The sequence below is a fragment of the Balaenoptera ricei genome, chromosome 8 (genome assembly GCF_028023285.1).
Source record: "Balaenoptera ricei isolate mBalRic1 chromosome 8, mBalRic1.hap2, whole genome shotgun sequence".
Classification (NCBI taxonomy): Eukaryota; Metazoa; Chordata; class Mammalia; order Artiodactyla; family Balaenopteridae; genus Balaenoptera; species Balaenoptera ricei.
Genome location: NC_082646.1, coordinates 65358161 through 65646518, shown reverse-complemented (window position 1 = coordinate 65646518; position 288358 = coordinate 65358161). Strand labels below are relative to the sequence as shown.

The 288358-nt window shown below is 45.1% G+C and overlaps 5 protein-coding genes across 31 annotated transcripts; 2 read left to right on the top strand and 3 right to left on the bottom strand.

The window, feature by feature from the left end:
• Window positions 1–4241: 4241 nt before the first annotated feature.
• LOC132369839 (olfactory receptor 5P4-like) lies at window positions 4242–5179 on the bottom strand. Its single transcript, XM_059929527.1, is given in 2 exon segments — window positions 4242–4933; window positions 4936–5179. Coding segments are annotated over 2 exon segments (936 nt in total).
• A 28410-nt stretch (window positions 5180–33589) lies between these two features.
• OVCH2 (ovochymase 2) lies at window positions 33590–50889 on the top strand. Its single transcript, XM_059929526.1, has 16 exons — window positions 33590–33677; window positions 36103–36212; window positions 37870–37961; window positions 39429–39601; window positions 39949–40044; window positions 40271–40422; window positions 41062–41251; window positions 42373–42396; window positions 44107–44197; window positions 44324–44448; window positions 45216–45356; window positions 45734–45864; window positions 48466–48559; window positions 49088–49219; window positions 50397–50477; window positions 50698–50889. Exons 1-16 carry the CDS (start codon window positions 33590–33592, stop codon window positions 50748–50750), a joined length of 1773 nt encoding a protein of 590 aa, XP_059785509.1. The 3' UTR covers window positions 50751–50889.
• A 22711-nt stretch (window positions 50890–73600) lies between these two features.
• LOC132370641 (NADH-cytochrome b5 reductase 2) lies at window positions 73601–95935 on the top strand. 2 transcript variants are annotated; one of them, XM_059931041.1, is made up of 7 exons: window positions 73601–73733; window positions 90314–90457; window positions 90710–90782; window positions 93295–93401; window positions 93676–93805; window positions 94817–94916; window positions 95848–95935. In XM_059931041.1, the coding sequence occupies exons 1-6, from the start codon at window positions 73713–73715 to the stop codon at window positions 94849–94851; spliced, it is 510 nt and encodes a 169-aa protein (XP_059787024.1). In that variant the 5' UTR covers window positions 73601–73712; the 3' UTR covers window positions 94852–94916; window positions 95848–95935. The 2 variants fall into 2 exon arrangements, with proteins under 2 accessions (XP_059787024.1, XP_059787023.1); XM_059931040.1 differs by lacking the exons at window positions 94817–94916; window positions 95848–95935 and having other exon boundaries at window positions 93676–94081.
• Window positions 87898–256366, bottom strand: PPFIBP2 (PPFIA binding protein 2). 26 transcript variants are annotated; one of them, XR_009504642.1, is made up of 30 exons: window positions 256206–256365; window positions 223678–223774; window positions 205625–205839; window positions 168737–168829; window positions 164643–164756; window positions 153333–153464; window positions 144597–144779; window positions 141293–141385; window positions 136402–136513; window positions 133911–133972; window positions 132745–132820; window positions 131589–131692; window positions 129624–129691; window positions 128009–128066; window positions 127034–127075; window positions 123279–123417; window positions 122065–122097; window positions 121494–121635; window positions 120661–120789; window positions 113976–114126; window positions 113576–113687; window positions 113270–113358; window positions 112834–112956; window positions 111496–111621; window positions 110639–110827; window positions 109478–109654; window positions 107219–107284; window positions 106460–106797; window positions 106262–106323; window positions 105988–106073 (listed from the first exon to the last, which is right to left on the bottom strand). XR_009504642.1 is itself a non-coding variant. In XM_059931027.1 (29 exons), exons 1-28 carry the CDS (start codon window positions 256275–256277, stop codon window positions 106005–106007), a joined length of 3066 nt encoding a protein of 1021 aa, XP_059787010.1. In that variant the 5' UTR covers window positions 256278–256365; the 3' UTR covers window positions 105465–105545; window positions 105975–106004. The 26 variants fall into 26 exon arrangements, 15 of the variants coding, with proteins under 15 accessions (XP_059787008.1, XP_059787005.1, XP_059787013.1 ...); XR_009504644.1 differs by having other exon boundaries at window positions 106460–106547; XR_009504637.1 differs by lacking the exons at window positions 105988–106073; window positions 106262–106323; window positions 106460–106797 and adding exons at window positions 104194–104909; window positions 105290–105545 and having other exon boundaries at window positions 256206–256366.
• Window positions 256367–259846: 3480 nt separating this feature from the next.
• OLFML1 (olfactomedin like 1) lies at window positions 259847–284978 on the bottom strand. Its single transcript, XM_059931021.1, has 3 exons — window positions 284358–284978; window positions 281857–282145; window positions 259847–261186 (listed from the first exon to the last, which is right to left on the bottom strand). Exons 1-3 carry the CDS (start codon window positions 284481–284483, stop codon window positions 260396–260398), a joined length of 1206 nt encoding a protein of 401 aa, XP_059787004.1. The 5' UTR covers window positions 284484–284978; the 3' UTR covers window positions 259847–260395.
• Window positions 284979–288358: the final 3380 nt, after the last annotated feature.

The following is a 288358-nucleotide window of genomic DNA, read 5'->3' as shown; positions in this document are numbered from 1 at the left end:
TGGAGGATTTACTGTTGCCATTTGTTAACTATTTTCAGTTTATCTGATAGTTATTTTGTCCCACTTTTTCTCTCTTGCTGGCTTTCTTCATCTCATTGTGTGTGTGTTTTTAAATTGATATGTTTTGATTCCTTTCTCTTTTTCTTTTTTGTAACTTCTGTACGTATTTTCTTTGTGGTAACTAAGGAGTTTACATAAAATATCTTACAGTTATAATGATTTGTTTTAAGCTGATAACAACTTTACTACAAAAATTGATCACAAATCTAGTCTCAATTTTTTTTTTCAGGTAATTAAATCTTTCATTATATGTCCTTTGTCAATAATATATATAACTTGAATGAATATTGCCACAATTTTGGAAAATAAACAATATATTTGGAAATAATACAAAAGTTAAGAAAGAAATCATGGTAAAAATTAGATGTGTTCAGTTAGATAACTAAAATACAACACATTAAATCTTACTGGACACCACTAAAACAACAACTATAAGGAAATTTATAACCATCAATGCTATATTGCAAAAACAGACTGAAAACTATTATCAAAATGTCTTTCTCAAGCCTTCTCAAGAATTTAAATAAAGAACTTTAAATTAAACCCAAAGAAGTAAAGAAGAAAATAATAAAGATGAATATAAATTTATGAAATAGAAAATTAATGTACAGAAAGGCACAAATCAAAATTTCATCCTTTGAAAATGCTAATAAAATTGATAAACCACTAGCAAGATTTATTAATATATATAGAAAATACAATATTGGGATGAAAAGAGAACAACATTACAAATCTTACAGAAAATAAAAATAAGATATAATTTTAAAATATAAAGGAATTGGAAAACTAATTTGAAGAATATGTTAACAAAAATGACAAAGAAATAAACTGAGAAACTAAATATTTCTTTATTCATTAATGAAAATGAGCCTTACAGTGAAAAACTTTTCCACAAAAATGGAAAGCCCAGATGGCTTCACCATTGAAGTCTTACAAATATTACAGGAATAAATATCACTGATCCTGTAAAAGTTCTTTTGAAAATAGACAACAAAGAAACCCTTTCCAAATCATTTTTATATTTTGATATCCCCACCTGAAAATTTCATTTCAAGAATGGAAAATGATAGGCCAAATTCTCTCATGAACATAGATGCAAACCTCCTAAACCAAATATTAGCAAATCCAATCCAATGATAATAAAATGGATAAAAAAGCAACCAAAGTTGGGTTTATTCCAGGAATTCTAGATTGATTTAATATTCATAGATCAATCAAAGTTGTACTTGCATCTCTGAATTAGGATGTACAAGGATGTGAAAAACATTTGATCATATGGTAACAAGATAAACCTTGATGAAATGAAAATCATACCCATATATTCGATGAACCAGGAGTAGAGGATTCAAGAAAGCCCTGATGAACTGACATCCATATAGGTGAGCAGGTTGCACACCTAAGGACAGGTGCATAGTCTCGTCTGCCATACAGAGACAATTTGAAGGGATGAGAAGGCATCAGCCAGTCCTTGGGTGACAGTGTAAATTGTCTGGACAGATAGAAATTTAGAAGAAAGCCAAATGCAAAGACAAATCATTTCACCCCAAAATTCCCTTCCCTTATGCTCCAAGGGTTTTACCTAGAAAGCAGCAACAGAGGAGGAGCTGATAATAAGAGAGAAATCATATAGTCCCACACAGCCTCACAGCAAATAAATGTGAGGCCTTTGCCTTTATTGCATTCATAGATGAAAAAAAAAATCTAAAATTGCTGTTCAACGCTTAGTTTCAGAAGTATAAAGCTTCTAGAAGATAACATGAGAGACTATCTTTATGACCTTGGATTAGGCAAAGATTTCTTGAACTTGTCACTAAAACATTAAAGAAAATATTGATAAATTAGACCATTAAAATTAAAAATTTTGTTCATCAAAAGATACAGCTAAGAGAGTGACAAGGCATACTTCAAAATAAGGTTATAGCTTTTATGTATAAATCTGACAAAAGGATTTGTAGACACATTATAAGAACAAATAAATAACAAAAGTTCAATCTGAGAATAAAATTGGTAAAAGACCTGACGATACATTATACAAAAAAGGACATACAAATAGCTGATAAATATATATATTTTTAAATGCTTAACATAAGAGGCGCAGGGAGATGAGAGTGAAGACTGCCTACTTGTTTGTGAAAAATTGTGTCTATCCCTGGATTTTATGGAGATACCCTTTTTTTAAAATAAATATTTACTTATTTACTTGGTTGTGCTGGGTCTTTGTTGCAGCAGGTGGGCTCCTTAGTCACGACTCTAGGGCTCCTTAGTCGCAGCTCTCTGGCTCCTTAGTTGTGGCAGGTGGGCTCCTAGTTGCAGCATGCATGTGGGATCTAGTTCCCTGACCAGAGATTGAACCCGGGCCCCCTGCATTGGGAGTGTGGAGTCTTCACCACTGTGCCACAGGGGAAGTCCCGATGTTATCCTTTTTAACAACTGTGGATACATAACTTTTTGTCTACCAAAATGCTGAGTTACTGGGACTCCTTTAAGCCAGCTCCTTCCATAGATTGTCTTCATATCCCTGACCCTTGAGGTTGGACTGGCCCTTGTGGTTCTTTTTTTTTTTTTTTTTTTGGAGTAAAATTGCTTTACAATGTTGTGTTAGTTTCTGCTGTACAATGAAGTGAATCAGCTATATGTATACCTATATACCCTCCCTCTTGGACCTCCCTCCCATCCTTCCCACCCCACCCATCTAGGTCGTCACGAATTGGGAGATTAGGTTTGACATAAATACACTAAAGTGTAAAATGGATAGCTAGTGGGAACCTGCTGTATAGCACAGGGAGCTCAGCTCGGTGCTCTGTGACGACCTTGTGGTTCTTATTGCAAGATGTCCTCAGCAATAACCATCAGGAAACTTTGAAAGAGACAAGGCTTGTTACTTACAAGTCCTGGAAATCATGTAGCACACCTGGGGTCGCACAGGGTCATGGGATAGAGTGAGAGAGAGAGAGATCTTAGGGTTCTGCTTTTATTGGGGTAGAGAATGGGAGCCTAGGGTTTAACGGGCTCACTCTTTATTGGTGACTTTGAAACATAAGAGCAGGAATTTAAAGCAAGTGAAGAAAAAATACAAGTAGTCTAAATGGTCAGTTATCTAAGGAGCTTGGGGGTGGGGATCAGCCTGGTTCTTTAGTTGTGTGGCTGGCAATGTTAATTCAAAATATCTGAAGTGGCTGCCTAAGTCCCTAAAGCTTAAATCTGACACTTGCCTTACCAAAACAAACAAACAAACAAAAGCAACTGTCGGGGCTTATGCTACACACCTAGAATAAGGCAGTGACAGAAGTGGTAGCAATAAACACCTTCTTGAGAGATATTACAAAGAAGGATGGCATGCATATTCCATGTCTGCATCAGCCTAAGCATCTTAATCTGTAATTTTATGCCCTGGAAATACCAACTTGCTTGCTGAAAGAAAGCTCCACTGTGCCTCAGCCCCCTCCGCACCACCTCTCCCCAGTAGTTTTTCCTACTACTCAAAGGCTTGTCTGCAAAGGTTCAAAGACAAACCTTTGCAAGCCAACCTTTGCAAACAAACCTTTGAGTAGTAGGAAAAACTTAAGGGAACTCTCAAAGGCTAAGCCTTCAGAGTTCCTTCTTTGTTATCTGGATCTAGTCTCCTGGTGGCAATACTGTGGAATTATTTTGGTCTGGCTTACATTAGGTGGGAATGAAACTTTCCTAGATCCCAGCATCACTATTTCCAAAGATAATGATAACCCTGTATAAGAGAGACCAAGTCTTCCATGGAAAGTAACCTGGCCTGTCAACACCACCATCAATTACATTTCCAATTGAGTTCATGATACCTTCTGAGATGTTAATTTACAAGGTGATATTTTTTTAAATGTATAATTTAACAGAAGAAAAAGAAAACACCCTCTAATCAGACTCCCTAAATAATGAACAGAGGAGAGGAAAAAGTGAAACTATGTTTCTCCAGGTATCCTCATCCTGAAATATACATACTTAATTTGAACCCAGCAGATTCTTGTGAAAATGCTATACTTTGTGACTCTAGAAAATTATAAATTAAAGTTGGCATTAATCGACATTCAGGTATTTTATATTTAAGATAGTTCTTCACATAAAATAAGACTAATGGACAACGTAAACGCCCATCACATATGTTCCTGAAATTATTGTTTTGTAGTTTCTGGATTCACACTGTATTCATTTCAAAATGACTGATGTATTCTAGCTATCAATTTTCTCATGGCCTCTTTCACCTCTTTGTTCCTCAGACTGTAGATCAGAGGGTTCAACATGAGGATCACCACTGTGTAGAAGACAGACACCACTTTAATATGTTCAGGTGAGTGGCTCGACTTCGGTATGATGTAAGCAAATGTGACTGTCCCATAAAACAAAGTAACTACAGTGAGGTGGGAAGTGCAAGTAGAGAAGGACTTCTGCCTTCCCTCTGTAGAGTGCATCTTCAGGATTGAGTGGAGGATGTACAGATATGAAACTATTTTGGTAAACAGTGTGATTACAATGATTGACCCAGTTGAGATGGCAGAAGATATTTCAACAACATAAACATGGTTACAAGAAAGCTTCACTAGTGGTGGCAGATCACAGAAGAAATGGTTGATTTTATTTGGTCCACAGAAAGTCAGACTCAATAAACATCCGATAAATGATGAAGCATTCACATATCCTCCCAGATAGGAAGCAATCAGTAAGATGATGCAGACCCTGGGAGACATGTGTGTAGAGTAGAGAAGTGGGAAGCAGATGGCCACATAACGATCATAGGCCATGGCAGCCAACAGGAAGCCCTCAGCTGTTCCAAAGATAACATCAGAGCCAAGCTGAGCTATGCAGCCGGTGACAGGGATAGTAGTTCTTTCTTTTAGGAAACTCACATCATAATAGGTGTGACTGATGAGGAGTACCCAAGGTCCACAGAGACCAAATGGCTGAGGAAAAGATACATTGGGGTGTGAAGCTGAGGGCTTCTTTGGATTAACATGATTATGCTGATATTGCCCAACATGGTAGCAACATAGATGCCTAGAAAAACCACAAAGAAGATGGAACAAAGTGTAGGATTCTCTGTTAACCCCAAAATAATGAATTCTGTCACCATTGTGTGGTTCCCAAGCTCCATCTTATTTGGAATGATGCCTGTAAAAACCAATGGATATTAAAATGAATTGAATGATCTCATAATTAATATATTTACTTTACCAGCCAACCTATCAGAAAATCAAAACATCGACCTCACTTTTGTCTAATGCTTTAACTTTACAAAATGTTTCCAAATGTATTTACATTATGCATGATTTGAGAATATTAATGTCCATTACCTTAAGGCCAAAGATACTCACAAAGGGACCAATGACTCAGATCAGAACACAGCACTCACGTTTGTATCATTTGATCAATTCAGGTTGTTGAATGAACACTTACAGCAATTGTATTATTAATTGTACTTTAGGTACTGTATAGACCTAACAAAAGAATACATTTCATAGTCATACATGAGTAAGGTATATATTAGAATATGTTGACAAAATGACTACATGTGTATATTATACCAGCCACATGAGAGCAAAAGAGTAATACACAAGTGTAAAAAATATCAAGCAGTCTTTTCACCTAACAAAAAATTAATGAGTAGGTTTAATCATAAAAATTCAAAAATTAAAATTAAATCAGATTTTCATTTTAAGCCCTACTGTGTACATGAAATATCTGAAAATGTTTTCAGCAGAATACTTGGGTAAACTGTTAAATAAAATTTTTAAATGTTCAGAATACAAAAGTGAGCTTTCATGTGATAAAGGAAATCTCCACCAACCAAAAATGATGTGAGAGTTGATAATCAGCAAAATAAGCTGAACTTGAAATGCAGCTGTCTAGACACATTTGCCAATCTCTACGAGTAAGGACCTGGTGCTTTAATAGCTGTGCAGGCATTGGAAATAAGGGTTTGGTGGGACTGTGCAAGTTGGAGAGTTTAAACTGAGACCTTCATGCCCTTCCCCACATTTCTACTCATAATTCAAGAGTCCTTTCCTTCAGCCTCAGTGTAATGATAGTCTTTAAAATATCCTCTTACTAGTCAAGGGAGATGAAGAGAATTTTCCGTCTCTGCTTAGTCCCTTGGAGAAATAAAACAACAACAACAACAATCTTGTATCTTCAGAAGTAATTGTAATTGGTTTATCCTGATACAGGTTTGGGATTTGACTTTACATTCTTTGTTTAGTGTAAAACCCCAAACTGAATTATCATAAAGTAGTCATACATGGGCAGTAATGTACAACAGATTACTGTAATTCATTAAAGATGTGTTATATCAAAGGTGTATCTGTGGTAGGTTAAAGATGAATGCAAATTTTGTTCTACTACTCCCATTGAGGAAGGAGTCTAATTCTCTACCAATTAAATTTAATCAGGAGTTAGTAACTTGTTTGACAGGCTGAAGTTCTGGGACTTCTGAAGCTAGGTCACAAGAAGCCTTGCAGTTTCCTTTTAGGATTCTTGGAATGTTCATCCTTGGAACCATCCCTCTGGGAACCCATCTGCCATGTTGTGAGAAGCCTAAGTCACCCACCTGGAGTAACAATGTGCAGTTGTTCCAGTTGACAGTTACAGCTGCCCTCCCAGCAGATGGTTAACATCAACAACTAGCCAGTCCTGTCCAGGCATGTGAATGAAGACCCCTTCTGGGAATTGGATCTTGTAGCCTCAGCTGTCCCAAGTGATGCCACATGAATCATAGCTAAACCACCTAGATGAACCCTTCCCAATTCCTGACCCATAAAATTGTGAGGAAAAATAAAATGGTTCCTGTAAACCATCTTTTGGTGTAGTTTATCAGCAATAGATAACCAAACATTGCCTAAAAGAGCAAAATGCCAATACTATCTGAAGAGACATATCTTCATCCAAGTCCCAAAGGATCCCACACTGATAAAGCTGCACCAGAGATAAATGAATAATTCAAAATTACCCCACACAAGAAGAAATGAGCCACCATGAATAAGAGTTAGCACAAATAAATAAATAATTGTACCCTAAGATTTCAGATAATAGAATTATCTAAAACAGAATACAAAATAATTATCTTAAATGTTTAAAGAAATAAAATACATTATTAAAAATCAGAGAAAGATTCAAGATACTATATGAGAAAGCAAATTTTATAAAAGAATAAAAAAGAACTACTAGAAATGAAAAATACTGTCATTTAGTTAAAACTCAATAAATGGTTTAAATAGATTAGACACAGCTTAAAAGAAGATATGTAACCTAGAAATAGATGTTAAGGTATTGTTGAGAAACAGAGAGACCAAAAATAAAATTGAATAAATGAAAGAGAAATTACTTGAGACGGTAGAATGAGAAGGCTCATTTTTATATTCAATGGGAGTGTCAGAAGAAAAACTTCAAAGGAATAAGAGAGAGGTAGTTTTTTACATAGACAATGACTGAAAATCATTTTTGATAATGGTGAAAAATATGAATTCTCATATTTAGCAAGCACAACTACTGACAAGTAGAATAAATAAAAAGAAATGCTCACATAGTAAAACTAAAAAATAACAATGAAAAAATATTTAAATTAGCCAATGATAATAGATAATAGCCTATGAAATCATGAACATTGAGACTAACAGCAGACTCTTCATCAGTAACAATAGAAACCAGAAGACATTGATGTAATAACTTCAAACGCATGAGAGAAAATAATGACCAGAAAGATTAGCTAAAGCAGAACTACAATTGTCTGCAGACATTTTTTTCCATCTGAAATTCAATAACTAGAGGTAGCATGAAGAGAATAAATAGAAAGAAAAAATTGCAATATTTATCACAAACAGAACATCAATAAAAGAATTTTCAAGTCAGTGACGAAAGAAGGAAAATGAACCAGAAGGAAGGTCTTAATACACAGGAAGGAATGTGTAAATATACTGGAAAATATGTGAATAAGTATAAATAAACATTGAGTGCATAAAACAGTGATAATTATGATTAATTTGGATGTAATAATAATAATAAAACTAGACTTCTGGATTGAAGGACAGTATATAGGTGTTTAGAAGTTATCACTCCTTCCTAGCAAGAATATAAAGCTGAATAAACTGAAAAACCAACAACTCTTCTTAATCCATAAGAGAAGTGACATCACAGGGCAAGCCACTGCCCCAAAATTGGAGAGACACACAGGCAGCTACAGAGGATCACAGCTTAGTGGAAAAGAAATCCATGAGCAGAAATCTCCTCAGGAACCAGTACTGGGTTAGGAAACCCTCAAATGTAGTTGATTAACTGCTGGAGGCTCAATGTGGACAAGCTTGAGAAATAAAAACTCCAAGGGGGCTCAGTCATGTGGGGTACCTCACTTATGAGTTTTACCTCCAGGACCTCTTACCATGTCCTCAGAGTGAATATCAGAGAAAAATCCCCTCAGACTTCCAACAGGGGAAGGGAGGAAAGGAACCATTTTGATATATGCCAGAGAGTTCTGTTCTTCTTAACAGGGTCTATCCTCAGGAGAAACTATTTGACCAGAGCCTAACCTACCTGTGGTAAGGAAAATACATAACTCTAGCCTCTTCAACTAGGAGAAAGGAATACACAGCTCCAGCCCCTTCTAGCCATTCTGTCCCATCTAAGGAGAAAAAAACTGAGAAGCATTGGTGAAATTCATGGTCCAGGGGCATAGGCTCACCAAAAACTGAGACCCAATCATAAGACTATGGAACACTTCCTCACCACCCCCCCCACACCTTACTACAACATTACTAAAGGCCTATTTACTGAAGTTTCTTTTACCCAGTACATCATGTCTGCCATTTAAAAAAATTCAAAGCATGCTAAAAGGCAAAAAATACAATTTGAAGAGACTAATCAAGCCATCAGGCCCAGAGTCAACTATGGCAGGAATGTTGACATTAGCAGACCAGAAATTTAATTATCAGACTAGGGACATCACTACAGATCCCATATACATCAAAAGGATAATAAAGAAATACTATGAACAATTTTATGCCCATAAATTTGATAACCCAGATGAAATGAACAAATCCCTTGAACACAATCTGCTAAAACTCACTCAAGAAAAAACAGATGATCTGAATAGGCTTATATCTGTTAAAGATATGGAATCAATAATTAATAACCTTCCAAAACAGAAAGCACCGTATCCAGATGGGTTCACTGGTGAATTCTATCAAACACTTAAGGAAGAAATCATACCAATTCTCTACAATCTCTTCCAGAAGATAAAATCAGAGGGAATACTTCCTAATTCATTCTATGAGGCCAGCATTACCATAATACCAAAACTAGACAAATACAGTACAAGTAAAGAAAACTATAGAACCGTATTTCTCAAGAATATAGATGCAAAAATCCTCAACAAAACAGTAAATTGAATCCCACAATATATAAGGCACAAAACTACATATTCCAGAAGTGTTTGAGCAAACATGACATGGGGAGAAAAAAAACCTCTCATAATACATAGATGATATCATAGTCTGATCTATATAGAAAATTTTGAAGAGTGTATAAATTAATTACTCTGATTAAAAAGTTTAGCAATGTTTTTGGATATAAGATCAAAATTTTAAAATAAATGACAAAATTCCATTTCCAGAAAGATGGAGTAGTACATTTCCCTATTCCTACTGTTAAGAATAATTTTAAACCCTGGATATCATATATGAAATAAGCATAAGGAGACTCTAAAAGGTGGAGAATGGAATACAGACTGGCTAGGAACCCCAGGACCAAAAGAATGACATAGAAGTGAGTTGCCAGGCTTTTCTTTTTGTTTCTTATATCCCAGACTTGGGACTGACAAAGCCAGCAACTTAAAAACACCAACAGGTGGAGACCAAAAAATAGTCCCAACAAAGTTTAGCTCTTTCTAGCCAAAGAACTGGAGAGGAGGCAGCCCAGTAAGACAGAAAACTTTTGGACGATAACTGTTCTACTCCAGCTAAATATCACATGCGCACAAAAATATTAGCCTCACTCCTGCCAGAAAAGGATGAATGCGGAGCCTAGACTTCTATATTCACCAGAATATAATGAGGTATCTCAACCTTCTGCTAGGATGGTGTCAGAAAAGACTGAGTAGGAAGCTAAAACTTTCATCTCTGCCTGTGCCCCTCAGACCACACTGTCTGTGGAGACCACGTGGGGAACATAAACTTCTGTCCCCATCTGACAATAATAAGGTAGCACCCTCACTCTCCACCTTTCCCCAGCAGAGCAGTGTTGGAAGAGGCCAGTTGCACAGAAGATTTAAGGGGGGAAAAATGTTTTAAGGAATATCCAGAGTCTCATAATGTAATACCCAAAAGTCAAGGACTCAGCTGAAAATCACTCATTATAACAAGAACCAGAAGAATATCAACCTGAATGAGAAAAAACAATCAACAGTCATTAACACCAAGATGATAGAGATGTTGGAATTATCTGACAAGGATTTTAAAGTAGTCACCATAAAAATGCTTCAACAAGCAATCAAAAACATAATTGAACTATTTTTTTAAATAGAAAGTCTCAGCAGAGAAATAGATATAAATAAGATGCAAATGAAAATCTTGGAACTGAAAAATATACCTCAGATTAAAAACTCAATGAATGAACTCAACAGCAGAATGGAGGGGATCTAGGAAAGAATCACTAACATAGTGGCTAGAACAAAAGAAAGAACCCATTCTAACACTGAGAGAAAATAGACTGCAAAAAATGAAGAGAGACTTGGGGAACTGTGGAACTATAACAAAAGATCTAACATTTGTGTCATCAGAGTCTTAGAAACAGAGGAGAAAAAAGGTGGTGTTGAAAAAATATTTGAAGGAATAATGGCTTAAACTTTTTCACATTTGGCAAAAGACCCAAAACTATACATTCCAGAACGTTTGAGCAAACCACAAAAGTATAAACCCAAAGACATCTACACCAAGATACATCATAATCAAATTTCTGAAAACTAAGGACAAAGAAAAAATTTGGAAACTAGTGAGAGAGAAATGACACGTTACCTATAGCAGAAAACCAATTCAAATTATAGCCAAGTCCTTATCAGAAACTACAGAGGTCAGAAGGAGAATTTTTAGGTGCTAATGAAAGAAACTGTCAACCATGAATTCTATATCCAGCAAAAATATCTTTCAAGAATGAAGAGAAAATTGAGACATTCTCATATGAAGGGAAACTAAGAAAACTGATTACCAACAGACATAAGCTAAATTAATGGCTAGAGGAAGTTCTTTAAATATAAAATAACTAATAAAAGAAAGAATATTAAAACATCAGGAAGCAAGAAAGTAAAACAGAAGTTAAAATATGGATAAACAAGATATTCTCCTTCTTCTCCTTAAGTTTTCTAAATGATGTTTGATGATCATAGCAAAAACTATAAGACTGTCTGATGTGGTTCTTAACATATGTAGAAGAAATACTTAAAACAACTGTAGTGTAATAAACAGGGGAGAGTAAAGAGACAGAGACATAAAGGGGGGAAAGGCTTCTACTCTTCACACCCATTCATATGATTATGGCATAGATTTTGTCATTATCAATAAATTTATCAATTCCAAAATAACAATTTCAGACATTCCACTCTCTCAGTGTCAACTCTAGGTCCATTATTCAAAATTTCGTTGATCCCACTGGAAGCACCAATCATTGATGCAACCATATTTTCAAACTCTGCCCTCTGTTATGTCTCCACATCACTTCTTACCTACTTAGGATTCCACAAATCATCATTATAATCATTCCTATGGTTACATCTCAATTTCCTTGCTGCTCTTCTCTTTTATTCTTATAAAAGTGATTGAAAGCACTTTGCAGCTTACTCTACACCTATACTCTAATATCAAACTGTGTCTTGAGAAAAACACACAAATATGTTGACTGGTATCACTTTAAGTTATGACCACAATCTTCAGGTTTGCCTACATAGATGTCCAGTTATACTATATTTTCCTAGTAAATTCAATTTTTTATCCTTCCATTCCAACCTCATGTCTCATAAAGAGTGAGTAAACTGTGGCCTACAGAGATTAGAAAAGTTTGTCATTGTCATACATATTATTGTTAACTAAGCTGAAAACTGGAACCTATATTCCATTCCCTAATTGATGACTACAGCTGAAGAGCACATAGCTTCCAAGCAATTGTCCAAAGAAGAAAATCATGTATCAGAATGCATACTGTATTCATTATATCTAGGAAAATATCTAAAAGGCACAAATTATTTTTTCATTTAAAAATATTTATTGAGTGCTTTCTGTTTATCAGACACTCATCTAGGTATTTGTGAGTTTCTGCTAAAAGAGACAAGAACACTGCCCTCTTCTGTTGTACATTCTATTGTGGAGGGCAGACAATGCAAAAAGAAGGGGAAAAAAGTAAATAAGCAAGAAACTTTAGGCAATGATAAGTGCTATGCAGAGAACAAAAATAAGGTGATTTGATAGTGAGTTTGTGGCTAATTTTAAATTGGTCAGGAGAAACCTCTATGTAGAGGGAGCATTTAAAATAAAGCATAAGTGACACAAAACAACCACGTGAAGATGAAGTTTAAACATTATTCTAAGTCAATGAGAACAATGCAAAGTCTTAATCAGAATGTCGTACTCTAATTTACATAATAATAAGATAACTCCAGCAAATCTAGGGGAACTAAATTGTAGAGGAGTAAGAGAATTAACAGAAAGCCCTGCTAGAATGTTGTAGTAGTCCAGGTGCAATATGGTGCTGGCTTGGGGACAGTAATAAGGAATGAGGATAGTGGACATATTAGGGAAATATTTGATGTGTTAAAGAGGAATATATAGTTGAGTCAGGGGAAATGTGAAGAGAATGCCAGTAAAAGATTTCTTTTTTTTTTTTTTTAACATCTTTATTGGAGTATAATTGCTTTACAATGATGTGTTAGTTTCTACTTTATAACAAAGTGAATCAGTTATACGTATACATATGTTCCCATATATCTTCCCTATTGCGTCTCCCTCCCTCCCACCCTCCCTATCCCACCCCTCTAGGTGGTCACAAAGCACCGAGCTGATCTCCCTGTGCTATGCGGCTGCTTCCCACTAGCTATCTATTTTACATTTGGTAGTGTATATATGTCCATGCCACTCTCTCACCCTGTCACATCTTCCCCTTCCCCCTCCCCCTCCCCATATCCTCAAGTCCATTCTCTAGTAGATCTGTGTCTTTATTCCCGTCTTGCCACTAGGTTCTTCATGACCTTTTTTTTTTTTTTTCCCTTAGATTCCATATATATGTGTTAGCATACTGTATTTGTTTTTCTCTTTCTGATTTACTTCACTCTGTATGACAGACTCTAACTCCATCCACCTCACTACAAATAACTCCATTTCGTTTCTTTTTATGGCTGAGTAATATTCCATTGTATATATGTGCCACATCTTCTTTATCCATTCATCCGATGATGGACACTTAGGTTGCTTCCATGTTCTGGCTATTGTAAATAGAGCTGCAATGAACATTGTGGTACATGACTCTTTTTTTTTTTTTTTTTTTTTTAAAAGAAATTCATGTTCTTTTATTTATTTATTTATTTATTTATTTATGACTGTGTTCTTCGTTTCTGTGCGAGGGCTTTCTCTAGTTGCGGCAAGTGGGGACCACTCTTCATCGCGGTGCGCGGGCCTCTCACCATCACGGCCTCTCTTGTTGCGGAGCACAGGCTCCAGACGCGCAGGCTCAGTAATTGTGGCTTACGGGCCCAGTTGCTCCGTGGCATGTGGGATCTTCCCAGACCAGGGCTCGAACCCGTGTCCCCTGCACTTGCAGGCAGATTCTCAACCACTGCGCCACCAGGGAAGCCCACGTGACTCTTTTTGAATTCTGGTTTTCTCAGGGTATATGCCCAGTAGTGGGATTGCTGGGTCATATGGTAGTTCTATTTTTAGTTTTTTAAGGAACCTCCATACTGTTCTCCATAGTGGCTGTATCAATTTACATTCCCACCAACAGTGCAAGAGTGTTCCATTTTCTCCACACCCTCTCCAGCATTTATTGTTTATAGATTTTTTGATGATGGCCATTCTGACCGGTGTGAGATGATATCTCATTGTAGTTTTGATTTACATTTCTCTAATGATTAATGATGTTGAGCATTCTTTCATGTGTCTGTTGGCAATCTGTATATCTTCTTTGGAGAAATGTCTATGTAGGTCTTCTGCCCGTTTTTGGATTGGGTTGTTTGTTTTTTTGTTATTGAGCTGCATGAGCTGCTTGTAAATCTTGGAGATTAATCCTTTGTCAGTTGCTTCATTTGCAAATATTTTCTCCCATTCTGAGGGTTGTCTTTTGGTCTTGTTTATGGTTTCCTTTGCTGGGCAAAAGCTTTTAAGTTTCATTAGGTCCCATTTGTTTATTTGTGTTTTTATTTCCATTTCTGTAGGAGTTGGGTCAAAAAGGATCTTGCTGTGATTTATGTCATAGAGTGTTCTGCCTATGTTTTCCTCTAAGAGTTTGATAGTGTCTGGCCTTACATTTAGGTCTTTAATCCATTTTGAGTTTATTTTTGTGTATGGTGTTAGGGAGTGTTCTAATTTCATACTTTTACATGTACCTGTCCAGTTTTCCCAGCACCACTTATTGAAGAGGCTGTCTTTTCTCCACTGTATATGCTTGCCTCCTTTATCAAAGATAAGGTGACCATATATGCGTGGGTTTATCTCTGGGCTTTCCATCCTGTTCCATTGATCTGTGTTTCTGTTTTTGTGCCATTACCAAACTGTCTTGATTACTGTAGGTTTGTAATATAGTCTGAAGTCAGGGAGTCTGATTCCTCCAGCTCCATTTTTCGTTCTCAAGATTGCTTTGGCTATTCGGGGTCTTTTGTATTTCCATACAAATTGTGAAATTTTTTGTTCTAGTTCTGTGAAAAATGCCAGTGGTAGTTTGATAGGGATTGCATTGAATCTGTAGATTGCTTTGGGTAGTAGAGTCATTTTCACAATGTTGATTCTTCCAATCCAAGAACATGGTATATCTCTCCATCTATTTGTATCATCTTTAATTTCTTTCATCAGTGTCTTATAATTTTCTGCATACAGGTCTTTTGTCTCCTTAGGTAGGTTTATTCCTAGATATTTTATTCTTTTTGTTGCAGTGGTAAACGGGAGTGTTTTCTTAATTTCACTTTCAGATTTTTCATCATTAGTGTATAGGAATGCAAGGGATTTCTGTGCATTAATTTTGTATCCTGCTACTTTACCAAATTCATTGATTAGCTCTAGTAGTTTTCTGGTAGCATCTTTAGGATTCTCTGTGTATAGTATCATGTCATCTGCAAACAGTGACAGCTTTACTTCTTCTTTTCTGATTTGGATTCCTTTTATTTCTTTTTCTTCTCTGATTGCTGTGGCTAACACTTCCAAAGCTATGTTGAATAATAGTGGTGAGAGTGGGCAACCTTGTCTTGTTCCTGATCTTAGTGGAAATGGTTTCAGTTTTTCACCATTGAGGAAAAAGAGAAGAAGCTCAAGTAAACTGCAACTACCTATAGTTTTGAGGTCATTCCAGCATCCCAGTAAGAAATAAGCCAGACCACTGAAAAAGCAAGTACAAAACAATGAAAAAAATCAGGAAGTACTATCAGATGTCAAATAGTACTTCAGAAGTACTGCTGTCAAATGTCAAAAGCCTGCTACTTGAGGGAGAAGAAATATAATTGATTTTGACAGGAACAGAGTTGACCGTGTGTAGACTCCTGAATTGTCAACTGGAATATTTGCTACTTTTTAAAAGACCGCAACATTGAAAATTTTTTTACTAAATATACAGGTAAATAACTATCTGTACCTTATTTTTAACCCAATTCTTAGTCAACTATGAAAACCTTATACTCTATGAAGTGATGATTAAAACTAATGCATTTAATCAGTTGTTCATATAAAGTAACTTCATAATAATAATGTAAGAATGCTAAATCTCTGACTTCATTAATGAGTCCCAGGATTGTGTCGGAGGTTCAAAAGACACAAATCTGGAATAAATCTTATATTTTTATAAGAAAATATATACATGAAAGACTCATATGAATTCAAAATATGATATGAATCCCAGTATGATATGGAAAGCATGACATACAGTGCTACAATGAAAATAAAAGATTTCAGTGCCAAAAGCTCTAAGGATAAAATCCAGGTCTGCCACTTACTAACTAGGTGATCTTGGAAAAGTTACAAAACCCTTTTGAGATGGAATTTCCTTATTTTAAAAATTGAGATAACAATAATATTTACCTCACAAGGTCACTGTGTTAAATGGTATATGTTAATACACCGAGCAACTGATGGCAATGAATGAATAATCCATAAATGAGGATCACTTCAAATAAGCAAATATAAGCTTCCACTACAAGTGCAAAGGACACTTATAAATCAGTAACAATGTATGAACGTTACCTGCTTAATATTATGATGGGGACAAACTCCAGGAATCATCTCTGTACAACAGGGCTTATTTTTGCAGGATTTAGGACCATTTGGAGTACAAGAAAGACCATAAGTGCCCCAGCATCAGACATGCACAGGTTTGTTAATATCCTATTGAAAATCCAATGGGAGAAAATCCAATGAGATTGAGAAAATCAGATGTTTATATGTTCCTACATGATTATGCTTTCTGAGATATTTATTAAGGTCTCAAGGGCTTCATTTATTCTCTTCATTATTTTTATACAGTTATTATAACTACAAAGATCTAATTAGGTTTGAAACTTGATTTGGACCAACATAATTAATGTGGGCTATGCTGTGATCATCTGTGACATTTCTGAGAAGCAACCATGACAAGGTACCTGGAACTATTTTCTTGAGCATGGTCCTGTGGTTTCTGTTTAGCTGCACCTGTGGAAACTTCAGGAAGAGCCAGATGCTTTTCTCTGCGTCAGAGTGACTCATGATTTAATTCAGCCTTGGCATTTCCCACTTATCATAGTGTTTTCCTCAAACCCTGGACTCTTGAGATAGATAGATATCCAGTTATCAAAGATACTTCTTTCTTATAACAAAAAAGCACACTCATAAATATAGAGAACAAATTAGTGGTTACTAGTGGAGAGAGGGAAGGGGGAGGGGCAGTGTAGGGATAGGGGAGTAAAAGGTACAAACAATTAGGTATAAAATAAGCTACAAGGGTATATTGTACAATGTGGGGGATATAGCCAATATTTTATAATTATAAATGGAGTATAGTCTTTAAAAATTGTGAATTACTATATTGTACATCTGTAACTTATATAATATTGTACAACAACTGTACTTCAATTTTTAAAAAAATTTATTTATTTTATTTTTGGCTGTTTTGGGTCTTCGTTGCTGTATGCGGGCTTTTCTCTAGTTGCAGTGTGCAGGCTTCTCATTGCGGTGGCCTCTCCCGTTGTGGAGCACGGGCTGCAGGCGCGAGGGCTTCAGTAGTTGTGGCACGTGGGCTCAGTAGTTGTGGCTTGCGGGCCCCAGAACGCAGGCTCAGTAGTTGTGGCACACGGGCCTAGTTGCTCCACGGTGTGTGGGATCTTCCCAGACCAGGGCTCGAACCCGTGTCCCCTGCATTGGCAGGTGGATTCCTAACCACTGCGCCACCAGGGAAGCCCTCAATTTTTTTAAAAAAGATACTTCTTCCTTTCCCTGCTCCATATTTATCTCCATCCCAACCCTCCCTTTCTGATAAGCCGAGAATATCTTCCTTGTTCCTGATTTCCATGTGATTTTTTATAAGTGATGTTATTGTTTGTACTGCTCTGAAATTGGTTTTCTTTACTAAAAAATATTTTTAGACAATTTCATGTGAGTATGTATTAATTGCCTTCATTCTTTTTAATGATTCACAGTATTCCAGAGTATTTAATGAGTATTTAACTATACCCCTGTTAGTGCTTCACTGTGCTTGTATACCAGTAGTTCTCTTAGATGTACTCTAGGAAGTGGAATTACTAGGTCAAAAGGTTTGCACAGTTTAAATTCCAGCAGATACTGCCAAATTACACTTAAAGAAAGCTACATTATTTTTAAATGATGTTTATATTAATAATCTATTAGATCAAACTAACTTTTTAGCTGTTTATTTGACCTACCAACTTCTGAAAGTCTTGCATTATGATTGCAGATTTTTCAGTTTCTCATATTCCTATTAGATTTTGCTTTAAATATTTAGGCACTGTATTACAGGGTATATAAATGTTTAACACTGCTATGACTTCCATGTAAATTATACCTTTTATTTTTATAAACCCTTTAAAAATATCTGTGTTGATTTGCTCTCTACTGGCAGTATTTGAGGGTACACATTCCCTCACTCCTTAGTTAACCATTGATATTATCAAACTTGTTCATTTGCAATGAACAATGTGATCTAATGTGAATTATCAAGTTTTCTATTTACTATGTTCTTTGTTGTTGTTTTGTGGTTGTTTTCCTATCATTATTTACTCTAGATTGAATCAGTTTCCTTTGAACTATTTTTTAATCTAATAATATAGAATTTATGCATCCTATTTCTATTCTTTCACAACTCTTAAAATTTCAACACTTTGTTTACATTTTCTACCAATGTCTGGAATTAGTTTCTCTAAATTAATTTTATTTGTTCCTTTGCTCATTCCAGCTTATTGTGTTTCACGTGTCTCCTTAGTTTCTCTCTCTCTTCATCCAGAAAAATATGTCAGGTGAGTGGTAATAATTTCTGAGTCCTTCCATGATATGAAAATGTCTTTAGATTCCCTCTTGCTTGAATCATATGCTTTTAAAGTATAGAATTCTGTATACATAAGAATTCCCCACCTCCCAGCTTAGAGTTACTTCCTTATCTTCTTGCCTCCTACCTTGCTGATGAAAAGTCTGATGTCAATATTTTGTCCTTCTATAGATAGTTATTGCTATTTATAGAAACCTTTAGGGTGTTTTCTATATTTCATCACACAATTTTGAAGATAGCACTTTCTCACCATTCTTCATACTTGGTACTGAAGGAGATCTTCCTCTCTGCAGACTCTTGTCTGTTCAGGACTGAAATGTTTTCTTCAATTATGTCATTAGGTATTAATTCTCTTCTCCCACTCCTTCATTCTCACTCTCTCTTCTGTGACTCCCACTAGGTACATGTTGGAACTTCTTGATCTAGCCTCCACAGCTCTTAACTTTTCTTTTCTTTACCTCTTTGATCTTTTTTGCTACATGTTGGGCACATTCTTCAGCTTTGTTTTCCATCTCACTGATAGAGTCCTCCCTATGTCCATTTTAATGTTCAACCCATCTCTAGATGGTTTGTTTTTTTATTTCAACAATAAACTTATTTCCAGCATCTCAAGTTGATTTTTATGTGTGCAATATATTCTTATTTTCCTCTGAGTATATTAATTATACTTATTCCAAAGTCTTTATTCTAATTACTTTATTAACTCATTTCCTTAGGTGTTGGATCTTTTGATAATTACATTTAGTATTCTCTTTCATGGGATTGGGTTTTTTTTTTTTTTTTCTCAATGATTAGCTCTTTCTTGTTGTTTGATCAACTTTGTACTTCCAATTATCCATTAGCATTTATATGAATGCCATAAACATTTACCAAAGCCACCTCAGTGCCTCTGAGACAAGATGTACTGTCAGATAGGAAGTCCCAGGGGCTGGACTTCTGGACTTGTTCATTTCTTATTCTTTCTGTATGCTGCCAGCCACCTGGAATGCTGCCTTTGTTTCTTGGACCTAAATAATCCCTTGCATCTCCGTTCCAGGGGAAAACACTGAAACAGATTCCTGCTTGAAGTAAGTTAGAGTGGAACAGATTAAAATGCCTAATTCTTCTACTGGGATACCTCAAAAAATGGTCCTATTTATTATCCAGGAAATTTCTTCTCACCTTTGCTAGTGCCTCCAAAGTTCTATTAATCTTGAACTTTTTCAGCAGTTTTTTCCTAACAGGCATCTTTCCTTTGGTTTGATTTTATCTGCTTTTTATCTTTCTAAGAATAGTAATAATTTGGACCCATTAAATACCCTTCCCCTTTCTGGTTTTTCAGAACTGCCATTAGTTCATTTATTCAATATGCATTTCTTATCATGAATTTGGATCAGGAACAAGAAGTTACAGTATGTTCTCAGACTTCCACTTTAATCCAATCTCTAGGTGGGAGTCACTGACTCTGTCTTTATAGATGCCTTGTTTATTCCCTGTTGAACAGGAGAAAATACACTTGACACTTGAAGGCAAGTGAAAGGTGTAGATTGTGAGGTGAACTATAAAATAACTAAGGGCAAGCAGAGAATGCCGTGAAAACAATCAGAAACTATGAGGGTATTATTTTAAAACATCCAATGTAAAAAGGAAGAGATGATTTGGAAATGAGGAGTGTAACAGTGGGAAACCGTAAAAAGAAAGAAGTACTCCTCTCCTCACATTATGAGTCTTAGAATATGAATGGGAGGATTCCAGAGAAGAGAAGAGGTTTAATTATGCCCAGGAATTTCAGGGATATTGGGGAAAGGAAGAGTGGGAAGAGTGTTCCCAGAAGTAGTAAATACAGGGGATAGATAGCAGAGAAACAAACTTGGGCAAAAGTGAGCAAGTCAGGAATAAGAGAAGAAAAAGGGAAATGCCATATGGGTTTGCTGAGGCAAGACTTTGCAAAGGCAAAAAAATTTCATACACTGGAATGAAGAAGGTAGAGGAAAGGAAGTTGAACATGGGTTGTGTTTGCAAGTGGAAGAGACATAACCAACGTCAAAACTTGAGACAAAACTTTATGTATTATACGTCAAACTCTGAAGGATTTCTTCTAGAAACTAGTGTTATGAACACCAAACTTTGGTGGTACAACAGAGGAAGAGGGTCAAGAGAGTTGTAGGATTCAATTTGTTATACAGCAGAAACTAACACACCATTGTAAAGCAGTTTTACTCCAATAAAGATATTAAAAAAAAAAGAAAGTTGTAGGTTAGTGAGAAAGCTGGAGAAAGAGTAGTTCAGAAAATAAAAAACCTCTCACAAATATAAAATGAAAAAGGAGGTTGTATTTTTTCCATAGAAGTCTGGTTGAGGAAAGAAATTGTGTAAATGCATCTTTCTTTTGTGCAAATTTGGAGACTAATGATTAATGAAAGCCAAGAAAAAGAAAAAAGAAAAAGGAAGGAAGGGAGGGAGGGAAAGAAAGAGGGAGGGAGGGAGGAAGGAAGGAAGGAAGAGCAATAGAGAGAAAGAAAGGAGATCAAATCCTCCTGGTCTGCCAGATAAAAACAGAAAAGGCACACAGGAAAACTTAGAAGGACTTAGTTGACACAATAGTGTTAATAGAAACAGTTTGAGGACCAGTAATCAAAAAAACGTGAATTGAAGGGCATTGAGGAGAGACCTTAAAGACGGCGGAGGAATAAGACGTGGAGATCACCTTCCTCCCCACAAATACATCAGAAATACATCTGCATGTGGAACAACTCCTACAGAACACCTACTGAACGCTGACAGAAGACCTCAGACTTCCCAAAAGGCAAGAAATCCCCACATACCTGGGTAGGGCAAAAGAAAAAAAAAAAAACAGAGACGAAAGAATAGGTACAAGACCTGCACCTCTGGGAGGGAGCTGTGAAGGAGGAAAAGTTTTGACACATTAGGAAACCCCTTCACTGGCAGAGATGGGGGGTCGCAGGGGGTAAGCTTCAGAGCCACAGAGGAGAGTGCAGCAATAGGGGTGAAGAGAGCAAAGTGAAGAGATTCCCACACAGAGGATCGGTGCCGACCAGCACTCACCAGCCTGAGAGGCTTGTCTGCTCACCTGCCGGGATGGGTGGGGGCTGGGAACTGAAGCTCGGGCTTCAGTCGGATCCCAGGGAGAGGACTGGGGTTGGCTGCATGAACACAGCCTGAAGGGGACTAGTGCACCACAGCTAGCCGGGAGGGAGTCTGGGAAAAAGTCTGGAACTGCCTAAGAGGCAAGGGACCATTGTTTCAGGGTGTGCAAGGAGAGGGGATTCAGAGTATCACCTAAACGAGCTCCAGAGAAGGGCGCGAGCTGCAGCTATCAGTGCGGACACCAGAGATGGCATGAAATGCTAAGGCTACTGCTGCCGCCACCAAGAAGCCTGTGTGCAAGCACAGGTCACTATCCACACCTCCCCTCGTGGGAGCCTGTGCAGCCCGCCACTGCCAGAGCCCCATGATTCAGGGACAACTTCCCCAGGAGAACACGTCATGTCTCAGTCTGTTGTAATGTCACGCGGGCCTCTGCCGCCACAGGCTCACCCTGCATTCCATACCCCTCCATCCCCCCGCCCTGAGTGAGCCAGAGCCCCCGAATCAGCTGCTCCTTTAACCCCGTCCTGTCTGAGCGAAGAACAGACGCCGTCAGGCGACCTACATGCAGAGGTGGGTCCAAATCCAAAGCTGAACCCCAGGAGCTGTACGAACAAAGAAGAGAAAGGGAAATCTCTCCCAGCAGCGTCAGGAACAGCAGGTTAAACCTCCACAGTCAACTTGATGAACCCTACGTATCTGGAATACCTGAATAGACAATGAATCATCCCAAAATTGAGGCGGTGGACTTTGGGAGCAACTGTAGACATGGGGTTTGCTTTCTGAATCTAATTTGTTTCTGATTTTATGTTTACCTTAGTTTAGTATTTACAGTTTATTATCATTGGTAGATTTGTTTATTGATTTGGTGGCTCTCTTCCATTTTTTTTTAATATATAGATATATTTTTTTTTCCCCTTTTTTCTCTTTTGGTGGGTGTGTATGTGTATGCTTCTTTGTGTGATTTTGTCTGTATAGCTTTGCTTTTACCATTTGTCCTAGGGTTCTGTGTGTCCTTTTTTTTTTTTTTTTTTTTAGCATAGTTTTTAGCACTTGTTATCACTGATGGATTTGTTTTTGGTTTGGTTTCTCTCTTTATTTCTTTCTTTTTTTAAATTACTTTATATTGTTTTATTTTTAATAATTTTTTAGTTTTAATAACTTTATTTTCTTTTTTTCTTTTGTTTTTTCTCCCTTTCCTTCTGAGCCGTGTGGCTGACAGGGTCTTGGTGCTCCAGCTGGGTGTCAGACCTGTGCCTCTGAGGTGGGAGAGCCGAGTTCAGGACATTGGTCCACCAGAGACCTCCTGGCTTGACGTAATATCAAATGGCAAAAGCTCTCCCAGAGATCACTATCTCAACACTAAGACTCAGTTCCACTCAATGGCCAGCAAGCTCCAGTGCTGGACACCCTATGCCAAACAACTAGCAAGACAGGAACACAGCCCCACCCATTAGCAGAGAGGCTGCCTAAAATCATAATAAGGTCACAGACACCCCAAAACACACCACCGGATGCGGTCCTGCCCACCAGAAAGACAAGATCCAGCCTCATGCACCAGAACACATGCACCAGTCCCCTCCACCAGGAAGCCTACACAACACACTGAACAAACCTTAGCCACTGGGGGCATACACCAAAAACAATGGGAACTATGAACCTGAAGCCTGTAAAAAGGAGACCCCAAACATGGTAAGTTAAGCAAAATGAGAAGACAGAGAAACACACAGCAGATGAAGGAGCAAGGTAAAAACCCACCAGACCAAACAAATGGAGAGGAAATAGGCAGTCTACCTGAAAAAGAATTCAGAGTAATGATAGTAAAGATGATCCAGAATCTTGGAAATAGAATGGAGGAAATACAAGAAACGTTTAACAAGGACCTAGAAGAACTAAAGAGCAAATGATGAACAACACAATAAATGAAATTTAAAATTCTCTAGGAGGAATCAACAGCAGAATAACTGAGGCAGAAGAACAGATAAGTGATTGGAAGATAAAATAGTGGAAATAACTACTGCAGAGGTAAAGAAAAAAGAATGAAAAGAATTGAGGACAGTCTCAGAGACCTCTGGGACATTAAACGCACAAACATTCGAATTATAGGGGTCCCAGAAGAAGAAGAGAAAAAGAAAGGGACTGAGAAAATATTTGAAGAGTTTATATTGAAAACTTCCCTAATATGGGAAAGGAAATAATTAATCAAGTCCAGGAAGCACAAAGAGTCCCATACAGGATAAATCCAATGAGAAACACGCCAAGATACATGTTAATCAAACTATCAAAAATTAAATTCAAAGAACAAATATTAAAAGCAGCAAGGGAAAAACAACAAGTAACACATAAGGAAATCCCCATAAAGTTAACAGCTGATCTTTCAGCAGAAACTCTGCAAGCCAGAAGGGAGTGGCAGGACATATTTAGAGGGATGAAAGAGAAAAACCTACAACCAAGATTACTCTACTCAGCAAGGATCTCATTCAAATTTGATGGAGAAATTAAAAGCTTTAGAAACAAGCAGAAGCTAAGAGAATTCAGCACCACCAAACTAGCTTTACAACTAATGCTAAAGGAACTTCTCTAGGCAGGAAACACAAGAGAAGGAAAAGACCTACAATAATAAACCCAAAACAATTAAGAAAATGGGAATAGGAACATAAATATCAATAATTACCTTAAATGTAAATGGATTAAATGCTCCAACCAAAAGACATAGACTGGCTGAATGGATACAGAAACAAGACCCGTATATATGCTGTCTACAAGAGACCCACTTCAGACCTAGGGACACATACAGACTGAAAGTGAGGGGATGGAAAAAGATATTCCATGCAAATGGAAATCAAAAGAAAACTGGAGTAGCAATTCTCATATCAGAAAAAATAGACTTTAAAACAAAGACTATTACAAGAGACAAAGAAGGACACTACATAATGATCAAGAGATCAATCCAAGAAGAAGATATAACAATTGTAAATGTTTATGCACCCAACATAGGAGCACCTCAATATATAAGGCAAATGCTAACAGTCATAAAAGGGAAAGTTGACAGTAACACAATCACAGTAGGGGACTTTAACACCCCGCTTTCACCAATGGACAGATCATCCAAAATGAAAATAAATAAGGAAACACAAGCTTTAAATGATACATTAAACAAGATGGACTTATTTGATATTTATAGGACATTCTATCCAAAAACAACAGAATACACATTCTTCTGAAGTGCTCATGGAACATTCTCCAGGATAGATCATATCTTGGGTCACAAATCAAGCCTTGGTAAATATAAGAAAATAGAAATCGTATCAAGTATCTTTTCTGACCATAATGCTATGAGACTACATATCAATTACAGGAAAAAAATCTGTAAGAAATACAAACACATGGAGGCTAAACAGCACACTACTTAATAACCAAGAGATCACTGAAGAAATCAAAGAGGAAATCAAAAAATACCTAGAAACAAATGACAATGAAAACTCAACGACCCAAAACCTATGGGATGCAGCAAAAGCAGTTCTAACAGGGAAGTTTATAGCTATACAAGCCTACCTTAAGAAACAAGAAACATCTCAAATAAACAACCTAACCTTACATCTAAATCAATTAGAGCAAGAAGAACAAAAAAACCTCAAAGTTAGCAGAAGGAAAGAAATCATAAAGATCAGATCAGAAACAAATGAAAAAGAAATGAAGGAAACAATAGCAAAGAGCAATAAAACTAAAAGCTGGTTCTTTGAGAAGATAAAATTGATAAACCATTAGCCAGACTTATCAAGAAAAAGAGGGAGAAGACTCAAATCAATAGAATTAGAAATGAAAAAGGAGAAATAACAACTGACACTGCAGAAATACAAAGGATCATGAGAGATTACTACAAGCAACTCTATGCCAATAAAATGGACAACCTGGAAGAAATGGACAAATTCTTAGAAATGCACAACCTGCCGAGACTGAACCAGGAAGAAATAGAAAATATGAACAGACCAATCACAAGCACTGAAATTGAAACTGTGATTAAAAATCTTCCAACAAACAAAAGCCCAGGACCAGGTGGCTTCACAGGCAAATTCTATCAAACATTTAGAGAAGAGCTAACACCTATCCTTCTCAAACTCTTCCAAAATATAGCAGATGGAGGAACACTCCCAAACTCATTCTGTGAGGCCACCATCACTCTGATACCAAAACCAGACAAAGATGTCACAAAGAATGAAAACTACAGGCCAATATCACTGATGAACATAGATGCAAAAATCCTCAACAAAATACTAGCAAACAGAATCCAACAGCACATTAAAAGGATCACACAACATGATCAAGTGGGGTTTATCCCAGGAATGCAAGGATTCTTCAATATATGTAAATCAATCAATGTGATACACCATATTAACAAATTGAAGGAGAAAAAACATACGATCACCTCAATAGATGCAGAAAAAGCTTTGGACAAAATTCATCACCCATTTATAATAAAAACCCTCCAGAAAGTAGGCATAGAGGGAACTTACCTCAACATAATAAAGGCCATACCTGACAAACCTACAGCCACATAGTTCTCAATGGTGAAAAACTGAAACCATTTCCTCTAATATCAGGAACAAGACAAGGTTGCCCACTCTCACCACTATTTTTCAACATAGTTTTGGAAGTTTTAGCCACAGCAATCGAGAAGAAAAAGAAAGAAAAGGAATCCAAATGAGAAAAGAAGTAAAGCTGTCACTGTTTGCAGATGACATGATACTATACATAGAGAATCCTAAAGATGCTACCAGAAAACTACTAGAGCTAATCAATGAATTTGGTAAAGTAGCAGGATACAAAATTAATGCACAGAAATCTCTTGCATTCCTATACACTGATGATGAAAAATATTAAAGAGGAATTAAGGAACCACTCCCATTTACAACTGCAACAAAAGGAATAAAATACCAGGAATAAACCTATATAAGGAGACAAAAGACCTGTATGCAGAAAACTATAAGACACTGATAAAAGAAATTAAAGATGATACAAACAGATGGAGAGATGTACCATGTTCTTGGATTGGAAGAATCAACATTGTGAAAATTATTCTACTATCCAAAGCAATCTACAGATTCAGTGCAAACACTTTCAAATGACCAGTGGCATTTTTCACAGAACCAGTACAAAAAATTTCACAATTTGTATGAAAACACAAAAGACCCTGAATATCCAAAGCAATCTTGAGAAAGAAAAACGGAGCTGGAGGAATCAGGCTCCCAGACTTCAGACTATACTACAAAGCTACAGTAATCAAGACAGTATGATACTGGCACAAAAACAGAAATATAGATCAGTGGAACAAGATAGAGAGCCCAGAGATAAACCCACACACATATGGTCACCTTATTTTTGATAAAGGAGGCAAGAATATACAATGGAGAAAAGACAGCCTCTTCAATAAGTGGTGCCGGGAAAACTGGACAGCTACATATAAAAGAATGAAATTAGAACACTCCCTAACACCATACACAAAAATAAACTCAAGGGCTTCCCTGGTGGCGCAGTGGTTGAGAATCTGCCTGCCAATGCAGGGGACACGGGTTCGAGCCCTGGTCTGGGAATATCCCATATGCCGCGGAGCAACTGGGCCTGTGAGCCACAATTACTGAGCCTGCGCGTCTGGAGCCTGTGCTCCGCAACAAGAGAGGCTGCGATAGTGAGAGGCCCGTGCACCGTGATGAAGACTGGCCCCCACTTGCCGCAACTAGAGAAAGCCCTCACACAGAAACGAAGACCCAACACAGCCATAAATTAAATAAATAAATAAATAAAATTAATTAAAAAAATTTTTTTTAAATAATAAATAAACGCAAAATGGATTAAAGACCTAAATGTAAGGCCAGACACTATAAAACTCTTAGAGGAAAACGTAGGCAGAACACTCTATGACACATATCACAGCAAGATCCTTTTTGATCCACCTCCTAGAGAAATGGAAATAAAAACAGAAATAAACAAATGGGACCTAATGAAACTTAAAAGCTTTTGCACAGCAATGGAAAACAAAAACAAGATGAAAAGACAGCTCTCATAACGGGAGAAAATATCTGCAAATGAAGCAACTGACAAAGGATTAATCTCCAAAATTTATAAGCAGCTCATGCAACTCAATATCAAAAAAACAAACAACCCAATCCAAAAATGGGCAGAAGACCTAAATAGACATTTCTCCAAAGAAGACATACAGATTTCCAACAAACACATGAAAGGATGCTCAACATCACTAATCATTAGAGAAATGCAAATCAAAACTACAATGAGGTATCACCTCACACCTGCCAGAATAGCGATCATCAAAAAATCTACAAACAGCAAATGCTGGAGAGGGTGTGGAGAAAAAGGAACCCTCTAGCACTCTTGGTGGGAATGTAAATTGATACAGCCACTATGGAGAACAGTATGGAGGTACCTTAAAAAACTAAAAATAGAACTACCATACCACCCAGCAATCCCACTACTGGGCATATACCCTGAGAAAACCATAATTCAAAAAGAGTCACGTACCACAATGTTCATTGCAGCTCTATTTACAATAGCCAGGACGTGGAAGCAACCTAAGTGTCCATCATCGGGTGAATGGATAAAGAAGATGTGGCACATATATACAATGGAATATTACTCAGCCATAAAAAGAAAAGAAATTGAGTTATTTGTAGTGAGGTGGATGGACATAGAGTCTGCCATACAGAGTGAAGTAAGTCAGAAAGAGAAAAACAAATACCGTATGCTAATACATATATATGGAATCTAAAAAAAAAAAAATATATATATATATATATATATATGGTTCTAAAGAACCTAGGGGCAGGAGAGAAATAAAGATGCAGATGTAGAGAATGGACTTGAGAACACAGGGAGGGGGAAGGGTAAGGTGAGACTAAGTGAGAGAGTGGCATGGACATATATACACTACCAAATGTAAAATAGATAGCTAGTGGGATGCAGCCACGTAGCACAGGGAGATCAGCTCGGTACTTTGTGAGCACCTAGAGGGGTGGGATAGGGAGAGAGACACAAGAGGGAGGAGATACGGTGGTATATTTATATGTATAGCTGATTCACTTTGTTATAAAGCAGAAACTAACACACCATTGTAAAACAGTTATACTCCAATAAAGATGTTAAGAAAAAGAAGTGAATTGAAATCAGCACTCCAGCATTTACTAGTTGTGTAGCCTTGGGAAAGTCCATGAAAGTCTATTTGAGTCTTATATTCCACAATTGAAAATATGGATAAAAACGTATTTATCCAAACATAAACAAAGATAGGGATTTTCTTAAATATCTAGTGGAATGATATTCTATGGGATTATTTAGATTGTAATATGTACATTACTTCACAATGATGCTAGAAATATTAGTTGATCATCTTTGGAGGATGCCAGGAAATAAACTCATTATTCTTCAAAATGATTCATAGAGAAAAAAAACACAAGAATTTGTTTTCAAATATCAAATATACTCTAAGATACTTATATAATTGATGAAAGGAAAATCTTTATAAAATAGTTCTAGTTGATAAACACAGAAGGAATGATAAAATTACAATATCATCATTTTTTAACCTCTAATAATCGATCTAGGCAATAATTTTCAAGGGCTGTTTAAAATCATTAAATGAAAAAAATATGAAGGACTTTATACTAAATTAATCTGAACCTACCTACTAATTTTAAAATCATAAAAAAGACAGCCAGATATTATGTGCCTCATGATATGATGCAATAGGAAATATACAACCCTACTATAAAATTTCTTGCCAAAAATCTAACCTCAATCTGATTAAGACTCTATCTAGATGTACCTATCAGTTCACAGTTCACACAGGTCATAAAGGCAATAGCTATACAATCTGCAAAGCACATAATGTAGAAAATTCTATAGGACTAAATAACCAATTTCTTCAACAAAAATAATTGCAAAAACAAGAGGGAAGGAAGCTATAGCTTAACAATTAGATACAACAACTGAATGAAATGGGTAGACCTTTAGATTTTAACTCACTGCAATTGTAAAAAAAAAAAATATTGTAAGACAATTGGAAAAATTCAAACACCAAATATTTGATATTAAAGAATTATCATTTTTTTTTTTTTTACTAATGCTATTGTGGTTATGTTTTTAATGAGTCCTTATATATAAGAGATATATACTGAATTGTTTATAGATGAAATAAAATAATGCCTGGGATTTGTTTCAAAAGAAGAATGTAGATAGAAAATGCTAAAGACACAACCAAAATACTACTAGATCTCATCAATGAATTTGGTAAAGTTGCTGGACACAAAATCAATATACAGAAATCTGTTTCATTTCTATATGCTAACAATGAACTATTAGAAAGAGAAATTAATAGAACATTCCCATTTACCATTGCATCAAAAAGAATAAAATAAAACTAGGAAGAAATCTAACTAAGGAGTTAAAAGACCTGTACTCTAAAAACTATAATACACTGACAAAGAAACTGAAGACGATACAGATGGAAGATACAACTTGTTCATGGACTGGAATAATTATTATTTTTAAAATGATCATACCACCAAGGTAATATACAGATTGAATGCAATCCCTATAAAAATGTCAGTGGCATTTTTCACAGAACTGTTTAGGAAAAAATAGTTCTAAAATTTGTATGGAAATACAGAACCCCCAAATAGCCAAAACAATGTTGAGAAAGAACAACAAAGCTGTAGGTATCAATGCTCCTTGATTTCAAACTGTACTACAAAGCTACAGTCATCAAAACAGTATGGTGCTGGCACCAAAACAGACACATAGATCAGTGGAACAGAATAGAGAGCCCAGAAATATGACCACTTATGGTCAATTAATCTACAACAAAGGAGGCAATACTATATACAGGGAAGAGACAGTCTCTTCAATAAATGATGCTGGAAAAACTGGACAGCTGCATGTAAAAGAATGAAATTAGAACATTTTCTCACACTATATACAAAAATAAACTCAAATGGACTAAAGACCTAAATGTAAGACTGAAAAACATAAAACTACTAGAAGAAAACATAGGCAGAACACTCATTGACATATATTGTAGTAATATTTTTTGGATCTGTCTCCTAAGGCAAAGGAAACAAAACAAAAATAAACAAAGGGGACCTAAGTAAACCAAAAAGCTTTTGAACTGCAAAGGAAACCATCAAAGATGTGGTATATATATATACAATGGAATATTACTCAGCCATAAAAAGAATGAAATTTTGCCATTTGCAACAGCATGAATGGACTTGGAGGATACTATGCTTAGTGAAATAAGTCAGACAGAGAAAGACAAATACTGTGTGTTATCACCTATATGTGGAACCTAAAAAATAAGATGAATGAATATAACAAAACAGAAACAGACTCACAGATATGGAGAATAAACTAGTGGTTACGAGTGAGGAGATGGAAAAGGGTAGAGGCAGGATAAGAGTAGGGGATTAAGGGGTACAAACTACTACGTATAAAATAAATGAGCTAGAAGAATATATTGTACAGCACAAAGAATATAGCCAATATTTTATAACAACTTTAAATGGAGTATTATCTATAAAAACTTTGAATCACTATGTTGTACATCTGAAACTAATGTAATATTGTAAGTTAACTATACTTCAAAAATATGTATAGGATTATAGAGTTGTGAGAAAGTTGTAAAAGAAATAAAATGGGCCAAATGTGGGTTGTTGTTGAAGCAGAATGATAGGTACATGGAGGTTAATTATACTATTCTCTCTACTTTTATAGAGATTTTAAGTTTTCCATCACAAAAAGGTGAAAGGATAACCAACCAAGTAGAAATATGAGCAAAGGATACAAAACTGCAATACATGGAAAAATAAATACTAATTACTATTAAATACATTTGATGTCACTGATAATTAGGCAAACTAAAAATTAACAACTGTGGCTTATTTGTGCACATAATGAGAAATTTCATACAGCAGCTCCACAAAATATTAGGTACCTAGACTTCTATCTTTCCACTCAGCCATCTTTACCTTGTGCTTCTTGCTTTGGGGCTACAGAATGGTTGCTCCAGCTTTAACAATTTTGTTCATTTTTCAGGAAGGAGGAAAGGAAAAAGTCCAGAGCCAAAATGTTTATGTCAGCTGAGTCCATCTAACCTTTTTATAGAATATTCCATGGACCCTAAATCAACAACAAGAACTGAGTAACAACACCTCATCATATGCAAGGGAAGCTGGAAAATGTGTTTTGTTTTGTTTTTAAATTGGGCACTTTGAAGAACCCAACAAAATCAGGGTTCTGTTTCCAAGAAAAAAAGGGAGACTATACATTGGATAGACAACTAGATACCTTCACCATATAATCTCAAATTAGTCATTACTGTTGTTACTTTATGCTTGATTAGATTTACATACAGTTTACCCATTTTTTCTTTATTCATCATTTCCTCTTATATCCCTCTCTTTCCTCCTTGACTTAATTTCTGTCTTCTGATGTACTTTCTGCATTAGTGGCTCTCTTAGCAATGGTGTGCTGTTAGTAAATCCTTTCAAGTGTTTTTTTTTTCCTAAAAATATCTTTATTTCACTCTTATTCTTAGATGATCACTTAGCTGGGCATAAAATTCTAAGTTGATAGTTATTTTTGCTCAGCACTTTGAAGATATTGTTTCCTTACTGAATATTTGTCGATAAATCCTCAATTGGTTTTGTGTGTCCTTCTTTTCATAAGGTTGTAGTCTTGACTGTTCCCTAAATTTGCAGTTCTCACCAAATTTTAGGTTTTAAAACTTATTTGTTTTGCATGTATATTTGTTGTATGTGTTATGTTTTTATAGATTTATTTTGTAGAAGGGCAAAATTTGCCACAAGAAAGAGATTTCTGGTTTGACAATGGCTGTTTTGGGCAGGTGATTTGTAAAAGGTGACAGAAAAAAATTCACATTCCGGTGTGCTCATACATGGCAATGGCCAATCCACAAGTGTTTCTTACACACTGACCACGTCCCCAAAACTCAACCAAGGAAAAGGAAGATGAATATAATCAGAGCCACCTCCCCCATGCCACATCATCTACCAGGTTTAGAAGCAAAAGTGATTTAGTTTTTGCCTTCCATAAATACAAAAAAAATGGTGAAAGAATGTAGATTCACAAATGCCTCAATGGACAGTATCCTAAATTGACTTCCCGAGTGTGCTACCAAATTATGTTTCCTCTAACACCTGGCTATAACCATCCATTTACATTTGGAAAACAAGAGAAAGATAAATGTTTTAGCATATTCTGATGGGATGTTTGCAAGCATGTAGGAAAGCCTATCCTTGCCAACAAGGGCAACTTTGATATTCAATCCTCTTGTAGAAAGTGGAAACCTATCACAAGAAGCAAGTAATGTTTGCAAATGGAAGCCTTAGGCACCAACCACTTGGCTAGCCAGATAGACTCTGGGGGAAGCAACGAATGCACGTGGGTGTAATGGGAAATGTACTATTGCTTGAGCAAGACTATGCTTCTGTGGTTGACTCCCCACATCTTGCAAAGATATTTGCAAGAAACCACATTCAGAAACATCATATGGACATGGTTGAATGCCTCGTGTCTTGGTTAATGAGTAACTTGCTTTTAAGTTGGTATATTGCTGTTCTCACAAGGCTTTCTATTTTGGTTCTCTTTAGTTTCTCTCAAATTCCAGGGAAAAACTCTGAGTTTCAAAATGCATATGAGCAAGAATAAGCTCATTTTACTGCTTGGAATGATCTGTTTGGAATGGAGTAAATCTGCAACTCTCTCTCTCCCCAAAGGTAAGTTCCAAATGAACTCTGTAACTACCTTTATCTGAAGAAATAAACTTTGCTGGCAATGGCTGTCACAGTTCCACTCCATATTCCTTTGGGAGAACAGGAGAGACAAAAATATTTTGGAGATCTAATTAGTTTTCATGTAATTAATTTGGATTTCTCTCCTGCAATCATCATAGTAAACTGAATAGAACATTAATGGAATACAACTTGGACAGGTTGCACTGATCTGGAGAAAACTGGAATCGTTCACTTATTTGGACACATTCCACAATCCCATCTCCTTTCATGGAGCAAATTCTGGAAATCAGCATAAATTTGGAAGCATTTGTAATCTTTTAAAAAATTATACTGCTGGGAAATACGAAGCATGTTTCCTGTAGTCTATTTTATATATATATATATAAATGATCTTTTTTTCCTCAAATAACATAATCTGAGAACAGTTCTTTTTTTTTTTTTTTTTTAAATTTTATTTATTTATGGCTGTGTTGGGTCTTCGTTTCTCTGCGAGGGCTTTCTCTAGTTGCGGCAAGCGGGGGCCACTCCTCATCGCGTTGCGCAGGCCTCTCACTATCGCAGCCTCTCTTGTTGCGGAGCACAGGCTCCAGACGCACAGGCTCAGTAATTGTGGCTCACGGGCCCAGCCGCTCCGCGGCATGTGGGATCTTCCCAGACCAGGGCTCGAACCCGTGTCCCCTGCATTGGCAGGCAGACTCTCAACCACTGCGCCACCAGGGAAGCCCCTGAGAACAGTTCTTGGCAGGCTTCTTCACAGTCAGATTTGTACCAGCCTCAAGAATTATCATGTTTTCTATCTTTGCTTCAATTAGTTCAGGAAATACTAAATTTTGTGTCTAAGGTATTTATGATTCAGTCAACAGAAACAGCTAGAAAATAAGCTTTGATTCAATATTATGCCTGTATTGGGTTCAGAATCAAAGGACAATGTTACATACATGCTTTGTCATTAATTAGCTGTGTATCTCTTTGATCCTTCATTTTCCCATCAGTAATGTGGGGGTAATAGTTCTTGATTCACAGGCAGAGAATGGGGCTTAAATGAGAAGTTATTTGAAAGAGTTTTATATATTTTAACATATTAATCTAAATAGCTATGCTTTCAAGGATATATTTTCAAGAAAAATCATTTGTTCTTCCTTCCAACTTTTATAAGTGTCTACTGTATGCTAGAAATGTGCTAAACCTTGGAAATACAGAGATGAATAAAACATAGGTTTTTTTTTTCCCTCAAGTACTTCATAGTACAATGAAGGAGACAAACAATTCACTATCATAATACTGCATGGCAGAAACTATAAGAGGGGAGAGGAACTACAGGGGAGAAATACTTAACACAGTTTGAGGAAATCAAGGAAGAGTTCTCAGTTGAAGTGATCTCCAAGCTGAAGAATAGGGATTAGAGAATTCAGCTATGTAAAGAAGTGGGGTGATTATGAGACAGGGCATACTAGGCCCTCCTAGAGAACATGTAGAAAAGAAGGACCTGCAGTAGGGACAGAACATGGACCATCCTTAAATTACCAGGCAGTCTTCAGCATCTTAATCTAGCCCATCTCTTAGCTGAAGAGTCAAAAACAAACAAACAAAACAAAACAAAAAGCAGAACAGATATTGAGAATAAGTAAGTAAATGCAACTTTTTCAAGGATAAGATCTTTTCCACAAAAAGGAAAGAGTTCTTTCTCCCATTACCTAGCAACCCTTCTACGCTAACGCCATTCCGGTGTGTGAATCAGGACACTGTCTTCCCTCTACTCCACTATCATTGAACAACCTGATACTTTCCACTCTTATAGCAAGTTAAATCCAATATTTGACTGTGTGCCAGGCACCACTGACCATGATCTCAGACTTAGTCTCTTGGGTCAAGCAGAGGAAAAGATGCAAACACAATTACAATCTAAGGCAGACTATAGTATTACCCATTCAACCAATTAATTGAGCAACTTCTATGAATTGGGAACTGTACTAGATACTGTAGATACAGATATTTCAAGATTAAGTTCCTATTCCTGAGGAGCTCACAGTCTAGTGGGGTTGAAAGATAACCATAACAGCATGTGATAAATGTCACAGAAGCACAGAGTGCTGTGAGGAGCCTCTAAGGGGTCAGATGGCTCAGTATCAAAAGGGGACTGTATTCGTGCTACCCCAGCAGAGATCTACCTCTGAGGCCCTAAATCTTCATGTCAGAAAAGTAGATCTCTTCATGATATGTACGTCCTATGTGAAAAAGTGGAATAATCCCTTGTACCGCAAATCACAGCAAATTCCACAAATAAAGCCATTTTATAGTATTGCCACATGTTCCATGTCTTATAGTATTTCTTGCTCAGAAGAGTTTCCTGTACCCCTCAGTCCTAAGAGATATTTAATCTCTAAATTATTGTCTTTTTTCCCCCTAGCTCCCACTTGTGGGCAGAGTCTGGTTAAGTCACGGCCTTTGAATTACCTTAACATTTTCAGTCGCATTGTTGGGGGAAGACAAGTGGAAAAGGGTTCCTACCCTTGGCAGGTGAGTCTCAGGGAACATTCTCATGTGGTTGGATTATGAGCTGTCTCAGGATTGGATCTCTCAGAACCCATGCTGCTCATCAGTATGCTCTATTCTGCTTAGTTCATCACCAGAGATCTCATGAGTTAGTACAAGGATCCAAGACTCTCCTGATGTCCATCAGTTGACTTCTAGAAAAGGTGTGTTCAGAATAGTTACAAGTGCTATTGGCTTGCTCCAAAATTTGGAAATGCCATCCCAAACTTTCAGTCCCTAATACAAAAATCCCACTTCAAATTTATAATTAAAAAAATAATTTTCTGATTCAATAAATATATTTAAAACATACTTATCTTGTTATAGTTAAAGATGATGAAGGAAGGTGTAGCCATAGGTCTACTTTATGCTTGGGATGTAAGATTCATACCTATACCATAGGACCCTTCAGGGAATAATCAAGAGTACTGCCTCCTTAGTAGTTAGTGTCCTAAGAATTCTGTCTCAATCTAATTTCCTGTTCCTCCTATGCCATAGAAATGCCTTTGTGCTTCTGCCCTTAGCCTATGGCATTTATTGTCTTTGAAAGTCTCCCAATTTTCTTTACCTTGGGAGCCATGCTATATTCTCGCCTCTTCATTTTGTAGGTAGAACAATAGCTCTTTATTTTTACTTCTCTTGAGTCAATCAGTCATATTAATTTTTAGATCAGTGGATATTTGGTAACGATTGGTTGATTGAGTCTGTGTTCAGTGAGATGATGGAATGGCTGAATCATTGTCATTTGATTAACTGATGAATTAATTACCTGGTTTGAAGAGTTGATTGATCAAATTCTTACTTGGTCAGTTGGTTGGCTAGTCAATTCAGAAGTCCATATTCAAATCATAGTCAGGGATGACTCATTGACTTTTACTTACTTGTGCTTTATTCTGTTCTTTGCCTTTTCTCTGTATTAATTTTTTTTTCAATTGCTCATTGAATAATTTTTGGTCGAAAAGGAGACAATTCTAATAAATCGCTTCTTTTCTAATTTAAACAGTGGAATTAAAAGTATTTGCTTGTACCCTATAAGTCATGTTGGAGTCAAGCCAAACATCATGAACAGGACAAGCCAAAGATAGAAAATCTATTGTAGAGACAGATTAAAAAATAAGCTTGAAGCAGTTGTAGAGGTCAAATAGTTAAAAACTATAAGAAAGTTGTAAATCCAGACTCTTTCTCTAAGAGGCTTGGAGGAATTGGAACAGACTTTGGAAGACTCCCTTAGCCCTCACCTTGTCTTTATCCCAAACTTCTTCATCTGGTCTATTCTGTATCTTATGCTTCTTTTTCTTTCTCTTCATTCACAGATATTATTCATATTGTTAGAGTAACAGACGGTAAAATTATCATATAAATAAATAAATACCCACAATTTTTATTACCAACTTACTAAAACCTTATAGCCAATCATCTCAAGTTAACTACCTCTCCTGTGGGCCAGGGGTAGGAATATTCTGGTTCCAGCATTGCTCTTCTTTCTGAGCTATAGTGTGATTGGTTTACCACTTCACAGTCCATGATTTCTGATATTTATGAGTAAGATATCTGGGTCTCTATTTCAGAATATGCTCAGTCACCAGGTTTGGGGGGATCCCAGGGCATTAACTTGCTCCTATTTAAGGTCTTTGCAATTCAGGTGTCTTTGAAACGAAGGCAGAAGCATGTCTGTGGTGGGACCATCATCTCTCCAGAGTGGGTGATCACAGCTGCTCACTGTGTTGCAAACAGGTAGGGAAAGCCCAGCCCATTGATGAAGGTCAGATTGCTCTTCTTCTCCCTGGGAATCAGCAGCAATAACTCTATTTAAATATGGAATGGTGTGATGTATGCTTTAGGGGAGAACATGTTAATTGCATAATACAAATAGGGCTCAAGGTCATTGTCAGAGGGTACACAACGTGGTAGAAAACATCCATTCCTTATTTAAAATGGACTGGAAGTTAATAAAGAATAATATCCAAGTGAGAAAAAAAGCATCACAAAGATGGAGTTCTGAAAGTTCTCTCCTAGTTTTCTTAAATTTCAGTGAAAAAAAATCATCCAGTTCATTATGCATCTTAATAAATGGATAAAAGAAAACAAAGGGAGGACAGTAAAACACGAAGAAGGCTCCTGTGTCTTCTTTTCTATTGATCCTGCCTCTCTGAACTTCACTCTAACAATTTCCATCTTTTATCCATTTTCTTGTGTGCTCCAAATGTCTACTGTTGCCAGTGCTCTTGATATTCATAAAGCTGCAATCAAGATTATGTCCCCCTATTTGCCCTCTTTCTCCACAAACATCTCCTGGATATTTACTTAGTGCTGTACACTAGTGGGTATCAAAGATACAAAGATGACTAAGATATGATTCCTGCCCCCTGAGAGTTGATAGTCTAAAAAAGAGTCAACTGATAATTTCACTGCAATGTGGCAGGTGGTTAGGCTAGAGAGTTGCTATGTATTAGGTTTGGTATTTAATACAGCCAAGAGCCAGGGAAATATACCAAGAGAAAATGATGTCTTTTCCAATTTTGTATAAAATCTTCTCTTCTAGATCCCCAGAGATGGCAAACCCAAAGCTCTTAATCCACCTCAATGCATCCTATCAAGTTCCTTTCAGATAACTTTGCTGCAGGTAGAAGGGGAATACAGTGGTGTTTCCCATGTCATGCTAGATCTCTAAATTACAAACATAAAGGAAGTAGGGGAAGATCCCCACTTCCCATTGCTGTAATCAGTCGCAAAGCCCTGAGTGTGCATACCCTCTGGAACATCAGAGTTATGGTGCTATTACAACTTTCATGGTGTGCATTATGCATTATATCTCTGACATTAAAGCAGCATACTTCATGGGAATCACCAGAAACTCCCAAAGGATCTCACTGATATTGAGGCCAGGCCAACCATCTGGGGTAGCTGAATATAGCTTTAGACCCCTGAATTACACTGTATATACACCCTTAGGCATTTAACAAATAACATTGCAAGGTATTCAATTTATCATATTATTGGCTCCATATGAGGCCACTTTTCACTAGTCCCTCACTCACATTGGGAACCTCAACATTTGGAATCATTCTCACTTTCTCTGTTCAGCAGCTTCACACCTACATTATCTATCCATGTCATTTTGAAGAGGTCATTTTGTCAACCACTGCAGTTGTACTCAGAGGTTCAATGAAATTCATCCGTTTTACTCTTTCCTCCTCATAGAAATATTGCATCAACTTTCAACGTTACTGCTGGAGAATATGACTTGAGCTATATAGAGCCAGGAGAGCAAACCCTCACCATTGAAACCATCATCATACACCCATATTTCTCTACCAAGAAACCAATGGATTACGATATTGCTCTTTTGAAGATGGCTGGAGCTTTCCATTTTGGTAAACATTTGAAGCTCACTCTGAATTGTCTGCCCCATGTGCTCCAGAACTTCTGTTCCATAGCACATTTCCTACAGTATAAGTTATGCAGCATATGCCCAAGAATTCTGGATCATGGACTTTGAGATAGGAATTTGAGCTGGAGGTTCCCCTACCTGAAACCTTTGCTTGTGGCTTTAGATATAGGATTATGTGGAGTCAGTTACTTTGTTTCACAAGTAACCCCTGGAGGTGCCAAACAGATATCACAAGGTCTTTGGGAAACCACCTAGATGCCAATTGGTGAGTGGCTTATGGTATCCTCTCCTCCATGAATGAAACAAGCCCTGCCTTGCTCTTTTCTTCAGACCAGTCTGTGAGGCCCGTGTGTCTTCCAGAACCAGGGGAACAATTTGAGCCTGGATTTATTTGTACAACCACAGGCTGGGGCCGCTTGAATGAAGGTAAGAACTCTTACGCTCATATCGGAACTTTCTGGTTAGTAATCAGAAAAGAGAATTTTTAATCTATTTTAAAAAGACAGTTGTGTAGACATTTTTAAAATAGACACTATCACATTGTACTTCAAAATTCAAATCTTTCCAAAATACACAAGCCTGAATGGGGCATCTTCAACACAGAAAGGGTGAAAGAGTGCCTTGCTGGGGTTCTCATTTCTGTGTTTTCTAGATGGTGTCGTCCCACAAGTCTTGCAGGAAGTGAACCTGCCCATTTTGACCCAGGATGAGTGTATTACAGCTCTGTTGACCTTACAGAAACCCATTAGTGGGCGGACCTTTCTCTGCACAGGCTTCCCAGATGGAGGAAGAGATGCATGTCAGGTAGGCAGGAATGGTTGGGCTGACAGGTCCCAGGCAGGGCTTCCCTCAGCTTTGTCATCAGACGAGGGGCTGAAAGAAGGCTGTAGGCAAGCCTGGACTCGGGAAAGAAGGATCAGGACTGAAAAGGGAGGTCAAGTCAAAATAGAGAACAGTTTAAACAACCTGTTTTTAGCAGAGACTGCGCTTTCAGAGGAAGTCTTCTGTTCTTTCCAAAAGACCAAATAACGGAGATGATGCCAACAATGAACTAGGGTACTCCAGCCCTGAAGGATAGGTGTTTCTTTCCTACTTAGAGATTTCCAGTTTGTGTATAATGAGAGCTTTCTCTTTCCCTCCATCCTTCCTGCTGACCAAACTTGAGGTTGATTTCACTACTGGACAAGACTTTTCTGAGTCTGTAGGATGAGACAGGAGAAGGAAACAATCTGATTTTTGATGAAAGCTTAGGATGGGGAAGAAGGAGGTGGACTTGGTAGGCTCCAATGGTATTTGAGGATTGACTGTGAATTGTGCTTGCCTATTCTCCCAGGCCCCTGAGTCCAAAGTATAGAAGTGAAGAAATTCATTAATCCTCATCTAGCACCTTTGTGGGGCACAGACACTGACAATGACAGTAACAGAGCCCTTTTCTCCTTACAGGGAGACTCAGGAGGTTCCCTCATGTGCCGGAATAAGAAAGGGACTTGGACTCTGGCTGGTGTGACTTCCTGGGGTTTGGGCTGTGGTCGAGGATGGAGAAATAATCTGCAGAAAGATGATCAAGGATCCCCTGGGATCTTCACAGATCTTACTAAAGTGCTTCCCTGGATCCACAAACACATCCAAATTGGTAATCAAGCCAGAACATAAGTTCAAGAAGCTAGGGGAAGAGAGAGCATAAGCAGAGTCTAGACAAGTCAGGACCACTGAGCAGATAACCTCTGCTTCTGTTCTTAGCGTCTCACATAAGGACTGTGGTATTTACTGAGTCTAAAGGGTAAACTATGATGTGTGGTACAGTGTACAAATATTCAATGAAACGTGAATATATCCATCCTAGACTTTGTCAAATTTGCCTTTAATTGAAACTGTCTCAGCTGGTGGTATGTTTCACCACTTACTTCTCAACTGTGCTAGCAAGATTCAGCAAGCTATAGCATGGATCAGTGGTTATCGATGAGGGGAAATTTTGCCCCCCAGGGGACAATGTCTGGAGACATTTTTGGTTGTCACAACAGGGGACAGGGGTGCCACTGGCATCTAGGGGTAGGGGCTATAGATGCTGCTAAGCATCCTACAGTGCACGGGACAGCCCCCCCTCCCACGGCAAAGAATGATTTAGTCCCATATGTTAGTAATGTTGTGGTTGAGAAGGCCTGGCATAGAGCCAGGTACCATAAGTCTGAAAGGCCAGGGTCTATATACATCCTTCTACTAGATTCACCAATGAGTTAATTGAAACTTCATTTTTGCCTCCAAATACAACTTAATTGTTTTCTTAACTGGTGGCTTCCAGCCTAAAATAGGACTTCTATTCTTTCCCAACGGAGTTAATTCAAATTAGTTCAGGAAGAACTTGGGTTTGTGTTCAAGTATATGGTACACTAGCAGGTTTCGGAGTCCTCAGTTCAACTTGTAGCTATCCAGCAGTTGTGGGTGTGTTATTTCCATCTCCAGCCTCCCTTTTCATGAAAAATTAGAGGGGTAGACCAGATGACCTCTTCTTGCTTTGCGTAATCCCCAAGCTAAGCAGCCCACTTAATAAAGAGAGTGAAATCATCTTCTTAAAGCACAAAGGCCACTTTGCTGCTTTGTCAATTTACCCCTTCTGTTCTTTCCACAGATTATATTTTCATTAGTTGCAAATTGACTTAAAAACCTCTGCACTTTTGAGCCAGGGAGATGCTAACTTCTTGAAATATTGTTCAGGATATCACAACCTTGAATTGCATCTTTCTTTTTCTTTCCCAGGGAAGCTGAGAAAGCACTCCAGAGGTGGGTATTTCTTGTAGCCTGTTCTTCCAGGAGCATGAATTAATCTCTAGGATTTCTGAATATCGGTTCCTTTATAATCAAAAGTCTTCCTCTGCAAGAGCTCTCCATAATCACTAGGTATAAAACCATCGCTAGGAGCACCCACAGCCATTCATCCCCAGCCAGGGAGCGTGAATTCATCCCTTCACCCAGCAGGAGCGCCACATTCCCTCTGAGTTCACTTCTTGTCAATCCAGAGCTCCAGTTCAATTCAGCAAACAGTTGGCAAATCCTAGATTTGGATCCAAGACACAAGGGAGGAGGTGGGGCATGGCAGATGTGGTCCAGAAGCTACACACCTTGTCCTGAAAGAATAGGGGACTCACCCCCAGGGTTACATTGCAGGTCTGAAATGAATTCACTCTGTGACTTTGGGCAGGCTCCTTCCTACCTCTGAACCTGAGTTTCCTCATCCAAAAAGGAAAGAGTTTGGACCAGGTGGTCTTAAAGGCATCTTTAGCTCGAATCTTCAGTGGTTCTGTGAGTCTGTGGAACTATCTCCAAAGAGCAAAGTGGAAAAAGAGTACCCTGAGAGCTCAGAGGAGTGAGTGGCTGCTTCTAGCTGGGGAAAACAAAAAGACAAGGGAAGCTTTGGAGCACAGACATCTTTTAAGCTTAACCTTAAAGAACAAGGATGAGTAGGATTTTGTCAGGTGGAAATGGGATATAGGTAAAGAAAAATATTCCAGCTCAAGGAATCATCCTTATCAGAAGATGGATACTAAAATATGGAGATATGAAAATTTAGGATGTAATAGAGACCCAGTAAGTCAATCAAAACAGTTGAAGTGTAGGCTATGTGATGAGTTTTTATGAGGGAGAAGATTAAACAGGTAACCTGAGAACAAAATATGGAAACTTTGAACACCAGTCAAGAAAATTTAGACTTTATTGAGTAATAGGAAGCTGACTAATTAGATAAACAGATTAGAGCTATACTTTAGTGCTATAAGAACTGCACATAGGGGATAAATTGGAGAGGAAAATATCAATAATTCAAGGTGGACTTACGAGATTATGCATTAGTTCAAGAGACAAGAATATAATGCTTGAACGAGGGCAATGGCCAAAGAATGAAAAGGAGGGCATAGAAACAGGATGAATTAGGCCAGGATAGTCACTAAGGTTAAGAGCGGTGAGGGAGGGAAGGAATGAAGGATGACACCAAAGTTCTGAGCATGGAAAGCTAAGAAAAGGGCACATAAGTTAATCAAATCAGAAGTGGAAGCAGTTTTGCAGACTGAGAGGAAGTCCTTTTGTAGCATGTTAAGTTTCAGGGGAGATATCTAGGAGGTGGTTGAAAAATCAGAAGTTCAGATAGAGATAATAGTTGCAACTGACGGTGTGAATGAAATGGATCAGAGGGCTCGTGTAGAGAGAAATGAAAACTAATAGAACCTAGGAAATACCTGCATCTATAGAGTGGAATTATGGGGTCAAAGAAAGAAGAGTAAAGAAGAAGAAATCATAGAATCTCAAGGTTAGGCAGGATCTACAAGAAACAAAAAATAAGGCATCATAGAAGCCAAGATAGGAAAAGATTTCGTGGAGAAGGGAAGCGTGTGTGAAGAAGAACCAGGAGGTCCCAGTGTCTGTACAGGTTCTGGAGGGAAAGGGCTCTTGTGGCTAGCCCTCACTGTTAGCGCTGATTCTCATGGCTTTCCCTCCCAGCCTCATGCAGTGAGCAGGATCGTGTGATCAGAGCATCAAAAGGGGAGCTGCACTTCCCAGAAAGCCCCTTCCTGTATTATGAGAGCAAGCAGTGAGTAGCCCCCGCTGCCTCCCCTGCCCTTGACTCCCACCTCCAGTTTGACTCTGCCCCACTCATTGGACTGTGACGGTCGCTTTCCATCGAGAAATAATACCCTCTCAATGTATCTACCTTCAGAATGTGTGTCTGGACCCTGTTTGTACCAGAGGGAATGCACGTGCTCCTCAATTTTTCCCACTTCGATGCAGAGTCTTGTCACCACAATTACCTGTCAATATATTCTTTAGAAGACACACTTATTGGTGAGTGGATTTTCACACTGTCAAATGGACATTAGTGCTAGGAGGACTTAATGGGGCCTGGTTACGATATGTCTCACCCTGAGGCATCTATAAGTACCACACTTCCTGTCTCCAATTTTGAGACTAGAATTGACAGTGGAAAGGAACAAAATCTGAGCCTGTGTGAGGGCTCTAAGGGCCACAGAGCAATTCACTTACAGCATCTGCTGCCCATGGAAACAGGCTTCCTAGACTCATTTGCCAGACCTGGAGCCCATCAGAAGTAAAATGTAGACATATAGCAGTGCCTCTTGGGGCCTCCCGGGCAGAATGCTGCTCTCCTAAGCATGAAAATGACCTTTACCTGCCTCGTCCAGTTCAGAAGGAAGATACCAACAGATAACCGCAAGTAGGAGATAAAGGTTACTTATATAAGAAACAAATGGAGGAGTGTTTCTGTGGTTCTAAACTGCAAATGATTTTGCCCACCCCCTCCCTCCCCCAGGAGATACTTAGCAATGTCTTAGAAGCATTTTTGGTTATCACAACGAGAGGGAATGTTACTGACATCCAGTGGGTAGAGGCCAGGATTGCTGCAAAACATCCTATAATGTGCAGAACAGCCTGAACACCAAGAACGTTCCAGTTCAAAATGTCAGTAGTGCTGAGGTTGAGAAACCCTGAGTTAGACAAGCCTGCGCTATCATGAAAGTTTAGTTCCCCATAAGTCTTTTAATGGGTGCTGTTTTCTAGGCTCTGAACCAAAACTCTTCATTCTTATGTTGCAGGGAAATTCTGTGGAGACAGCCTGGCTTCATCGGTTCGTGTTGGCTCCAATGCTATAAGGCTGAGGTTCATCTCTGATGCCACAGATTATGCTGTTGGGTTTAATCTCACGTATAAAGCTCTTAAACCAAACTACCTTCCTGGTAAAACCATTTACTCTTATCACACACTATGCATTCCTTTTGCAGAAATTGAGGACCCATAGGAATTAGATGAGGGGTAGGGAGCCCCCCACCCAAGGCCCACTGAGCTCCATAGCAGAGAGGAGCTCAAGGCAAGTGAGATGCAGGGTGCAGGGGCTCCTTCTGCAGTCCTGCTAAAGCGTGTTTGTTGCATACCCAAGTGAGCTGAGAGGGCCTGATGAGCTCTCGAGAACCAGTGCACAGACCTCCCGCTTCTTGATGGCTCTGCCTTAAGAGTCAGTTCAAGCATCACTTATGGGAGACACAAGGGGGAAAACAAAGAGGGTCCCTCTGTGTGTGGCGATGCCATTGTTTGGACGTTCTCCCTTGTGTTGCAGATTCAGGCTGCAGCTCCTTAACTATCCTTTTTGAAGAAGGCCTCATACAGAGTCTTCACTATCCCGAAGACTACGGCAACATGGCCAGCTGCAACTGGGTTTTTCAAGCCCCCAAACATCACCTAGTTAAGGTACTGACCCTGGTTACCCTTACTTTGCTGAGGATCTCCAGAGAATCGCTCACATAAACACCATGAGGGCAGAGGTTTTATCTGGTGTATCTGCTGCTGTATCCCTAGTACCTAGAACCTAGCACCTGGCACACAAGGTTTTTGATAAATATTGATACTTGTTGACTAACAGACTAGCCTGCCTATTCTCTACTGTAACTACCCGCACTTACCACTAGGTGGCAACTGTGTGCTTTACATTTTGTTGAAATGTGGCCTTAATCTTTGTACCAGGTTAACTTGTTTCATCAGTGTCTAGTCCTTTCTAGAAACAAGCATTTCTTCCTTATTAATTAAACTGCTAACAAAACAATTTGTGGGGAGTGGATAACAAAAGTGCAGTGCAGAACAGTGTCAGGGACTGGCATAGGTATAGCAGGAGAGGTGGAAGGCGAGGCTGAGAGCAAAGTATGGAGGGCTTTGAATGTCAGGATACAGAGTGTATTCAGCCTATGATTCGCGGTGTTTGTGGCCATTTGTGTGTTTGTTCAGTTAACACTAGTGGGCCATCTGCAGAAATGCCTTCAGGTAGATGACACTGCAGTCAGGGTGAGGTTGGAATTAGGCATTATTTAGAAGTCTTTCTCTTAAAATAATAATTGAAAGCAAGAGAGTGTATGAAGGAGACAAAGTAAACTATAAAATAATGGGTAAGGAGTAAGGGTGAGCAAGACCTCAAAGTTCTTGTATATTTAAGAGGCCAAAAGAGATCTGAGACCCAGGAATAGAACCAAATTGGTGCAGTGTTATGACAGTCCAGAGAATGAAGCCTTTAATTCAAAACACAAAACAAAACAAACAAACAAAAAGGTATGGCTGATAGGTTGGATTTCCCACACCAAGTTAGAGTTTAAAGAGAAGGAGGACTCCTTCCCTCCCTCTCTTCCTCTCTTCCTCTCTCCCTCTCTCCCTCGCACCCTCTCTCCCTCGCACCCTCTCTCCCTCTCTCCCTCTCTCCCTCTCTTCCTCTCTTCCTCCCTTCCTTCCTTCCTTCCATTCTCTCTCTCTTTCTTGATAGATCTTGATCTCCTTCCTTCTTTTCTCTCTTCCTTCTGCAGAGAAACCATTGTACAGCTCTGAAACCTTTTGTTCTATTCAAATGTGCTTTTAAATGTTAACAAAGTAAAAGGACAAAACTTTTTAAAAAAATAAAATAAAGAGAAGGAGGACTAAGCACCCGTTATACAGTCCCCACCTCATCCCCCAATAAAAAGGTAGAATAGTTGGGATGGACAATTGAACAGCAGAGAGGAGGTGGGGGAGGTGTCATCTGAAAGGTCAAGTGAAGTCAGACGTTAGGAGCAGAAACAAGATCACACAGGAGAAGAAGACACGGAGTAAGTAAGACAAGTGTAGCTGTTGTCTTTCTAAAAGTTTCTGAAACCCAAACAGAGTCAAGGCAGACAGTTCAGGACGAAGCAGGATTAAGGGAAACTATGTTACTGACAGAGGAGAAAATCTTAAGTATGAGCGTATGCCTGGAAGGAGGAAGAAGACAAAATTTAGCTGAAAATCTGAACATATCAGAGCTAGAAGTGATTCAAAAACATCTATGCAATAAAATACACTGAGTGCTGTGCATCCGTGAAAAGATGCACTCACACCCAGCCAGTGACAGCAGCGTCCTGCAGGACCCATCCGGGACAGTCATTTGTAAATTGTTATGACAAGTCGTAACTATGTGCACACCATTTGACTCAAAGAGAGAAGGGTCTTTTTAAAATTATTATTATTATTCATAAATTTTATTGCTCCACAAGTTCTGTTTACCAACTTCAAACATTTTAAATTCTAAATTTTAAATATTATTGATATTAAAGGAACAGGTATATCTGACTTTTAGAAATATTTTAAGTTTTCTTGTAAGTTATTTATTATAGGCATTCTAGATCCCCTGTGATGGAAATTTCTGGTTTAAAAAAATTTATGTAATTTTCCTCCTTTTCTTAAAACCCTTTCCATAAGACACAATGGTCAGAATAACCGAAAAGGGTCTATTTCCAGAAAGTATCCCAGTAAGGGTTTAAGAAATGTTTGAACGGATCCTGTTTCTGACACGTCTCCTTCTCCCCATGTCTCATTCACCATGAATCATCCTTTCCCTCCACTTTTGTCCTAGCCGCGCAGGCCTGTGTCTTTTGCCAAGTGCTGGGGCTCCATTGAATCCCCATCATTTGTGTGTAAAAAAATCTAAGCTGCTACCTCATCATTTCTATCTCCCACTGCTCCTCTCAATTAGCCAGGGCTATCAAATTGCTCAAACGTTGTTCTTTGCTGTTTCTTTGCTCCTCCAAGGAGGGAACTGGGGAGCTCAAATATTTGCACTTTTCCCCACCCTTCTATTCAGCCTGTAATTGGGTGCTTAGATGTTTCAGAGGGTTTGGGAGCCTATGGTTTAGTGTCTTTTCCTAAGTCATATAACCCACTCATGAATGTCCTGTTACATTTCTCATCTAAGGTCACGCTCTAGAGCAAGTTGAACAATCCAAATTCCTCTCCTTGATCAAAATGAGGTAATGCATTCATATTGTTTACTCTGGATGTAACATGGAGTCTTCTCAGCTTTCCTTTCAGAACCTGGAAATAGAAGAAAGTGGAGATTGCACTACCGACTATGTGAGCGTGCACAGGGATGTAGAAAGGAAGAAAGAAATAGGTTTGTGTTCCCTGAGAGCCTCGGCTTCCCTGGTTTGCATTTGGACCCGGTCCTTCTTGGGAATCCTTTTAGGGAATAAAAAGGGTGTGGCTCAATGTTCCTTCATTCCCCTGCACCATCTCCATCACTTCCTAGGCTCTCACCACCTCTCCTCCTTCTCCATCAGGGGCGGGAAGAGCTTCAGGGAGAATCAAAGAATGATTTGATCAGAAAATGTGGAAGGCTCACAATGAACCAGGGGTCAGAGGGGAAAGTGACAGTGAAATAAGCCCTGTGGCTGGAACAAGTTCCCTTAGTGGTATTCCCAGTGGGAGTGTTTGGGAGATAAACAGAATTGAAATGTTGACGTGGTTAAATACACAGTACAAAGGAGCACTCCGCCTTTCTATTTTGGAAATGAATTGTGACATACACTGGAAAGGTTTATTTCTTAACAATTACCTGAAGGACAATTGTTTTCTTCTATCCAATGCCACATCTGTTTGCTGGGCCCTTGACCATGTCATGCCCGGGCTGGGCTTGAACCAGCTCGACTGTGTGGCTTTGTTGTCCCCGCCCCTGTGGTGAGCATCTCCAGGGTCATGTCCATCAGCTTCCAGTCCGATGAAAACATGACCTTCAGAGGCTTCCAGGCTACAGTCTCCTTCATTCCTAAAACAGGTAAGAAGATTGAGGCACCAACTCCTCAGGTCCCAAGTCTCATCCTCCTGCCGTGGTAAAAAGGGCAGCGTTTAGAGACCAGCATGGATACAGTCAACTCATTATTCACTGAATCTGTGAATCCTGAACCACTGCTCCTGGGGAAATAGAGTTAGGTTCCTATCAGCCTCTGCTTTTATGTGGGTTTCTGTTTCAAGTCACCTTATTTAATATACATTGCTGATTCATTAACACTGAACTCATGGTCAATACCACTATAACTCACAAGCTTTGCCTGAACAAAGCTTATCCATCACATGTATTTTCTCTGTAAGGCACAACCCAGACTCTTTGCACTTAGGAACACTAGATGGCACTTCAGCACTATGTTTAGGGCCATTGCAAACAGCAAAATCACCAACAAAAAGCCCAAAAATGTAAAAAGCAAAACAAAAAGTGGCGCTAACAGACCGCAGGAAGGATGCTTGTTTATAGTATGAGAGCTGAAACAAGACGGCAGAGTGTGGCCTCACTAGACCTCAGCCAGGACACGTGATCAGGTGACTCAAATTTTCCACTGCTCTGCATGTGTCCACGAATGACCGTGAAAGCACCATGAGTATTGGTTTTGAGTTAACAAATGTTAGCGAGTAGGTGAATTCAAAAATACAGAATCCGTGAAGAATGAAGATCAGCTGTATGTCTGAATCTTGGCCTGTCCTTACTAGAAGTGTGATCTAAGTGTCATGTAGGATTCATCCTCCTCAATCTTACAACGGGAGAATAATACATGCCTGGTAAAAATGTAGTGAGGATTAAATCAGATGATGTGTACTTGGCCACAAGCAAGTGTGACACATCAGAGAGGCTCAGAAATGTGAAATATCTTCACCAACCCCCAGTCCCTAGACACTTGAAGACACAGCTTCCTTCCAAGCTCTCACACCCCATGAGCACTCTGTCCAAATCCTACAAAGCCAGTTATTGGCTTCTCAAGTTGTTCATTCTTATTGGGCGGTAAACAGCTGCTTATGGGAAAGCCAGGTTATAGTTAAAATACTCCACTTTCCAGTTCAAATACCCATAGAGTCTAACTGACGGAGAAGTCCCAGAATTCTAACAATAATAATTTTCTGATAAATCCCAAACATTGGCCTTGTTTGTGTGAACTGAGCAATTGTATTATGCTTATACCCAGATTTTAACATCTCCGGATTAGAGAATGAATCAGTGTTTCTGGAGACATGGAATGTACTACCTGAAGAATCCAGTGCTTCTGGTAAGTTGTTTTGGAGAATGTGACTACCAGAAGTACACAGATTTTATTATTCTCAGTTCAACCAAGAACTCCAAAAAGATATATTGGAGTTTTAACCTCCAGTACCTAAGGTCACATTCTGTGACCTTTTTTGGAGATAGAGTGTTTACAAAGGCAAGCAAGTTAAAATGCTGTCATTAGTGTGGGCCCTAATCCAGTATGACTGGTGTCCTTATAAAAGGGGAAATTTGGAGAGAGAGACACGCACACACGGAGAACATCATACGGACATGAAGGCAGAGATGGGAGTGATACATCATTTATGAACCAAAGAATGCTAAAGATTGCCAGCAAACCACCAGAAGCTGGAGGAGAGGCATGGAATGGATTCTCCATCACCGCCCTCAGAAGGGATCGACCTGCCCAACACCTTGATCCTGGACCTCGAGGCTCCAGAACTGTGACACAATAAATTTTTGTCTTCTAAGCCACCCTGTTTGTGATATTTTGTTACAGCCTGCCTAGCAAGCTAATACACCAGGAATTGGCTTACACGATTGTGGGAGCTGACTAAGCAAGTCAGTCCATAAGGCAGGCAGGCAGAAAGGGTAGGTCACAGGACACTGGAATTCCACAGGCATGGGCTGAGGCCATTCTCCGCAAGCAGAATTTCTTCTCTCTTTGGGGGAAGCTTCCACACTGCTTTCAAGGCCTTTCCAACTAATGACGTCAGGCCCACCCAGATGATCCAGAATGGTCTTCCTTACCTAAAGTCAGTGATGAGGGACTTTCATTACATCTGCAAAATCCCTTCATAGCAACATCTAGACTAATGTTTGATTGAATAACGGGGGGCTGTAACCTGGCCAAGTTGCCGCCTCACAAAAGCCATCACATAGAGCTGGATGGGATGTGGTCACTGTCCCTTTTGCTCAAAGCAACCCTGAAATATTTTCAGTCACAGAATCAAAATTCCCATCTTGAGTGATTCATTCAGTAGGGATGGCTAAATAGTGTGCCAGATTGTGGTCTGACTCACAAGAGCCATCCGCTGGAAAAGAAGTGAGTGAACTGCTATGTCTTCACATTGGTGAGCATTGAGGAGCGCTGGGCTTTCTCTTTTCCTTGTTTCCTCCGTGACATCCACTGACATCCACGTGTGACATCCCAGTCCCTGTGGAAAACGTGGTGAGGGGGGCAGGCAGAGGCTGGAGGTAAGGAAGCTTTCAGAGTTTGCCATTTTGATAGTTTGTCAAGAGAAAGATCAAGCACCTAATTTTTAATTATTTACAAAGTTTTTTAGTTTTATAAATTATCTGACACTTAGAACACAAAGTAATAGAGAATGTGGAAGAGGAGTATTTCTTTTAATGAGGAGGGATAGAAGCCGTCTGAGTCTTTTTTGTTCTGGCTTCTTGGACCTCACGATGCATGTATATCCTGGGTAGAAACTCTTTGTAAAGTGTGTCTGCGGTGATTCCTGCTCTTGGCCACCGGGGGGCGATATATTCAGCAGAGCCATTTCTCTCAGTATCTGCCAAGGAGTCTCATTACAACACTTGGCTAGATCTTTGGTCATTTTATCCCACAGCACTCACCATAGTGCCCAGAACACAGGAGATGCCACATAAATATTTGATGAATAAAACTAAATAATCCACAAATAGTTCCTGGTGTAAAAGCTCAATAAGAGCAATTTTCCCGATTCCCTCTCCCTGAACTCACACCTACTTTAGGGCCTTCTTCCCCTATACAAATACACATAAAAACTTAAGGACAAGAACAGGAATTTACATGTGTCCTGTTTTAAATAGCACACCTAACCTGGATTCCTTAAATCATTCAGTAAGTAATTTTGTCCTTCCTTCGCTTTTTATTTTGAAATTTTGCAAATCTACAGAACAGATGGAAGAATAATACAATGAACACCTGTTTATCCTTCACCTATATTCCTCAGTTGTTGACAACCCATCACACTGGCTTGATACTGATTTGGTGTCCTCTCTGGACAAATCTGTGTACCAGAGACCAGGGAGTGGGGGAGGCAGGATACAAAGAGGAACAGGATAGGTACTAACCTATATTCAAGGAATTTATATCCTAATAATGAAGCTTATATGTACAGATAGAGAGTAGATTTATGTAAAACTGAGAGCCTTCAAGACTAATATATGGTGTTAGATGTCAGGATAGCAGTTACGCTTTGCAGGAGCAGTGACCGGACTGGGCTCCTGAAGTGTCTTCTGAGATTCTGCTAGTCTGTTTCTTGATCTGGGTTCTGGTTGTACTTCTTGGAAAAACATTCAAAGTATTTTATTGCTTGACTATTTTTCTGTGTGTATGTTATACTTCAGTAAAATTGACAACAAAAGGGGAAATGTGCACAGAAAACCACAATACAAGAAAATACTGAAATAACTTCTGAGATGATTAGGACACTGGTGTTTGACTGGGGCCCACAAAGATAAATAGGATGTCAACATTATTCCCAACACTGTGAGGAACCCTTGGATGGTTTTGACTAGGGAAGTGACATGATCAAAACAAGCGCTCTTCGGTGGTTAATTTGGGAGTGAGAGGAGTATGGGGAAAGCTTAACCCCAGGGAGAGTAGTCCAGGTGAGCAATATTGAAGACCCAAGCCCAAAGGTAGGAGATGGATGAAAGATATTTTGTGAATGTAGGATTTAAAGTGTTTGGTGACTAGATAATTGAGGCAAAAAAGAGGGAGAAGTCAAGGGTGAGCTTGATATTTTACTCTTGGGTGAAACATCCATTTCCATATATATATATATATATATATATATATGTATATATATATAAAATCTCTCCAGAATACAATAAGCATTTCTCATTATTCCCAGGTGTCTATTAGAGTTTCCAGCACAAGGGAGATGCTCAGACCTGGACTTGATGTTGAGGAGGACCCATGGGTAATGAAGATGTACCTTTTTGGCCCCCTTCCAGGTGGGCTCTGTGGAACCACTTCCCCTCCCACTTCCAGATCCCTTTCCAGCCAGACTGTGGGAGGCAGGAGGCCACAGTCAGCTCTTGGTCATAGCAGGTCAGTGTGCAGATTGCCACCAGGCATCTCTGGGAAACCTGGGTAGTCACCCCTGCTCATTGCTTCACCAATATGTAAGTACACCCAGGGAGTGGAACATGGTGAGAGCTCGTGGTTTAAGTTGGCTGATCATTAATTCTTCATCTATCACCTCTGACATCCATCAGGGTCTGCTGCTGCTTCCCCATTCAACCACCATCATGGGCAATCCACCTCCCCAGCGAGAACTTGAGTTCCTTGAGTGCTCAGGAAATTTCTACCCCCTCACCTTGTGTTTCTAGTATATTTTAATTAAACATGAGGCTGGTTGTTGGATAGAGATACACTTATTTTATCATATCTTCGTTCCTAGGATTTTTAAATCAGAAATGAATGTTGAATTTTGTGAAATACTTTGAGCATCTGTTGAAATGACTAAGTCATTCTCTCCTTTGACTTATTAGTATATTAAATCTGTATTAATAGATTTCCTAACATTCCTACATCCCTGAATCCCACTTAGACATGGTACATTCGTCTTTCAATGTACTGCTGGGCTCTGTTACTAATATTTCACTTAGATTTTTGCATCAACATTCATGACTGAAATTGACTTATAGCGGAGGTTCTCCAAATGTGATCTGGAGACCGCTGGGGATCTCCAAGATCCTTTTAGAGGAGACCCCCTAAAAGGTCAAAACGATTTTCATAGTAATACTAAGACATTATTATCCCCTTTTACTCTCATTCACTCACGAGTATGCAGTAGAGTTTTCCAGAGACTACATAACATGTGATATCTCAACAGATTGCATGTAAAAAGCAGATAGCAAATCCCATCCGTCTTCTGTTTAGCCAGAAATTAAACGGTTTTGAAAAAATGTGAAACAATGCCAGTCTTATTTAAAGTTTTTACTTTCGAAGATGTAGTTACTTGAATACATGTCATTTATGTATAACTTAATGGTTTTATTATGGTTATCTTAAATAAATTAATAAATACATAATCTAAAAAACTTTTACTTTAAGTTCTAGTATGTTAACTATTGGTAAATATTACTCACATAAACAAAAGCTTTTTAGGATTTTCAGCGATTTTTTTCAAAGTGTAAAGATGTCCTGGGACCCAAAATTTGAGAACCGCTGGCTATAGTTTTCTTTCTGTCGTCTGCCTTTGTCAGACTTTGGTATCAGTGCTCTTCATGAAAAGAACTTGAGAGCTCTCCTTTTTTTTTTTTAATTGAGGTATAATTGACATGTAACATATTAGTTTCAGGTGTACAATAAAATGATTTGATATTTGTATTTTTGCTAAATGATCGCTGCAGTAAGCGTAGTCATCTTCCACCACCACGCACAGTTACAATTGGTTTTCCTTGTGATGAGAATTTTTAAGATCTACTCTCAGCAACTTTCTCTTAGAGCTTTCCTTCTTGCTGTATGCTTTGCATAAATTTATAACAGGGGAATAATAACTAATGATGTCATGTGATTACATATACTAAACATCTACTCATTGAAGACTTAATGGTAACTTTCACAATTTCCTTCCTTGTTACTGGTTTTTAGGTTTTTAAATTTTCACCTTCACTCAATTTTTTTTTTTCACTCAATTTTGATAATTTATAATCTCCTAGTAATAGCTATAACACTCAGATTTTCCTACTAATTGCTTTGTGCTGTGCAAAATATTTCCTTATATACTTTTGTGATATTTTCTACTTTCCCAATTTTGTATATTTTTAAAATCTTTAAAAAAATTAGACTAGCTAGTATCATCATTTTATAGAAATTTTATTTTTATTTTAGAAAACAGTTAATTTTTGTAATGACCCTATTTTTCTGGCTGCACCCTATTGAGTCACGTCAGCTGACCCAGACAGGCAGGCTGACCAGGGACTGGGGACCGTGACTCTGAGATATTTCCCGCAGATGATGGACAGGCACAGCTATAACCCATGCTGACACTAGAATGCAGCTGCGAGACTTGTTTATGTTCCCCTTAGAGCTCTTTTTTTTTATTGTTATTTACTTTTCCCTATTTTTTTAAAACATCTTTATTGGAGTATAATTTCTTTACAGTGGTGTGTTAGTTTCTGCCTTATAACAAAGTGAATCAGCTATACATATACATATATCCCCACATCTCCTCCCTCTTGCGTCTCTCTCCCACCCTCCCCATCCCACCCCTCTAGGTGGTCACAAAGCACCGAGCTGATCTCCCTGTGCTATGCGGCTGCTTCCCACTAGCTATCGATTTTACATTTGGTAGTGTATATATGTCCATGCCACTCTCTCACCTCGTCCCAGCTTACCTTTCCCCCTCCCCGTGTCCTCGAGTCCATTCTCTACATCTGTGTCTTTATTCCTGTCCTGCCCCTAGGTTCTTTAGAACCTTTTTTTTTTTTTTTTTTGGATTCTATATATATGTGTTAGCATACGGTATTTGTTTTTCTCTTTCTGACTTACTTCACTCTGTATGACAGACTCTAGGTCCATCCACCTCACTACAAAGAACTCAATTTCTTTTCTTTTGATGGCTGAGTAATATTCCATTGTATATATGTGCCACATCTTCTTTATCCATTCATCTGTCGATGGATACTTAGGTTGCTTCCATGTCCTGGCTATTGTAAATAGAGCTGCAATGAACATTGTGGTACATTATGTGGTACATACTTTTTGAATTATGGTTTTCTCAGGGTATATGCCCAGTAGTGGGATTGCTGGGTTGTATGGTAGTTCTATTTTTAGTTTTTTAAGGAACCTCCATACTGTTCTCCATAGTGGCTGTATCAATGTACATTCCCACCAACAGTGCAAGAGGGTTCCCTTTTGTCCACACCCTCTCCAGCATTTATTGTTCGCAGATTTTTTTGATGGTGGCCATTCTGACTGGTGTGAGGTGATACCTCATTGTAGTTTTGATTTGCATTTCTCTAATGATTAGTGATGTTGAACATCCTTTCATGTGTTTGTTGGCAATCTGTATATCTTCTTTGGAGAAATGTCTATTTAGATCTTCTGCCCATTTTTGGATTGGGTTGTTTGTTTTTTGATATTGAGTTGCATGAGCTGCTTGTAGATTTTGGAGATTAATCCGTTGTCAGTTGCTTCATTTGTAGATATTTTCTCCTATTCTGAGGGTTGTCTTTTCTTCTTGTTTATATTTTCCTTTGCTGTGCAAAAGTTTTTAAGTTTCATTAGGTCCCATTTATTTTTGTTTTTATTTCCATTTCTCTAGGAGGTGGGTCAAAAAGGATCTTGCTGTGATATATGTCATAGAGTGTTCTGCCTATGTTTTCCTCTAAGAATTTTATAGGGTCTGGCCTTACATTTAGGTCTTTAATCCATTTTGGGTTTATTTTTGTGTATGGTGTTAGGGAGTGTTCTAATTTCATTCGTTTACATGTAGCTGTCCAGTTTTCCCAGCACCACTTATTGAAGAGACTGTCTTTTCTCCATTGTATATTCTTGCCTCCTTTATCAAAAATAAGGTGACCACATGTGCATGGGTTTATCTCTGGGCTTTCTATCCTGTTCCATTGATCTACATTTCTGTTTTTGTGCCAGTACCATACTGTCTTGATTACTGTAGCTTTGTAGTGTAGTCTGAAGTCAGGGAGCCTGATTCCTCCAGCTCCATTTTTCTTTCTCAAGATTGCTTTGGCTATTAGGGGTCTTTTGTGTTTCCATACAAATTGTGAAAAATTTTGTGCTAGTTTTGTGAAACATGCCATTGGTAGTTTGATAGGGATTACATTGAATTTGTAGTTTGCTTTCAGTAGTATAGCCATTTTCACAATGTTGATTCTTCCAATCCATGAATATGGTATACCACTCCATCTGTCTGTATCATCTTTAATTTCTTTCATCAGTGTCTTATAGTTTTCTGCATGCAGGTCTTTTTTCTCCTTAGGTAGGTCTATTCCTAGGTATTTTATTCTTTTTGTTGCAATGGTAAATGGGAGTGTTTCCTTAATTTCTCTTTCAGATTTTTCATCATTAGTGTATAGGAATGCAAGTGTTTTCTGTGCATTAATTTTGTATCCTGCTACTTTACCAAATTCATTGATTAGCTCTAGTAGTTTTCTGGTAACATCTTTAGAATTCTCTATGTATAGTATCATGTCATCTGCAAACGGTGACAGCTTTACTTCTTCTTTTCCGATTTGGATTCCTTTTATTTCTTTTTCTTCTCTGCTGTGGCTGAAACTTCCAAAACTATGTTGAATAATAGTGGTGAGAGTGGACAACCTTGACTTGTTCCTGATCTTAGAGGAAATGCTTTCAGTTTTTCACCATTGAGGACGATGTTGGCTATGGCTTTGTCAGATATAGCCTTTATTATGTTGAGGTAAATTCCCTCTGTGCCTACTTTATGGAGGGTTTTTATCATAAATGGGTGTTGAATTTTGTCAAAAGCTTTTACTGCATCTATTGAGATGATCATATGGTTTTTCTCCTTCAATTTGTTAATATGGTGTATCACATTGATTGATTTACATATATTGAAGAATCCTTGCATTCCTGGGATAAACCCCACTTGATCATGGTGTATGATCCTTTTAATGTGCTGTTGGGTTCTGTTTGCTAGTATTTTGTTGAGGATTTTATATTCATCAGTGATGTTGGCCTGTAGTTTTCTTTCTTGTGACATCTTTGTCTGGTTTTGGTATCAGGGTGATGGTGGCCTTGTAGAATGAGTTTGGGAGTGTTCCTCCCTCTGCTATATTTTAGAAGTGTTTGAGAAGGATAGGTGTTAGCTCTTCTCTAAATGTTTGATAGAATTCAACTGTGAAGCCACCTGGTCCTGGGCTTTTGTTTGTTGGAAGATTTTTAATCACAGTTTCAATTTCAGTGCTTGTGATTGGTCTGTTTATATTTTCTATTTCTTCCTGGTACAGTCTCAGAAGGTTGTGCTTTTCTAAGAATTTGTCCATTTCTTCCGATTGTCCATTTTATTGACATATAGTTGCTTGTAGTAATCCCTCATGATCCTTTGTATTTCTGCAGTGTCAGTTGTTACTTCCCCGTTTTCATTTCTAATTCTATTGATTTGAGTCTTCTCCCTTTTTTTCTTGATGAGTGTGGCTAATGGTTTATCAGTTTTGTTTATCTTCTCAAAGAACCAGCTTTTAGTTTTATTGATCTTTGTTATTGTTTCTTCATTTCTTTTTCATTTATTTCTGATCTGATCTTTATGATTTCTTTCCTTCTGCTAGCTTTGGGGTTTTTTTGTTCTTCTTTCTCTAATTGCTTTAGGTGTAAGTTTAGGTTGTTTATATGAGATGTTTCTTGTTTCTTGAGGTACGATTGTATTGTTATAAAATTCCCTCTTAGAACGGCTTTTGCTGCATCCCTTAGGTTTTGGGTGGTTGTGTTTTCATTGTCATTTTTTTCTAGTTATTTTTTGATTTCCTCTTCGATTTCTTCAGTGATCTCTTGGTTATTTAGTAGTGTATTGTTTAGCCTCCATGTGTTTGTATTTTTTACAGATTTTTTTCCTGTAATTGATATCTAGTCTCATAGTGTTGTGGTCGGAAAAGATACTTGATATGATTTCAGTATTCTTAAATTTACCAAGGCTTGATTTGTGACCCAAGATATGATCTATCCTGGAGAATGTTGCATGAGCACTTGAGAAGAAAGGGTATTCTGTTGTTTTTGGATGGAATGTCCCATCAATATCAATTAAGTCCATCTTGTTTAATGTATCATTTAAAACTTGTGTTTCCTTATTTATTTTCATTTTGGATGATCTGTCCATTGGTGACAGTAGGGTGTTAAAGTCCCCTACTATGATTGTGTTACTGTCGATTTCCCCTTTTATGGCTGTTAGTATTTGCCTTATATATTGAGGTGCTCCTATGTTGGGTGCATAAATATTTACAATTGTTATATCTTCTTCTTGGATTGATCTCTTGATCATTATGTAGTGTCCTTCTTTGTCTCTTGTAATAGTCTTTGTTTTAAAGTCTATTTTGTCTGATATGAGAATTGCTACTCCAGCTTTCTTTTGATTTCCATTTGCATGGAATATCTTTTTCTATCCCCTCCCTTTCAGTCTATATGTGTCCCTAGATCTGAAGTGGGTCTCTTGTAGACAGCTTATCAAATCAATAAACAAATCTACCAATGATATTAAGCTCTAAATAGTAAACTAAGTTAAACATAAAACCAGACAAATTAGATGCAGAAAGTAAACCCCAAGTCTACAATTGCTCCAAAAGTCCACCGCCTCAGTTTTGGGATGATTCATTGTCTATTCAGGTATTCAGCAGATGCAGTTACATCAAGTTGGTTGTGGAGATTTAATCTGCTGCTCCTGAGGCTGCTGGGAGAGATTTCCCTTTCTCTTCTTTGTTCGCACAGCTTCGGGGGTTCAGCTTTGGATTTGGACCCGCCTCTGCATGTAGGTCGCCTGAGGACATCTGTTCTTCGCTCAGACAGGATGGAGTTAAAGGAGCAGCTGATTAGGGGGCTCTGACTCACTCAGGCCTGGGGGAGGGAGGGGTACGGATGCGGGGCGAGCCTGCGGTGGCAGAGGCCGACGTGACGTTGCAGCAGCCTGAGGCGCGCCGTGTGTTCTCCCAGGGAAGTTGTCCCTGCATCACGGGACCCTGGCAGTGGCGGGCTGCACAGGCTCCCGGGAGGGGAGGTTTGGATAGTGACCTGTGCTGGCACACAGGCTTCTTGGTGGCTGCAGCAGCAGCCTTAGCGTCTCATGCCCGTCTCTGGGGTCCGCGCTGATAGCCACGGCTCGCGCCCGTCTCTGGAGCTCGTTTAGGCAGTGCTCTGAGTCCCCTCTCCTCACGCACCCTGAAACAATGGTCTCTTGCCTCTATGGCAGCTCCAGACTTTTTCCCAGACTCCCTCCCGGCTAGCTGTGGCGCACTAGCCCCTCCAGGCTGTGTTAACACAGCCAACCCCAGTCCTCTCCCTGGGATCCGACCGAAGCCCGAGCCTCAGCTCCCAGCCCCCGCCCGCCCCGGCGGGTGAGCAGAGAAGCCTCTCCAGCTGGTGAGTGCTGGTTGGCACCGATCCTCTGTGAGAGAATCCGACTGAAGCCCGAGCCTCCCTGGGATCCTACCGAAGGATCCCAGAGAAGTGAGAAAATACAGAAACAAAGGGAAACAGTCAAAGGAGAACAAATAATAATAGTTTAATCATTAAGCATAGTCAAGGACTTTTAGTTCCTCCTTGAGGGCTATAGATAATACTCTGAGCCCTATCCTGTTAACTGTTTTGCAGACACTGAAGACCCCACCAGGTGGAGGAAGATGACTACATGATGACCAAATTGAAGCCATGAAATAAGCTACTTCGCTTCACACAATTCCGAGAACTGACCTCAAAGAAATGGGAACAAACCCTGGAATTAAAGGTTAACGTACTTAAAACAACCAAGATGACGCTGATCAGACCACCACATTACTGACTTCAAGATGACTGTCAGAGCTGACTGTGCTGTTGTGCTCCCTCCCTCCACCTACAACCCTGAAACTCCCCTTTAAAAGCCCCTGTCCCCGGAGCAGCAACTGGGAGTTGGTTCTCGGACAGGAGTCCACCCTCTACCCCTGCTGCCGGCCTCTGAAATAAAGCAACCTTTCCTTTCCTACCAACACTTGTCCGTCGAGAACTGGCTTTCAAGCTGTGAGCAGCCAGACCTGGGTTCGGTAACACTAAGAAGGTTAGACTCTATCTTATTGTCCAGTGATGGGAACTATTGCCCTTCGAGTGCAGAGGAGGCAAAAAAGAAAACCTGTACTAAAGAAAAATTAATCTGGCAGTTGAGGAGATGCATACATATAAGAGCCCAAATGAAATATGATGAGGACTACAAGAGTGACAAGGAGGAAAAAGTAATTTCAAAAAACATTGTTTCTACAGACTCAATAAGATTTGATGACCAATAAAAAAAAAGAAAGAAAAAAAAAGATTTGATGACCAATAATGCTTAAAATGGAGGAAAGAAAAGAAAATGTCTCTCTCACACACACACACACACACACACACACACACACAACTTCCAGGTACTGAACTCAAGTGATTGCATAGATAAAAGCTAACCATGATAATAGTTGGCATTTATTATTTACTCTGGGCCAAACCCTTTATGTGCATTATTTCATAGAATCCTCTCACTAAACCTGAGAAATTGGTACTATTATTAACCCTCATTTTACAGATGAAGAAATTGACGCTCAGTGATCAATTTCTTTGCCCAAATACATGGCCTAACAGGGATTCAAACCCAGGACTGTCTGAAGTTAGAAGAATTTGGTGCTCCTAACCAATACACTATACTGCCTCTACATTTACTCTTGACCCAGAAAGGGAGTATCATAGCAGTAGCAGATATAGGGAGGGTGTGAGGGGTGAAGATGAATTAAGTTTGTATTTGGTAATTTTGGAGGTACCTGTGGGATGTCCAGCTACAGTTGTCCAGGGATTAAGAAAGCAGCCAAGGATGATGTGATATGAGAGGTAGCAAGTATGGGTGAGGGTTGCAGCCTTGAGAAAGGCTATTTTAAGAGGAAAAGGAGCAAAGGGAGAGAGGAGAACCTGAGGAAAGAAGCTGAAAGGAATGAGCAGAAGGGCGGGGGGAGAAGCAGGACAGAGCATGGAAGCTGGGGAGAGAGCTTAGGTTTCAAGAAGAAGGGTAGTCAATAATGTAAAATGCTGCACAAAATCTAGTCCTATAAGAATGGGAAAAGAGACCTTTTGATTTGGTCATTGGCATGTTGTGGGTAACCTCAGTAAGTCAGGATTCCATGGTCTGATGGCTAAAGAAGGAGAATAAACAGGAGGTGACAAAGAGGCAACAACAAAGATAGATTTCCTTTTCAGAAGAATGATCCCCAAGTACAGTGGCTAGTCTGGGCTGCTGATGCTTCTGGCTTCAGGAGTCAAGGACGTAGATACTAATACACTAGCATGATCCTAATAACCATTTATTTCTCAGCCTTAGTCTTCAAGGGGACTGTTTGTTCTCACAGCCATCACTTCTTATAAATGTTTTGGGTAATATAATTTTCTTTGACAGCTTGCCGAGAAACATCACATACCTTTTAATCCACAGAGTAGAATCCTCTTTCCTTTTGTCTTTGTGGATAAAATGCCCAAATATCCCCTGAAAATATATTCTGCTTTTTTTCCTAGACCTTAATTGACTTTAACAAAAGCGATTCCTTGCCTTCAAGGTGGAGAGATGTCCAACAAGTTTCCGCAGCTTAACATCTCCATCCTGGCCTCTGAAGCCTGCCAGGTGTGTTGTGTGTCCCTCACTCCACGGATGCCCTGGAGAGCACTGGTGCTGGCTTCCCTGCTGGGGGAGGCAAGGATTCCTTCTGGGTAAGTTCTCCACCCACCATCTCTCTCCTCTCCGGCAGCGCTCCTGGGGGACTGGGCAGCTGGCAGCCTGTGGGAAAGATTCTGGTTGTCACCTGGTGGCTTGACACGAGGGCCCCTGGTGGAGCTGCTGTGACCATGGGAGGTTAGAATCTTCAGGATCCTCAGGGACCCCCTGTAGATAATGTCAAGAACCATCTTTTGAGAATTGAATAGTCCTTTCTGAAAAAGCTTCCTTTGGATTTTCAGAAACGTTCTACTCCAGATAAGGAAAAGGATCCTCCCTTTATATTTTCAGGGGTTTGGTTTCCTTTGTCCTTGCTTCTGGAATTGAATCACTACTGGTCGCAGTATGGGGTAGGGCAGGCAACTCTATGGCTTCAAAAGATCTATTTCATCCTATTTGGGGAAGAATCATACATTCTTTATTGCTGCTCAATTCTCACCAGACTTATTATTAACATACATTAAAGTTAAATTAGCAGACAAAATATATCACAAGATTAATAATCTACAGCTTGCATATCAAGATTGATGACCCAAAAACCTTTAAGTCTCATCAGGGGTCCTTATCAGTTTGCAGAGAGCAGGCTCTGGCATAATCAGCTGTTACAAGTGCCCAACCCTCCTGGACCCCAGCAGAAATATCCTCCTATCCTTTCTTTTTCTGGATCATCACAAGTCTGCTCCCATCAGGCAGTGTGGTTCTTCCACCTCCCAACCTAGATCTACCAGGAACTGCATTTCCCTGCTCAGTTACCAGCCCTCAGGGCCACTGCCACCACACTCCTCTGTGTCCCCACTCTTCTCCACTGAGTTAGTGGAACCCCAGTGGTGTCATTTCCTTGGTGAAATGAGGGAGAATGTCTCTCTGCTTTGTGCTACCCTCCATGAGTACTGCTTGGATCCTACTGTTTAATAGGGACTTCAGTGAAATTCTTCTTTCAGTTCTGGTTTAAGGACTTCACCCTTGCTTTCTTTGGGATGAGTCTAGCAGAGTCAATAATGGGAGACAATGAAGGGATATTTGTACAACCACATGCATAGCAGCATTATTCATAATAGCTAAAACATGAAAGCAACCCAAGTGTCCATTGATGGATGAATGGTTAGGTAAAATGTGGTTATATGCATACAATGGAATATTATTCATCCTTTAAAAGGAAGGAAACTCTAGCATATGCTACAACATAGATGAAACTATAGGACATTATACTAAGTGAAATAAGCCAGTCAAAAAAGACAAAACTGTTTGACTCTACTTATAATAGATATTTAGAATAGTCAAAATCATAAAGACAAAGTAGAAAGGTGCTTGCTGGGGCTGGGGAGAGGAAGGAATGGGGAGTTAGAGTTTCAGTTTTGCAAGGTGAAAAAAAGTTATGGAGATGGATGGTGGTGATGGTTGCACAATAATAAAAATGTATTTAACACCACTGAACTGTACGCTTGAAATGGTTAAGATGGTAAGTTTTATGTGTATTTTACTACATTTTTTTTAATTGGAAAAAAAAAGAATGGAAGACACCACGATGTTCTCAGAATAGCCCCCTTAAGATGATGAAGGTTTCTTCATCTCCTCAGACTCTTTATACCTGCATCATTCTTCCCCCAATATAAATTCTTCCTCAGGAGTCTCTTCAGCCCTACGCAAATTGACTTCTGCTAATTCCATCCCACCAGTTCAAACATCCCTGGAAAAGTCTGAAACTCAGACTCAAGCTGAAACCCACTCGTACATAAGGACATTAACTATGTCTTATAGATAGTCCATACACCATAATTGTTGGGGTTAATTTCTATGTTACACTTAAGATTCTGGGCACAGGATCAAAAAATAAGAAGCAAGAAATAAGCTCTTAATGCCTGTTGAAGCTTGATTTAAGAACCAATGAAAAAAACTGTTTCTGTTTCAGGGAGGGGGTCTGGCTCCTCAAGCAGAGTCCTGGAGGTGCCCTAAGAGTCCAGGTCCTCAGCCCTGTCGGTCCAGAAACTCAACTGTGTCAAGATGCTCGCTGTGAGGAGGCTCACAGGAAGTGAGTCCCAGACTCGATGGGAGGATATATAAACACAAAGGTGGGTGTATTAATGTGGGACCGGGGCAGTTCACTTCTAGTGAATGTAATATGTGATATGGGATATGTACATCCACCCCTCCCAACTTCTGCTGCCAAACTTTTCTGACGGACAACGAAGGTCAGGCATCATCCTCAGGGGCATCTCATCCAGGTATGGGAGGGACCTACCGAAGCATTGCCCCATCACTGTTCCAGTAAGCAGAATGCTCATGACGCTGGGCAGGGTAGCAAACACCTGCTCTCTGATTTCCCTTCTTTCAGGCTCCATGAATACCCATCTCGTGTTAACACTGTCTGTCTTCAGGATAGACTGTAGTACAATGGCTCAGACCATAGGTTTCTTAACCACAGACACACAGTGGTGCTACGCACAGTGCACTACACCCTAAACAATGTGATCAGATTCAGGTGTTCCCTATTATCCTCAATCATCTGTTTATAAAGAATGTCCTGGCTTGTAATAAGGCTAGCCCAGTGCCTGCACATAGTAGACATTCAAGGACGGTTAATAAACTCCACCTATTACAGAAAGCTAGTCTCACTCATTATGCTTCAACTCTAGGTCATCCTTAAGAGTTCTAGGGCCACATGAGTTTGCCCCTATATACAGTCAACACACATAGTAGGCATTCTAGTTTTCTCAGAATAATAATCATTTAGAACAATATACATTAACAAAAGTGGAATAGGGAAAATTTAAACTATTGATATATGACTGTATTAATCTCAGGTGTTTGCATCCTGAAACCCATTCCAACAAGATTGTGGTTTCAAATTGCTTTGAGTGAAATCAAATTGACTTGGAACAAGATTGTGAACATGACAATGTAGTTGAAATGATAAGTATGGTCAAAAATGAGTATTTCCAGCCGTTGCTATTTATCGATAACTTTAATACACTCTGGAGCATTTTATTTATTTATTTGGTTGTGCCAGGTCTTAGTTGCGGCAGGCGGGCTCCTTAGTTGTGGCATTCGAACTCTTAGTTGCGGCATGCATGTGGGATCTTGTTCCCTGACCAGGGATAGAACCCGGGCCCCCTGCATTGGAAGCGTGGAGTCTTAACCACTGCACCACCAGGGAAGTCCCTCTGGAGCATTTTATATCTCTTTTTGCATCTTGAAAAAGTTTTGGTCTATTTTTCCTAATTTAAGGGCTGGAAGAGGCTGACTTGCTTTTATGCCACTAATTTCTGTCCAACTCAAAATATAAATATCCAGAATAAGAACTCTAAAAGGATGTATTCCAAGGGGTTAGTAGGGATTTTCTTTGGGTTGATGGGGTATGAGTGTTCTTTAGGTTCTTCTTAGGCTTATCTCTTCATTTAATCAACAGGCATTTGTAAGGGGCTCTATCTGCACCAGGTATCTAGGCACAAGGGATACTTCAATGAGCAAAATGGACAAAAATCTAATGGGATGGGGAGGCAGATAATAAGCAAAGAAGTAAAAAATATAGCAGTTGATAATAAATGATATCGAGTAAAATAAATCAGGGATGAGGGATAGTGAATGCTAGATAGAAGGATATTTGCAATTTAAAAAAATCTATTGTCAGGGAAGAACTGATAGAGACATCTGAGGAAAGACCTGAAGGTGGTAAGGGTGAAGGCTAGGCAGATATCTGGGGGTTAGAGCATTCTAGGCACAGAGGATGGCAAGTGCTAAAGACCTGAGGTGGGAGCATGTCTGAGATGTATAAAAACCCACTGGGAGGGCAGTATGCTAGGAGAGGCATAACCCCAGGGAAATCAGAGAAGTTAGGTGGGAAAGGCAGCTTCTGTGGGACCTTATGGGCTAGTGTAAAGACATTGGCTCTTACTCCTAGTAGAATGAGAGGACATCAAGTGGAGTAGCAGTTAAACCCATTTTAACAAGTTCACTCTTGCTCCTATGTTGAAACAAGACTGTTGGGAGAGGGCACGGGACAAAGCAAGATCAGTCGGGAGGCTATTGCAATAATCAGGGCAAGAAACTGACATGTGAGTGGTAGCAGTGGACTTGGTGAGAAGCAGAGTCTGGACATACATTAAAGTAAACGCCAACAGAATTTCCAGAGAGACTGAATGTGAGGTATGAAAAGGAGAAGTAAAAAATGACCCCAGTGGTTTTGGCCTGAGCAACTGGAAGTATGATGTCGCCATTTCCTGAAATGAAAAATTCTGAACAATGTACATTAACCAATGTGGCATAGGAAGGATTTGAACTATTTATATATGACTATATTGATCTCGGGTGTTCTCCTCCTGAGATGGCTTCTTTAGATGACTATAAGGTACAAGAATTCTGGGGGAAGATTGGGAGTTTGTATTTGATCACGTTAAGTTTGAATTGCCTATGGTCATTCAAGAGGAGATGTCAAGTAGACAGATGGATATACGAACATGGAGTTCAGGGGAAAGATCCAGCCTGCATATGTAAACCATCAGCATATTGTTGTTATTTAAACTCATGACATAGGACAAGATCACCAAGGAAACTGAGATTTGAGTTCTGGAGCACTTCAACGTTTACAGGGTTGGGGGAAAATGAGAAGGAATTGACAGAGAACTGACCATTACATTTAGCAATGTGGGTTTATTGAAATCTCAACAAGGGCAGTTTTAAAGGAGTGGTGAGAGTGAAAGCTTTCTTTGGAGTAAACTCAAGAGAGAATTTGATGGGCAGAATTGAAGATGGCAAGTATAGGTAACTCTTTCAAGAAATTTTATTGTAACTGGGAACACGGAAATGGAGTAGCACCTAAATGTGGATATGGAAGTCGAGAGAAGGTTTTATGACTTTTTTAATATGAGAAAAATTACAGAACACATGTACTCTGCCAGGAATTATCAAGTAGAGAGAAGGAACTGATAATGAGAGGAAAAGATGGAAGAATTGCTGGGGCAATGTTCCTTAACAGATAAGAGGGGAAGAGAACTTAGAGGGGAACACAGCAGGTGATACACAGTAACAGGAGGAAAGGCAGAGAAAAGAGGTGCCTTTCTACATTTCTATACTTTCTGAGTTCTCTCCCACCATGGAAGAAAGTTATACTTGCTCTTAAACTGCAGGCTGCGAAAGACTGAAGTCTCAATACAAATGACCCAATCAGAGTCCTTTCTTCAAGAGCATCATTTGACATCTCTGGGCCTCAGCTTTGGCACCTGAAAAATGGAAGCCTTCTTTAAATTTGAAGTCAGGAATTCAGTTTAAGTTTGCGTGGCATCACAAAGAAAATGTTTTTTGTGCATTGACTGTATCACAGGTTTCCGTGGTGTAGGGGAAAGACCTACATTCAGAAACATGGGCTTGTGTCCTAGCTTTGTGACCTTGGACAAGGCATGGAATCCCTCGGAGGTTCTTTCTCCAAACTAAAGTGGTTGTAAAAGGATCACAGCAATTTCAGAGGGATATCTCCCATTATGGGAAATGCTTTGCAAACCCTACAGTTCCATGAAAAAGAATGTTTTATAATGGTTCTCAGAATGGAGGCTTTAGCCCAGTTTGTTCCATCTTCAGTCGTTATTGCTTTAAAAAACAAACAAATAACCAACAGAAATTGCCCCCACAAACGCTGGCTGTGTTCAACTAGGAGGCAGGAATGTTTTCTTTCCTTTCTTTCTTTGGGACATTTTCCCATTCTCCCTTCCTGGAGGCCAGCCTTTCTCCTAATATAGGTCTGAGGCTCCCAGCCCCAGCCAGGCAGCCACACCCCATCTGTGCAGGGGGCACTCTCCCCCAGAAGCTGCCTCAGCTGTCCTGGTTACTCCCTGTTGTCTCCACCACCCAAGCTGTGAACTCACAATTACATACTACCTTCTGGAGGCTCTACCCCAGCCCTGCCACAACAGATGCCGTTTGGGAAGAGTTGAAGCAACTGCTGTAAACATTGGGGGGGAACTCGACTAGCAGGGTTGGCGTAGCTCTGCAGACAGAGCTGCTCAGGGAGGATTCCTCTGGGTGTGGGAGGGATGACAGGAATAGGACTCCTCGAGCTATTCTTTTTTTTTTCTTGAAATGTTTTTATTTTTTATCTCTCTCTATTTTTTAATTGGAGTATAGTTTATTTACAATGTGTTAATTTCTGCTGTACAGAGTGATTCAGTTATACATATATATGCATTCTTTTTTTAATATTCTTTTCCATTATGGTTTATCATAGGATATTGAATATAGTTCCCTGTGCTGTACAGTAGGACCTTGTTTATCCATTCTGTATATAAAAGCTAAATCTGCTACACCCAACCTTCCATTCCGCCCCTCCCCCAACCCCCTCCCCCTTGGCAACCACCAGTCTGTTCTCTATGTCTGTGATTCTGTTTCTGTTTCATGAACCTGTCTCAAGCTATTCTTTTGGCTCCTCCCAAACATACTGTTTCTGGCAAATTCTGGTCACTCCCAGCGTCTCAAGCCTCTTATCTTTATACAGTCTTATCCCATCAGGCCTGTGTCAGCACCAGATTGCCAGGAGCATGCCAAGTTTTCCATGCCACATTTCCATTCTACAAGCCAAGGTTAAAACATTCCAGAAAGCAAAGTGTTACCATTGCTTTATGTGCAATGCTTTATTTGCAGTGCTCAGTGGGGAATTCTGATTAGGTAGCACCAATATACTTTAGTTTAAAATCCTTGAAGAGGAAAACCAAGGAAACTCCAATTCAAGTAATACTCTGCCTAGGTCATGGTTGATTGCTTGGAGTGGGTTAGGTACTCCATCTGTGTTCTCTTATAAAGTTTACCCCAGTCAACTAGATTTGTCTGCCGAGGTCCTTTGTTCAGGATGACATTTTTGCACAATGCACAGGCCAGAACCCTGTGCAGAGGAAGGGATGGAGTGGGTGGGCTGCCCATGTGGCCTGGCAGAGACAACAAGCTGAAGATGTGGCCAGGCAGCAGGAGGCTGCTGAAAGAAAAGAAACCCATGATTAGAGCCACAAGAGCATCAGGACCAGAGGGGAGGGCCACCTCCTGCCTTCCCTTATCCAAATTAAAGGAAATATATTTTTAGAATAAATCTAAGTATAAGTAAGCCCTAAGAGACAAAAACAATAGTTCATTTAGTATATTAGTTTCTCACTGCTGCTGTAACACATTATCACAGATCTACTGGCTTTAAACAGCACAAATTTATTCTCTTACAGTTCTGGAAGCTAGAATTATAAAATCAGTTTCACTGGGCTAAAGTCAAGATATCAGCAGGGCTGGTTCCTTCCAAAGGCTCTGAGGGGAAAATCCTTTTCCTTGCCCTTTTCAGCTTCTAGTGGTGCCTGCATTCTTTGGTTTGTGTCCCCTTCCTCCATCTTCAAAGTCTGTCACTCCAATTGCTGCTCTGGCATCACATTACCTTCTTCTCTGCCCCTTCTGTGTCCTTCTTATAAAGAATATTGTGACCACACTGGGCCCACGAGGCAATCCAGGATAGTCTCAACTCAAGATCTTTAATTTCACTGCAGCTATAAGGCAGTATTCACAGATTCTAGGATTTAGGATGTGGTATATTTGGGGGGCTGTTACTGAGCCTACCACAATTTAAGCTTAAAATGTCCATAGGTGCTCATTTGTTCAAAGGATAAAATAGAAATGAATCATTTTCAAAGTTAAAAGCTAATGACAAGCCCACAACAGCCTGGAAATTTAAGAAGCAAATACTCTAAGCACCAGCTTGGTCAGGGCACCAGTCTCCCCAGGGGAATCTCAGCAGTGAGAGGGGTTCAGTACTGTCATATATGCTCAAACAGTGACGAGATGTTCATTCTTTCTTTTTTCAGCAAACACTTGCTGAGGGCCTACTCTTTGCTGGGCCCTCTTACCAAGCTGAGGATGTGGGGAGTGAGACATGTGCTTATGGTCTATTTCAGGAGAAGAGTAGAAGATGAACCAAAATGCAGGCAGCACACGAACATATGAGGGACACATATAAAGTGTGCAGGAGTGCTGAGGAGAGAAAAGAATTATTGCTCTCTTGAAATTACCAGGAACCCAGATAAATGCCTGCCTTCATCCCACTCCAAGATTAACAAAGCAGGATGTGCCATCTGTCCCTCTAGTAACATGGAGGGACCGTGCAGGGAACATGAGAAGAGGGAATGGAGGGGAGAGGCAAAGTACTAAGAAATCCACAGTACAAAGTGAGGCATCTTTAGATTCCAAAGCCAAAAATAGACTTTTGATTGAATCAAAGGAAGAAGATTCATTCATTCATTCATTCATGCAATAAATATTTATTGAGCATTACCAATTGCTAGGCACTGTTCTAGGCCTAGGATACAGCAGAAGTTAAAACAAAGCAATTCCTGTCCTCATGGATCTTATCTCCCGGCAGGAAGAGAAAGACAGTAAGCAAGTTGGTAAGATATTGTAGTATGTCATCTGGTGATATATCTTACAGAGACAAATTAAGCAAGCAAGTCACATTGAGTACTGATGGAAAGGATTGGTCCTTTCTTTAGTATTTATGGAGCACCTACTAAACATAGTATTTATGAGCATCTACTCTGTGCTGGACAGTGTGATAAATGCTGCAGAGCAGAGGTGAATTTATTCACTCATTTGTTAAATATTTATTAAACGTTATCTATGTGACAGTCACTGTGATAAGCCCTGGGGACACAGAATCTCTGGCCTAGTGGAATGTCCAGACTAATGTGAGCCAGCCATTTAACAATTAAATCTTCAGAAGTAACAGCTATGAATAGAATATAATATGTACATCTCCTTTTTTTTTTTATAAATTTATTTATTTATTTTATTTTTGGCTGCCTTGGGTCTTTGTTGCTGCGCGCAGGCTTTTCTCTAGTTGCGGCGAGCAGGGGCTCCTCTTCGTTGCGGTGCGCGGGCTTCTCATTGGGTGGCTTCTCTTGTTGCAGAGCACAGGCTCTAGGTGCGCGGGCTTCAGTAGTTGTGGCACTCGGGCTCAGTAGTTGTGGCTTGCGGGCTCTAGAGCGCAGGCTCAGTAGTTGTGGCGCATGGGCTCAGTTGCTCCGCTTCATGTGAGATCTTCCCAGAGCAGGGCTCGAACCTGTGTCCCCTGCATTGGCAGGCGGATTCCTAACCACTGAATCACCAGGGAAGCCCTGTACATCTCCTTTAATTGGGGGATTGGAGCAGGCATCTCTAAGGAAGTGATATTTGAACTCAGACCCAAATAAGAGTGAAAGATATAAACAGTTGTTATAAACTATTGTAATTAGAGAAGTATGGCATTGTCACGAGAGTTGGGCAACTAGATCAGTGTAAGAAAAGAGGGAGGCCAGAACCAGACTCATAAATATGTGAAAACTGATATATGACAGGGGTGGCATTGCAGGTTAGTGACCAGGTATGAGCAATTTAATAAATGTTACTAAGACAACGCATTATCCATATAGAAAAAATTAAACTGGATCCCTTCTTCACATCATACACAGAAATCAATTCCAGGTGGTTGAGAGACTTAAAAATAAAAGGGAAAACCTTTGTCTTGCCAGAGAAAATACAGAATATCTTGAACTTAGGTAAGAATAGACAAGTCACAAAGAGCACTAACCATAAAGGGAAAAGATTGAAGATTGATACATATGATTATATCACAATTTCAAACTTTTATTCATCCAAAGACAGAGGGAGAAGGAGAGAGAGAAGGAAGGAAGACGGGAAGGAAGAATAAGTTGCCTACTGGGAGAAAACATTTGTAACATTTGATATAATTGGCAAAGAGGTGGTCTCTAAAATATATAAAAGACTCCTAAAATTCAGTAAGAAAAGGACAACTCAATACAAAAATGGGCAGAAGTCATGAGGAGCCTTTTTTTTTTTTCAAAGAAAGAATCTCCATGAGAAAAAAAACCTATGGAAGATGTTCAACCTCCTTAGCAATTAGGTAATGAAATTAGTTCATAAGCCATCAATTGTGAAATTGATTAATAGATTAATCAATTAATTTCACAATTAATAGATTGCCAAAAATTAAGGTATCTGACAAAAATACCCTGGCATCTGGAGGTGTTGGTGGGGGAGGTCCATTATTTATGTGCCTGTAGTGGTGTGTGTTTGGGGGCTGGGGGTGAGAGTCCATTTCCTGGCTCCTCTGTCTTACTCAGGCCTGGGAAGCGGGGATTTACCTTTGCCACTGGCAGTGGGAGAATTGATGGGGGAGGGGGTTACCAAGGTTCTGAAATGTGCTGTAAAGAACCCCCATAGCCGTCTATGCCTGCAATTCTGCATCCTCTTTGGTCTTGTGTTGGGTACCTATCACCTCTCTCTCCCAACAGAGAATGAATGAATGAATGAATGCTTTGTCTTCTTTACCTCGATCACACACACCCCCCCCCCACCCCCAAACACCTGGCCCCGGGACCAGGCTCAGAGTAGGAGCTCATTATGGATGTCTACTGAATGTATTTCGGTGCTCTTTGAATTGGCGTGAATTCCCATTTCTTTGACCAGCATACACTTACTTGCTCCAGGCTTGCTACAGTTTAAACAAGCAGAGGAGAGGGAGTTCTCCGTCAGGGATGCTCAGAGTGTGAGCCGAGAGGACCAGGATGCAGAGGGAGCCGCGTAATAAACAAGGGACCTTAAAACTAGGAGCGAGGTAGCCCACAGCTCCCCGCGGGGCCTCGGTCCCGCCCTGGAAGGCCCTGGATTGGGGCCCTGGGGGCAGGGCGGGTGTCCCGAGAGAAAGAACCTTCTGACCCCCCGCCCTCGGGGTGGCCCTCGGGGTAGGGTCGGAGGAGGTGCCGCGCGTCCTGGGCGCGCGTTTCCCGGCCTAGCCCCCGTCCTCGGCGTCTTCCTGGCCTCCTAAACAGCGCCACTTCGACGACATGTTCGGCGTCTGGGTCCGGGTGAGTTCCCGGCGGCCGCTAGACGGCCCGGCGGAAAGAAGCCGGAGACGAGGGGGCGGGCAGGAGACGAGGGGGCGGGCAGGAGCCGGGCGGAGTCCGCCGGGGCCCGGGGACCTGGGCAGGCCGGGGGAGAGGGCCGGGAGCCGGTGTCTGCCCGGGGCGGGCCCGCGAGGGGCGGGGGGCGGGGTGGGCGCGGGGCCGGGCGGAGCCGGAGGAGGTCTGGTGCGGGCTGGGGGCTGGCGCCTGGCGTGAGAAGAGGGCCGGGCGGACCTTTCCCAGATCTGCTCCGGGCTGGCGGGCGTGGGGAGTTGAGCAGGCCCGCCTTGCAGGCGAGGTGGCGGGCTGGGGGGCGGATGCGGGAGCCCTGCGGAGCCGCTGGCCGGTGAGTGTCCAGGCCTCATTGCCCTGCTTCCCAAGGTGTTGGTGTGTCCCGAGGCGCCAAGGTAATGGAGTACTCAGAGGTGCTACCGAATTACGTCGTTTGGACCCTACCCGGGCCCTAGCCGGTGGCAGGAGAGCTCTTTTTCCATTTGGGTTTGAGCAGGCGAGTATAAGGCACAAGCTTTATTCAGGGGCCGAAGAATGGGGACGTGGGAACTAAGTTCACAGTTCAACTCCTCGCCCACCTGGCGGGAGGGATTTAATTTTAGAGAGTAAAAACAAAGCGAGGAGGAGTGAGGCGAACTATGTGGAGGCACATGCAGTAGCCTACCGGGAAGGGGCAGGGCTTTTTCTGAGGGACTGGGTGCCATCCCCTTTTTATCCTTTTTTGGTCTTTAATGTCTGGTCTTGGCCTCCGGTAGGTGTGTCATTTAGTATGTTAATGTAATGAAATCAGTGTATAATGAGACTCAGGGTCTGTTGGAGGTCAGATTGATTGCCATCTTGGTCCCAGCTGGTTCTATCTGGGTTTTTCTTTTTTTGTGTGTAGTTTCCTTTCTTATCTCTGCACCCTTTACCTTAAAGATTTATGTTCACTCCTGCTAAAGGTGGGGGGTTGATGGGTTTTGAGCAAGGAAGTCCTGCTAAAGGTGGGGGGGTTGATGGGTTTTGAGCAAATATCTCCAGCAGCTCTGGCAACAAAATCGCCCCTTTCCTTGTTACTGCTCCTCATTCTTGAAGGGGGAAGGTCTGACTTCTGAAGCTGCTTCCTGCTTAACCTGAGCATAGTTTTTCCCTGGATTAGAGGAGCAGAACTGTTCCCTGACTAGCCTAAAATAAGTCTGATTGTGGCCAGGCTGCAGGCCCAGTGGCAAGTACCCTTGTGTTAGTATCATGAGAAGTTTGATGGCTTCAAGCTGTTTACTAACAAAGTTGATAAGGCAGCTAAGGAGGCAAGGCCTGAAGATAAGCAGGAGGATAATAGCAATTAGTAGGCCAAGAAATGGAAGAAATCAAGTTCAGCTGGGGAGGCTCTGTTTGACCATATTCCAGATGGAGCTGGGCTCTGGACCTCGTGTGTTATATCTATATAACCGTTGAGCTTGTTCATATATCTTTTTTATGTTTACCTCAATCTGGCCAGAGTTACTGACATACATGCAGCAGGTTTTGTTAATAACTGTGCATATGCCTCCTTGCTCAGCCAGGAGATAGTCAAGAGCTAGCCTGTTATCGAGAACAACATGTACTAGTGAGTCCAGAGAAGTACGGAGTCCTTGTAAGGCATTCCCCGGATTTTTAGACAAGTACTCAAGGGCCCACATGAGATTTTTGTAAAGTAATTTCATGGTATGTGACACCCTCCCCCCAGTCTGAGAGCAATCCCTCCTCCTACCAGAATGAGTCCTATTGCCCTTTTATCTCAGGACTAGGTGACGTTATGAATGGTTATGCCTAGGTTCCGAGAACTTAGCTGGCCTAGCGTGCTTTGTCCCAAAAACTGGGCATTATCTGAACACTCATAGGCTAGAGCCCATCTCAGAGAAGGGAAGGAGGAGTTGGGGTTGTTCTGATGGGGCAGTTGGTTTATTCGCAGGCCACGAAGGAACAGATACGCAGGGGGAGCCCATGCCTTACGCACTTCTGAGTTAAACCACCTCTGTAAGTGGATAGCCCAAGAGGGATAGCCCAAGAGGGGGTGCCTTTGCAGTATGGGGAGAGAGGCCCACCTGCATAGAGGGGGTTACTGGGGGAGTCTTGGCTATTGGCTTTTCCCCTGGCCTTAGGAGGGCCATATACTAAATGCCAGACAACTGGCATTTTTCCTCCCCAATAAATACATCTCCCACCTGGTCCTTGTGTGTATCCATCAAATCAGTCCAGAGGGCACCAATGGGTGAGATTTCTGTAGGAGTCAATCCTGGGCCACTTAAATTGTGGGGTAATGGAAGAAGAATTGATTGGAGTCCAGAGCAGCCCCAGGGTGTTATTGTAAGTTCCTCCCTTTGGTAGGGGCGTTTGATAGGAGCAGCGGCAGCAAGATGGCTCTTCAGAGTGAGTGCTTTGTGTTCATTAGAAATGTTAATGGAAGGGGTGAGATCCAAGCAGGAAAGCAGAGTTAGGGATGGGATATGAACTTCAAGAGGGATAGGTTTAGCAGAACAGTTAGCCAAGGTGAGAGTGAGGTTGTCATTCTTAGGGGTAAAATGTAATACAGTAAGTCCCCTACATATGAATGAATTCAGTTCCGAGAGTGCGTTCGTAAGTACAATTTGTTCGTAAGTCCAACAAAGTTAGCCTAGGTATCCAACTAACACAATCGGCTATATAGTACTGTACTGTAAGAGGTTTATAATACTTTTCACACAACTAATACATAAAAAACAAACACAAAAAATAAAAACATTTTTAATCTTATAGTACCTTGAAAAGTACAGTAGTACAGTACAACAGCTGGCATACAGGGGCTGGCATCGAGTGAACAGGCAAGAAGAGTTACTGAATGGAAGAGGGAGAGGAGGTGGGAGATGGTAGAGCTGAAGGATAATCAGCAATAGGAGATGGAGGGCAAGCTGCAATTTCACTCACGCCCGACGTTGATGGCACAGGTTCTGGTTCCTTGCTGGAACCAGATGCACGTTCACATCTTTGAAAGTTTACAACTTGAAGGTTTGTATGTAGGGGACTTACTGTACCTTTAATCCATAGGTGTCACTTTGAGGGTGGGGGTGGGGATAGATTTTGTCCAAGGACTATAATTCTTGAGAGATTTACTATTGCATTGAATTCCCATTTTGCATGGACAGTTGTAAGAGATAGGACAGAGAGAGTTGAGAAGAATAAACAACAATAGCCATTCATCCTGCTTCCAATATTAGTATGCCTATATCCAGAATGGACAGAGGAGATGTTTGCCAGAGGGAGGGTTTTGGCAAAACAGCAGAAGCCAAGTAAGGCAATAGCAATGAAAAGGCCAGCTACTGAGCCTATCCATCACATTACTTATTTATTGGTAAGTTTGTCCTTTTGAAAAGTAACTTAAGGTCTTTGACACGTTCACAGGTGTATTGAGTGTGTGGCTCAGTAACTTCTTCCTCAGGCTGTCTTCACTCTGATATGGTTGGCCCATGGAGTAACGCCCTGTAATTTTAAGGCAGATAGAGTAGTCAAGATTACTAGATAAGGTCCTATCCTCTTGGGGTCTAACTGATCTTGTGGATTCCTAGCCATCTAGGTTTTCAAATAAACCCAACCCCGAGGGAACAAAGGATGTAAAATCATGTCAGAAGGGGATGGCAATTCCTGATTCCCGTCAGCGTGTAAACCTTGATTATTTTCCCTGTCTGTACGGCATATTTCAGTCAGTCCATATCCCTAAGGTTGGCCTTGTAGCTGGCTCCTTCAGGAATGGGCCTCCCATACATTATCTCATATGGACCTAATCTGAGCTTTCCTTTAGAGGCTGTTCGCATTCTTAGAAGTGCTCTGGGGAGAAGGGAGATCCAGGGTTGATGAGTCTCTTGACATAATTCGGCAAAATTTCTTTTGAGAGTTTGATTTCTTCTTTCTGCTTTCCCTGAGGATTGTGGTCTCCAAAGCAGAGTGCAAACTCTATTTAATTCCTAGGGCTCTTGAGACTCCTTTAGTAGTTTGAGAAATAAAGGTGGGCTCATTGTCACTTTGAGTGGATTTAGGGAGCCCAAACTGAGGGATCGGTTCCTTGAGCAGGGCCTTAGAGACCTCCAAGGTGGTCTGTGTTGGGGTGGGAAATGCCTCCATCCAGCCGGAGAAGGTGTCAGTCAGACCCAACAAATACCTAAAATTTCCTTGTGCCCAGGGCTTTACTGTAAATTCACTTTGCCAGTTCTGACCTGGATATGTGCATCTATACTAGGTGGGGGTCACTCCCTTGACCTGTGGGGGTGAGTGTTGGGGTTATTCTGGAGGTAGATAGGGCAAGCTTCAACCACCTGTTTCAGGAGTAGTCATGGATTTGATGAGCCATTGATATAGTGTCTCCTGCCCATAATGTGTGCTCTGGTAAGCTTCCCAGACGGCTTGGAGTACAATAGCTGACAGGAAGAGCAGCTGCCCATGATCATTAGCCATCCATCCTAGTTATTCTGGGCTTTTAAAATAGCGCCATCTCAAAGCCTTTTCTCTTTCTTCTGGAGTGGATATGGGAGTGTAGGAGTTAGGGTCTGGGGAGCTGATAGCAGTGCCATTTGAGGTCTGTCCCCACCCTCTGTTGCTTGTTTAGCTGCCATATCTGCCCTGTTATTTCCTTTTATTATTTCTGCTTCTCTCTTTTGATGGTCTTTACAGTGAATAACTGCTATAGGAGTATAGCCTTCAGCATCTGTATAATCCGCCCCGCCCCCTTTTTATTTGTTTATTTCCTGAGGTCAGGATTCCCTTCTCCTTTCAGGTGGCCCCATGGGTGTCATGGCCCCATGGGTGCATAGGATTGAATAGGCATATTTAGAGTCAGTGTTGATATTGACAACTTTCCCTTTTCCCAGTTCTAGTGCTGTGATTAGGGCAATTAATTCAGCCCTTTGAACAGAGCAGCCAGAGGGTAAGGCTTTAGCTTCTACCACTTCAGTGATGGAAACTACAGCATATCCTGCCTTTCATTTTCCATCTTTCATAAAGCTGCTCCCAGCAGTGAACCATTCCAATTCTGCATTCTGTCTAGGGGAGATCTTTAAGTCAGGCTTGCTGCATTAAACCTGTTCCCGAACTTCCTCACAATGATGAGTTAATTTTGGACCTGTCTGAGGTAGCAAGGAGGCAAGGTTAAGGACATTACAGAGCCTCAGAGTCACAGATGGGTTGTCTAGAAGCATGGCTTGGACTTGGAGGGTTTGATGGGTGTTGGCGAGTGGGGGGTGTGGAGTGCGGTGGCTTGAAGTGGGATCTTAGTTCCCCAACTGGGGATTGAACCTGGGTTGCAACAGTGAAAGCTCCAAATCCTAGCCACTAGACCACGAGGGCCATCAGGCCTGAAATGGGACCTCGGTCCTTGTCTTCTTTGAAAAAAGAATTTAGCAGAGATGTAATCAAGACAATATGGTACTGGCACAAAAACAGAAATATAGATCAATGGAACAAGATAGAAAGCCCAGAGATAAACCCACGCACCTATGGTCAACTAGTCTATGACAAAGGGGGCAAGGATATACAATGGAGAAAAAGACAGTCTCTTCAATAAGTGGTGCTGGGAAAACTGGACAGCTACATGTAAAAGAATGAAATTAGAACACTCCCTAACACCATACACAAAAATAAACTCAAAATGGATTAGAGACCAAAATGTAAGACCGGGCACTATAAAACTCTTAGAGGAAAACATAGGGAGAACACTCTTTGACATAAATCACAGCAAGATCTTTTTTGATCCACCTCCTAGAGAAATGGAAATAAAAACATATAAACAAATGGGACCTAATGAAACTTCAAAGCTTTTGCACAGCAAAGGAAACCATAAACAAGACGAAAAGACAACCCCCAGAATGGGAGAAAATATTTGCAAATGAATCATCGGACAAAGGATTAATCTCCAAAATATATAAACAGCTCATGCAGCTCAATATTAAAAAAAACAAACAACCCAATCCAAAAATGGGCAGAAGACCTAAATCGACATTTCTCCAAAGAAGACATACAGATGGCCAAGAAGCACATGAAAAGCTGCTCAACATCACTAATTATTAGAGAAATGCAAATCAAAACTACAATGAGGTATCACCTCACACCAGTCAGAATGGGCATCATCAGAAAATCTACAAACAACAAATGCTGGAGAGGGTGTGGAGAAAAGGGAACCCTCTTGCACTGTTGGTGGGAATGTAAATTGATACAGCCACTAGGGAGAACAGTATGGAGGTTCCTTAAAGAACTAAAAATAGAATTACCATATGACCCAGCAATCCCACTACTGGGCATATACCCAGAGGAAACCATAATTCAAAAAGACACATGCACCCCAATGTTCATTGCAGCACTATTTACAATAGCCAGGACATGGAAGCAACCTAAATGCCCATCAACAGATGAATGGATAAAGAAGTGGTGGTACATATATACAATGGAATATTACTCAGCCATAAAAAGGAACGAAATTGGGTCATTTGTGGAGACGTGGATGCATCTAGAGACTGTCATACAGAGTGAAGTAAGTCAGAAAGAGAAAAACAAATATCGTATATTAATGCATATATGTGGAACCTAGAAAATGGTACAGATGAATCTGTTTACAGAGCAGAAATTGAGACACAGAAGTAGAGAAGAAATGTATGGACACCAAGGGGGGAAAGCGGCGGGGGGTGGGGGTTGTGGTGTGATGAATTGGGAGATTGGGACTGACATGTATACATTGATGTGTATAAAATGGATGACTAATAAAAAATAAATAAACATTAAAAAATAATTTAAAAAAAGAATTTAGCAGAGAGACGGAAGGTAGTGAAGTGGGTAAAGCATTTATTAGAAGCAGAGTACATGTGAAAAGGACACACGGGTGGGTTCAGAGAGAGAGAGTCACGCTTTGGGGGTGTCTTAAATTGCTTATATAGCATCAGTTTTATGGGTCTTTGTTTTCCTCTGGCCAGTCATCTTGCTTCGTTCCCATATCTGATCTGACTCAGGCTCTCCCCCATGCGTGCTCACATCTTTTAGCCAAGATGGATTCCAGTGTGAGGGTTTCTGGGAGGTTGGCAGGACATATTATGGGTTAGCATCCCTTCCCTTCCCTGACCCCTGAGGATCATTTCTGCTCATGTGTAGTTTGGGAGGTCTTCTTGACCTCAAGAACGAGAAGTATGTAACCTCCTTATCTTTTTACCCAAGCAGGGCTTAGCACCTCTCTGCTCCTGCCATTGTCTTTATCTTGAAGTGTCTGTCCTCAGGAGACAAATTTCAGCTGCTCAGCCTGGGGCCCATCTATCCCCTGCCTCAGAAGTAGGGGATACCTGCCCCCGCTTTCCTTAATGAGGGCTCGGAGGCAATGGGAGGTCTAGATCAGGGGTCCCTAACCCCCAGGCCATGGACCGGAATCGGGCCACACAGCAGGAGGTGAGCGACAGGTGCACGAGCAAAGCTTCATCTGTATTTACAGCCGCTCCCCATCGCTCGCATTACTGCCTGAGCTCCACCTCCTGTCAGATCAGGGGCAGCATTAGATTCTCATAGGAGTGCAAACCCTACTGTGAACTGCGCATGCGAGGGATCTAGGTTGCACGCTCCTTACGAGAATCTAATGCCGGATGATCTGAGGTGGAGCTGAGGCAGTGATGCTAGTGCTGGGGAGCAGCTGCAAATACAGATTATCATTAGCGGAGAGGTTTGACTGCACAGAGACCATAATAATTATTTGCTTGCAGACTCATATCAAAACCCTATCAGTGGGGCTTCCCTGGTGGCGCAGTGGTTGAGAGTCTGCCTGCCAATGCAGGGGACACGGGTTCGAGCCCCGGTCTGGGAAGATCCCACATGCCATGGAGCAGCTGGGCCCTTGAGCCACAATTGCTGAGCCTGCGCGTCTGAAGCCTGTGCTCTGCAACAAGAGAGGCCGTGATAGTGAGAGGCCCACGCACCACGATGAAGAGTGGCCCCCGCTTGCCACAACTAGAGAAAGCCCTCGCACAGAAACGAAGACCCAACGCAGCCATAAATAAATAAACAAATACTTAAAAAAAAAAAAAAACCCTATCAGTGAGTGTCAAGTGACAATTAAGCTGCATCTGGTGGCAGGCTTTAAGTCAGAATGCGACACTTAATTTAGTCTGCACGTGGCCTGCCCATTATTTTATTTACCACTTCTGTCTGCGCCTCTTTCCCACACTGTCTCAGTCACAGTTTTGGTAAGCCCACAAGCTAACAGTAGCCATAATGAGTAAAGAACAAATGTTGCTGGAAAACTTCTTTGAAAAGGGGGAAAGACCCAATAATGAGATAGCACTCTAAGACTGCCAACAAAAAGACAGCTGCATTTAAAAGAAAATACCAAGAGTTCTACTTAAATTACGGGTTCATTGCAGCAGGTGATTCACATTCTCCAAGACCCCTTTGTATAATATGTGGCGACTGGCCATCCAACGAAGCCATGAAACCTCCAAAACTGCTTCACCACATGGAGACCAAGCACCCTGCATGGAAAGACAAGCATTTGGAGTTTTTCAAAAGAAAAAAATGTGAACACAAAGAACAGAAGCAATTATTGAAGGCCACCACTTCATCAAATGTGTCTGCACTGAGACCATCATTCTTAGTGGCTAACAGCATTTATACACCTAAGAAGCCCTTTACTATCGGTGAAGAGTTGATCCTGCCTGCTGCTAAGGACATTTGTTGTGAACTTTTAGTAGAGGCTGCAGTTCAAATGGTGGCACGTGTTCCTCTTTCACTAGCACCATAACTAGATGAATTGATGAAATAGCAGAGGATATTGAGGCACAATTGTTAGAGAGGATTAATGAGTCACCATGTATGTAATCCAGGTTGACAAATCTACCGATGTTGACAGCAAGGCAACAATGCTTGTTTTTGTGCGATATATTTTTCAGGAGGATGTGCATGAGGATATGTTGTGTGCACTTTTGTTGCCAACCAATACCACAGCTGCAGAACTATTCAAGTCTTTGAATGAGTACAAATCAGGAAAACTGAATTGGTCATTTTGTGTCGGTATATGCACGGATGGAGCAGCTGCCATGACCGGACAGCTTTCTGGTCTCACTACTCGGGTCAAAGAGGTCACTTCTGAATGTGAGTCTACACACTGTGTCATCCATAGAGAAATGCTGGCTAGCCGAAAAATGTCACCTGAACTTAACAACGTTTTGCAGGATGTGATTAAAATTATCACCCACATTAAAGTACATACCCTTAACTCAACGTCTGATTGCACAGCTCTGTGAGGAGATGGACGCAGAGCACACACGTCTTCTCTTATACACAGAAGTGATACGGCTTTCTAAAGGTAGATCACTGGCCAGAGTTTTTGAGTTAAGAGAGCCACTCCAGAGATTTCTTTTAGAAAAACAGTCACCACCGGCAGCACATTTCAGTGCCACAGAATGGGTCGCAAAACTTGCTTACTTGTGTGACATATTCAACCTGCTCAGTGAACTCAATCTGTCATTTCAGGGGAGAATGACAACTGTGTTCAAGTTGACAGATAAAGTGGCTGCATTCAAAGTCAAACTGGAATTATGGGGGTGACGAGTGAACATTGGGATTTTTGACATGTTTCAAACATTAACAGATATTTTGAAAGAGACTAAGCCAGGGCCTTCTTTCTCCCAGCTGGTGCATGATCACCTATCTCAGCTTTCAAAAGAGTTTGAGCATTACTTCCCAACCACAAAAGACCCCTGAACTGGGAAGGAATGGATCCGCAACCCATCTGTAAATAAGCCAGGTGAATCGACTTTGTCCGAGCTAGAAGAGAATCAACTGCTTGAGATCGCAAATGACGGTGCCCTTAAAAGTATGTTTGAGACAACTTCAAATCTCCATACGTTTTGGATGAAAGTCAAGGCGGAATATTCTGAGATTGCCACAAAAGCACTGAAAAGCCTGCCTGCATTTCCAACATCCTGTCTTTGTGAAGCAGGGTTTTCTGCAGTGACAGCAACCAAAACGAGATTACCGAGTAGACTGGACATAAGCAACACGCTGCGGATGGCACTGTCTCCCATCACCCCAGATGGGACCATGTAGTTGCAGGAAAACAGGCTCAGGGCTCCCACTGATTCTGCGTTACGGTGAGTTGTATAATTATTTCATTATATATTACAATGTAATAATAATAGAAATGAAGTGCACAATAAATGTAATGCACTTGAAACATCCTGAAACCATCCCCCCCCCCCACCCCACGGTCTGTGGAAAAATTGTCTTCCATGAAACCCGTCCCTGGTGCCAAAAAAGTTGGGGACCGCTGGTCTAGATAGTCAGGGGCTGTCCAAAAGTTAAGTTGTTAGCTTCTTTGAGAAGCTGAGAAGTAGTAGCTACAGCCTGTAAGCATAGGTGCCATCCTTTAGGGGTTTGGTCCAATTGTTTAGAAAAATAGATTACAACCTGAGTCAGAGGTCCCAGTTTTTGTGTGAACACCCCCAGGGCAGTTTCTCCTCTCTCGTATATATAGATGGAGGGGACAGCTCAGGTTGGGTAAGGCTAATGCGGGGGCTCTTATGAGGTGGTTTTTCAGTTCCAGGAATGCCCGGTCACAATTGGGGGTCCACTCAAAAGGTTCAGGGTCCTTCCCTTTAATTGTTCATACAAAGGCTTAGCACCTAAGCCAAAGTTGGCGATCTATATACAGCAGAACCCGACCATCCCTAGGAACCCCCAGAGCTGTTTTCTCATACTAGAGGGTGCCATCTGGCAAGCCAATTCCTTCTTCTCCTTAGATAGTGAGTGCCCTATGTGTTGCCGAAATTTCAGCTTTCCTGTGCACCAATGCCGAACAGAAATACAGAGGCAGAGATTTTGGAGGAAGAGAGAGATGGCTTTATTTTTCTGCCAGGAAGAAGGGAAGACACAGTAGGCTAGCACCTCAAGAACTGTGCCCCCCGTGTCTTGGGGAATTGCAGGGGGTCTTATAGGTGGAACTTGCAGTCCAGGATAAGTGATAAGGAACAAAGTGGTGAAGGTCTTGCATTCTTCTTCTTCTTGCAATATTTTAAAACAGTCACTGCTGCTATCAGGCAGCCTGGTAATTGGGTCCATTCATCTCTGGGTTATCGGCCTGCGACCTTCTTTCTGAAATGTAAACAGCTACAAGGGGTGATTTGCTACCAGAGGATGCAGAGAGTAAATGCCAGGTGCAGGGTACAATTCATATGGAATCAGAGAGTAATTAGCTTTGTTTAGCTTTGTGAAGGACAAGTCTAGCTACAAGTGTTTGTTTGTAGTAACAGCTAAAGGATAACCAAGATTGCTTAACTCTTTCAGGCCTGTTTATGCTGTTTCCCCAGCCTGTTCATTGTTGCTTATTTTCCTTGTTTATCAGAAAAATCTCATTTCTATTTTTGCTGCAACATGTGCCCCTTTTCTATTATAAATCCCAAGTATTCTACCCACTGGAGGGAGATCTGGGCTTTTTGCTTTGAAACTTTATATCCTCTCTCAGCCAGATGATATAAGGTGCTAACTGTGTTATGGTCAGAAAGCTCTTTGGTGGAGCTGGCGATTAGAATGTCGTCCACATATTTAAGTATAGTTCGCTGTTCTAACTCAAGATCACTAAGATCTTTAGCAGAAACCTTTATGAAAAGGGTGGGGCAGTTTTTAAATCCCTGGGGCAGAACCTTCCAGCACAATGATTGTTTTCTAGAGCTGTAGGGATCCTGCCATTCAAATACAAAAATCTATTGAGATTCTGGGGCTAAGGACACACAAAAGAAGGCATCTTTTAAGTCTAACACTGAATTCCAGATCCTCTCAGGGTTTGGGGTAGAGAGTAATGTGTACGGGTTGGGCACCAGGAGTGAATTTCCTCCGTAGCTTCATTTACTGCTTGGAGGTCCTGAACTAGCCGATATTTCCCATTTGGTTTTTTTTACCGGAAGAATAGGAGTGTTGCAAGGGGACTGACAGGATCTAAGAAGCCCTTGTTTGAGTAGCTTTCTATTACAGGCTTAATGCCCACTAGGGCTTCTTTGGTTTAAGGGGTATTGCTTTTTACTTGGGTGATTGTAGTTGGGTCACAGCTTGACTATGACTGGTGGTGCCCTCCTGGCTCTGCCAACAGTATGGGCTCTGTCGTGGGCCCATACTGAGGGGTTAATCCCCTCAAGGTTAATTGGGCCATTATTATTGGCAGAGGGCAGTAGCACTAGGGCTACAGAATGGAAGGTGGTCTTGGGTATTTCAATGATAAGGTTTTTGTCTCTGAGATAAGTTGTAGCTCCCAATTTATATAGTAAGTCTCTTTCTATTAGAGGAATTGGGCATTCCGGGCTATATAAGAAAGAGTGAGATAACATTTTTCCTTCCAAAGCGCACTCAAGGGGCTCTATAAAATTGCACTCCTGTGGCTTCCCTTCCACTCCCATGATCTTACATTTATCTTTGGTCATTTTGCCTTGTCAAGTGTTCAAGACCAAGAAGGTTGCCCCTGTGTCAACTAAAAAGTCAACCTTTTTACCCGCTATGGTCAGGGTCAGCTGAGGCTCCTCAGGGGTAATTTCCAGGGTGCTCTAAGGAGCACCTAGGCCCCTTCAGTTCTCTTCTTTTTTTATGTGTGCAACCAGTGAGGTTGGGCCAGGACACAGTGGTCCACCTAGTTTCCTTCCGAGACATTTGGGGCATTCTCCCTTCCAGTGACCCTCCTCCATGCAGTTTGCACACTGATTGGTTTTAAGCCCTTCTCTCCACGGTGGGCATGGTCTTCGAAACGCAGGGCGACTCATCAATGTCACAGGGTCCCTTGGGGGGCAGTCATTCCTGGGAGGTTTATCTTCCTTTGCATTTGCCTCCAGATCCCGGTTGTTGAACACCCGAAGTGCTGATTCCACCAGCCGGGAAGTGGGCATGGTGGGCCCTCTCCCCAACTTTTGTAATTTTCTCACAATGTCTGGGGCGCTCTGGGACTTAAGAATGGCCTGCCCTTCCAATGGCTTCAGATTATATTTGCATACACTTGGAGACACTCCCTTAGGCACTCAAAGAAGGCTGAGGGATTTTCCTCCGGTCCCTGGATGACTCCCAGTACCCTAGTTCAATTTATGGGTTTCTTCCCCGCTGACTAAGCCCTTAAGAATCAAATCCCTGAAATGTGTGAGGTTCTGCCAACTGTTTTCCTCTTGATGATCCCACCCAGGGTCCGTGTTGGGAATGACTGGGGCTCCAAGCTGTGCCCTGCATAATTTTGATTGGTCTTATCCACTTTCTCCCTTGCATTAGTTATAATCAGTGCCTTTTCTTCCCCAGAGAATAAGATATTTTAGGAGGGTTTGGACATCCACCCAAGTGGGGAAATGAGAGTGGAATATTTCCCAGACTAAATTAAGGACTCCCTCGGGGGTCTTCCTATAAACCCTGGGATTGATCCTTCTAGCTGTATAGATCTGAGAAAGAGAGGGGTACATACATGGTGGTCAGCCCCCACCTCTCCATTGGGGACCTCCCAAAGGGGGAATAGCTTATTGATTCAGAGTTCTGGTACTGAACTCTGTGGGCGTGCATTGGACTAGTTCCCGAGGGAGGAAAACCGAGAGAGAATGAGATTTGAACAAGCCTTGCATTTTTTATGGAGGCCCTTGTTTTGGCTAAGTGCCATAAAACATTGTACATGGGGATCTCATCTCATTTTTTTAAATACTGGCAATAGAGATCCAATTGAAAAATAGTATTATAATTTAGTGAGCCATTAGTTGGCCAACTTTCTCCATCTGCCAGTTTATATTGGGGCTACATGGTGTTGCAAAAGAAAATAAGCTGTCTCTTTGGTAGTAGCCAGTACTCGAAGAATTTCCAGTTGTGGAGAATGCACCCTAGCAGCAATTTCACCAGGACAGAGGCTTGGTTACCCATAGTAGGGAGTCCTTATTTCTGGTCTGTTTCCAGCTTCCCAGTGGCCTCTTCTTAGGGTTGGTAGCAACACCGATCCCACAGGATCTGGCCCACGCCAAGTTGTCTAGGCACTGTAACTGAAATCTGAACCAGCCTTCACAGGGGCTGGAAGGGGAGATGCTGTCTCAGAGGGCCCTAGTTATAAAATCCCCTCTAAGTTAGCAAGTAGACGTTTCCAGGCCTACTGTGGGACTGTAGGAGATACCCAATGTACGTGAGTGCTTTCAGCAAGCAGTCCTCGGAGATAGGGTAAAGGAGGAATGGGAAATAAGTGTTCTCTAATCAGATAAATTGCTCGGAGAGCCTCTCTGGCAGTCAAGGAGACTTGTTCAAAAAGGGCTTGACCCTGCTTGGTTACAGGCAATCTAGCAGGGAGGCCGAATGCCCATTTGGAATGTGTCCAGTTCTCTATACTCTCAGCTACAAGGACCCAAGGACTTTGGATGATTTGGGTGTCCTCTTCTTCCTTCTCTGGCCAGACGGTGATTTTCCGGAAATCTGGCAAAAATAAGATTTTTAAAGGGTTTATGTCTCAGAGGAAGGATTCCTAGGGATCTGTGATTGAGGGTAATGGGGAGAGACCTACCCAACAGAGCCATATACCCTGCCCCGGGATGGCAAGTTAGGGCAAGACGAACCAATACAGAAGATGTGCTCTTGGATTTTTGACTATATCCTAGAGTCAGGAGTGCTGCAGGGGTCAGGGCTGCGAGTGTTTTACAGTGTGCCAACTTACATGGACATTTGCTTCCAGCCGGCAGGATACCTAGTGCTCATCTACCCTGGTCCGTGACCGACTTATCCTTTCACAGGAGTCTTCCAGTGGAGAGCGCCCTAGTGGCCTTTAAGTGCTCGACCTATGCCCACAGTTGTGGCAAGTATTTCCAAGAACATCAGGGCAAACAAGACCACATAGAACAGAGATTGAAGTTTCACCCTTATCAAGAACAGAGACTAGGACTTACGTCACACACACAAAACAAAGATGTTCTTACCATGTGGTGGCCTGGAGGGCTTCCCATCCAGTCCATTCAGGCAACCAATTGTGCAATCTCGCCTCCCTTGTTATCAGAGCATTGGCTCAATTCAGACAACCAACCGTCCAGTACAGTCTTCTCGGCAGAGGTCTGGCTCCAACCAGGTGGCCAGGATCCTTTCCCTTAATTAGCCAACCCCTACAACCACCATTGGCCTTATTGACCGAAGTGGGGTCAGCGCCCCCTGTGTTGGGCATCGCCTGGACACTACACCAATCTGTAGCAAGTATCCTTGGAGACGTGCCGGGGTTGGGGGGGGGTCTTAACCTGGGGAGCACCCCACTTGATTCTTGGCTGCTTTTTGATCTCAGGCTTAGTTTATTAGCCTTCACTGGCCCAGGGATTCAGAATTGGGGCAAACTGCCCAGTTATTTAACTTGCCTTGTTGGCGAGTAAGCCCTGAGTTACCAGACGGAATGGGCCCCCCATTGGACGCCAAAATTTGTTACCGAATTAAGTCGATGGACCCTGCTCCAGCCCTAGCCCAGTAGAGGCTCTCTGCCTTGGTAAGGGAGGGTTTTTTTTCTGTTTGGGTTCAAGTAGGCGAATAACAAAACCCAAGCTGAGATTGACCCAGCACAGTCTTTATTCAGTGGCCAAAGGATGGAGAAGTGGGAACTAAGTTCACAGATCAAATTCTCACCCAGCTGGTGAGAGGGGTTTCACTTTAAAGAGTAAAGACAAAGGGAGGACGAGTGAGGCGAACTATGTGGAGGCACATGCAATAGTCTACGGGGAAGGGGCAGGGCTTTTTCTGAGGGACTGGGGTGCCACCCCCTTTTTATCCTTTTTTGGTCCTTAATGTCAGGTCCTGGCCACCAATAGGTGTGTCATTTAATATGCTAATGTAGTAAGATGAGACTCAGGGTCTGTTGGAGGTCAGATTCATTGCCCTATTGGTCCCAGCTGGTTCCATCTGTTTTTTTTTTTTTTTTTCTTTTGTGTGTGTGTATAGCTTCCTTTTCTTATCCCTGAACCCTTCAAGTTAAAAATTTATGTTCACTCCTGCTAACGGTGGGCGTTGGTGGGTTTTGAGCAAAGACCTGGAGCAGCTCTGGCAACAGAGGTACTCACCCCACCCCTACCCCTGCCCTAGCCAGACCTGGAAGAGGGGAGTGGAGGAGGCAAGCCCCATCCCTCTTAGCTCAGCAGCTAATCCCCACTCCCTAGCTCTGTCCCTGGGGGTTGGGGCTTTCATTCCAAATTGTGTACTAGAAGCAGCATCCTCACCCCTTCCACCTCAAGGAGGGGACTGCCAGGGCTTGCACCCTTGGCTGTAGCCGGGATAGAGGCAGATGGGCAGGAAAGGCCTGGTGACATTAGCACTCCTGAGCCATCGGACTGGGAGTTTAAAGCATCCCGCCTTGTCTGATCTGTAGCTGGCCCCTCCCAGCCTCCAGGTCCACCGTAGGCTGAGCCTGCCTTCTAGTTTAGTACCTTTACCTCTGCCTAGTTTCTTTCAGGCACAGTCCGGCTTCATACATGCCTCTGGTGTGGAGCAGGTGCCGCTGTGCCTGAGAGCTGTCTTGCCCAGGGCAGGCAGGACCTGGGGTGCCCTGCTCACATTGTGTTTGGTAGGACACGTCCCTATTCCTCGCCATCACTGTTGTTGGGATCACTGTGCTCCTGTTGGCCCTGAAGAACAAGAACGTAAAGAAGAGACGTCCTATCACCTTAGAGCACCCTGAAGCCAAGTTCCTGCTGCCCTTGATTGAGAAAGAGGTGATGGGTCAGCCCTCCCCCTCTGCTGTCAGGGGCAGGATGGGGGGGTGATGGGAGAGGAAGACAAAGCGGTGGGGAATGTGTCGGCTGGGGAGGCCAGGGCAGTGGGATGGGCATCCCATGGCCTCTAGTTTGCTCCCCACTGCCACTGTCTGTGTATGTGTGCTGGGAGCTCCTTTCCCAGGCATCTGAGCTGCCCAGCAAAGCTTCCAGAAAGCTGACAGAGCCTGCCTCTGTTTTCTGTTTTATTAGCAAATCAGCTACAACACTCGGAGGTTCCGCTTTGGACTGCCCTCGCCGGACCATGCCTTCGGGCTTCCTGTAGGTGAGTGGAGTTTGGTGTCATCAGCAGGACCTGGGCCTTGCGGGCACTCTGCTCCTATCAGAAACTCGGCTGAGGTGTAGAGGTTGCCCTGCTACCTTTCCTGAGCCACATAAGCTCAAAAAGGTAGGGAGATAGGCTTAGGGACAGTCCATTCCCTTTCTCATCGTTCCATTGGGGCTGACACAAAAGCGATATCTTAATGAGCATTGAAAAGAACTGAGTCTAGAGTCAGAAGGTCTAAGATCCCATTGCCAGCTCCTTGCTGGGCAATCTTAAGCAAATCCCTCAACCTCTCTGAGACTGTCTATGAAATGGGGTTTCCCAGTCCTGTCTGCTACTTGCATTGTTGTGAGAATTAAGTGACTGATGGATGTGAAAATTCAGAAACTGTAAAGTGCTGTGCACTTAGGATGGATGGGAGGAATTGATGTTCCCCTACTGTCAAGAGAAAGGCCCAGAAGGTTTGGAGAGGCAGGAGGGGGTTGGTGCCCTTCCCCTCCAGTACGTGGAATCTCAGCAGGGGCCTCAGACTCATGCACGAAAGGAGGGAGCCGTTGTGGATATGAGCCCTAGCAGTCCTAGAGTTCCGAGTCGTCCCATTTCTAACCTGTACCACCAGCAGATGGCTGAGTCAGTCTTCGCGCTCTGCTAGGCCCACAGCCTGAAACTCTGTGCTGCTTGCCTTCCTGGTGGAGGTCCTCATCCACAGCCTACTTGGCCTGGGTGCGTGGGACAGAAGCTTGACGTCGCCTCTTCAGGTGATGAAATTACCCACTAGGCAGCCAGCCTGGCCCCTGAGCCTCCTTGCTGCTTCCTCTCTCCCTCTTCATCCGTGAGAGCTGGGTGTCAGCCTGCCTTCCAGCCCTCTGCCTGCCTTGTGAGACCAGCCCTATTGGCAAGAAGGCTAAAGAATAAAACCTCTGAGAAACAGAATTTCTTAGAAACTGTCATGACCCACTCTCTCCTCAGCCCTGGTGTGGGCAGTGCACAGTTAGTGCACAAGGTAATTTAGAGGCTTCTGGGAGAGTCTGCTGTGAAGGCTCGGAGGTTGCTCATGCTTGCCAGCTCTGCTGAAATGAAGCTGGTTAGAGATGCGGTCTGCGGGACCAGCCGGGCAGCCCCGTTTTCTCTGAGGTTGCTGCCAGACCAGGCCCAGGTTGGCTGCATCTGAAAGAGTCTTTCTAAGGTTTCCAGTATCAGATGAGTTCTCAGCAGGAAGCTGCCACAGGTGTTTATTCCTGGGTATCCCTGGTTCCCAGCCAGGGCATAGCCAGAGTCATTGAGCCTGTCCTTTCTTTTTTTTAATTTTATGGAAGTACAGTTGATTTACAATGTTGTGTTAATTTATGCTGTACAGCAAAGTGACACAGTTATACGTATATATGTTCTTTTTCATATTCTTTCCCATTATGGTTTATCACAGGATATTCAGTATAGTTCCCTGTGCTATACAGTAGGACCTTGTTGTTTATCCATCCTAAGCCTGTGCTTTCTTAACCCAGAGCGTTTGCACCTCAGGCTTCAGGGCCCCTCAGAGACTGGTTTTTGCCCCTGCAGTGCCCCCTCCTCCTTTTCCTCCTTCCCTTCCTCCTACCCTTCTCCTCCTCCTTCTCCCTGGGTCTCTGCTTCTGTCTGCATATGCTCTCTCTCTGTCCTGTGCACACACAGCTTCTACCCCTTCAGATACTCTGGCTCAGAACTTCCTCTTGCCTTTGTCTCTTGGCATCTCTTGATTGCAGCTTCTGCCCTCACCACTAATTGCCTTAGTCACTGAAGTCTCCCATGTTGGATCCAACAGAAATCTGAGCGGCCTAGCCCCTCATGTGACGCTGGATCATGTAGTCATGGCCACCCTGGTCTGTTCATGTCTACCCTGGGGGTGCAGAATTAACATGGTTCAGAGCTTCACTGCCGCCCTTCAGCAGAGCCATGGGCCAGGGAGACACAGTGCTCCTGCTGGAACTCATGGTCCATGGATGTCTCAATCCTGGAGCCCTGCACACCTGTGAGCCCAGGCCTGCTCCATGCCGGGCAACAGGATACAGATGAGGGAGCTGTCATTCATTCATAGACCCCAGTGACACATACAGTTTAGGAAGAAATGACTTTATGAAGGCAACATATTTTGCTTTTAAAAGGAAACACATTTCTGTAATTTTTAACACTCAGCCTCCAACTTTAATTAGCTCTTCCTGCTCCACAGAGTACTTTGACACAGTGAGCATGCACCGACAGTAGGTTTCCTGTGTGTGAAGCTCACAGCTACACTGTGCTGGAGTCAGGGCAGGTATATGGGGTGAAGTGACCTGTCCAGGGTGGCACATGGAGTGATAAGGGCAGGCCTAGGATCTAGGCATCCTGGACTTGGGCTCCTTCCCTGCTTGGCCCTCCTCTCATGCACCCTGTCGCACTATGCACTCCCTCCGCCACCAAAGCTCAGTCCTTTAGAGAAATCCTTGGTCCTGTTTAGGCTGGCCCTGCTCAGTCTTAACATTTGGTGCCTTTTCTGTAGGTAACTATGTTAATCTCTTGGCCAGAATTGATGGTGTTTTGGTGATCAGGGCTTACACGCCTGTGTCCAGTGATGAGGATCTAGGCTTTGTGGACTTAATTATGAAGGTAAATGATGCCCGCCATGTCCAGCTGCCTCACCGTCACAAGCTTGTTCAGGGTGGTGGGTGGAGAAGGGGCACGTGCCCTGGACAGCGCTTCCCAGCGGTGTCATTTAACAGTGAAGCTGTTGACCTAGTGAAGTCTTCAGGTGTTGCTTAGAGCAACCGTGAGTGCAGAGGATTTGCTCCTCATGGTTTCTGGTAGCAAATGTATTCTTGAGTTGTGTGTGGCTGTGGCCTCGGGGCTGAAGGTGTGAAAACCGTGCTGCCTTATTTTTCAGATCTACTTCAAAAATGTACACCCTAATCATCCAGAAGGGGGGAAGATGACTCAGTACTTGGAGAACATGAAAACTGGGGACACCATCCTTTTTCAAGGGCCATCCGGGCGCCTGTTCTATCATGGGTCAGGTACTGGGGGGTTCACACTGGGCCTCCAGCTAGGAGGAAGAAGATGCCTATGGTTGTTCCATTGTTCTAGAAAGCTCCTCAGATTTGAGTCACATGGACTTGTCCTTGAAGTCTTCATACATTCATTCACACACCCACTTTATGAGATTATAAGCTTCATGAAGGTAAGGGAGTGATTTGGTGTTTCCTCATCACTGTATCTCCAGCCCTTAGTGGAAATTTCAGAAAATACAGAAGCATATAAATAATTTACTTCTTTTTTTGTTTGCTCTATACATGCTATATATTCACAATTATATATATATTGTTTTTCATTTTTAGTTTTTTTTACTCAACATTACTACACAGGCATTTTCTTCTCATTAAAACTCTTGATAAATATTTTCATCAGTCTATATCAAGTCGCACCATCATTACTAAATCTTCTCCTCCATTCAGGTTGTTTTGTTTTCACAGTTATAAATGATACAGTGATGAATAATTGTGCCTAGGCTTAGATTGTTTTGTTAAACAGAATCCCAGAAGTGGAATTGTTGGGACAAGGATCGTGACGAGTTTTAAGGTCCAGGTCTTGTGTGCAGCATCTCTGAGCCTGCAGCAGATCTTTTGGCTTTGTGCACTTTCCCCAGCGGAGGCTACAGCCTCTATCTTCCTCTGCTGTAGCTCTCCAGTGCCGTAGATTATATATATCGTGTCATATATCATTCCCTGCAGGAGATCCTGGGCCAGTCCGGTTTGCCTTGCCTGGCGCTCAGAGTGGATGCAGGAGCTGGGCTGGGACCCCCAGTGTTCAGACACAGCCTTCCAGCTGGAGGGCAGTCACCCAACGCCTCCCTCCACAAGAGGGCGTTTGTTGTGTCGGAGCCTCAGCAGAACTCTGGCCCAGAGGCTGCAGGGAGCCCTCAAGCTAGAGTGGGGTGGCTGGGGCAGGACCGTGCTGACCTGTGTGCTGAGTCTGGGGAACAAGCAGGACGCCCTGGAGGGGTGAGGCTCACGTTGCTTCTTTTCTAGACAGAGGAGGAGATCTTGGTGAGCAAGGAGCTTGAAGAAGTTGCCAGAACTCACCCAAAGCAGTTCAACCTGTGGTACACCCTGGACAGGCCTCCTGTTGGTACGGTCCCCGTTGTCCCCACCGTGGGTCAGCTCCAACCCTTGACCCAGTTAGTGGCCAGTCCCTGGGTTGGTTGGTTGGTGGGTTGGTTCTGGGCTGGGTGGCTGAGGCCTTGGACTATGTCTCTACTTGGGAAATGCAGGAATTTGAGGGAGAGAGGATTTGGGATGACCTGCTTGTAAGGGCAGTAGAGGGTCGGTGTCCGATATCTCAGCAGCACTCCACGCACTACTCTGAACGTCAGGGGGCACCCTGAGGCCCCGGACCACCCTGAACACCCACTCCACACGGCATCCCACACGGCATCCCACGGAGCCATCACTCACACTGCCTCCCGTACGGCCACTGACCCTTCCACCCCGCACCGCGCACCTCACCTAGGACAGTAGTCCTCATAAGCTGAGCCCCAGCCGGCCCCGGCCACCAGGCCGCCACCGCGCACGCCGCACCCCACAGGGCCCTCACGCCGCAGGCTGCCTCTCCCACCCAGCGCTGAGCTGTGCCTGCCTCGTCATACAGCTCACTGCCCAGCAGAGGGCGCCACCCAAACGAGCCAGTCCCCAAACAACCACAGTGCCCTCTGCCCGGCACAGCTCCTGCTCCCTGCCTCGATTCACGCTGCACCCGGGTGCATCTGTCTCACGGTGGCGTTCACCCGCGCCAGTGCTTACAGCAGGCAGACACCAGCCAGGGACTCAGAGCCCCAGCAGTGAGCCTGGGGTCTGGGATAAATACTGAAAAGGGCTCCCTGGGCCCCCAATGTCCTCTACTCCCAGCTTTCTGTGGAGAGCAGTAGTGCAGACGTCTAAGCCTTGGCGAGTAGCCTTGTGTCCCTCTCCCTGGCGTGAGGGAGGGCGGGCAGGCGGGCAGGGGGCCTGGGGTCAGGGACGCAACCTGGCCCCCGTAACAGCTTTTTTCTGCTTAATCTCAGGCTGGAAGTACAGCTCAGGCTTCATTACTGAGGACACGATCAAGGAGCATCTCCCTCCTCCTGGGAGGTTCTCGTTCATCCCGGCGTGTGGCCCACCACCCCTGATCCAGAGAGCCACGCACCCTAACTTGGAGAAACTGGGTTACAACAAGGACATGATTTTCACCTACTAATGCCTCCCTTGCTCTTAGCAAATTTGCCTGGTCCCGTTCATGTTTCACAGTGAGCTCAGCTTCACCGTGTTATACTGGGAAGTGTTCAAAGTCCCTCGTAATGCATCCTTGCGTACGCTGGCGCTCCTTCCTCTCTTTTGGTGTGGGGCTAAGAAAAAGGCTCAGGAGACTGAAGATAAAGTAGCTTCTGAGGCCTCATTGCTTGAAGAGGCTTGAAGTAATTCCATTCAGTATCTTTTTCCATAGTTTAGTGAAATAAAATTCAGTGCAAAGCAGATAGCCATTGAGTGTGGCTCTGTGGGGGACCTGCTAGACAGGTAGAAGGCCTTGGCCTGCCCCATGTGTGAATTGGCATCTTGTGTCCTTGGGGGGGTCACAATGGTCAAAAATACTGGGGCAGAACTCCAGGAGAATCCAAGGGGGCTCGTGTCAACTCCTAATTTCTCTTGAACCCCTTTCTAGAGTGTTGTTTTTAAGGTCACACCTATCAGAGGGCTCAGGCACCCTCCATGTGCACTCTTTCTTCTCTTGTAGGAGACCATTGAAATGGAAATGGTGTTAAAAATACACGTCAGGGCAATAGTCAAGGTGGGCTCCAAGAATCCTGGACTCCCTGCACTTTACACCACAAATGGAGGTAAGGGGTGCTTCTTTGTTAAGGATCCTCTAAATGCCAGGCCCAATTCTGATGTGGTCAGGTAGGGGTGGTTAGTACAGAAGCTTCTGAACTTGCAAACAAAATTAGGTTCCTGAGGCTATTCCTTAAATTCTTCATATTTATTGCAAAGGGTATAAGTGTTCACTATCACCATCTGTTGTTTGTGGTCAGGATGACATGCTGTTGCTTTGTTATCTGTGAGTGGATAAAACCACTTCTGCTCTTGATTTTTTTTATTACTTCTGCTCTTAATTTATGTTTCAGGTGTACAGCAAAGTGATTCAGTTGTGTGTGTGTGTGTGTGTATATATATATATATATATATATATATTCTTTGTCAGATTCTTTTCCATTATAGGTTTTTACAGGATATCGCATATAGCTCCCTATGCTATACGGTAGATCTTTGCTATTTTATATATAGTGGTGTGTATCTGTTAATCCCAAATTCCAAATTTATCCCTTCCTTCCCTTTCCCCTTTGGTAACCGTAAGTTTGCTTTCTATGTCTGTGAGTCTATTTCTGTTTTGTGAATAAGTTCATTTATATCATTTTTCTAGAATGCACGTATAAGTGATATATGATATTTCTCTTTCTCTTACTTCATTTAGTATGTTGCTGCAAATGGCATTATTTCATCATTTTTTATGGCTGAGTAATATTCCATTCATCTCTTGATGGACATTTAGATTGCTTCCATGTTTGCCTTGTGTAAATAGTGCTATGAACACTGGGGTGCATGTATCCTTTTGAATTAGAGTTTTCTCCAATATATGACCAGGAGTGGGATTGCGGGAACATATGGCAACCCTATTTTTAGTTTTTTGAGGAACCTCCATACACTTCTCCATAGTGGCTGCAGCAATTTACATTCTGAGCAACAGTGTAGGAGGGTTCCCTTTTCTCTACACCCTCTCCAGCATTTATTATTTGTAGATTTTTTGATGATGGCCATTCTGACCAGTGTGAGGTGGTACCTCATTGTAGTTGTGATTTGCATTTCTCTAATAATTAGTGATGTTGAGCATCTTTTCATGGGCCTGTTGGCCTTTTGTATGTCTTCTTTGGAGAAATGTCTGTTTAGGTCTTCTGCCCATTTTTTTGATTTTTTTTTTTTTTTTTTTGATATTGAGCTGTATGAGCTGCTTGTATATTTTGGAAATTAAGTCCTGTCAGTTGCATCATTTGCAAATATTTTCTCCCATTCTGTAGGTTGTCTTTTTACTTTGTTTATGGTTTCCTTTGCTGTGCAAAAGCTTTCAGGTTTAATTAGATCCCATTTATTTTTTCTTTTGTTTCCATTACTCTAGGAGATGGATCCAAAAAAGTATTGTTGCGATCTATGTCAAAGACTGTCCTGCCTATGTTTTCCTCTAGGAGTTTTATAGTATCTGGCCTTACATTTAGGTCTTTAATCCGTTTTGAGTTTATTTTTGTATATAGTGTTAGAGAATATTCTAATTTCATTCTTTTACATGTCAGTGTCCAGTTTTCCCAGCACCATTTATTGAAGAGACTGTCTTTTCTTGTCTATTCTTGCCTCCTTTGTCGTAGATTAATTGACCATAAGCATGTGGGTTTATTTGTGGGCTTTCTATCCTGTTCCATTGATCTATGTATCATTTTTTTTGCCAGTATCAAACTGTTTTGATTACTGTAGCTTTGTATTATGGTCTGAAGTCAAGGAGCCTGATTCCTCCAGCTGCATTCTTCTTTTTCAAGATTGTTTTGGCTGTTCAGGTTCTTTTGTGTTTCCGTATGAATTTAAAAATTTTTGTTCTAGTTCTATGAAAAATGCCATCAGTAATCTGATAGGGATTGCTCTGAATCTGTAGATTGCCTTAGGTAGTATGGTCATTTAAACAATACTGATTCTTCCAGTCCAAAAACATGGTATGTCTTTCCATCTGTGTCTTCCTCAATTTCTCTCATCAGCCTCCTATCAGTTTTCACAGTACAGGTCTTTTGCTTCCTTAGCTGGGCTTACTCCTGGTTATTTTACTCATTTTGTTGCAATGGTGAATGGGATTATTTCCTTAATTTCTCTTTCTGATATTTCATTGTTAATGTATAGAAATGCAACAGATTTCTGTGTATTAATTTCGTATCCTGCAACTTTACTGAATTCATTGATGACTTCTAGTAGTTTTCTGGTGGTGCCTTTAGTATTTTCTATGTATAGTATCATGTCATCTGCAAACAGTAATGGTTTTACTTCTTCCTTTCCAATTTGGATTCCTTTTATTTCCTTATCTTCTCTGATTGCTGTGGCTGGGACTTCCAAAACTATGTTGAGTAAAAGAGGTGAGAGTGGACATCCTGGTCTTGTTCCTGATCTTAGAGGGAATGCTTTTAGCTTTTCACTGTTGAGTATGATGTTAGCTGTGAGTTTGTCATATACGGCCTTTATTATGTTGAGGAATGTATCCTCTATGCTCACTTTCTGGAGAATTTTTATCATAAATTGATGTTGAATTTTATCAAAAGCTTTTTCTATATCTGTTGAGATGATTATATGGTTTTTATTCTTCAATTTGTGAATGTGGTATATCACAATGATTGATTTGTGGATATTGAAAAATCCTTGCAGCCCTCAGATAAATCCCCTTGATTATGGTATACAATCCTTTTAATGTATTGTTGGAGTAGGTTTGCTAGTATTTTGTTGAGGATTTTTGCATCTATGTTCATCAGCAATATTGGTTTGTAATTTTTTTTGTGATATTTTTGTCTGGTTTTTGTATCAGGGTGACGGTGGCCTCATAGAATGAGTTCAGAAGTGTTCCTTTTTCTCCAATTTCTTGGAGAATAGTTTCAGAAGGATTGGTGTTATCTCTTCTCTAAGTGTTTGATAGAATTCACCTGTGAAGCCATCTGGTCCTGGACTTTTGTTTCTTGGGAGTTTTAAAATTACTGATTCTATTTCAGTACTGGTAATCGGCCTGTTCATATTTTCTGTTTCTTCCTGGTTCAGTCTTTGTACCTTTCTAAGACTTTGTCCGTTTCTTCTAGCTTGTCCATTTTATTGGCACATAATTGCTCAGAGTAATCTCTTATGATCCTTTGTATTTCTGTGGTGCCAGTTGTAACTTCTTTTTCATATCTAATTTTATGGATTTGAGTCCTCTCCCTTTTTTTCTTGATGAGTCTGGCTAAAGGTTTATCAATTTATCTTCTCAAAGAACAAGCTTTTAACTTCATTGATCTTTGCTATTGTTTTGTCTCTATTTCTGCTCTGATCTTTATGATTTCTTTCCTTCTGCTAACTTTGGATTTTGTTTCTTCTCTGATTGCTTTAGGTGTAATGTTAGGTTGTTTATCTGAGATTTTTTTCTTGTTTCCTGAGGTAAGCTTTTATCACTATAAACTTCCCTCTTAGCACTGCTTTTGCTGCATCCCACAGGTTTTGGAATGTTGTTTTCATTTGTCTCCAGGTATTCTGATTTCTTCATTGATCCATTGGTTGTTTAGTAACAACCTCCACGTGTTTGTTTAGTTTTTTTTCTTGTAGTTGATTTCTAGTCTCATAGCCTTGTGGTTGGAAAAGATGCTTGATATGATTTTAATTTTCTTAGATTTACTGAGATTTGTTTTGTGGCACAGCATGTGATCTATCCTGGAGAATGTTCCATGTGCATTTGAAAAGAATGTGTATTCTGCTGCTTTCGGGTGGAATGCTCTATAAATATAAATTAAGTCCATTTGGTCTAATGTGTTATTTAAGGCCTGTGTTTCCTTATTTTCTGTCTGGATGACCTGTCCATTGATGTAAGTGGGGTGTTGAAGTCCACTATTATTGTTACTATCAATTTCTCCTTTTATGTTTGTTAGCATTTGCTTTATATATTGAGGTGCTCCTATGTTGGGTGCATATATACTTAGAATTGTTATATCTGCTTCTTGGATTGATCTCTTGATCATTACGTAGTGTCCTTCTTTGTCTCTTTTAACAGTCTTTAAAGTCTATTTTGGCTGATCTAAATACTGCTACTCCAGGCTTCTTTTGATTTCCATTTGCATGGAATACCTTTTTCCCTCCACTCCCTTTCAGCCTGTATGTGTCTCTAGATCTGAAATGAGCCTCTTGTAGGCAGCAAATGTGTGGATCTTGTTTTTGTGTCCATTCAGTCACTCTGTGTCTTTTGGTTGGAGAATTTAATCTATTTACATTTAAGGTAATTATTGATATGTTATTGCCATTTTGTTAATTGTTTTGGACTTATTTTTGTAGGTCTTTTTTCCCCTTGATGACTATCTTTAGTATTATGTTTGGATTTTTCTATTTTGTATTTCTGTTATAGATTTTTGGTTTGCAGTTACCTTGAGGTTTTTGTATAGCAGTCTATCTATATATAATTGTTTTAAGTTGCTGATCTTTCAAATGCATTTTAGATATGCTGCAATTGTACTCTCCCCACCCTCACAATTACTTTTTGATATCATATTTTACATCTAATTATTTTGTTTATCCCTTAATTGCTTATTGTGGATACAGATGGTTTTACCACTTTTGTTTCTTAACCTCCCTGCTAGCTTTGTGTGTGACTGATTTCCTACCTTTACTGTATGTTTGCCTTTACCGGTGAGCTGTTTCATTCCATGATTTTCATGTTTCCTGTAATGGCCTTTTTTTCCCTAGAGAAGTTCCTTTAACATTTGTTGTAAAGCTAGTTTGGTGGTGCTGAATTCTTTTAGCTTTGCTTGCCTATAAAGTTTTCGATTTCTCCTTCAAATCTGAATGAGAGCCTTGGTGGGTATTCTTGGTTGTGTTTTTCCCTTTCAACACTTTAACTATATCTTGTCACTCCCTTCTGACCTGCAGAGTTTCTGCTGAAAATTAGCCGATAGTTTTATGGGTGTTCCTTCATATGTTATTTGTTGCTTTTCCCTTGCTGTTTTAGTATTCTCTCTTTAGCTTTAATTTTTGTCATTTTGATTCGTGTCTTGGTGTGTTTCTCTTTGGGTTAATCCTGTATGGGACTCTGCACTTCCTGGACTTGGGTGACTGTTTCCTTTCCCAGGTTAGGGAGGTTTTTCAGCTATTATCTCTTCTCCTTTTGGGACCCCTATTATGCAAATATTAGTGCAGTTGATGTTGTCCCAGAGGTCTACTTAAACTATCCTCTTTTCATTTTTTTTTTCTGTTCAGCAGTGGTGATTTCCTCTACTGCCTCATTGTGTCTATGTTGCTATGGATGTGGTAAGTTAGTTATGTTTCTCAACCTTGGAGAAGTGGCCCCTGGAGGAGGCATCTTATGCATCCTATCAGTGCACATCCCTCTTGTCACCCAAGCCATATGCTCTAGGGTTCCCCCTAAGAGAGCTGTGTGGGTCCTTCTGTTGTGGCAGACTGACCATGTAGGCAGTCTGGGAGGCTTGGTTGAGCCCTAGTCTGGTTGGTTGTGAAATCCTAGGGGCCCCTGGGGCTAGCAGTGGCTCACTGGTGGGTGGAGTCAGAGTCCCAAAGACTCTGGGGCTGCTGCCCACCACTAGCAGGTGAAGCCAGATCCTGGGGTTAGTGCCAGATACTGGCAGGCAGAGCTGTTTCCTGGGGTCTCTAGCTGCAGCACCCAGGGACCCCAGAGCTCATCTGTGGAAGGGGCACCAGTTCCTGACACAGTTGAATATGGGGTCCTGTGTGTCCTCAAGGTTGGTCTGCTAGTGGGCAGGGCCAGGGCCCAGCTGGTCCAAGGGTAGGGTCTGGCCTGTGTTGGGGAATCAGGTTTCTTGCTTCAGGTGTCTGCCGCCTGGTGGTTGAGGCTGGTCTAGAGGTTTGTGGAGGCTTCCTGGTAGGAGGGGTCAGTGCCTGTCCACTGGTGAGGGGAGCTGGGTCTTGGCCCTCTGGTGAGCAGGACTGTGTCTAGCAGTGAGCCCAGAGGCAGCTGTGGGCTCTTTAGTCTGTAGGCAGCCTGTCTGCTGATGGGTGAGGCTGTGTCCCCACCTAGTGAGTTGTTTGGCCTGAGGCATCCCAGGCATTGTCACCGGTAGGCTGTTGGGTGGGGCTTGTCTTGGAGCTAATGAGCCAAGATGTCAGCTGCCAACATCAACCATGTTCACTCTCCTGAATGCTCCCCAGTATGGCTGCCACCAGTGTCTCTGTCCCCAGCATGAACTGCCCCCGCCCCCTGCCTCCCAGGAGACCCTTCTAGACCACCAGGTAGGTCTGGCCCAAGCTCTTATCAAATTACTTTTGCTGTGTGTCCCTGTGCATGTGAGATTTGGCATGTGCCCTTTGAGTGGAGTCTCTGTTTCCTATGGGGCTCCTGCAATTAAGCCCCACTGGCCTTCAAAAACAATTGCTCTGGTGGGGCTCATCTTCCTAGTGCTGGACCCCCAGGCTTGGTAGCCTGATGTGGGGCTCAGAGCTCTTGCTCCTGTGGGAGAATCTCTAATATAATTATTCTCCAGTTTGTGGGTTGTCCACCCCAGCAGGGGTGGGGGGGTGTAAATGGGAGTTGATTATGTTGCAAGCCCACCCTTCCTACCTGTTTTGTTGTGGTTCCTTATGTCTTTAGCTGTAGAAGATCCTTTCTGGTAGGTTCCAGTCTTTTTCATTGATGGTTTTTCTGCAGATAGTTGTGATTTTGGTGTGCTCCCAAGGAGAGGAGCTCTGGGTCTTTTTACTCTGCCATCTTGGCTGCTCTCCCCCCTGCTCTTGATTTTGTATAATTCTGATAACAAGCCAGAAATTCTGTGGGGATTTTGTTCTCCAAGTTACAGATGTAGAAACTGAGGCTTAGAGATGAAATTATTGTCCCCAGGTCATTCAGCCAGTAGGTGGCAGGGCTGGGCTTCAAACCTGAGCTTAACTCCAAGTTGTTCCCTTTTTGCAAAAACTGGCATAGTAGCAGCATTGCTTGAACTTGGTGTCACTGGGTTTCTTACACACGTGTATGTGCGTTGGAGGGTGGGGCAAAGGGATACAGGAGAGAGGGGAACATGGCTTGAGAGAATTCTGTGAAGTACAGCTGTGTAGTGCCCATGGGGTGGCCTAACACAGGACGTCTCTCAGATGGCCAGTGGGGGTGGGGGGAGGCGGCAGCAGCTTAGCCTTCGTCTGTCCACCTGTTGAGCTCATCCTTAGTGAGTTCCCTACTCAGAGAAAGACACAATGCTGGGCACTGCACATCTAAGGTCCTACCCTCAGATGTTTTTCTTAAACACAAATCACAACCGTGCTTGTCCCCTGCTTTAAACCTCTCACTCCTTTCACTAGTCCGTATCCGGACACCCTGTGTCTCCAAGATAAATTCTAGGAGCCTGGCTTACAAAGCCTTTCTTGATCTGGCTCCAGCTGACCTCACCAGATTCTTCCTTCCTTGGGCCTCCCACTCTGACCCCATTCTCTGGCCCACTGGTTCTTAGCTAGAGGTGATTTTGTCCCTCAGCAGAAGTCGGGAGACATTTTTGGTTGTCCCAACTAGAGGGGGTGCTGTTGGCATCTAGAGGGAGAGGCCAAGGATGCTGCTAAACATCCAAGAGCACACAGGACAGCCCCCCAGCACAATGACTTACCCAACGCCAAATGACAGCAGTGCAGAGGTCAAGAAATTCTGCTCTCATCATACTGACTTCGGGTACTTCCTTGGATGTGCTGGGTTGTTTCAGGTCCGTCTGCCTGGAGTGGCTTTCCCCTCTGGCATACTTGAGGAACCTGATTCATCTTTCAAAATTCAAGTAGCACCTCTCCTTGGAGGCTTTTCAGTCCCTGTCCCCAGCCCTCCATTAAAAATGACAATTTGCTCTTTGGGGCTGTAGGCACTTCTATTGGAGCATCTGTAACGTTCAGTACACTCTTGTCTGAAACAGATCTGTTCTCCCACACTGGACCATCCACACCCTCAGGCAAGGACCTTGACATTCACGCCCGTAGCCCCAGTGCTCCTTAGCCCAGAAGGGAAGGTACTCAACCTGCACATACGAGGGAATGAGCAGATGGAGAACTTAGCATCATGGATCTCCTGGGCCATCAGAGGGCTAGGATTGGGTCTTAACTCCTGTCTGTACGGGAACCCATCCATAGCAGGTGCTCAGTGAGTTTGTGTTGAGGATAGGTGTGGAAGGGGAGAAAGATGACACATTACTTCAAGGTGAGCCAGGAAGTGCTCGGGCTCAAGGTCAGCACCGTGGGACAGAGACCTCCAACCCTAACAAACACCAGTGAAGGCTTCCTGAAAGAGGCTGGGGCTGTTGTGGACCTCAGCAGGCAGGATTCAGCTTTGTGACAGGGACTAGGAGAAAAATACATTCCACGGTGAGGGAAAGGCAGGAGCACAGGCTAGAGCGTGGAATGCTGAAGATTCAAAAGGGTCTTGGGTGCTCAGGCTTTTGAACGCTAATCTGTGGTAGTTGTGGAACTGAGTTCTTAGCAGGTAACAGGATGAAACAGTGCTTTGGGAAGGTCCCTCTGGGGATGGGGTGGCGAACACCTGGAGGGGACTGACTGGAAAGGAAGGGTGAGGGACCAAGTAGGAGACCCACCATGGAAATTAGACGAGAGATGAGGCCAGAGCTAGAGCCGCCGCAGGGAGGACGAAGGGCCATAGCTAAGGGGGAAGGCTGGTTGGGAGGGAGTTGTGTGGCCGGTACCTCTCCCTGAGGTAGGGCATACCTGAGATGTGTTGCGGTGGAAATGTTGATTTGGGTGCCTGAGGGCCTTCCTCGGGGTGGCGGGGAGAGCGAGGTGCTGTTTGATCAGACAGTTGCCTCTGAGGCTGAGAAGGGAAAGGCTTCGAAGACGCCTCTGCTCAGATGCTGGGAGGCCCCGCAGCCCTGAGAACCTGAGACACCATTGCAGACAAGGGTAGCTTGAGGGCAGCGGGAAGGGAGTCCATTACTCCTTCCCTGCTGTCACTCCAGCCAGATTCCTGGGAAAGGAAATACAATACGTGTTTCTGTATGGAAGCAGGCCAGGAGGGGGCTTCCTACCACTTTGCTCAGAACATTCAGAATTATTTTTCCAGCAAAGCTTTTATGACTCACAGCCCTTCCCCTTTGGTTTAAGAACCCCCAGCTGTCACCAGGGATGGCGTGAGTCATTGAGTCTGTGCTGGCATCTCATCACCCTCCCCACAAAAGTGGTCTACAGTCCACGTATAAAAGTACAAAAGGTATAAAAGCACAATGAAGAGCACAGCACAGTTGAAAACATGTGGGCCACCTCCTGGACATCTGTTCCACAGCCCCGCTTTGTCCCATCAGCACCCATGTTAGAGATGTCCTGTAGCCCAGCCTGGGCTCTGCGGGTGGCCATGGGCCAGCTCCCCATCGAAGCAGACTCAGGCCCTCACACGTGCCTCTCCGGGCTGCCAGCGATAAGACAGTCATCACCAGTCCTCAGAGTTGGGAGCGGCCAGGCGGGAGTCGGTCAGCAGCTGGTCCTGGCTGAGCATAGTCTGAAAGGACACAGCCGAAGGCACTGTTCAACAGCGTTTTGGTCAAGGCTGCCCTGCGGCCACGATGTGGGAAGCAGCAGGGCACTGGGTGTGGCCCTGACTCCAGCACCCTGTAAGTTCATGGTGTCCCAGGGACCCCACGTGTTGGGTCAGAATAGACAACACTATCAACAATAAATTGCTCCTACCTTTAGAAGTAAAGTTGCTATTTCAAGGCCACCAAAGGCCTATAGAAGTGATAAGGGCAAGGCTGGGTAGATTCATTTCAGTGTGTGAGCCAAGAAAAAAACAAATTGAAAACAGTGATCTTGTTTGGATTCGGGGAGACCCCCCCCCCCCGCGCCCACCTCCTTGACCGTCTTGCCCTTGGATACAGCCTTCATTACCTGCCTCAGTAAATCAGCAAAGGCCTCAACGGGCTGGATGCTCTGGCCGCTGGGCTCAGTGCTGGGGCCGTCTAGGAACTGTGAGGCCCTGCAAGGCACAGGGCCTCAACAACGTAAATCTTTTTTGTGACTGGCCTTTTACTGCCAGCTCCGGGCTGCCTAGCGGCCTTGCAAGGAGGATATTAGGGAAGCCAGGGTCCGGAGAGACAGTGACTTGCCCGAGGTCCCAGACAGGGACGAGGTCAGCCTCCCTCCAGAGTGGCTCCTCTGCCCTGGTCCAAGCTGCTTCATATGGTATGGCTTGTCCCCACTGGACATGCCAGGATGTGCTCACGTGCCTGTGGTGTCCATGAAGCCAGAGGCGTGATAGGAAATATGTGTCTCACGGATGCAGAGGGCAGAGCAGTGGCCACCAAGCCAGGGGCGAGGCCTGGGCTTTGGGCTGACGAGGCAGGTGACCCAGAGCTGCTGAGCATCTTGGTTTCCTCACCAGCCTTGGGCCTGGGAAGAGGGCCTGAGACCTAGCACACCTTAGCTGGTTTCAGCTCAAGGCTGGCAGCAGGCCAACAGAGAAGGCCTCTGGGCTGCTTTCCGTCTTGCCTGGTTCAGGCCCCAGCCCCAGCCCCATCTGCTCTCTGCCAGCAGAGGCCCTGCTGCCACAGGCTCTGGAGTAGGCATGGGGGCTGCCCCAGCACCACCCCAAGCTCCCGGGGCCTCCCCAGCGCCTGTCCTACTGTGGAGAGAGGGTCAGAGTCCTACCGTGAGGCGGTGAATGTCTTGGGAGAGGAGCCCTATCTGCGTCAGGGTGCCTTCCGAAGGTGCCATCTGTAAAATGGGCAGCAGCCTGGTCAGCACATGTGGACTGAGCTCGTGGTTCGCAGAGGTGGCATGCAAGTCCTAGCCTGCTCAGGCGTGCTCCCCAGGCGAGCGGGCAAGGAGTGGGCCAGGCCCTGAGGAGTGACGGGTGGAGCATATGCTGCTTCCGTCCCTGGGGAAAGGCAGAGCCTCCAGTGTCCCACACCATCACACACACACTCTCCTTCGTCCCCACCCCGGCGCCAGCACTAAGGGGACACAGGAGCAGGGCACAGACGGGCCCTGTCAGAGCAGCCCTTTAGCACAGGTACAGTGCTCCAGCTATTTCCAGGAGCAGAGAGTGGCAGGGATGAAGGCCTTCAGGATGCTGAACACACTGAAAATTTCCGGCAGCAGCAGGACCCCAGACACTGATGTCCCAGTATAGGCATAGCTAGGCATCCTTAGGGAGCTGCCAGGGCGTCCTCACTCCTAGGAACCTCCCTCCTCTCCTTCTCAGGCAAGTGCTGGCCCGCTCCTTCTTCCCTAAACCTATTTGGACATTGTAGATTTGCCCTTTGAGGGCATTGAGCATAATCATTTTATAGGTGGGAAAACTGGGGCCCACAAAGTGATACAGGCCTTGCTTGAGGCTGCACAGAGAACTAGTGACATAACAATTCCATGCAGGGTTTGAAAGCAGGCACATGCGGAGATTCTCCCACCAGGACACGATAAGAAACAAGGGACAAAGCCCGCCCTGACTGTGGCTTGAAACTGCAGTGCCCAGGTATCAGCCCCGGGGAGCACCTGTCATTCAGTGGTCCCGGCCCTGGGATCAAACAGCAGCCTTGCCAGCTGGCAAGCCTGTGCCCTTATCTCTTGCTGGCTGGACTTCAGGGGAGGCTGGGAGGCCATGGCCTGAGACTGCTGGTAGTTTAAGCAGCAAATCTTCACATCGCCTCCATCTGGGACAGAATCAGAGTGTTCAGACTGGGGTCATGAGGCCCTGCCCCATCCACCAGACAGTTATGATGCTGCCGTCGTGCTTCTGCAGACGAGGCCCGGGAACCCAGCAGAGCCAAAAGCTGCGCTGGGACTAACTGGGATCTCACGAGCAGGAGCCCAGACTGGCAGGTGTGTCCCTCCCCCTGTCCTTGGCCAGGCCAGGCCAGTCTGGAAGACCCATTACCAGTTAGTCAGCCTCTAAATCAGGAGGACAGGTCTGTTGCAGCTCCGCCAACACAGAGCAGCCCCCACGGGGTTACAGGCCCAGCACGGTCAGTCACAGCAGAGCTGGCACAACACGTGAAAGAACAGAGGGCCTTTCCAGCAAGGCCGCCTGGTCTCCCCACCCCCCCCTTCACTAGGTGGCCCATCCCGCTGGAATGGAAACCAACTTCGGGGTCTGCACGACAGATGTGACCTCCAGTCAGGATGTGAGACACAAAGTGCCTCTCAGCTTCACACCGGGCAGTGGAGCCTGAAGCAAGGCCACAGACCTCCAAAGGATGGGGGTCCCTCCTTGCTCCAGCCCCCTCACCCAGGACACCCACAAATCCTGACCCAGCTCAGCGGTGAGCGGCGTTGGCTCTCGAACTGCACGATGAGCAGCACTCCATCTCTAGATGCGCCCAACTCACTTCCCTGGACAAGATTAAAGATATGCTGTGCAGTTTGCTTTCTACATAAATATGGGTTTTATTACCAGAAGGAAGCGACTGCCTCTGAAGGAAGGCACAACAGTTCCATTGTCACTGGGGCAGAAGTTCCTGCTGCTGTCCCTTCAGCCTCAGCCAAAACTGTGGTCACAGGCCTAAGGCACTTGGGATTGCCCTCAACGGGGGCACAGCCGAGGGGCCTGAGAGCTGAGCCTCTCGGGATTGTCCGTGGTCTCTGGACCTGTGTCCAAGCTCAGGTATTGCCACTGGTGCTGAAGGTAGACATTCAGACTTACTGAAAACGTACAAGCATCTTTAAGTGTCTTTCCTCCTGAGTCCCCAAGGCTGGCCCCTTAGCAAAGATGCAGCTCCATACCCGGCCACCCTCAGGATTTGGAGAAAGACTGGCCCACGGGTACACAATGGCTGGAATGTTCTCTGCAAGTCATGCACATACACAGGGGGTGAGGTGCAGTTACATGGTGACACACACGGAGTTACTGTGAGCTCTCAGGACGCACAGACAGTACAGGTGACAAAGGCATCAGCTAATCTGTCCCACCTGGTCCAGCCCATCCAGTTCAGGGGCATCGAGGGGGCTGAGGCCCTGGTAGCCAATACAGACCCTGTGACTGTCACCGACACTGTTGCTGGGCTCCATTGGGCAAATGTAGTCTGTCGATTCATCGAACTTCTTTTTTCTTATGTTTCCAAAATGTGAAAATCCCAGTTTCCTTGGCTAAAACACAGCAGATGCAAGATTATGAGAAAGAGATTATCAAGCTAGTGTGCAGCTACTACTGACAATACATTTTAGAACAGGCCGACGAGGAAAGGAATAAGGCAAACTGCTTCTAGAAAAACTCATAACAAAATAGAGCCCCTGTAAGCAATTGCCCTTCTGGGGAGAAGCCAACAGATAAATCATCGTGAGCAAGCAGAGCTGCTCCTCCAAGACTCCGTGCCTGAAACTCTTGCCCTGCTGTCCCACTAGTGACGTTCACATTCCCCGGGGGGACTGGGGATTCCCAGAGGGTGCCGCAGTCTGTACAGAGGCTGAGCTCAGAGGACTTGGCGTCACACGTGGAGCACTCCCTGCCTTCTGTTCACAGCACCTTGGGAAGCCACACGGACAGCCCTAGGTGGCCCTTCCTCCCTGCTCCAGCTTTGTCCTGAGTTGGCAGGACAGCTCAGGCAGGTGGAATGGGCTTTGTGGGATTCAGAGCCCCAGTGAGCGGCGCTGGTGCTTGGATGACCTCGGGACCTCTGGATGGCTGTGTGCTGGCCACCTCCACAGCACAAGGTGACCACGGCTGGCTACCCACAGGGACACTCCTTACGTTGGCAAGACAGCTTAGACCAGGACCCCACATGGCATGTGGAATGCAGATGGGTCTGACCAAAGGGAACCCACATTCGGGAACTTGTCTGCTTTGCACAGCGAGTCAAGGCAGCATTGGAAGAGAGGACCCGATGCTGCCTGTATGTCATTTCTGTGTAAAGAAACCTGCACACCCTTGGACTCAAGAGTGGCCGGGAAATGGGCTAACAAAGAGTAACAGAAAATCAGACCGAAGGTAGAAACCAAGGCAGAAGCCAAGAGAGCCTCCTTGTCCAGGCAGCCCACTTGGGTTTGGCTCCAGGCGCTGGGTCAGCTGCTACACAACTCAAGGGCCAGAAGGCAGGCCCCTGTGGCCACCCCAGAAAGGGCCTGGCAACTCACCCGGACTTTGGCTGTGGTGGTCAGTGGCGTGTAAGCAGGTGAAGTCATTTTCTCTCGCTTCTCCTGCTCAGCCTCAGGGCCAATCAAGGCATTGAATTTGGTGGTCAGATGGCGTCTGAGGAGTGTCTTTTGTGGTGGGATATTGAGAAGCATGGCCAGGGTGTCCCCAGTGAAGCGTGGCTCCAGGATCTAAGAAGAAACCACAGACAAGCCACCCAGTGGCGACCACCGGTGGCTCTAGGTGATGACACTGAGAAACAGGCCCCCAGGAGCCCGGGCGGCCCCAGGGCAGGGGCTGACGCTCATCCACTTGTCCTGTGTCCCCCTCCCCTCTGTCTCCCTGGCACGGGGCCCGGCTCTGTGACCGACCAGCAGAGAGCTGTGCCCTCTTAGATAAGGCTGTCTCCCAGGGTCTACTCTGGAGGACATCTGAGCCACCCCTTCCTCCTTTCCCTGCTGGCTTTGCCACTTGACAGATGAGTGCTGATGCAGATCGTATCATGACAAGCAGGAGGGTACATTTTGGTGGCCTCCCCCCCTCCCTCCCAAGCCCTATGTCCCTCCAGCAGCAGGTGGAGCTTCCTGGTTAACAGGCAGTTCTCACGCAGCCCCTTTTTCCCGGACTCCTCTGGGTCTGTGGCTTGGGAAGTCTTTCCAGAAGCCATCTTGTTTGCATGAAATCTAGTAATTCTCAGCCACAAATGATCAAATTCTACTTTGAGACTTCAATTTATGCAAGGGGTTCAGATGAAGTATCAACATTTCTTACTGGGATGCCTGTCTAGCCCTTAAGACATCAGTGTCTGAATACCCCAGGTGTCACCGAGGCAGGTGGACCAGCCCAAAGAGCCACTCACAATGAGACCTCCATGGACGCCACTCCCACGAAGGTTGGGCGCATATTCCGCCAGGTCCACGGACCGCAACCATTCCATCACCCTGTGGTTGGACCACTGCACAACTTCTGAAGGAGAAAGGTTACTCTGTAAGAGGGAGAAGGAGAGTGCAGAAGTTAGGCCTACAGGTCCTACCAGGGTCCTCTGTGGAACCACTCCCTGTGAGTAAGCCGGCCCCGAATGCCTTGCCGAAGACAATCCTTACGCCTACGGACCCAGGCCTCCAGGCCAGCTGCCTGAGAGCCCTCCCAGTTTCCAAGAAATAAAGCTCTCACTGAACTTGCATGCTCTTCTACACTGAGATATCTGATTCCAGAATCCCGTTACTCCCTGACTCTGGTTACTTTGGGACTAACACATGAAAGCATGGGGTTATTCATTCAGTGATTCAACACAACTTTAAAGAGGACTATCAGTTACACGCTGAGTGTTCTATAGAATCAAGATCTCACTGGCATGGCCCAATGTTTTGGGAGAACACATGTTATGATACTTATACCTAAGTACCCTCAAGTGGCACCTGGGTCTTCAAAATGCCCAGCACTATGCCTACCATATAGAAGGTTCAAAATGTGTTTGTGCAACAGGGAGAAGAGAGGGTACGGAGAGTAGAGATACGAATTTTTAATCCCCCGGAAAGCTGAGTTACTCTTACAGCAGGGTTAGTCTTAGCTCCCATGAACATGGGAGACGGGGCGTGACTGACAATTCTGTAGCTTTGGGGCCCACCCAGAACTCCGAGGTTCCTGGAACATTATCAGGGAATTCTCCAGGATTTGGGTTGCTGTGTTTACCTCCACGATTTCTTCTCTAGCAAAACCTGATCGTGGATTCCCTGTGCGCCTGGGGCTGGAGGTCAGTTAATTTTCTACCAACGAGTAGGGGGATCTATTCTGAAATGTCTGGTTCCTTATGGGATCCTCTTATTCTCTCCTCTGCCTGCTTCGACACCGTCTTTCCATTTGGTCTTGCCCTTCCCTCTCCTTTGCTCCATTTCCTCATCTCCTTTAATCATTATGATGGCTTTGAAAGACTTGATGCTACTGCCCTCCAGCCCATAGCATATGTCTCCCAAAAGGAGGGGGGGGGGAGTTGGAGGGCTAGTAGCTGCTGTGGGACACAGAGTTCAGGCCACAGGCGTGTTGGGGCACCATGAAGCCCTAGTAAAAGGAAGAATCCGCAGCACCGTGGTCCAAAATGCAGCCACTTTATGACTATGTCATTCTGGTTTTCTCACACCCGATCTTACAGGTGTCCCAGCTCAGGGCTACCTGGACAGGTATAGTGTCCTGCCCTCACCTCATTAGCTGGCCGCCGGTGCAGGCAGTGAGGGTTGAACTTGTTGACATGCAGCACGTGAATGGCACATTTGATGCTGAGATGATGTAGTTGGCTGGTGACTTTTAGGAAAAGTAGATCATTCTGGAAAAGTAAAGTTTTGGTTGATGAATCAGAGCTTCCAAAGTGACAAACACCCCCCGAGGCTCCTTCCCAGACCATACACAGACAAGTGGTCTACTACACGTCAGGAATGCATGTGGACACGGCAACAGCTTTCCTTGGCGCAATGGTTCATACTCTGCTAATTGGGACCTCTTATGTGACAAACGACACAGTTTTAGATCTGAAGGATATGAGGGAGGTGTGGAATCAAGTTTAAATACCGCCATGGGGACACCTGAGTTGAGCTGGGTGTTCACAGGGACAAGTGAAACACTGGAGGAAGGATCCTCACCACAGTTAGGTACTGCAGCATTCGCCCGTCGACTCTGGATTCATGAAACTGGTCTTTGTACTGGGGTAAGCCAATATCATCAAGCCAACCTACAGAAACGGGGAAGTGAAATTTGTGAAAATGGGAGACTGTGGATGCCAAAAAAAGAAGAAAAGAAAAGGCAGCAGCAAATTATCATTTTGAGTTCCAGCTGTATTTCCCCTAAAGTTTAGTAATCCGTCTGCCTGTCCCAAGGACACAGCTGTCTTTGAGGCACACATTCCCAGGGAGCTGCCAGAAACATAACACACGTATGCCTGTCCTTACGTGTCACCCAAATGTGGTCTAGTAGTGCAGACTTCTCCTCCTGCTTGGTGTTGATGGCTTTCACTGCTAAAACCAGCTTTTTCCTATGAAGAGGGTGCTTAATTCCCAGCTCCTGAAAGTGAAAGATGAAGACAGATGTGAAATCTCGGCGGGCAGCCTGGCTCTCAGAGGATGCTGTGTCTCGGTGGGGATACTCCACCTGGTGGAGCATGCAAGTGGACCTCTGCCCGGCGCCCTGGGGTCAACCTGAAGTGACACAGAGAATCTCGCCCTCCTTTGTCCACTCTCCTGTGTGTGGGCATGGGTGGGCAGTGGAGGAATGGGGGGGGGGGCCTCACTTCCCCATGTGCTGGTTTGGGGAGAAATGGGAGCCTCCTATAGCCCAGGGCTCAGCCCTTACCTTTTCCATGTCCTGAGGGGTAGCTGTCAGTAAAGTGTGGCCAGAAGTCACCCACTGCCTGGCAAAGATCACGTACTGAGCCAGGCCAAAGTCCTCCAGCCATGCACACACACGCTCTGTGCTCCACTGGGCGAAGGGGGCGTTGGCATCACTGGGAAGCAGGAAACAGCATGACCCAGTTATCAGGAGAGCCTGGGCTCCAGCTGAACATAATAGCGCCTCACAAAAAGGGACTAGGTTTAAACAGAAACCCCCATCATGGGATCCAGTTGAACAAAATCCCACTACAATGCACTCATTGGGGGTAGACGCTAGAGTTTCCCGGGATAACCCCTGGTCTGAATCTCAAGTCTGCAGCTGCTGGGAGCTTGGGGCAGTTATATGCTCCTCAGGAAGCTGTGCTCACATGTGCACATGCACGCGAGCCAAAGCCCAGAGTCGCAGCCCCGTTTGGATAAAGATCCACACCTGAATCATGTTTTACACAGGGCTTAATATCGTTTTCAGGAAAATGCTTAGAAAACTAGGAAAAGGGTATCTAACATTAAAAAAAAAAAACACAAAAAACCTTTCTCCAATCAACAACAGTTAATGCCTTATTTACTAATGAAACACTAGGGGCATTCACAGTAAAGTTAATAAAAGACAGTATTTTTTTTATCACATTAGTAACACTAGTCTGAGAGTTGCAGCAAATATAAGAGACAAAAATAAAAAATATAGCTATTAGAAAGGTAGAAATAAAAGAAAGCCATTCTTTTCAAATGATATGATTGCCCACCTAGAAAACCCAAGAGAACTCAGTAAGGTGGCTAGTTATAAAATACACACTCCTAATATTTATGACATACACAAATCAATAATTTTCTATATACCATCAATGCACAGATACTAACATTTTTGTTCAAATAATGCACTCACAGCAACCAAAATTATAAAATGTCTAGGAGCTGTCTTTATAAGGAATGTGTGGGTCCTGTGTAACTATGTGGGGATGGGGGGAGGTGGTAACTATGACACGCAACTGAGCAGCATAAAAAAAAATACATGAATAAATGAAGAGCTAGATCACGTTCCTAGACAGGAAGCCTGGGTATTACAAAGCCATCAGTTCTTAAAGACATCAATTTTTCATTTAAAGTGTAAAGGTAATGGTACACTCAAAATCCCAGTTGAGTCTTGGGGGCGGGGGGGCATGGAGGTTGGCAAAGCAACTTTATAGTCATTTTTTAAAGGAGGATTCATGGACTATAGAAGACTACCTATTCTAAAAGATTCCTTCCAAGAAAGTATTCCTAAAATGCTGGTTAAAAATGTTTTTTTAATGCCTAGATGAGGCATCAATTTCTTAAAGTGAGGGTGTTCCTTAAAGGGTCAGGATGACCATAAAGCACCATTCTAGAACATGCGCTGGAGACGATGTGTACCTTAGAGCAGGTGCTGCTCACTCAGCCTGGAGCCTGGGTTTTAATGAATCATGAATAGGTGCAGATCCAGGTTTCGTGAGAACTGGAACTTATAAAATTTGGGGGGCCCGCTAAGAAAAGTACACAGTTTGAATATGGAATTAGGAACAAAATGAGTATTTAGAATAAGAAAACAAATCACAAAAAAATTATAAATCTAATCAAACTGAAAAAGATCATGAAATCCAGAAAAATAATATTTTTATTAATTAGATATACCTCCTAGATATACCTTTATAGTACTTTACCTTCATGTTTGGGGTGCATATTCTTTGCTTCATCATATGTCAACAACTCTATAACATAGCTGTCCCTCTGTATCTGCCAAGGGATTAGTTCCAGGATCCCCATAGACTCCAAAATCCAGGGATGCTCAAGTCCCTTATATAAAATGGCATAGTTTACTCAGCCCTCTGTATTTGTGGGTTCCGCATCCACAGATTCAACCAGTGGAAATCCGATCTGCAGTTGTTTGAATCAGTGGATGGGGTGGGGCTGTATTTTCTCTGAGAAGCTTTCCGTCTTTCTTCTAGCATGACTGACCAATATTTTTTTGTTATTTTGATAGTTTTTTTAAGTTTTAGCTTCACAATTTATAAATGGTATTGTCAAATACATTTTTAGAATCATCAAATTTAGGAAAACCTCTATCAAGTGTCTTTTAGATGCGAGCTGTAAAATTCCATAGCGTTCAAGTTTTTTAGTGCTAATCTTAAATATTCTTTGAATTGATAACATTTACTTAATGTTCTCGTGGCTGTTGCATATTAGGCAACATCATCTTGGTCAATGTCAGTATATCATGTAAAATCAGCAAGAAATTTTCATCTTTTGCCAATGTGTTCATATAATTCACTTTATATGAACAACACTCTAGGAACCTATTTACTATTTTTGTTTGGAATTTATCTGTTCCTCTTAGTGAATTATTGCTTTTGGTTTGATCTGGGATTTTTTTTTTTCTTATTATCAGAATAGTTTCTCAATTTCAATGCTCATTTTATCACTTATTTCATATTCTATTAGTTTTCAATTTCATTTATTTTCTGGTTTCTGGGAATTGGGAAGAAACAAATATTCTATGTATCAGAGGGATATTTTAGTTCTGAGGGGAAATAAATGTTTTTGAGACTGTAATTTGAAAGCCTCCGTCCTGTAGAGCTTTTCAAAACACCCTAGAGCTCTGATGCTCCTCTACCCTCGATCGTCTTCCCATTTCTCCCTTTGTGAGTGGCCTCTGCCCTCCTAAGCCTGTGCTGCTCCCACAGTAGCAGACCCAGCTTCCCTACCCTCCTGGGGTTCTGTCAGTGCCAGGGTCTCCCATACTCTTGTCCAGGGCCACAGCTGAACATGCTATTAAGTAATTTAGAGATGGCAGAGAAAGTACCTTTCATATACAGCCAAACCACTTGTTTTATTGACATGTTCCAAAACATCCTTCCAAATTGCAGTTAAAATGATGTGAGATTTATCAAATAGGCCATTCCCATGGTAGACGGAGCACACAGGGTACACTTATAATTGTATGTATATATTTCATTAGTAAGTGCACTTCTGAAAAGAGAGGACTTCTGTTTTGACTAAGCATCTGAGAGAACCAAATCTCCTGCTGAGGATTTGGCAAATCTGATGATTGGAAAGAATTTCCACAGACTGGCTTCTGGTTTTGCATGTTTCAAATGTTCTTTCTTTTTCCACTACCCCATACTTCTAAAACCAAATGCCAGAGGACAAGTTCATTTTGGTACAAGATCTCTGACTTTGCATCTTTGTATCAGAATGCTGGGCACACTGGCACATTGGAAGCCATTTTTATAGTAGGACAGCTAATTAACTAAACCTAAGTAAACCAAACATGAAGTGACTGCAAACCACATAAACATAATCCTACGAAACCCAAACTAAAGGGATCCCCAACTCAACTTCCCCATAGCCAGATCCCAAAAATGCCCATGGGTATTCCAGCATCATCTGATATTAGGCAAAGTGTAGACCAAGGGAAAGTTGGAGTAAAGAGCAGTCTTAAAACCGTTTGTTTAAAATATCTTACTTATGAAAAAATTTCAAAACACACGGCCTTGTCAATACATTGGTTGGACCCTCTCTGGACTGTGGAAGGGGTCTAGGCAAGTAACTGACCTTGAAGCTTAAGCTTCCTTACATTCATGATAAACCTGACACTGACAGTGAATATGGGAGAAAGGCAGTAAAATGGGGCCTGAAGCAGGGAAGCAGTCTGATCAGAGACCCCTCATAAGCTAGAGTCCCTAACGGCAATACATTCTGTAGACCAACTCAGAAAACCCCTACACAAGGATAGGATCCGGCCATGTGGCTTTAAAGACTTAAACATTACACTCTGCTTTTTCTTGGGGGGAAAAAACCTCTCACCACACACCAAAATAAATCCCCAAATAGATAACTTTTAAAGTTTTTAAAAACCACTTTTTTAAACTCATAGTTTAAAACCAGTTTTTTAAACAATCAGCAAAAAATTTAAAAACAAAATAATGAAAGAAATCGCAAAGGAAAAGTTGATGAACTTCATTATACACAAACCTAAAAATTTCATATATCAAAGTAAAATTCTGCAACAAACCTAAAAAATAATTTGTTACAACTTTTAGATGTAGCTTAGTATCTTAATATATAGAGAACAGATAGAAATCTATAAGAAAGATATTAAATAACTAAAAGATATTAATAACTAAATAAAAATGGGCAAAAATGCACACAGTTCACAAAAGAAGAAATAAGATAACAAACATGTAAACTAAATTAACAATAAAAATGTAATTTTTGGAGGTCTACAAAACTAGAACTTTAAACAAAGAAAAGCTGCAATAACTTAATGCTGACAAGGTTGTAGGTGCAACAAGCACTCACTGTACAGCAGTGCCGACTGGAATGTAAATCAGCAAAATGGGAAAAAAATAAAAAAAATTATTCTTCTGATAACCTGAGAGAGTTACTATGAAATGTCATTATCAAATGTTATATTAAAAAACAACTTTCACTGGAAAAAAAAGGATTGGGGCTGGAGACTTTCAGTAACAACTAACTTTTCCTATAGGAATGTTGGTAACAAAATTTTTTTAAGGCTATACCTAAATATCTACAAACTATAAATACCAGAGGACATTAGCATATAATTATATCACATTTCTGTTTAAGAGTAATAAAAGCCTTTCTTTCCCACCAGCAAACTCATTTTTGTTACCGTAAGCAGAGTGGTGATAAACATACAGTCTCATCAGGCCTTCATTCTCATTCTCCTTGTCATCCATTGCTACCCTTTACAAAGCGCAAAGACATCCAAACAAAGCAACCCTGTGGCTGAACTGCAGTTTCGCCTTTGGCAGAGAAGGTTCCCTACACTGGTTGCGCCATAACAAAGGGACTTGTAAGACGGTGGATGGGCCCTAAGGAAAAATACCTGCGGGTCTTAGAAAAGTTTTACACCCTGACCAGTGATTCCCGCTTCAAGAATCATTCCTAAAGAAAAGCCAGAAGTGGAACAAAAATTCATCATTCAAGCTCTGGTGGCTTTATTTTTTCATCTCAGAACCATCAGAAACACTCACGTCTAAGGTCAGAAGATTGCCAAGTAGAGGAGAATTCTCTTTTCATGGACTCTATGGATATGCTTCCTTTGGCTCATTTTCTAATGTCTCTGAATGGGTCTCTGCCTTCTCAGACCATATGCTTAGATTCTCTAGCCTCTAAAAGCTAACGTTTACTGAGCATTTTTTGTGACTAGAAGCGCGAACACCACTCCACGATCCTGGGGGAGCAGAACCAGGTTTCTCTGTAAGGCACCCGGAGAATGGAGCTGGGGATGCCCACCAAAGGTCCGGGTGTGTACAGGGGAGCGCCTGGCCAAGCCTAGGAACCTGAGGGGGGCTGAGTGGGGAAGCAGGGTGCATCTGTGTGTGCTCCCTTCTGTGGCGGGGGGCAGGTCTGTGAACAATCTGCTGCACCAGGGAAACGTTCTTCCACCTTCATTGGGATCCAGACTGTATGGTTTCTAGAATGCACATGTGAGTTGTGCACATCTTACTCAGTAATCACCTGCACTTGGCACTGGTGTATGGCAATCTTAGGGGGATGAAATTTAAGAGGGTTAAATCTTACTTTTCACTGTTTGGTTAGATTTAAAATGTCACAGTCCAATCCTGAGGGAGGCCCCCAGAAGCCTGACCTTGGCTGAGTAACTCAGACTTTAGGAGATATTCCGCTGGAGACAGTGTATTGTGGGGATCATCTGATGGGAGCAGAGGGTGCAGAAAAGGGTTTCCCTAAGACACAGGAGTAAAGATTCACCTGGGCAAGTCGGAAGGGAGGCACTCTTCTCAGAGCAGGGAGATCTGAGGAAGGGGGGTAAAGCTGGTGACTAGAGGGGGTCCACCAGGGCGATCTCTGGGAAAATTTCATTACTTATGCTTTTTCATTAGGGCATGATGGGAACAGTCATGCAAAACTTCCCATTTTGATCCCTTTACAACTCCCTCAGTTAACCCTTCAGGAAGGTGTGGTACAGTGTGTCACGAGGGATAAGGGCAGACTGGCACCCCAGCACCCTTCTGTAGAGGTCTGTGTGGAAGGAGGGGACCGCCCCAGAGGCAGGTGCTGCTCTCTCCCCAGTCTCCCGGGGGAAGGTGACCCTTGAATGGCAGACAGCTGATACCAGGGTTAGATGTGCAGGAGCTCACATAACCTCATAAGAACTTTCACAAACACTTGTTTTTGACACCCACCCCCGCCACTTCAGAGATCAGGAAACTGAGGTGTAGAGAAGTTACAGAACCTGGCTTAGGGCTCACTGCTAGGAAGTGGTTAAGCAGAGATTCCAACCCAGGTCTCTGACTCCCGCATCTGTGCTCTGAATGGCTGCAGCGGAGCCTCTCGACCTATCACGCCAAGGCCCTGCCCAGAGTGGACTGCAGATGTGCAGGGCTGCTGGGGTCCTCAGGGGGGCCGGAGCGCCACCTCCCGCCCCAGCACCTCTGGCTGTAGGCAGCCTCTGCCTTTACCTCGGTGCACCTATAAATAAGCGTGAGCAATGTCCACACATGTCAAAGGGGAAAGGTCGAGAAGCTCTGCACTAGGGGCTCCTGCCTTCCATCTCTGGAGGCTCTGGCGCATCCAGCCCCCGTTCCCACTCCAGCCTAGCCAGGATTTTACACAGTTCCTTGTAGATGTAGTGGAGGGAGCCTTACCTTTTCTGACCCTTGGGGTCTCTGGTCCTAGAGAGTCTTGGCCCTGCAGTTGCCCGGAGTCCACCTCGTCGAAACTCGGCCACCCCCGGGGCATCGGTGTTGAAATTTCCTGACTGAGTCCTTCGGATTCTGTGTGGAGAGGAATCCGTGGAGACGTCGGAGGGCAGGCTGAAAGCCTGTAGTCAGTGCACGCCTCCCACACAGGGCCTCACGAGCCATACGCGGGGCTCTGGATGTGCCCCGGGGCTCCGGGGCACTGGGATGGAACCCCTGCCTCCCAGTGCTTCCCCAGAGGTCCAGCATCAAGACCTGTGACAGCTCCTTGGCCAGACCCAGCCTCAATTCTAACCCTGGCTCTGGGATTGGGCCCCTCTCCCCAGGGGTCAAAGTGCAGGTTGCTGCCTGAGAGGAGGCCCCAGTTTCCACCTTATTTCGCAGACTCGGTCAGCAGGGCCAGAAAGGACTCATCTTTCTGTCCTCAAAGATTTCTTAAGACACAGACTGAGTCCTGCAGAGGAAGAAACTGGTCTCATCCATGTATCTCTCCAAAGCACATGTGGTATAAGCTGCAGAGGATGTGCTCAGGGTCTGTGGGATGGATCGATGCCTAAAATGAATGACACGTAAGGCAACCGGCTATATTTAATGGGCTCCTTTCATAGTTCTCCTTCTCTGGGCCCTAAAAAGTGATTCAAAGTCTTCTCTCTACACATAACCACTCTGTACTTACTGCTGTTCCAGCATCTAATTATACAGGGGGTTATGGAGACGTTTTGCCCACTCAGGAACAATGTTAATTCCAAGCAATATAATTATGATCATCACCAACTTACTTTCCCCAGAATTTCTTGATGCCTTTGGGGCTCCGTTTACCATCTGGTGTCACGGGAGACTGGGGGCTGGACTCGGTGCCCGATGACATGGATGAGAGGTCATTGACCACAGCAGTGTCGTCCCAACCACTTTCTGTGTCTCCTGAGATTGAAAGAATAGAATGATATGTGAATGACAAGAAAGAACATGACCTCTGCAAACCTTCTCCCTGAGCCTGGGCCATCCCTTCAGTGGGAGTCAGGAAGTCTGCCCAGCTCTGCCTTCAGGACAGAACTTTACAGCAAGATCTCAGAGACCAGCAGGGGCTCAGGCACACTCCAGGTTTTCTCTCTGGGGAGTTAGTGAGCTTAAGGTTTCAAATCTGGGTGAGCGAATGTCTTCAAATTCTAAGAGTTTTGGGGTCCCAAACTTGCAGGGTAACTCCAGCAAGGAGCGTCCTCTCTTTTCCCCCAGGGAGATGCGGGAATACAAGCAGGAGGGGGACCCGTCTGAATGTTCGGGAAAGGGAGGGTGTCACCGGAGGGAAATAAGGGAATCTCACTCCCCACCTCACCTGGAAGGGTACAGTACCTAGCACGGGGGCACTGACACTCCGGCCACGATCTCCAGGCAACCAAGAAGCAGAGAAGCCACACGAAGAAGCAAGAGAGACCAAAGTCCAGCCCAACAGAGTTATAGGGAAGCAAAGAAATAAACAAGAGTCATCAAGCAAGAGGGAAAAACTCAAACAGAAAGAAAACTAATCCCACGAGGAAGGGTGGGGGTGAATGGTGACTGAGCCTGACCTACAGGGTCACGGTGGCGAGAGGCAGCCCTATGTGAGGGGACCAAATGCTCCCGGTGTCACTTCCTGGCCGGTGAGGCATCCACATGTGGGGAGAGGCGAGGGGCAGCGGGGACTGAATACACCGGGCCACCCACCGCTCTTGTGTGGGTGCCAGAGCTCACTTAGATCAGACGAGAATGGTCCGAAGCTGCAGGAAGTCCACAGTCTGAGTGTCGCTAGGACATACTCATTCAAGGGCTTATCTGGAGCTCCTGCAGCCAAAGGCAGGACTGGCCAAGGGCAGAAGTCAACCCGTGGGCTGGGCTCGGGGAACAGCCAGGGATGAGAAGTCAAGAGTAGGGACAGCTCTGTCGGGACCAGAATGTTCCACTCTGGGCCCCACTGATCTGCTGCTGCTATTGGGGAAATACAGCCTACTGTGCAAAGACCTCCATTTCAGATCCTAAGCACCAAAAGGATACCTGTGGACTGACATCCTTACCCAGTGGCCACTGATTCCATTTCTCTAAGGAAATGCTCTCCCTTGGAAGAGCACATAATATCATCCTATTGGTAATAGGGAGGCTGCAGAGAGGACGGCAGAGACAGGAAAGAGAAGATCAGGACAAAGGAGGAGGGGGGAGGGCCAGGGAGGGTGGAGTGAGGTGTCTAAGAGGGAGGGAAAGAGGAATGACGGGAAGGGCAGGAGCAGGTGGAGAGAGGAGGGAGAGAGGAGGCGGGGCAATGGGGGTAGAGTAATTGCAGGTGGAAAGAAGGTGGGTACACATCCTGGTTCTCTGGGGCTCTGAAGTGTTTCTGGAAGGAAACCTTGTGCCCAGACAGACAGCAATCACCTCTGGACGTGGGACCACCCTGAGGTAGGACTTGTCCCATCCACCCATGCCCACCCCTGTACTCCAATTGTGGGCTATGGTGGGGGGCGCAGGGACCTCGTGCAACAGTGGAAATGCCAAGGCCGAGGCTCCAGAGGCTGCCAGCCTGGGGCCTGGACACTCACTCAGCCTCAGCAGGCCGCTCCCTGCAGGGTCATGCGGGGAGGCAGTGGGAGAAGATCTGGCAGCCTCTCCGTTGGGCATGGCTCCTGAAAGCTTCCCAGGTAACGTGGGGTACTTGTGCTCCACCAGGAAAGGGCCGTCCTATTGGAAGGAGAGGGAGAGAGAGCCTCAAACCCAGTTAGGAAATCTTTGGATGCAGAAACAACTCCCCGTTCTCTGAGAGCCATTTTTAAACTTAGGCTGACTCAAAGACCCCTCAGAAAGATTATTTATTCCAGGCCAGGAAATGGGATCAGAGCTCTGAGAAAGAGAGAAACTTGCCCAAAGCCACACAGTGAGATGGGGACAGAGTCGAGCCCAAATCCAGGGCTGACTGCAACCGAGTCCAAGCAGAAAGGGAAGCCTTTGCCATTTGGCCTCGCGCTCAGAAGCTCAAGGAATCAACAGCTGTGAACTACCCTTCAAGCTCTTTGAATACACAGACCAGAATTCCAATAAAAGCTGTACCTATTGCTTTATTGTATGTTTAGAATATATAATATTATCTATTACTTATATATTACGATAATAGTTATTCTGAAAAATATCAGGTTAAGGTGAAGCAAGACGGTAAGCACACACTCGGGGGGAGGTGTGAGCAGAAGCGGGCCAGAGAGCTACATGCCAGCACGGAGTTCCCCAGGAACTGAGGACCACAGTCTGCATGAGGTTCAGCCCCAGGGCAGTGGGCCCCGTGCTCGGACTGCAGCCATAGAAAGGGTCCCAAAGCAACAAGTTGATTTAAAGGGGAAGAAGAATGGCACTTGTTTGGTCAAGAAGGATTTAATGGGCCCTACATATCCACAAACCTGAGGGAAACACAGTGGAATGCATTTGAGTGAAAAGAAAAGAGAAATTAAAGCAACGTTACCAAGGTAATCAACTGTGGATCACTTAACTGGACCCAGAAGAAAAGTAGAAAAGAAGAAAGACAAAACCGATTTCAAAACTGACAAGTCAGAAAAGTAATGGGAGACTTCAGTGACGGTAACATCTTTTGTTTTGTTTTGGCTTTATAAATTTATTGAGTTTTTTGGCTGTGTTGGGTCTTCGTTGCTGTGCGCAGGCTTTCTCTAGTTGCCGCGAGCGAGGGCTACTCTTTGTTGCGGTGCGCGGGCTTCTCATTGCGGTGGCCTCTCTTTGTTGCGGAGCACAGGCTCAGGCACGCGGGCTGCAGTAGTTGTGGCGCATGGGCTTAGTTGCTCCGCGGCATGTGGGATCTTCCCAGACCAGGGCTCTAACCCGTGTCCCCTGCATTGGCAGGCGGACTCTTAACCACTGGGCCACCAGGGAAGTCCCCAGCGGCGACATCTTTTGAAGTTTCATTTAGTTAAAAGCCAAGTGCCCAATAAATTTCTGAATTCGGTTTGCTTATCAAGGCATGTCCTAGAAATTGTTTGAAATCCAATTCAGTCATTGAACATTGAATACTAATCCTCTATAAATCAGCTCAGAAAGGAGAGATATGAGAATAGTGGGCTAAATTTTCAAGGGATTCTGAAGGAACTGGCTGGTGAAGTGGAAATAATTGGAACCTTAAGAGATGGAGACCACACAATTTTTAAATTCATGATGACCCATGAGGTACAGGCTGAACCTGATCAGACCTGTGGTCAAGACCAACAGTTTCCAAATACTAGCCCATGCAAGGGCTGCTTCATAATCACCTGGGACACTTGTAAATATAAATTCCCAGGTCCCAACCACACCCATGAATCAGCCCCTCTGGGAGGGCACCCCGGGGGTCTGTGTTTTTAAAATGAATCTCAGATTACTCTGATGCACAGTCAGACCCGGGAACCACTGACGGTGGGGAAGGCAGCATTCAAAAAGTTTCGAGAACTGAAGGGCACGCCTCCCAGCTCCATATTATACAGGAGATGTGGGAGTGGGGAGGGCTCAGAAACAGATCTCCTGTTGCACCATCACACATGCCTCCCTAAGACAGGGCAGAGACAACCAAGGCCTCCCATGTGGGCTGCCTTGGGAGGTCGCTGAGGAACTGAGATATAAAGAGGGCAGAGCCTCCTGTAAGACGGGCTTCAAAGGCGGCCCAGACCTGTGAGAAAGACGACGAAAGGAACCAAGGGCAACGGAAAGGGCTCTCTCTCAGCTCTGTTCAGCCAAGAAGAGAAGCTAGGAAGGAAGGACTCACTGCTGGAGAAAGGGATGCGACAGAAGAACACGACACAGAGGAAACAGAAATGCTTGAAGTCGGTTCTGCGCCTGCAGTCTCTGAGAAGAATAACCCCGGTTACAGGGGTGGGGGATGGAAACCTCAGGCAAGGAGCAGCAGATGGCTGGTGACCCAGCTGCCCTAAAGCAGCACAGAGGTAGCACACCTGAGCGGGAAGACCCCGGGCTGTGAGTCAGACCGACTCGGGCCAAACCCTCTCTCTTTAGGCCCTCAGAACCTCAGTTTTATTGTTTCTAAATAAAGAATAACAATTCCTGCCTCTGGCCTAGCACATGAGGACAGAACTAAACAGAGGCACAGAGAATTATCCCTTGCCCAGGGTCTGGAGTGACAGCAGTAACCACAGCATCAGTCCCTGGAGCGAGGTATGCATGGGGCAGACCCCATCTACAATATCAGGCTCAAGTGTGGTCCAGGGCACAACGTAGAGCACACACTGAGGACCAAGGGCTCATCTTAAGGTGACAGAATAGGAACTTTAAGGGCTTGTGACCTGTGCACATGAGAAGATGATAACTCAGAGAGGGACTGAGGGAGTCCAATTCTAGAGCTGTCAGGGGCAGGGGAGACTGGCTCATTCCACGGACTCCACAGGGAGAGCCGATCAGCGGATGCTCATTCTAGGGAAGTCCAGAGATGGATCTAACAGACAGAGCTGGAAAAGAACACAGGGGGTGTCTTACAATGTCATGAGCTCTCACAGAAAGCAAGGGCCAGACACCCATGTGAGGGGACGCTACAGAAGGATCCTTGCACCTGAGGCTGCGTGTGCTCCTGGGTTTTTTGTTTGTTTGTTTTAATTATTTATTTATCTTTGGCTGCGTTGGATCTTTATTGCTGCGTGCAGGCTTTGTCTAGTTGCAGCGAGCAGGGGCTACTCTTCGTTGCAGTGCATGGGCTTCTCATTGCAGTGGCTTCTCTTGTGGAGCATGGGCTCTATGTGCGTGAGCCTCAGCAGTCGTGGCACGTGGGCTCAGCAGTTGAGGCTCGTGGGCTCTAGAGCGCAGGCTCAGTAGTTGTGGCGCACGGACTTAGCTGCTCCGCAGCATGTGGGATCTTCCCAGACCAGGGCTCGAACCCCTGTCCCCTCCATTGGCAGGCGGATTCTTAACCACTGTGCCACCAGGGAAGTGCTCCTGGGTTTTTTTAATCATGACTTATCAGCGCAGAAAGGACGAGAGCTGTCATATTCCTCTACTTGTGTGCTGTGATCATAATATCCCCCCTTCCCAGAGATCATCAGATCTACTTTGCCTTGTCAAAGAGGAATTATCAGAGCCTATAAGATGGAGGAGATAATAAGAAATCCTATCCCACAGATAATAAGAGATGAAAGCATAGGATCCAGCTGGGTGCACATAAAAAGAAAACAGGAGAGGAAGTTTCGTCTTTCCTGTCACCCTTCTCTACCCCTTGCAGTTAACATATCTTAAGGTTACCAAAGCTGTAACTTGCTAAGTGAAAAGACTCTGGCAAACAGCACAACCTCATATAGACGAAAGGGACATGCGGTTAACGTACCTTGGGTTCTACCACTGGGGAGAGCTGGTTCCCACCGACACACTATGGGATGGCAAGGAGGATTTCAGTTATGTGGAGAAAAAGAGAACTGCGTTAGTCACAACAGCAACTCAGAGCCACCTGCCTGCCTGAACCTGCAAGGCTCACCCCTCCCTCCCCATCTTTATGTCAGATCATCACCATCCGTGGAGGAAACACAGGTCACTGTCCGACCTCATGGACAGATGTCCCGGGCAGCTGCCAGCAATCTGATCGGGGGAGCGAGAGGCACGTGATCGTGGGAGCAAAGCCACTGCCAGCTCCATCCTTCCTCGTTCTCTACTGTATCACCAGGGAGTCTGGCATACTGCTGGACATCAAGGGATCTATGCGGCAAGGTCACTGAAGCTTCTCTATAGGGCAGAACCCCTGCATCTTCAATGACCTTGCTGCTCAAGAGCCTGCGACCCTCCCCTTCAGCATGGGGGTCACCCACCTGGTCAGGGGCCACAAAGCCCTCCTCATGCCTTTCTAGACTCTTTACAAAGCTTCCTCTCCAATCTACTTTATCCCCATAACCCACCCCCGGGGTCTCCTTTATCCACATTATGTCCTCATTCAAAATCTGTGCAACACTCCCAAGTGCCCTGGAAAAATAGGGCCAGGATTCGAGATCTTCTCCGGCTCCATCTGACTCGTGGCTCTGACCTTACCTCCTCCTACTCCCCACCATTTCCCCAAACCTGCCCGTGCCCACCTCAGCATCTTCTCTCACCAACTCTAGGTAGCATGTCCTGACTTGCCCTGACTCTAGGATGCCTTGGGCCACACCACACCTGAACATTTTCTCAAAATGTTCCTGTCATTCCTGCCTGCCCAGCGAACTTGATAAAAGCTTCACTGAGGTAGGGACAGCACCCAGCCTGTGTATCCCAGCACTGTGCTGGACACAAAGAAGTAACTCAGTCATCTTTATGGATAGACTGATGGGCTGACCTTATCCACGGATTCACTTCTCAAGTCTTCGAGACTACAGGAGAGTTTTTTCTGAGCCCTGGAAAAACACAAAAGAAAGTCAATAAGGAAACAGTAACTGGAGAAGGAGGTACGTGGTATCATTCGTGCAGAGGACACTTCAAATGTTTAACTGGTAGTCTATCTTGGGCTTAGGGTCAAGGGCAGGAAAAAAACAAAACACCCTCTCATCATAACCGTTACACACAAGATGAGACTGGCCACTTTGGGGATGGCCTGGTCTGACAATGTCTTGGTGAGAGCATGAGAGCATCACTGAAATCCAAATCAAAAGTCCGTGGCATTCCTCAAAAAACCCGAATACACTCAATTCAATGGCATCAGTGGGAGTTGGCTGTTGTGTGGTCATAAAAGGAGGCCAATGTCTGTGGAGTCAAAAGCCAATACTGCCTTGTCTGGGAGTCTGACAGTAATCCAGCGAGGGAGGTGGTGCCACCTTGGAGTGGAGATGAGCACATCAGCCACAGCTCCAAAGCATCGCCTGCTAGGATCCTTCAACCCTCTGCTCTGTCTCTGTATGCCCGGAGCAGTCTGCTCAGAGGAATTTGCTTTCTCCGGGGCTATTTTGCAGAGAAGGGCACCAATTGGACAGAGAAGAGGCAACAGGGTTACCTGGTGTCAAATCTCCTTGGTAGTGATATTTCTCAGTTCATATGAATAAATCAGCATCGGTTAGTACATTAGTCTCTTGTGAGTCTGGTCAGTGTGAGTCACTCAGTGCCGACTTCCGAGTGAACTCATCAACCAAATTTCTTCTTCTGCAAAACTAAGGACTGGCCAGTTGCCCTCCTTGACACTGCCGTTTTCCTCTGAGGCTAAAGGCTCAGGGAACAATGGCTTTCTGGAAAATGGGGTTCGGAGTGCACAGGCTTCAGACCTCTGAAGACTCAGTGCCCTTCTGGGGAAGCTCCCACCACGCCTGTGGCTGTCTTCCCCAGATACCTTGGCTGAAAGGCAGGCTGCTCTCGGCAGTAAAGCTCCAGATCCCCATAACTTGGAAATGTGTTCGAAAGAGCTGATGTAGGGAACTAGAAATAGGTTCATTTTCGAGGGAATCAGTCAGGTGGCAGCGAAGTGACCCCACAGGCCAGCCCATGATAAGCTCATTGCTGTGTGAAGCTTCCCCAAGGCAACTGGACCAACTTCCCTGTGAGGAGAAATGGTCCTCCCTGGAGAATGTGGATTGTCACAGGGCTAGATTCCCTGAGAGCAGGAGGGACGTACCCGAGGGGCTGACGGGAATGGCAGGCACACCTCACAAGGTGCTCTGAAGGACCACTAGGGGGCACAGATGAGGTGCAGCCACCTCTCCTCTGAGGCCCCACCCCCTGGCCAAGTCTTTTCTCAGTGACAACGACCTGGACCTTCAGCCTGTGGGAAGGGAAGGCCCTCTGTGGCCAGGGCAGGTAGGCATGGTTCATGACTGCTCCACCATTTTGGCCCTTGTGACCACTGCTGGGGCCAAAAGGGAGGGCGGGTGTGCTCAGGACATGGTGGTTGTGCTCACCGCCACGTCTGGAGCCCCGAGAGGGGCCTGAGACCACAGTGGCTCCACGGAGATGCTTGGGCCTCCTACCTGCTTTCCAGTGATTTCTGCGGTAGCGGGGGTGGTCCCACCGTGGGAGAGCTACCTCTTGGAGATACCTGCGCCGGAAATGGAAGAGTCACTGGACAGATACTGTTTGGAGATTACCCACCATCCTTTCCCCGTTTTTGGACAATTCCTCTTGGGGAGTTACATCTCCACCCCTGGGTACAGCCGTGGTGGCTACATCAATTCCAATGCCTTGCTTTTTTGAGATGCCAAAAAGGAAGACATATTGGACAAGATCAGGTGCGTTCAGGGTGGTACGGCTGTAGACAAGGAGGAAGATATACTGAACAACCTTGGCCAACTTGCCTCTCCTTCCAGGGCCTAAGTTCACATTCTAGCAGTAGAGTCCTGCCAAGTCAGGCCTGAGACCTGAATCCCTGCTGCCCCTGCCTTTTCTGAGCTTGGTTCTTCAGCTTTTCCTTTCATTCAGTGAGCCACTGCACACCCTCTTAAAAACATTCCTTGTTGGCAAAGGTCAGCCGGAGTCGATTTCTGCTGGCAATGAGCAACTCTGTAATTCATATAGTCAGTCAACAAACACGAGCAATATCTACTGCCTGCCAGGCCCTGTGCTGGGTGCGGGGCAAGCACCGCCCACATCAGGGAGTCAGGTAAGTTACTTAGGATGAAAGAGCAATGCAACATGTCCCTCTGATACCAATACCTATAATGTAATATGGGGACAGAGGGGAGGGAGGGGATCCTTCTTGTTGGTGGGAAGGTTAGGAAGGCTTCAGAGGGGAGAACACTCGAGCTGAATCTTGAGAAATGAGAATGAGCTTAGCAAGGAGGCCAGAAAGGCAAGAGTATCAAGGGTGGAATGAACATGAGCTAATCTGGTGGTAGATAAGGATGCAATTTGATGTCTTTCCTGTCTGCAAGGGCTGCCTCTTCTCTCTAGAAGCCCAGTATCTTTTTGGTCTACCATAGAAAGAACCCTGGCATCATAGTACGTAAGTTGTTAAAAGCCTGGGCTTTTGTGTTCAAGTCCAAGTTCTGCCATCTACTTGCTGGGTGACCTAGAGCAGATTACTCACCCTCTCTGAGCCTCAGCCGCAACACAATAAAAGAAGAATCCCAATGGGGTCATGAGGAGTAAATGAGGTGAGTCATGTGCAGTGCTCATCACAGGGACCACCCAGAGGTACTGGGTATCAGTTACTGCTATTATTGCCAGCAATCTGGGATGCTTGCTCTGACTACATAACTGGGCCACCGGGTGACACTTTTGCTCCTCCCTTAATTAAAAGGGTTGAGTTGGACTGCTAAGATCCTTTTCATTGTGACTGTTCTGGAGTTTCAAGAACCTTTTGGATCCTAGGCTGAAACCCCTTCTTCATCTGAGATCTGTATCTATGAGTTAATTTGCCTACGTGTATCTAGACTAAGTCCAGAGAGGTTCATAGAACTGGATCAAACTTTAAACAAGAAAAAAGGAAATCTGTATGCTGGTTATAGGGGTGGGACGTTATCTGTGAAATAGGAATGTATCACTTCAAAAGTTCAGCTATCCCTCCAAATGAGCAAGATGCATTCATTCATTCATTAAACAAATATTTGTTGAATCCTACTGGGTATCAGGCATCACTGCAGATCCTGGAGAGACAGTGGTAAATAAAACAAAGAACACCTTTGGTCTAGGCTTACAGTCCAGAGAGGAAAGGCAAAAATAAACAAGGAAACCAGTTAAAAAAGAAAATTCCTATCCTGGGAAGTCCAGTATCCACTATGCTGTCCCTCCCAACCGGAGCACAGGCCCTGACGCCTCCCCACCCTCAGTGCTCTTCCCGAGGCCTCGGGGGCTAACTCCATCGATTTAAGTTTTTCTACCTGTCAAGATTTACACCTGAGAGGTACCTGACTGGTACCTGACTAGATCCTCCCCCAGGCCCAGGGTAAGCTCCTGGGGCCTGCTGAAACCCCACATCATGACTGGAAACGCAGTACCTCTGGTTTAAAAAGTTCTTCAGGGCCTTTATTTGCAGTGTTCCAGTTTCTGAAACCTCCCTCCAGTTCTTCCTCATTGATTGAGAGAGTTCTTTCTGAAGGCCCTGGAAGCATTAATGCAGAAGAGATGATTACCACCACGTGACTTGTTTAGAAACCTATAATTGTACCACAAAATCCTAACGTTGTTTCTCCTTCATTAAGAAGGACAAAGAGAAAAAAAAAAAAAAAGGACAAAGAGGGACTTCCCTGGTGGTGCAGTGGTTAAGAATCCGCCTGCCAATGCAGGGGACACGGGTTCGAGTCCTGCTCCAGGAAGATCCCACATGCCATGGAGCAACTAAGCCTGTGCGCCACAACTACTGAGCCTGTGCGCCACAACTACTGAGCCTGCGCTCTAGAGCCCGCGAGCCACAACTACTGAAGCCCGTGCGCCTAGAGCCCGTGCTCCGCAACAAGAGAAGCCACCGCAATGAGAAGCCCGCACACCGCAATGAAGAGTAGCCCCCACTCGCCGCAACTAGAGAAAGCCCACGCGCAGCAATGAAGACCCAACGCAGCCAAAAATAAATAAATCAACTTATTAAAAAAAAAGGACAAAGAAACACATAAAGGGACATTAAAAGTGTGATTCAGAAGATTCTTCAGGGCAACACAAACAGCTCTCACTGCCCTGTGACTTCCTGTGGGAACCCAGGTACCCAGCAACTCAAAGAAGGCTCCCCAAGTGTCCTGGCGTCTGCTGGGGGAAGCTTTTAGATTCTCCAGGAGGTGGGCAAGCTCTGATCCCCAACGAGGGTACTAAGCTGCCTTTGGATCCAGGTTTGACTGCACTCATTGCCTCTAAGAGGTGTCCTGGGCAGGTGCATAGATCTTCCAAGGGTAGGGATTGCCAATGGCTCGAATTGAAGGCTGTCTTTCCTTGGCGATCTGGATAGTCCTTGGAAGTTCTGAACTGACTGCCATTTGACACAACTTCTGGAAAGCAACAGCTGCCAGTTTCCCACCACCCAGGGCAGTCTAACCAGCTCCATTCTCCAGCAGAGCATTTTTCCAAATGAAGATGAGGACTCTTCTGGCAGGTCTGCCCCTGGATTTAACACAGTAGAGATGGAATATCTGGGGGAGAAAATGGCAAGCTCCCCCTTGCTCTTACCTTGAGTCGCCATCACGATCTCATTCACCCTTCGGTACTGGTTTAACAGCCCAGTAAGCTCCTCTATCCGACGGTCCTGTCACAGAACAAGACAGATTTCTATGTAAACAACACCATTAGCACCTGGTGATTTCATCTGGGGGCCCTGGCTATGTTCTGGGCACACTGAGAAGAAATGCTATGTGGAACCCGTAGAATATTCCAAAGGGAAACACAGTGTCCAGGCCCTGGGTTCTCAGTGGTCTACCTCCTGAGCAGCTGCAAGCACTCTTGCCTCTACCTGAAGGCTATGAGTCCAATCTCTAGTCATAAAACAATCCCTGTTTGATACAGCCTTCGAGGGGCTCAAACATTTCCCGAAGCAGGAAACTCACTGTCTCCCTACCCTCCTGAAATAGCCATTGAAGTCTGCCTCCTGGTCCGAGTATTGTCCTGTGGAGCTACGTGAAGAAAAAAAAAAAGACTAAAATAAAGCTGTCGTATTTCTCTCAAAACTCTCACTTGCTCTGTAGGAGGCTGAGATTCCTTACACAACAGAGGAAATTCCCAGAAGGATCATTTCTTTCAGCAAAGGCTGGGGACTTGGGAGGCCACACAGATTTCAGAGTTAGGTAAACTTGGGTATGACCCTGGCTCTGCTATCTACTGTTACCTGACCTTGGGCAAACCTACATTAGCATTTTGAGTCTGTTTCCTCGTCTGTAAAATGCAGGCTTGTGATACTTAGAGCTGATCTTTTTGCCAGATAGGTACTCTCTAGTTATGGAGGTGGCTATTTTATGATTATGCATCACCAGTTACGATGGGTCTATCACCAGATCATGAACGTGGGAGACTGGTGAACCGTTCTTGAGTTTTGCTAGTAGTCTGAGCAGCAGCTATGATATTGGCGTAACCTCAGTGGTATTTTTTTCCCTACACCTGCATGAACAGGCATGGCTTTATTCTGCCTTTGGGAGATGGTATTTAGGCAAAGCTCCCGGGCATCAAAGCCAAAAACAGGTGGCTGAGCCATGTGTCTAGGAGGCAGAGGCCATTCTCCTGACACTTCCTGAGTCAGTGGTCTGATGGGCACAGCCCTGTCCAAAATATCACAGACTAATAGGACCAAGCAGAACCAGGAATGTCAGCAGGGAAAGGGCAGGGCCGCTCCATGGCCATCTTACCTTATCTTCATTGGCAACAAGCAAAGTTTCCATCCCCATTTTCAGACGTTGGATTTCTTGGTCTAAAAGAATTTAGGTATAGGAAGAATTATTTACGTAGATGCAGACAACTATTCCCACCTGCTAAGATGCTATGACTTTCCATATGAATAAATTACACGTGGCTCCCAACTTCTTTAAAGAGCCCATGATGGTGTCTGGTGTACAGTCAGTCTCATTACATATTTGTTGGACTATTAAACGAATGAACCTACTATTTTGTCTTCTCTTTATAGACATTTGTGGGGAAAAACCAAAATGCCATTTATTCAAGGGTGACACAGAGGAACCCCCAAATCTTTCACAACTGACATCCCACAAGGAAACAGACATTTATCCTTTATAACTTGAGTAGGCATGTACCTGGGCTGCTAACTAGTTTTAGAGAGAATCACACTGTCCCATGGATTGTAGCAGAGGAGAATTTAAAATGAGGAAAAAAAAGAAAGTCTATAGCTGAACAGAGACAGGGAAAGAATGATTATGTAAAAAAGAGTCAGGTACTTGGCTCAATTTAGAAGGTCACAGTTGGAATTGACTAACAGTATTTAGCTGGATCTATAGATATATTAAAACAAACTCTACTGTTAAGGAAAACAATCTTAGTTCATCATAAACCTACAGAATTTCTCTATGGGCCAAGGGATCTTTGTCAGTCTGTGGTGGACAACACATTGCCTTCTCTCACTTTGGACCCAAGAGACTCTCTCGAATTCTTCCCAAACTAGTCTGGAGAGCCAGGTCAAAGGCCAAAGCCTAAAGGAGCTGGGGGTCTTTCTGCCAAATATGTGGAGGTCTAAGACTTAACACATAGCTAGTTTTTCCAAACAAAGCCCTATACCCATCCCCAAATTGGGTACTACAGAGAATAGGGATGTCTATGTAAGAAAAATACAGGAGACAAGGGGACAAAACTATGTATAGTCACCCCATCTCCTTTTGGGATGCTTGCTCCATCCGACAATAGGAAGAACGGATTTATGGACTCTGTGTAAATGGTTGTAGGGATTCATTTTCAGAGGCAGGTGTGGAGTGCTGCTCATTATCTTAGGCTCTGGGCGGCTAAAGGTCAACTTGGCAACCCGGTTTGTGGAGGGGAGGGCAGTAAGCTCCAGATGAAGACTGGCAAACCTTGATGGCTTGGGCAGGCCCCAACCTGAGCAAGGCCCCAAGGATCAGCTCCAGGGGGTGCCCGACGATGGAATGGGGTGGGGCCTGGAAGGCAAGGCCTGTGGGGAAGCATGGAGTGCAGGGGGAAGCCTGCCTGGCCCAGAAGTCAGGGCCTGGGGAGCTCTCTATGCAAGTTTAGCATCACAGACAGTCTAGAGTATCTCAGGGGTCTCCAGCCTCCACATTAGGCCGTGGCAAGTAGGTGACACACTCAATGGCTTGGGAAGACAATGAGAAAGGCTGGCGGAGGGATGAGCATATGGGTCACTAATTTCCTCCTCCTCCCGCCTAAGCCATTGTTTCAGGGCTGCACAGCTTTCCCACCCCAGCCAGGGATCCAAGCTAAGCGGTGCCGAGGCCCAGCTGCGACTCTGTAGTGGGGCTAATTCACAGGGCTACGTGACCTCCTCCAGCACTGCTCTGCAGCCCCGGGGCCAGAGGAGAAGCTGGAGGGTGGGTGATCATTTTGTATATAAGGCAAGTAGCTGTAAATATCAAATATGCATTAAGAATATTTGAGGATTTAGCCTCTATTTTTAATCAGCAAGAGTTGAACTCCTCAGGGACCATTCACCACCCTTTCACTTATTCAATAAATATTTCTTAGCAGCCATGGGCTGAATGCCGTGTGAAGCTCTGTGGATATGGCCTCAAATAAGAGAGACACAGTCACTGCCCCAGAAGGAGGACGACAGTCTATACAAGACGACCTCACGAAATACAACACTGATCAATTACAATAAGTACTATGAAAGAAAAAAAGAATGCTGAGTTTGAGAAAAATGGGGGCACTTAGTTGAGGTAGGGTGGCCAGGAAAGGTCTTCCTGAGAGGTAACACTTGAGATCCAACGGATGAGAAATAACGAATTTGTTTCTGTAACCTCAGGCTCTTATGTGAGTATCAGGCAGGGATCCATTCAATGACTGAATGAATTGCTAAAGCCTCTTCTTTGGTGATGACACAAAGACAAGTCCTTTCAATTAAGGGCAAGAGTAAAAGCTCCAGAGGTAGCTGCACAGAGAGCTTCAATGGTCAGAGTGTATCTGAGAAAAGACTTCAGAGCTGAGTCCTCTGAACAGGGGAGGGGTTCATGGTAATGATTCCACAATAGAGCTGGGCTTTATAGGCCCATGCATGCACCCACGAACACACACACACACGTACGTGCACATTGCATGCCTCCTCACACAGCAGTACACACACCCAGAGACACACATGCCCACTTATAAGAGAGGGCCCAGGGCCAAAGGGCAAACTGCATTCTGTCACAGGCCAGTTACCTTTCTCTGCATGGTCATTGTGCAGAGCTGCGGTCCGGGAGAGCTGGCTGTGCAGACGCTCAATTTCTGCATCCTTCAGGGCTACCTGCTCTTGCAGCTGGGCTACCTCAGCCTGGAAGAGAAAAAGCCATCCTACCAGCTCAGAGGGACTACCACACCATGACAAAGTACCTCAAGTCAGAGCCCAGGGCCAGTGGGTCCTAAGACACATTAAGAAGTTAGGAGCAAAGCTGCCAGAGGTGAGCAGTTAGAGGTGTTCACTGCCCTCCCCACAAGGTGGAGCTCTGCGGAATGAACGCAGTCTTCCTGGCCATTGTGGACATGCCCATGGCCCTGGCCATCCACCTGCTCTTTCTCCTGCATCCTCCTGCCTGACCAGGCTCTTTCCCTCCCATGCCTTCTGAGCCGAAATAAGACAGAGGCCTGAGGAGGTGGGAACGTGCCCAATGGGAGGGCTGCCCTTGGTCCAAAGATGGATATTCTCTTTCTGGACATGGTCTTCCTTCTCCCAAGATATTCTGCAGTAGCATGTACGTAAACCATTGTAACAAGTACGTTCATCTTTCGTTTTTCCACCCCATACAGGAAATACAGTGGAAATCAAATCACTACTAGTAGACAATGAGTGAGCCAAGAGTTCCCTTCCTCAAACTCTCCCACCCTGAATGCATAGCCACTGCCTCTGCCCAACCTCAGACATCTATGCTCCTTTACCCAAATGAAATTACATGCAAGCATTACATACAGCATTCAGGTGTGCTGAGTGGTCGTACTTTTGTAAACCAAGCATATAAGTACAACACAGGCGCATACACACATTCATACGGGCAGCAGCACTGGTGGTTCCCAAGTCTCTACCAGGTACAGCAGATTAAATTTCGCACGTAACAGCAAGTCAGGTGGTCCCTGTGTTCCCATACTGATTAGAAGATCAGAACTGGGTAGGTCCCATCCTGAGAGGCACACTGGCTTTGGAGTTAAACTTGGATTCTCTCATTTCCTAGTTGGGTAAGTGGTTTAACATTTCTGAGCCTTGGTTCATCTATAAAACCAGGAAAATAGCATTTAGCACAAGGGGCTGCAGTAAGGAGTAAGTATGGTAAGGGTTATGAACAACTTAGTCTCATGCTCAGTAGACAGTAAGTCCTCAATAAATGCCACTTCTGTTGCTGCTCTCATCCTATTCCTTCCCGTATGGATAACTAGCTAGTTCTCTGAGCATCAAACCAGACTAAGAGGGGCTTCCCTGGTGGTGCAGTGGTTAAGAGTCTGCCTGCCAATGTAGGGGACACGGGTTCGATCTCTGGTCCAGGAGGATCCCACATGCTGTGGAGCAACTAAGCCCGTGTGCCACAACTACTGAGCCTGCACTCTGGAGCCCACGAGCCATAACTACTGAAGCCCGTGCACCACAACTACTGAGCCCATGAGCCACAACTACTGAAGCCCGTCTGCCTAGAGCCCGTGCTCTGCAAGAGAAGCCACCACAGTGAGAAGCCTGTGCACCACAATGAAGAGTGGCCCCCATTGCTGCAACTAGAGAAAGCCCGCGTGCAGCAATGAAGACCCAACTCAGCAATCAATCAATAAAATAAAATAAAATAAAATAAAATAAAATAATAAATAAATAAAATAAAATAAAATAAAGTAAAATCTATAAAAAAGAAAAACAAAACAGACTAAGAAAGGGGGTGAGAACTAACTCCCAGCCAGTCAACAGCACACACAGCAAAAGCTTCTACTCTGGGCACCCTCTCCCCATGTGGTAGCCCAATCGGGCCCCACCTTTATTCTGCAAGGTTATGGTATGGGCTTGTCCTATCCCGAGGTCATTTTTGAACAAGTCAAGTAATCAAATGAGCACTGGTCCTATTGGTGGCCCTTCCACCAAACAGGCCTGTGTTCAGCTTCAGGACACACGGACTGAGAGCCTACTCTCCATTGGCCCCGTGCTCACTGCGTTCTTACATCAACCCTCACTCAATCCTCACAGGAAACCATGGGATGAAGCAGTACCCCTGCATGTCACTGGGGAGAAAACAGGAGTAGGGAAGGATTCGACTCCCAAGTCACAGAACTATTCAGCGACCAGGCCAGGACGTGAACCCTGCCTGCTCCAAAGCCAGGGCTCCACCCAGCCTGGGCTGTCTGCTGCTGAGTTAATAGCACAGATGAGGGCTCCTCTTATGGGGAGAGGGCTCCCTGAGCCCACCTCAAGGGGTTCTGGACAAACCTTCCCTAACATCCCCAAAATGGGCCCATGTAAAAACAAAGAGGTGGCAAAGGGGTGGGTTTCCTTACCCAAAGTCCCTAGAGAGCACTGTCCCTTTGCTTGGTTTCCACCCACAGAGGACAGAGAGCTGAGTCCAGCTGTACCAAACGGCTTGCAGAGATTCGCGGCCATGGGCAGCTCTGCACAGCTAACCCAGGGCCTTGGAGCCATGGGCTACTAGTAGATTGATGGTGACAGTGGCTTCTGAAAATATTAGTCTTGGGACTCAATCCAAATGCCTCTCATTTCTACAAGGGCCAGAATATTCTTGGAAGATATTCTCTTAACTTTTCTTGTACCTTCCACACCCATTTCTCCCCTTCCTTGTAGACAGGGTGACAGCTGGTCTCTGTTAGGAATCCGGATGCCTGATTCTTGTCTGCGGGCCCCATAATGGACACCAGTGATGAGATCCTATCAAGGCAGAGCCCAGGCTCTTCTTCTCTGAGGCCTGCCTCTGGGTGAGGTCATTTATTTACAACTCTACAGACCAAGTGGCTGGGCCCAACCTCCCATGTGCCACTTTTCACAGAATAGGCCAGAAATGACAGGTGCTCTCTTATGCTTAGAAAGGTATCTGTCCCTAAGCTGGGAAGTCTACAACAGCCCAGAGGCCGTGCACCTGACCATGGGGAAAAGTATGCTACTGCCATGGCCACTGAGGCTGGAGCTGTGTGGCGAGAGGTCTGGGACAAAGCCAGGCAGACTGGTGCCAGGCAGAGATGGGGGCTCTGCCTCCCTGCAGGTGCTGGGCCTTATTAAACCCAGGGACCCTGCCCTACCGCCGCTGCACTGAAAGACGAATCACACTGACGGACTGAGAAGCTTTACACAGAAAATGGAAGAACTTTCAAAAACAAGGCAGGTTTCAACTGCAGGGAATTAGGGTGACAGAGGGAAAGGAGCAGGAGTTTTGGAACGACACAGACCCAGATCAGAACCTCACCTTGGCCACGCTGAGCCTCAGTTTCCTTACCAGGAAAACGAGGATAATAAATCAATAGACCTCGCTGGGTTATTTTATGGACCAAATGAGAAAATGTGTACAAAGGGCTTAACACATTCTAGCACACAGGAGGGTCTCCAGATGTGGCGGTTATTAAATAACCCATAGTATCTCAAAGGTCTACATGCCAAGGCAAAGCGCTTAGGTGATTTAAACGAGTTGTTTGGTTTTATAAGAGAAGGTGGAGTGTACAGCTTCAAAGGTTTCACCAAGACAGGACTTGCTTGAGGGGATCATGGGGATGGAAGGTTCTGAGCTTTTAGAGAAACAGTGCTCCTCGAACTGGGGGTTGTGAAGCACAGTGCACACAAGGGGACACGTAGATAAGAACAAAGCAGTAGATGATCAAGCAGATTGTCTAGCGCTGGAGCTGACTAGCTGTAAGATCTTGGGAAAGTTGCCTAACTACTCTGTGCCTCAGTTTCCTCAGCTGTAAGATAGTTAAGAAAATTACTTACGTTTATGCAATAGAATATTATATAGACATCAACATCATGTTCGGAGTTTTCTTTTAATAGCATGGTATAAAACTGTGTATAAATTATCAACATCAAAAACTAAGAGAGAGAGAGACCCCAAAAAGAGAAATGACTGGAAGGAAATATTAATAGTGGTAGCTCCTGGGCAGGATACGAATGATTTTTATTCCTTTAAATTTTTGTGGTTTAAAATTATCTATAATGGTTATTATTGTTTTTAGAATCATTTAAAGTTATAGAAAAAATAAAACTGAAAGTACAAACGAGACGTTAAGAAAACTCTAAGATGAAAATGCCTACAGGACCATCTGGTAACACCTGTGGGTGGCGCTGCAGAGCTCTCAGTGGAAAGGCAGGCGTGCACCCACCCACCGGAGGGAGCCTGGCCAGCTCCTCAGGCAGGAAGGCTGCTTCAGGGTTTTAAAGCTTCCCGCCCCCAACCCCAGAGAGTCCCTCCTCCGCCTGCATGGAAGTCTAACTGTATACGTGAAAGTTCCTAATGCTTAAGTGACAGCTAATTCGACGTTTTAAAATACAACGTTCTGGCCAGAACAATAAATGTGTGGGCTGAATCCATTCCAACTATTAGAGGAAACTATTAGAGAAAACAAAGGATGGAGGGATAAAATTTATTTCACGAAAGAATGTATCGCGGGTGTCCTTTAAAACAGCAAGCTCCCCAGTTCAACAGAAACATGATTTGGTTAAAAAAATATTACAAGTATATATTTTTAGGAATTGCTAAAAATAAAGCATGCCTCTTTTTAGAAACTGATTATTAGAGGGACTGCTAAATTTAAAATGATGCAGCCAAGACAATGTTGGCATTCATCTGCCCTAGGACTCATCACTCACTCGTAGAGGCCCTGCTTGGCCCAATGTCAGCCTGGGGGTGCCATGGGACACAGAGAGAGGAAGGAGACTTGGCGACCTCAGCAGCTCATAATCTCATGGGCTTTCCCCAGGAGAAGAGCCCTCCTGGATTAAATCTGTCTGCTCGCACAAGCTGGGCACTGTCGCGTGTACACACAGTGGGATCAATTCCCCCATTCCTCAGCCTTAGGCTACGGCACACCCCAGACCCTCCCCACTGGGCCTCAAAGCCTCTCCGTAAACATCAGAACCGCCTTTTACCTTGGTGGCCTTCAGTTTCCATTCATACTGGTTCCGTTCATTTTCCAACTCTTCCACCTTGATTTTGAGGTGCCGGAGCTCCTGCAGTAACTCCTAGGGGGGTGAGGAAGAAAGACAGAGTGCTGCTGGTTAAAGAGCAGGATGTTCCTGGGATCTACAACCCTGGGTAAAGCACATGCACAGTCGATACCACGGCAGGAGCGACCGCATCAGGCTGCACGCTGCGGCTGGCTCCAATCTTTAAACACGGTCCTCGTTTCAGGAAAAAGCTATGTGCCCATCACAAAACAAAGGCCAGGGAGTTCCAGACAAAAGGAAGAGAAAACTTTCTTCTTCTTTCCAGAACTTGTTCTCCCCACCCCTTTCTGACATGTGTGTTCCCCAAATCATGCATGTATGTGTAGGGGGAAGGACAGGTAGGATTTGGGAGCAAGAGAAACAGATGCAGAAATGAGGCAGCTTGTTGCAGACAAAGCAGCAGGAAGCAGGCTAATAGGGGGCATCTCTCTGTGCTGGGGGTCGAGGAACCCAGGGGAGGAGGTCGGCGTTCCTGCAAGGCTTCACAGAGGAAGTGACAGCCAGGAGGATAGAAACAAAACGCTAAAAGGACAGATGCTAAGTGTGAAATGCAGAGGCCGGTCTGGGTGTTCCAGTTCAGAGGAGGGGTTGGCTTGAAGAAAGGAGGGAGGGAGGAGGCGCCCAGGGAGAGGGCAGACAGCCTGCTGGGCTGGAGCAGAGGATGGGCAGCATTCAGTGGGAACCCAGACCGGGAAGATAAGGCGGGCCCTTACTGTAAAGGCTTTTGGATGAGAATAGAAGGAGTTCTGACGCCATTCTTTAGACAGCAGGGAGCCTCTGAAGGTTGCTGGGTGGGGAAGTGACACTTAAACAACTTGCCGATGGTGGAGCTGGAAATCAGGGCTGTATCTTCTGACCCCAGGGCCCCTGCTTTCTAAAGTAGCCCTTTAGTAAAGACACTGCTAGGCACCCTTATCCCAAACCTAGGTTCCTTTAATGGACAAATGGTCCTGCTGACTGGTTTCTATCAGAAAAATTAGCATAAAAGTGATTACTTCCATAGACTTTCTGAACTCCAGATTCACACAACAAACTTCCCACAACATCTCCACATGGATGGCACAGAGGCATCTTACGACTGTCATGACCCGAGTGTAACTCTTAATTCCCCCTCGTAGACATCCCTGTCTCACTAAATCCTGTGCCAGAAACCTGGGCTCCATCCTTGGCACCTCCTTCTGTCTTCCCCCCTACATACGTAACTCATCCCCAAGGCTTCTAAATTCTACCTTCAAGGAAATCACCGGAATCTCTCTTTTATCTCAACTCTACCATCACTAGCCGTTAGTGCTGAGAGCCTGGACAGCCTCTCCACTGGTTGGTCTTCTGTCATCTTGCCCTTCTTGAAGCCATCGACCCCCATGGCATCCAGGGGAACAATACAATTAAAGCACAGATCTGATCCTGGCCCTTCCCTGCTCCTCAAAGCTCACGAACTTTAACCCACGACCAGTACAGCCTGGCGGAACCCAGCACCCTGCCTGCCTCTTGTACTACTGTCTCTCCCCAGTTATGCTCCAGCCATGCTGAATACTTTTTAGTTCCTCTTTCTGACTTGGGCCCTCACACATGCCTCTCCCTCTGTCTGGAACTTTCTACCAGGTTAACACCTGCCCATCCTTCAAGGCTGCCATGAGCAAAGCTATTCCAACGTCTACACTTCATCAGGTCCCTCTGCTATACTCGCTTGTGGCATCTGTATAATCTCTTACATCATTTGCAATTAAACAGTTACTGGTGTGATTGCTGATGGCTAGTTCTCCTCCTATACTGTGAACTCCGTGAGCTTTGCTAACCTCTGGCACATAGTTAGGTATGCATTATTGCTTGATGAACGAACACTTGCGATTCAAGCCATCATTTAACTGGCCTTTGCATCCTGAGACAATCCACCAGAAAGTTACATTGCCTACACTTGCATTTTGCAGGGATACTCACTAAGATTTTCTTATAACTGAGGTGAACATTTGTTGATGCCCTTTTAGAAACGTATCTTCCAAGCTAAGATTATTGCCTCTGTGATCCGCAACATTACACTTGAAGGCCTGTTGTGACTTGTAGCAGATCCAAGATCAATTTCTGAGAACATTTCTGGCCCTGCCTGAGGGGGCGCCAGGCCTGCTGATGGCAGAACTGAAAGTGTGCAGGTTACTGCTGAGGGGCTGCCACTGTGGGGACACAGAGCATGATGACTTCCAGGCCCTGTGACCTCTCTGGCGCATCCTCTTCCTTCTAAGCTATTTGTTGCCCATCGTGGGCTATAAACAGTGGTGCACAGTGTAACTTCTTTTACAAGTCTTTCTGCGGTAACCCACTCACCATGGGGCATACCCAGCACCCCTCTCAGAGCTTCCCTTTCCAAATCTACACCTACATCTTGACTCTCAATTTTTTCCCCACCGAGGCCCCCTCCCCTCATGCCCAAGTCTGGGTAGAGATTTTCAACATGCCCCATAGTTGAGTACGGATCATGGCAACTTCCTACAGACCTGGCTACTATGCCCTTGACTTTCCCTTGGGCTTCCAAGTCCTCTTCGATAGCGGGCCTTGGAGGCACAGGCTCATTTCTGTGCAGCTGCCATCACAAAGGACCTGGTGACGCCAGTGCAAGGGGCCAAGTCCAGAATCCCAGTCAGATACACCCCATAGGGCCCACAGGTCATGAAATCCCTCGAATGTGATTACACGGGAGAACTTTTCCCGGAAATTCAGATGATGACAGTTGTCACAGCATATGGACACTTGTGTTCTATTTTCTCCCTGGGGATAAACCTCTTTAAAAATAAACTTGAGAGGATTATTTTATGATGCTATTTTTTTCTTAAATTAAAAAAAAAAAAAATCATGTGAGCTGAAACTTCATTTAATCTCCCAGCCCAGGAGGGAGAATCAGTGTCTGAGTCGTACCTGGGAAGGGGACCCGAAGCTTGCTTTTACACCAATGCCCCGTCACTCAGGGCACCTGACACACCTCATTCCCAGCCCTGAGGGAGATGAGTACCGCCACCGGTCAGAGGGTTGGCCTCGCCGGGTCAGACCCTGCTTGGTGAGGGTCACGGAGCTCAGCTCACATCCCGAGGGGAGCGAGTCCCAAGCTCTGCCCAGAGGTGACCACGGATCCATGTTAAGCCAGCGCACGCTGTTCTGGGTAGGAGAAGCCCCAGCCCCTCCGCCAGTGAGATGCCCCACACACGCATGCTCCGATATACTTAAGTGTGGTTCCTACAGGTGACCCCTCCCAACGGGCACACTCCTGGCCGCAGGGCTGGGGCCGGGCCGCACCGTCGCCGGCTGCCACCTCCTCAGGGTGGTCCCTACTGAGTGAGAGGCGCTCTTGAATCTGCCTGTGGATGTCCAGCTGCAGCCTACACATCTGCTCCTGCAGCTCACTGATCACATTCAGAACCGACTGCAGGAAGGGAGAGAGAGAAGAAAAGCACTCAGGGTCAGTCAGTGCTCAGACATGGAACTCCTTAGGAGAGAACAGAAGGATGGAAGGCGGCACACGGCGGTCGCTGTCCGTGACCATACGCTCTCTTCACAGGAACCAAAAGACGTGGCATTTCCCTGACCTGCCCCATCCGTGGGCCTGTCTGCAGTATGGCCTTTGTGCCATACTGGGGCCATCCTTGCATGTCAGCATCTGAGGCGCAGAGTCTAGCAAGAGCGGAGATGGGATCACATACGGACGCATCCCTTCTACACTCACCAACGCCCTCCCCAAACATGCCAACACCCATGCACAGGGGACATACGGCGCACAACACGCTCATGCACGCTACTACGTCCCCAACCCTAAACGCTCCCTCACACCCGACACCAGACCTGACTCCTCTGTAGCCTCAAGAACATTTTGGCCTTTTATGGCAACTCTGGAAAATAACTGCAACCCTTGGAATTCACACCTACTCAGTTCTGAATGCCTTGCACTAGCGGCTCTGCTGGGCTTTCCTTTATCTACTCCACAGACATCCAGCGTCACTCCGCAGAGACCCAAGGCCACAGTAAGCAATGGTGCTTGCAGGTGAGTGAGGAGAAGCACACAAATAACAATCACAACAGGCTGTAAGTGCTACACCAATAAGACTATGGGGCTTCCAGGGAGTGGTGAGTGACTAATTCTGCTTGGGTCGAGACAAAGAGATGGGACGAGTCTAAGTGATGTCAAGTAGGCGCATTCTAGATCCCCTGCCTGTGCGGGGGAGTAAAGGAGACAAGGAGTCATGGGCCTGGCTGGCAGGATGGAGGATGGTGCCACTCACGGCAACAAGAAACCCAAGAGCCTGGGGAAGACTGCGGGCAGCTGATGGGGCCGCGGCAGGGGCATGGAGTTAAGGAGACAGTTGGCAATAGATCCCAACAGAGCCTAGGGTGGGTGGGGTGGCAGCCAATTAAAGTGTTTAGCCCCTCTCTGCCCACCCTTACTGACATTCTGAGCACTGGCACCTGGTACTGAGAGGTCTGCCCCCTGGCACCATGAGAACTGTCCAGGCATGCTAGAAAGAGGTTTTCCATCCCCCAAAAAAGTGTTTTCTAAAAGAAGAAAAGCTCCTCCCCCGTTACCTTGTTGTTTCGTAACCCCCTTTTTCCAATGTAGAAGGAAAACTGAGGGTCCGGATGGCAGCTTGGATCTGAGAGGGCACTGCTAGGGCCCCTATGCCAGCCTGCTCTCCCTCCAGAGATGCCACTTGAACTGGGAGAGCTGCAAATGCAGGCATCGCTGTCATAAGCGGGCTCCTGGCCTCCCAGCCACTCTCTCCTTGAGCTAGCTCACCTGAGTTAGCCCAGAGGCAGCCCCACGTTGTCTTCCCCCAGAGTCAGTCGTCAGAGGGTGGGCCTCACCTGCTCATCTGACTTTGGTAAACACCTCACATGGTGCCTGGCACACGGAGGCCTTCGATAAATGTGAGTTTGCTTTCCCCACTGCTTCTCCTTTTGCCACCAAGTGTTTGATCCATAAGAAATGAAGGAGAGAAACTGGGAGAGCAACAGAAAACACCTCAAGGTCATGCAACACAGTTAAGGCCCATGTGACATTGATCGCTGACAACAAAAGCCCAGTGGCTCTGCACCCTCCAGCATGCTTCCCTTACTGGCCGCTCTTCCAGAACCTTTAGTCTCTCCTGGTCACTGGCCCTGCCGGTCTCCACACCTGCTCTTCTCTCTCACGTAAGTTTCAAGAACGTCACGGCCCTCACTCTTCTCTTGTTCCCTTCATTGTTGTCTCTCTCAAGTGAGGGGTCTAGACCCGCTGACCATGATTTTCATCACCTCATGCCCACTCCCACTCTCCAAGCAGATGAGCTCGAGCTCTGTCTCCACCACACAGGGGGTCAGCACCCTCCTCGCGGTCAGATCCGCACACGCATCCTCTGTCCTCAAGCTGCGTGGCTCCCTCGTTTTACTCCTTACCTTCGGCAGCTCTGCACTACTCAGGTTCTTCTGGCCTCTCTTCTACTCTTTTCCTGCCAACTTACGGATCACTCCAGTCTGTGGAGGTCTTCATGAATCCCAATGTCAACTGATCGATTTAGTTTTTCTTTGGCTTTCTGTCATCACAACTTGAAGGCCTTCTATATCAGCAGCCAAATTATGGACTAAAAATGCACACCAGGCAGGAGGACTAAGGGCAGATGACATGACCCTCTACAAAAAAAAAATCTTCCTAGAGGTAGTCTTAAGGTATTATTATCACTTGGGTACCCATATGCCTATTTTAGCATTCATCCTATATTCCTCTATCTTATCTACAAGACCATCCCAAGCAATGTTTTCGCAGTGCCTCACTGAAGTGAGGATTTACCCAGCCTACCACTACAAGATGCACTCCTGGCCAAACCAATGAGGCCAATCAGACGTAACTTACTCTTAATGGACACAGATCCCTACTTTGTCTTCTGGCTTCTCACAAACCATCATAGGGTTGACCTCAAACGCAACAGACTGAATTTTATAGAACCCTTCTAACTTTCTTTGCCGTTTTGAAAAAAGAGGAGGAGGAGGAGAAGGATAAGAAGAAAATGGTTACTTCCAGTTTTTCAGCAACTCACTTGATTTCTCCGATTCCTTAAAATTCACTTATAAACAAGCAGCCTGGGGACTGCTGTCCTAAGTTCTGTGCATCTGTCAGAGGCATCAGTGGAACCAAGCCCACTCTTTCTTTGATCTTCTTATTGAGAACATAACTTTAAAGGAAAATCTTCCTACTGTCCTCAGAACTGTCCCTTTCAGTGGGGTTTGATCTTCCAGATACTGTTCGTGCAGGTGCACTTTTATCTGTCCTCTCTACCTTTTGTACAAGCCCCTTTGAAAACTGGTTCCTCTCACTCAGCCATAAAAAGGAACAAAACTGAGTTATTTGTAGAGATGTGGATGGATCTAGAGACTGTCATACAGAGTGAAGTAAGTCAGAAAGAGAAAAACAAATATCGTATATTAACGCATGTATGTGGAACCTAGAAAAATGGTACAGATGAGCCGGTTTGCAAGGCAGAAGTTGAGACACAGATGTAGAGAACAGACATATGGACACCAAGGGGGGAAAACTGCGGTGGGGTGGGGATGGTGGTGTGCTGAATTGGGCAACTGGGATTGACATGTACACACTGATGTGTATAAAATTGATGACTAATAAGAACCTGCAGTATAAAAAAAAAACAAAACAACTAATACTAAACTTTCATTGGGTTATTTGTATGGAAATATGTTAATATAAATGGTTTCAGACATTACATGAAATTTCTAAAAATCTTAAAAAAAAAAAAAAAAAAAAAAAGAAAACTGGTTCCTCTCAAGGTACCTCTACCTTTTCCTTTTTATTGGTATATTATTTGTGAGGTTACACAGTCAGAAATAAGTATATTTTTATGTAGTTCAATATCCTTGAGTCACCTCTTCTATTGCTGAACTTTCAAAGGTATGATTTCCAAGGTCCACAGTGCATGTCTGTCTATGCCGCGTTCTCCCCTCCCTCACTATCATGAACTCTCAAAATAACAATGGCCACTCTCTCAAGATACCCATCACTTTCACTTCATAAACTAGTTTCTAGCTTTGCTTTGGCATTAGAGCTAGAGTGGCAGTTTTCCTGGTTTACTTTATCTACATTCAGGGCAGAAACTATAAATGCGGGGGTGGAAGGCAAAAACAAAAAACAACCTTTCGATACCTAGGTGTTGAGCTGGAGCTTTTTTAAGGGCTATCCAATTGCTGCTCGCTCTCATTACTGCCCTCTGTCTGCCTCCATCGGTCTGGGGATCTGTATCAGGAGTACACCTATTTTCCTCCACTGCTCCATGTGACCATTTATCCACGCCCCAGCTCTTCTGGAACACTCTCGTCTAAACTCCCTATCCACGTAGAGGTGCTGTTTTCCAGTATGTCCAGCCTCAGGCTTGGCACTTCCACTTACTTTTAAAATCCTTTATTTCCAGGGCTAGCCCCTCTCCTCTCTTAGTAGGTCTTTTCTCTCCCATAGGGCAGAGCCTTTTGTAGCAGTGTTTTCAATCTTGGGTCCCACATCATGAAGTCCAGGTGACATATATGAGGTTCTAATCCCTGTTCTGTAATCTCAACTCACTTTGTTTATTACTCTTGCTTTGCCAACCGTCAAAGTTTTTGTTTGTTTGTTTGTTTTATGGTTCTTTTCTATGTGAAACTAACTACTGGGCACTTCCCATAATCATAGTCTTTCCCACCTCATCCTACTTGTTAAACTTATTCACAATTTTACTTAGTTGTTTCTCTCCCGCTTCCTTCATGCTCAGTTTAATACTGTCCTGGCACTCTGACACATAGCAGGTGGGAATACCACCTCCACATCTGTCAAAATGTCAAGTGTGTTATACCCTTTGACCCTTCAATTCCACTTCAATATCCTCACACATTTACAAATTTATTCACAATAGCATTATTTGTAAGGGCAAACACTTGGAAACAAATGTCCACCCAAGAGAGAACTGGTTAAATAAATAAGGGCATAGTCAGAGCGTAAAATAATATGTAAACATAAACATGAATGAGAAATTTTTTTTAATGTATTTGATATGAAACAAGCTCTATGACTGCTCAATTAAAAAAAGAAAGGTCTAGAATAATGTGTATCTGTGCAAATATGAGGGAAAGAATTTATCCATATAAATTTGCTTGTCCATGCATAAGATAACTCTGAAGGATACAAAGCAAACTGAGAACATTGGTGTCTGACTGCTGGCTGGGAAAGGAGAGGTTTTGCTGCATATACCTTTTTGAACTCTTAATTTCTGAATTGTTGGAGTATATTTCCTATACAAACAAAAATGAGTAAATAAAATAAAATGAATAATAAAACTCTCCTAAGTCAGGCCAGCTCTTCTCTGAGCAAACACAATCTTCCCAGCCTTTGCTCTGTACTCCAAGTTCATCATTCCAATTGCAACAGCTCAGAAATCAGAATCCCTCCCTTCCAAGGTCCCACCCATAGGAAGAAAGGAAGCAGGACACCTGCGCTGTAAGACATTCCATTTTCTGCCAGGAAATCCTAGAGATCATTCCGGTTCTCTTCAGGCTTGTGTATATCCCTGATCAATTGGGCTGACTTCATGTCCCAGCACATGCTGGATCTCTGTTCCCCTCTAGAAAGACTGCTCTGCTACTATGCACAGAACCCTTTCGATCTCACAAAGGGATCCAGCTGCAGGCCTCCCTGCATCCCCAGTGCTTAGGGAAGCCAGATGCCCTTCTCCAAGGAAGATCTCTCCAAGGGACATGCCTTTGATAGGTGGGCCACCCCGAGGTTTTCCTTTGCCTCTGGATCTCTTTCTTTCATGTGCCATCCTCCTAACTGTGGTATTTACTTTCCATGTTGGTCACTTCTCCTGCAGTCCTGCTTTTCAGGAGTAAACCTAATTGGTCCAATCTTGGGTCTCCTGAAATGACCCAGAACCACTGCAAAAGGCTCAGGAGAAAAGGTACAGTAAACAGGAAATCCAGTATTCACCCACATCTCATAAGGGTCACCACTGACTCCTGAGCGAGGCTGTCTATCAGGATTGTCTCCATTTAACAAGAAACCTACACCTCAAAGTCCTTGGGTTTATAGACAAACGTTTGTAATCACTTCCACAGCTGACTACAGGGCAGCAGGATACCTGCTTAGGATAAAGCCTGAGCTACACAGAGAAAGTTGATTTCAGATCTGGCTACCTCAGAAAAGTCCCGCCTCTTTTAAACCACAAGCAATCAGGCTTTAGGCTAAGCACATTCACTGGAAAAACAGCAGCAGTGTAGGATGGGAAGCAACATTCCCTTGATTCATACAGCTACAACCTTGATGACCCCAGCTAGCCAAACGCCTCCCTCAATATAAAGAGCTCCACCACGCACATGACAATAGTGCAGCTTAAGCAGCCCTCTCCATGGTTCTAAGCCTCGGGTGTTCCAGATAGTTACAAACAGTGGTAGAGAGTCTGAGCATACCAGTAAAGATTATGTTTAATGACAAGAATGAGAATGTTGCTTCAGGTCATATGGCTGTTGTTCCCTGATTATCACAAGTTTGAACAGCCTGAAAAACTCCTCCACATGGAAACCTAATGTTTGTACTAGCAACTGGGAAGGGCTGTTATCGGGTAGGACTGAGGCCAGCAGCTCAGGGTCTATGCTGCCTCATGCACAAATAGTCTGATGGAAAACAAAAACAAAAATTCGGATTGAAAAATAATCCTTCAGAAAAGAAAAAATAAAGCAAACAGTAAAACAACTGCCTTAGCTGTGCTTGGCCCAGAAGTGGGAGCTCCCCTTCCTTCCCTAGAAAGGAACTGAGCTGCTCCAGCTCGGTACTAACTCAGCATTCTGCCACCATGGACTGACCCTCATGCTCATACACACCCCTGAGTGGGCCCATGTCCCCTACAGTGACTGGTTTAGAACCAGGCACATGACCCAAATTGGCCCACTGATATGCAATCCTGGGGTTTTCCTGGAATCTTTGAGAGAGAGAGAATCTCTCTCTCTGCAGAGGTTGCCAGGCTAGTAGGATCTAAAGCTGCTGATGGCCATCTTTGTCGCCACATATGGAGAGCCTTTCTGAGAATAAGGCTAAAACAGAACCAAATGAGACACTAAGCCTGATTTCTAATGACATGGTAAAGCCAGCTGGATCTAGCGATATCAGCTTTTTAAACCCTAGACTATTCCAGTTGTGTGACCTAATAAACCCTCCCACTCTTTCCTTTCTTTCTTTTCCTTGTTTCCTTCCCTCCCTCCCTCTCTCCCTCCCTCCCTTTCTTCCTTCCTTGGTTTTGAGTTGTCTCTACCACTCTAAGCCTTCTTACAGAGTTTATTCAATTCTGGCCCCCAAGCCTGAACGTATATCCCCATGTGATCACACATTTTGAAACATCGGTAAAATAATTCTAAACCTGTAGAAAATCTAATTGCTTCTCCCTGAACATTTAAGAAGCACAGTCTATTTACCTAACACTTCACACAGATAAGCTTTGAGTGTGCGTAAACTTAGCAGTAAGTCAATAATGTAGCTAGGTCTACATTTCCATTTCTGGCATGCTTAAAAACACAATCAGTAAGTAATTGATAAAAGCTAGTTATCCAGCACTATGCTAAGGACTACACATATACATTATCTCATTCCTTCCTCGGAACAACTGAGCAAAAAGGAAGTATTACAATCTCCATTTTACAGAAGAAGAAAGAGGTTTGGGAGGTTAAATTACTTGCCTAAGATCACAAACCTACTGAGTAGCTGAGTTTGGATTCCAGCCAAGAGGTCTGATTCAAGAGCCTGCATTCTTAATCACTAGAAGATAGAGTCCTCAGCTTAATGGAGATAAATTTTCTTTTGGCAACTATACTTCTTACTAATGAGCATGTTCTCAAAAGCAATGCAAGGAATATGCCCCACATATTAGAAGTGTCTCAATCACCAGTGTTTACCCAGTAAACACAGAAATGTGCCAGGTTTCCAGGCATGATGGTGTTGGCGCTTAATTGAAAGGAACAATATCCACCTTTAGATTTCAGAGATGCCTAAATGGAAGAGAGGATACCAGATCCTATGATAGAGACTTAGCTTTTGTGATTTTTTTTTCTCGACTTCATCACACAGTTACCCATTTTACAGATAAAGAAATTGAAGTTCAGAGAGATTAAGTAGTTAACTTGCTGAAGTTCAAAGAGCTATTAAGCAGTTAGGTCAGTAATTGAGCCAAGGTGTTTCTAAACCTAAAGGCTATTCTTCTTTCCACAGCTCACAATGCACAGTGTACAAATATAGGGACTTGTAGGTAGAGGCACACAGAAGGTGGTTATCTAAGGTTAAAACAGACTGTTCTGAGCTCTGAGCCTAAAATTTATCCAAAACATTTATCCAAAAAAAGAGTCTGGCATGCTCTACAATGGCATATGGAGCCTGAGAAAACAAAAACAGAAACAAGATACAGGAAAACATTCTCTAAGAGAAAGCCTGTGCATGGGCTCACCCATAGGAGCCATCAGGAGGAAAGAAACACATAATCTAAGGGTTGCATCTGGGTCTGTGAAATGCACATCAAAGAATGTCTCTAGACTCCATGGACAATGATGCTGGCTTATTGAGCAGCTGACTTCATCCCAATACGTGGTCATTACCTTGGCTCTCACAGAAGACATCTTGGTCTCTCCAAGTCTTGTCTGATCCTTCCCCCACTACTGCTTCCCTTTCCATCCTTGTCAGCAGCTTGAGGGAGGATACAGCCTTAGAGCCAAAACTGGGTGGTTTGGGCATTGCTGAAATCTGCAGTCACAGCAAAACCTGATAACTTGGTATTAACAGATCATTGTGTCTCTGGTGCATAGATGTTTCTGGCACCCAGTGGCTGCCAGGCTTGGGGTTGACCAGATGGCCCGAAGCCACATTAGGCTAGCTTCCCCTGATCTGAGTTTTGGACAGTATGGGTACCCCCAGAAGGTGATGTATCACACTCACCTCTGCTTTTTTCTGCTTCTCTTCCTGCTCTCTCTGCTCCTTCTCCATGCCCACCAGCTTGAGCTTCAGCTCAGACACTTCAGTCATCAGATCGAGCTTCTGAGTCTCAAGAGATGTACGACTTAGCAGCTCCTGAAGGCAAAAACAGATCTCAAAATCATAAACCTCCATGGCAATAAGAACAACTCTACCTCCATCCATAGGACATAAGGCAGTCTCTACATTGTACGATGAAACTGCTACATCTGAGCCACAGCCCTATAGGGGGCAGGCCTGGGCTGATGCTGGGTCACTCAAGGATAGCATAGCCTGATGTTACCCACTGTACTCTGAGAGTCAACGTGAGCTACATTTCTCAAAAACCACATTTTTCCATAGAAACCATTATTCATTCTTTCCAGGTAGAGAAAAACGGATGGGTCTGCTCCATGAATGAAATTTCTCCATGTCTATTTTTAAGGCAAAGCAGCAGATCCTCTCCACCAAAACAAACAAAAAACCAGCTTAGGTTAACATTATATTTTTCAAAACCAAAGTTTCCTTATCACCTCCTGGGCTCAGTCAATATTCAGCCCAGTCTTCCACACATGTCATTGGAAGACCTTACTGCAACGAACCTAGAAGGGAGCTAGGACATAAAGTAGATATTCGATGAGTATTTACTGAATGGTTACAGTAGAATCTTATTTATGTGATATGTATCTTTCCTAGAATGTAAATAAGAAAATTATTCTTTGCTTATTTTGAGGACAGACCGGGGAGGTTATCAGTAGTCCTGCCAAGCCTAAAACAGTAGCAGACAACAACCTGCCATTAATATATACACTTAATAAGCATAAATAAGACAAAACAAAGGTGATAGGTGAAACACCTGCTCAGCACTACTAGGAATTATGAAGGACCTCAAAAGCCAGGAGCACTTCCCAAAGTCCAGGGTTAACATTTCTCCATTGGCAAAAGGCGATGTTGTGTGAGATCCCAAATCTTGGCACGTGGAGACACTGGACACACAGGTCCTGGCAAGGAGACCACGATATGGTGCTAGGAGGGTAACCAGCCAAATGAGCTGATGGAAAGGACACAGCATCCTGCCATGGTCTGAAATTTCTGTATCAGCTTAGGCAACCCAACACTAGTACAAGACCAGTGATCTCAACAATCTGACCCTACAGCCATGATTTCACGTTCTGAACTGTCCTCAACTCATAAAACCAAACCACATGAGTCAGAGATTTTAACTTGGAAAACATGACTCACTAGGCAAAAGGCCATCAGTACCTCAGAAAGGTGGTCTACAAACTGTCCGTCTGCTAACCTGAGGGCGAGTATCCAGAAGCCAAAGAATTCAGCAAAGTGAGCTTAGTACTGGGCTGAGGAGCCCAGCTCTTCCTGGGCCAGCCAGACTTGAAGCTGGCTTAGAGGGCAAAGGCAGCAGCGGTGTCATGCCAGAACTGCGGGCTGCTTGGTCATGAGGAGTTAGCCAGCTAAGTATGTCCAGTGTTGGGACTGGGGGTGGGTGGACATAGATGCACTGAGTGCCTCCTCTGTGCTAGACACTGTTGGGTACTTTACATACATCCTCTCAATAAACCCTCCCAGGGATTTGGCAGTCAACATTACTATCCCTATTTTACAGATGAAGAAACGGGCCCAGAGACTGGCCTGTCTTGGCCAAGGGCACATGCCAATCAACAGCAGAGTTAGTTTTAAAACCAAAGTCTCTTTGGCTTCAAAACTCATTTCTGTTTAATGTATCACATTGTTTCCCAAACAGAGAAAGAAGTCCAAGAATTTCAAGGGAAATAAAAAAAATACATGCTGAAAAAAGCCAATCAACAAATATTCACTGAGCCCAGGAAAGAGCTGCTCAAACTGTTAAGATTTTGTTGAGCACATACTATCTACTAGGGCCTGGTGCTAAGGCTATGCAGGCCATAGAAGGCCCTAAAATGTTCTTCCCTGGGTGAGGAAGATGGGATTTCTGGGTCTTGAGTATCTTAAGATATAATCCTTCCTAATGCCGCCTGCTCGTTACCGACATCCTTCTCCCTCTTCCCCACCTTCCCCTTTGCCTCCACCACCTCATTCTGTGTCTTTCTCTCCATCCTTTCATCTAGCTGCTTTGTTCCAGAAATGATTTGAGGCAGTTTGCAAAATAGACAACTCAAGTGAAAAAATAAACCGTAAAAATTAAAGCAGGTAAGGAAAGAAGTTGAAGCCAGAGTGACTGTCGGCATAAAACTCATACCCTAAAGTTCTATTCACAGCTAGAGATGGAGTACAATGTGTATGTGAGCTTCCCAGCCACCAGTGCAAAGGGAAAAAGGGACGATTCTAGAACTCAAGGTCCACGGGATAATAACAATTGCTTTGGAGTGCTAAGAACTCAGAAAATCTTCTTCCATGAGACTTCCATCATTTGTTCAACTACCAGATGCCAAGGCCTAGGGATAGGAGAGTTAAAAGTACAGCCCCTGTTGAGCACTTGAGTCTCTTAAAACGGTATTTATGCAGTTGTCTACTGACCAGCATTCAAGATACTGCCTTGGTGGGATTTAAAAAAGCCTCAGAAGGCATCTCTCTTGAAAGCTAAGAATCTCCTCTGCTTTCATTATTTCCAGAATCCCTCTGGCTGTTTTAACTGCCAGGTTGTAATTGGTCATACCAATGTTCCAGTTAATGAGGATAATATTCTAATTGGTTGCATTAAAATTCCAATGGCCATTCCAATTGGTCATGCCAGGGTTCTGATTGGTCACACTAACATTCCAAGTGGACATTTCAATTAGACACACCAAAGTTTTAATGAGAAGCCTGGGGCTGCTTAATTTCACATAGTCCACTGATAACAAAACTTCTCCTTACTGCCTCCTAGATTCTATTAGCATGTGCTTCCCCCTTTCATTATCATCACCCCTGGTCCTTGTCATCAATAAGTACTGTCCTACTCCCTGAACTCAAAATCAGCCTTAGACAGCCTTATCTCAGCCCAGCTCCATTTCCCCATCTCCAGGCCCGGCATGGCCTCCAGCCACTGTTATATACTATGACCTCTATCCTAGTTGTCTTAATAGGATTTAAATACCCTACATTCTAAACTGCTCTTTCTACTTCCAGCAGACACCGAACCCTGACGTTTGCATGACATGACATGTCCTTCCCAGTCCTCTCAAGTAGAGACCGTTCTGCTCCAGCAACCCAACTTACAGAACACCTTTCTCCCTGTTAAACACTGCTTCTTCCAGATCTCCTACCTCTGCCCTCCTCCTCCTCCTCTAAGGCGGCACCATTCAGTTAAGTCACATTCTCCCCAAATATCCAGACCCCAAGATAGTCTCCCATTTCCATTGATTATCCTTGTTTATCAATCTTCCACTCGGTGTCCACCCTGGTTTCACATTTCTTGACCTTGACACCGACAGGCTTTGCTTCCACCTCATTTCAGCTTCTCAGTAGTATGGCCACAGCCTAACCCTCGTCTTGATCCAGAACATGTGTCCTTCACTTCTAAAATCTTCAACTCTGAAATTCTCTCCTCTGGCCACAATCCTCTGACTTATCAACTGGCCCATTTAGTCACTCAAATCATCTTTAATTTCTTCTTCTGTGGCTACTAGTTACTTAATAACTCCCTATTTTCCTAGTTTATCAACTTCCTTTAAGCAATATTTGCCTCCTTATCCACCCTGTACCTTAAGGCTTATCATTTCAGTTGTATCATTTCTGCACCAGAAAATTCTTCCTCTGACTCATCCTTGCCCCTAGATCTGAAGTGTATTTGCTTCACCAGCGCCCACTCCATGCCAAACCTCAAAGACTTTTGTCTATGTTTCCACTCCCCCTGGCCTGAGAATTGCTGGTAAAAGTCACTTAATGATGCCAATTGGTTTCCACACAAATTTACGCTATCTGATTACAGCTGATCTTCCAACACTGCCTAGCAAAACTTGTATTCATCTCTGGCTGGTTCCTTTCAGAGTTTATTCCAGATCTTTTCCATTCTCCTCGAGCCCTAAACCCCACCCTATCCCCTTCTTCTCCTTAAATAACCTCTCCTCATATTTACTGAAAAGATTTTTAAAGGTCATCTGGTTAGTCACTGAACTTACATCCTTCCTATTTCAAAGTTTCCCAGAATCATCTCTCAGTCCTCTCTCCTGAATCCGTGTCTTAGAGAAAGCAAGCCCGCACCTCCTTTCTGAAGTTAGTCTGATATAACTGCACACAGCCGACTTCTCTGTCAGGTTCTTCTATCTTTAAAAACTGTTCCCAGCCCAGTAAGTTTCCAGGTTGCACATTAAAAGCATATGTTAAAGGACACAAAGATTCCAGAGTTTGCTCCTGAATTGCCCCACCTGACCCACCTTCCTGTTGCTGACCAGTCCTCCATGCCATCCTCACACAGCTTGAATGAAGATTCAGGTAACTCCCTGGTTAACCAGTAGCGTTTGGCTTTGTCCTCTGAGTCCTGGTCCTGTTTCTCCCTCTAGCCGGTAGTGCAGAATGACGCCTGCTCACAGGGACCTGGGCCCTCCCTCACCTCTGTACTGCCTTTGAGGAAGTTCTCACCAAGTCTCCGCTACTCTAGGGTAGGCCCATTAATCATCCGCTCTGACAGGCATTTAATCTCTCCCTCACCATCAGCTTCCATCCCTCAGGCTATAAACATGATCAAATTTCTGACATTCGAAAGAACCTTCCCTCTTGACCTTCCTTCCCCTCCAGGGACCACCATCAGCTCCTTAGTGCTCAGGCTAGGCAAATGCACTCTGCGTGTGGTGTGAGTATGAACGCCAGCTTTTTCTCTTCCCTCCCCTCTCCCCCTCACAGCCAAGCTCTGAAAAGAATAATCCACTCTTTGCTGCCTCTTCTTCCTCACCCTCCTGTCACTTCTCAGGAAAACGTCTGCATGCCTGCAACCCAGCTTCTGCCTTCAGCAGAACACAGAAACAGCCCTGGCTCTGGGACCAGCGTCCCAACTTTCCGAGGCAACTTTCACCTCTCAGCTCTCAACCCAATGATTCACCCTGCATCCCCTCATTAGTGTGAGCCCACCCTCCCTTTCCATTTCCCTGACCTTTCTTTCTTTCTTTCTAATATTTATTAATTTTGGCTGCACAGGGTCTTAGTTGCAGTGTGCGGGATCCTTAGTTGCAGTGTGCGGGATCTAGTTCCCTGACCAGGGATCGAACCCGGCCCCCCTGCATTGGGAGCACGGAGTCTTAACCACTGGACCACCTGGGAAGTCCCATTTTCCTGACCTTTTTTCTCGTTTGTCTTCTCTGCTGGCATCTTTTATTCTGTCTACCCCTTAAGAGTAACATTCTTGGCTCTTTAGCTCCCATCCCCAAGACTGCAGTTGATCTCTGATCCAGCCTGTTAGTCCAGAGCACGAAGGCAATGCTTGGCACCTACTGAGACCCGCAGGGTGGGATCCTGCTGGGATGTCTTGGAATCATAGAGCTACTGTGATGGGGTGGGGGGAATGGGGAGGCAGGGGGCTGGAGATAAGGGGCAGAGGCTCATAAGCAGCAGTAGTGTCTGCTCTCCTGATTGGTTCAAGGCTGCCTATGTAAATGAGAGAGGGCAAGGGATGAGGAGGGGGTGGTATGGGAGGACGGTGGTTTGTGTTTCTTACTAGGCAGGACCATGAAACTGGGTAATGAAGAAAACCAATGAACAAAATTATCACTCACCCCCTCGCTTCACCACTACCAGTAATCTCTTCCAGAAGGACAAATCTCCTTTCTGGGAGATGAAAAAAAGCCTCCATCTCAGAGCAAACCATCATTTCCTTTTCCCAAAGCTCAGTGTCTGACTGGAGCTGATAAAGAGAATTTGCCTTTCAACTTTGCTCTCCTTAAAGGGCCACATCTTGAAGCGATTACTTCCAACTTTAAGTGTGGAACCTGACCCAGGGAGTTTCTGACCAATGACGGAGGACTGGAGCCAGACTGGCAACCTGAAACCAGAATGAAAGAACGGGCCATGGAACGACTTGAAAGGAAAAATGTGTCCCTCTGCCCTTTGAAGTAAGAGGCCTAGGCCTTGCCGGGAAGCCTCTTCCAGGGAGAGGGGCTCTTAGTCAACCTGGGTTTGAGTCCAGACTCAGTCTCCGCTAACTAAGTCATCTCTCTGAACCTCAGTCCCCTTATCTGTAAAAAGGGGTAAAGCACCTACCTCACACTGTGGTCTGGAGCTCCAACATCAAATGAGATAAACTTGAGGAAAAGCAGTTATCTCTGCCTCACAAATCTCCCAGGGGGAATTTTAGGGGAAGAAGTGGCAAATCCCCTTTTTCTTCACTCAAGTGTCCTGTCTCCTCGGACAGATTTGTGCTCCCACAGGGTCAGGTGCATAGCTCTGTTTAATATCCTATCTGAGGTAGAAATACCTCCCTAGAGGTGCTCTCGGGGAATTTATGAGCTGGGTGCCGACGACGCTTTGCTGAGTTCACACACCCTGGGCACACCGTTCCCTCACTCGACTCAAGGGCAGGAACTGGGCCTGTGTCCTGGGTCCCGTAACCCCCTGGCCATGGTGTGATAGTCCAGTTTTAACAGAACTGGAACAACTGTACGACAGCTCGAGGAGGTGGGCAGTGCAGAGCCCACACTGTCATCTCCGTTCTCTATAAATAAGAACCCAGGTTCACTGACTTTCCCAGATCAACCACAAGTGGTGAATCTGCAGAAAGTCACGTCCATGGACTCCAAACCTCCTAAATTTGTCACTCTCCACACCTCACCTAAAAGGCAGCCAACACGATGAGGTTGCCTGACACCTGGGGCTCTGGGTCAGGTTGGAGGACTGAGATAGAGCCTGGTGTCCTTCCAGGTTTCCCAAAAGCTGGGCTGTGTCCTCACAAGGAGCTTTGCATCCTTTCTTCCTCCCCGCTTGGGTTCCCTATCCTGTCTTCTTTTTGGCACTAAACATGGCTGCTGCTCTTGGCGTTGATTACGCCTGTCAATGGCCAGCCTCTGGAAAGTGTTCCATTTGGCTGCCAGCTCTGTGTAAGACCTCTTCTCCACTGAACAGCATCGGCTTCCTCCCTGAAATCATCACCCGCTGGAGAAGGGTCAGTGATCAGAGGCAGAGGAGCTTGTGCAGGAACTGACAGGACCCCAGAGAACACATGGAGGCCGCTTTAGGAAAAGTCACCAGGGACTTCAAATATATCACAGAGCATAAGGAACTCTCTCTCTGTGAGAGATTTTGTTGCCAACATGGTCTAGGCCAATCACAATGGGGAGGGCGCTGGTCCACACCTGTATTCCTGGGGTGTTATTCTGGGCTCTGGGCTCGGATAGTTCAGTGTGCAGCCCTCAAAGATGCAGCTGGGCAACGCCTTGACCTGCTTAAAACGGAGGTGAAAATGGATTCAGGCTGTGGGCCTTTGAAGACACACTTGTACATTTCCTGGGAGATGTCTCTTCCTAATGGGGAAGGTTCCCTGGGGAATCTAGACACGCTCAGTGAGTCAGAGACCGTATCAGAGTAGGTGTTTCCACAGGCAGCTCCGAGAGACGCTTGTAGCTGCCCCGTTCCCACCCTGTGTCCTGCAACAGGCTGCAGACAAGAAATATTTTGCCCTCAAATGTGTCTATAATCTATGTGTGGCTCATGTGGCCCTGCCTCTGTGCTGATTCTGTTTGGTCCTGGTTTGCCTGTCTAACCCCATGGGTCTTCATGCTCTCCCTTTCTGGAGACCAGATGGGTTAACGTGTAGAAGAAAACAGATGAGAGCTAAGAGATCAGCACTTAGCAGGGGACCAGGCCCATCCAGGCTGAGGGGTCCGTGGCTCGTGAGTCGGGTGGGGAACATTGGTCAGGAGAACAGCTGTCGGGGGAGAGAGCGCAGTGGGGTTTGGAACCCATGGACGCACAGGGTTTGGACGATGCTGGTTGGGTCTGGGTTTCCTTAAGTGCCCCCAGAGGTCTTCTAGCCAGCCAAGGGGGCAAAGTCTGGAATAGAGGTTGCAGACTGGAGATCTGTGGGCCAGGCTTGGCCTAAAGGTACAATAAATATTGTGCGGTTCACACAATACTTCTTTTTCATTTAAATTAGTTGCCAATGTTTTTAAAATAGAAAGACTGATCTTTAAATTTTTACATCTGGATTTCCAGCTTCTTGTGAAAAGCAGTAATGGGCCTCCATGGGCGGTCAGCTAGAATTGAGTAGCGGCTGGCTCCTTTAGAAAGGATGTATTCAGTGTGTAAGGGCTAGCAGGAGCTGCCTCCCCAAGGGAAGCAGTGTCAATAGGCAGTCAGAAGGCCCCACGCTGTGACAGTGAAAGGGTCTCCTTCAGAGCTCCTCAGGCCTTTAACAGGAGGCCAGGCTTGGCTGAGGGCTGGCAGAAAGAGGCAATTGTGGACTTCCCTGGTGGCGCAGTGGTTGGGAGTCCTCCCTGCCAATACAGGGGACACGGGTTCGAGCCCTGGTCTGGGAAGATCCCACATGCCGCGGAGCAGCTAAGCCCGTGCACCACAACTACTGAGCCTGCGCTCTAGGGCCCGCGAGCCACAACTACTAAGCCCGCGAGAGCCACAACTACTAAACGCCGTGTGCCCAGAGCCCGTGCTCTGCATCAAGAGAACCCTCCTCAATGAGAAGCCCGTGCACTGCAACAAAGAGTAGTCGCCGCTCGCCGCAACTAGAGAAAGCCCGCGCACAGCAACGAAGACCCAACGGAGCCAAAATAAAATTAATTAATTAATTAAATAAAAAAAAAAAAAAAGAAAGAGGCAATTGTTTGCCTCCATTCTCTGCCTCAAGGATGTGAGTCATGCTTACCCTACCATGAGCCCTGGGGCCCAGGATATCATAGTCAAACCAGGCAAGTCTCTGCCTATCCCCAGTTCAGAGGACACTTATGTATGTACTCCACGCTATAGATGGCATCACATCGGCATTGTGATGCAAGAATTAAGCGTCTTTTCAAACAGTATCAAGCAGATTTCAGGAAAGCATTAGCACGTGCAGAACATTCAATGCGTCATTTAGAGCTGGCAACACAATGATCTCCAGTTCAGGCACCACCAAGCCCAGAGAACACATGAGTGGGAGCGGAGCCTCAAATGCCTATGACATGAACTCAGAATTCTCCAGGAAAGGAGTACTGCACACTCCTTTCATTTTACCCTTGAAAGGCTGAGAGACGACGGTCAAAGATATGGGCATAAAAATAACTTGGTTAATTTCAGGAAGATCTTTCAACCCCAGAGGTAGCAAATAAGAGCTACTGCACTCCAAGATATACCAAGCCAAGACATCCACCTCTACGGTACATGCAAACCACATGACTGCTACCCCAGCCACAGCACACAAGAAAGAAGATTTAGAATAAACAGGATATAAGGGGCAGTTGAGCTTAAAACTTTTTTAAAAGTCAAAAATCCAGTCTATGGGATAATGCTTAGAAGGATAAGACAACCTCAGAGAGCTCAGGCACCACGATGGGCCACTTTCTGACCTCCGATCGTGTGGTTACTCACCAGGCACTGCCTTCCTGAAACATCAGCCTTCTGCCATTTTTCTGACATGTTCCCTTCCACATGCAAATTTTCTTGGTCTCTGTCTAGGTTTTTTTGTTTTTTTTTAATACAGCCCCTCCATCATCTTCCTCCCTGGTCCCCACCCCAGAACCGCATCTTTTGCTGTCTTGAAAATATAATCTAGTGGGTTATCCCATGCACTCTTGTGAAAATGCTTTTCTGCCATTTGAGATTTTTCCACCAGGCTATTTTCTTTCCTGGGTCTTCAAAAGAAAGATTCAACTTTTAAGAGTAAATTAAAAGGAAGATTCACTCCTGTTGCTACTTGGATTTCCAGGGAATATGATAAGCAAGAGAAATGGCATACGATTTAAACAGAAAATCAAATGGAGCCAAGAATGTGGTAACTTATTAATCAGCAATGAAAGGATAAACTAATAACAGCTTCCAAGCTGTCGGAACTAGTTTCTACAAAGACATTTGCATAAAAATATTGATTTTTAAAAAAGTTTTCAAATGCACTCAAAGCTAAGAAACACCTAGAAACTAAGATATTTACCCTAAGACCAAAGGTCATATTCAAAGCCTCTGTTCATTACTATGCTGTGGAGAAACAATTTGAATTTTATGCTGACCAAAGCAATTAAAAAAAAAAAAAAAAAAGGTTAGCGCTTGGGGGGTGGGGGAGGGAGATTATAAGCAGTCTTCTAACTGAACCCGCTCATTTTAAGAGATGGACTTTCATTCTTTAAATAATTAGTGAGCACCTTTTATGTGCCAAGTACTATACCAGGAGCTACAAAGCATACACACATAAACTTCAGTCATGGTTTATTTTTCAAAATAACTGAAATGCAAAAATGATGCAAGTTAAGGAAATTAATTAGATATATTACTAGAGTTCATAAAATAAAATTTCTGATTAGCATCTCAACAAATTCTGAAAAGACTTTTGATAAAAATTCAACACCTCTTCCTAAAAACTGCAGCTCGTTATTTACAATGGGGTCAGACTGTTCAAGAAGAGTCAATTCAATTATAATACTTTTACTAAAAAAAAAAAAAAAAAGAAAAAAGGTGGAAAAAAACTCACTCTATGATGTTAAGCATAGAAAAGCTGAGGACTAAATCATATCTCTGGTGCAAATAGTGTTTTGTATATTATATGTACATATAACAAAAAGGCCCAAAGAGAAACAAGAAGACATTTAAGAGATGTTTCTGAACGGTAAAAGAGCAGCTAATTTTTTTCATTTTAATATGTATTAAATTATATTAAAATATTATTTATGGAATATGTGATCGGTTTTATCAAAGAAAGCCACACAGAGTGAGAGGGGAAAGAGTGAGGGTAGGAAAGAGGCACAAAATAAGTTAATCGACTTTTGAAAACCCCAGATGCCACTTACAGGGCAAAGGCGACAACAGTGCCATGCCCGAACTGTGGGTTACTTGGTCATGAGGAGTTAGCCAGTTAAGTGTGTCCAGTATGGTTGGTGTGATAAGATGAGGGGGACATGGCCAACAGAGAGCTCCGCACTGAACCAGGCCAGAAAGTGCCCTGGGAATCTGTCAAACCAGCCCAACAAGTTATTCCTCCCAGGCCAGTCCTTCCCTGCCCTCCCCCTCCGGTTTCACCTGCTGTGTAAACACCACAGGCGAAGCAGCCAACCCTCCCTCCAGCAGCCAACCCTCCCTCCAGGCAGGACGGGAAAGGGGAAAGGAAGCATCGATGTCTGTAACTTGGACCCAGAAAGGGGCTTGCCCACGTGAGCAGCTGCAGGACCCAAGGCCCTGGGCCCCGCCCACCCTTACCTGTTGAAGCATCTCTTCAGCAGCATTGAGTTTCACCTGGTGCCCTTCCAGACACACTTCCAGGTCCCGAATCTTCTCTCCTTGGGCTTCCACTTGGTCTGTGAGGACACTCACCTGTCCCAGGAAATAAAGCAAGGGTGCAGGATTGGGACCGGCTCCCCGCTGGAGGGGAGCCGAGAAGCCACACCGCTGATTCTTGATGTGAGAAGAATGGCTGTTATTTTTGCTGGGTGGCAGGTGGGGGAAGTGCCCTGGATGAAGGGAACCCCGGTTGCTTTCTCACCTGGCCAGGAAGTCCCAGCCACCACCTGGACCAGGTTGGTCACATTTCCAGCCCTTGACAGACTCAGGAGAAAAACACCCAGCAGCCACGAGAGCGGCCTCTGGCCTGGACTCTGGCTCCTTATGCCTCTCACAGAGCTCCCTTGGGCAGCCCGACCTCAAGGAATACCGTAGCTGGCTCGCCAGGGCTTCTGCCACCTCACGTGGAAGCGCAATCCAAACTTCTATGCAGAGCAGCCAATGACCTTACCCCTCTCATCAGGGTGTGAGGACAGCTCAACCTATCAGGCGAGGGCTCTGAAGCAATTAAGGAATGTGGGACGTAAAGGGCATGTATTAGCACCGACAAAACTTGGCTGCAGGAAGGTTTTTGTGCTTCACAGGCCAAAACATGACTTTAAGTCATAAATATACACAAGCCACACTGCATATACAGTGGCAGGAAAACAGTCGTCTTTCTGAAGAACATCGAGACTATCTATTGGAATTGTTAGCAAATAAAAATCCATTTACAATAAATCATTTAAATTATACCCTAAATACAGACTGAGAGGATTTTCAAAGCCTCCTCTATCAACAAACAGCCCTTTTCCTTATTATTATTATTTATTTTCCTTATTATTTTTAAATCCTTTTCCTTATTATTATTAAATAATCCTTTTCCATATTACTATTAAATAATTATTATTAAAAGGTGCCTCAGAGCAGGAAGAGGAAGAAAGCATATGAGTGACCTCCCCCAAAATAAAGAAATCAAGGACTGGTAAATTGAGATCCTTCATAGCCTTTTGGTTTTTACCAATGGTTGACTCATCGCCATTTACATATAGATGATCATAAATTATTCCTCAGTCTGTAAAGGAATGATAGCTGGAGCATGAGAGTTAATGTGAATTCACTTATGCATGCTTAAATGAAGTTATGAATTATAAAGCTCCCTTTTACAGAGGCACTAATCTTAATGAATATGGCTGCTTTAAGCTTTCCATTTTTATGTTCCTAAGTGATTAATGAATTATTGAAACACACTCCTGGAGCTGATGCATGATGTGCTAACATTTCAATTATAATCCAAATATGGGCGCCCTACCCTCGCTGCCTAACATGATCAGCCATCCTGGCCTTTTCAACTACTAACTCTAATTTCAAAAGAGTAGGATGCCAGGGGTGGCCTTTGCTCCCTGGGTTCCAGAGTTTCTTTTGGGGATGTGTTATGGTTAATCTTATTGGGATGATTAACACTTAGAGAGTCTGCACCACGCCTTGGGGCCATGCGCTGGCGTTACCCAGCGGAATAGGTACCCAGACGAATAACTTGTGGTCTTAGGTACCAAGAGGAATAACATGTGGTCTCTGGCATTCTACAGCTTATAGCCCAGCTGCTCATAAGACTCAAGATACACCGGGTTGTGGGGTCCCTATGAACCTGAATACTCAGTCTAGGTTATGAATGTAGAGGTGTAGAAAATTGGGAGAAAACGTATAAAGGTTCTAAATGTGACCTTTATTCAAGAAAAACAAATATTTTCTGAGCCCCTACCACATGCTAGGCATAATTTTAGAAACCGAGGGGATACAGAAGTGGGGGAAAGAGAAAAAGATGAAAATCCTTGCATTAAGAAGTCACATTCTAATGAAGAAATACAAGATTTTGGTTTTATTTGTTGTTTAATCCTGAAAACAAAGTATTTTGCCCTGTGTGATTTCCCTTGTTCTTCCACAAGTAACCCCAGGAGAACATTCTGGGCCAAGGGCGCCAATGAATTTGGTCTGGCTGATCAAGCAAGCAGCGCTCCCATGCTGAGGATCTGTCTAACCTGCTCCATGGAGCCTCCAGAGACAGCAGTGAGCACGTAAGAGCAACTCCGAGAGTCTGTCCACAAGCTCCTGGAGGGATAGAAACCACTAGGACCCACTTCTGACTTTTCTGATGAGCAGCTCCCCAACTGTGCTAGAATTATTTCATTAAGGATTATTCAAGAATTCGGAATTTTTAAAATATCAGAGAGATTATCACACAGGAATTCTTTATTAAATTGTAACCCTCTAAGTAGAAATGTCTCATTTCAGCCATGAAGGTTCCGGGTTCATTAGTTTGTAGCTTGATACTATTTGTGGCAAAATTCTAAACTGGACGCTCTTCCATCAGTTGTGTCATTGGGATGGAGGTTCAAATTACACATCCCTCAAAACGTCTGCACTCTAACGTGCTATATAATCTGGCCCCTGCTACCCCTCAGTAGGCAGTTCCCAGGCTTCTCAGGGTCACCAGCTCCAACCACACGGCCCCTTCCTGTTCTTCCCACACGCCAAGCACACGCCTACCTCAGGGTGCTCGCTGGACCAACCACCTCCTCTGCCTGGCACGTGCTTCTACCAGTCTCTGTGGGGCTCCCCCCCCCACCAGACCAGCTCCTTAAGTCTCCTCCTATCGGGGGGGTCGTCCCTGACCACACAGTCCTATCCTGCTTTATTTTTTTCCATAGCATTTATCATCACTGGAAACATTTTGTGAAGTGGTTTATCATACATGTACATGCGCGCGCGCACACACACACACACACACACACACACACACGAATGGAAGCTTGAGAACAGGGACTTTGTCTATTTTCTTCACTGCTACAACCCCAGCACCTAAAACCAGTATCCACTGAGTTGTGGGCATGCAAATAGTTTTTAATGAACAAATCAATGAAGTGAAGAAAAAAAAAAAAAAAACCTAGGATGCAAAATTGTGTAATTGTATATTTGGTCTGAGCTTAATTTTTTAAAATAGGGGCAGGACAGGAAAAAAAAAAAAAGACTGGAAGAAAGGGCCAACATGTTAAATTCTTTCTGACTTTCCAAACTTTCTAAAATAATCAGATATTATAACTACATTCATAAAATGAAGTGAAATGAATAAAAGAAATAAGGTAAAACAGAAGGAAAAAAGCCCAACATACTGCAGCCTCTTCACTCTAGTGCTAACTCTAGTGCTCTAAGCTAAGGCTCATAGTCTAGGGAGGGTCCCAGAACCCTACCTGCCCCCTTGCTTCCATCCCACTTACCAGTCTTAATCACCACCCTTCAAGCTTTTTAAGGAGCTGGGATTCGGATATTAGTCTTATTATTTTCTAAATTGTCAATCACAGTGTCTGAGGCATACCAGACCTTGAGGCTTGATTCATGCGTTTGAGAACTGACACAGCAAAGAGCTCCTACCTCAGCAAAAAGCATCCCATGAGAAAGATCAACTTTTCAGAATGCAATGCAAGTTTTCAGACCTGAAACAACGTCTTTGACTCCTTGTCCCTGAAAAGTTTTGGAGTTCATTTCTTCAAAGTAAGAGAGTCATCAAAGGCTTATTAACCCATGTTAACAGCTCCAGGGGGTTTGGCCTCAAAGTGATCAGTCTAGATCCAGCTCCGGGTGAATTGGGACTGATCCTCTTAGCATCCACCCTGGGGCTCTTTAAGAGGCTTTGCTTTATTAGTGACATGAGGACACATCTCCTTTGCAAGACTCCTGGAAGACAGGGCCCCATTAATCAGCCTGGCCACAGAGCTTCCAGTGTATAGATGCAGGTACTCTTGTAGTCCATGATAAATAAATGAATCCATTCACAGCCCCCAAAAGCCAAGGCCAGAGTTAAATTGTGCCCCCAGTTACTTTCTCCTTTGTTTCAGGAAAAGTCTTTTGAAAAACATACACTTTGGGAGCAGGAGACATCCAACAGAGAAAACCCTTTGGACTTCCCTCCTACTTAATAAGGCAGTTACAGAGTTGGAGGTAACAGAATAAGCTGGTTCCCACCAAAAAGGACCCACCTGTAATATGAGGGACTCCTTATCTCCTTCTAGACGTGCTAAGCGTTCCTGGTACGTTTCATTACTAGCAGCACTGTGGTGATTTACCTGGGACTAAAGGGAAGAGGAAAAAAACACACACTTAAAAGGCTGGAAAAACATCTTACCAACTTCCAAATGAAGTATGCAATTGGTGAGGACAGTTTCGCTCATTATCTATGCAAAACCACCCACCTAAACAGGAAACCACAGGATTTCAAAACTACTACAATGAGGACCAGAACAGATGCCACTGATAGGCGTGCCCCGAAAGTTGGCAAAAACCACCCCCTGGATGATCTCACCTTTGGCTAGAAAGGCCTTGGTGGAACTCCAGACCCGGCGGCGCTTGACGTGACTGGGCGTGTTGGGTCTGGTTTAGCTGGAGGCACAGCCGGCCAGCAGCACCAATAGCAATAAGGGTCTACTCTTTGAGACCAGGGAGCTGGTACCATTCACCGAGGAACAATATGGGAACAACTCCGGCACAGATCTTGTCTCCTGACTCTCACGTCAGAGTTCTCCAGAGCCAAGGCACACCTCACGGTGTGGAGGCCCATCCTGAACATCGCCGAGAGCCTGGAGGATGAGGGATGCCAAACGGATGCCTTCATCTACTCGCACATCCCTTTCAGAAGTGGCCGATCCCACCCCTCAATAAGGGCTCTGGCAACCAGGGTGGCACGTGGAGTTGCTGCAGTGTTAGAGCTGAGAGGAATAAGCTAAGACGAAACGTCTTGAGAAGAACCCAAATGACAGCCAGAGGGATCTCAAGGGCCAAGCAGAGGGAAAACACAGGAAATACCAAGTAGCCAGAAACCATGGAAAACAGAGGACAGGGAGATCTGAGATGGCAGTCGAGAGGCAAAGCTTGTAAGATGCCCTGAGCTAGAGACAGGAGCTGCAGTCACTTCCTGGGTGTGTCTGCCCCGGTTGTAGGCAGGGAGGAGGGAGGTAGCTGCTAATGGAACTGAACTGGCCCAGTGCTACGACTACGCCCTTCTTCCAAGAGGAATTTAAGGGCCCAAACCAGAGGCGCACAGTAGGCCATCCAGGGGGCTCAGCAGTCTGAAAAACCAGATCTTATTGTTAAACGGGGAAATGACACTCATTGACACCTGGGCTGGTCCAGAGGAATCAATGCTCCAATGTTCGTAAGGCGGGTATCCTATATCCCAAAGGAAAGTCACGATTGTACAAAGGAGAATGTCAGAGAGGAGACCAGGCACAGGGGCCCAGAGGTGGTCCCCTTCTCCTGAGCCCATTTCGCCACATTCCAACCTTCAGAATGGGCTTTCCAACCACACCCCATCCCACCCGCCCCGTTAAGAAAAGATACCTCCTGCCTTCCCTTGTCCCATCCCTTCTCCAGTGCACTGCCTAGGTGAGGGCAGGTGGCAGAGCCAGGCCTGGTTCTAAAAAGAAACAGGGACCAAGAAATCTGCATTCAAGCCCTGGAGTGTCACTTGTGAGAGAAGCACTGGCTGTTTGTCGAAGGTGCAGCAGGAGGGTGAGCCCAGGGGCCATTTCCCAGGGCAGCTGTGCCAGGCACAGGCTAGACGGACAGGGCACCCCTGCCATTCCGCTGCTTTTTCCTCTAGCCCCTCTCCAGTCTGCATCTTGTTCACTGTTATGGAAGCTCTTTCATACCATAAACAAAGGGGCTTAGCAATCACTAATGGCTTCTTTGTGTTGATGGCAGTTTATTATTGTTCCATTAATTAATATTCCAGTCATCACATGGTCAAACACTGACTAGTATCCAAAGATATAATTATAACCTACATTTCTCAGAACGTAACAAGAAAAGAAAGGAAAATAGTTCTTAAGCAGCAGGTCAATTGCTTCTCTGTCCAAGACCTCACATGATGGTGACTTTCAGAGGAGAGAGACGGAGAACAGAAAGGACCCAGGCACCCAAGTGAAGTTGTGTATATCCAGCGCCAGTGCCAAAGTCAGCACATGCACAGGGCCACCCACCACTGGCAGCTGGCACTTCTCCAGCAGGAGATGAAGGGAAGGCTCCTTCCACAAGACTCCAGCCAGCTACCACGCCACCTGGGCCTCAGTCAAATGGAGTGCAGTGTGTTCGTACGATAAAAGACCTACCCACACAATCACCCAGAGAGGCAGCTAGTTGACAAAAAAAAAAAAAAAAAAAAGAGGAGGAGGAAGGAAGGAAGTTGATATCGTAAGTTAATACACAAAATGCATGCCATAGAGTCTATAACACATGCTAGAAGTAGATTAAAAAAAAAAAAAACTGAATCTACTCTAGCAGCCAATGGAAAAAGGGAAGCACAACTGAGTTAAAAGATGCACAGATCAGTATGATAAAGTCAAGTTGACTGCCTAGGAGAAGCACAGCTCTTCCTAAGGAAGGGAGAACCATCCCTTGTTTCCACAGAGAGACTTTGTGTAGTGGGATAAACAACATTCATGATGATATCCTCACAGTAAACAGAGCCCAGCAGAACTCACTGCTTTCCTGTGATGTTCTCGAAATAGGTCAAAGGTTAGTGGATAACGTGGGCCAAAAACCAAAGCAATTCTATGGAGACCAATACAATGTGGTCCAAGTACTGTGCTCTAGACACATAGCGGGCACTTAGGCGGCGCTCACCGTGTGCCAAGCGCTGTTGAGAGCACTTTACGTATATTAATTTATTTAATCCTTCCCACAACTCTGCTAGATGGGTACTATTTTTATTCTAATTTTACATTTAAAGGAACTGAGGGGGCTTCCCTGGTGGTGCAGTGGTTGAGAATCCACCTGCCAATGCAGGGGACACGGGTTCGAGCCCTGGTCTGGGAAGATCCCGCATGCCGCGGAGCAGCTGGGCCCGTGAGCCACAATTACTGAGCCTGCGCGTCTGGAGCCTGTGCTCCGCAACAAGAGAGGCCGCGATGGTGGGAGGCCCGGGCACCGCGATGAAGAGTGGCCCCCGCTTGCCGCAACTGGAGAAAGCCCTCGCACAGAAACGAAGACCCAACACAGCCAAAAATAAAAATAAAAATTAAAGGAACTGAGACACAAAGTATACGAACAAGGCACAAATGGATTATTTGCCCAAGTTACCAGGTACGAAACCAGTAAGCACTCTGTTATAGCTTAATTGAGGAACAGATCAGTATAAATTTTGTTTTATACATTGCGATTGTATGAAAGTTCACTTAAAATAAGGTGTAAAAATGCTGTCTGAACCTAAATATCCATTAATAGAGGAGTGGATAAACTATGGTTCACCCATATTATGGACAATTTGTAGCATTTTAACACGAGGCAGATTTTTATGAGCCATCATAGAAATACAAGACATATTGGATAGTGAAAGCAGCAAGATCCAAAGACTCATGTGGTGTGATACTAGAAAACAATACTATCCAGCTCCGCAAGTATTGATATGAAAGTAATGAAAGTAAATAGATCCAGTGTCTGGAAGGTTACAGAACAACCCTTAACAGTGCTCTCTTTCGGGGAAGTTTCTGGGCTTCGAAAAGTTGGGAGTGGGAGGTTTGGTCAAGAGGGGCTTTAACGATAATATTTGAGCTTCTTATAAAAATATGTATATCTACTTGAGTAATTAAAATATATTTTAAAATCTAGAAGCACTGTTTGAGTAGCTAGAACAGTTCTTGGTGCTTTTTTCCTCCCCTAACAGACTTGAGGGGCACATCCTTTCCCAGCAGTCACACTGGCCCATGTAGCAGTGCTGCTTGTGGTGAAAAAGTCCCTCCCTCGACCCAAATCACCATCCTAGAGGAGCAGGGCATCTTCCTCTCATACAGTTGACCAAAATCACTGCTGTTCTCTAGCAAGCTTTTGAAAGGTATTAAACAACAGTGAGATGGAGACAATGTCCCAGACAGAAGTCTGCCACATCGTTATCCCTTGCTTTTGGTGAAGTTCAGAGTCCTGTGTTTTCACATTCTACAGAAGATGGACAGCTCTCAAGAAAACTGCACTCAAGCCTTAGCTGGGCACAGACCAGGATAAAACACCACCTCTGCCTGAAGAACCTGGAAAGCAACTGAGAACAGGGCCAAGAAGATTGCTTTAAAATCATCTTGTTGAATGCCAACATTTATCAGCCAAAGGTGAGGATTTGAGTTTTGAGTGAATAAATGCACACTCCTTATTCCAGTAATTGGGCAACAGGTTCAGTCACTTTTTGGCACCATTCTTGGATTATAAAATGGCTGTATCATCAGGGTATAAAAGGCCAGATGATTATGAAAATTATTGAGAAACATGTTTAAAAAGACAGAGTCGGGACACAGCTCTGTTTTGCCCGACTTTCAGAAGAGCTTGCTTTCTCAGAGGGTACACCTGCTTCCTTAATTCTAACAGTGGAATTGTAGTAGAAGGCTTGGATCAATACTGAGATCATCAACTGGGTCCCTGAGTGATTCCAGGTTTGGGAGTCTCTGAAAAGTCCTGTTCGTATTCTCTATTAGGTAACTTGGTGATAGAGCAGTTGCCCAGCTCGCCATGCATAAAGTCAGATGGAGAGAACCATGCCAGCATTCCACCGAGGAGGAGAAAGTCACACCGAATTCCGAAGGATGCTACATGTTAAGTTTCTATTCCTCCCCACTCTGGGATGGCAAGGGATCTAAAGGAGAGTTCTATACTGTTCTACCCTGTTAAGGATGCTCATCCCATTGATAAATATAAATTAAAATGAGGTCATTTTTACTCAACTAATGATGTTAGTCCCTAGGCTAGACCTGTACAATGGACTTCTGATGTACTAAGGTGTGATATACATATATTTGATCAAATTTTTCTCTTCTGTCTTGATGGTTATTTTCTACAAATGTGACAGAGGGAAAAATGAATCTTCTCATCCAAACTTTCCATCGTCAAAGCTATTCCTGAAACTATAATTCATGTTAGTTACCTGATATAATATTGCATGGGACTAAGAGATATTGTGAAGGCCAGGGATCTGCGTACTCTATGGAGGTGAAATGCAACTACAGAGTGACATTTCCATGTCCTCTTGTGTCACTTATTGAAGAACGCCACAGTGAAACGTACTCCCTCTCTCTCTTATATCACAGAACTGAATCAGCACCGGGAGTTCTTTTTGTGTGTATATTGTCAGTAACTCAGAAACTTTAGCCAAGACTATTGAAGTTAAACCACCTTTGCTTCTATCAAAATTTTACCCTCAAGAGGCTGGGCAAAGTCTTGAATAAAGGAATCCATCCTCTAAAACCCAGATCTCTTGGAGGCAAATATAAAACACAGCTCAGAAATGTCACATCAAGGTCTTCCCCAGATGCTCAACATAACTAACTATTAGAGAAATGCAAATCAAAACTACAATGAGGTACCACCTCACACTGGTCAGAATGACCATCTCCAAAAAGCCCACAAATAATAAATGCTGGAGAGGCTGTGGAGAAAAAGGAACCCACCTACACTGTTGGTGGGAATAAAAATTGCTGCAGCCACTACGGAAAACAGTATGGAGGTTCCTTAAAAAACTAAAAATAGAGTTACCACATGATCCAGCAATCCCACTCCTGGGCATATATCCAGAGAAAACTCTGATTTGAAAATATACATACACACCAATGTTCATAGAAGCACTATTTACAATAGCCAAGACATGGAAACAACCTAAATGTCCATGGATAAAGAAGATGTGGTATATATATACAATGGTATATTACTCGGCCATTAAAAAAAAAGAATGAAATAATGCCATTTGCAGCAACATGGATGGACCTAGAGATTGTCATACTAAGTGAAGTCAGACAGAGAAAGACAAATATCATATGATGTCACTTACATGTGTATGTAAAATATGATACAAATGAACTTATTTACAAAACAGAAACAGACTCACAGACATAGAAAACAAACTTATGGTTACCGAAGGGGAAAGGGAGTGTGGGGGAGGGATAAATTAGAAGTTGGGGGACTTCCCTCATGGTGCAGTGGTTAAGAATCCGCCTGCCAATGCAGGGGACATGGGTTCGAGCCCTGGTCTGGGAAGATCCCACATGCTGTGGAGCAACTAAGCCCATGCACCACAACTACTGAGCCTGTGCTCTAGAGCCCGTGAGCCACAACTACTGAGCCCACGTGCCACAACTAATGAAGCCCGCGCACCTAGAGCCCGTGCTCCGCAACAAGAGAAGCCACCGCAATGAGAAGCCCGCGCACTGTGACAAAGAGTAGCCCCTGCTTGCTGCAACTAGAGAAAGCCGGCATGCAGCAACGAAGACCCAACGCAGCAAAAAATAATAAATTAAAAAAAAAAAGAAGTTGGGTATTAACATATACACAGTACTGTATATAAAATAGATAAACAAGATCCTACTGTATAGCAACAGGAAACTATGTTCAACATCTTGTAATAACCTATAATGGAAAAGAATCTGAAAAAGAATATCTGTGTCTATATCTATATAACTGAATCACTTTGCTGTACAACAGAAACTAACACAACATTATAAATCAACTATACTTCAATTAAAAAAAAAAAAAAAAAAAAAAAGGTCTTCCCCTGGCCTTGACAGTGATGTTGCTGATAGTCCTCTGGAACAGAGACAACACAGCACCTTGACTCTTACAGACTGTGGCCCTCTTTCTAGAAGACCCAAAATACTATTGATGCTGGGACTGGGCAGGCCTAATATACAGCTCCAGCAATCAACAGCCTACAGTGGGGCTATCTTCTAAGCCATCTCTAAATGGAAGAGAGAGGCTTCAGAATGATGTAGCAGCCGTGCAGGCTGATCTATGGTTGGGGGTCATGGAGTTGACCATGATAGTTAATCAGACTCAGTGATTAGGAGAGAAGTGGGAGGATGGAGAGAGGGCTGTGTGGGTCCAGGAAGCACAAGACTGACCACCAAGATTCCAGTATGGACAGAGTCTCTATATAAAGGGCACTTGGGGCTACACAAAGACACTAGACTAATCTGAGTCCTGCCTCCACCTCTTCCACGGGTCAGTGAATAAGGAGTTTACTCTTGGTTAAGTTCCTCATGCACCAAGAGCTGAATGCTAGCAGACTCAAGAAATAAAGTAGGTTTTCCATATCTTGGGGGGACATTGCATTTTTATCAGGGATGTGATTATCAGAGGATATTTAAGGTCCCCCCCCCAAAACCCTTATCATTAGTTGCAAAAAAAAACCCAAACAAACAACAGACTAGTCAATTTCCCTCTTGCTCTCTTGCTAAGAGAAAGGAACAGGCTGGGGTCATTACCTTTGCTGTAACTATGTGGCACAAGTGAGGGCTGCCATCTTCTTAGAGATATTCTCACCCCTCCCAACCTCCTGATGCAAAGCTTAGATGGTTGGAATCTTTCCTCTGCATTTTTAAACTTGGGAACAGAAAATGGTAGTAGTTGTGCTGCAAGGTTCAAAGGTTGTCAGTGGACATGTCTTCTTCCAGGTGGAGGAAGTTGGTTTGCAGCAGGAGTAAGCTATGAAGCCAACACACATGGAAACACAAATGAAAGCCAAGAAAGAGAGACTGATGGCATTCTCACCCCTGGTTCATGCTATCCAAAGGCAATGATACATCCCTGCCCTTCCTATTGGTCCCCTCTTGGCCTACACTGGTTCAAACCAAGTTTCTGTTACTTGCAACCAAAAGTCCTGGCTAATGCATTTGTCTCAAATGGTGATCAGTCAATTGACTGAAATTTACTCCTCTGGAAACAGACTTACAAGAAAGCATTCCTGCTATTTGGATATAGTACTGAATTACAAAGGGATTCTACCTACCATTGCTTGATTTGCTTGAACTGGTAAATTTTAAGATAGAATTGTCAGTTCTGAGCCAACTGTAGTTAAAACCAAGATTATCATCAAGGGCTAATAGGGATCTACTTTGTGGCACAGGGTGTGTCTGGGTGGGATGCATGCGGATAAAAAAGGAACCCATTCTCCTTTGTGCGTGAAATGGATGACTTTCTATCCACCACCTGTTGGCCTCCATTCTCATTTCCCAAGCAGAACAAGAAGGTTAATTCAGGGAATGATACAAGATGCAACAGGCCCATGGCATCAACTGGGTGTGTGGGGGGGAAGAGATGAAATAAACAAAAATAGGTTAAAACACAACAAGAAATAAACAGGAAGCTAAAGTAGGGCTAAAAGATATAAGGGTGGATGGGAAATGAATAAATGAAAGGCAATAAGAACATAAAAACACCTAACAACTGTTCAAGAAGTTATGTTGAAAGAATTAACATGTCCTGTATAGCTGTACAAATGCCAGGTCTGAGAGGGGCAGCTTCCCTGTTCCCACCCTTTGCTCAGCTGGATTTCAAGGCAGGGGATCCCTGGGGACTTTGTTGGGGGCTTCCATATTCATGTACAGAATTCCTGCAGCCTCCTCCCTCTACAAGGCAGGACCTTCTGTGCAGAATGACAGCTGGGAACGATTAGGAGGCGAGGCTGCACTAACCATGCACAAGCTCAGGTAGGTCACCTCATCTCAAGCTTCCCATCCTTTAAATAGAGGAGATCATACCTCACAGAGTGACACAGAGGATCAGTTAGGTCATTAAAAACAAAGACGTGGGGGAATAAAAGTGCAGAAAGCTCTCTAGAGCAGGATGCTCTAATATTTCCTTTGTGTAATATAAACAGTTTTTGAATGATCGTGGAAACACGGAACTCATTTAAATGGCTTTGTTTAAACTAAAAGACCAAAATGCAGTTAAGACACAGCTCTTCCCCTTGCACTGACAGCTTTAATGAACTCATCTTTTTTGTGCAAGGGAACAAAAAAAGGCAACATTTCTGATTAGGACACCTATGAAGTATCTAAAGATCTGAACAAACAACCCAAGGGAACAATAACCAAAATACTTTCGGGCTGGAAATAAAAAAAGTGCCTAAGGGACAACACAGGACCCATTGTTAGCTAAGAGCCCTGGAATCATGCCTGCGGTGCAGACAGCTTCGAACCTGTTCACTTTCCATCGTCTCTGAAAAGATGCCCACGTTTGGAGTTGTATCTACATGACCACAGTTTTTTCCTTCTTATGAGCATTCTACTACCATACTGTAAGAACTCTGTGCTACAGATATGTTTATAATGAGCACAGTGAAAATTTCAATAGCTAATAATGACTAATCATAAACACTTGAATTTTTATTTCTGTTCCAATCTGAAAGTCAGGTCAAATTTAGGTTAAACATGAGCTTTCCAGCTGAGCTGTACCCCCCACGAACCCCCACCCCCCACCCCCGCCCCCGGCAGCCTCCTCAGAGCCATCACCCTCTGACTCTAGTGGCTGGTCAGATTCCACGATGCTTGCTCACTCTTGGCCTGGTCCTTCCATTGTAGCTTGGCCAAGGGATGGCCATATTAGGTCTCTGCAGAGTTCCGGAGGGGGTGCTTGGTGGCACGGATGGGGGCCATGCAGAATCCCCAGGAGTCTGACTCCTTCACAGCCTGGCTGGCCTCTGCTGGAAGGGCATGCCCTCCACGTGTGCTCTGGTACACTCTCAGGGATGCTGGGTGAAGGCAATATCCCATGGGACCTCCTGTCAGCATGGCACTTCACTGAACATGGGGAAAGAACTGGTTCCAGAACAAACAAGTGGTGTGGAGGAGAGGTCGCATGGGGGTGTCATTTGGTATGCGAGCACGGAGTGTGGGAAAAGCCTAAGGCAGTCAGCTCCCCAGTGAGACAGCTCCGGCCATAGTATTTCCAGGCTGCCTAGTCAAGGGGATCTTATCAAATCCAGAAAACCCACCTCAAGAGAGCCATGGCTGCCAGGCACAGGGGAGATGTCAAAGTCACTAAAGCTATACTTCAAGCTCAGGACCACCACTCTCATACCAAGCTTTTGAGAAACTTGGAAAATGTAGACCTTAAAAAATAAGGACCGGGGGGTCTGGGAAAGATGGCGGAAGAGTAAGACACGGAGATCACCTTCCTTCCCACAGATACGTTAGAAACACATCTACATGTGGAACTGCTCCTACAGAACACCCACTGAATGCTGGCAGAAGACGTCAGACCTCCCAAAAGCCGTGTGGATGAAAGGCTCTTGGTGCTCCAGCCAGGCATCAGGGCTGTGCCTCTGAGGTGGGAGAGCCAACTTCAGGACACTGGTCCACAAGAGACCTCCCAGCTCCACGTAATACCAAACAGCGAAAATCTCTCAGAGATCTCCATCTCAACATCAAGACCCAGCTTCACTCAATGACCAGCAAGCTACAGTGCTGGACACCCTATGCCAAACAACTAGCAAGACAGGAACACAGCCCCATCCATTAGCAGAGAGGCTGCCTAAAATCATAATAAGGCCACAGACACCCCAAAACACACCACCAGATGTGGACGTGCCCACCAGAAAGACAAGACCCAGCCTCATCCACCAGAACTCAGGCACTAGTCCCCTCCACCAGGAAGCCTACACAACCCATTGAACCAACCTTAGCAACTGGGGACAGATACCAAAAACAACGGGAACTACGAACCTGCAGCCTGTGAAAAGGAGACCCCAAACACAGTAAGATAAGCAAAATGAGAAGACAGAAAAACACACAGCAGATGAAGGAGCAGGGTCAAAATACACCAGACCCAACAAATGAAGAGGAAATAGGCAGTCTACCTGAAAAAGAATTCAGAATAATGATAGTAAAGATGATACAAAATCTTGGAAATAGAATAGACAAAATGCAAGAAACATTTAACAAGGACATAGAAGAACTAAAGAGGAACCAAGCAATGATGAAAAACACAATAAATGAAATTTAAAATACTCTAGAAGGGATCAATAGCAGAATAACTGAGGCAGAAGAATGGGTAAGTGACCTGGAAGATAAAATAGTGGAAATAACTACTGCAGAGCAGAATAAAGAAAAAAGAATGAAAAGAACTGAGGACAGTCTCAGAGATCTCTGGGACAACATTAAACGCACCAACATTCGAATTATAGGGGTCCCAGAAAAAGAAGAGAAAAAGAAAGGGACTGAGAAAATATTTGAAGAGATTATAGTTGAAAACTTCCCTAATATGGGAAAGGAAATCGTTAATCAAGTCCTGGAAGCACAGAGAGTCCCATACAGGATAAACCCAAGGAGAAACACGCCAAGACACATATTAATCAAACTGTCAAAAATTAAATATAAGGAAAACATATTAAAAGCAGCAAGTGAAAAACAACAAATAACACACAAGGGAATCCCCATAAGGTTAACAGCTGATCTTTCAGCAGAAACTCTGCAAGCCAGAAGGGAGTGGCAGGATATAATTAAAGTGATGAAGGAGAAAAACCTACAACCAAGATTACTCCACCCAGCAAGGATCTCATTCAGATATGATGGAGAAATTAAAACCTTTACAGACAAGCAAAAGCTGAGAGAGTTCAGCACCACCAAACCAGCTTTACAACAAATGCTAAAGGAACTTCTCTAGGCAAGAAACACAAGAGAAGGAAAACACCTACAATAACAAACCCAAAACATTTAAGAAAATGGGAATAGGAACATACATATCGATAATTACCTTGAATGTAAATGGATTAAATGCTCCCACCAAAAGACACAGGCTGGCTGAATGGATACAAAAACAAGACCCATATATATGCTGTCTACAAGAGACCCACTTCAGACCTAGAGACACATACAGACTGAAAGTGAGGGGACGGAAAAAGATATTCCATGCAAATGGAAATCAAAAGAAAGCTGGAGTACCAATTCTCATATCAGACAAAATAGACTTTAAAGTAAAGACTATTACAAGAGACAAAGAAGGACACCATATAATGATCAAGGGATCGATCCAAGAAGAAGATATAACAATTGTAAATATTTATGCACCCAACATAGGAGCACCTCAATACATAAGGCAAATACTAACAGCCATAAAAGGGGAAACTGACAGCAACACAATCATAGTAGGGGACTTTAACACCCCACTTACACCAATGGACAGATCATCCAAAATGAAAATAAATAAGGAAACACAAGCTTTAAATGACACATTAAACAAGATGGACTTTATTGATATTTATAGGACATTCTATCCAAAAACAACAGAATACACATTTTTCTCAAGTGCTCATGGAACATTCTCCAGGATAGATCATATCTTGGGTCACAAATCAAGCCTTGGTAAATTTAAGAAAATTGAAATTGAAAATTGAAATCGTATCAATCCGACCACAACGCTATGAGACTAGATATCAATTACAGGAAAAAGTATGTAAAAAATACAAACACATGGAGGCTACACAATACACTACTTAATAACAAAGTGATCACTGAAGAAATCAAAGGGGAAATCAAAAAATACCTAGAAACAAATGACAATGGAGACACGACGACCCAAAACCTATGGGATGCAGCAAAAGCAGTGCTAAGAGGGAAGTTTATAGCAATACAAGCCTACCTCAAGAAACAGGAAACATCTCGAATAAACAACCTAACCTTGCACCTAAAGCAATTAGAGAAAGAAGAACAAAAAAAAAAACCCAAAGCTAGCAGAAGGAGAGAAATCATAAAGATCAGATCAGAAAGAAATGAAAAAGAAATGAAGGAGACAATAGCAAAGATCAATAAAACTAAAAGCTGGTTCTTTGAGAAGATAAACAAAATTGATAAACCATTAGCCAGACTCATCAAGAGAAAAAGGGAGAAGACTCAAATCAACAGAATTAGAAATGAAAAAGGAGAAGTAACAACTGACACTGCAGAAATACAAACGATCATGAGCGATTACTACAAGCAACTCTATGCCAATAAAATGGACAACCTGGAAGAAATGGATAAATTCTTAGAAATGCACAACCTGCCGAGACTGAACCAGGAAGAAATAGAAAATATGAACAGACCAATCACAAGCACTGAAATTGAAACTGTGATTAAAAATCTTCCAACAAACAAAAGTCCAGGACCAGATGGCTTCACAGGCGAATTCTATCAAACATTTAGAGAAGAGCTAACACCTATTCTTCTCAAACTCTTCCAAAATATTGCAGAGGGAGGAACACTCCCCAACTCATTCTATGAGGCCACCATCACCCTGATACCAAAACCAGACAAAGATGTCACAAAGAAAGAAAACTACAGGCCAATATCACTGATGAACATAGATGCAAAAATCCTCAACAAAATACTAGCAAACAGAATCCAACAGCACATTAAAAGGATCATACACCATGATCAAGTGGGGTTTATTCCAGGAATGCAAGGATTCTTCAATATATCAAATCAATCAACGTGATACATCATATTAACAAATTGAAGGAGAAAAACCAAATGATCATCTCAATAGATGCAGAGAAAGCTTTTGACAAAATTCAACACCCATTTATGATAAAAGCCCTGCAGAAAGTAGGCATAGAGGGAACTTTCCTCAACATAATAAAGGCCATATATGACAAACCCACAGCCAACATCGTCCTCAATGGTAAAAAACTAAAACCATTTCCACTAAGATCAGGAACAAGAAAAGGTTGCCCACTCTCACCACTATTATTCAACATAGTTTTGGAAGTGTTACCACAGAAATCCGAGAAGAAAAAGGAATCCAAATCAGAAAAGAAGAAGTAAAGCTGTCACTGTTTGCAGATGACATGATACTATACATACAGAATCCTAAAGATGCTACCAGAAAACTACTAGAGCTAATCAATGAATTTGGTAAAGTAGCAGGATACAAAGTTAATGCGCAGAAATCTCTTGCATTCCTATACACTAATGATGAAAAATCTGAAAGTGAAATTAAGAAAACACTCCCGTTTACCACTGCAACAAAAAGAATAAAATATCTAGGAATAAACCTACCTAAGGAGACAAAAGACCTGTATGCAGAAAATTATAGGACACTGATGAAAGAAATTAAAGATGATACAAATAGATGGAGAGCTATACCATGTTCTTGGATTGGAAGAATCAACATAGTGAAAATGACTCTACTACCCAAAGCAATCTACAGATTCAATACAATCCCTATCAAACTACCACTGGCATTTTTCACAGAACTAGAACAAAAAATTTCATCATTTGTATGGAAACACAAAAGACCGCGAATAGCCAAAGCAATCTTGAGAACGAAAAACGGAGCTGGAGGAATCAGGCTCCTGGACTTCAGACTATACTATAAAGCTGCAGTAATCAAGACAGTTTGGTACTGACACAAAAACAGAAACATAGATCAATGGAACAGGATAGAAAGCCCAGAGATAAACCCACACACATATGGTCACCTTATCTTTGATAAAGGAGGCAAGCATATACAGTGGAGAAAAGACAGCCTCTTCAATAAGTGGTGTTGGGAAAACTGAACAGGTACATGTAAAAGTATGAAATTAGAACACTCCCTAACACCATACACAAAAATAAACTCAAAATGGATTAAAGACCTAAATGTAAGGCCAGACACTATCAAACTCTTAGAGGAAAACATAGGCAGAACACTCTATGACATAAATCACAGCAAGATCCTTTTTGACCCAACTCCTAGAGAAATGGAAATAAAAACACAAATAAACAAATGGGACCTAATGAAACTTAAAAGCTTCCGCACAGCAAAGGAAACCATAAACAAGACCAAAAGACAACCCTCAGAATGGGAGAAAATATTTGCAAATGAAGCAACTGACAAAGGATTAATCTCCAAAATTTACAAGCAGCTCATGCAGCTCAATATCAAAGAAACAAAAAACCCAATCTAAAAACGGGCAGAAGACCTAAATAGACATTTCTCCAAAGAAGATATACAGATGGCCAACAGACACATGAAAGAATGCTCAACATCATTAATCATTAGAGAAATGCAAATCAAAACTACAATGAGATATCATCTCACACCGGTCAGAATGGCCATCATCAAAAAATCTAGAAACAATAAATGCTGGAGAGGGTGTGGAGAAAAGGGAATACTCTTGCACTGTTGGTGGGAACGTAAATTGATACAGCCATATGGAGAACAGTATGGAGGTTCCTTAAAAAACTAAAAATAGAACTACCATACGACCCAGCAATCCCACTACTGGGCATATACCCTGAGAAAACCATAATTCAAGAAGAGTCATGTACCAAAATGTTCATTGCAGCTCTATTTACAATAGCCAGGACATGGAAGCAACCTAAGTGTCCATCATCGGATGAATGGATAAAGAAGATGTGGCACATATATACAATGGAATATTACTCAGCCATAAAAAGAAACGAAATGGAGGTATCTGTAGTGAGGTGGATGGAGTTAGAGTCTGTCATACAGAGTGAAGTAAGCCAGAAAGAGAAAAACAATTACAGTATGCTAACACATATATATGGAATCTAAGGAAAAAAAAAAAAAAAGGTCATGAGGAACCTAGTGGCAAGACGGGAATAAAGACACAGACCTACTAGAGAATGGACTTGAGGATATGGGGAGGGGGAGGGGTAAGATGTGACAGGGTGAGAGAGTGGCATAGACATATATACACTACCAAATGTAAAATAGATAGCTAGTGGGAAGCAGCCGCATAGCACAGGGAGATCAGCTCGGTGCTTTGTGACCACCTAGAGGGGTGGGATAGGGAGGGTGGGAGGGAGGGAGATGCAAGAGGGAAGAGATATGGGAACATATGTATATGTATAACTGATTCACTTTGTTATAAAGCAGAAACTAACACACCATTGTAAAGCAATTATACTCCAATAAAGATGTTAAAAAAAAAAATAAGGACCAAAAAAATTAAAAAGAAGTAGATCATGGAAGCTACAATTCCTATTACATGGCTCAGGTTACCCATCACCAAAGGAAACAAGCAGAATGAATGCAAGCAGGTGCTTGTAAAAAGGAAAACTTCTCCTAGATTTTTTGGTTAAGGAATTTAAGGCCTTTCTGGCAGTTATTACAAAACCACTTTTTCCCAACAAGGAATAGCCAAGCCAATCCACTATCTTTGGCGCAGAGTTACAGAAGTTTCTTCAAAATGCAGTGTGAGTAGAGTACAGTCAGGTCCTTAGCTACCAGGAGCCCAACAAGAGAGATCCTATCCTGACCTTGACCTCCTTATGCCCTCCACCTCTCTTAGTTGCAATTATATATAAGGGGAGGCTAAGTGTCGCTGGTGGGGTTGTCACTATTAAATGATCCACCATCAGGGACGAGCAAAGCAAAGTTCATGAACAGCAAATTAAATAGCTTGGTCAACCAATGTTCACATAATTATGCTTCAATCAGTTATCTAGTCAATGACTAAATATTCCTGAACACCTACTAGGTGCCACTCCCTGCGCTAGGCAGTCCCTGCCTTGAAAGAGCTCTGTAGTCTTACAGTGAGATGTGGTAAGTACTGTCATAGAGTTAGTTGTATGTAAGCCAGCAGCAGTGGCATAGGGGAGGGACGAATCGATTATGCCTTCAAGGGAGAGGAGAGGCTTCACAGTGGAGTCCCCACTTGAAAGACTGAGTCTTGAAAGCTATGAAGGAATTCCCCCAGAAGAATAGAGAACAGCATCTTTGGAAAGACTCTTCCTGATACAGATAGGCTACCCATGAAGCCACAATCGCCACCCTTCAGATATTCTGGTTTCCCAGAACTAACACAGAAAACAAAGAATATCTTGACAGTCTATCTATAAGCTTTCCAACCAAGGGGCTGGTGTGATGCACATGAAGGCTCCTAATTGATGATCCTGGGAAGCAGGATTTGGAGGCGAGAGAAATGCATTTGATTCACCAAGATCTTGTTCCAAGATTATAGCTTTGCATAAGCTTAGTCCTTGCTAAATTCTCTTGATCAGCTGGCTGGATGCTTAAGGAACCTTCAGCACTTGACTGTAGGAGAAGTGGTATTTACAAGTGTGCTGGTATCTTGTGAAGGGAGTATATTAAAGCCAGGAGCAGAGTAAAAACAGGAGGCTCTTTGAGTGGTGCTCTTTCCTCATCTTGCCAACTCCAAGAGACACACACTGACTCATGATTCTTAAAAATACCTGCCGGAGACAGAGGGGCAGCATCAGGTGCCAGAGTTGGGGATGCAACTGTGACTGTTTCAGCTCACCTGGAGGCATTAGAAGTAAACTGCCTGATGCATCTTGGCTCCTCAGATAGAAGGTCCAGGCATTTCATCAATCAAATAGCATAAGAGAAAGATCCATAGGTGGAAAATGTGGGATTAGGTAAGGGCCAAAGAGAGGAGCTGATCCTTTGGTCACAAGAATTTAATTAAACCTACAAGATGCCCAAATGGGAATGAATTCAAGGGAAAATGGATGGGGAAACGTTGCTTGGGAACTAGAGGCAATAAGAACATTATAGAAGGACTTTGAAAGCTTTCTTAGGAACAAAGCCAATGTGAAGTGGGTTTGGGAGTGACCAGGAAGGAGTAGAGATGTTGAGTTTTCAGGCTGCTCTTGATTTCAAGATTCCTGATGGTGAAAGGAGGATAAGTTCTATAAGGCAGCATGGAGAGACAAGTACATGGTCAGAGACAGTTTTGTTTTTCTCTAAGAATTAAGGAGCAGCATTTTCTGCCAAGGACAGGGGACAAGGAGGCAGGGCAGAGTAAAGAGAAGAAACAATCGGAGAACAACAGGACGTGGAATAGCATTGGATCAGGAGGACAGGATACTGGGATAGCCTTGGTGGACAGAAGGGACTCTTGACCCATGAAACCAAAGGAAGTTGAAAAATGATGGCTGTGGGGACTTCCCTGGGGGCGCAGTGGATAAGAATCTGCCTGCCAATGCAGGGGACATGGGTTCGAGCCCTGGTCCGGGAAGATCCCACATGCCACGGAGAAACTAAGCCCATGCGCCGCAACTACTGAGCCTGCGCTCTAGAGCCCATGAGCCACAACTACTGAGCCCGTGCGCCACAACTACTGAAGCCCGCGCGCCTAGAGCCTGTGCTCCGCGACAAAAGAAGCCACCGCAATGAGAAACCCATGCACCTCAGCGAAGAGTAGCCCCCGCTCGCAGCAACTAGAGAAAGCCTGCGCGCAGCAACAAAGACCCAAAGCAGCCAAAAATAAACAAATTTATAAATTAAAAAATAGGTTTTTCATATTCCTTTTCAAAAAAAAGAAAAATGATGGCTGTGAACACTGTTACCTTTTGTGGTCGTGGGGAGGGAAGATGAGTTCATCTACGTGTGGCTAATTTTTTTCAATGAAGTAGGTGGTGACATCAGTTGAGAGGGGAGTATAAGGTTGAGGACAAATGGAAAAGTGTGAAAGAGCTGATACAGGGATGGGGGAGGGAAGAATGCAGGGATGAGTCAAGGGACACCCCCCCACCCCAAGTGCTGATGCCAGTTCACAGAACTACCACCGGCTGTGCTGCTCTGGAGTACCCACCCAAGCTATTCAGCAAATGACCCTGGTATGATGCCCCTTTGCTAAACCCTGCTGGGAAAGAGGCGTGAGGGCCTCTCCAAATAGCTGGAGGACAGGAGTCACAGATGGCAAAATTCTAGCTCTTAAATTATGCTGGGGAATATGATGGGTGGACATTTTGGGTGCATTGGCTAAAAATGGGATGTACCCTTAGGAAACTGGGGACAGCTAGAACCCTTGAGTAACCATACCCACTGTCATTCTTCTCCTGGTCTTGAAAAACCTCTCTGCCCAGAATCAAGTTTGGGCACATGGCTCTAGAGTAACCAGAGGCTGTCAGCTGTGGCCGAGGTCATCGTCACCATGACATCTATGAAGCGGTTCCTAAGCACTTTACATATATTGAATTATTTATCCATATTTTACAATCAAGAAAATTGAGGCCCAGGGAGAGTAAATCAATTGTCCAAGGTCACACAGAGCTGAGATATGAACCCAAGGAGCTGGAGACAGGATCCGCGTTCTTAGCCAGTAGGAGCGGCTTTCACAGAAGGTGCTGCCTACTTCCACTTTAACTGCACTCTGACTTGAGTGCAAGGCAAGTCAATGTCTGGGGCCAGGATGTCTTTGCAGCTCTCCTGGCCCAAGTGGCCAGGCTACTGGATCAACCGTTTGAGCACCAGATGACACAGAATAAAGTCTCACATTAGCAGTTTGAGTTCATCCCACACTGTCCTACAGAACCCAAGCCAATTGCATGGGGGAGCCATGATGATTCCGTTTTTGTTTTTTTCTTAGGGGGTGGGGGTGGGGTGGACGGGGTTGTGACTTTGGCTTGGAATTTGGCTCCAACACAGAGTCCCAGAAGCCAGCAGCAGTGAGAAGATGCTGACGGTGCTGGGATTTCTGTTCCTGGGAAAATAAACTCCTGCTCAGAGGGCAGCGGGTGGACTCCACAGACCCTGCTAGTTGCTATTTTAAGAGGCTCTTTCAGGACTATGTGGGTTGGAGCCACTGATCTCAAAGCAGGGCAGGTGTGAGCTGTTTGCAAGTCAGTCAGGAACTGAAGAGCTGAGGGGCGGAGACCCTCTGGATGCTTGTGGTAGGAGATTACCTTGTCCCAGGGATCTGTCTGTTGGGGAAGGCACTGGAGGACCAGCCCTGGTCAGCCTTCTCTCAGCAGCCACTGGGGCCTCTGGCTACTCATGGTGGGCCAGGTCCCAGCTGTCTCCTGTAGGTCTTTGCTTTGAGACCTTGACCTGGAATGTGGAAAGGGGCCCAAGCTGGAGGAATGATGGCCTAAGATGCACTCCTAGGAGAGAAGCAAACTGGTCCCATCTGTTCCTCTTTCAATATCCCCCTTCCTGGTAATGGCCAATAGCAGTTAACTTTTATTGAATGTTTCCTACGTGCATGGTACTCTGCTAAGCATTTAACATACATTATCTTACTTGATCCTCATAAAACCTGTATGTGGCTGGCACTATTACCTTCCTTATTTTATAGATGAAGAAATCCAGTATTTGAGGTAATATGCCTAAGATCACAAAGCTAGTAAGTGTGGCAAAGCCAAGAGCCCAACCCAGGCTTTACTTCAAACTGCATGTTCTTAGCTAAAACAGTACACAGTATCCCATCCCCCAAAGGCCACGAGACAGTGTCTCTTTTCTCACCAAATGCTTCCCCTCTAGCTTTGGGCCTTCTTAGCCATAGGCATCTCCCTTACTGTCCCAAAATTTAAAGACTGTCTTGCTCCGAGGCATTGACCTCTTGGACTGGTCCAAGGGCTCCCAGCCTCCTACGAGGTCACACCTCATCCAGGCACCTCTTCTGCTGGAACCACCCCCTGTGTGTGGGAACAGGAAAGAAACAGCATGTTTCCACCTTCAAACACCTGGGCTAAGAGAAACCTGCTCTCCAAGCCACCCCAGCTTGAGGAAGCACGTGGGAAGGGGGTGGGTGAGCCGGGCAGATGGAAAGTGCTGGGCACCGCAGGCTGGAGTCCACTGCATGCAATACTGGGATGAGGTCAGCAAAGGACTGATGGAAAAGGAGAGCCTAGATGGAAGTGGGTGGGAATTAGGAGGAGGACATGGAGGTAGAAGCTCAGAAAAGGCAGGGACTACATGTGGGAGCTCATCAGATATAAACAGATGAAATTAAAATAGATAGATACAAATGATGAAACTAAAAAGGTAAGTTGAGGCCAGGTTAAAAAAATGTCTTAAAAGCCAAGCAGGCAGAAAAGCCTCGGCTTTCTCGTCCAGACTAATGGCAAGTCCTGGGGCTTACGATCAGGGTCAAAGGATGAAAAGGGATTTTTTTTTTAAAGGGGATTTTAAAAAGAAGAATCTGGCAGTTGTGTTTCAGGTAGAGAATAGGAAAGATACTGATTATACTGCCTATGACATATCCAATACTTTGTGCTTTGTTGTTTTTTTTTTAAATGCTCCTTAAAAGTAGAAGAAAAATATGTTTTGCTATGAGTCTTTCCCAGGGGGTCTGAAGTCTCCTCACTTAGAGCTTCTCTCAGCAGACTTCCAACCATCCAAAAGAGTCAGAGCTCACAGCCTGGGTCTCAGGACTGAAAGGACCTTCTTACATTGCCTCGCATGCAGAATTAATTCCTCCACAGACAGAACTTCTGCACAAGGTGCAAAGGTACAACATCTGTCCCAGCGACTGGGACATGGCACCTACAATCCCAGGCACATCGCGGCTGTAAGACCTCCTGGATAAAAAGCTTCAGTTGGATACAAGAAAATAAAGAATAAGTGATGGGAAGTGCGCTTCTCACCTATTTCCTCCAAAACCTTTTCAATGAGGCTTTTTCAATTCTTAAGACAATGGATGTGAACCTTTACCAAAATGTCTGGTCACCTCAGCATGCTCTCTGGTGACTGCAATGCCCCCCATCCCAAAGCTGGGATGGGGCTGAGCACAAACAGGATTTCTGCTGGGTTCTAAACCCATAATTTTCTACCTATTTGGCCATAGAAATGAGGAAAGAGAACTGGACTGGGAGACAGAGAGCAGGGTTCAAGATCAGACTGCGCCACTTATAGCCAAAACACTGATAGCCATGAGGTTCCTAGCCTTTCTTGCGCTTTTTTAAATGAGGGGTTTGTACTAGTTGATCCCAACAAGCCCTCGAGCTCTCTAATTTGGTTCATTTGCCTCACTTTTCGTGACACAGCTTACCATACACCATATCACAGCTAGAGTAATTTTCATAAAATACAAATTAGATCCCCCAACGTATCTCATGCCACTTCCCTGCTACAAGTTTCCCATTATACAAACGATATCACCCACAACCCTTATGGTGGCCTTCTCCGTCCTGTGTGATCTGGAACCCACCCACAGCTCCTGACCATCACCGAGCTCAGACGTGTTCTTCACCCCATTTTCCACCTGACTCACTCCTACTTCTCCTTCAGTTTTCAATGAAGTGTTACTTCGTCAAAGAGGGCCCCTGACCACTCCTTCTCAATCAGTAACAGCCCTTGATGACGGCTACCAAGAGTTCCTCTTCTTGGCTGTATTTATCAACTTGTAAGTTTCAGGCTTATTTCCTGGGACTGTTTAACTGCCATCTCCCAAGCAGTAGATGAGAGATCCACAAGAGCAGAGACTGGTTCTACTTTGTGCTCACCACTGGACACCCAGTACCCAGAACTCGATAAATATTTGCTTAACGAGAGGTGCAGAGGGCGCACACAAAAGCAGGCCCAGGTTTGGGGCGCTGGGGTCGGGGACCTTCCGAGCTGGACACTTCCTGGCCCTCCTGTTCTTCTACAGTTACAATGTCAGATCTCTTATCTGGCAGCTGCTTTTGCCCTTCCTGCCTCTGAAAACATTCAGCCTCAGTGTGAAAACAGATGGATACCCATCTTTGCAGCTCAAAGACGGTGACAAAAGAAGAGCGAGCCTGGGGGCTGCTGTGAGTGTGGACGCTACTCCAGCCCCCAGCACGCACCCACTGCTGCTCACCCCACACTCTCACGCTCACCCCCTACAGAGTCGGCAGGAACAGCTTGCAACGCCAGCCCTCAGGCTCTGAGAAACACGCAGAAGAGGACTTCCGAGAGCCTCCCCCCCGCCCCCTGCAAACGCAGCAGCTCCTTCGGCTGACAGCAGACCGACTAATCTCCACACCAGATAACTTCCTAGCAGAGGAGAAGCCCAACAACTTCTGAATCCAGTGCGTTTGAAAGGCAGCGGCTTCTCCTCCGCATCCTCACACCAAAAAGTGGTGGGCACCTTCTTCTGGTCACGGTGTTTGGAGCCTCCAACTGTTCACGTGCCAAAGTTAAAATAACGATCTTTCCTCACTTCATTCTTGCCTTTCTGCACAGAGGCTCATTCACTAGAATGTCAGAGGAGAAACAAAGACAGCTGTCTGTTTTCTCCCCTAGTGTCTATAATTAGATTCTCATGGAGAACTTGGCCACCACGGGGCTTCGCCGGACAAACACCTCCCCCCCTCCACACACACACATACACACACACGGACACACACACACAGTGTCTCTCCCCTCACTCATCTCCACGCAGACCCAGACAAAGCAGCCACTCACTTACCCTCTTCAGCCACGCGAAATGCTTGTAAACATCAATGTCCCCATCCATGCTGGGCACCCATGTCAGCAGTTAGATTCCTTGGTTGAAAAAGCCCTTTTTCTGGCCAGAGACCAAATTCTCTCCTCTTCCTTGCTTCTGCCCCCTCCCCCTCAGGAACGTCAAGCTGTGTTCAAATTTCCCCACGTCCCTGGCCAGCGTCCGGCAGCCTTTCCCTAAACAGTTTCAGAGACACAGTGGCTCAGACCAGACCGTGCTGCTCCTGTATCCACCTCCCACGCCCCCCCACCCCACCCCCCGGACACACACAGGCATTAGCTCTGGGACACAGAGCCTGCAGAGCAGGGGAACCTAGCAGAAGGGGGGGGGAGGGGGGAGACAGACTTGGACAGGAATTGTAAACACACACACACACACACACACACACACACAGGGGAACATTCTTTTCGGTGATAATACCAGAGCCTGCCAGAGGGAAACAGTCCTGAAGAAAATTCCTCGTCTGGCTTCCCCCTTCTGGAGTGGCTGGAACTCATTAGGGAGAGACCCCGGTTTCCTGTCTCAGCTCCACTCTGCATTTACCCACAGGCTCCCAGCTGCTCTCAGTTTATTTGGGACTGGGGAGAAGACTAAAAATAAGCGCTGCTCTTGGAGGGACTGCTGGTTCCCACACACAGCCTGACTCCCACCCAGCGGCCCACGCCCACCCCTTTTCCTCCAGGCTGGTGTCGGGCTGTGCCCTGAGGGAAGCCAGTCGTTTCCAAATAAGAACAAACTCAGAACCAGCTCCAGTCTGGGTTCTTGGCCCTGCTGGGGGTTTGCCGTCCTGGGCACTGGGGGCACCGCCCGGTGCTGCAGCCTTGGAGGACTCTGCTGCCAGCCATCACCACAGGGCTCCCCGGGGCCGCATTCTGCACGGGAACAGACGGGGCAGAGCTTCTGTCAAGTGCCTGCCTCGCTGGCTGTCCCCCAGCCCAGACTAGCTGCTTCACAAGCCAGGTGAGGCCACCTCACGTGTGTCCGTGAGATCTAGGGAGCACTCTGGGTGGGAGCCTTGGGAAGGAAACAGGCTGAGGAGACAGGGAGCTGCATCTGCCTTCTTACTGGCAGGTCACATGCTGGCTTGCCAGGGTGGTCTGTCCAGCATTCCCCACAGGCTGCCCCCCACTTCCTCACATTCCCACCTCCTCTGAGAGCTCCCCTAAAAACAGCTTTTCTCCCTTGCCCAGCCCTCAACGTGTGGCCCTCAGCTATGACTGGTTATGAAAGCAGTCTTTGATGTGGGTGCAGTGGGAACTGTGGTTACATGCAAGGCCTCTGAGCTCTGCTGCCCGAAATGACTTGCAGACACACATCTTGTGACTGCGTGGGCCTTCCCGGCGCCCTTGGGGGTCACCAGGGGGTTTCCTGGCGCTCCCACCTGAAGAGAGGGCTCTGCCAGGTGTTGGCATGCTGCTGAGCACGGCATCTACGCTGTCCACAGCCCAGAAGCAGGGCCCGAGGACAAGGCAGAAAACACACACAGTCCCCGGCAGGCTGGCCCAGTCCACACAGAACACAGAGGCGGCAGGAGGAGGGCTGTGGCCAGCAGCTGGCAGGAGGGGAGGAGTAAATTCCTGGAGGCACACCCAGATCAGAGGCCAGAAAGGAAAAGCAGGCTCAGCTGCCCATGCCCTGAGCTCTAGAGCCTTCTTCTGGCCTCTGGCCCAGTTCCAGAGTGCAGCCCGGGCCTCACCTACCAAGGTTCCCTGCCCAGAACTAGGATAGGATGTGTTAGTCAAGGTCTCTAAGGCTGCAGGGGTGGGTAGGCCGTTTTACCTTTTTCTGTCTAAAAACCTGGGAAAGTCAAGTGAAGAATTCATTTGGTCAACACACGTTTGCCCAGCATCCAAGGCAACTGAAACCAACCTCTTGCCCTGGGCAAAGAACTTCCACACGGTACGTGATAAAGGTGTTCCTGGGGCTCCGGGGAGGAAGAGGCAAGACAGCTGACTTGGGGGCTGTATGGGGAGAGGCCTGCCCACCCTTGGAGGGGGGATCGGTGTCCTCTGGTAGGTTCTGGTGTGAGAGGAGGAAAGAGGGGACCAGGCGGCACCATGGCAGCCTCCCAGCCTCGCTGACCCCGACCTGCCTCTGGGGAAGCTGGCTTCCGGGCACCCACCCCCCTCCCCGTGTCACCACCTGCCCTGCGGCACTGAACCACACCTGTTTACACGTCTGTCCGCTTCACCAGACGGGAGCACATGTGTGAGCCCTGATTCACGGCTCTGATTTCTACGCCTAGCGCGATTCCTAGCACACGGTAAGAACCTGAACGTTCTCCGCGTGAAAGAGTGAGGCTCAAATGGTGAGACTGGAAAGATAAGCCTGAAACTCTATGTGGAGAAAACGGGTTTCCCCAGGGTAAAGATGCTCGACTCAGAGAGGAAAAGACAGAGCCAGCTTCATCTATTAGCTCAACTCATGTGTGATGAATGGGGGTGGGAAGTGAGAAGGGGAGAAAGGGAAAGGAGAGGAAGGAGGGAGGGAGGGAATCCAGACAAGCTGCAGCTAAATTCTTGACATATTTTTTACAGTATCCTGAAGTAGCAATTCTTACCTCAGTCTTTTTTTTTTGAAACCCCAAAGTATACTGCACTTTAACTCAGAATCCACAAAATAGCACTCCAAAGGCCTAGAAGCAAACCCATGGCTGCAGCCCCTCACTCAGAAGGCCATCCCAGCCAGGGGCTCCTCACCGTAGGCCACAGAGGGGCTTCGGAGGATCAGACAGGCCCTTGAGTACATTCATAAAATGTATATAAAGCACTATTTGGTAGGAATAAATCAACTATTTCTCTGAAATAGTTTTCATCAGGTCATCAAAATGATCCATGACTCCCAAAAGATTGAAAGCCTGGGTTTTATCTGGTCTAAGTAATTACTCAGAAAGATTTAGGCTGCCCTTATTAAGGCAGGATGGGGGTGGTCCTACTTCTATAGTACAGCCCTGTGAGGTAGAGTCTCAGGAACTCCCTGGATCCATCACTAAAGAGAGATGTTTTCAGGAACCACATACGGTACATCAATAGGAGTCATTACAGTGACCCTATGGCCCTCGGAGCCTTCCCAAAAGCAACTCACATCGACCAGACTCAACTTACATCGACCAGACTCAACTCACTATTGTCTGGAACAGGAAGCAGCCAGCTGAGGGCAAAGGGCAGGCAACTGAGCATTTGGGGAGCAAAAGCACAGCTAAGAGGCCACAGTGGTCAGGGGAACTCATATAGACTGCCCTCCTCCTCATCCCTGGGTCCAGGAGGGGAACCCAAGAAAGTCACTTATCTGGCCGGAATCCCATGTATGCGTGGGAATGACTGGGGATGGAGTTCCTGAGATTTTGCTCCTCCTGCCAGCTACCAGGAGTCAGCAGCATCTAACTGGGCACAACTGTGGACCGAGAAGGGGTCACGTGCTATTCCGCTGACCTCTCACCTGCCTCCTGAGCTCCAGCTCGGCCCTGAGCCTTGGCCTCTGGGCCACGGTGACAGGTGCCAGGACGGACCTAGTAAGTCAGACAGGCTTGTGCCCTTCAACAGGTGCGCTGCACCGTGGGCCTGCCTCTTGGGAGAGGGAGGGGAGGAGAGGGAAGAGCTAGCCTGAGGACACGGCTCCTCGGGGCTGGCAAGCAAGTCCTGCTTGTGAAACAGGCATCCTGGCCACCGCAGCCCAGGTCCCCAGGGTGTCCAAGCATGAAGACCCACCTCCAAAACGAGTTAGCAGAAGGGGCGGCACACTGCCTGTAAAGGGCCAGATGGCAAATGATTTAGGCTTTGTGGGCCATATGGTTTGTGACAGTCGACTCCCATTTGTAGCGCAAAAGCAGCCACAGCCAATGTGGAAAGCAGTTGAGGGTAGCTGTGTTGCAGCAACACTTTTTTTTGTGAACGCTAAGTTTTATATCATGTTCTCATCACAAAATCGTCTCCTTGTGATTTCTCAATCACTGAAAAACATAAAAATTATGCTTAGCTCACAGGGAATAAGAAATAGGCAGCAGGCCAAATACAGGCCATAGACTGCTGACCCTGGGGTGAGGAGGATGCTTCTCTATCTTTAGTGAACCACCAGGGCTAGCAGGCTTTCCTGTGAAAATGCAGACTCGGACCCAGCAGGTTGGGAACGGGGCCCGAGATCGTGCATCACGAACAAGCTTCCCAGTGATGCTCATCCTGCTGGTCTCAGGACCGTATCTGAGGGGTAAGAGGTTAGGAGGCTACTTCCGGAGGGTCTTGGAGCCCAGTCTGCCCGGAAGTATGACTCCTCTGGAGCCTCCCTACCTGCCGGCGGGCGCCTGAAAGGGAAGGAGGCCCGGCGGTGTGCTGGCGAGCCCTCTTTGCGGGCGGAGGGTTGGGGGGGTGTCCACATGCTCAGACCTCAGGTCATGCTAACCAGGCAACATTGCCCACCATATCCCCTGGGCCTGAAGCAGGAAATTTAGTGGGGAAGGATTTATTTGCTCTTTCACCAGTGTTTGCACATTCTTGATCATTTATAAACATTGGTTCTGAGGGACTGAAACAGTCTCAAGTCTGAAAGAAGCCAGATCTCTGGAATTTAGTAAGGTACAATTTACTTGGACGGCGGGGAGAAACCCAAAATCCAGGAAAATTAAAACTGCTAAGTATGCAGTGGCTGAAGGCCCCTAGTCTGGGGTGCTGTGACAGGAAAAAAACGTATTCAAAATCCCCCAAGGTACAAGAGACTTCTCTAGGGCAGGGCCTGACAGACGCAGGGTCAGGAAATGGAGAGGCCACCCTAATTAATAGCGCACCAGCAAAAGGCACTGGAATTAAAGGTGTTTGGAGAGATCTTCTCGCCTTTGACAATGGAAGGTCAAGTCTACGCTCCCAGGACCGGTCCTCATCCCTCTTCCCCCGCCACAAACAGTGGAGGCCTCCCAGGCCTACCCTTTGTCCACTGGGTTCCAAGGAAAATAATTCTTTTTGCCAGCTGACTCAGGTACACTGTCCAGCGGCTTCATTAATGAGAGGAACTTATGTCCTCTAAGCGTTGGGAGGAGGCAGCTATTTTCTCATATAAAGCCCCTATCTTCTTCCTTGGGCTTTTAGACTTTCCAGCATTTGTCCCTGACTCCCACCTAGTGGCTTCTTCCAGTATTGCAAAGGGACAAAAGCCTCCCCACAACCAGCATACCAGCCTAGCAGGAGTCCCTTGGGAGAGAAGCACAGGAAAGAAACGCTGACACCTACAACTCTCAAGTTCACACCTATAGTGGGGAGGGCAAGAAACACGCACTGGAAATTGGCTCACATAGGCTTCACTTTTTTTTTTTTTTTTTTGAAAAACAATCACCAAATTTCCCCTTTTCCAACTTCCAGAAAGCCAAGATTTTCCTATAAAACTCCCGTCTGTAACTTTTCAAAATGAACATGTTTCCACACAAATACCCCACCCACCTCTTGCTCCTGGCCCTGAGCGGAGAACAGAGATACAGAGACGAATCACAGGGCACGAGAAACTCAAGCTCACGGTTTATAATTCGTAAAACAGCTTCTCCCCACCTTTTTTTTTTTTTTTTGTAACTCCTCTAGCTTTTCAATACGGTGAGCAGATTTGCTTCTCTGGCCCGAATGAAAGACTGCAGGCTGAATCTGGCGGGAACGTCGGGGCTTTGTTTGAGGGGCTGGGAGCTGAAGGAGCTGCCATCTGTGACACGGTGGCTGGGCTGACGACGGGGGGTGGCCGTGCACCCTCCTGGGCTGGTCTTTTTGTTTCTGGAGAGACTGGTTAAGAAGGTAGCTGAGGGCACGCGAACATCTGATGGACAGACTGACAGAGGTCGTCAGCACACACCCCAGAGGGGCCTTACTTCCCCAGACCAGCCAGGCCCAGAGGAAGCTGCCGATTCAGGGCCTCCCATTTCACGGCTCCAGGAATGACCAGAGATGACGGCCTCGGCCGAGCCCCGACATGGGGCAGCTGTGCCTAGAGGGGCTCCCTAACCTGTCTACACTTTGCAAACCTAAACGTCTAGACTGATGAAGGCAGGGGCTGGTGGCTACCAGGGGGCCGCTCTGTAGCCTTTAAACCGCAGGACTGGAATGCGTGTCCGGATCCTGCAGACGGGCTGTCAGACCAGCTCTTATTTCCAGCAGAGAAACTGAGTCCCAGAGGAGGGAAAAAGAGGTCCACCCGTGGCCACATGCGAGTGGCAGAGAGCCGGCCTTTTGCCTCATCCCACACCGCCTCACCCTGGTTTGCTCCCCTCCACCTGACCAAGCACGCTGACCAGGACACCTGCACCCTGGCTGAGGAGAGCATGGGCCCTCTGGCAGGCCACACCGACTCCAGGAACGCTGCTTCCAGAGGGCGGCACGGAGGACAGCCCCTCTGGAGGGTCTCTGCCAAGCCCCCCCCCTCCCCGCCCTGGAGCCCGGGCTCTGCCCTGACTTGCCCGCACTCCGCTGCTGCTGGGCTTACCTCCCTTTCTTCAGGCTTCACCTTCAGCCCCCGAGGCCTCAGGTCTTCACCAAAAATCTCCCTGACCCACATCCGAAGTAATGAAACAGTGGAACAGACTGATACCTTGCAGATGACGAATGCGTGTGCCCAACTATTAGAGAAGGCCCCAGAGCTGCTCCATCTGGAGACCCTGCCGGCTCTGGTATCACTCGGGCATCTCCCAGGAACCTGGGTCACCTGCCCGCTCCGCTCCCCCCCCCCGCCCCAGCTGGCTGTTTCCCCAGCCCTGCAGGGCCCACTGGAAGCTGGCTGACCAGCCCTTTACGGGTGCCACTCTCCCTGAGGGCTTCATCCCCCAGGTCACCACAGGCCTAGGAGGCAGCTGCAGGGAGAGGAACGAGGTGGCCCCTTTCTGGAACTCGGCTCCATTCCCATCACAGCAGAGATGCTGCAGCCTTCCAGCCTGGGCCTCAGCTTCATCCTCTACGAGTCCTGACCCTGAGCTCGGCCCTGTCTGCCAACCATGAAAGAGGCTCACACTCTTCTGCTATCACAGGACAGCCTCACTGATGCGTCTCTGCAGGCCAGGCTCCGTGATCCCTGCTCGCCTTGGTCTCCAGGAACCTCTCCTATGCAAGAGCCCCATCCGAAGCGCCTTGGCACTCCACCAACTTTCTGAGGCTAAGCCCAGAGTTCGGATACTGAAACTGTGCCCCATAGAGTTAACAGAAGCTGATAATAGAAATTACTGAACTTGTCTTATAGAACAACAGATAAGGGAACAGCTTGCTAAAACCCCTTTGCTTGTAAATTGCCTTCATTAAGTTCACTTGTTCTTTTCTTTCCTTCTTTCTGTTTTCCTCCCTTTAATTGCATACCGTCCCAGCTTCACGCAGCCCAGCTGTTTTACAGGAACTTGGAGTCAGCTCCTGCCCAGTGTGAGCCGGCCAGGGACCGGTTGGCACCACCCTAAAACTGGGCCTGCGCAGATGTCTAATGAATGGCCTTCTGACATCAAAGGACTGGAAAACTCCACCCTCAGATGACGCTAAGGGCCTCCATCTGGAATACGCAGAAGCATTAACCCAGATGCACCTGTGCAGAACACCGATTTCCTCACTTTTTCCCTACTTCCAATCACCTCTGCCCTAAGACCACCTTCTTATCCCATAAACACTCCAACCCCCTCGCCTTCAGCGAGGTGGATCTGAGACATATTCTCCTGTCTTCTCACTTGGCTGCCCTGTGAATAAACTCTTGGCTGTAAACCACAGCATCTCAGCATTTGGCCTGCTGTGCATCAGGCAAACAGACCTGGATGGGTAACAGTTCTGCTCCTAGAACAGGGGGATCCAGGCCCTTTGTTCCTTTCTTCATTGAAGTCCCAGAGGGACCCCAGCTTAGAGAGCCCCGCACATACCCTTCCAGGCCTGAAGCCCACCTTTCCTCATTCTGTTAGGGGCCAAGGAAGGGAGGGCCCTGTTTTAGGCCCCAAAGCTCTGGGAACTTGCCCACCCCCGAGCACCGCTGAATCCTGGGCAGTTCTGTCCCATTGACACTTGTGTCTTTAGGATGAGCCTGGCTTGTTTATAACTATTCCCAGGCCGAGAATCCCTGCTGCTGCCAGCCAGTCTGTGTCCAGCCCTGCCAGCACCCAGCAAGGAGGAACCAGCCCCACTGTAAAGAAACAGCTGCCCACACACGGGCTTTCTGACCACAATGCACTAGGGACCACAGCTCCCTCACCGTTTAAGACATAAGGGCGGGGGCCCAGGACTAGTCCGCTATGTGTTCAAACCGCCAACCGCTTCCCCACATCCACTGCGGCCTCTTCAGCAGCCCCTATTTCTGTGTGCTACAGCTGCCAGTATCTGTGACTGAAGATCCCAGGTATAGTTACTGTTGAACGGTAACAGGAGACCACGATTCCTACCCTCTCACCCCAGCTAATAATTGGCCCTTGGGTGGAGACCTGACCCAAGGGCAGCTAATCCAATGCAACAACTTCTAGAAAAATCTCTCCAAGGCAAGCATTCCCCCAACCATTGTAAACAGACCCTGAAACAAATCTGCAAATCTGAATGCAAGCTGTTTTCTGCAATGCATCTTGCAAAACCAACCACAGCTGAGCATAAACGACAATCTTTAATTTCTGTTTCTTTTGCAATTAACATTTCTTCATAGACCCGGAGCGCTTGGCTCAAAAATTATGAGTTAAGCCAATGAGATTCTTTCCTTCAGGGGTTAACACACACACACACACACAGAAAATGTGAAAAGAACTTGTCAGTCAACAAGAATAAAAGGCCATTTATTTCCCTCCCCGTCATGGTTCCTTCCCGACAGACGCCCCCCTCCCACTATGATCAGTAAAGGCACCAACACTGGTTCCCCAGCCTCCCTGGCAGGTAGGGTATGCACATGCAAACAAATCCTGACCACTGGGACCATATGAGGAGCTGGGGGGTTTCAGAGAAATCTTCTTCCCCAGTTTTATAAAAAGAGGACATATTCTACCTCTGGACACAGCTGTGTGTGTGTGAGGACAGGCTGACCAGAGCTGCAGTAGCCTTCTTGCAACTGTTAGGGGACACACCTGAGGAAGAACCAACACCCTGAGGATGGTGGGAGAAAGATAAGAAAAGCTGCAGTCCTTGAGGTCATCCCAGAGCCACTGATTTAACCCTGGGACTGCCCATCCTCTGGACATCTTGTTAGTGACATTTAAAACTCCTTACTGTTTATGCCACTTTCTGAGAAAGAATCCCAACTGACAGGTGTCATAAGGCAGGGTTGGATTACGCCAGGCCAGCATACGACAAAGCAGTAACTGAGGTTTATGACGAAGGAGAACAGCACAAACACCCAAGGGACGTACAGATACCATGAATGAGAAACGAGAAGGCACAAGGACTGCCTGCCTGAGCCCTCGAGCTACCTTGTTAGCTCCAATTTTAAGTCACCTGGGATTTTTTTTTTTTTTTTTTTGTAATAATTCAAGCGAGTCTCTGGTTTAAAGCAGTGCTTCAAACTTTAATGTGAATACGAATCACCTGGAAATGGTTCAGTGGATGGGGCAAATTCTAACTTATTTTTCTTGAAGACAAGCTGTCAAGTGATGCCAAAACTGCTGGTCCATAGACCACAATTTGTACAGCAACATCTTCTAACTAAAAGTACCAACCTAAGGCAATCTAAAACCAATCTAAAGAGGAGCAGTGGGTTTCTTCACGGCCTTGGATTCTATCTCCATACAGATAAGACCTGCTATGGAATGTGTGTGCCTTGTAAAATGACTTTAGGTCTGTGAGACCTAAAATACACACAGGTGGTCTCTGTCTAGAATCAAAACCTTAAACATCCATCCCTGGTATCTTGGAATGTTTATATGAACTTTTGACCTCTCTAAAAGTACAACATTCATAGGTTGCTGATGGCCATAACTACTCCAAAAGTTTTATGAATGCAACAACTTTTAGAAAAATCTCTCCAAGGCAAGCATTCCCCCAACCATTGTAAATAGCCCCCAAAACAGATCTGCAAATCTGAATGCAAGCTGTTTTCTGCAATGCATCTTGCAAAAACCAACCACCACATCAACTACTTTGGGATCAAAAATATTTTTTAAGAACCTCTTTTGGTAAATTATAGAAGTTAGATCCATACTTCATGCCACACACTAAAAAGATTGAAGATGAATTCGAGTAAACCATGATACAAATCAAACTATAAACCTACTGGAGAGAGAATACAGGTGAATATTATTTGATCTGAAGTCAGCCAGGGCCTTTCTAGAAAGAAAATAAGAAATTCAAACAGGAGAGACTGATAAAATTAGTTACAATCCTTTTAAAGTCTTTGCCTCAAAAAACCACCATAAATAAACAACATTTTAAAACAAAGTGACGAAAAGAAATGCCACAAAGCAAAGGGCTAGTAAAAAGTCATTTAAGAAACACACTAAAATCCTAATAGGGGTGGGGTGAGACAACACAAAATATTAACAGACCAGACTAGGGCAGGCACACCCAAGGGACTCAAGGTGATCGCTGGGGGTGTTGTGTGTGAAGAAAATATTAGAGCTATTTTCTTTTTTAAAGATTTTTTTTCCTTTTAAGTATTTTATTTATTTATTTATGGCTGTGTTGGGTCTTCGTTTCTGTGCGAGGGCTTTCTCTAGTTGTGGCAAGCGGGGGCCACTCTTCATTGCGGTGCGCAGGCCTGTCACTATTGCGGCCTCTCTTGTTGCGGAGCACAGGCTCCAGACGTGCAGGCTCAGTAATTGTGGCTCACGGGCCCAGCTGCTCCGCGGCACGTGGGATCTTCCCAGACCAGGGCTCAACCCGTGTCCCCTGCATTAGCAGGCAGACTCTCAACCACTGCGCCACCAGGGAAGCCCAAGATTTTTTTTTTTGATGGGGACCATTTTTAAAGTCTCCATTGAATTCGTTACAATATTGCTTCTGTTTTTATGTTTTGTTTTTTTGGCTGCCAGGCAAGTGGGATCTTAGCTTCCGGACCAGGGATTGAACCTGCACCCCATGCACTGGAAGGTGAAGTCTTAACCACTGGACCGCCAGGGAAGTCTCTAGAGCTATTTCCTTAACCCATCCTTTAAAAAGGATTTTCTATCTGGGACTATGTTTTATAAGTTACATATATTAGGACAATTCTCCATATATAAATATGTATATTTGGAGAATGAATTTTTTTCATATTGGGGTAAGAGATCAAAAGTTTGGAAACCATGCAGAATATTAAGCTAATAAAAAAAAATTTAGCCTTCCTACTAAACAAAGAAATGCAAAGATAAAATGAAGCCATTTTTCCTATGAAATTAGTAAAGCTATTTTTTCAATCTTAGTGCTTGTTGTTGATCAGGATATACCTCAAACCCTGCCAATGAAAATATAAATGAGTAAAATCTTTCTGAAAAGTGGTTTGGAAAAATGTGTCACAAGGCTTTAAGATATTAATACCTTTGATCAGAGTTGCCAGACTTAGCAAACTGTATGAAACATACTTACTAAAAATTCATTGTTTGTCTAAAATTCCAACTTAACTGAGCATTCTGTATTTTGTCTGTTTTAACTCTTATTCTTTCACGATTCTATCTGAAAATATTTCGATATAACGACAAATATTTCTAGACAAAGTCTGTGCAATGCCATATCATTAGTGAAAGATTAAAAAGAATTCAATTCAATATTAGAGAAATGGTTTCATAAATTCAGGCACATCTATACAAGGTAAAAATAGTGACTGTAAATTATGTATTTGTAGTCTTTCTTTATCCCACTTCATGCAGATATTCACGAGTTTTGCTGAAGAAATGTTCACCTGTTTCCTGCCCTGTATCTGCTAGAGATGGTACATACTGTACAGTCTACATGCACTGGCTCACCTTTCTAAAGTTTAATAAGCTCTGAGTTCTAAAATGCATGTGGACCCAAGGGTTTCAGACTGAGGAATTAAGGACCTATCATTTTCTTGAAGCTTCATAAAATTTTCTGTAAACACTACAGCCTGAGTCAGTAGTACTTAGCAAGACTGGAGGGAGGGATCGGCGCCCATGCCAGGTGTAAAGTGAGCCGGAAAGCCGCAGCTGCAAAGAGCGGTGGGCAGAAGATGGTGAGACATGACAGGGGAGAAGCCAGGATCAACATCATAAAGCTGCAAGTATGGTAACAGCCAGAGAGTTCCTCTCTAGCGAAGCAAAGGGCGGATCCTTCTGCTGCGGGAAAGAGAACTAGACTACCGAAGCCATCCCCCAGCAACTCCCAATCTGGTTAAAAGATTGAGCGGAGAAGCAGGTGGGGACTTCTGTCCGTTATCAGCACAAGTCTGAGAGGACCACCAAGAACCGCCTTCATGTGGGGGAGGGACGAGGAGGCAGCTTGCAAACCTGACCTGTAACAGGCCTACCCGAGACCCATCCAGCAACCTTCACCTTCCTCTCTGGGCATTATCGGTTGCTACTGTAACGAACTACCACAAACTTAGTGACTTGCAAAAACACAAATTCATTACCTTATAGTTCTGGAGGTCAGAAGTCTGAAATGAATCTCACTGAGCTAAAATCAAGCTGTTGGCAGGGCTGCTTTCCCTTCTGGAGGCTCCAGGGGAGAGTCCAGTTTTCCAGCTCCTGGCAGCTGCCTGCATTCTTCAGTTCTTGGCCCTTCCACCTTCAAAGCCAGCAGCAGTAACGGGCGACTCCTTCTCCCACCACATCCATCAGACACTGACTCATCTGCCGCCCCCTTCCACTTATAAGGACGCCAGTGATTACACTAGGCTCACCTGGATAATCCAGGCTGCTCTCCCTATTTTAAACTCAACTGATTAGCAACCTTAATTCCACCTGCTTCCTTCCCCTTTGCCACATACAGTAACTTATTCACAGGTTCTGGCCATTAGGATGTAGACATCTTTGGAAGGCCGTTATTCTCCCTACCTGTGGGTATGCTACAGAACTCCAGGCAGACAACCTATATGATGAAAATGTTGAACAACACATATAATGAATATAATAAAGAATTCTTCGGTGTTCAGAGGAAGGCATGGGGATAAGACTGTATTGACAGACTCCTGAACAGGAGCACCTAGGACATCTGGGATATAACCTGTCTAATCACAAATGACTTGGCCTCCAGAAAAGAGGATCTCAACCTCCTTCCTCTGTGGTTTTCAACATCAACCTGCCCCTCCCAATTTAGTGGTCCTGTTCCTGTCATCCTATCTCTGTGCATACTTTCCAATTTTGAATCAGATCCACAGGACTCTAGCTTTAGGAGACTGCATCCCAGCTTTCATCCTCAGACTCAGCTTAGGTAATAATCACATGCTCCCTCTGGCTTCCCAGCCCCGGAATGGGTGCAATCCAGATCATTTCCAGAATGGACTAGTTCCTTGCCTTACCCAGATATTACTAATCTTTTAAAGCTGACTGGCTGGTCTCCACAGGGAAGATGGGTAACAAAAGCCATACATTTACAGCGTTGGTTACTCATCTGCTTCCCTTAGAGGCTAGCAGGTGTGCAGGATTGATCTAGAGAGGGCAGAAGGAGAGTCAGGAAACCTGCATTCCACTCTAGGGGCAGGAAGGACTTCTAGGGCAAGGTGGTCCGAAGAGTAGGGGCAGCAATAAAGGGATGGATGAGGCAACAAGGTTCTCGTTTGTTGTAAGAAACGAGGGGCATGGTGGGTTCAGCTGAAAATAGAGACCCCAGCTAGGGATTATAACACAGCAAATTGTGCCTGTACTATCTGGGGGGAAACACCTTCCACGTTCGCTCTTCTCTGGCCCTGGATTTCCCCTTCTCAGGAGAACAACGGGAGGGCACAGGCAGGCTTACTGTGGAGCTTAAGCTGCTTGACCAGGCCCTCCCCTTCTGCTGGGAAGGACCACCGCCCACTGGGGGTTGGCCAAATCTGGACAGGAAGCAAGAAGAGACTAGACAGTGCACAGATGAAGTGACAGCCCCAGGTGGTGGTGGCATGCCAGGGGCTCGCTGACCGTGTTCCCCACCCAGGCCATGGGCCTACTCACCAAGCTCTCCTCGAACCACCCCTTTATGTAGGCAGCTGTGGGGCCTGGGATCTGGCTCAGGAGGGCTGCTCTCTCCTGAGAATGCTCCAGCATCTCCAGGGCCAGCCTCAAGTCCTCGACGAGACGCAGCACCGGGAAGGGGTTCACGTAGGAAGCCGCGGAGGCCAGTCCAGGCTCACAGGTGTCATCGCTAATATCTACCCCTGTGTTAGTGCCTGGAACAAGAGAGAGGCGGGAACCTTGGTAAGAAGGGTGGACGCCACGGGCAAGGAACTGATAAACAGCAAAGTTAGTGAAAGGGGAGAGGAAAGGGATGGATAAGAAGCCTAGAGGAACCACTTCTGCCTCAGCAGAATCACTCACAAAGTGAGCTTTGCAGAAATCACCTTTCATCCTGGGTTGGGCATGAGAGAGGCAGATGACTGCGCCCATTGGGACCGGCCTAGGGAAGCTCACACTTTCAGACAACTGGGAAAGCACAGCTAGACCTCACCCACGACCAAGGACATGTGTGCTAAAATGGTGAGATGCCAGTCTTCAGCTCTGAGATTAATAAATTTGTCCTCTTTTAAGTTCATGTGGTAGACTGCACAGATGGCCACCAAAAATCCATCCCATCCTTGTGTGGGCATTCCACTCCCCTCATCCTGAGGCGGATGCTGACTCTGGGCTGGTCTCGTGACTTGCTCTGACCAACAGGATGCAGAGGAAGGGATGCTGTGTGGGGTCTGGTGAGGTGGAGTGAATCGAAATATTTCTAGATCTTTCCAGTTGGGAGATTCTATACCCTCTGACACACTCACACTTTTGACTTGTATTTATTGCTGTGTGTATCCATATCTCATCTCCCTTTACGGGCTGTGAAGTCTCTGAGGGCAGAGCCCCTGTCATAGTTAGCTAACATAGTTATCATGCCCCCTGACCAGCAGATGGTTAGGGGGAATTGGTCTGAATGTCTGTACATATGCTTGGATGAATAGCCAAGAGGAAGAGTACCTGGATTTCTCCAGAGATCTGGGATACTGGGTCATCTTTTTCTAAATTGGTATGTCCCCAATAGGACTGTTTTTGCCTTTCTAAACCCCACCATTAAAAAAAAAAAAGTTTTCTTTGCATAATATGTACAGTGATATATTTTTCAAACCAAAACTGGGGCAACAGAGTCTAACAAAGGATTCCTGTGCTTCTTTCATCAGTAAGAAACACTTTAGAAAATATGGTTCATAGTGGAATTTCTAGGGCATTTGGATTGTTTATAAAACCAACAGAATAAAATATTTGAAATCAGGACTCTTGCTGGAAAATGTGGGCTGTAGGGCTACCACATTCACGGTTACACTGCAGGCCTGACGTCTAATTCCAGGTTCCTCTACTCTTTTAAAAGCCAGCTTCCTACTTGCCATGGCAGTCTTTGGAATGAGAAATGCACACAGAAGGAAACAATTACTACTTGATTGCCGGTTTGCTTTCTGAAAGGGCAGGATAGAGGGAATCGTGGATCACAATCCACAAACAAGTCCATGGCTCTGGGGAGCTAGGAAACGGCCCTGTTACCCACACTCTGATGTGTGCTCAGCACTTTCTGGCTCCTGCAAATACAATTTAGAGTTGACTAGGAGAGGCCACAGCCAACAACTTCAGGAAAGAAAATGAACAGAAGCAGGGCAAGACCTCCCAATCTCCAAACAAATCCTAAGTAATCCCTCTCCATCCCGGACACACTTCAACACACACACACACACATTTATAAATGTAGGATAAGTCAGGCCAGGAGTAGGTGGGAAGACTGAGATTTTCATTCACTTTATATCACTCTGTGGCCTTACACAAGTTCCTTCCATTCTCTGGGCCCCTCCCTGCCCTAAATCCTTGGGATTCTTCCTTACTATTCAAATATTGCGCATGTGTGTAAATGTGTATGAGTACATGTGTATCTGTGTCTATTTTTCCATATGTATACACACGTAAAAGACTTTAATTTCTATTTCTTTGCAATTTCATCAACACACAGGCTCAGAAAATGGTCCAGAATGGTGAAACTCCTAAGGCCCAGCATTAGCAAAGGCAACAATCACCCAGGGAATTCCCTGGTGGTCCAGTGGTTAGGACTCAGAGCTTTCACTGCTGTGACCTGGGTTCGATGCCAGGTCGGGGAACTAAGATCCCACAAGCCTCATGGCGCGACCGAAATAACAACAAAAAAACAATCACACAACAAAAAAACAATCACCCAGAAGACTCAGTTCCATACTCCACACACATTCCCTACAGATCATCAGTTCCTATGGAAAAACTACAATCACAGAGGAAAATACATCAGAATAGGACTATCAGATGCAACAAATAAGAAAATGCATGCCTTGATATCTGGATTTAACAAAGCAATACAAAAGAGACAATAACATAAGGCAAGGTGTTGACCCTTAAATTACGTCTCAGAAAACAGCAGGCTCACCTCATGTTCAAAGCCCGAATAAAGTTTCTCTTTGGGGGCAATCTCAATTACTTTATCTTGAACAACAACGCACTCTTTAGGGAAGATAGATTAGCACAAGGGACTTCAATTTTACATACAGACTGAAATCACTTTGGGAGTTTTACAAACTACAGATGCCAGGATCCCAACCTCCAGAGGTTCTAATTTGATTGGTCTGAGGCTGACCTGGGATAACAAAAAGCTCCCCAGGTGATTCCAATGTGCAGCCTAAGTGGAAATCATTGACTAGCAAATCAACATTGATCAATGTCAAATTTTGATGTTCAGAGAGGACAACCTGAGAATTTTTATTTTAAGCGCCCAAAACCAAAATTTAATACAGATTCAGTCATTGTTAGGGGAAGGTAAGACAACATAAAATGCAAATATAGGATTTCACTGAAAGCCTTTTAATGATCGCTTTCAAAAGCAACTAAGTATGTGTGTAGTAGTAATTAGGGTTATTCAGAAACGTTTTGGTTCTCCTCTACTTAAGCTCATAGTAGGATAACACTTCTGCCCCTTGAAGTTACTCACAGCCACATGACTTCCTCTGGGCAATAAACATGAAAAGTGATATATGTAATTTCTGGGAGAAAGTCTTTAGGAACCAGAGCACAATTCCTCATATCTCTTTCACTTGCTCTGGTCTCTGGCAACGGTGGGGACTGAATCAGCCCGTGTCCCAAAGGGACGATGACGTGGACCAGAGCCCTAAGCAGACCCAGGGGGAACCTGTATGAGCTGCTTCAAGCTGCTGACATTTTGGGACTGTTTGTTACTGCAGCATAACTTAGCCTGTCTTCACTTACACAAAGTATATATGTTGAACAATTCAGAAATATATACATGTAGGATAAACTTCTAAAAAATGATCTTTCACTGCATGGACCACTCCACCTGCCCCAAGCCAGAGCAAGGGTAACAGGGAACCAGCATCCTCAGTGCTCTGAGCCCAATGTGCAGTCTGGTCCCACGAGGGGGTCTGAGCCAAAGAAGGGACCCCCCCCACCTCTCAGACACACTCACTCAGGGTTTAGCCCCAAACACAGATCTCTGGGGGGCAGGATGAGAAACGCTGACATGCTGCCCTCCCGGGAAGGCAGCCGAGCAGCTGGATGCCAGGAGCGGGGGTCCCTGTGTGCGTGGCTCCCCCAGCCTGGGGTGGGCTTCTGCCCTGCTGAGCCAGAGCGGGGAGGGAGGGCACACACCTTGGTTCAAAGACCACAGACGCCCATAGTTCTTACCAAGTTCTGGTAGATTCTATGGAATAAATGTTTCTTCAGTGAAATGGCTCAGGATCATTTCCAGAGAATGGCTATCTGCATTTTTTAAAAACTCATTTTCTCCAGCTTCACATTTGAGTGGATCTACAGAGCTCCCTTGGCTGTCATGCTGAGAGCAGGATGTCCCTGTCGCTTTATTATGCAATGAAATTTGAATTAATATTATCATGAGCCCCCCAAAGGCTAATAAACACTTGATGAAAAATGGCACAAGAAAAAAAAAAAGTGTCCCTTCCAAAGGGACCCTCCACTTGCTTCTCCTCCACCGACCACTACCCACTGTGAAGCTTTCCCTTCTTCCTTGGCAAGCACAACAGGATTTTATTACCTTACCCTGCACATCCAAACTAATAAATTCGTTATTGTTTACCTCTAATATACACTTGTTTGTATTACTCAAGGTCACAGAGACTTTCTCCTATGCTTTATTCTAAATGTTTTGTAGCTTCATATTTTGCATTTTGATTTATGATTGATCCAGAGTTAATTTTGTACAAAGTATGAGGATTAGGTCAAGGTTCTTTTTTCTTTTTTTTTTTTTAACTATGGCTATTCAATTGTTCCAACACCATTTGTTGAAAAATAAATAAAATATTTTATTTGTGGGTGTTTAAAAAAAAAAGATCCTTTATCATGCAGATGGGGGTTCTCTGGCATAAGATGAAATATCTGTTGAGAGCATCATATGTGAATTTTTAAAGTGCCGTATTTACAACAACTGAAAAGTGAAGATGATGGGCCCGAAAATGGGGGTCCCAAACCCCCAGGCCGCAGACCAGTACCGGTCCACGGCCTGTTGGGAACCGGCTGCACAACAGGAGGTGAGTGGCGGGCGAGCGAGCGAAGCTTCTTCTGCCGCTCGCCATCGCTCCCCATCGCTCCCCATCGCTCCCCATCACTCGCATTACCGCCTGAACCAGCCCACCCCCACCCCCACGCCCCGGGTCTGTGGAAAAACTGTCTTCCACGAAACGGGTCCCTGGTGCCAAAAAGGTTGGGGACCGCTGCTCTAGAACTCTGCACATCAAAAGTGCTGTGCATGTCAGCTGCACTAGCATTACCTGGGAGCTTGGTGGAAATGCAGACTCTCGGGCCCCACCTCTACATTTTATCAACATCCTCACATGCTCTTCAACTGTTCTGGGATGCTAAAATTATTCAACAAGCAGCTCTCATAATGATAAACACAGTATGTTGGAGATAAATGTAAAACGCTTGAATAAAATTATTATTAAAAATGTGCCAGTGAGATAAGAAATCCATAATTATTTTACGTAATGCTTATAAATATACAAGTAACTTAATCAATAAATTAATATTATGAGTACTTGTCTATTTGGGAATCTATTTGGACATATATGATATGTTTTACATAATTGAAGGAAAAAAATGAGAGAAATAGAAACTTTAATGAAAGAATAAGAAGGAGCGAGAAAAGAACAGGACAATTTGAAAAAGAACCACGTGGAAACCAAAACGAAGAATGAAATTATTCAAGTGAGAAATTAAGTGCACAGGTTAAATAACAGATAAGAAAATTACTGGAATGGAAAGTGGAAGGAAGTATATAGAGTGAAGCAGAAGCAACAAAGAGAAAATGGCTATGGATTTGTCACAAATAAAATCTTGAGTCTTCTCAGTTTAAAAGACACACACTGAGTCCCCAAAACGATACATCAAAACAAACCCATCCTAGAAACAACGCAGTGAAACTGAAGAACACCAAGGATAGAGGAAATTTAAAAGCAACCAGAGATAAAAGACAGACTGTCAACAGACTTCTCATCAGCAGTAAGTCCCGATGACCACAAAATAATATCTACAGGTAGCTACCAACCTATAACCTGTACAAGATAAACTACCACTCAAGATTAAGACTAAAATAAGGACATTTTTCACATAATGACTCGTGCAATTTATTACTGGCAGGTTATTCCTGAAGGGATTTTAAAGGATCTACTTCATGAAGCAGGAAAAACTGCACCAACCAAAAAGGAGTGGGATGAAAAACACATACGGGGGGGGGGGGGGCGGGGGCAGAGCCCAAGAGTGGCTGCAGCCAGGGTCTGTTTCCCCAGGGTCAGTTGCAGCCACCTCCTGCCTCTCTGCAAGACTCTTCCAAAACCAGCAGAAGAAAGACCATGCGAGAACACAGTGAGAAGAAGATTGCCCACAAGCTGGGAAGAGAGGTCGCACCAGAAATCAACCCTGTTGGCACCTTGATCTCGGACTTTCTGGCCTCCAGGACTATTTTCTATTTCTTCTTGAAGCTCTTCAGGGGTGCACAGTATGACAAAATGCATGAGACAAGAATATTTATAGCAAATTATTACCCAGGCAGAGCCTCTGAATCCCAGAGGAGCTGCAGGTTCACCCTCAAGACACAGATCTGCAGCCTCCTGGGCACCATCAGACACCTCCACTGAAGACCCAGAATGGAGACCATTGGACCGTATGTCCTGTACATTCTCTAACAACTACTTAGACCTAAGGTCTTTGTTTCAACACCTTCCTTTGAGAGCTAAGACTAGTTTATGTAATATCGGATGATGAAAGAACTTAGATTTTGAGATCTGATGGATCTTGTATTTTTTCCCAATTATGCTTTCTAGTTAAGCTCTCTATGCCTCAATTTCCTGTCTGTAAAAAGGGGGTGGCAGGGCTTCCCTGGTGGCGCAGTGGTTAAGAATCCGCCTGCCAGTGCAGGGGACACTGGTTCAATCCCTGGTCCGGGAAGATCCCACATGCCGCGGAGCAGCTAAGCCTGTGCACCACAACTAATGAGCCTGTGCTCTAGAGCCCGTGAGCCACAACTACTGAAGCCCACATGCCTAGAGCCTGTGCTCCGCAACAAGAGAAGCCACTGCAATGAGAAGCCCGAAGCCCATGCACCACAATGAAGGGTAGCCCCTGCTGGCCACAACTAGAGAAAGCTGGCACGCAGCAACAAAGACCCAATGCAGGCAAAAATAAACAAACAAATAGATAAATAAATAAATTTATTTTAAAAAAGGGGGGGTGGCAATACTGTTCATCTTTCACAAGTTTCACAAGGATTAGGTAAAATAATGCATTATCATATCTGATAAAAATAAATGTTCAATGAAAAATAAATAAATGAATAAATAAATAAATAGCACAATATTTTGGGGTCTATAAATCAAGATGACACCAGAACACAAAACTAAAATAATGTGGAAGATGGGGCAGTGATGGGAATTAAAGCATTCTAAGAGTCATGTATTACTGAAGAGGAAGACAGAATTATTATTCTATAAAGATACTTATCTTTAGCCTTTGTGTAAAGGATGCATGTTAAAAACGTGCATTTTTTTGAGCATTAAAAAAATGCAAGGATGAGCATTAAAAATGTAGAAATAGATGTTTAACTTCCTAAAAGAGATTTAAAAACAACTTGATCAATATAACAGAAGCCAGCAAGGCAAAACCAAAAACAAGTAAAAAAAAGTTAAAAAGAAACAACAGCATAAAACAGAGAAATAAGTACACGCATACCTATATACTAGTAACTATAATAATTATAAATGCACTAAACACCTATTTATTTACTTATTTATGTTTATTTTTATTTATTTTTCTTATTAGTCATCCATTTTGCACTAAACACCTATTTAAACGCAAAAATATGAATAATGGAAAAAAAGAAATCCAGTTCTTTGATGTTATTAAGAGAGGCATACAAAAAATTATGACACTGAATGAGTGAAATTTAATGTGTTCAAAAGATAAAACTCAGGACTTCAAGCATTGGAGTAGGTATTTTTGATCAAAATATTAAAGCCAGTCACACACACACACACACACACACACACACACACACAGTCACCGGATAAAATGACAAAAATCAAATAAAAAATCATCTGAATAGACCTATAAATAATTGAGCCATAATTTAATATTTTTCCACAGAGAAAATACCAGGCCAAATGCTTTTACAAGTTAGCTCTAGCCAACGTTCAGGAAGTGAATAATTCTAATCTAACTGGTGTTCAGTAGAGAAAAGGAGGGACTGCTCCCAGCTGTCTCGATAAGGAGAGCCTGCCAGTACAAATTGTAGACCAGAGTGTGAAAGGTGCCCCTGGAACTGAACAATTTAGAAGTTCTGAGTTCTACAAAGGCAAATTACAAGTCTTCTCACTGATGAACTTGCATATCAAATCCTAAACACAAATTTACAAAACCAAATCCCACAGTGTGTAAAAAAGACCCTCTCCTTTGGGAAATGACAGGTCAAGCAGACCCAAAAAGAAAATTAAAAACTAAAGTGGTGATTATCAAAACAGCAAAAGGCACATAAAGAACTATACCCCAAACAACTAGAGATGGCGCATTGTATTCAAGCACATATAAAGCATTTTTTCAAAACTGACTATAGACTAGGCCATACACAAAGTCTCGACAAAAATCAAGAATCGCTATTATGGGTACTGTTCCAGTCTCCATATTTCTGTGGGAGGGGAGAGTGGTTTCTACCTGCCTCCCCTCACTCAATTTTTCCTCAATGGGGGAAGGCCTCTACTGATGACAGAACTAAAAGATGGAATTCTCCCTGGAGCTGCCCGTCCCCGTATGCAAGCATTAGTTTCTGAGGAAACTTTTTCTGAGACAAGCTCTGCCCCAGAAGGTGGAAGTCTGTAGCCTGGGATTGAGTTCAATTTGGGGTATGTGTGTAGGATGAGTGGATTCAAGGTCCTTCCTGACTGTGGTTTCAGGTCAAGCTAACTTTCCTAATCAGTAAAACTAATGATAAAACTGATATTTTGATCTCTTTCTGTCTGACTCCTTTGTCTGTTCCTTGACTGGAACCAAACTAGGAGGGGAATAATGGGCTGTTATTCTTTTTAAATATTTTATTGAAGTATAGTTGATTTACAGTGTTGTAAGGGATGTTATTTATTGATCTTTGAGGTAGACAGAATAATGACCCTCCCATAGATGTCCACATCCTAATCCCTGGAAACTATGAATGTGTTTGTTACCTAATATGGCAAAAGGGACTTTACAGATGTGATTAAGAATCATGAAATGGAGATATTATCCTGGAGTTTTAATCACATGAGCTCTTAAATCATAAAAGGGAGGCAGAAGAATGGGTCAGAGGGATATGACATGAGGACTTGCCCTGACATTGCTGGCTTTGAAGATGGAGGAAGGGGCCATGAGCCCAGGAAGGTAACTGCATTATAGCTGCAACAGGGCAGGTGGTAACAGACTAGTTATGCTCAGAAAAATCCCAAAGGACACCCAAAATTAAAAAACAAACATACATACACTTTTTAAAGCAATTGAACTGAAAGAAATTTTCAGAGCTCAGTAGCTCAGGAGAAAGAGAGCATGTGAGCTGGTGTTTGCCCTGCAGGCCAATTCTCTGGTGGCTTAACATCTCAGCTTGAATGGGCCACTTGAGGACAGGAGACAAAGCTTAGGGCCTGAGCAAAGGGAGAGGTCAGATGGAAGACCTCTGCATAAAGCCAGGATGCAAAAGGGCAATATCCTCAGTCTACCAACTAGAAAAAAATCATCCCACAGAAGGAAACTTGGCCTTGATTCTGGAATAAGAACACACATAAACAATTTGATGTTTTCAAACATTAAAAAGGGGTAAGGGAGGTGCAGAAAGAGTGGGACAAGTAGAAATCAAAAAATAAAATAGTTGATAAACAAATGGGACCTAATCAAACTTATAAGCTTTTCACACAGCAAAGGAAACCATAAACAAAATGAAAAGACAACCTATGGAATGGGAGAAAATATTTGCAAATGATGCTATCGACAATGGATTAATTTCCAAAATATACAAACAGCTCACACAACTCAATAACAAAAAAACAAACAACCCAATTAAAAAAAGCTGAAAGACCTAGACATTTCTCCAAGGAAGACATACAGATGGCAAACAGGCACATGAAAAGATGCTCAATATCACCACTAATTATTAGAGAAATGCAAATCAAAATTACATGAGATATCATCTCACAACAGTCAGAATGGCCATCACCAAAAAGCCAACAAACAATAAATGCTGGAGAGGGTATGGAGAAAAGAGAACCCTCCTACACTGTTGGTGGGAATGTAAATTGGTGCAGCCACTATGGAGAGCAGTATGGAGGTTCCCTAAGAAACTAAAAATAGAGTTACTGTATGATCAAGCAATCCCACAACTGGGTATATATCTGGAAAAGATGAAAACTGTAACTCAAAAAGATACAGGCATCCCAATATTCACAGCAGCACTGTTTACAATAACCAAGACATGGAAGCAACCTAAGTATCCATCAATAGATGAATGGATAAAGAAGATATGATATATATACACATACACAAACAATGGAATATTACTCAGCCATTAAAAAGAATGAAGTAGGGGACTTCCCTGGTGGCGCAGTGGTTGAGAATCTGCCTGCCAATGCAGGGGACACGGGTTCGAGCCCTGGTCTGGGAAGATCCCACATGCTGCGGAGAACTAGGCCCGTGAGCCACAACTACTGAGCCTGCGCGTCTGGAGCCTGTGCTCCGCAACAAGAGAGGCCGCGATAGTGAGAGGCCCGCGCACCGCGATGAAGAGTGGCCCCCACTTGCCACAACTAGAGGAAGCCCTCGCACAGAAACGAAGACCCAACACAGCCAAAAATAAATAAATAAATAAATAAATAAATAAAATTAAAGAATGAAGTAATGCCATTTGCAGCAACATGGATGGACCTGGAAATTATCATACTAAGTGAAGCAAGTCGGAAAGAGAAAGACAAATACCATATGATATCACTTATATGTGGAATCTAAAATAATGATACAAATAAACTTATTTACAAAACAGAAACAGACTCACAGACATCGAAAACAAATTTATGGTTACCAAAGGGGAAAGCTGTGGGGAGGGATAAATTAGGAGTTTGGGATTAACAGATACACACCACTATATATAAAATAGATAAACAACAAGGACCTACTGTATAGCACAGGGAACTATATTCAATATCTTGTAATAACCTATAATGGAAAAGAATATATATATATATCTGAATCACTTTGCTGTACACCAGAAACTAACACATTGTAAATTGGAACACTGTAATGTTACAATTGTAAATCAATTTATAATTGTAAATTGTAACATTGTAAATCAACTATACTTCAATTTTTAAAAATAAATAAATAAAAAAATTTAAAACACCTTCAAAATAGAAGGCAAAATATCCACAAGTATAGGGGACAAAATACACCATCTAGTAGAGTAATTTTAATATGTATTTCTCAGAAACTGGTAAGATCAAGCAGACCAAAACAAAAAACAAAAAAACCCACAACAGTATTGGTAGAGAAGATTCAAATAAGTTGGCTGTAATGGACAATTATAGAACATGGCACGTAATAACTGGAAAATGCACACACCTTGCAAGCACACATAGAACATTAATGAAAACTGGCAATGTTCTTGTCAAGGCTACAAAGCAAGTATCAATAAATTCCAAAGAGTAAGTATCAGAAACCACTTTAACCACAACACAAGTTAGCAATCAATTTTAAATGCATATTGTTATATATTATTGGTTGATTTGTTAAGTTGAACAGATACATTCAAGTAAGTAGAGCAGAAAATGATAAATGATAAAGAACAGATATTCAAAGAAGTTAAATATGTATATATATTAAGCATAGATACATAATGCCTATATATCTATATATACTGTGATGATTAATTGTATGTGTTAACTTGGCTAGGCCGTGGTACTCAGATATTTAGTCAAACATTATTCTACATGTTTCTGTGAAGGTATTTTTTTGATGAGATTAACATTTAAATCAGTACAGTTTGACCAAAGCAGACTGCCCTCCACAGTGTGGGTGGGCCTCACCCAATCAGTGGAAGATCTTAATAGAAAAAGACTGACCTCTCTAGAACAGTGGTCCCCAACCTTTGTGGCATCAGGGGTCGATTTTGTGGAAGACAATTTTTCTACAGACCAGTGGTGGCAGGAGTGGGGCGGGTGTTCAGGCGGTAATGCGAGCCATGGGGAGCGGCAGATGGAGCTTTGCTCGCTCGCTGCTTACCTCCTGCTTTGCGGCCTGGTTCCTAACAGGGGTTTCCGGGGGTTGGGGATCCCTGCTCTAGAAGAAGTGGGGATCTTCCAGCAGATGGCTTTCGGATTTGAACTGCAACACTGGCTCTTTGCTGGCACTCCAGGCTGCTGGCTTATCCTGCAGATTTTCGTACTTGCCAGCTCCCACATTCATGTGAGCCAATTCCTTAAAATAAATCTCTCTCTCTCTCTATCTATCTCTTGCTCTGTCTATGTGTCTCTCTCTATACACACACACACACACACACACACACACACACACACACACCCTATTGGTTCTGTTTCTCTGAAGAACCTGGGCTGATACATACACACATTTAACTATTTACAGAATAAATAATATACACACCTACTATGGTGACTGATCAGCAAAAACAAGTCAATTCTTTGAAAAAAGTAGTAAAAAAAAAAGTCTCTGGCAAGATTAATGAAAAAATAAAGAGAAGGCACAAATAAGCAATACTAGGATTAAAAAACAGATATAACAAGCAGCAGATCTTAAAAAGATAAAATACAATAAGCAACCATATGCTAACAAAATGGAAAACATTGGTAAAATACACAAATATCTAGAAAAATATAATGTGCCAAAACTCAATAGAGAAAAAATTAAACTCTGGCTGTCCCTAACTATTACAAAAAGACAGTCTTCCAATGAGAAAACACAAGGTCCAGATGGTTTTGCAGGTCAGTTCCTATAAATTACAACTATAAGCAAGTATTTAAGGAACAAATGATAATTCCAACTTTACTCACACTCTTTCAGAGATTATTAGAAAATGAGGCTACAGAGCCATAAAGGAGTGAGAGGTGGGCTCTGCCAGCAAGGGAAGAAAACAGAATGATGGCTGTTGAATAGGGCTCGCAGCCCCACTGTGGGCCGTTTCAACCTCTTTACACAAAGGGCAGTCTTTGACATCTCAGCCCACTAGACACCTCTAAAATTCCACCCTGACTCTCCTCAGGTCAGTTTCATAGCAGAGGACCCTCAACCTGAGTCCTGACTGGGAAGCAGGTGGCTTTGTTACCGACGACCACTCTATGCTGATCGGCCTCGGAGAGGGTACAACAAGACCAACTAAATGTTCAGAGCTTGGACTCAATCATCAGCCTTTAACACCACAGCTGAAATCATTCACGGGCCAAAGTGAATAATCACAGTCTTGATCAGAACTTTCTCTGCCCTCACACAGTCTTTAAAAAAAAAAAAAAAAGCAGACACTAATCAGAGTTGGCAGAAAGGCCAGGACAGAGCAACCTCTTTGTTTAACTGTTATAAAACACATTCCTTCTAACTATTCCTCATCAATGCGTATAGCTCATACCGCACAAGTAACCTCCTGCCCCAGCGAAGAGGAGTAAGCGGTCCCCTGGGTCCTGACCAGGGGTTCTCTGGTCCTATTTCAGACGCAGCCGCTGACCCCATTAGCACACAGATGAAGCCCTATGCAAAATTAGCGTATGTGGCAGTTGCTCTGGGTTATCCAGAGGGATATAATTAAGCAGTATAGTGTCGAATTTCGATCATCAACGGTGTAATTCAATTATGGTGTTATTTGTAGGCTGAATCACAGGGACTAATCAGGAAGAAGACCAGATCAAAGGTTAACATCATACTGGAACTTAAAACAATGGTCTTTTGTATTAGAAACAAACCATTTTGACAAGAGTCCTGGGTTTTTTAACAGTCACCTCTTCCCAACTTTCTGCTATAAAATTCTTGGGTTCTATTTAAGTACAGTCACACCCGGGATACACCTATTCAGGTTTCAAGAATCCATCTTAGCAAGGAGTTTCACTTCACATTTCTGCTTCATTTCCTACTTCTGCTTAGAAGGCATTTCCTTTTCTCACACCTCCAGAGCGGATGAATGCCTTGAGATGATGAGGGTCACCATGTGTGGCCCTGCAGGGGTGTACTTGGCACTTGTGTATCAGGATGTCCTCCAAGTGTTCTTGGCCTGGTTGCTTCTACGAGTGATAACCTCTTGCACTATTTGCACTGTTTACATTCATTGGAGGAAGGGGGCACCTGTTTTGCATTAAAGGCTTAATTACATCAACAGCGGTATCACATGCCCTGAGTATACTCTTTTGGAAACTCTTTTGGAAAGAGTTTTGGAAAGTGAAGAGTAGCCTATCATACTATAGAGTACTTAATAAAGGGAAAGTCCTTGTTATATAGTGTTATGTTATGATTATTAATAATCATTATTCAAGGAATTGTGTCTATTTTAGTAGGAATCCCTGTTGTTTCTGCATAAGTGCTTGCTATTTTGGGCATGCAGGAAGCCCATAAAAATTTCTTCCACTGAAATAAGTGTAATTGTGTTTCCATAAAGTGAGAGAATACAGTCCTTGGGCACTTGTTTGAGTACTTTAACAGATGCAAAAGCAACTGAGTGTTGAAAGTGTTGGTGGTGCTACTTGACATCCTTCGCCTTCAAATGAATGAGAGAACAGAAATTTAAAAAGGACGATTTTAATGTTAACACAAAAACGTCACTTCTGCAGGATCTGTGTATCATGATTTGGTGCCACAATCTTCAAACTTTCTTTCAGCTGCTCCACCCTTAAGCAAAGGAGCCCTCACTTTGAAGTCGAATGTGTAAGAGAAGAGAGTAAGCCATTGTGGCCAAGAGACGGGGCGGGGGCGGGGGTGGGGGTGGGTGTGGGGATGGGCAAGAACAGGACTGGCCCCTCCTCCCAGTTAACTCTCTTCTCCTGTAGATGGCCCCACAGAACCCCAGGGCTTGGCTACACTTCGCCATAAAACCAACCCGGAAATGAATGGAGCCCAGAAGAGGTTCAGATGGCCCTGGACCCAAATCTTAGTTCTGTCATTTACCAGCACTACAGCTTGGGCGGCAAAAATAATATCAGTACTAATATCAACAAAACCAAGAGTAACCTAGACCAGTTGAGCACTTGCTAAGTGCCAGGCATTGTTCTAAGTGCCTTCTTTGCCTTAATTTAATCCTCCCAATAATATGAGATGGGTACTGTTGTTGCCACTGTTTTATATATGAGGAAACTGAGGCTCAGAGGGATTAAGCGATTTGCCCAAAGATTCCACAGCTAGTAGTAAGTGGCTGAGCTGGGATTCAAATCCCCACAGTCTATCTAACTCTGCAGTCTACATTAATTAATCACAAAAATCCCTAAGCTCTTTGGCCCAATTTGGCCCAGCCAACTTGAAAATGAGGATGGTTTTAATAATCTTGAGGAAAAGTATTCCACACAAAAGCATTCAATAATTATCATTCTTTTCATTGCAAATGGCATAGAACATATGCCCTCCAGACACTTGCTAATAACCTCAGTGTTGAATTATCTGTCAAACAGCTCCTGTCAAATGTCTGTGTGAGCCAATTACTACATAAGGGATGGCTCACAGGAGGTACCAACCACCGACTCTTCAGGAAAATTAGTGATTTATTATTCCAAAAGAATCAGCCAAACCAAGGTACAAGTAGAGAAAATAATCAACGAAGTTCAGCATGCAGCCAGATAAAGTATAGGCACAGAAAGCAATAACTGCCTCCTAATCAACGAAAAAGGGAGCTTATTCACAAAAGTAAATAAAATACACGTGACAAATATCTATTAAACCCCTATTCTGTGTTGCACTGAAGATGCAGCAACGAAGCCTCTGTCATCATAGAGCTTACATTCTGATGCAGGAGGCAGATAATAAAAAAAGAGACGAATATGAACGTAATGGGTCAGATGGTGATATGTGCTATAAAGAAATAAAAAAAGGAAAAAAGGACGGGGCTGATGTGGAGATGCCATATTAGAGAGTGTCAGGGAAGGCCTCAGACATGGTGATATTTCAGTACAGATCTGACCTGAGTGGACTTGGAGGAGAACATTCCAGCAGAGGGGACAGCAAGCACAAAGGCCCTGAGACAGCCAGTGCTGAAGTGAGACAAGCCAGATGGAAGGTGTAGGAGGTGCAGCCACAAAGGCAGCCAAAGGCCAAATCATATACAGTGTTGCTCGTTATGACAGGGACTTCAGATTTTTATCCTGAGATGGGAAGCCACTGAAGAGTTGTGGGGAGAGTGATGTGATTTGATTATTCTGCTGCTCTGTGGAAGACAGGCTACAAGGGGGCAAGAGCAGAGCAGAGACTACTCAGAGACCATGCATTAATCTTGAAGACCCCAGGCAAGTCTAGGAGGCATGCACAAGCCTTAGTTAGACAATGAAAACTACAAAACACAAATGGGTGAAATAAGGGCCTGAATAAATGAGAACTCCACTGTATCCCCAGAGAAGACTCAGCATGGTAAAGATTTTTTGCCCCTCATTAATTTATCAAGAGCTAATATTTTATAGTGCTTACTATATGCCAAGCTTTGTTTTAAGCACCTTACACGTATAAGCACAGCAAGCTTCTTAGGTGGGTTCTATTATTATTCCTATTTTAATATAAGGAGACGGAGGCATGGTTCATGCAGGTAATTTGATGCAGAGCTAGGATTTGAACCAAGCAGTCTGGCTACAGATGCTCCCCCGACTAACCCACAAAGAATGCCTTGGAACATCTTAGACCACCCCTCTGCAAAACTCTCATGTCTGTTCCAGAGAAGTCTGGGGAACCCTTCCAGAAGAAGCCTGCCAGGGTGGAGGCCTAAGGAAATGGGAGAAGGAGGGAGCATGTAGTACTGGAAGGGAAGAAGGATGGGTGTCCCGGGTTCCACACGACCCACACCAGGGCCCGCCCTCCACACCCACTGCAGAGCCCCAACCAAGGCAAGGCCCCAAGGATCCAGACATGTAGTCCTCTCCCACAGACAGAGGGGATTTTGCCAGAGACTTTGTCATTTCAGGAATGCCTGTGTGGGGAAATTAGGAGGCAGGAGGAGGAATTGACCTCACACAAGGCTGCCTTCTTTAGGCGGTGTCCCATTTATCCGTCCTAGCCATCCAAGAGCTCTGCTCACTCCAGGGGCTCTCAGAGTCTCTTCCTTGCCCCTTGGCTGGGGGCTCAGCAGTGCTGACAGCCTGAGATGGTCTGAGAGTCTGACCCTGTGGCTCTGCTCTCAATGCACAGGAGGCCCTGGAAGCTTCCAGATGCGACTCTCTGAAAGGACTGCTAGGAAACCCATGCTCTTGGCTATTTCCTCTCAGTAGGGCTTCAGGGACCCTGATCTAGAGCAGGACATCCCAATCTCTGGAGCCTCTGAAAAGTGGGATGTTAGTCACAGCCTCCCAAGGACCCTTCTGTCCACTGAGAAATTAAGAGCCTGACAGATGACAGCTAGAACACGTCCTCTGTCCCAGGTGCAAACACCCAGAGCCCTCAGTGTGTCAGGTGTATCTGCAGGACGGAAGGAAAGGCAATTGGGCAATGCCTGGTGCTCTGTGCATGCCCTGGGCTCTAGCCACACTCAGCCCAAACCTTCTTCCCGCAGCCCTAGCTCCATGCAACGAGGAGCAAAGTCCCAAAGAAACACGCCCAGTCAACAAATAAGGCCAGTGACCTGTATCAGGTAAGGACAGAAAGAAGGCCTGGGGCCTGCGGGGAAAGATTTCCAACAATGACAGGCTTATTCTAACCAATATGGGCTTCAGTTGCCCCCATCAAGGAGTTAATCAGCCCAAACAGCCCACTGGCAGTCCTTTCCAATTAACCAGTTTTGCTGGATCTCTTCTAGAGAATAATCCTAACTGGCTAAGGCAAACGTGAAGCCAAACAGTTACAATGGATAAAAAACATATAGAACATTCTTCAGGTGATTAGGTGAATCAATACAGAACTGCTTCCTGACTCTCAAACATACTGGAGACCAGCCGGGAAAGGGAGCTGACACCAGTGCTGGGGGCAAAGTCAGTGAGATTGCAAGTTTCAGCTTGACTGTAATAAGCCATGATGTGCTCTGAAAACTTTACAATAAAATCAATCTCACTGCACCTGTTGCAGCCAGGATCCAAACTGCGATACAGTTAAACACATGCTAATAGATAGATAGCGCATCTGTACTCTCAACAGAGCCCTAGACTCACACCAGATAGCAAAGAGTCCAAGTTTGCACTGTTAAAAAAGAGACGACACACACAGTAAAATAAAAGAAATCCGACAGGGGCCTTCTCTCTGCACCCAAAAGAAAAGTCCAATGAGAGGAAACGGTTTCTCAGTGCGGAGGATGAGCTGTGGGTCGCCAGGACCCCTGACCGTACCTGCAATGATCCCGTCCATCTGCTCCAGGGCAGCTTCCAGCACGTGACTCGCATCAGAAGCCATGAGTCCTTCCCCCTGTTTAGTCTCCTCCTTCTCCTACTGAAAATTCAAATACAGAACAAAGGAAAAATTACAGAGAGTTCCACATTACGTATCCAAGACCGCCAAGCCCTCTCGATTCCACCATCACAACCGCACTCTCAGAGGAATCTTGGTAGCCCACGCGTGGTTTCTGCCATCTCCATGGCTTCGCCCTCCAGGCACGAGTGTTCTTAATCCATGAATCTTCAGCACCTGATGCCATGTGCTTGTGTCATGAAAAGCCACTAGGGCTCTCCAGAGTGACCTGCAGCAGCGAGACAGCGATTGCCACTCCTACCATCATTACAGTCACGGCTCCAGAAGCTCCAGCCACCCCTGGGGAAGGCTCAAGGCTCCCCTAGGGTTGGGGAAAGGCGGGATGTGCCCTGTAGCCGTGGGTCGCAGCAGGCATTGGCAGTCTTATATCTGTATTTGTCTCACACCTGCAATGCTCTCCTTGGGCAGGTGTGACCCAGGCTGAGAGGACTCAACTGCCACTTTCACTTCTCAAGTGGGCCAATGGGCCCCATCTAGGAAGGCTGCAGGTGCGCTGCTGTGGGGAGAGTACCGTCCCTGGAACCAGAAACACTGTCTCTTACCATTTTAGTTCTACTCCACCCAGCACCATTCAAGGTACATAATCCCATCTTCTCAGGGCTGGAGAATTTCTCCAAAAATACACAGTCTAGCCACTCCCCTAATGCTGAGTCTCCCTTCTAATGGTAGAGGTGGCAATTGGTTCCATCTCCAGACAGCTCTGCCTCTTAGAAAGGTCTTTAAGCTCAAGTGTCTTCTTACAGCCCCTTCTCATTTTTCTTGCTTCCCACCCCCTTCCTGGGTGGCAGGGAGAGACTTACACGACAGCATTTGTAATCCTGAGAAGAGACTTAGCTCACGTCTGTGAACTGGAGGCAGGTGTGCCCAATAGGCCTAAGTGCTACGGAGGACAGAGGCAGGGCTCCTGGACCCAAGGGTGGCACAGGTCAGGGAACGGGGGGTTCTGCTGCTCATTTTCCCCATGAAGTTAGACCTTTGGAGTGAAGAGAGGAAAGTGAGCAACCACTGGAAAAGTGGCTTTGGAGATGGTGTGGATAAGAACGTCAGGACCACAAAGAACCGCACTGGACGGCACCAGGCAGGAACAGCTAAATACCCTGGGTGCAAAGCCAGCTCTGCCATCTACTGTGTGATCTCTGACCCTCAGTATCCTCATCTGTAAAATAGGGATGATGACAGCACCTAACTCACAGGGTTGATGTCATGGTTAAATGAGTAATTAACATTTCATTGAAAATGCATGTCTTGCATGTAGTAAGGGCTCAATAAACTTCAGCCTTTTTTTTTTTCTTTTTTAAAAGTGAGGATGTATTTGTGCCAGGATAGCTCACCGGATGAGGGACTTTAAACTAAAATGGGGTAGGTTCAGGGAGGGAGAACCCAAATAAGTCCAAGAGGCTGGTCCTTTGGAGGAGATAAGCACGGCAAAGAAAGATAAGCAACTATACGTGTGGAAGGGGAGGGCCGTGACTCACAGGTGCAAAGGCCAAGAACTGGTCAGAAATGGGCACTGAGCCTCAGCAGTGCAAGAACCATCCGCTATCAGCTCAGGGGAGTGAGAAGAGGGGCTTCAGAGGGGGTGGAACCTCACTGGCACCTCAGGGCTGTGGCAGGAACCAGGCAGGGCTGCAAAAAGGAGCGGCCCAGACAGCTACGGAGCAAGTGCGGGTGCAGATCTCAGGGTCTGAATAGAAGCAAGCCGGGGAGGGGGGTGTGGGTGGAGAAGAGGCAGCAGGAAAAGGGGAGGTAGCAGAAGCGGGGCAAGATTCAGCACATTCACATCTGCTCGGCCATATGGGGTATTAAAAGTCTGAAACATGTCCTACCCTCTGAGGACTTCCCAACCGCTCCCAGCAAAAAAGATCCAAAGTCCATACTGTGACCTAACGGAAGCAGCTCGGCAGGATCCGGCCAGGCCAACCCCACACGGCCCTCGCCCTCGATCCCCATGCTTCGGCAGCCTCCGGCCCTGTCCACTCCCCCAGGACTCCAAGCCCCCTTTCCTCCTCTGCAAGTGCGCACCTGCTGTCCCTCTGTCCTGAGCTCACTTCCCCAGCTCTCTGGACAGCTGATCAGTCCTCAGCCTTCAGGCCTCCGCTCTGAAGTCTCTTCTCAGAGACGCCTTCCTTGCACGCCTGCATCTAAAGCAGCCCCTTGACAGCACGGCGGTTCCAAAGAATCTCGTCCATCTACACTTCCCTGCTAACTGGCCTTGCTAACCCTCTCCATGAAAGCAGGAGGACCCTGTCTGCCTTGCTCACCCCAATGTGCCCAGTGCGTAGCAGAGTGTCCGGCACAAGGGAGTTTATGAGTAAATACTTGTGAATAAAAGATGGATCCATGTGGCCAACACGGCCTGAACCCTGTCGTGCTGGGCACTGGAGGGAATATTGATAAATCAGGCCTAATCCCTGCTCCCATGGACCATGCAGTCTAGTGGAGAAGACAGAAGTATGAACAAATAATTATGACACAGCGTGAGGTATGCTGATAGAGGCGGGTACGCAGTTTCCCTGGGCCTTAAAGGATGGGTAGGAACTTTCTCAGTAGATGAGGGCGATTCCAGGCAGAGGGGGCAGTGCACGAAAGGCAGGAAAACATGTAAAGACAGGATGTAGTTGGCAAGTGTCAGAATGGTTGACGAAATTATACAGGAACATCCAGCTGCTCACCATGAGTCAAAACCCTCCACGGAATTCACTTAAGCGTGGTAAGGGCAATTAACGAGAGGAGCTTGGGAATTACACCCACGGCTTCAGGGATCTGGACGCCCGTGCTTGGCAACTCAAGTGGCCTCAGATGTAAACTTGATAGATATTTTTAAAAAGAAAGATCTCATATTTCAGCAGACTGGCTCCATTGGGGGGCCTTAGTACCTGGGTGAAAGGTAAGAGGGCAGTCAGAAGGTGATGAGCCCAGAGGGCCCAGCTAGGACCCCCTGCAACAGAAGGGCCATAAAAGATGACCCATGGGCCCTCTGCCCAAGGATGAGTTTGTACTTGGCAGACAGCAAGTTGGGTGGATCCGTGGGAGCTGGCGAGAAGTGAAACATGAGTCAAAGGTGTATCATCTTTACGGCCCAGGATCTGGGCCAGTAAGATCGGGAGCGCTCGGGAGGCAGAACCTGCTTTGGGTGGCTGATGAGCTCAGTTCTGGGTCTGAGATGATGGCAGGATGCAGGAAGAACGGGCTCTGCCAGCCTCTGATGCAGAGCAGCTATGAGGGGTCAGTGGTGTGGCTATGAGGGGTCAGTGGTGTGGGGTACAAGGGGGACCGCTGAAAGGCCAAATATGCCATAGGAGCTGGGCCTCCAGGCCTGTCTGTGAACACGGACACTCTGGCATAGGGAAGCCACGATTCCATTCACCAACCATTCCCATTCTGGCAGCTACAGCCATTTCCTTCCCTCACAAGGTTAGAGCTCCCCATCAGTAATGCACCCCGGGACAATCTATCCCTGCTTTCAAGGAACTGGGGGTCCCAGAGGCAAACGTGTCATCCGGCTGCCCTCAGTGTATCTGTTCATCCCCACAGAGACACAGCACCTCCCTTGGGAGCCTAGGTTCATCAGGCATGTGAGGCTTAAGTGCACAAAGCACCAGAAGCCGCGTGCGAGGAGGTCCCCCGCAGAGAAGTCAGGTGAAGAGGCTGGAGGGCACATCTGGAAGAGGCAGTAACCCAAGGGCTGGGGAAGAGAGCAGGATCCAGGGCAAACTGCAAAGGGGCGCGTGGAAGGCAGGGCAGCCTCTAAGCAGGTGGTGGGGAATGGAGGTGAAAGCAAGTTCTTCACCCGTGAGAGGGGAGCTGCGGCAGCCACCCAGGCTGGACAGCGGAGGAGCTGAGAGTGGGCCCTGGGGACTCGAAGGAGGGGCGCCCCACCAGCCCAGGAAGGAGAGGAGCAGGCAGGGGAGGACGCGGTGCTCTCAACATGCTCAGTTCAGTGACAGTTGTTGTCTTGGCCGAAAGCGGTTTTCATTCCCTGTGGACACTTGGGACCATTAACACAGCCCTGCATTTGACCCTGACGAGCAGGTAGCCTTCTCATACCAAGAAACTGGCTCACCCCGAGCTGCAAAGATAAGGTAGGGAATGTTGTTTAAGGAAAGAAAAGGTGTGGTCCATTCCTCATGCATCCCTCCCCTCCCCCGCAGGCCTCTCTAGAAGCTGTCATCTGCCCACCTGTGATGGTGCCTGACCCTGGGCCCCCCTAATACAGGGCTTGACCCTCCTCTTTGCTACCAGCCAGGGAGGAAACAACTCTGCAGCTGTGAGACCAGCCAGTGAGGAAGGAACAGCCACGTTTTAGAAGGACAGTGTCTGTGAGAGGTGTCAGAGTCACATGATCTGCGCCATACAGAGGCTGGTTTGGCACTTTGAACTTGAATAGGAGGCATGGTTAGGTGCAGTTTAGAAAGTGAGCCACAATTAGCCACCCATCACCTGGTGGACTCTAAGGCAGTAACTTAGATACGGTATTAACTACCCCCATGCTCAGCAACGGAGAATCAGGAGGCAGGAATGGCTAAGATAAGTAAGTCTTGGGCAAGTAAATCTTAACTTGTCCCACCCATGCTGAAATGCAAGCTTCCATTCCATTTTATAACCCGCTTTTCTCTCACTAAAAGTGGTTAGGGATGCAAGTGTTCTGGGCAGGCTCGGACTGTCCTGGATGCAGGAGGGAATCAGGAACAGATCTAGAGTCCCTGGTACCCTCCAGGGTCTCCTGCCGGGGCTGCACCCCAACTCCTCACAGCTGCAGCCAGACGGGTGCCCGCATCCCTGCGTAGAAAGCAAGACCTGGGGAAGGAGCCCTCAGCCAAGAACCCACCACCACCAAACTCAGACTCATCTCAGACCTCTCCTGGCCCCAAATGGTCAACAGGTGGTAAAGAAGTATCACCACATCACAACAAACCGAAGACTTTTCCCCACAATTTACTGGTCACCCATAAACCACAGGGGCTCGTTCTTCACATGGTTATTTACAGGAATACCTGTTTTTATGCCTAAGCTGAGGAGACGGCCTCTTAGAAGGATATAGGAAACTTACCTCTTTGGGATAGTAGAGCAAGAAGCCATTTTCAGCATTAAAAAAACAATGATAAAGATGAGGAAGACATACAAAGAAAATTGATGGCAGTGCCTACATTCTCAATCACATCCCATATCGACCAATATTAACTTTCTTTTTAAAGGACAAGTAAGAACATGGGGTTTACAGCCAGACTGTCTTGAGTTAAAACCTGGGCTCTGCTGCATAATGGCTGTGGGTCTTTAAAGAGATTACTTAATCTCCCTGAGACTCAACTGTCTCATCTGTAAAATCAGTATAAAACCAACCTCATTATGGGCAAAAGTAAACAAGAGATAGAGCTCAGATAAATACAGGAGATTGAAGTCAAACATCTACTTTAGCTACTCACTGAAACAAGAGTAGAGGAATTTATTTTTTTTTTATTTTTAATTTTTTTTAAAAGTGCTTCTATAGCACCTTGTATTTTTTTAAAATTTAATTTAATTAATTAATTTATTTATTTATGGCTGTGTTGGGTCTTCGTTTCTGTGCGAGGGCTTTCTCTAGTTGCGGCAAGTGGGGGCCACTCTTCATCGCGGTGCGCGGGCCTCTCACTATCGCGGCCTGTCTTGTTGTGGAGCACAGGCTCCAGACGCGCAGGCTCAGCAATTGTGGCTCACGGGCCTAGTTGCTCCACGGCATGTGGGATCTTCCCAGACCAGGGCTCGAACCCGTGTCCTCTGCATTGGCAGGCAGATTCTCAACCACTGCGCCACCAGGGAAGCCCCGAGGAATTTATTTTGAAAGACATAAACCCACAAGGACATGGAGAATGTGACAAGAGACCTAAGGGTGATACTGGGGCGACAGCTATGCAGCAAGCAGAAAAGGGCAGTTGGTCCATGTTGGAGGGCTTCCAAAGGCTCTGGGAGAGATTTCTTTAGTAATATGAAATTAACAGAACACCTGATGCCTCTGAACATCTTAAGAGATTTATACAGTTGGTGAAGAATTTAATTCCACGATAAGAAAATAGCAAACCAAGCAAATGACAAAAGAACTCTGAGGAAACCAAAAAGTAAAAATAATCTTAGTCCTTACGATAAAGCACCACAAACGTGTGGATTTAACAGAAATTGCACTGGCAGGATAGGGAGATGGAAAAGTCCTCGTGAGTGGTGGGAACAAGATTGGAGAGTGAGCTGGTTCCTCATCTTCTAGGGTGGGAACTCAGAAGTCACTAGATAATGACAACTGAAAAAAAGTAATAAAGTAGCAGAACAAGCATTTTCCCAGTCCTATGGATAAAAATACTAAAAGAGTTTGAAGTGGCTGCACCTGAGGAAGAGCAATGGGGGTGAGTAGATGGGGAGACGACTACTTTAACAAATCATATACAATTATTTGAGGCTTTAAATTGTGCAGATATATAGTAGTGATAAAAATAAAAACAATCAAAAAGATTAAAAGAGATAAAATGTGTGGTGTGCCTGGCACAGAGTCGAGATTTGATTAACGTGCGCTCCTTTCTCCTCCCAGCTACCGTATTATCGGGCAGGTGTCTGTTAGCTACCTGCTAAGAGTTTATCCAACATTATCTCACTTAATCCCCTCATGCCACTTAGGAATTATTCTCCGCCTTTACAGACGAGCAAACAGATTAAGCAACGTGCCTGAGGATGGGCACTGTTCTTCCTCCCTTCCAAATTTCTTCTGAGACAGGAACCCAGTGGAGGGTTTTGAGCACAGGAGGGTCTAACTTACCTTTTAAAAGGATCATTTTGGCTGCTGCTTGGACTGGGGGTGGGGAAGGTGGGGCGGTGCAGCAGTGAACACAAGAAAACCAGGCAAGAGGTAAAGGCAGCTTGGACCACAATGATTGTGGTAGATGTTCTAATCCTCAGTATATGTTGAGGGCAAAGCCAGTAAGCTCTACTGATAGATTGGGCGTGGGCATGAGAGAGACGGGTGAAACATGATTACAAGGCTTTTGCCCTGAGCCCCTGGGAGAGCGGGGAGAACTGCAGGAGCAACAGTCGAGGGGTGGTGGGGTGGGGAAGGGAGGGATGGATAAAATCAGGAGGTTGGTTTTGGAAATATTCAGTTTAAGATGCCCGGGGACACCTAGAGAGATATGCTGAGTAGGTATTTGGAAATTCAAGTCTGATATTCAGAGAGAAATCTGGGCTGGAGATAATCTGGGAGCCGTTTGCATAAAGGTGGTATTTAAAACAACTGCATGAAGTAAGTTAAGTAGTGTAAGACCAAAAAAAAAAAAAAAAAGAGGCCCCAGGACTCTTTGAAACACTCCAACGTGCAGTCAGGGAGGAGGAGAACCAACGAAAGAGGCTGAGGAGGAACAGCCAGGAGAACTGAGACAGGGGTGCCCTAGAAACCAAATGAAGGGTTCAGGGTAGAGGACAAAATCAGGGGTGCCGAGTGCTACCGAGTCAGACCAGAGGCCATCTTCTCTCCAAAGGCTTGCTGGAGGTGATCTCACCTGCTTCACAGCCTTACCTGCCCCTGCCTTACCTACCTCCCCCTCGACTGCAAGAGCCTGACTGGTTGCCCCGCCTCAGGCAGCCTCTTCACTCACCTGCACGATGGGCTCACCTACTGAGTGCTCCTCGAGTCTTGGAGTTTGTCAGAATCACCTGGAGAGCCAATAGAGCAAGAGGCCCAGGCTCATCTAAGGAGAAGAGTGCCAGGTGATTCTGAGGCTGACCGAAGTTGAACCACTGACGGAATGCAAACGCAGCTCCCAATCAGGCACTCTTCTGCTTGGTCCTGAGTCTCGGGGGCTCACCACCAGCAGGGGCAGAATTATGCTTCTTACCACGCCGACTCAACCTTCTCAGCTGCAACTCTAACTCTCATCATATCCCTTGGCAAACCTCTGCCCCATGCCAACCAAATGTCTTATTATCAGGGGACAGATTCTAGGTGTTAATTGCCTGAACCAGTGGCTTTCCTGCTTTTATGCCCATGCCCGAGGCTTTCCCTGCTAACTTCCCACCTTCTCTTCGAGCCAATTCTTCCAGAAAACCATGTGTATGGTCAGGCCACTCAAGATGGCTGTTCTCTTGTTCTCTGTACATCCCCTGCCCAACCAGTGCCTGCTTTACCCACATCTTATGCACATGACTGACCTTCCTACATACTTGCCCCAGGCCCCAGCTAATGACAGCTTGCCAAAGGGGTGGTGAGGGGCGTGTCCCTCTACTGGTTTCCCTGGTAACTGATGAGCCCATCTGATGTCAATTTCCCCCATAACTGGCAATCTCCCCTTCCCCAAGGATCGAAGCCTGCCACCACGTCCTGCCCGCCGTCTGCTGCACATGGTGGGGTGTTGCTCCAGGACCTGGCTTCAGACATGTGAGCTCCCCCATCCATTAAACCACCGATGTCTCTGCTGTTGACTCTGGGCTATTTCTTTGGTCTTGAAGCTGGGCAAGCACAGGCCTTGTAGGCCTGCAGGATGCAGCCTAACACCATGCTTGACCCTGCTCACCTAAATGTGATCTCCCCATCTCTTTGACCTTGCAGGAAAAGGATGAGAGCAGCTGTGCATAGCCATCTTCTCTGCAAGCCTTCCATGGGTCTGGGCCCCTGAGAGCATCCCCCCTTCTGTAAGCCCCAAAGAAACTTTTAATTACTGATAAAATAAAACAGTGGGAAACTAAAGCCTGGGAGATAGTGGGGGCTTGGAGGAGGAGTAGCGGCAGGTGGCCCATCCCCCTTCCTACAACCCGACACCCCCTCCCTCTCCATGCCCTCACATTCAGTGGGCCCCGGTACATGGTCTTCCCCAAACTGCTCCCCATCCCAACTCAGTGACGCCACCAGTTGCCAAGCCAGAAACCTGGGGGTCATCCCTGGCCTTCCCTTCTCTCACCCACATCCAGTTGGTCACCATGTCCAGTAAAGTCTCCTTCCTCACCCCCTCTCAGATCTGTCCCCTCATCTTCACCTGCCCAGCTTCAGGCCACATCATCTCCCATCGGAACGGCTGCAATGGCTTCCTGGCTGCTTTTCCTGCCTGCAGCCTCACCCCCACCTCCTCACCCCCATCCTCTGCACTGCTGCCGGGAGCATGGGTCTATTTCACAAACCTAGCCATAGCACCCCAGTGCTTGTACAAGTTTTCACCTGCTTCCTATCACCCCGGAAACCACCAGAGAGGAAGTTAAGGACCTGAGAGACAGTCAAGAGACAGACAGTCAAGAGCATGCGCTCTGTAGCCAGGCTTCCGTTTGGACCCATGTTCTTCCCATCACGGGCTATACCCTTGGACAAGTTCCTTAACATCACTGAGCTTCATTTCCCTAGTTATAAAATGCGGGTGAAAATATACATGTTGTGCGGTTGTGGACATTCCATGAGATAATGCATGTGGAAGTCCTTTGCACGTAACTGGGTGCAAGTTCACAACCACGGCAGTTCTAATTCCATACCTGGCCCCGCCCTGAGCACCAACCATTAGACACAACAGCCAAGTTATTTTTACCGCACTACTTTTACTCTAAGGCTCCCTTAGGATGCAATGTTTTAGGCCACGACCCCCATCCCACCTGCTCCATTCCCTCTCCTCTTTCAAGGCCCAATTCCAACATCATGATTCCAGGGATCCTCTCCTTCCCCCAGATAGAAGTGACTGCCCGGACTCGGTCCCCTTCTCCACGCTCATGACAGACTCCCTCACAGAACTCTCTAGAGCACGGGCCACTACAAATGTGGGATCCTTTATCTGAGTGGTAGTTCCTCGTGGGCAGGGCCGCGTCTCCGAGCCCAGAGCTGCGCCCAGGACCTGGCACAGAGCAAGGCGTCAGCTCACTTTTGTTGGATGGGGGAGACAGCTGGAGGCTGACCAGGGGCAAAATTCCTCTCCGTCTGTGGACCAGTGAAACAAGTTATCTGCTTCCAAAGTACATCAGGACAGGGACAGGATAGACATTCCCATTCCAGAAGGGAGAAAATGGAAGAAATAAAGGCCACTGGTCTTAACTGGAAGCTGAGAGGCTCCTAGGGGTGGCAGGCAAGTCGGCAAGTCTGCAAGTCTGCACGGACCCCGAGGCCTGACTGAGGTCCTGTCCAGCCCTGAGGTCTTTGATCCCACGGGGACGGGCCTGACAGTACAGAAAAGCAGCACACCTGGCCTCAGGGCCACGGCAGGGCCTACAGACACCAACAATGTATCAGGACCGAAGGACAAGGCCACGGGCACTAACTTCCCATCAGGACAGAGGAGCCAGACACAGAGAGACCCTGTCACTACGAAGGGGAGCCAGAGCAGAGCAGAGGGACCAGGTTGCTGAGAAAGCAGCTGTCAGAGCTGGCGACCGCCTTTCATGAATATCTGAGTCTAATAAAAGTGAAGAGGTGGAGACGATTTCTTTTGTCAATGAATAGAAGCTTAAATAGCCTAAGAAAAACTGCACAGGAGAAAATAAAAGGATGCTACTTAAGGTGAACAAGCACACTTAACTTGTCCCCGTCTAATCGTGGTATCAGTAACTCCTAATAACAAGCATTCGTTTAAAGCTTTTGGCTTCAGAAATGTTTTTCACAAATAAGGCTTCTCATTCCCACCTAAACATCCCAGATCAAGCTGTTCTGATTAGTGAGCCAGTTAAGCTGAGCCCAGTGGGTGTCAAGATAAGTCAGAATCACTGAAGGGCCCTAAGCCTAGGTGCAGGCTGGCGGTGCCGGCTGGCGACAGGGGACAAATGCAATATTTCTTGCTTAGTGTCTTTTTCCTGCTGTACCAGATTAGTGAGCTGCGTGCACTGGGCATTCCCAGCCACTCCCTGTTGGGCGAGTTCCAAAAGATCCCTAAGAGTACTTGTGCTGGAGCCCAGCTCTGCCGAACCCACAGGAAGGAGTCCTTTGGCTTTCTGGCCCTTCCATTTAAAGCCCAGCCCAGCTCCTGTCACACGTCACCGCTCCTGCAGCAGCCTTCTCTGGCACGCCTGAACCCAGATGCTTCCATTTAAGCACTTACCCAAAAGGCACTCACCCTTCTCACCAAACCACAGTCCTTTAAACAGGGCTCCATGATCCCACACAGCTCTTCCACCAACACGTAATAGGGGACTCAGTCCCAAAGCTGAACATTGTTCTGTAAAGCATTCAGTGAGCAGGAGGTGCTGAACCTCGCCTCTAGGCGCCGTGAGCTGGACCCCTCCTGCCCTAGCTGTTCCCCCAGACACAGGAGTGGCATCCTCTTCTTCCTTGAAACGGCAGGCTTCTTCAGAGAAACACCACCCCAAAGACATGAGCATGAGACACCTCGAGCCCAGCCCACAAGGAGGAACACGGGCTCTGGCCGGGAAACCGGTGTGAGAGAGTGCGAGGTCGTCACACCCACACCCAGACAGCACAGCTGACCCTCTAGGCTGAAGGAACCAGGAGAGCTAATGTCGAGTTTCTCTCAATGCCCTTGCTTAAGATTTTTAAACATCTGCTTCACCTTCCTGACTGTGCTCGCCTCCCATTTTCTGCTCTTGACATTCTGTCCCCAAGCTGGTCTTTTTCCCCAATTCAAGGATTTATCACTGTGGTAAAGAGGTCACAACAATCTCAGTGACCAAGGCCATGGGCCTTAAAATAGACCTGCCTGCCAAGGAATAGTTTGGGCCGATCTCAGAAGACAAAGGATACAGGGGCTCCAACAAGGAGAGGGATGGGGGGGAGCGGCTCCAGGCAGGGACCTGTGCCTTTGGGAAGAGTGAGATGGGAAGCCAGGCAGCGTCCGGGGGCACAGCAGCACCAGGCCTCCCACCAGTTTGTCCCTCAAAACTGTGCTGAAGACAAGTACATCCGTGTCTTCACTGTGGTGGGACTCCCTGTAGGCGCCCAGAGAACCTGGGATGGGAGGTTCTTTTCCTTCCTTCTGAGAGTCTCAGAACGAGTTGGTCTGAGGAGCAAACAGAAACGAGAGAGTCCCCTTTGAGGCTGGGATGTGAAGGACCAGGCCGGACGACAAACACCTCGCCCGCTGGAAGATCTAGCTGAGATCTGGTGGCCTGCCCCAGCCCCACAGCTGGCCGGCCACAGTCCATCGAATGACAGCAGCTCCCTCCAGGCCCACGCAGTCTCCACCTGTCTGTGAAAGCCGCCTGCCTGCAAGTTCACAGAGGGTGGACAGACGCGGCAGCCCCTGTAAGAAGCCTTTGCCTTCATTATCTCATTTAATCTTCCTGGTGACACAGTGCCCTGTGAGGGATATAGTACAATTATCAGCCCCATGTACAAAAGAGGCAGCTGAGACACAAAGATATTAAGACAGTGCCGAGGTCCCACAGCCTCTGAAGTGTTCCCAGAGTCCCGCCTGTCTGTCAACTAAGTCTCCGCCTACTCTCCCTGCCACACTGCCCTGTCCCGCAGATCTGCTCGATGCAGTAAAGAGCTGGGAGACAACGAAGCTGGTTTCCATGTCCAAACCAAAAGAGCTCAAACACCTGGGGCCATGAGACTCTCTGCTAATTGCTGCCCTGCGTATCTTCATGGGGACTCTGCCCGCTGCCCCGCTTCAACTCTGTTAACAAGACAGTATCTTATCTGAAAAAAGATACACAGAACGGAGAACAATTCTCATAAAGATGCATAACCTACAAAAATCAATATATTATTTTTTTTAGATTGGTTTATCTATTTAACAAATACTATTTGCCCCTCTATCATCTGTGGAACCCTGTGGTAGATGCTATGAGGGGGAAAAAAAATGAATTTAAGACTATGTTATTTACCTACCAAGGACCAAAAATCTTTCATCTCTCATCCATGTCGATTAGACTGTGAAGGTTGCATGTAGAATTGGGCCTCTATCTGGGATCCGTGAGCCAAAGCCAACAAACTTTGGCTTTTGCCAACGTAGACTTCAGAAATTCATAAATTAATGGTCTAATTTTAAAGCAGCCATGGTATTCTTTTGTGAGAAGAAAAACATCATTTCCCTGAAATTCCCATCCTCTCTAAAATTAAGTTCGGATGGCAATTAACTGCCAATGTCAGTTCTCCGACGTGACTAGCTCAACAGGCAAGTAACTTGGAAAACATCACATGGAAGTTAGTTTCAAAGACAGGCTGAGTTTCAAAAATCAACCATTTCCTGAGCATCTTATGGACAACGAGGTTCACCTTGTCATCCATTTGTTCAAGTTGCTGAACATCCAAGGGGAAGCTCTCGGGTGCCTGGCACCATGGAGGCCCTGGGGATTCCCAGGGAGAAAGACACACACACAGGGCAGCAACAAACCAGGAGGTGTGCTCCCAGGAGAGGGAAGCTCGGCAGGCTCAGGGCACAGCAGCAGCAGGAGGAACGAGAGACCAGTGCAGTGTGGGCAATCCTAGAAGGCTTCACAGAGGAAGTGAGATTTCTCCACGTGGGCAGCAGGCACTAATGCAAATGCATTGCAAGAGGAGGAAAGAGCGTACCCCAAGGTATGGGGAAGGGTGGGGTATGCATGTAGCTCTGTGTGGCCAGAGAACAGCAGGGGAAGAGCGGCAGCAAATGAGGCCGGGACCAGCTCGGGAAGGTCCTCTCACAGCATTTCACCCTCTAGAGCTCGGCCTTTATCCGTTAGGCAAGGGGAACCACAGAAGGGAGCTGCCCATTCTTCTCGAGCAATAGTGCAGAAGCAGGCAAGGACCTGAGGGAAGGATCCTTCTCAGAGGAACCTGCAGGGCTCTCTGGGTGCCCCCTCCCCAAGTACAGTCAGGCTATGGCAGCCTGTTCCCTCCCCCTCCCCACCTCAGGAGCTCTCCAACACCCTCCCCCACTCCTCTGACTCAGTATCCCCTTTCACCACCCCAACATTCTGGACAGTGAAGATGGAGGTCTTTCTACTCCAGGCCCCGTCAGCAGTCAGCAGGCAGGACCATCCCCTGAAACTCCGCCTACCTCTCTCCTGACACTTCCCCAGCTCGCACCGAACCTGCTCCACACCGAACCTGCTCCGCAGCTCACTCTGCCTCCCCGACCCAGGGAGGGGCAGGGCAAGTCAGGACCAGAGAGGCAGAGTCAGCTGGGGAGCAGTGTTTCTTCTGCCTTCCGCGCTCGCGGACGCTGAGCAATGCATACAGCTCCATCAGACACTCGTGCACCCGGATCTGTAGCCTTGTACTTCCTTCCTCTCAGACTCCTCGGCAAACGGCCGTGCATCTTTCTTTGATGAGAAACGGAATCCCTCAGTTCCCTTTCTCTCCACCTCAAACCCCCCCTCCGCCCTTTGATCCCCTAACCTATCATCACTGAGGCCGAACCTCTCCATTACTCCCTCTCTAGGCTGAATCCACATCTCCCCCTCTTCTGCTCCTTCCTCTCAGCCCCCACGGACATCAGAGCCTCTGCTACCTTAGAACACGTCCTCTGGCCCGCATCCCCCAGCTACCACTTCATGCTCTTCCTCTGCTTCACTGCCAAAGGGCTCACCTCCCATTCTCTCCGACATCCACCTCCATGAGATTTCCACTTACGTGCCTGATGTGCTCTCTCATCCATCGAGCTACTTCAGTTGTTTCCTTGAGAGGCGGCATGTGCAGGGTGAGGTTAAAGCACAAGCTGGAGAACCGGACTGCCTGGGTCAGAATCCCTGCTTCAGACTCTCACCCGCCGTGCACATGTCCTAAGGCAGGACGCTCACCCTCAGTGCCTCTGCTCCCTCATCCATAAGATGAGAATAATAAAAGTACTTCCTCAAGAGAGGCTGTGAAGGTAACATGAGACCAGCAATCAGTCAGTGTCAGCTGGGATCGCTTTCCTTGGCAAACCCCAGAGACTCTCCTCTTCTGGCATTTGGGACGAAGTGCTCTCTGGGTCCTTCCTTCACTGAATGTCCTATATCTCAGCTCCACTCACTGCCCTGGGGCTGATTCTGGTTTCCTTCTACAGTCTCTCCCTGGATAATCCATACTTCATTTCCATGTTTATGACTCATAACACTAGATTGCTCCTGTAAGCTCCAGACCCAAACACCCAAATACTCATCAGCTTTCTGGCTACGTCTTAGCAGCCCCTGAGATTCAGCATGATCAGAAACTCTCAGCATGGTCCTGCCCTCGCTTGGAAGCTCCTCGCCTCCTGGAACTGTGCACCCTGCACTGCGCTGGGACTCTTCCCCGCCCCCTCCCTCTCCTTCAAACAGCGGCCACATCCCTGTGCATCACTCTGTGCGGGGGCGTGCGTCTCCATCTCAACCTTCTCACTCCAGCTGGCCCAGCCTGGGTTCAGGTGTCCAGAACTAGGTATTGGAGGGCCTCCTCTCACCTGAACAGTACCCGGCCTCTCCCACAGCAGTCCAAACTCAGGAGTCTGGCATCCAAGGCTAATCACAAATTACCCTGGACATATGACAGTAATAATAACGGCTGTCATTTATTAAGCACTCACTCTGCTTTGAGCTAAGCATTTACACGTATCTCATATCTCAACAGTCATAACCATTACTGTCCACATTTTACAGACAAGGAAACTGAAGCTTCGAGAGGTTAAGCTGGTCAAACCACACATCCAGTGAGCAGCAGAGGTGGGATTTGAACCCAGGCAGTCTGACTCCAAGGTCACGTTCTTAACCACTCGGCTGCACTACCTCACCAAGCCTGGTCCCTTCCAACCACATCCTTCTGAGTTCCTGACACTCCAGCCACAGGAGAGCATTCTCATTTTGCCGTGCCCTTTCCATGCTGTCCCCTCAAGCTGAAGGTCCCTTCTCCAGTCTCTGGCCATCAGAACTAATTTTTCAAGGCCCAGATGATTCTCCTTCCTCTGTGACAGCATTCCCACCCCTACCTGTGCAAGAGAACTTCTGCTGAGACCCACAACACATGCTCAAGACTTCATTTAGTTTCTGTTTCGTGTTGCCACGGGGATAGCCATGGGGAGGACACTGGCGGTCTCTCTTTCCTGGACCTCCTCACGGTGTGGCTGTGGGGGGAAGCTGAGCATGTGATTGGTGGGAATGAGAGAGGGAACTGAGCTGAGTGGCCCAGCCCCATCCTTCCCTCTGTTTCCAGGGCCGCCTCGCCAGAGGGAAGAGGCCTGCCCCGTGAGGAAGCCTGCAGCCAGCTGGGTCCCAGACAGAGGTGGGTCTGTGGACCCAGCAAAGGGATCCACTGGGACTCCTATTAGCCACATTCTCTAAACACCTTTATTAGCCCTGGAGCTGATATCTTGGTCTCCACTTGTCTGACTCCTGGTCTTATTTTTCAGTTGATGCCAAACTCAGAGGGCATTTAAGTGGTACACTTACCACACACCCCCCCGCCCTGCCTACCTGGGTCACCCTCTGTGAAGGATGACTGGTCAGAGTTGGTCTGTGTGGCACCCTGGTGACTGATACTACGTCTCCGGGGGGATGAGTAGTGACCACTAACAAGGATGCCCCAGAGCAGCCTGGGGTGACCCCCCCACCCCACCATCCACATGGTGCTCTCTGTCTGGGAGTCTGGCTCCCCAGCCGCCTGCAGATGACCCTGTGACGCACTTTCCCAGGTAGGGTCATGCCAGGAAGGCAGTTGGGAAGGGCAGGCATTTGTTGTAGCCACTGGATGTCACCTGCCAAAGCAAATGAGTCCATTGGTGTCTGGTTTATAGCCCAGCCTTGTCAGTCTGGTCAGCATGGGTCAGACCCCAGGCCACAAGCAGCCTCCGATGAATGGATGATGAGGGTGTCTGATCCAGCAGACTGGCCCCCCACGCCATCCTCACCTCTATCCTCTCCCCTATCCACACCCACCTGCCCCCGTGGCAGACAGAACCCTACCCCACTGACAGGAGCCTCTGGCAGTGTGTTTCCTCAGCCCCAGAACACACCCTTCAAAGTCAGCTACCCTCACTGTCTCTGTCACAGCAGAGAACAGGCACGCATGTGCACACAAATTTAGCCCCAGGGAGGAACAAATGGACATCAAGTCATTTTACCACCTCGACCTGATGGTAGACAGATTCAGAGAAATGCTTCCAATGCAACCTCAGCTAGAATACTTCCCAAGCTTCATCTCAAAAACCACCTCCTAGGGGACTTCCCTTGTGGCGCCGTGGTTGAGAATCTGCCTGCCAATGCAGGGGACGTGGGTTCGAGCCCTGGTCTGGGAAGATCCCACATGCCGCGGAGCAACTAAGCCTGTGAGCCACAACTACTGAGCCTGCGCGTCTGGAGCCTGTGCCCCACAACAAGAGAGGCCGCGACAGTGAGTGGCCCCCGCTTGCCGCAACTAGAGAAAGCCCTCGCACAGAAACGAAGACCCAACACAGCCAAAAATAAATAAATTAATTAATTAATTTAAAAAAACCCAAAAAACAAAAAACCACCTCCTAAAAAAACAGAACCAGCGAGGGGTTATTGTTGAAGCTGGGTGATGGATAAGGAGATTCATTAAACTATTCCTTCTACTTTTTTGTATGTTTGAATTTCTTTTTAACAACAGAAGTTTTTTTTTTTTTTAATCCACCACTTAGGGATCTGGGCTTTTGCAGAGGGCAATACCAGATTCTACCTTCCCTTGCTGAGGACCACCAGAACTGAGATTTGAACCTAAGTTCCTGACGACTTAGACGTTGCTCTTTCTGCAGTGCCATTCGGATCCCTGAAGGTCCTAGTGTCTGACCAAACTCTCATCCCACCACCGTCCAGACCCTCACCATCTCTCACCTGGATTTCCAAAGCTGCCTCTCCTAGACTTCCTACTTCTAGCTGACTCTTCTTCAACCCTTCTTTCCCAGAGAAGGCAGGGTATGTTTCATGAAGCTCCTGACATTACTCCTCTGCTCTCAAACCCTCCGTGGTTCCTCACTGTTTCGGGAACGAAGTTGCATTCTGTAGCTCAGCCATCCAAGTCCTCCAAAAAGATTCACTTCCCAGTTGCACTTCTCACCGTGCTCTAGGTCAAGCCACTTCCTACTCTCTAAATACAGAAAACTTTTCCTGTTTTCTCTGTTTGGGATGCTTTTCTCCATCTATACTTTCAAACCTCACCCATTCTAAGAACTTATCCAAATGCACCAACCCAAGGAAGCCTTTCCTGACACCGCTACCCCCAGGGCCCGAAGGTGCTGGTCGCCTCCACTCTGCTCCTGCCACACTTGCACTCACGTTTATCATCTCCTTTCCAGCTCTGTTTATATGATTCCTCAATACGTCTGTCTCCCCTTCCAAATTAAGATGCTTGAGAGCAAGGAGGATGTGCTATTCACTTGTCCATCCTCAGAGAACGGCAACCAGTATCCACTTTCTTACTTTCTCCATACCTGAGGCCCCCTCTCTTTGTGGTCTTATACTCAGAGGTGAAGGCAGCTCTGCCATAAGGGGAACTTGACCGTGCTTGGGCCCGGCACGAGCTAACTGATGAATGCAATTATATTCCCAAAGCATCAATGGGAGAAGATGTAACTTCCCCTAATGGATGATAAAACCAGGCATTTCTCCTCATTCTATTATTTTAGAATGCTAAGCAACAAGGAAAAAAAACCAGATCTGAATTGGCAAGTTTTCTCTATCATCTAGAGTGTTCGGGGGCCTCAGGCATAACTTTAGCCTGCAGCTACCTCCTACGAGCCTCCCAAGCTGCCTGGGGAGGAGCGCAGGCCCCAGCACTGTGGCAGGCCCCTGGTAAATACTAACTGAATTAATCAACATTTATTCTGTATTTTGAACCTTCATTTCAACAAGTGTTAAACAGTTTAATTTTGAGTCAATGCAATAGCTTTCCTTCTGCACTAAAAAAAAAAAAAAAAAAAAAAAAAAGTTTAAATTATTAGGAGACCAAAGAATTTCCTTAAAGATGGGCTGTGTGCATGGGCAACAGCCCAGCTCCTGCCTCTGTCAGAGGAAAAGGGGGCTCCCTCTGCAGGCCTGGCTGGAGGGTATTAGTGGAAGATTAGCAGCTCTGTCTTCACTGGAGGGCTGAGGGCCACATGGAAGCCAGGTGAAGACACCAGGCAGAACCCACTGCTGCCAGAGAGCCCAGACTACAGGGAATAGGGCTTTCTGGGCTGAGCCTTTGGACAAAGCCAATCAAACTTCCTCCACTGGCTGGGCTGAGTCTACCTGCCTCTCCTGGTTCCCTTGGCAGGACCAGCAGTGAATGCCTCTCCATCCCTCATCATGACACCAAGCCTTGTTCACTGAGGCTTTTGGAAACATCCTGTTATGGGCTGAATTGTATCCCCCTCTCCCAAATTCAGATGTTGAAGTCCTAACCCCCAGTACCTCAGAATGTGCCTATATTTAGAAATAAGATCTTTAAAGACGTAATTAAGTTAAAAATGACATCATTAGGGTGAGCCCTAATCCAATATGACTGGTATCCTTATAAAGACACAGACAGGTACAGAGGGAAGACCTCGTGAAGACACAGGGGGGAGATGACCGTCCACAGTCAAAGAGAGGGGCCTCCGAAGAAACCAACCTTGCCGAATCCTTGATCTTGGACTTCTAGCCTCCAGAATCGTGAGAAGATAAATTTCTCTTGCTTAATCCATCTAGTCTGTGGTATTTTTGTTATGGCAGCCCTAGGAAACTGACACATGCCCCCATCTGATCTTGGATACACGCTGGACAAACCTATGGGAAGAAGGCAGCCTCCTCTCCAGAGATGTGGGTCTCTGTTCTCATCCACTGGTGTTCCTCTTCCCTCTCAGTCTAAGGGAGATGGCTTTGCATCTCCAGACCTTAAACAACATCCAGGTAAGGACAGTTCCCAACAGTCCTTTATCTATCTTCTTTGTAAGTCAGCTCCGAGTCAAGTCATGCCTGGGGACCATGACCATTTAGTGAGACCAGATGTTGATATGTTGTAAGGCAGAAACCTGAAGACCCCGCAGCCTGACCAGCTGTCAAGCTGCATTCAAGGAGCCCTGGGCCCAGCCCTGTTCTCTTCAAGGCAATTCAACAATCCAGCATATGATGGGGGGAGGGAGGGGCAAAGCCGGTCCCCTAACCTCAGCTCACCAGTCACAAGACACTTGCCACTCAGATCACTTCCCTCCCCTAAGAGTACTTAGGCCACAGAGTGGCCCAGGGACTTTCCTAAGAAAAGTGATCCAGGAATCCCCCATCTGCACACATACTCACAGACCACAGACAAGCCGGCTGGGGACTGCACTGCAAGAGGTCTCCCCTCCCTGGGGATCCATGAGGTCTGGCTCCCGGAAGCCTGTCAGTCTGACCCCAGGGGAGTGGGAGCAACTGCAACAGCTCCTGGAGGCCTCTCTCACATCTTTCTCACCTCGTCTTTTCCACAAAGCAGGGCCATTATTTTCCCATGGGAGACACCCGAACAGTTCCTTAGTCTCAAAGTGAAAGGTGTAGAAGCCTGTGTGATGCGAAAGGGCCACAGAAGGGGAAGGCAGTACCTACACCAGAGGCCCACAGCCCAGCCCAATCTGGACCCCTGAGTCTTTGCAGCTCCTTCCTCATTCCCCTGAAGAAGGAGACAAGCAAGATACAACAGCGAGAGTCCAGGCTTGGGAGTCAGACCGACTTGGGTTTAAATCCTGACTCTACTGCTTAGAGCTGGGTTAGTTTCTGACCTTGGGTAACACAGATTAACCTCTCAGGTTACTGTGTAATGAAGATATTACCACCTGCCTCACACAGGGCTGGTCAGAGGGTTAGGGGGGCAGAGTCAAACACCCAGCTCAGTGCCTGGCCCTTCTCAGAGACCGTGTCCCCACTGCATTATTCCAGAAGATGGAGTTAGCCAAGACCTCTTATCAGGGCCTAAATGTTGGGATCAGGAAAAAAATATGCAACACTGACTCCCTTTGAGAAATTGCCAAATCTCTTGAGGCCAGCCTGCAATTAGGGGAACCCTAGGGTACAACGCAGCGCACTTGCTCTGTGCTTTCCGTGTCTCTCTAGCAGGGCCTTCCAGAATGGTAAGGTAATTGATGGCATGCATGCTCTTACAGCCCCTTGGTGCCTTGCTCAGTCATTCTGCCAGTGCCACCAGGCACCCAGCTTAAGGACAGTAAGCAGGCAGGGTTTATGATGTTCACGGGCCATCTGAAGGCAGGTACCTGGCAGAGAAGTCACAGCTGCGGAGATGGATTTGGGGACCCCAAACATAGAGGCTAAAGCTGAAGTTGGCCTCCAGGGCTTGGGAGGACCAAGGGCCAAACTCTGACCACATCTGTGGAGCAGGAGGGCCCAGGCCCTAGGCACTGGCGTCGGGAGAACCCTTAGTAACTCAGAGGTGGCCTTGAGAGAAGACGGCCGAGTGGTACTGGTGTCCCACAGAGGCCCACAATTGCTCCCAGTGGACATCTCACTCTCAGACACCTAGAACCAAACAGGCAAGCACCCCCAAGTCACTCAGGAATGGGTTCCACACAGGGTGCGTGACAGTGACACAACAAGATGAGTGTCTCATGCACCCTGCAGGATCCCTCTCACAACTGCCATCCCTCACTCGACTGTCACCAGGTTTATTTAAAATTCTCTTTCAGGAGTTCCCTGGTGGCCTAGTGGTTAGGATTCCGGGCTCTCACTGATGTGGCCCGGGTTCAAACCCTGGTCGGGGAACTGAGATCCTGCAAGCTGCACGGTGGGGCAAAAAAAATAAAAAATAAAATTTTCTGTCAAATGTAAGTAATCATGACATGTGAAGACCGGACTTGTGACCCTGGAGTAGCCCTTTACGTTTTCAAAGCTGGGACACGGGGGTACAGCTCTGTCCCCCAAGCGCCCTGTAACACGAGATCCCAAGACACTGCAGCCCAGATACGCCCTCCTCAGCACCCTGGCCTCCCTAGGTGGTCTTCTCGGGGCTTCCTCCTTAGCCTGAGGGAGACCTTCCCATCAGGAAGCCTGAAAGACCCTAGGTCCACCCTGAGGACAAAAGCCAGGTGTGGCTGGCAGAGCTGGGTCTGGGTTCCGAGCTCCAGGAGGCAGGCCGAGCTGGACAGAGGGAGTGGCCCTGTGCAGACCTGATCAGCAATGAGGACCGGCTGGCTCCACAGGACACAGGATAAGAAAGTACCCCAGCTTTGGCAGGCAGCCACCAGCAGCACCCACCTGCTCAGACCCTGAACATGACACCATGGAAACAATGCTCTCCCTTCACGCACGCTCTCAGCGCCCACTCCACGCCCCTGCACGGACAGGCTCCCAGCAAACACTTCCAGAAAGGTCGGCCCCTCCTCTCCACCCCGACAGCTCCACCGGGGTTATGGCCCAGGTTTCTCTCTCATCCTCACCCCCACCCTCCCAACCCACCATCTTGCTTAACATCCCTCAATGGCTGACACCCTGGGGGCCCCAACAGGTGGGATGTAAGGAACTTGTTACTAATGATAAAGTAGCTAAAGTCAGGAATCTTTTGGGACTTCCCTGATGGCGCAGTGGTTAAGAATCCGCCTGCCAATGCACGGGACACGGGTTCGAGCTCTGGTCCGGGAAGATCCCACATGCCGCGGAGCAACTAAGCCCGTGCACCACAGCTACTGAGTCGGCGTGCCACAATTACTGGAGCCCGCGCACCTAGAGCCCGTGCTCCGCAATGAGAAGCCCGCGCACCGCAACAAAGACCCAACGCAGCCAAAAATAAATAAATAAAAACTTTTTTAAAAAGGAATTTTTTTGTATAAATTAGAGAAGATTCTGGGTTACCTTGCCCCATTCTAATATACTTTGAGTGGGAGAGAAAATAGAGGAATTCGGCCAGGAAATCAGCAATTGCCTTATAGCGCTCAGGAAACATCAGTTTCTGTGACACCATGAACAACTGTGCAACTTCCTACTATTTTTTAGAGATTTACTTTATAAATACGTGTGTGTGCACGCGTGTATATATCGCATTGGGGCCAGGTGTGCATCATGGCAACCTGGCCACGACCACCAAGTGCTTCTCACAGCCTAATGTCGTCTGACCATCTTCCTGCCTCAACACGAAGAGCTGATCTTCATGGTAAACTTAAGACCGAATCATCTGGACTCTCAAGGTGGCGGCAAGATAGAGTGGAAGGAACATGGGTTTGGGGATCAGATAGATGGGGCATCAATTTTATTTCAACCACTCGCCAGCTAGGGAACCTTGGGAAAGTCACTTATCCTGAGTCAGTTTCCTCCTCCGCTAAAGCCCTGACAGGCTCCTGTGAGATGTAAGTGAGCACCGACGAGTCTGTGCTCAGTGCCTGATGCATGGTGCGCGCTTAATGAATGATGATTTCCAGTCCCTGGTTCCCTGTCTAGCCTCCCTTCCTCCTCCAGCTCTAGCCAAACCAAACCACTGGCTGTTTGCCACCCGTGCCCCTTAACTTACCGTCCCATGCCTTTCTTTGTACATTGCTGTTCCCTCTGCTAGAAGTGCCCTCCTTCACCCCCACAGAACGGGGTGTCTCTGGTCCATCTTTCCTTCAAGACACATCTCAAATGCCCCCTCCTCCTCCTTTCTCTGAATGTTCACTGTGTTTTCTCTGCAGTTATTACTGCCTATTTTGAATGAGGGGTACATTCCTTAAATTCCATCCAGGCAGGGGACATGTCTTACTCATCTTGTGTTCCCACCATAATGGTTCTTGGCACGGAGGATGGTAAAAAAAAAAAAAATTAAAAAAATAATGGCGACTGAAATAATAAATGAGGTCACAAGTCTATTGACTCCAGAATACTTAGGAATTATGCCCCACCTCTGCTGCTAAAAGAGTTTCCTAGATCCAGTGGGCCAATTCTCATCTGGGGGCTTCCCTGGCCTCCCTCCTACCAGCCTTGGCGGGCTCCCCTCCCTGCCACCCCAGCCAGGATTGTGTGCCCGTCAGGCATCCACGTTGCTTAACCGCAGCACTCTCCATCCTCCCACCACTCACCCCACCCAAAACCTCAGCTTACTTGAATAAGGCCCTGCTGCCCACAGCCCTTCCCTGTCCCCTCTCGGGGCTGGAAGCTTGTTCTGTGACCCAGGCTGCAGACAGTCGGTCAGAATTCCTAGTGTCGTGCCCACCGCCCTCCTGGATCGCTCCCTCCTACACCCGCTATTACCTCTTGGATGTTGTGAGCTCACTGTCTCAGACCGCACGGCCCTGGTCCTGCAGGTACCAGGACTCTGTGTTCTTGAAATCTTCCAGGAAGGGCCCATGAGTCCATAAGAGCCTTCATGCCCCCGCCAGGTGGTCAGGCCAAGGTAGGCATCAGCAGAGAATACACACAGTACAATCGCTTTGGGATCATGACCTCAAAGTTCCAGCCCACAAAGGCACTTCCTCAGAGTCTTTCCTCTCTCCCAAACCTGCACTGGGTGGGACTTTGGCCTAGGACCTGAGATAGAGAAGCTTCTGCACAGCTTCATGGCCGCCCTTCCCCAGCTTTCCACCTTCATTCTCCCCTACATTTGCTGCAAGTCACCTCTCTGCTGAGAAGCCAACAATCATCCCCCCAAATCCTACAGTACTTTTAGTGAGACCCACACCCTTTTGGCAAAGTCTGCTTCCTCAGTTATTTCACAAATTCCTCTCTAGTCAGTACTGCCTGGACAATGCCCTCTGCAGGTAGACTCCAGTAACACGCTCTAAAACAGCCACCCGGCCCTAGAGGGAAGCTTGAGTTATTTGGAATTTCTTACATCATGCCAAACTGAAATCTGCCTCTTCTTTAATCCTCTGTACCGTTCCCACCAAGGGCCCTCAACCCTGCCCTCTGAGCAAGGCACAACATGGCAGCTCCCTTGCCCACCTAAATATCACAGTTCCAACCCTGTGTCTTCCTGTCTGTCCCAGGACCTTCCGGAGCTTACAGGACAGGGACTCCAGCTTTGATGCAGTAACGGGCCCTCCTCCACCTGCTCCCAAAGTGTGGTGCCCAGGGTACCACATCCAGGTGTGGCCAGTCTTGGCCACTGCAGGGAAAAGTGGGATGACCCCTCTTCCCATCAAGGTCGAAAGTCAGGACTTCTATTAATGCAGCTAGGCTAAGCCAAGTTCTGTGGGCTTTTCCACATGGCCGGGTAGAAAACTGATGAATTGATTTTTGGAGCCTAAGGGCAGGACTTTGACCTTACCCCACCATGTCCCATGGAGCTGGTGTGGGCTCGGAGCTCTCTGTTTGTTGTCCTTGCCCTGTACATTGGTGACGGGCCATCTGAAATCAACCTGTTCCCTCACCCTGCCATGGACTTCTGCCTCCTGGACCTCCTGCTCACCTCCACCACGGGGGTCACACCTGGAGCCCCAGACAATACTACTTCCCCCCTGAAATTTCAGAATAAGCCCTCTGGTTGGTGTAAATCACTCCTCTTGACAAACTATATTTGCCAGGCTTTCTGAGAAGAGGATGAGAATAATACCACTTACTACTTACGACGCCCAAGCACTGCAGCCAACATTTTATACGCATCGTCATCTCATTTAATCTTTACAACAAGCAGGTGAGATCGGCCTAGTACTGTTCCCATTCGACAGGCGAGGAACTTCAAGCTCAGAGAAGGAGAGACTTGCTCGAAGGAGAAACAGCAAGTCTGAGGAGAGCCAGGACTTAAATGAAAGAGTGAGCTGGCAGGGCCCTCGGAGATAAGGGAGTCCCAGTCCCCACGGTAGAGGACACCCACCGCCTGCCATGCTGGAGTCAGGGGGTGAGTGAGGAGTCAGTGCCCTTTTCTCCAGCAGGACAACACCCCTGCCAGAGGCTTCGTGCAGCTCCAGTGAGCCGCGCAGCAAAAACCTAGCCGGACACGCAGGGCAGGGCGGTGGTGCTTGTTGTTACCGGGACAGCAGCGTTGCATCGAAGAACCAGATGTCTTGGCTGCTTGCAGGAAGAGCTTATGTAATAAAACTTTCTCATGACAAGCAGTCGAGGGCAGGTGTCAGAGCCAAGAACTATTCCTTTGCTTTGGTAAAATGTCGAATTAGAAGAATCCTCCTTTCTCACCCAAATTCCAGTTCTAACTTCTCCCCTCGCCCTACTCTAATCCCCTCTCCCCCATCGCCTTCCCCCCCCCCCCACCCCGTTGCTTACTGAATTTAGAGTTTGATGCCACACATCCCAGTACGCCCGAGGCAGTCCTGTCTCCCAGGGGCCCATCCAGCTCAGCATCTGCCTCCTCCTCTCACTCTCAGAAGTGGCCCAGTTAGGACAAGAAATTAAAGTGAATACTCTGGAACCTTAAAAAAAATCACTTTCTTTCTCTGGTACCTGTTTGCCTCCCATAAATGGCAATAACACTACCTGCCTCATGAGACAAGCCCTTTGTAAAACCCACCAAAGCCAGAAGTTCCTCTCCGTCTTTCCTCTGGAGGCAGCTTTCTGGGGCCAGTCAACATACACCTCTGTTTCATCCATAAAGCAGTCCAGGGTCAAGCCAGCCGTACATGTGAAAACCTCTTTGATTCAGGGGAACAGAACCTTGTGTTGTGGGAAGGAAACAGTCACCCCTAAAGAGAGGAATTGTTATGTGTGCATGCAAGGAACGAAAGTAACCCATATTTGGTCTTCCTAACCTGAACTGTGGCTCTGCCCTTCTCTGTTCCCTTAGTCCCTACAGCAGATCCCTTGGCCTCTACACAACTCTCTCTCTCACACACACACACACACACACACACACACACACACACACACACACTCAAAACAAGATGAGGTAGAAACTTGCCAGACCCAGCTACATAACTCAAAAAGAACCAAGAGGCTCGGGAATTCCCTGGCGGTCCAGTGGTTAGGACTCCACGCTTCCACTGCAGGGGGCATGGGTTTGATCCCTGGTCAGGGAACTAAGATCCCGCAAACCGCTGCGCGGTGAGGCCAAAAAAAAAAAGAACCAAGAGGCTTAACAAGTTTGACTGAAAGTTGAATCCCAGCATTTCTTGTGTCTGTTTTTATTTGGCAGTTATCATATGCCAGGCAATAATCTAAAGGTTTCACATGCATTAACCCAGCTCTGCCTTAGCAGAACGAGGTCATCGCTGTGCCGTGGCAAAGGCAGGACTCACCCTGGGAGGCTGGGGAGCCTGGCCGGGCAGAGAGGTGTGGAAGGGAAAGGTAAGGAGGGGAGGAAACCCAGCCTCAGGGCCACTGAGTCTCTTGGCAGCAGTGCAGACTCTAGACAAGGTCCTCTCTCCTTATCAGACAGCTGTGGCCCTCACTCAACCATCTAAATCCCTGACACTGGCCCTACACACAGGCCCTGGCTTGGAAAAAGTTCTCATGGCTGATTGGCTTCCCCGGATAGGCACACCCCGCTGCCCCCACCCCAGCACTACACTGGCGACTCCTCATAGCTGGTTGGAGGCATCCCTAAAGTCTGTTGACGACGGGGAGTGGGGTGGTGGGAGTTTGGGTCCCTGGAATACATCTTTCCATGGAACTGATAGATTGGTGCTTGCATTCCCAGAAGAACAATTTAATACGCATGTACTCCCACTAAGCACTAACAAGCATAAGAGTGCAGATACCATAAAAGCACTCCCTACTTCCCGTCAGCCCACATCCCCATAGGTCACAGGACAGAAAGAAGGTCTCATGAGCCTTCGCACCCCCAGTGGCTTTGGCTGCCACAGACACTTCCTCCTGAGTTTTTGACCTACAAGACTCCAGCCTTAGCTGTACTGCAGAATGAATTCACCCCAAACCTGGTCTGTTTCTCGTTCTTCATTGCCTAATGGAGTCTCCATCTGCACCTTCCGGCAGCTCTCGTCTGGCCAAACCCACTGTGCTACAAAGGACAGAATTCAAGGCCAGAAGGCCTGAGTTTTGCCACCAGCAGCTGGGTGACCCTGGGTAGCCTTCTTTGGGCCTCACCATCCTCATGGGTAAAAACATAAAGGGCATGCAAGTAACTACCCAAGGCTCCCTCCTGATTTCAAAAGGAATCGACCACCCTCATCTCCCTTCCCCTTTCCAAGAAGCTCCTCCATGCTCTCATGCTGCTAACAACTGCCTCATTCTTCTCCCAGCAAACTAGCACAAAATGTCAGTGTCCAATGTGACTCTTTTCTCTCTCCCTCAAATCTAATCAGTCACCAAATCCTGCAGGATTTCTTGGCAAGCTCATTCACCTCCTCAACATCCCTATTGCCATTGCCTTGATTTAGGTCCTAATCTACCTCACTGAGTTGTTCCAACAGCTCATTCTCATAAGAAGTTCCTTCCCGTCCCTCCAACCTGCCCTTCTAAGCCGTGAATCCTCCTGAAAGCACAGGCTTCACCTTGTCTCTTCCATACTCAAAGACCTTCAAGGTCATCAGCATTACATTTTAATTCTTTAAGGTCAACTTTCAAGACCTTCCAGGATCTCTCCCCAGCCTGAGACTCCAGCATCATTTCTCCCAGTCTCCCCTCCCCACCCCACCCTATGACTCTAGCCCTGTGGACCACTCATAAGGCTTGTCCTAGCCTTTCAGGTTCTGCTCTTGTTCCTTCCCTCATCTCCAACACAAAACAACCTGCCCTTTTCACCCTTTTACTGAAGCCAACACTGCAAAACAGACTCAAGGGCTCAAGGCCCTCGCCTGCCACAAACTCTTCCTCAACATCTGCTGAGTGTAGGGCCGAACACAAGGGCTGATGCAGCCCCAGGGCAGCTCAGAGTTTGGAGGGGGTGTGAACAGAGACATGCAAATGAAGTGTGTTAAGAACCACAGAAGACATCTGTACTGGATGCTATACTAGTACAATTTAGAGAGAAGAGTAAAAATAACTTGGGGGTGGGGGGAGGAGAGGTGTTTCAAGACTTTGATCTGCATTTTGAAGGATTAGTAAGAGTTCATTCATCTTGCAGAGCAGAGACAAAAGGGCTTCCCAGGAAGAGAAAATAGCGTATGCAAAGGCAGAGAGGCACAAAGGATAGAAATTGTTAAGCTACTCAGTTTGGGGAACAGTGGAGATGCAGCTGGTAAGTCAAATTATTGCCAGCTTCTGCGGAGGAGCCTTGAATGCCAAACAAGGATATTATACTTTATCCCTTTGAGAGGCGATCCTATCCCACCTTGCCTATACCTTCCATCCACAGCTGTGTTACAGAGGCCAAGATTATTACACAACATGGAACACGATGATTAAAAGCATTGTGCACAGTGAAAGCTGGGTTCTCAGTGTGCATAAATGTGTGTGTGACAGAGATAGGAAATGAAAGTAAGAATTACCAAGGAGCACCAAAGTAAGGATTTCCTAGGAGCACTAAATAGAAATCATAAGTTTCCCAAAGACAAAGCTGAGAGTTGGCAGGCCCCTGGGAACTCACAAGGCCTTAAGGAAATCTGGTCTAAAGGTAAACAGACGCTCTAAGATGGCATCTCCTAGAAGATTATTTACTGAGTGTGAGAGTGATAAGAATGGCCCTCATGAAAATCCCCATGACCTGGCTTTCAGAGTCTACAAAGGATACAGCCCACCTTTCTGAGACCAGCTGTGGATTCTGCAAAAACTGAGACACACAGGTGTCAGCAAGTGTTGAAACCAAAGAATGATGCCATGAAAACATCAAGTGGAATTGCTCTGAGGAAGGAGGAAGCAGGAAAAATAGTGACTCAGGAAAACGCAAGGCTGCCAAGAGTTTCAGCCTAGTTGTGCCCACACCAAGTGATGACAGTGTCACATCTTCCCCCTGTCCCCCCGAGTGTCACCTCTTGAATGAGGGTGCACAGTCTGGGATCTTAATAAATGTTTAAATGCCTCAACAGTTCATAATAGCTCTCCCTTCTCATGTTTTGCAAAAGGGGATCCACCAGAGGCTTTTAAGCAAGAGTGTCATGAACAAATCTGTATATCAGGAAGGAAATGTTTTTGACGGCCAAGTAAAAAACAACTTCCAAATATTATCACAAATGTGATAGTCTAAAGGCCATGCCATTCCTTGTCCAAAGCTCAATTCTTGTTCCTCCCTCCTCACCTCTCGGCCTGGCCCCCTAGCCCATAGATGCTCTCTCTAGTCTCTCCTACCTGTCCCCTCTCTGAGGTCCAACACAGGTCCTCTTCACTTCTATCTTAATTGATCTTCCACATCCTAACTGGCCTCTCCACCTCCAGGGTCTTTTCCCACCGGTCACTGCTTCCCACAGCCCGGCCAGAGTCCACCCCAGCAGTTCCCACCTGGCCTTCAACAGAATCACAGAGGAACTTGGTAAAAACAGGCCAGACCTACTTAATCTGAGTAATTTAAAAGCTCCCCAGGCAATTCTGAGGCACAGCCAGGTTTGCAAACTACTGTTCTCAATCCTGGCTATCCATAGTGAAGGGGCTGCAACCACTGAGGACTTGTAAGAAATGTAGAATGTCAGGTCCCACCTCTAACCTAGGAATCACAATTTGCATTTGAAAAAGATCCCCAGGTGACTCTTAAGCTTGTTAAAGGTTGAAAAGCACTGCTACACAGTGTTGCTTGACCATTCATTTCACAAATATTTACTGGATTTTCTCTGGGCTGGAGGTTGGGAAGTTGGGAGGTTGAGAGGGTCAAGGGCCAAGGTCCCTGACTTTAAACTCACAAAACCATCAGCCAATCTCCTGCTTAAAACCTGTATTGGTTCTCATGCTTTCAAAGCCCAAACTTCTCCACCTGGCCTTCATGGCCCGCAGGGAATAGGTTTCTTCCTTGTCACCAGCTTTATTGTTTATCACTCGCCATAGGAGCCAAGCTGGGACACTTGCCACTTCTCATGGCTACAAAGTGCTTGCCTGCCCACACAGCTCTCGCAGCCCAGGTCACGCTCTACTCACCTCTGCCTGGAGAAACCCATGAGAAATTCTTCAAGGTCTATCACACACATGTCACCCCTTTCATGAAATTATTCCAGATTTTCCACACTCAGATGAAAGACAAATTCCCACAACTCTTTGCTCTTACCTCCTTCATAGCATTTATCTCATTCTACTTAAAGTCAGGGCAACTCCCATAGCTACCCCAGTAAAGAGACTATGATGCTGGGGACTTCCCTGGTGGTGCAGTGGTTAAGAATCCGCCTGCCAATGCAGGGGACACGGGTTCAAACCCTGGTCCGGGAAGATCCCACATGCCACGGAGCAACTAAGACCGTGTGCCACAACTACTGAGCCTGTGCTCTAGAGCCCGCGAGCCACAACTACCGAGCCCACATGCCACAACTACTGAAGCCTGAGCGCCTAGGGCCCATGCTCTGCAACAAGAGAAGCCACCGCAATGAGAAGCCCGCGCGCTGCAAAGAAGAGTAGACCCTGCTCACCGCAACTAGAGAAAGCCAGCATGCAGCAACGAAGACCCAATGCAGCCAAAAATTAATGAATTAATTATTTTAAAGAAAGGAGACTATGATGCTCAGTTTGTCTCCACAGTAGCAATAAGCTAAGAACTGGCACATCACCGAATCTCAAAGTAATAATAACAATAATGTATTAAATAACATTATGGATGAATGCAGTGAGTGAAAAGTTCACCAGTCTCCCTGCTCTCCCACTTCAAAGTCGTTTATATATGAATTTAAGCAGATTACAAACAGGCTGCCTCTCAAGCCCCAAGGAGAAATAATCTCTAAATCAAATATTTTGTGTTTTTCATATGACACAAATAATAATCAAAGACTGAACATGCTGAGGATGAATTCTGTATACAGCCAACTACCTTTGTTGGGCATTCAACTTCACAGAATGCAACATAAAATTTGTATTATAAAAGATTAGGGAACTGGGAGAGGAAGGAGAGAGATGAGAGAGGAAGTAAACCAAAATATGGAAAGGGAGACGGATCTATACCAAATATCCAGCTGCTCTAAAAGTAAAAATATAATACTCTGGATCTGTTTTGTAAGCGGATTAAATGCTGGCCAGAACGCCCGTTTTGATCTTAAGCAAACTTCGGAGGTTCTGGTCTTTAAGTATATAATCTTATTTTCATCTGAGGAACAACTGCAGGTCTGGAGTCAGCATGTCATGAGGGAGAGGAGCCCACTTTCAAACAGAACTATCCCCATCTTGCCGTCTACTGGGACGCAGTGGCTTGAGATTTGGAAAAGCATGTTGCATTTTTCCAATTACAGTATATAGTTGGTTTCAGCTAAGGCGTTGCAGCTGAACACACGCTCTGCGGATCACCCATTTGCTCGGGCAAATAGACCGTAAGCTTCCCGACCACCTTGGGCTCTCTCTCCAGACTACGCCGCTGCTCCAGTTGACTTAGCAGAGCTCTGACATACTACATAGAACTGAGGTGACCTGCCACCCTGCGCATCTCCAGGGCCATCCGGGCACCTGTAGGGGCGCGGACTGTCCGTAGACGCCGGACAGGACTGGGTGGAGATTCGGAGCAAATCCACAGGAGTTATACCCTCCTCCCAGTCTTCTGGCCAGAGAAGGGGTCAGGAGGGTCCCCGCCCTCGCGCCTGGGACACACTCCAGGGCTCTCAGTTCCTCAGGCAATGCCCCTACGCGGGCTCGCAGTCCCGACCGCGCAGCGGGCCTGGGGGGGTAGGGAGAACCCACTGACCTGGGTGCGGGGATCCTCTCCGGGCAGCTCAGGTGTGCGGGCCTTTCCCGTGTCCCTCCCACCTCCGAACATGAGAGCCGAGAAGCGAGCTCTAGGCCACCGACCCACCGACCAACTAACCGACCAACCAGCGGGCCGACCGGCAGCGGCCGGGTCTGGAGCCCACGTGACGGGGGCGGGGACCCGCGGGAGGCTCGTCCCGCAGCGCCCGCTTCCCCACCGCCCCACCTTCCCCCGGGACCGCCCCTCTGCCACGCCCCCTCCCTCTTGGCTCCTTGGCTGCCCGCAGGGACCCATCCGCCAAGTGTTCTAGCTCCCCCGGGACCCGCCTCATCAAGCCGGCCCCTTAGAACCTGCTTAGGCCCCGCCCATCCAGCCCCAGCTCCGGCGCCGCGCCCTAGGCCGAGCTTACCGTTCCCCCCCCAAGCCCCGCCTCTCTCAGGAGGCCACGTCCCTCCCTGGAGCCCCGCTCCGCTCTTGGTCACCTCCCCCTCCAGCACCCTTCCGGCCCCGGGGAGTCGCCCGGCGGTTCTCAGCTCCCTGTCACCGGACTTGTCCAGCCCTTCAGCACCGCTCCTTGGCCGTAGGGAATGAAAGAGAAAAGCAGAAAGGGAACTTGTGCCGAGAATTGCAAAGAGACAGAAGCCATAGAAAAAACGTTTTAGAGGCACTCCCAGAGCAGCAACCTTTTGGGTGTGCGGACTTCTGGGCCCCCGGAATCGCGTTCAAATTGAGGTTGGCCTGACAGCAGCCTCATTTCTTGCCTCTGAGCGCCCCCAGTTCGGAAGACGGAGTTACCCTAGGGTCTGGCCGCACTTGAACCCCGCAACCTGGGGTGGAGGTCCCTCTAGTGGTTGGCGCCAGTCACTGACACCCATTCTTGTGAACAGCTGGGGACAAGCAGCGCTGCCCTGTGCCCACCGCTTAGGCGAGGTTCCACAGGCGCAAGAAAAGCTGCGGCGATGTCTGACCACAGGAATGGATTGTAGAATCGGGGCAGCACTGGACCCTGGGGACCTAGTCCAGTGCCTTCCCCCAGTGTAGGGCCTGAATCCCCTTCGGTTGTACTGCTAGGTTGTTGCCCTGCCTGGATCTCCAAGAATTGGTTGCTCAGTTCGGCTGATGAAAATCCCTGTGGGCCTCAGATGGCATCACACCAGGGACTCTGGCATAGTCCCCAGCTCAGGCAGGAGTCACTAGTGCCCTAACCTCAGTTTTTATCCACATTTCTACAGGCTGGAGTGTTGACAAACTCCTCAAGACACTTATTTTTTCATACTATCCTGGTGGTCTGAAATTACCAGTGTGCCCAGAAGACTTGTACATGGGAACAAAACTTAAGCCACCCTGGCAAATATGAGACTCTGGTCACTGCAGGAACCTGGCCAGATGCAGGCCAAGGGCAAAGCCAGCAGAGGAAGGCTGGGGCCCACAAGAGTTGTATTACAACAGGACACTCTTTAGTTCTCTTTCACTTCCTTAAAATAGCAGCGCAGAGGCTTTTGTAGAGAAGGCTGCCACAGTTCACACGAGTTCATGGGTGTTTCCAAATCCCACATGTTATTGCCCTCGTGGACCCACAGTCCCCAGAAAATGCTAGTCTGTTCTTTAGAACTATACAATTACTTTTTAAAAGTCACTTTTAAAAAATGGCGTCACAGACATTGAAAACAAACTTATGGTTACTGAAAGGGAAAGGGGGGTGAGGGATAAAGTAGGAGTTTGGGATTAGCAGATATACACTACTATATATAAAACAGATAAACAACAAGGATCTACTGTATAGCACAGGGAACTATATTCAATATCTTGTAATAACGTATAATAAAAAAAAATCTGAAAAAGAATATATGTACGCATATATAAATGCATTACTTTGCTGTACACCTGAAACTAATACAACATTGTAAATCAACTATACTTCAATTTTTAAAAAATGGTGTAAGTCACTGGCTTTCCAGTTTATTCATACTTCGGAACCACTTTAGGGAAGGGGGCTTGAAAATTATAGTACTGTCTGGTCCCACCTCCAGAGGCTCTGACTGAATGGTCTGGGGGTATGGCCTGGCATCAGGATTTTTAAAAGCTCCTCAGGTGATTCTTAGGTGCAGTCAAGTTTAAGAACCACTGGTCTAGGTCTTAGGAACTTCAATCCTCACTAAAATCCAACAAGAGAGCCAGAGCTGAAAAGTTCATCTGAAAGAAGCCCAAGAAGTATTTGAGGGCCTGCATGTCCAGCCCTGGCTCCCAGGAAACAAAGTGGCCCGTTTGATGGAAGCCCAGGGGCTTCCTGGAGAAAATGTCTTGACCTGAAGAAGTGATTCTAGCTGTAGGAATTTAAGGCACCAGAGTGGGTTGGTTGGTTGTTAGTGGCAGGTGTGCCCTGTAGAACTGTCAAAGCAAAGCATATCACAGATGAAAGGCAGATAGCAAGCACATTACAGGCAGCCTCTGTGTGCCTCCAGAGGAACTGTGTATGCATGACTTACACATAATTCCACTCCAAGATAATTCCCCTGCTACCCTCCTTTGTGAGGCAGCCCGCATTCCTTTTCCCTGTGAAATAGGTAACGTTATTTTACACATGGGGCAACTAATGTCCCCAAACCCATGGAGTTGGTAATATCACCATGTTTAATTATTCATACCTGCCTCATTCCACAACAGATTTGGGCTCTCTGTATCACTCTGTTAGAACTGTGGGTAATTGCACTGTGTCCATGGAGTGAGTAATTCCATTCTGCCAAAGATTTACTCAAATGCTATGGGGGAAAAAAAACAAAAAACCTCTCTTCACTGCCTATGGTCTCAGCCTGGGCTTGGCAGAGGTGGGGAAACAGCTGCAAACACACAGAGCAAACCCTCTCATGTGACCAGCCTGGAAAGATAGAGGCCTCAGCACATGACACAGACTGGCACCGCAGCCTGCACTTGTGACCCAAACCAGGCTGCAGTGGACAAACGCGTGGGAAAGAGCTTGAAGAAGCCCCTCTGGACGGGCACAGCTGCCCTCTGTCCCCTGTGCCACAAGGCACGCCTGCTGTGGCAGGGAGTCCCTTGCCTGCTATCTGGCTTCCATCCAGATTCCAGAATATTTACCGAGGGCCTCAGTGTGTTGGGGATTGTTCACAGTAAACCCAAGCACAGGCAGCACTCGCAGAAACTTTTATGCGGAGGGCATGTAGGCAAATAGAGCCTGATGAGGTTTATTTGCTTAGTGTCAGTTTTATTGTATTTCAAGCAAGATGAGAAAAGCAAGGGAAGGTAAGGCAAGATGAGAACAGAAGTGGGATCCTCACCCTTAGGCTGGTTTTCTACAGGAAGTAGCTTTTGAAAGGCCTATAGGAGGGTCTTGTGTGGACATGCAACTAGCTAAAGGGGCAGACCATTATTTTTAGGCTGAGATGATTAACGTATTGCTTAGAGAAGGTTAAGCGAACAAACGTATATATTTGATGCTTCCTTGGACAATGGAAAGGTTATGGGGTTTGCAGTATTTTCTAGCTCTTTTATTTTGTAGCTTTGGTACTTTGAATGGCTCACCTGAACCCTCCTCATCTATAAAGACTTGTCCTGCCTATCTCATTAGGGTGAGATGACTTGTAACATAGGTGCAGACACTTTGTAACTGGAAACTGGTATTCAAATGGTGATGTTTTCACTTTATTATTACATCCGCCTGGCTTGGTGGAGGGGCAGAACCAGGGGAAACCGAGATTAAACATCAATAAGAAATAATACTTTATTTGGGCAGTGAATAATGGGAGAATATCAGTAGGCATTTGTGAAAGAGGAAAGAGCTTTGAGCAAAGGCCAGAGGGGAGAGAAGCCAGGAGTATTAGGGGTGGCTTACATTTCTAATGGCTCGGAGCGGGGGTGGTGGGGAGAGTTAGAGTAAATGCTAGTAAAAGAAAAGGCTGGAAGTAAGCTGGATCGGAATGTGGAAGGCCTTGAGCTCCAGGAGGTTTGGATGGGTAATGGAAGTTGTTGAAAATTCCTGAATGACAGACTCTCATCTATGCTCTTGGAAGATACTGAAGGCAGTACCATCTGGAAAAGGATGCGTGTGCATTCCCACTTCCAGCCCCCTCCCTGTGTGCGATTAGAGGGATACTATATTGCAAAGGGGCTGTGGCTTCCGTCTCCTGGAGAGCAGTGTCCCCGGCGCTCTCCCTCGTGGCTGCAACGCATCATTGCAGAGGCTGCTTTCTCTTTGTCTGGAGTTTGTAAATGATCTGGTTTCCATCATTCCAGGCATAGAGCTGCTTATCTCTAGGGTTGTAATGAATCATGGAGTGACTTCTTGACCGCCTGGGGAAGAACACGTTGGGCAGATTCTCCTCAATGACAGCGCCCAGCGGATCATAGACACAAGTGATGCGATGCGGGCCGAGGCCACCAGAACTGTAGACCACGTAGAGGACACCACACAAGAGGAATGAGGCTTCAGCATCCTGACTTCTGCATGGAGTGTCCCATGAGTGTTCCACTCCCAGTGTGTCAGGCTCAATTTTCGTGAGAACCAAATGGCCGTGGGTGCTTGGCCCTGAGTGGATGGCCCAGAGCCCGTGCTCATCCACAGCCAGGTCAATGTAAGTCGAGGGGGAGTGTGGGTAGGCCAGGGCTCTGCCTGCCCCTCCCAAGAGCAGCATCCGATCTTCCACGGTCCTCTTCTGCAGGTTATATTTGATGATCTCATTGGGAGTCCCTTGGCTGTGAAAAAATAGGAAACCTTTGTAGATCACTTGGCCTGTCCCCTGCCAGGAATGTGTTAGGATCAGCTTCCGGGGGCCTGGCTTGGTGCTGTCTTCCATGAATGCCCGTATGCTGGCAAATTCCCAGACAGTGTTGTTTCTGGATCCAATTAAGAGATAAACTTTTGGAGAGTCTCTGACAGCATCTTTCATCCAAGAGCCATCTGTGTCCATTGTCTTCTTCACTATTTTCAGAGACTTTATGCCCATCAGCATGTTGTCACAGCCTGGCCAAACAGGGGAAAAGGGGAAGGTTACTTTATAAACATGAGATGTCTGCTTTTCTCACAGATTGTTTTTTTTTCCTTCAGTGTCTAGAATAAAATTATCACACAGAGATCAATCATAACTGATTGTAGGATTCAATGAATCAAAGACTTTAATGAATAATTGGGTCTCTGTTAAGTGAGTTGCCGTCCAGTTATAAGAGCATTAGTCATGTTAATCAAATCAGGATATAAACAACTATTTGCTGTGTCAGAGGCCCTGTTCACTCTCTAGAGCACTTGAGGTTGACACACTGAGAATGACTAGGGTATGGAACCACCTAATTCAATTCTGTTTGCCAAGATTTTACTGAGTATCTGCCGTATACTTAGCTTACAGTACTCTCCCAGAACAGTGCTAAGCACTAAAGATAAAAATTATAATATCAACCCTACACCTTGAGGAGATGACCTTCTAGTGAAGGATTCTGGTTCTCAACCCTACTAGACCATTATAAGGGTTCTACTCATGCCTTTACTCATTTATTCATGAATGCATGCATGCCATTAGTCAGCTGACTTTGGATACCTACAAAAAGCAAGATACTGAGCTAGGTGTTATGAGCTGGGGCTACAATGGACTGGGGTGCAATGATAAATTAGGCACGGTTCTGGCTTAATAGGTACATGACTATCTAGAATATAAAGCTTAAAGTGAATTTTTTTCAAAAAAGGAGGACAGAGAAGAGACATATTGTGTGACACAGGAGAGAATCTGCATTTGAATTAGCCCTTGAAAGACACCCTGAAGGACATTCTGAGATGGGTGGGAAAAACTTTCCCAACAGTTAACAAAACCACATTTGGGAAAGTCCTCCAAGATTAGTGTTAGTAAAGTAGTATAGAGTTTCACCCAACACCAGCCAAATACGTTGTGTATAAAACTATTTGCATAAAACAAAGCAGTGAATTGAAACCAGCTCTGTGCCTGGAACCTTGAGGGTGGAGCTAAGGAATATGAATTTAATTCTGTAGGGAGGTAGGGAGCTACTGAAATTTTTGAGCAAGAGTGAAACATGGTCAAGGTTGTTCTATAAGATTAATTAAGCTGGCAGTCATGTGTACGACGGATACAGGGGGAAGAGACTAAAATCAGGGAAACCAATTCGGAGGGTATTTCTATAATCCAAACAGGATGATAAGGGTCATCCTTATCATGGCGGAAGAAGATGAAGTAAAAAGAAGGGGCCTACATTTTTCTAGCTCCTCACTGCTACTTAGACTACTACTCTCTCACCTTAATGCAAAAACCCTTCCTTGGGACTTCCCTGGTGGTCCAGTGGTTAAGAATCCGCGTTCCAATGCAGGGGACACAGGGTCGATCCCTAGTCGGGGAACTAAGATCCCACATGACGCGGGGCAACTAAGCCCGTGTGCCACACCCAGAGAGCCCGCGCGCTCTCTGCCACAACTAGAGAGAAGCCGGCGCGCCACAACAAAGAGCTCTTGTGCCGCAAGCAATGCCACAACGAAGATCCCGCATGCTGCAACTAAGACCCAACACAGCCTAATTAATTAATTAATTAATTTTAAAAACCCTTCCTTCTTTGACCCTGATCCTGGATCAGTTCAAAGTTCTGCCTGCCCTTGAGAGTTGTGTGTTGGTGGAGAAAACCTCACAATGGTGCATATTGGTGTCATTACACTAAGGGATCTCCAACCTCAGCTAAGCCCTAACTACTGTACTACTCTCTGTGCTCAGCCCATCTTCCACAAGGCACCTATCTTAAGTCCCGCCTTCTGCCCCAAAACTAGCCCATCAGTGCCTCATAATAACTCCTTTGCAAAAATAAATACCATTAGATGTGAACTCCCTCCACTTCCTGTTCCTCACTTACAGAGTTTTCTTCAACTCCTGCCCTTTCTACCCTCCTACACATTTTTTTTTTTTTTTTTTGGCTGCCTTGGGTCTTTGTTGCTGCTTGCAGGCTTTCTCTAGTTGCGATGAGCGGGGGCTACTCTTTTGTTGCGGTGCGTGGGCTTCTCATTGCGGTGGCTTCTCTTGTTGCGGAGCACAGGCTCTAGGCGCGTGGGCTTCAGTAGTTGTGGCTCGCAGGCTCAGTAGTTGTGGCTCACGGGCTTAGTTGCTCCGCGGCATGTGGGATCTTCCCAGACCAGGGCTTGAACCTGTGTCCTCTGCATTGGCAGGCGGATTCTTAACCACTGCGCCACCAGGGAAGCCCCCCTCCCACACATCTTAAAAGAAGCCATGTCATTCCTCCTGTGCAAGACTAATACTTTCATCTGCACCCATCTCATCCTTTCCTGGCTTCTTTTAGATTTCCTCCATGAATGATCCCCTTTCTATTATCTCAGATTTCTCCTTCACTACTATTTTATTAGCTTGGAAACATCAATTCTCCCACAGTTAGGCACTCTTTTCTATTTACTTCACTCTTTCTATAATTTTATAGAACTAGAATCTCCTACAGAACAGCTTATACTCTCTGCATCCATTTCTTCACCTCCCATTCTTTCACTTCACAATAACTTCACAGAAACAACCCTTTAAAATGTGACCAGGGACTTCCTAACTGAAAACTCAGACCTTTTATGTCCGTATCTTACCTGACCTTTCTGTAGCATGGCAGTATTGATCAGTAAAGATCAAGGGAGAAAATGTCTTCCCCCTTGATCTTTGTGTCACCACAGAGACAATGTCTGTGTTCATCAAATGCCGTTTCATTTTCCTCTTCCTTAGTCACACGTTCGCAGTCTCCTTTGTATGTAAGCTGCACCCATTGACCTACATCCTGTCTAATGGGATGTAGACAGAAGTGGTATAAGCCATTTCCACATGGCCCTTACATATGCTATCTTCAAGAAGACCTTAGAGTCTTGGAATTGTCATGGTGACCAAGTTAAAGAGGGATGTGGGTCAAGATGAGATGAGAGCTACTCATCATTTTAGGAAAAGTGGGTCATCAGTTCTAATTATGAGCTGCTTGTTGGGACTGTCCTGTTAGTCTATCATGAGGTGAGCAGTGTCCCAGAGGCAGGGAGTGGTGGCCTTACTAGAAGCATGAAGAACCTTGTGTTTCTCCCTCAAATCTTGCCAAGGTCTGTATCGCAGGCAGGAGAGCAGAGTCTTAATACAAACATGGGAACTCTCTGGGCCTCCCTCACTGACTGCTGTAGGGTAAGGTGGTGGAGTGATAGTCGGGTGTATAACAGTCTCTCAAGGAGAACTGAGCACGCTGAAAGTCTCCCTCAAATCCTTCTAAAAGCTTTGATATCAGAAGCTAGAAGGGCCAGTGGGTTGTCATTTTGTTCTTAATAAATGCGTGGGTTCTCCAGGCCAACTGGAGGCCAACTAGAGTCAGAGGACAAGAAGCAGGGTGATGGGAGAGAAAGCGGACACAAGGAAGAAGGATGCACAGCCATAGCACAGGGAACTATATCCAATCTCCTGGGATAAACCATAATGGAAAAGAATATTAAATAAAGAATGTATATATGTGTAAAACTGAGTCACTTTGCTGTACAGCAGAGACTGGCACAACATTGTAAATCAATTATACTTCGATTAAAACAAACAAACAAACAAAACATGCACAGCCAGAGAAGTCCCAGAGGTTGAGGTCAGTAAGCATTTGGCAAACTGCTTGTGACTGCCAGCTGTTTGGGTAGCAATCCTACCACAGTTCCTTAATCAATTCACCACCCACAATGATCACAGCTTTTCTTCTCTCCTCAAGGGTCTATCATACCCTCCTCACTCGCCTAGGGAGATCTTGCCTCTGATTTCACTGAGAAAACAGAAGTAATCGGAGAACAACATCATCTCTGGCGTGGATTACTGCAATAGCCTTCTACGTGGTGGCCACACTTCTATCCTTGACCCCAGAGGCCATTCCCCACAGCAGCCGAAGCATCTTTGAAAAATCAAGTCAGATCATGTCACATGTCTGCTCAAAACTCACCAGTGACTTCCTATCTGACTCAGAGTAAAGCTCACATCTCTACCTTCCAGGCCATCTGGGACTGTCTGCCCACTGCTTCCCTGCCTTGTCTCCTGCAACTCCCCTACTTTGATCATTTTGTTCAGCTACACCGGCCTCCCTGCGGTTCCTCAAATTATGCCAAGCACACTGCTGCCTCAGGAATTTGGCACATTTTGTTCCCTCTGCTTGGAACCATCTTCCTGAAGATATCTACATGACTTCCTCCCTCATTCCCTTTAGGTCTGCTCCCAAATGTTCCCTGATCATTAAGGTCTTCTCTGACCACCCTATTAAAAATGGTGGCCCCCTCCTCCAGCTCTCCATATCCCCCTTACCCTAGCTCACTGTTCTCCATAGTGCTTATCTTCTATTTGACATATTATAAATTCATCTGTTAACATATTTATTGCTCAACTCCCCTCAATAGAGTATAAACTCCACGAGGGCATGAGCTTTGTCTTATCTGTTTCATTCACTGCTGTATGTCTTGCCTCTAAGATAGCATTTGGCACACAGCAGGCCAGTATTTGCTGAATGAATGAGTTTTCCAACCACCCAATCTATTAACCAATTGCGCCTGATCCCATATTCTCTGCGTCCCTCCTGCTCTCTTTACTTTTGCAGTGGATCTCATCCCTCTCACCGACTCAAGGACTTAGCACCTGAAATTATCTCCCCTCTCCTGCTCAATAGTCTCTTCCTCCCAGCTGGATTGTTCCCCTCTGTAAACAAGCAGGCTGTAAGATCATGCTAGAATCCAGTGTGGCCCCATTTTTCTATTCCACTTTATAATAAAACTCCTTGAGAGAGGAGGTTTCTCACCTCCAATTATCCCTTAAGCCACTCTAATCAGCTCCAGTTCTCCACAAGTCTAAGTTCCCCTGCCCCACTCCACTGGATCAGTTTTTGTCCAGGTCACCAACAACCTCCATGTTGTAAAATCTAAGGGTCAATTCTCAGTCTTCATCCTAATCAACTTCTCAGCAAGCTTTGATTACTTGATTGCTACCTCTCCCTGAAACTCTTTCTCCTCGTGATTCTGGAACACCCCTGGTTTTGTTTGTCCTCCCACTGTTCTGGATTTTTTTTTTCTTGGAATTCATGGCTGGTTCCTTATCACCACCCATCTATAAGTGTTCTATCCTCAGACCTTTTCATTTCTCTATTTATGATCACTTTCCAACTCACTTCATTCTTTTCCATGGCTCTGAATAACATGTAAGTTCTGAATAATGATGAAATCCAAACTTGTACCTGGAATGACATCCTATCTGGATGTCTACTTAGCCCCAAACTCATTCATCTATTCAGTGTTCCTCATTGGCTATCTTCAAACTTCACCTGTCCAAAGCAGAACTCTTGCTTTTATCCCCCAAACTTCCTCCCTCTTCTTCCCATTTCAAGCAAGAACCATCAATCAAATTTCTTCTCTAGAAGTCATTCTTGATCCATTTCCTTCCATCTCCCCACACTAGCAAGTTCTGGTAGTAAACTTACCTTTAACTTATGATGTTATACTTAAATTAGAATGCTCAGTACATTTATATATCCTCCTCTTCCCACTCCCTCCTCCTCCTCTTCCCCTGCACGCCATGAATCCTCACCTTTTGCCTGGACTACTTACTACAATAGTCCCTAATTTGTCTCTCTGATTTTACTCTTGCTTAGCTATAGAATGTTCTCCACAAAGCAGTAGGAGTGATCTGTTTAAAAACATGAATTATGTGACTGACTTGCTAACCCTTTTTTCCCAACACTCTTGGAATGAAATCCTCATTTGGCTTAAAGCACCTACCTCGTTTGGCCCCTCCCTGTCTCTGGGACTTGATCCTCCAGTTTTTCCCTAACCCTCCCCCACAATCTTGCCTCACTGTGTACTGATTACATTGACTTTCTTGCTGTTCTGGGAGCTGTCAAGTTTGCTTCTGCCTCAGGACTCTTGCACTTGCAATTCTTTCTGCCTGGTGTATTCTTTCCCTTGATCCTCCCATGGTCTGCTCCTACTCATCCTTCAAAGCTCAGTTTCAATCTTATCTCCTTAAGAGACTACCTGCGACCACTGTATCTAAATTTAAAATGATCTACTGCAGCATCTCTCTTATTTTCTTTATATCACTTACCATGTTCTGTAATTATGTGTTTTACTTACTAGTGTATTGTCCTTCTCCCCCATTAGACTATAAGCTCCACAAAAGCAGGGCCTTTGTCTTCATGTTTACTGTTGTACTCTACTGCCTTACTGAGAGCTCTGTGGTTCAATAAATATCTATTGAATTAATAAGGAAAATAGGTTCATTCAAGCAGATGTTTTTCTAGGGTTTAAATAGTGCTGCACATCCAGAGTTCTGATCACAAGTCTGTCTTAAGTAATAATAATTTGTAAAGCACCTTAAAGCTTTTATGATACTTTCAACTGTATTATTTCATTTAAAGATGTGACACAACATTGTTACCAAGGAAACATAGGGCAGGAGTGGGGTTGGGGAGAGCCAAGTCCCGGGAAATCAGTCCTTTCAGCAGTCATGTCATCAGTGGCTGCTCCCAGAGGCCTTGCCTGGCCCACACCATGGCCAGGGCCGGACTTTGGGGCAAGCTATTGAAATGAGCAGGACCCTGTGGGGCTCCTAGGCACGGAAGTCTTTCTGTGTCCCCCATTTCTTGTTTGTAGGGAATAGACTCCAGCCTCCATGACCTTCCCTGAGTTCCAAAGGGCAGATTCAAACGGTTGCTAATCAGGGAAGGGAGGGGACTCAGAGACAAGGGAGGAGCAGTCAAGGAACAATAGTGCAGCCTTGGGGCAGGGTCCTGGTTCCAGCTCAAGGGATACACATAACAGTATCTTTGAGCTCTTCTGCAGAACTAAAACCCCCAACAAATGGAAGATGTTACATTCTTCATTCAAGAGAAGGTCACAGTTTGATAACCTTGAGAAGCTCATCAGAAGACCACCTGAGGCCAGATTAAAGGAGTGCAGGCCCTGCACACACCCTGATCCTTATCAGCAACCCCACCCTTGAACCACTGCTATAAAACTCCTCGCGTTAAGACACACAGTTTTTCAGCGCATGAGTCCACCATGTCTCCTTTGCCTGGCAAAGCAATAAACCTATTCTTTTCTACTTCACCCAGAACTCTGTCCCCAAGATTTGATTCGGCACCGGCATACAGCGGCCGAGTTTTTGGCATCATTATGGAAATCTCTCGGCCATCATTTGCCACCATGTTCCCCTACTGACCCGCTTTGCCAGACTGGGGGATTGCTTCCCTGTGGCCTCTGGGTCAACTTCATTCTGGTTGGCCTGGGTTATAGAAGCCAAACCCCTAGGAAAGGCAGAGAAGCCTGGGCCAGCTGGGAACCTTAGAATAAGTTTCAAATATCTCGGCATGGCACTCAAGGTCCTTCATCTGCATTTCAGGAGCAGCTAACAGAAGGATCCCCCTCCATGCTGAGCTTTGGGGGCTATGGGCTGTGGTGCAGAAGAGAGAAGAGGGAACTGCCCTGCTTACCAAGATCCATCTCTGCTAGGGCTCGGTGTGCCTTCTCTCAGTCTCACCAGCCGAATCTGTCTCATGTGAATGCTCTGCTCTTCCCACATACTCTGGTGATCACAGAGGATGAATGAACAAGGATTTAAGCTTGTACGTGATCACAGATACATTTAATGGGAAAGAGTGGGGGTCCCATGGGCCACGAGAGAAGTTCAGAAGCTGTTCCCTATTGAGGAACAAGCACAAAATCCCAAGAAATGAATAAATATCTACAAGTACATATAATATGCTTGGTACTGTGATAGGTACTTATTTGCATTAATTTATCTACGTCTTATAATAAGCCTAAGTGGTAGATATTTTAATCTCCATTTTCCAAGTTAAAAAAAAAAAGTTTGGATAAGTTACCTGGATAGATCATCCAGCTAAGGGGGCCTCTGAGCTCATCTGAGCTGGAAGGCAGGGCCAGCCAGCCCCAGGAACATGGTGGATGGGTGTGTGCACATGGTGGGAAAGGGTGAGCCTGGGTGTGCCTAGAGAGGGAGAGGTGAGGATAATGGACTCCCTGGGGTCTACTCACAGGGTGCTAAGATATCTGTCCTGACTGGGAAGCTCTCAGGCTGCCCATCCCCCTGGGAGGAAAGTCAGCAGGCTTGCAGCCCAGCTACGAGAAACTATGGCTAAGAACAAGGCATTCAATGTCTCAGCAGTGAGAAAATGTTCATTTAAAATACAGGAGAAATTAATACAAACATTCTTCTTTCTCCCTCTACTCCTCTTTTCTAATGCAGAATCCTTGAAGAAATAGCAAAACAAGAGTGTTAGATGATTTTGATCAGGGAACCAAAGTCCGGGGGGAACACAGAATTTCCACCCCCGTGTGCTCCCTTTGGCTTCTCCTATCCCTTTGTAGCCGGAACCTGGGACTGGGAGTCAGAGACCTGAGTGGTCCGAGCTCCATCTCCGCTTCCCTCTGTGACTCCCTAAAAGTTCCTTGTCAATCGAGCCTTAGCTTTTCCAGCTGTAGAACGAGGGGTTTAGCCTGGATGTTGTATAGTTTATTCAGGTGGATATTCTGTAATTTTTATAAATTCCTCCTCTTTTGGAATTTGGGGAGAATATACTTACAGTGTCTGAGTAAAAGGGTAAGTTAAAACTCCCTGCTGTGCTTCTCTTGAGAAGAGATAATTAGCAGGAGTAAAAGGTTGAGGCAGGATAGGAAACAAATTAAAAACTTTTGAGTCCAGCCAAGATGCAAATTATTTAACAGAGACACTGACATTGTGCAAACCAGAGAATGAAAATCTGTGGTTTAGCCCTTAGGCAGACTTGCAGACAAGCAATTAGGATAGAATTTGGCCCAAGGCCTCAGAGTGAATTCATATATAAATATCACTTATTTGAATCTTTTTAATATTTTTCCCCTTATTTAATAGAAATACTCTCCAGACTTGGTGAGACTTGTCCCTCCATAGGGGAGTGACTCAATCAGAGTTATGTTTTAAAAACAGTGGTCTGCATATTAGTAGAGAATGAACTGGGGGGTAGAGGTGGAGGAGAGGGGATGCAGGGAGACAGGTGGAGAGTCTGTAAGTACAGTCCAGATGAGAAAAATCTAAATAGTGATGGGAATGAAAAAATGGGCATAGACTCAAGAAATAGAAAAAGAGAGGCCAGGTAACTGATTCGGTTGTGGGAGTGGAGTGATAAACCAGACTCAAGGTTGTGAGACAGAGGGAAGGGGGGAGGGCACAACCTCTAAAAGAATGACATTGAGGATACAACAAAAACTGGTTAGACCCAACTAGGCCCAAGATGGCAGAAGATTCAACGTCCAGTAAGCCTTGAGCCCCATTATACACTCATTGTACTACATTAGCATATGTTAAATGACACCCACAGGCACCCTGACAGTTCTGAGGCCGACCATAAAAGACCAAAAAGTGGGTGATGGCCCAATTCCTGGAAATCTCCATCCATTCCCCAAAATAATTAGAAAAATCCTCCCATTCATTAGCCTATGAAATTACTCAGCCTATGAAAACTAACCACCCTATATATCTGGGCTGCACTCACCTTCTGAGACAGACCACATTCTGTCTATGGAATGTGTATCTCTCAATAAACCTGCTTTCACTTTACTATGGCTCTCTCTTGAATTCTTCCCTGTGTGAAGCCAAGGAACCTCACTTGGTGGCCTGTCTCATGGACTTGCCCAAGACCTCGGACGTGACCATCATCTCACGCCCCATTTTCCTACAACAGTTGGGGGTGATAGAATCATGAGACAGCAACAGGGAAGGACGGTCAGATTTAACTGGGAAGAGAAGTGATGAATTCATTGAAAAGAAGAGAATTTCTGTAAAGCCATGCATATTTTGACTGCTTCTTGAAATTCTCTGTTATAAATCTTGATTTCTTCAACCACCTGAATTGTATTCATGTTACTAAACATTTGTCAATACCTCTGAAGTGACAGGTACATGGGGATGTCAAAGATGACAGCTCTCAGACGAGTAGCCAGTTATGAAGCTTCAAGCTATTACAATAAAATTGTCAATGTGGACTTAAGTGTTTTGGAAACTAGGGGCATTTATGCTTTTTGCCCACAGGATATATTTCTTTTTTTTTATTTAATAAATTTATTTATTTTATTTATTTATTTTTGGCTGTGTTGGGTCTTCGTTGCTGCGCGCGGGCTTTCTCTAGGTGCGGTGAGCGGGGGCTACTCTTCGTTGCAGTGCACAGGCTTCTCATTGCGGTGGCTTCTCTCGTTGTGGAGCATGGGCTCTAGGCGCGCGGGCTTCAGTAGTTGCGGCATGCGGGCTCAGTAGTTGTGGTTCACGGGCTCTAGAGCACAGGCTCAGTAGTTGTGGCACACGGGCTTAGTTGCTCTGCAGCATGTGGGATCTTCCCGGACCAGGGTCGAACCCGTGTTCCCTGCATTGGCAGGTGGATTCTCAACCACTGCGCCACCAGGGAAGCCCCTCACAGAATATATTTCTGATATGTCAGCATGGTACCCAAGGTCCTTCATCTGACCTCTTTTGTCATTTCCCCACCACACTGGACTAGTTACTAGTCACTGAACTTGCCATGGCCTCTCACAAGTTTTAAACTTTGCCCCTACTTTTCCTTAGCTCATCTTCACTAACTTAGGATACATCTTCTTGTCCTTCAAAACAAAAGTCTCTGACTCTTGCATGGCACCTAGTTGCTCCTTCCTGTGCACCTAAAGCATTCTGTGCAGCCCTCTTCTGTGGCAGTTTTCGGGCTGAATTGGAATCGCCTATTCACTTTGCTTCCTTGCAAGCATTTTAGACAGAAGTTGTGCCTTATTTGTCTTTTTATCCACAGTGCCTGAGACACAGTACACATCTCCCTCACTATTCAAACTCTTACTGCTTACTGTTCAAACTCAGGAATCAATTAGATTCAGATAATGCAGTATTAGTCAGTTGCTACCCCAACTCACGCTAGGCCAACTTAGAAATCAAATAGATTCAAATAACAAGAAGTATGTGTGGACATTAGCAGGTGCCATTTCACTGTGTGAATGCCTGGGGGGTTGGATAGCAGGAAGACAGGAAGGCAGGAAGACCAGCTTGCATGAAATGGTACTCAGTGAGCCATGGGAGGATTTGGCTTTGCAGACGGGCTGAGAATCCAGGGTGAGTGCTTAAACAGGGTCTGGCATACAATACATGCTCTGCATGTTTTGGTGAGTTGCACAGAACTCTTTAGTAAATCCACCTCAAAGATTTTTCTAGGTTCCCAACACTAAAAGTATTTCATGGCACCCAGTACAGAGCCCTGCCAGCTTCCCTTTATTGGTGATTAGCAATAGAGGAAGAAAACATGGCTGTTGACTTGCATGGCTGGGTGCTGCTCAACAGCCTGGAGCGCGTGGAAGCTGGGAAGACCTGTGAGTAGGAGCGAGTCCACTGCTTCCACTGGAATTACCTATAGCTGGAGTTCATGGCCAGGATGTGTCCTTTCAGAAGAGGACAGCTTTCCATAACCTCATCTTACTTGTTTTTCTTCCACAGTATTTATCTTCTTTCTGACATATTATAAACTTCCTTGCTAACATATTTATTGTTTGACTCCCCTCAATAGAATGTAAGCCCTATGATGGCAGGGCTTTGTCCAATGTGTTATATTCACGGCTGGACATCCTGTGCTAGAATAGCCTCTGGCACATATTACTATTTATCTATTTTAATTATGAATATGCTAAGAGATATACATCAACAAAAACTCTTTGGGGTCCTGAATAATTTTTTAAAAGTAAAGGGTTCCTGAGATAAAAGTTTGAGAGCTGTGGTCCTAGAGGATCCGAGCTGGTACTCATGTAAAGCGAAGCAGGGAACTGGGCAGTCCTCCAGGGAATTTCTGATCAAACAGCCTTTGTTTTGCAATAGTTATCTAACTGTTGCAATATCTTAAGCATTCCAAGTTTATAATTATGAACTTCTTGCTTTTATTTAACTTTTATTTAAAGACTAAGCTGGGTTTTGTTTTTTGCATATTGGGTTAATTTTTTCCTGTAATGTTCTTACCCAAACTAAAAAGGATGGAAATGTTCTCAATGTCTAGGTGTGGTACTACCATTCTCCCATGTGCCTGGTTAGAAAACAGAATCATTTTGCATGTTGCCATGGATTCTTCCTGTGCAATCAATCCCACTGTTCTCTCTATCCTTTCTCAAAGTGTGTGGGTATAGCAGCTGCTCACCTCATCCTGAACTTTGCAGCAGCCCTCTCACTGGTTCTTCGGTCTCCCCTCAAAACCATCAATCACACTAATACCCCATCCACTGCTTTCCTATAGAGATCTGCATATTTAAAAACCCATCTTTTTTTTTTTTTTTCTTTGCCACACCACACGGCATGTGGGATCTCAGTTCCCTGAACAGGGATCAAGCCCGCGCCCCCTGCATTGGAAGGCAGAGTCTTAACCACTGGACCGCCAGGGAAGTCCCTAAAAACCCATCTTGATTGCTGCCTCTTTCCAGGAGCAGTAAGACCAAAAGCCTCATATGGACACTATTAGAGGTTCTATGGAAGGATGGGCTCCAGAGCCAGACTTGAACTTGCTTTGGCCAAAATAACATGGTGAAAGTGACCAGACCTTGGTGTGCTTGTGCCCTCTCCCTCAGACATCTGCCTCCACCACAAGAACAAGCCCAGGTTCGCCTCCTGCACGATCAGATGCCATGTGGAGAAGAACCAAGCCATTGCAGCTGAGGCCATCCTCAAGCAGCCATCCCGTGGGCAACGTGTCACTAATTGTAGATGCACTAGGGAGCCCTGCCGAGAATAGCTAAGCCTGGCCCGGGCCAACAGAACTGCCCAGCTGCCCTGTGGACTCCTGAGAAATAGTCAATGATTGTTTTAACCCACTAACTTTCAAAGTGGCTTGTCATGCAGCATTACTGTGGCAGATACCTGGTGTGGGGTCGTGGTAAGGGAACTATGGGCAGATAGGGAGACTGAGATGAATCTAGTGTGTCTAGGGGGTGGTGCTTACTCTTCAACGTAGCAGGAAAGTGGGAGGAAGATCGGGCTACATGAAACTCTGAGACACAGTTTCATCATCTGAAAAGAAGTCATAGTACTATCTACCTAGCAGAGTGGTCATGGGCATTGGATAACATATCGGATACAAGAGGCGTAATGAAATTCCTGGCAAACAGTTGCTTTCACTTTCCAATAAACTACTCCTCAAGGTCAGAAAATACTGATCTCTACTGTGTTCCAGGCACTGTGTTAGACTTGGGGAACACAGCATGAATAGTGCAGAGATGCATGCAGTATATTTTATGTTTTCAGAATAGCAGATTCAACACAGCATAGAGCATCAGGTGAATGGGAACTGGCAGTAGTGGCACAAGACGAAGCTGAGAAATGTTAAAAGTTTCTGTGTTCAAAACTTATGGTTAGGGCTTCCCTGGTGGCGCAGTGGTTGAGAGTCTGCCTGCCAGTGCAGGGGACACGGGTTCGAGCCCTGGTCTGGGAAGATCCCACATGCCGCGGAGCAACTGGGCCCGTGAGCCACAACTACTGAGCCTGCGCGTCTGGAGCCTGTGCTCCGCAACAAGAGAGGCCGCGACAGTGAGAGGCCCGCGCACCGCGATGAGGAGTGGCCCCCGCTCGCCGCAACTAGAGAAAGCCCTCGCACAGAAACGAAGACCCAACACAGCCAAAAATAAATAAATAAATAAATAAATAAATAAGATTAAGATGGTACATTAAAAAAAAAAACATCTAGAAATCATGGATTATGACAACTATAGAAAATTAATAAATATATAAAAAAAAAAAAATGAAGAAAAGGCAGGGAATTAAAAACCAAGGGTTGGAGAGAGGGGGGAACTGACACTTCTTGGACAGGATCTGAAAGAATGATTTAAAGCAATCTGTTTGTGAGTAGGAATCATCATCAAATAACAACTAAGAGGCCTGACATGGTCTTCATGCATGTCCCACAATAATAATGCCTCTGGGCGCAGGTATTTAGTCTCAGAGCCGAGGGCTGCTACCTGAGGGCCTCTGTGACAGCCCTGCCAATGGCCGGCCTGGCTCCAGGCTCTTCCTGCTATGAGCGCTCTAACTCCCCCACTGCCGGTCCATTCTGAACACTGGAGCCAGAACGATCTTCCTCAAAACCTCCATCTGAGCCCGGACACTCCCCTGCTTACCACTATTAGGCAAAACAGCACGATGGGAAAGGTTAGTATATGTAGGAGTCGGCTTGCCTTGGTTTGAATCCTCCTCTGGCGTCAGTTAGCTGTGAGACCTTGGGCAAATGACTTATTCACTCAGTGCCCTGATTTCCACATCTATAAAATGGGGGTTAATTATAATACCTGTCACATAGGTTTGTGGTGAGAATTAGCTGATATAATCCAACAAGACAGAAAATACTTAAAGATTACCTGGTACATAATAAGCGCTCAATAACTATTAGCTACTGTTATTCATATTACTTTCATTCCCCACAGCTAGAAAGTGAAGAGGCTCAACACAAAGGAGCTTAGGTCTTGTCTGGTTCTTTCATCTCCTCTCCACTTCTCCCTACACCTGAGGTCTACTGAACCCTAAGCCCGATTAGGCCTTCGTACATCCACATGCTGGTCATTTGCTTGAAGTGCCCTTTACTCTGTTCTCCATGTAATTAGTTCTTTTCCAACATTAAAACTTGGCTTGAGGGTCACATTCCAGATTCCATGGTCTCCCCCATCCCCATCTCCATGGCAACCTTGACCTTACTTAATTACTGAATGCCTGCCCCTGTGCTTCTGTGACACCCTTCATCAGAACAGGCATCACCACACCTGTTATTCTGTGTTTGTTTGGATGGTTTCCCTACTTGGCTGTAAGCTTTTTGAGGACAAGAATGTTATCCTATTCAATGTTCCATCTCTAATGCCTGGCACAATGCCAAAGTATATATGGAATTCAGTTAGACATTTGTTGAATGAATGAACAAATGAATAGGTCAGAGAGGGAATGAATGCGGAGGTTCACTACACCTGGAGCCAAAAGCCATCAGCTAAAACAACTTTGGGATCTTCTATTAATACCTGTAGTGATGGTCCTGGAGGTATCCTCATAGACCACGGGCCTTCTGGCTGGATACACAGAAGTGTACTATGTCCGTTGGCCTTTCTGAACCCAGCACAGTGACCTATGGGACTGTCCCGGAGGCAGCATAGGATAAGCTGTACATACACCTTTGGCACTGCTGCTCCGCGAATGCAGTAACTTCTGTGTGTGTGTATGTGTGTGCGCACACAAGTACTCTCATACTCTCCTGCGCTTACACCTGTGTGTACCCTCAATGCCCTCCTTCGTGGCAGATACCTCTGTTGCAATTTAGAGTTATACATCTCTTAATGTTTTGTTCCACTCATCGCAAACTAATGGACCTTGGGAGTTGGCTCATAAATATGTTTTATTTGGCTTCTAGTGGGTTTTATGCTCGTTTGTTTTCATTTTTTATTTTGTTTGCTTTTTAATGGCTTTCAGTATGAGGCACACACATTTATACCTGAATGGACCCCAGAGGCATTTGAATTTGCAGCAATAGACTTTCTCCTCTAAAACATGATCTAACAAAAGATATGAGTTATTTACTTCAGCAGGGAGAGGGTTACTGGAGGTAATTTGCATGCACCCTTGCAAATAAAGGAGCGGGACTAAAACAGGAAGTAAAATAATGCTATCACGGCTTATTCTGACGGCCTTGAGAATTTTTCTTTACGAGCTATTTACAAGTTAAGAAGAGGTTAATACTCTTGTGATCCACCCATGAATACAGCCTGTGGAATCTGCCAAAGACTGTTAGTTGGATAAATTCTCAATCTGGGTATCTGAGCCAGTGGTGCTTTGCCATAAGTTGCCAAGTGCAATGCAAAATTTCTTTTTACTTATAACAGTTATAGTACCAAAGACTTGGAATGAGTTTAAAATATAAGTCAGATTGTATGCAAATCTCTTTCAGTCACTGCATTCTAAATTGTGTGCATGAGAGACAGAGAAAGAGAAAGAGAAAGAGAGAGAGAGAGAGAAAGGAGGAGAGAGTCTGTATGTGTTAGAGTTAAGATTCTAAGAATTTTACCTTAGCCCCAACATCCCTGGAATTGTGGTCCTCACATGAACATCATTTGTGGATCATCTCTCAATAAAGGCTGAAGACTTGAGAACAGCTCTATAGGAAATGGCTTAGTTACAGAGCAACTCTACCTTATTTATTATCCCCAGTATCTGGCCCTTTGTAGTTGCCCAATATATATTCCTAGAATAAATGAAAACCATTTAGAGATGTTAGAATTTTCTGGAAATCTCCTAAGACACAGTGTTGAATTTTCCAAGGAAGTGATGTTATCTTCTCTCTCTAGGTTTTCTGAAAACACTCTCTAAGATGGCATGTATGTATGAATGAAACTCTTGATGTGACCTCTGGTGACCCTCCCTAGCCCATAATCCCATATTTGCCCACACAAGGATGCTGACTTGAGTCTTAAGGATTCTAGTGAAAGTTTCACAGCCGGCACAGTCCTAGCAGCCAAGGTTAGAAGATAGGAAGATGGGAGCCTTGTGGGAAGAAGGTGGGTACAGGTAACAGCACCAGCTGTGATGGGCAGAATTCTAAGGTTCCCACCCCCATGGTCATGCCCTATATACTCCCCTCCCCTTGAGTGAGGGCTGCACCTGTGAATTTGATTGTCCTCCTTGACTAGGTTACATTATGAGACAAAGCTAAAGAGATTTTGTAGATATAATTAAAGGTCCCAAATCAGTTGATTTTGAGTTAATCAAAAGGAAGATGATTATGGGTGGGCTTGACCTAAATCAGATAAAAACTCTTAAAAGAGAGACTAAGCACTTCCCAAAGAGAGGCGCTCTCCTGCTGGCCCCGAGGGAGCAATAGCCACATTGTGAGCTGCCTGTGAAGAGGGGCGGCTTCTCGAAGCTGAGGCCTCCGCCCTACAACCACAGGAGGGTGAATTCTGCCAACGTCAATGAACTTGGAAGAGGACCCTGGGCTCCAGGTGAGAATGGAGCCCAGCCAACACCTTGATTGTACCCTCGTGAGACTGTTGAATGAAGCATCCAGCTAAGCTGTGCCTGGACGCCTGAACCCAAGGAAACTCTAAGATAATACATGTATATTATTTTAAACTGCTAAAGCTGCGGTGATTTGTTACACAGCATTAGAATAACTAATACAGCCATAGTTACTAAGATACATGGCCGAAACCATGGGGGAGGGGCACAGTATGTAAAATACAAAACAGTGCATGGAAGGGGGATACGCTGGCATTCCAAAGTCCATCCTTGGGCACAGAACTTCTGGAAATAATAGGTCAGAGAGCACGAATCACGCAGTTGTGATTGTTTACAGGTCTTTCCCTAACCAAGTTCTGAGGGGTCTCTGCCATCAGTGTCTCTTCTGTAGATGATTTTGCCCTGACCCCGGCTCTCTGAGTACAGGAATGAAGACGTCAGTATATTCATGGTCTGGCTGAGGAGTCAAACACACACAGATATGCGTGGTTGAGAGTTAGTGCTGCCTTGGAAGACTGAATGAGGTGCTCCAGGAGCACTAGGGGCCAATCTGTCTGGTGGGGCGGGGAGGGGGAGCTGGGGAGGTGGGCAGAAGTGTTTACAGAGAATCCACAGAATTTTTGAGACATAAAAGGTGGGTAGAAAAATATATATACATATATATATTTGTTTCTTTGTTTGTTTGAATTGCTACTTCATGTGGGTAAATTATGGGAGAAGAAGATGGAGATCAGCTCAAGCCACTTTCTGAAGGGTCTTCCTCATATAAAAGGCTGAGATTTGAAGGGGTTTTTTGTGGCTGTTGATAATTGATGGCAAACGGCAAAAACATTCTACATCCATGTGTGTTGTGGGAAGGTCTACGAGACAGCACACAGCAGTAGGAGGCAAAACCAGAGGCGAGAGAAGCTGTAAGAAAGCCAGTGCAGGATGCAGACATGTTCCACTCCTTCCTCTGTCCCTGCTGTGGGCACAGGGCCCATCCAAGAGTCGGAGGCAAAAAGTGCTTGTTGAATCATAAACTGACAAATCATCAGAAGAGGACTCCCGAGGGAACAGGCATGGAAGCAGCCATCACTGAAAAGTCGAAAGAGTTTTCACTCACCATGGAGCTGGGAGAGGGAATATTTTAGGCCTCCAGGGTCTGAGGGACGAGGCAGAGGACAAGGGTTGAAAAAGCAGAAAGTCCAGACTCAGGACCTCTGCTGAGCTCTAGCTGGAGTGGAAAAGGGCAACCTCAAGGCCTGAGGGGCTTAGAGTGTCTCAGAGATCCAATCCAGCACCATCGTTCAGGGTTGGGGTCCTCCCTCACCCCTGGGGAGAGCACGTTCTAGCTCAGGCTACATTTAACACCCAATCCTCCCCAGCAGCTTTTCAGGGAGCTGTTCCTCTTCCACTGGCTCATCCTTGCCCTTTTCCCCAGTCCCTCGTCCCATGCGTACCCCCAGCTGCTCCCTCTCAGAAGGAGGAAGTTCATCTCAAAACAGGGCCATAAAGAACCACTCACTTGACCGACTTGACCAAGTGCTTCATAATATAGATAAGGGACCCTCTTCTCTGTCTTCTGACTCAGAGATAAGACTTTCTCTTTTCTACCAAAACCTAATAACCCCTCTGTCTGTGCTAACAATCCCTCTGTCCATTCATTCATTCGTCCCCTTAGTTATTCACCAACAAGTATTTATTGAACATAGACACTATTCTAGGCACTGGGACACAGCATCGAACATGAAAGGCAGGATCCAGGCTCTCATAGAGCTGACATTCGAGATGGGGAGGCAGAAAATGAGCATCGAGCAAATACATGAACTAGAAGATCTCAGAGTAATAAGTGCTCCGAAAAAAAAAAAACAAAACAGTAAAGTAGTAAGTGTTCCACAACGCCTCTTGGGTTACCTTTCTCAGCATGCTTCAGACCAACCACCCAATGGCCGAGGCCAAAAACCCAGGAAGGATCCTGGACTCATCCCTCTCACTCATTTTTCACATTCAATTATCTGTCACAAAGCCATGTGTATTCCAATTCTCAGTGACTCTGAAATCCATCTGTCCTTCTCCATCTCCCTGACACTTCATGCAGACACCATCACTTATCGCCCAATTTATTGCAGTATTTCCCTGATTAGTGTTCTCTCTCTAGTCTTGCCCTCTTCCTGCATGTCATGCCCCTGCTTAAAATTGTTCAATGGTTCTCAACAGTTTCTCCAGTCAAGTTCAACCCCCTTAGCTTAGCATGCAAGGTCTTTCATTATCTGGGTGCTACTGAACCCTTCAGCCTTGCTTCCCTGCACTCACCTGCCCCACACAGCTTCCACTCAGCCCTCACTGCAGATCTACATGTGGAAGTGTTACCTGCCTTTGATCTGCTGCACCCTCACTGAACACGCCCTCTGCTCATCCTTCTCTAACTTCTTTGTTCAAAAGTCAGATCAAATGTCACCTCATTTTGGAAGACCCATGGAGTTTTTACAAGGACTACATTGAAAAGATACACGAGGGGCTTCCCTGGTGGCACAGTTGTTGGGAATCCACCTGCCAATGCAGGGGACACAGGTTCGATCCCTGGTCCGGGAAGGTCCCACATGTCGCAGAGCAACTGGGCCCGTGCACCACAACTACTGAGCCTGCGCTCTGGAGCCCGCGAGCCACGACTACTGGGGCCTACACGCCTAGAGCCCATGCTCCGCAACGGGAGAGGCCACTACAATGAGAAGCCCGTGCACCACAACGAGGGGTGCCCGCCCCCCGCTTGCTGCAATTAGAGAAAGCCTGCGCAGCAACGAGGACCCAATGCAGCCAAAGAGAAATAAATTTTAAAAAAAAAAGAAAGAAAGAAAAAAGAAAAGATACGTGAAACCCTTAGCCCAATAACAGCATTCAGCTTATGTCTTATCTACCTGATGAAATTTCTTACATTTGGGGCAGGCATAATTAGCATATAAATAAAGTTTTCCTATTTGCAATGAAACCGTCTCAGAATACAGCCTCTGAGGTGGGGGACTTGTCTCCCTCATTGTTTTAATGAAATGGAAATTTTCCTTCTCATTTATGTTTTTGTTGCTTGATACTTGCTATTATCATTTGAGCTCCTAACCATTATTCTTAATGGCCTGGAAGTGATTCTGATGGATCCCAAGATTGGAGACAAATACCTTGAATATATCATCATCCCAACAGAATACACAATAATAATTCACTGTAGTTCCTGGCCCTGAGGGTTGGCTGTTGCCATGTCCAATTTCACAATGTTTCTGGGCATATTTGCAGCCTCTCCCTACTCCCAGGTCACTGGGAGAATCCACCAACCTGCCACTCTTCATGGCAGGGAACCACACACCTCTACCAACCCAAGGTCTATCTCGAGATGCCCTTCTTGGGCTGATTTCTAACACCGTAGCCCTGATCTTCTACGGGGGCTTTAGGAACTCTCTGGGAAAGGGAAAGCTGCTTTCTGAGAATGGATTTTCCTTTGGACACCTGTGCCCCAATGAGGTTTCTCTCCCAGCACATGCCCACAAGAGCACATATCCAGTTCTTACTGGGTCAAACCCCCTACCTGTGTGGGAGCTGTCTCCGAGGGTGAAAGTCCCCAGAAGGGGTAATAAAAGACGCAGTTCTCTTACTTGCATTCAGCAGTGTCCGGATCCTTTTCTCCTCCTCAGCTTCTTGGACTTGCTTTTCTGCCAGCACCTTGTCCTCTGACTCCGTGCACACCTCAGCCTCCCGCAGGTACTCCAGGTAGTCGATCTCCCGCTGGGCGCGTTCGACTCTCAGTGCCAGGTTACGGACCGCACTCTTGTACTCACTTGTGTACGTCTGACATCGTCCCAGCATAACGGATATGTTTTTCGAGAACTCTTGGAAATCTTGAATGTATTCTCTTGCTGCTTGGGTACATTTCTGCAGTCCTTGCTTCAGTCAGAAAATAAATTCCCAAATTATTGCCAGTTATTTAACTTGCCCAAGTAATATCAACAGCTCTCGTTCACAGAAAAAGACTTTTAAAATATAAATAGTCAAAAGGGGGGGGAAATAAAAATCACCCACAGTTCCTTAATTCAAAGGACTATTGATACTTTAGTGTACAAATCTTTAAAAGTTTTCCCATGCATGTAGTCATATACATACATAAACATATTTTTTAATGTGATTTCGCTACATGTATGTTTCAAAACATATTTTTAGCTTGCTGATATATTGTGAACATATTTCAATACCAATTAATATATATCTATACCATAATTTTAATGACACAATTCCATTGAATTGACATCCCATTATTTATTCCATTAGACTCTTTTTAATGGACATTTATGTAGTTTTCAATGTTCTGCCATTCAAACAATGCTGAAGAAAATCTTTGTCTTTACATATTTGTGTATTTCTCTGGTTATTTTCTGAGGATACATTTCCAGATGTGACCTCCATCCCCAGCACCTGCACAGGGCCTGGCACACAGTCATACTCAATAAATACTTGCTGAATGAAAGATAAGTAAATGAAGGATGGAAATGGGAGGGGTTGTTGGGTCAAACAGCATGTATACTTAAAGACCATTTGGCGGTTTACCAAAATGCTCTCCACAAAAGTTGTAAAAATATTAATATATACTCCAAACAGCAGGATATAAGACTGTTCATTGATGAATGAAAGAGAGAGACAAAGGTGGGGGGAGAGAGAGTGTGTGAGAGGAAGGGAGGGAAGGAAGGAGGGACAGAGAGACAGAAATAGGGAGAGAGAAACAGAAAGGATGAGAGGGAAAGAGAAGGAGGAGGGAGAAATTGTCTAAATCTTTCCTCTTTCTCCTTACCCCTCTGACACAAATCCTTCAGTGTGCATCACTTTATTGCCACGTGTCTGCCTTGGCCTGATGGATCACCTGGGGACTCAACTTCCCGCCCAGGTTACCACGATCGGGGTGGGAAGACCTATATAAACCATATCCCTATCTTTTAAAATCCACATTCATAGCTATGAAAGTATCAGTCTCTACTCGATACCCTTGTCTGCAGACAGATTTGAGTATTGGGGAAAGCTTGCAGGGATGTGACTGGCGCTGACCCCCAAGGCAGGTCGGTGGTAAATGAAGAGGGACCACGGTTGAGAGTAATTCTGGCACATTTAAGGAGGTGAGACTGGGCAGGAGGTGTCTGAGGAGAGAGCAAATGAGGCAGCAGAAAGAGGCCACCGGCCTGGGAACATTTCATCCATGGCTTCCTGGCCTCAGTCCGCCGGACATTAGGAAACGAGTGCAGCCTGCTCTGAGGAACTGTTTTACCCTGACTGTAACCAAATAGTTTGGACTTGAAGAGTTTTCAGGAAAATATGGAAAATTGGAGATAAGCGTGTCTTTGAGAGGAGATAAATAATTTATCAAAATCTAACTTGTACAAAAGCAAGCCATGAAGTATGAAACAGCCAATGTCATCGCCAGGGTGTGTCAGAGGTTACGGCGGAGGGTTACATTTGGCCCTGGGAGTCTGTCCCTACTGCAAAAATGTTGGGTTTTGCAAATTTTAATGAAGTGGCAGCTGCAACACTTGGAGAAAAAGGCCCCAACACTTTCTCTCTGTTTAACATTGCTGAAATCTGCTCATTTCTAAAGCCAAGTCCAGTTCAGCAAAAGAAGCTAAGAGCTTCTCAGGACACAAATATCATGACTTTTTGCAGTGACCTAATGGCTCATCATAAAAAGACATAAAGAAAACTAAAATCTGCTATCATCCTGATATAGTAAAACATGAAGAAAACGTGACCAAATGTTTAATTTTCCTATTTTAAAAATTGAGCAACTGAATAATATTTTAGACATTTACCACCATGCCAGGCAATGTTCTAAGTAGGAATTAATTTATTAAATCTTCAGAATAGCTGTAAGAGGTAAATTCTATTATCATCCCCATTTTACAGATGAGAAAAACTGCCAGATTAGAGGACAGAGGAAAGCCCTGCTCAAGGTCTGGGAGAAACCACTAGACTACGAAAAATATTAAGTGTACCTTTAGCAATCTATTTATCATTCACTATCTGGAAAAATGCATCCCAGTAGGTAGGGAAGCGTGGGTAAGATAAAGTGACTTCCGGGAGGCAGGTTCCCCAGATCAGGGGCACAGATGCCACCTACCTCCAAGACTTGAAAGCGCTGATAGATGTAGTGCACCATGGCCGGGTCCTGGGCGAACTGCGGCAGGGGCAGAAAGGCCGTGAGGATCAGAACCCTGAAAGCAGAAGCTCGCCTAAGAGCCAGCATGGTCCTGCAAACCACCCAGGGTGGGAAGCTCTTCTGCTGTTGCTTCTCGAAGAAGGCTCAAGGGTCCAGGTGGTGGTCTCCTGCTTTCTAGCCGCTGCTGAGAAAAATTCTCCAAAAACAGCCGGACAGCAAAGTCTGCTAGTTACTCCCTCAGATGCATGATCTCACTTAGCAAGCTGGTGATCAAGTCCAGCTGTTGGCAAGTCAGTCCCCGGAGGCCTTGCAGGCCGACTTGGGGTGGAGGTCTCCCTGGGTCCAGCATCTGTCGCTATCACCTTTGACACACACGGACCCTCTGCAGGCTAGTGGCTGTCCCCTCTTCCAGGCCTGGGTGAGTGTGCATAGGGGTGGGATGGGAGGTGGGGTGGGCCTCTCCCCTCTCCCCAGCTCTTTCCTTTTTACTTTTGTTTTCCTCCTCCCTAGAGAACTCTGCAGTCCAATCACAGGCCTGACTCCACACATACCACCCCCAGCTTCTCAGAATTGGACTCTCAGTTTAGTTTCTGGCCCTAATTCCCGGATCCTTTTCCCCAGAAATCCCTTTGGGAGACCCCACCCCTCCTCCAGACTCTTTGCATTCCTGCAGCTCTTAAAGGCACAGCAAGGAAAAAATGAAAGCTCTGATATACCCGGTCTCTGAGCAGCCTGGGCACTGGGCCCATTACCTCTTGGGGAGAGAGGTGCAATGGGCCACAGGCCTAGCCACCCAGGGAGATAGCTGAAAAATCTGAGATTCACGCTCAGAAGAGTTTCATTAAGAGCCAAACAATTACTGATACAGGGGCATTTCCAGAGCCAAACCATCAGAAAATGGAACTCCTCAGTGGGGAGGTCCTTGAGTTTTCTCAGTCTCTAGTAGCAGAATTCCCTTCACTTGCAGCTGCAGGCCAGCAATACATAGGACTCAACTCCTGCAGGCCCCAGTCCAGCTGAAGATAAATCACATCCTTAGGACACAACAGTAAAATCTTCCAATTTTTTGCCTCTGCTGTCCAGGTCTACTTATCTCAACCTCTCCTTCCATGGTTGGGTCCGGGATACTCACGGTTCTTTCTCAATCACCTACCAAAGTGGAGAAGGTTGGGGCATCTATGAGAAGTGGAAAGATCTCTGACCAGGAGTCAGAAGACCTGGGTTTGTATTTGGTCCCCGCAAGAGACACTAAAAGAACTTTCCAGTGTGGCCCTTGCATGTCCTTGTCCCCATTAGCTGTTCCTCTCTACCTCTCTTCCAAGTGACGTTAGCCCCTAACTGTTCCTTCCCACCCTCTTGGTATCATCACAGACAATGGCTCCTCATCCTTAAGAACAATTCCTCCTATTTCCAAGAACTATCTTTGATGACACTCAGCCCTCTATATCTGCAGATGTGGAGGGCTAAGTGTACTAAGCCATTTTATATAAGGAAGGTGAGCATCGCAGGATTTTGGTATCTTCGGGATGTGGGGGTAGGGGATGGGGGATGGGGCAGTCCTGGACCGAATTCCCCGCGGATATCAAGGGGCAACGGTGTTCCCCAATCTAGGTGAACTTCTGCTGAGCCCTCCTCTTAAATTCTCATGAAAGATACTGCCCCACTCAGCCTCCTTCCCTGAGTGAGAACGCTCTTTTGGAAACTTTTCACGCCTGGCATTTTGGAATAAAGTGTTATGCTAAAGGTGCTCTGGTTGATTTTTTTTTTCTTTTCTTTTTAAATGTTATTTATTTATTTATTTGGCTGCATTGGGTCTTCGCTTCATTGCTGCGCACGGGGGCTACTCTTCCTTGCGGTGCGCGGACTTCTCACTGCGGTGGCTCCTCTTGTTGCGGAGCACGGGCTCTAGGCATGCAGGTTTCAGTAGTTGTGGCGCACGGGCTTAGTTGCTCCACGGCATGTGGGATCTTCCCAGACCAGGGATACGAACCCGTGTCCCCTCCATTGGCAGGTGGATTCTTAACCACTGCGCTGCCAGGGAAGTTCTGGTTGATTTTCTTGATGAACTCTTTAAGTCCTAACTTTGAGACGGTGAACTAAGGTGGATAAGATCCAGTGGAAGTGAAACTCACAATTAACTTTTAGGAGGCAGTGTTTTCTTGGGGTAATCTTTTTCTTGGTTTTCTATAGCAGGTTTACATTATTTTTACAATGAAATATACATTCAATACTAATGGCGTCTAAAGAATTATTGGAGACTCGGTGAGAACAAAGTGGGAGGCCTCATTGTAGCACATGTCCTTGGGCTGTTTCCAAGGCTGCTGTTGTCCCCGTGTCTCTGGAAGGGGCTCCAAAGAGCTTGGCCTCAGAGCCCTTCAGTTCAGTCCTGGCAGACGCTCCCTCTCTGCCCCACACACTCTCTTCAGTTACCTGGTTCACAGGCACAAGCCTGGTTTCTCCGCTCTAACTGCCCACACCTGCTCTTGGTTGGCAAGCTTTTACTCTTGTGACCTGAGGCGGCAAAGCCCGCAGCTGGTTCCCCTAACCCATTAGGATTGATGAGCCATGGGGCAGAACAGAGTGGAAACCCTCATGTTCTTGTGACCAGAAGTCTCAAAAAAGGAAAGTTAAACTCATTTTGGAGATAGTCACAGCTTTGACTGACATACAGTGGCCAACGGTGGCCATCTTTATTCAGAGCAGGCCTTACACAATGGAAAGAAAAAGATGGCTTGGTGCCCCTTAGCCTGCTGTTGGGATAAAATCATTCGCTTGGCTCTTTTGCCTTCCTTACATTTAACCTCTGGCCTTGACCACTGCTATAAGCTGGCTCATTAAGGAGGACAGTCACCAAGCACAGTGACCCCTTTTCTCCTTTGCAAGTGCCTGACCCACCTGCTTCCCTGTCCCGGTATCCTGAGAGAGGAAACTTAAGCCCTTTGACAGCTACCACTATGTCCTCAATGTGGTTGCACCTAAGTCACTAGTCATTGATCTGTAAGCCCAGCCCCGAGTTGGTGTTTTTCCCTAAATGACCAGTCAGAACTGGCCATATGAATGTCCAGCCTAATCAGCCCACCGAGGCTGATCTCATCCAGTTTTCCAGGTCCTCTTGGAATTCACTATCTTCATTACTGGTGGTCCTTTTGCTGCTGTGCCTCCATATTAACTGACTCCCTGATTTCTAGAGTCTTCTCTGCTCCCTGCACCCTCCACTTTACTGAGGGGTGCTGGCTAACTCCAGGAAAGTCTGTGAGGAGGAGACCTTGTCTTCTTGAGGAGGCAGAGGCCAACTCAACAGAATTCCATCCGGGATACTAGAATTCGTCATTTGGATCTGAACAGGATGTCTGTTTTTTTCCCCAGATTCTTCCCTTTATCTTTTATTCACCACTCCTGCCCCCACCCCACCGCCAATAGCTCTTTGCCTTAACATCATCCTCCAATCTTCCAACCTTTTACAACTAATTGCATTGTTTCCTGCTTGAGTGATTGGAGCGGCCTCTAATTCCCTGTCTCTTTAGATAAAACATTGGCTGCTTTTATGCCAAAAGGAAAGCGCTTTAAAATGTGACCTCAGCCAACCCCTTGTGGGGAGGAAAACATTTTTCTCTTTCCTTCTCGGTTCTTCTGGCTGGTCTAAGAATTAAATCGACATGAGGCAGATTAACAAGAGAAAATCAAACAAAAATTTAAAAACACGTGTGCATGGGAGAGACCCAGGAAAACAAAGTAACTCGCCAGAATGGCTGAAGCCCTCACCTTAAATACCATCCTCAGCTAAAGACAAAAGAAGCTGTTGGGGTAGTGATTTGGGACTTTAAAGGGCAGGAAGGCAATTTACATGGAGATGGACAAGCAAGTGTTTCTTAAACAAATGTTTGCTGGGCTTTGTAGGGACACTGGGGCACAGAGAGGGATTTTAATAAGCAGACTTTGTTAGATTCCTTTCTGTCTACACA

Excerpts from the sequence above, each read along its gene's own strand:
- OVCH2 (XM_059929526.1), top strand. The coding sequence starts at position 33,590 with ATGCATATGAGCAAGAATAAGCTCATTTTACTGCTTGGAATGATCTGT. Across the intron at positions 37,962-39,428 it reads GCTCACTGTGTTGCAAACAG|AAATATTGCATCAACTTTCA; the intron begins GTAGGGAAAGCC and ends TCCTCCTCATAG. Across the intron at positions 40,045-40,270 it reads CTGGGGCCGCTTGAATGAAG|ATGGTGTCGTCCCACAAGTC; the intron begins GTAAGAACTCTT and ends TGTGTTTTCTAG.
- LOC132370641 (XM_059931040.1), top strand. The coding sequence starts at position 73,713 with ATGTTCGGCGTCTGGGTCCGG. Across the intron at positions 90,458-90,709 it reads TGCCCTTGATTGAGAAAGAG|CAAATCAGCTACAACACTCG; the intron begins GTGATGGGTCAG and ends CTGTTTTATTAG. Across the intron at positions 93,402-93,675 it reads TTGTGGACTTAATTATGAAG|ATCTACTTCAAAAATGTACA; the intron begins GTAAATGATGCC and ends CTTATTTTTCAG.
- PPFIBP2 (XM_059931022.1), bottom strand. The coding sequence starts at position 256,277 with ATGTTCGGAGGTGGGAGGGACACGGGAAAGGCCCGCACACCTGAGCTG. Across the intron at positions 144,780-153,332 it reads AGAAGCAGAAAAAAGCAGAG|TCGGTTCTGAATGTGATCAG; the intron begins GTGAGTGTGATA and ends CCCTTCCTGCAG. Across the intron at positions 114,127-120,660 it reads GACCCCAAGGGTCAGAAAAG|TGATGCCAACGCCCCCTTCG; the intron begins GTAAGGCTCCCT and ends CCTGCTTCCCAG.
- OLFML1 (XM_059931021.1), bottom strand. The coding sequence starts at position 284,483 with ATGCTGGCTCTTAGGCGAGCTTCTGCTTTCAGGGTTCTGATCCTCACG. Across the intron at positions 282,146-284,357 it reads AGCGCTTTCAAGTCTTGGAG|CAAGGACTGCAGAAATGTAC; the intron begins GTAGGTGGCATC and ends TTCTGACTGAAG. Across the intron at positions 261,187-281,856 it reads CCGGACACTGCTGAATGCAA|GCTGTGACAACATGCTGATG; the intron begins GTAAGAGAACTG and ends CTGTTTGGCCAG.